A 288,358-nucleotide genomic window follows, 5' to 3' on the forward strand; every position below is an offset into this window, starting at 1 on the left:
CCAAATGATTTTTATTAAGAACAAAGAGAGACGATTAAAAATCGGTATTCCAAATGATAAAATCTATGGACTGCAGTTTATATCTTCATCAGTATAGTCATTTTGAGCAGGTATAATGCTTTCCATCTCGACCATTGTTTATTGTGTTAGCATTAAAATACAATCGAATCAGCAGCGAGCAACCACATGCAGCTGAAGCTCAGTGAAGTTCAAAGTGTGAGAAAAATGATAAACAGGAAGTGAAGCTTTATGGGAGAATTTTCATTCAGTGCAATGCAGTATTTGAGACATCTTACAATATATCAGATTTTTTTTTTTTCATTTGAAATATCATTTAGAATCGACCTCATGCACACTATTTGACACTGCCTATAACTAGTTCCATGCAGTCGTAATAGACTATAAAACGTGGACATAGTCTCACTTATTGGATTCAGAAGCGATGCTATGAAGCCCATAGGAGAGAGACACATTAAAAATGCTGTCTGAAGCTACATTTACATCAATCTAGAAACAAGGCAAAGATGTGGAGACCTTAAGCCTCTGAGCAAACAGCTGAATGTGCCCGAATCAGTCAGCTCAGTCACCGCCCCAGTTATGCAAACTTATAAATAACTATTAACCTTGTTATAATCAAAACAGATAAGTTTAAAAAAAAAGAACTAAAATTTGACGTAATAAAGAAATTAGCTTTGCTCTAAACATGTTTATTTCTGCAGTAAATATCTGCTGTTTAATATGATGTGTTATATTAATTCATACATTTAGACACGAATAGTACAACCTTTTTTCACCTGCATTTTCTGACATTTTTGAGACCAGAAAGTCACTGCTTGGTTTTAAAATCATTTTTAAGTCCTGTTTGAACAGCTCAAACCCACTGACCAGCAGCGTCCTCTACATGACGTTAGAGTAAGACATCTGGAAGAACACTTCCTTTCACAGTCCACACAGATGACAGAGGACAGAGTTATCTTTCACTGTGTTGGGAAACATTTCATACCAACCACAGAGAAGACACAGAGAGAGTGAAGACCGACAGAAGCAGATCTTCAACCAGGCATGAGGGCGGAACAAAAGGACCCTGCGCCAGGCCAACCTGATAGTGCGCTGGTTTGAGTAGACGGGCAGATAAGACAAAGCTGTGTTGAGAGGAAAAGAAAGCAATCTGTGGCGCACATCTGGGGGGCCACACTGGAGCCCAGGTGATATCATAAGGCAGGTTAAGGATCCGTGCATCCCCTGCAGAGGCCCATGCAGATACACCTGAGATACTTGGAGGTCTGGAGATTACGTAAGTGGGAAGTTATGGTCTCCCTGCACTGGCGACAGGGGCACAAAGGCACAACGAGGGCAGATCTGATGGGCGGGAGGATTAGAGGCTAGATCTGAAAGGCGCCAGGCCAGTATCAGCAGCAAGACTCCTGCTAGTCTCTGCACACATGCACATGCAAAAACACATGGAACACAGGGAATCAACAATGCCCCGGCTCACAATCGTACTCATGTAGGAGTGAGCATTGTTTTTTAACGCGACTGATATGCTGAATAGCGTCACACGGGCACATTTAGAGACAAGAACAGGGGAGAAGTGGAAGAAAACTGGAGGAAATCTTTTGTTCTGAGGCTCTGGCTAACTTGGGTTTGGGCCTTCAGCTCTAAAGTATAAACAGCAACTCAATGGATGGGGCCAGTGATGGGAAACCAGTGTGGTGAGTTGGGAGAAGGGTGGGTGGGGGGGTGTCTGAGGCAAAACGATGCCAGACAGGGCTGAGGTTTTGTCTGTGGGAACGTCTTAAAATCAGAGTGATAGAGTTACACAGGCTGCCCGAGGTTTTCAAACAAAGACACACAACAAAATGACCACAAGGCAAAAACTATTCCTTGTTGCTCAGTTACACGGATGCTGAAGCTGACTGTATGTTTTAGGGAATGTGTGCAACCGGTGAACACGATGACCTGAGAGGAGGAGCGACGAGTAATGCACTCACAAATTTCAAGAGAATTCACTCCGTATCTGGTCATTCACACCTGACAGTGGGAGACCATCCCCGGTGGATGAAGCAGTCCATGGTCATGCATTGACCGGAATAAATATCGGGAATAAAATCGCCCCCCGCCCTCCAGTCGATTGCCATGAATTCTCTCAATTATATCCTGCTGCATTCTCACATCAGCTCATCCAGCTGACAGGAAAACTCCAGATAAAGTCTGAGGGAGAAATGTAGCTGTTTGAGGTCATACATGCAACGTATCCTGAAACGTTCTCTGCAGATTTGTGCATGTGTGAACCAGGCACAGACACAAGGCTTTGGTTACTGCAAGGACGGAGCTTGAACAGACAATGGCAGCAGTAATGACGTCACTTACTCGTCAGATCTCTTCCGAGTTGTCGCACGTCTCTGTTGAGGTCATCAAACTTGACCTGTGCTGCCAAGAAGACATCTTGAGGTTCAGGAAGTGGGAACGTGCTGTTGTCCGTGCCGGCGTTCTGGAGGAGTACGGTCATAACAGAGAAAACAAACGACATTGTTTCATCAGGGAACTGACACTTAGTGTTAATAATGCAGCACTGCAAACATCCAGGTTACACAAAGAGTCTCTTAAACAGAAGGTGAGTTACTACAGGACAGGTATAAAAACATGATCGAGAAGGTTTGACTTGTTCAAAACCTTAAATATAATAATCATCTTTTCTAATCCCTTTAAGTGAGTGAACTTAAAAAAAAAAAAAAAAGGCCCAGCATTATTTTAAATTCGCAGTCTTTGGTTAGAAGAGCACTGTTTTCCTCCACAGATAAAACAAATATCAGCTGTGTTCTTAAACTAAGAATGAATGAGTATAAATGGATCAGCTTCACAGTGTGTGTCTTATTACCTTGTCCACATTGTGTAGGTAGTACGACACCACATAATCCACCAGGCTGATCCGATTATCCTGAAAGAAAATAAAAAAGCAACATAAATAAAAACCTCCAGTGTGAAGAACACTGTCTCATCCGCCCATTAATAATATGCACTATTCTTGTTGTTCTTTTTGTTTTTACACACATTTGTATTGTTCTTCAAACAAGGTTTGTACAGTGTCACACGAATGGCAGTGTCTTACAATGGTTACATTTCCTAATAGACCAGATGTGTACACTGTTACATCAATGATGACATTTAGTTTCAATAGTACAATATGTACTATGTACTACTATTCTTTAATGTCAGTGTGCAGCATGTAAACATGATCGCTCAGAAAGATCTCAAGTGTTCGATGTGGTTTTGGAGCTTTTGGCCTGTCAGGTTACAAAAACCCCCCCTATGTTTTTAGGTAACCTGTAATCAACATGCTCCTGATTTAAAGAAGTACGTGTGCAACAATTCACAGAGCACTTGCTCAGTATTTCTGCAGAATGTTCTTAATGAGGCGAACGCGGTTAAATCTAAGATTATAAAAAAAAAAAAAAACAGATGTGTTCCTTCTTCAGTTTATTGCAACATAAAAAAAACCTGCTGGATCATAAAAGTAGTTTAATATGCAAAGTTGGAACTTCTGATTTTATCTACAAACAAATACAGCAGGTCAGCCATCCACACCATGCATCAATGGAGAGGTGAATAGCTCTGATTTGTACGATCTTATGACCTGCATTTTTATTCCATCCATAATGAAACTATAAATCAGTTGTGCAGAGTGAGAGAATAATTAAATGGTCGGGATACAGTGGCCCTGTTCCAACAGTTATCACAGCCTCACCCTGCTCTTCACATCCTTCAGTTTAGGAAGAATCTCCAAACCGAAGCCGTCGGCTTGACCTCGGACTCTGCTGCCTCCGTTCATGTGGTTCCCGAAAGCGAGCACCAGTCCCACCACTTCCCTCACGCTGTCACTCTCCAGCAGCGCCTGAAAGCATCAAAACACACACACACACACACACACACACACACACACGATTAAATACATTTAAAGGTTAGGTACCAACAAGTGACACCTCAGATTGATGTTATTACGCATATACATGTCACATGTATTTTCTCAGGTGAAACCACTGTTAATGTTTTGCATCTGATTGTATATTTTCTAGGTCTGACACGCCTGACTACATTCAACCCTATTTTATTAACACGCATGGATGTTTTCCCACCTGACAGACGGAGGAGAGGGTGTTGAGCTTTCGCTGAATGGACGCGATCCCGTCGATGAAGGCCGACTGGAAGATGATGCAGTGCGCTCTGCCTGCAAAGTCTGGGATCTGAGACAGCTCGTATAGGAACCTGAAGTAATAAACACACCAAAAGTCAAAGGACAAACTGTGATAACGATGTAAACTCCTGAACAGTTTGAATGCCTCGTGCTTGAAGTTTACACGTAAACACCCAGAAAATAAGAAATACACTGCAAAGTGAGATACTAACTGTTCAGGTTTGTCCAGCAGTTTAACTTCCTCCTCCTCTGACGTCTCGTAATGTTTCTGGATTCTCTCCAGCTCCTCAGGCTGCGCTCTCTGACACCATGACAATTGAACAGACACAAAGAGTTTATAGGAAGTGGTAATGCACATGTATGTGATAATTACTGCAGTTCACTGTGATGAAATGCTCACATTTTCATACAGTGCTTCAATCGTCTCCAAGTCCACCACAGAGGGATCCACAGTCAGTACGGCTACAGAAGAAAAGCAGAAATGAACAGATTAACATCGTACATATGAGAGGTCTGCAACCCGACCTGAACCAAGCGGAACCGAAGGCCCGACTTCAGACTCGGGCCGGGCTGCCTGCTCTAAAGTTTATGCTCCTTGCTGACACACCTCCCTCACCTTTTTTTTACGTGAACATTGTGAAAGGGTTTATTTCCTGGTCAGTGACGACACGCTCCATTACTCACCTTGTTGTATATCTTTCATCTCCAGGTGGAGGCTCGAGATGAGGATGCCCACAGTCTGAGAGCGCTTCCCGTCCAGCAGCTTAATGATCTGAGACACACACAAGCACACAAACGCACATTCAAACATGGTTACCATGACCACCTACTCACTAAAAAGCCATTAATGACTCATCATTACAGTGTGATGGACAGTCACTGAAGCATTTGGTATTCTGATATCTGTAAGCCCTGAACGTTTTTTTGTGTGTCTTTTTCTAAATTGTCTTCTTTATTTACCTTCTCACTATCTTGTCTGTTTCTGTATATCTGGTTCCCCCTTTAGCTTTAGCATGCGTTAGCATGGCGAGAAGCTATTCTAGGTTTTATGAAGTGTATTTTTTTTATTGCCTTTCATAAACTTACCGCATCAGTGTAAAAGCTTCAAGGACTTACAGGTGAAGAAATGTGACCAATCAGAATGTAAAGATTTGAGTGAAAAATGGTTGCACAGACAAAAAGACTTGAGATTAAAAAACGTCTGCTTTAAAGAGAGTAAAGTAATACAACCTATGACTTGAGTGTTTGTACTTATAATTTGTTGCCAATCTGAATTGTTTTGCTTTTGGAGAAGTTTTAAAATGATCTGGCACACGTCAACATAAGAGCATCTACCCCCCTCTAGTGGACAATCAAAGCATTGCAATAACGTGAAAAAGCTGCTGTGCATATTTCATGAAGTCTGATCTTTGCTTGTTACCTTCCTGGCTTTAGCTTTCTTCTCATACGCGTCAGCCAGCGGCTTCCTCTTGGGCTGTGTGGTGGCTTTGGCAAAGAGATCCTCAAACTCCCTCGAACTGACTATATTTGGTTCCTCTAGAACGTTCCACAGCGTGTTGTTACTGCAGGGGAAAGAAACATTCATCAGGTTGAAAATGAACCAATCGGAGGGCTGGATTCAGGATGGACTTTCAGCAGGTCAAAGAAAACATCATGGTGATGTTGATGCATTCGTTAATTTAATTATTTTCATTCCCCCAGTGGTTATCTTAGAGTTTGAACCAGGATGACGTTGAGCTCATCGATGTTTACTGTAAAGAGTCAGAACAAAAGGGAGCCTGAGTATCGATAGCAACACGTGGATGTGTGAATATATATATATATTTTTTAATCAATTTTATGTTGTTGGTGTATTGAACTAGAAACTTTTTTCGTTGTGTAAGATTTGGTCCAAGGGCTTCTGTTCTGAAATCTTAAATCTAGCTACAAATTGGATTGATTTCTCGTCTTATGTTTGAGTCTGCGGCTTTGCACCAAAAAACATTTGATATCTGCCTTTACATTTTTCAACATCTTTTTTCGTGTTTTATGAAAGTAGTCGATAAAAGGTTTCCTTCTTGATTAAAACATTAATATTCCCTCTCAGAGAGCAGAGCGTGATTGTTTTTCTAATTGTAAGTCTGTCATAAACATCTACCATCTTTGATACATTGACACAGTTCTCAGGGGATTATTCACTCACTTCAAGGCTGCTTTGAAGGCAGACTAAAAGTTCAGTTTAGTTTTGATCCTCTTCCATGTTTAGATCTAACAAATAGTCGAGTTTATCTGTGAACATACTTGCTGTCCTGGATCTGGATTCTGGTCCAGTAAAGAGGCCTCATTGGTCGCGAGGGCTCCACTGCTGGTTTCCTGGGAGGTTTATCGACGGTGATACCTCCACCCAGAGGAGGAGGAGGAGCTAAGCCTGGTGTGGAAAGAAATAGTGGCGGTGGTGGTGGAGGAGGAGGAGGACCATTTGACGGTTGCATGTGGTTTGAAGACAATGATGAAGGAGGAGGAGGAGGAGGAGGAGGGGGAGGAGGAGGAGGGGGAGGTTGAGTTATCTGAGGAGGTGCAGGAGGCTGATCTGATGGAGTTGGCAGAGCTCCCGGAGAAGAAGGTAAAAGAGGAAGAGGAAGGTTCGGGGATGAGGAGGAAGACAAATGTTCCTCCTTCTGCCCAGCCAGGTTAAGACTGATAGAAGCCAGGTCCAGCTTTTTGGGGGTCACCCTGGGCTGCTGGGGGCTCGAGCAGACTCTTCCTGTTCCCTCTCCATCCTCAGGAGTCTTCACAAACGTCTCTCTGTCCGTCTGGATGCACACTGTGCGAAATGACTTGTGTAGAAAATCGTCTCCTGTCGATACGGCGACATCTTTGAGTTCCCCTCGAGAGCGCGTCCCGACCTCAGAGAGTTCAACCTGCAGCTTGGACAGACTGAGCTCCAGAGAGGCCACGTTCTTCTTGTTTTCCTCCTTCAGTCTGGAAAGTTCCTGACCAAAGTCCTCCTGAAAATAATGTTGCAGTGACAGTTAACAGGATTTTTTTTACCTCTTAAAACCACAAACCTGTCTTCAGTTTTTTCATTTTTTTAAAGGTTTTTATAATAAATTTTACAAATAAAACTACTACTACTAAATAACCACTACATAAATAAAATATGTGATGTGATACTTCCCTTCTGTAGTTAGTATTATTTTTTTTAACAATTAGCAATTGTCACAGAGATTAAAATTGATCAAAAATAATCATGATGAAAAATGTTTAAATAGTAACCTTGCCTGTAGCTGAATAAAAAAAAGTTTGCATGTTGATTTTTACTACTAAACACGGACTTAACTTCATCTACATTAAATCTGTGTGTTTTATTTTCTTCTAAAATTCTTCTGGGGAAAATTAACAATTTCAATTGTTTTCCTACATTAATAAAGTATTTCAAGTTTCTTCACAGATGTTTTAAACTCTTTTGTGAAATATTGGACAAGAAAAAAAACTACCACTCTTTTATCTGCAGGGATATGAAGCTACTGCTACTAGCCAGTTAGCTTAGCATTAAGAGATGTCATGTAGAAACAAGTAGAGACGACAAGCCTTGGCTCACTGATTTAAAACAAGCTTTATGTTATTTAAGCCCTAATATAAAAATCCAGAAGACTATTATTTGTTCAGTGGACTTTCCCCCTGTTTTTAGTCTTAATGCTATGCTAAGCTAAGCTAGATATTTAAAGCCTACAACTTCATTTTCTTTATGGCATCCTCCCTCTCTGCATGCTCTCATATATTTAGTCTTAAGTATGTTTTTTTTTGGCAGCACACCACGGTTTCCTCCTCACTGACCTGCAGCTTCTCCAGCTCCTCTTTGCATTCTCTCTTCAGTTGCAGGAGCGCAGCCTGGTGCTCTGAGAGGAAACACAGAAGAAGAAAGATTAGAAATAAATACATTCACAACTAAATGTGTGTTATTTCAGGTACTCATCATTACAGCTGAAGCTGCAAGAAAATGCCTCATTTGTACTAGTCAACAGTACTGAAAAACAATTCAACTTTCCACCAGCAGGGGGCAGCAGAGCCTCACAGCTATCCTCAGGTCCACTGCTCACTGGCAACATGGACCATCTATCTGAGACAACATTTATCTTCTAAGCAATGAAGACACATATTCATGGTAAGTTAGTCTCATGATTGTGTTTACAGAAGGTGTTTTCTCGAGATGATGGGTGTGAACACAAGGATCACAGTTTTACAATATTTCTGCTCGGATGACTTCTTCATCCTTAAACATGTACTGTGGGTTATTTACTCAAATGAGTTGTCTTCGAGGTGAAGCGCTATAAATGATGTTGGGCGTTGTCGTCTACTAGCTGTAGCACCATGTTTGTGTTTGAGTTAGATATTCAGACAAACCTTTTGAAGCATTCACTGAGCCTTGTTGTAAAAGCAAAAAGTACTAATAAGTCGTAATTAATGTAGAATTATTTGTGATACTATAAATGGGTTTTCTTTCTTTCTTCAGATTAGTTTTTGCAGAGCAGAATGACCTTATGTTTAATCATTTCTCTGTGTGTTATAAAAATAGATATCTAAGAAGTCTACAACATGTATTCATATTGATGCAAAATTTACTTTACACATTTTAAAAATATGCTCTGACTTGTCAAGTTTAAAGGTCACATTTTATATTCACACTTCACCATGTTTTTCTTAAACTCACATGTCTCTAGTCTGTCAACAAACCCCCCAGTTATGAGAAGAGTCCGTTCTCCCCGTCTTTCCACGCTTTACTTTTCAGAAGATTTGTGCTCACACAGGCTGTTTGGAGATTTTCCCTTTCTGACATCACAAAGGGCAGTAACTCCTCTTTACATGATTCTGGTGTTTAATGCGACGTGGTCACTTTATGAGAGTCACCAAGTGGACTTAATAATACCTGAAATGATTTTGACATAGTCGTAAAAAAAGTCTTATTTATTTTAACAGTCTGCGACACATGATAGTCCTGTGTGCAGACGCTCACACACACAGCCTGTGGACACACACACACAGACTGTGGACACACACACACAGCCTGTGGACACACACACACAGCCTGTGGACACACACACACAGACTGTGGACATTCACACACAGGGTGGAGTTGTGTTTATTGTGGCAGTAGAGCTTGATATAACATCCACCTCATGATGTCCCAGAGCAAACACTGTAATTACCTCTAAAGTAGCATCTGTCACGATTCTTCCAGCAAAGATTAAACATACTTTAAGTTTTAAATTAAAAAGAAAATCAGCATAGATCGTCTCTGTATTGTTTGTTTTGCATTGATCAAATGTTTTTTTTTTGTTTTTTTTTTGCAGGAGTAGTTATTGTTTTGAATATTTTCAACATAAGGGATTTGCAAAAAATAAATTATTATTTTGGATTATTTTAAGCATATCACAGAGAAGTCTGTTGTCAAGCAAATGCCGCAAGAACATTTGTGAATCTTCGTAGTGAAGACACAGATATAGTAACATGTTGTATTATATGTGTAAAGTACCTGCTTCTGTATACTTCAGCCCAACTTTTTCCTCTTTCAGTGGCGGCCAGACGGCGTGCAGACGACCAGGAGTTCGTTCTTCGCCCTCTCCTGGGGTGGATGCCTCAGACTAGAAGAAAAAAAAAGTTTGAGAACAGATTAATAACAGAATCAAAAGAAGAGCTAATACATCTAAACATCCAGGTTACTTTTCAAACAATGTCTCCTCTTGACGATACAAAAATAACACGTGACCCTTCATCCGTACTTTGCAATCAGGTGAGTCTTTCTTCTCCGGCGTCTTAATGGAGGCTCTTTCAAAGAGCGCTTTCAACACGTCCCTGTCCGCTTTTATCCTCTTCCGTATCGTTTCCAGGTCGGCCTTATCTGCCGGGTCCTTCTTCAGAGGCTTTGGCGTGAAGAAGGCTTTGAAGGCGTCAAACGCTGCCTCTGCACTGGACACAGTTGGAGGTTTTGAGGACTCAAGTGTAAGCTCTCCATCCTCCTCTGTTTCCAGCTTCTTCGTCTCACTCTCCTGACTCTCTTCCCTCTTCTCTCCCGTGTCTTCCTCGTGTCCTCCTTCCTCTGTGTCCGCGTTCTCCTCCTTCTCATCGGCTCGTTTCTCCCGGCTCAGGAACTGGGAGATCTGATCCAGGAAGCTCCCATTAACTTTAGCTTCCCATTCGTTCTTCTCCCCGAAGATCTCCCTCCTCGCTCCTTCAGAGGAACGTTTGATCTGGGCCACGGTGTTGTTCGCAGGCCCGACTACCCCCTTCTTCAGGACCCTCAGGCCGCTGAAGAGGGCGGGCAGCTGGATCTGCTTATCGCTATGAGAGCCTGGAGAGAAAGTAGCCCTGGTTATTGTGGATCCAGGTGGAGGATTTTTGGCTACTGGTGGAGATATTTTAACGACATTTAGGGAAGCTTGTTTTGGGATGGAAGCATGGTTGGGTTGAGCAGAGAAGTCTGGGAAGTAATCTCTTTTCTCTTCTTCTTCTTCTTCCTCGTCTTCTCTTTCCTCGCCTGCCACTTTGTGTTCTCCTTCTCTTTCTTCCCCTTTTACTGCTTCTTTGTCTTCCTCGTCGTGTATTCCCTCTTCTTCGATATCCTCCTGAGCACCGGCCCTCTCCTCGTCAGCCTGACTTTTAAAGAATGACGTTTGCTCCAGAGTTGTTGTTTCTTCTGTTTTCACCTGTTCCTCAGCTGCGCCCCCATTCGATGAACTTTTCCTGAACTCCTCGTGACTTCGAACATTCTGGTTATCTTTTCTTTCTTTCTGTTTGTCGTCTTTGGTAACATCCCGGCTGACACTAAGCCGTGCAGCACAATCATAATCTGTATTCGTGTCGCCTTCTGAAATGAGTTGACATTTTGGTTTCGAAGATTCGTTCAAGGCACTTTCATCAAGTGATAATTGATGAGCTACATTACTGCAGCTGTTGGCTTTGTCACAACATTTATCTGGCATCTTTCTCTGCTCTTGATCTGTTGCAAAGAACTGCTTCTTTTTATTTGTGTCCATGCTTTTCAGATTGAAATGATTCCTTTCCTCCTCGGTCATGTCTAACCCATTTTCTGCTTCTCTCCCGGTTACAGATCTGCTGTTTATCGTCTGTCTCTCTCGGGGCAATATAACATATGAAAGGTTTTCCCCGCTGTTCTCAAGCACATCTTCAAGACTCCTGTCCTCATTTTTCCTTTGGTAAAAGATCAGCTCAGGGTCTCCTTTCACAAAGTCTTCATTTTCCTCTTCTGTTAAGGCCCTGAAAAATTTCAGGATGGCTTGTTGGTCCTCCATTATTCTGGAAGCGAAGTCGCACGGGACGGAAAAGTGGCCACGTTTTCCCAGGAAAGGAGGGAGCACGCACTTGAATTTGTTTTCAACAGAGCGGATTTAATTTGCACTGCTTGTACCTGATACTGAAGTCCAACATTTTATCATTCTTCGTCTAAAATACAGCGTTTCAGAAGACGTAGAAATGTTCTGGCATGCAAATATGTGAAAGTAGTTAACAGTTAAGGTAAATAAAGTAACTCCAGAGAGTCCAACCTTTAACCGCTCCAGTTTTTTGAAAAGAAAATGTTTTGTCCTTCCGCTGCTGCTACAGCTCCTTCGTGCCTAAAGGGAGAACATAATTTCCAAACCCTCAAACAGGCAGCAGAAGTTAGTCACTCTGAGTGACCAATAACAGCAGAGAAATCCTCAGAGTAATGGAAAAGTGAGCGTTTCCCAGCTCCCGGCTTCATGACTCAGCTCCACCGCCGTTTAAAGTCACATCCAAGTCAGAGCTTTCCCTCCTCAGCTTTTTCCTCCTCTCCCCTGCAGCTCTCCTTTACTCTCTGCAGGAGTTTACAGAAGCCTGCTGCAGATTGTCACAGAGTAATTGGGAGCAGATGGCGTCCTCAGCCTCCGATCCTGACAACACCCTGACAGATCTGCGAGCCATACGGCGAGGGAAAGCCATCTGCGGCAGACCGAGGGACACCACACCCAGAGGCGGAGGAGGGTAAACAGGGCTGCCAGGGATCACTGCTTAATGTTTGGCTTGTAAAAGCACAGTGACTGGGAGGTCTCTCTGCTCAGCTGCAGGTGCAGAGCGACGCAAGGCTAATCTGAGAGTCTCAGAGAGTTCAAGACTCTGTTGGTTAATCAGCTCCCTTTAAATCTGACATTTACTGAGAACACAAACAGAAAGTTCACTTGATAATAATAAGTTAAAAATGATGTTCACATGTATGTGTCATAGAAGTTATTTCAATGGTTGATATTTAATGTTTCCATAGATTTAAGAAATTTTAACAATCTTTGTGTATTAAACTTGGCTTGCTTTGAATTTTTTTTTTTTTTAAATAAAGTCATAAAAAAGCCCCCAAAAATGATCCTTTAAAAAAAGAGAAAGTAATAAAAAAGTATGAATATCATTAGCATTATAAAAAGTAGTCGCAACATATCGAAATCATTAAACTTATAATACTTTAGAAATAAACGTAACACACAAATGATATAATAAAACATGTTAAATATTGTTCAAGAACCGTTAAAATGAACAATGTTGACATTTGATGATGTATAAAACAGAAACAAATTAATACCACATCTATTTAAATGTAATTGAGTAAAGCCAACATTTAAGATAGACCAAGTGAAATCCTGTCAGAGTACAGAGGGGGCTGTGGGTGTCGTGGTTTGTGTTTTCTCATTAAGTCACACATTTCAAGCTGCATGAGGTGGAAGATTTATTTTCCCCTGAACTCATTCAAAATTAAAAACTCGTATTGATACTCCAAACGTGTGAGTGTTATTATCTCTTCTCAGCTTCCACCTTTGTTTACTTTTGTGTGTCACGATCACATTAAGCAGACGGAGAGCGACACATCCCATTTTGACAACACTCTTACATTTTGCTTCCTCACCTGTTCTCAGAGTATGTACGCTGCTGTCGTGCCAAAGCTAGCTGCACTTAATCTTATGGTTCCTAATACAGAGCTTTTACATTCCTGTGGGGGGAGATACTGGGACCTTTATGTGAGCCGTGTTTATGTAATGACTGAGAATGAATATAATCCTGTGAAATAGCATTAAAATCAGAGCGAGCACACAACTATCCAGAAGAAAAACACAAGACTGTGTCCAGCACAACAACAGCACCGACACAGTGAGAGCGTCATGTACAGTATGCAGAAGATCAACATACGTGCAACAACATGCACATCCTTCCCTCACAACAGGGAAAAGTTATAAATGGTCGAGTTGTTTCTACTCGTTTGTTTTCTGTGTATTTTAAAATGTGTGTGTGTGTGTGTGTGTGTGTGTGTGTGTTTTTGAGTTTGTGCGTTGAGTGCATCCTCCCAGCTTGTTCGTCTTCACCTGCACTGCTGCTGATGAAGCATGATAGGCGTGCAGCTGCAGTAAACAATCAACCAATCAAAAGAGGGCACCTGTCGACATGCAACCAAAAAGCTTGGTCGACTAGCAGCCATGCTATGTTTATGTGTAACAATAATCACTATTATTGACTGTAATTCTACCAACAACAAAAAACTCCCTTAAAGGTGAACTAGATCATATGTCAGGAATCTAGTTAAACACAGAGAGAAAAATGTGCAGCTTAACAGCTTAAATAACATTTAAAAACTGTTTCATGTTAATACTGATACAATGCACCTACATTCAATCCCTCTTATGTAACCACAAAGAACGTTTTGTCTCACACATACATGAGATCACCTTGTTGAACCTGCATCAGCATCAGTTAAGATGCAGCTTTACTCAAAGACATTAATAACATGGAAGGTTGTGGATGGTTGAATGTTGATCCCGGCACTGTTCAAACACACAACAACAACAACAACAACAACAACAACAACAACAACACTTCCTTTATCACAAGAGGAAAAATAATATGTGGGTGTCTGAATTAAACGTAATATGTGAACGTGAATAACTATGGAAGCCTAAAATGGACAAACAACCACACATTGTATTTACTCCATTTACACGCTAGGCATTCTGAAAAATGACATTTTGTCAAATTGTTGATCTCTTTAAATCATTTGTGTATGTTGTGTGTTATGTATGTATGTATGTATGTTGTTGCCATCTTGTTTTTGTTTTCTTTAATCAACCAAGAGAAATAGAGAGAGTGAGAGAGAGAGGGAGAGAGAGTTAGCGAGAGAGAGAGAGAGAGAGAGAGTGAGCGAGAGAGAGAGAGAGAGTGAGAGAGAGGTGTTGGACCTGGACAGTGTCAGGGTCAGAATTCAGATAATTAATATGTAACTATTAAAAGTTACTCACAAAAAATGTTTAAAAGAGATCTAGGTCTAATGTGGAGCTACTTTATCCACTGACTGCTAACCTCAAGATAATTTAAGAAGTGGTCGTCTGACATCTGGTTACTTCAAACCCCCAAGTTTCAGATTTCAGATGGACCTAAAATCATTTAAAATACCTTTATTTACACATTGAGTAACCAGAGAGGTTGTGCAAGCTCCACAGGTTTGGGGTTTGTAATGTGCACATTTTAAAACACAGTGGGAGCTAATTTCAGCTCTTCTGTCCTGACTCGGACTGAAATCTGCAGACTTTTAGGTCATGGTGATAAATATTTTAAAAACACAGTCTAGACAGTGTGAAAGGGAGAGGCGTCCACGCCAGATCTGTTCAGCTACTCACCCTAAACTCCACCGGCAAAGGTGTAGATGTCGGCGTATCAATGATGTCATCTTCGGGGGGAGTGATGCGCAGGAAGTCAACATGTTTGGGTCTGGAGGGATCGAAGAGGGAGCTGTAGCTGGAGAGAGACTCCTCGACCTCCTGCTGCCAGAGCTCCTCCTGCCTCTGCAGAGCCTCCTCTGACATCAGGAAAGACAATTATCACCTTTAGAAACTTTGACTACTTTTGTTCCTGAGACAGATCCCAATAAATCACTCAGAATCGGATATTTGATGTCGAAATATGCAGAAGTTTTCTGTAAACTGTGTCAAATGTTTAAAAGGAACATTTTCAGTACAAGCTGTAAAAATCGATAAAACACTAAAATGATATACTGCATGAACACTAAAACAGCACAGTGATTTAGCATCCTACGTTACAGCTAAAGCCCTGCAGTAAATCCTGTGTGTTATGCGTTGGTGTCACCATGAGGACGTATGACTGAACTTCAGCTGAAATCATAAGCAAGCAAACTTTTCATTTATTTGCATTAAAAAAACAACAACATAGATATTCTACTTTTCCACCGGGGGGAACCAAAATAAAACACTGAAATAAGTCACTCTGGAAGGGCTTAAGTTAGAGGTAACCACTAGTGAAAAAAGGGCTGCCCATGTGGTACAGCAGGGGCATTTAGATGAAAATAATACATTATAATTAGATGTGTTCAAAGGCAGCTTGACCTTAAAGCAAGAGTTGTTTTTTGTACTTCTTGGTGATCCAGTTTGTTTTTTTTCACTTGCTTTTTGGCACAGAGGAAGGTAGTTTTCAGCCAGTCTATATCATTTCAGATAAGAGAGCTGAGAAAGCCAGCTGTGTAACTTTGGGAGGACGCATAACTTTCCTCAAAGGCAGATTATGGAAATGTGTTATCTGTCCTCGATTTAACCACATTGAGTCGAGCAATAGATTTAGAGAGTAACCCTTGGAAGGCTTTGAGGGTGTTTCCTGCTCCCACTCTAATCATCCTCTGAAGATGTGTTGTGTTCACACAGCTCAGAGAATTAATCCTATTTGGGACAGAGAGATGTCTCGTTGCATGGCCCGGTCCAGCTTTCAATTCCTGTAAAGGGATGAAGAATAATTTGACTCTGCACTGATCTCACTGAAGGCTGATTGGAGCAATCCTTTGTCTTGATACATGTAACACACTTTGCTTTTGATTTAACATACTGTATGCACATGAGCTTTGTTTGCTGTTAATTGAAACTGTGCAATCTTTATGTTCCTGATTTTTGTCCCTCACCGCTGATATCCTTCTCATACTGCTGCTGCCTCACTTTGATGTTCATCTCTGTGGATAAATGTTTCTGCTAAATGAATTGTAGGTTTACTGTATATGGAAACTCTGGCCGTCTCAGGTCAGTGCCAATCCAGCACTTGGAGGGTATCAACATCAGGTGCTCCATATTACTTTACGCCCAAGAGAATACACACACACACACACACACACAGACCAGCAAGGGGTCATTATTAACAGACTACCACACATCCGTTCAGGTCGTCTACAGCAGTTGTGATGAGAGAGAAACAGTTTGTGTGGCGGTGTGTGTTTGTGTGGGTTCGTGTGTGTGTGTGTGTGTGTGTGTGTGCGTGGGTGGGTGTGTTTGAGAGAGACTGAAGCAGTGGATGAGAGCAGACACCAGCAGGAAGAGTTCAGAGCAGTAAAATCAAAGCGTCTTAATCAATGTGTAAATCTGACAGTCAGGACTCAGCATGAATCATCTTTAAAGCCGCCTCTTTCTCTTCTGTTCTCATCTCCGACCAAATGATGAAAGTCCATGCAAGCAGATTCACCTTGAACGTAGCAGGAACTCTGTAGAAGGAATTTTTTCTAGAGGAACATGATAAATATATATATATTTGCATTAAATGAAATTTCATTTTGGAAATTTCATTATGCTTTTTCTCTTCTGAGTTTTCTTTTGCATGCAAAAAACCAGATTATTGGGCATCAGTCGACTTCATTGGCAGAACAGGATTTGCATATACAGAAGCTAAAGTCATCAGGAATCACTTTAATGAGATTGGTCCACAGTCGGACAACAAATGTAAATAAGACAGAAAATGAAAAGTGTTTGTTTCACATCTGAGAAAACAAACCCAGAAACCTTTCAAGAAATTGGGAAACCCTCCGATCCCAAGACAACAGGAAACTAACAATCAAAAGCTGTAAGGGAGTAACACGATGTATTATTACCTGAAGAGAGTAGATCAGGACTGGCCTCCGTCTCTCGTGTCATTCCGCATGTTTCAGTCTCATTCTGTTCCCACATTGTGTTTTTCTTCTGATCATTTTCAGAGCATGTGGTGGCTCTTGTGCCATCTATAGACGCCCAAGAAAATAAACCATCATCACCCGAGCTTGTCCATTCTCTGGGATACCCAGAAAGCCGGAGAGAGGGTTGCCTGGATGTGAACACAGGCGACAGGATGGGGGACAGGCCTTCAAAACTGCTGGAGGCTCTCGGAGAAACATCCAGGACTGGGGATGGACACTGAAAGGTTTCTCCCCCTGCTGAAAAAGAGGGCCATGCAGAGTTATCCTGCAAGGTAGAAGTGAAACGGGGAGATTGTGCCGGTATATTTATCGGCCCTCTAGTTGAACGTGCAAGGTCTGGCTTTTGAAAAGTCTTCTTGGGATCTACTTCCGCTCCCTCCATCTTCAGGGCTTCTCGCAAACTCTGGCTAAGAGCTTCGCCCAATGTTTGGAGCTCCTCGATCATCAGAGGCTTGTCTACATTGCACTCTTTGTTCTGTTTTTCCTGCTGGGAATCAAACTCAGCCCAGCGACTGTTTCGCTCTTCACCCACACATCCACCTGAGACGCCGCCGCCGTCCTTGAGCCAGTCTGAATGTGTGTGACTCACTCGGCGTATGATCCCCTCCACCTCCTGGATCTTGCCCATCACTCTTTGTGCCGCAGCCTCCTTCTCCATCTCATTCGACCGCCATAGAGACGACTTCTCCCCTACATAATGTCCATGATTTTTCATACACTTGCATCCATCTTCCTGGTTCATCTGGATGTCCTGAGAACGTCTGGTGTTATCTTCTGTCTTCCTCGTCAACTCTTGACTAGTAGGGGAGATATAAGTGGAGTACACATCGTTGTCATACTCGGAGAGTTCTGTATCCGAGTCGGGGGACACACATCTTTCCTTCTCTGACACGTCATCTCTTGGAGAATAAATACCCTTCTTCTTGAAAGATGTATTGAGGTATGTCGAAGGTTGCTTGGCTCTCCAAGTAGCTCTCCCCTCCTCTGGGCTGTGATTCTTCTCCTCGGACACTGAAACTCTTTCAGTTTCCATAACTCTCTTTCTTCTGGGAGCAGGAGAGTCAAAGATTGCTCCGTTTTCCTCCAAATCCCACTCCGTGAAAGTAGAAGACATTAATTGAAGCGTCGTCAGATTCCTGGCCTGCAAAAGACCCTGAGGAGTATTGGGTGCCGTCTTTAGGTTTTGCTGAAAGGTGTTGTTGTAATCGTGATCCTCCAATCTTTTTCTTCTCTTCAGAGGGATCTGCATTCTCGGGGAATTCATTAGCAAATCTCGACTTTGCGCATTTAAAATGTTCGCCTTCATCTTGGTGCCCTGCTGGTTTCCCATCATGAACTCCTGGCACTCCAAACCCAACAATACCAATTCAGTCAGCAAGTGAGTCTCAGAAGAGTCTTCAAGCGCTTTGAGGGTTTCCTTAAAGTCTGCCTGGCTGAACTTGTCTGCATGATCATGCTTCGGGGTTTCAGCTGGACCCTCCTCATGAGAGGGGAATCGTTGTTGGTGCTTCAGAGGGGCTTCAAAGGGAGGAGTCGGGCCCCTGCAGTCAGAGAGGGATGGACTTACGCAGCTTCTCTCGCTGATCGGGATGTAGAGGCGCACGTTATCGTGAATGCTCTCCATGCTGTTATTTTAGACGCAGAGATAAAGCAGGAGATTATTCCATTATGTGAGTTACTTCACTTTCTCCACTCGAGTCCCGCTACAGGAAGAATAAAAAAAAGTTAATGTCACACATGCTTTGAATGCATTCAAGTGAGTTTACTCTTCTGTACATAGTTTAAGAGAACTTTTACTTCTTATCATATACATAAAACCAGACAAACTAGAAAACCATGCGTAATTGAATGTAATTAATGAATTATTTTTTCTAAACACAAAGGTATAAATTTAAAGCGGGTTGCTTGTCGGTAAGTCACTAAACAGGCATTTTATCACCATGCCAACTGTTTAGAGCATTGTTGAACATAAATATCAATTGATTTAGCCTCTCCTCTGATGGTATTTAGTTAAAGTTTAAAGTCTTGTCTGATATTTAACTAAATCACTTTCGGATGTGGGCTGACGGTTGGTCAAAATAAGCGTTTTTAAATGTATCAGTGTTGGTTTTTGCAGTACTGATGTGAAGGGAAATTTAAAGACCAAATAATTCACCCAGCAGAAAAAAAACTGTATAATAAACATTGATAAGAAATACTCTAAAGCTGCAGCCCAAACCAGTAATAAGGGACCTTAAGAAAGCAGAACAAATATTAGAATTGCATTAACTATATTATGACCCAACATAAAAATATTTTTCTGTTCAGTACCACTTTGTTAAATTACTTCTTTATGTCATTATTTATGTCAACAATGCTGAATACATTAAAACGGGTAATATTTTGACCTTTGACATGCTATGTAACAGGTAAAGAAGTCTGTTCACAATGCTAATTTGTTTTAGAAAAAAAGTCTCACTGTTCAGTGACAAGTTTGTTTACTCACTCAAATATGTGGCATCTCTCCATAAGGCAGCAGGTCATCTTCACACTCTGCTCAGAGCGACATTCATGTGACAGAAGAAAAGATCCCGCCTGCTGCAGTGAGTGAAACGTTCCCATCCAATCAGCGCTGTCCGTGAGAATTAGACTTATTCTCATTGGCTCGTCAGATCATCATTAAGGCGCACGTGAACCACCAGACGGTGTTTGTTCAGGGGGATTTGACTTTGACAATAATCCTATTGACATCAATTTAAAACTCAATGAACATAAATGAGAATAAGTTTAACCATTAGTTGTTGTTTTTTGACACGTCATTGTGAATCACAGTCCTCTTTTATTTTTGCTTGGCTCTAAAAGTGGAAGTCATCGCTGTCACCTTTATCTTTATATTAAATTAAGAAACGTTTCTCAATTATATGTAAAGGTCACCAATTAAAATATCAAGCACATTTTACTCTTGAATAAAAGTATTAGTAATACACTTTTATAATATCTCCTCCCTACTTTAAAGAACTGTATGCTCTTATTGTCATAGTTTAGCTAATTGATCACTAGCCATGCAGCATTTGCATGTTGTTGATGGAGTGATGCTTAAAAAAAGACTAAAGTATGCTGTAGAATAGTGTTATCCATTGAATATCACATCTATCATCTTTTTCTGTGAAAGCTGTAAAATTAGCTGTAAAATGACAGTGTTAAGAGTAATCAGCCTAGTAACACTGACCGGAAACATGTAAGTCACATCTGCCCTCCTGCCCTCCTTTATCCATGGTGTCTATGTAGGTCAGCTGTGCACCATGCTGGCCTGTGCTCTGGTGACTGCATGCACTTTGCTAATCTGACCTTCTCACCAGCTGTCTTTGATGGATTACACAAGTTTAAAGGAAAACGAACAGCTGCTAATGTCACTGAAACGTAAACAGTGGCTTATTTACAAAGTGTGCAGAGGAAGGACATGAATGAACTATACATTGGATTCTTTAAAAAAGAAAAAAAGCTCTCAGCACTATGTGGTCCCATGTAATTACACAGCATTTGAGAAGGTACAATACACCATGATTTAAAAGGTATAGTATTTATGCAATGGAATGACTGAAACTTTTTGAAACCTCATTACAATAAATCACAGAGAGTTCACATAAAAAGCAGCCTAAAAATATTGAAGGCTACTTATTGTCATTACGGACCAGAAAAGGAACTTAGTTTATAAAGATGCATGTGAATGTTAAAATGCTGGAATATTAATTATTATTTTTGTAATTAAAGGAAACAGGTTGGGGAAAATAATCTTAACTATAGTAGCTCGGCTAAGGCTTGGATTCTGTCTGGCCTTTATGCAGTCACTTGTGGTTCATAGGTCTGGTTGGTTTGAAAATGCAAATTGCACATTTCTGTGGATATTTATTTAAATAATAAAACACATAAGAAAATGCAACTTCTGTTTTATCTAAATCTGGAAAGCAATTTAGTTGCCTTGTAATTTAGGTATATGTTGCACAATTTCACTAGCTGTTCACCTGATGACCACTAGATGTCAGTAAGGTCTTTGATTGAAACTTAACCTGAAGCTGTTCTTGTGTTCCCTGTGAGACCATATGAAGTGTACATACAGATACAAGAGCATTTTTATAAAGCTTTTTTTGAGCAAGAAATATGATATTAACATTAACCTTTTTATAAATTATTTATGTCAATATTTGAAGTCACACATTTCATCTATTTGTTTCCGTTTCTGCAATGCACGTTACTTATTTTACATATATTTTAAGTGCGAGTAAAAAGGATATGTTTATTGCCTTTATAACAACCCGAAGGTGTGAGGTTTCAGATTTTGAACAGAAACTCATAGTGACCTACAAGAAATTGAAATATACCTAACATGATTTATAAACTCTGAATCAGGTCGAAAAAAAAAAAATCAGTTCGGGGGGAATTAGGGGAGACGTCCCTTTTCAGATCTATGTTAATGACTGAGCCATTGGTAGCTCTTGTTACAAATTCTGAACACCATTCTTATTTGCATTCCTGATTTATCATCTGACAAGGGCAACAACAGTAAGATAGTTGGCAAACTTTGTCCCAGAGGTTTAAACAACAGCACATGATCGTGAGAAAAAAAAGCATGACCATCTCTAAACTTTCTCTAACAGGAAAACGAAAAGCAAATGTGAAAGTTAGGGTGTGCATTATTACAGATAGATAAGTGCTCCCCTGTAACAAGAGGTCAAAATGCCTCAGCAACACTTTTAGCATGAAGATCAACGTTATAACATTTAACAGACCCAATGAAGTTGCTCTAGTAAAGTCAATGAAGTTGGTTTTCAGACTATGTTGCCCAAGCACTTTTTAAACTCTACCTGCACCTCGGTGAAGTTATGCCAGAAAGCTATTCTCTGGTTCTTAACAAGCCAGGTTTATCACTAGAAGCTACAAAAACATGTTCTTGCATAAGTGTCTGTCCAATTTGTGGAATTGTAAAACGAGCTTTAACACACTTGAAAGTTGGAGTTGTCTGATTCTGTGAAGGAAATTCACATCTGTCTGCAGACTTCTAGTCAAACTGTGAAGGTTGAAAAATGCATGCATGCCTCAGTTGGCCATTCACAAGTTTAAATTCTGCTCGTTTTATGGCATTCACGTCGACACCTTTATATGGAGCTCACAATACGTTATTAGTAGACAAGAAAACGTTAAAGCTGCAGACTCAACCAATTCAAAGTATCTGAGCTCGATCGTGAGCATCATCATCATCATCATCATCATTATCACCTGGGACTGGTCCTCTGACGCCCCGGCTCCGCACTGCTGCTGGAGGCGACGGGAGGGGAGGGGGAGGACGAGGAGGAGGAGTGGGAAGGAAGGGTGCATGAGGGGGGTAGGTAGGTGGGAGAAGAGAGGAGAGGGAGAGAGGAGGGGGGGGGGGCTCGGCCGGGCTGCCCTATATGGCTGTGGATGAGCTCTATGCTAATATCGGCTTGAGAAGCACAGCATCGCGTTTCTGCCGGCAGTCAGTGGTGGCTTCCAGAGTCTGAGTAGGCTCCTTCACAGCCATGGCTGAGGGCGGAGAAGGGGAAGATGAGATCCAGTTCTTGAGAACTGTAAGTAAAGAAAAATTCATCGTTGCTGGCTTCAGTTTCCCGTCGCCAATTAACGCTTTCAGAGACGGGATACGACGCGTCAATTAGCGATCCAAGTTGGATCATTGTGCAAGTTTTGCGTGGGAGAAACGAGTTATTTTTGGTTTTGCTTGTTGTGCATGATTTTCTTGTGTGAAGTTGCCGCAGGTTGCACGGCGCACCTGTCGACAGGACTCTTGATGTGGGGAATCTCAATGAGACTCCAGTCTGCTGGTGCAAGGGCAAACAAAATAATGCCTCCAACACACGCTTCCCTTTTCATAACACATGCCCCCTTTTTCATTTTCCATCCTTCATCGCTTTCCGATCTGTTTTCACGGAAACGCCTTGTGCAAAAAAATGTTCCCACGCCTCTTTTAAATAATAAAGCATTGCCACGTTTGGACTTTTTCCTCGGTGGCACCTCTCTCCTCCTTGGGGAAAGGAGTTTCAATAAGTTGTGCTCCCACGCCAGCCAACCCTCTGCGATGACTATTTTAGTGGTTTGACGCAGATTGCTGTCTGTGGTTGTGCACAGCAGTTATGCTTGTAATTGATATGACAGCTTGTATGTTGGTGTGGTGGATATATCTCGACCGCGCACGTATTCTTCTCTCCTCGTCAAGCTTTGTGACCCAGACCTGTTACAAGGGGGTCAAGGGGGCAACAAGAGCCTGTTGTGACACCAGCAATGTGCTCAGAAAGAATGTCTGTCTGATTGAAAGCCATCTTATCATGGACAGGCGACAGAGTGGTCTGAGAGGTCAAATATACAACATCTTTATCTTTTATTCCAATTTAACTACTACAATTCAAAGTTTACAGCAAAGAAAGATTCTGCAAACCATATTGCCGTTTATGTTTTACTTTTAATTCATGATTAGGTTTCCATTTGGGTTGGTTCCAAAATGTAATCCTTTGTATTGGAACTTGGTTTAGGTGTGTTTATCCAACACAGTTAACATCAGCATCTGCCCAATAGTGTACATGTTAAAAGGATCATACCATGATAAAGTCAGAAATTTGTGAACAGATTATCTTTTAATTTTTATTTTCTATAGGAACGACGCATGTTTTAATGCGTGTGTGTTTATAGATATTCAAATAAACTCAAATAGGCTATTGGGGAAATCAATGGCTGCCTGCACAATGCTGAGCATAGTGCAACACAAATACATAATACCAGCTTAATGAAGTTCCCAGGTTGCTTACAGGGAGGAGCAGCAGAGACCAAGATATCCCAACTTTAGTTCAACCACACCCCTAAAACCTTGATCCTACATTTCCCATGATGCAACTTGATAGCCTCTTCCAGTATACCATCTTTCACAGGGACTTTACACAGCTCGTTATGTTTGTAAACAAATTGAATCTGAAGTGGAGATAACTCTGATGGCATCATCAGGGTTGTTTGCTTGGACTTTGAAAACTCCTAAATCTGGGTAGAATAATACACCAATGTTTTCACAGGCTTCAGGTTAAACTACTTCAAAAGTGTCCGCAGCATGGAGCTGAGACTTGCAAACATGTCGGTATGATTCTTGAGTCTAACGTTTAGTTACATGTTTTTGGTTTGAGTTGCCATTTATTTCCATTTAGATAAAATGTCTTTAACAGTCATGGGCTCTCTTATGGTTTTGAGACGTTGATATACACCACATTGTTAATCTATATGTAATCCCCTGAAAGCTTGGCTGGTTGTTAGTGGCATGCCAGGACCCTGTACTTAACAGCTCCTACTATTTGTGATGCCAGTGATATGCTGACCCATGCCTCTCAAATTCTACTGTCACAATGGCATCCTGGTTATTTGATGACAACAGCGATTTGAGAGGGGGGCTTCCCCTGAGGTTCACCAAGCCCTGTTATCAAACCTCTGTGGTGAGTGAAACATGCTCAACAGAAGCCCTAAAAATAAAAGCGCTAATTGAAAAACACTTCATTACCATCTGTTGAACATTATGGTATAAGCCTATATGTCAGGTGTGCCTTTGATGGATGGGGATGTCGTTAATTTAATCAACAACTGCATTTGTGGCTTTGTCTCCAAAGGTAAATATTTACAGACTACAAAATGTAGAATTTTAATGTTATAATGGATGCTCTAATTTTAAAATGAGAGGTACTGTACATAAAAGTATGAAATATTTGAAGTATAGAGGATCCTGTCATTGGATGCTTCTGTCAGGTGGTGACAGAGGTCCAGACATTGTGATTCAATTTCAGCCTAGAGACAGTCTCACCTTGCTGTTGATGTGTAATGTTGGGAAAGCTGGCAGCGATGATGATGGCAATAATAAGTAACCAAGAAGAGGATAGTGTTATAGCTCTACTGCATATTAAATACACACATCTATTCTGTAACTTTATAGATCTTCATTGTATTCCATTTGTCCTGAGAGCGTAGATGTAAAAGGTTTAATCTTCAAAATTACACCAGATAACAAAAAACATTATATGGTGACATTAGTGACTTCAGGGGAATTTCTTAAGAAACGAGCTGTAGAAGCGAAACATAGTGGACATCTCTTGAAATTGGATCCCATCAACTTTATCTTAGGTTTAGCTTTGATATCTGTAAAATGACAAGTGCTTGCAAGTGAAACAAAAAAATCCACTCTCAGCCTGTCATCTCACACTTACTTCTTGCTTCCTATTTTTTTTGCAAGCTAGTCCGGCTGCAAACCAAGCTAAAGGAAGTTTCTCTTTCTCTTCATTCGAATGATTAAAAATAGATACATAGAAATAGCAATGAATAAACAAATGGGAAAAAAACAACAACAGTAATATCTATAAAATAAAAAATGTCTATATATTACACATTAGACTCGTTTGAAAAGAGATAGGAAAAATCCTGGGCTCGTGAAATCCTTCACCATTAAGTAATGGGAAATCGAATTAACTGTACTAAAAGGACGAAAATACTCCAATCCAGCTACAGGTCTTTGACAGAAGTCATTTATCACTAACCACCAGCTACATTTGAAGACTCAAAAGTTAGTCTTTATTCTAAGGGGTTCAGTTGTCAGACAATAGATGACGTTCTGAAATTATGGCTCAGCAGGCATTTTATGCATGCTAGGTTTGTAAAGCCCCAAACCTCAAAGAGAAATGTCGTAAGCGAGGCTACCCCAACACAGAAACCAAGCTAACTAGAGATCAAAGCTATATCTATATAACTTTTTCTAACGTTTATTTATCTCCATAAATCATCATGTTTTTGTATTTTGGATGTCAGGTGGTTGCTACAACATTTGAGATTCACGGTTAAGCTAATGTTAGCTTGCTTGTAAGTTTGCTCGCTACATTTAAGAAACTGTTCCACTTTCAGACACCGCTATAGTTTGTCTCTACGTGTTACAGATACAGAAGGATCCAATGTGTCTTAAAATGCTCTGAATTTTTTTTGTTAATATCTCCGTCAAACTTCCATGAGTGGAAGTTTGACGCTCTAAAAAACTAAGTGGACATTCACAAAGAACCAGCTAGGGTTTTTTTTTTTAAATATTTATTTAGAAAAGTTTGATATTAAAATATTTAAAGCTGACAAAAAATATATGCACAATTTAAACATAGTTCTGAAGGTGAGATACAGGTAAACAAGGTTTGCAGTGCACCAGTCACTTGCTCCTCAGGGCTTATTTGGAGTTTATGTTGTTCTGGATCCCTTCTGCATACCATGGAGTCGACTCTGGGGGTTTAAATTTAGCCTTTTTAAAGATGATGCTTCCACAGCACATACAGCTTTGCTCCCATGGCACTAAACCACACCCGGACCAGAGCTCGAGTCAAGGCAGAACTAAACCAGTAACACTTTAACACCATTTTTATAGGGATAAAGTCGCATTTAGAAACCAAACGCTTGATACCGCTTATTAGTTTACAGCATTAAGTAAAGCTTAATATATCAGCTTAATGGACAGTGTCACTTAGCTTTGAAAGTAGCACAGTGAGAGTTCACCTCCATATTTGATTATTGTTAACTAACAAGGTACAAGACTCGGACGATTTGGAGCATGCTGTGCAAGGACTTATCTGAATATTTATTTCAGATGATTGTTTTTTAAATTCATGTTGGCTGAACGATGTCTCTAAGGTTTTACTACTTGCAGATTAACAGATAGCGTCATTGCTAATCACATTCATTGTGTCTAGTAATTCATTAATAGACATAGATGGCAATAAATGACTGCTGTCATATGTTGGAGGTTATTGAACTGTGGTTGTTTGTTGTTGAATGACTGAAAACTATCGTTGAAATGTTTTATTTTTTAAATCTTAAATTTGACTGGAGGAATTCAGATATGAATTTGTGTTGTGATAAAGGTTGTGCTAATGAAAGGACTGGTTAGGTGTCTCTGATTTTCATTGGTTGAAGAGTTGTCGAGGTCTGAGAGAAAGTGGAGTCAGGTGTCAGAGAAAATGAAGAGGGGAGTCAGACAGACAGAAAGCGTTGCACAGATTTACAGATATTTAAAAAAAGGTGTCATTTAAATGTCTTTGAGATAGTATTTTCTCTGAAATGACAAATCTTCATTGTGATCAATCCTGTCTCCTATGAATTATGATAATATTATGCAACAAGCAAGCAACACCGTCTCCTGCCAATTAAAGGGATGAGTGAACAGTGCTTTGTTTTTCCTGAACTTTGTCATTTGACTTCCCACAAGATGCTATTACAGGAAAAATAATTATGGAAATTCTCAACACTTTTTGTTATATCACACATTTCTTCTTCTGCAGATTGTATTATCAGAAATGAATTATTTTCAATGTTGACTTTTTAGGTTAAAATGTGACCTTAAAAAACAGCTCCTGACAAGACAAGCTAAAGGTGTTTTCAGCATTGTATTTCACCAAAAACATAAAAACAAATAGATTTAAATAATTTATCTGAGGGGAGGATGCTTCTGGAAGTTTTGAGAATAAACGTGTGTGAGGCTTCTTCTGATTGGCAATGATTCAGTGCGGATACTTTGCCAAATTTACATGCACAAAACTCTTTAAACTGTGAGGACTAAGGAGCCCATTGACATATTATTTATTGTAAAAATGAATCTGTATCAACCCAGAGTTGATGAGTCATTATTCCAGTGAAATATGCAGCATTCACTATATTGCACAAGTTGATGCCTAAGCTTGCCTGCTTTACAAGTGAACTGGGGAAGGTAAAGATAGAGAGAGGCAGAGATGTCCTGCGGCCTCTGATGAACCTCACTGACTGATTTTAAATTGAACAGGAAGGATTTCCTCTGTATCGATCGTGCAGGCAGTGATGGCAAAGCATCCGTGCATTCTTTGGCAGCCCTCTCCAATCATCAGCGCTGAAGGACAGCGTGCCTGCTGCCATCCTCCGTCATCTTCACAGCCATGATTTAAAGGTGGCAGGACCTTACGTCACAAGTCCTCCCTCTAGCTTTCAATTCTTAGATGAGATGTTAGGGGTTGTGACTGGGGTGTCCTTGTTTAGTTAAACAATGTAGTTATCTATCACTCAAGCTGACATGTCAGACATTATTTGAGTAAATATTTCATGTGGGATGAGATCTTGCATTTTGATGTCAGTAGGAATAAGTTTAAGACCTTTTGAGTAAATAAAGAATTGATGTTGATGACATTGTAAATGGCAAGGTTAGCAAATGTGTTTATTAAAGCTGAGATATTAATAAATCTCCTTTTACTCGGTGTTATAGAAGTTTGTCTAACCTTTGTCTTTAACCTTGAACTGGTGTTGTAAAGCCAATAAAACACCCATTAATGATTACATTGGAGAGGAGGCTTTTTGTAGTTTTAGCTTTCGGGGTGGGGTGGGGGGGGACTCTGGTTGAAAGAAGCGGACATCCTGCAGTTCTTTTAGTGTCCACTTGAGGCTGACTGCAGAAGCAAAGGAAGTCATATTGAAAAAGCCTGTTTTTACAGCACAAACTTAGATGTTTACAGCCTCATTCGGAAACAAAATTGGTCTGATTAGCTCACGTCTCTATTATCACATACTGTTTTTTTATAACTCACCTTGTTTGGATTTTATAAAGGATAAGCATTATTCACAACAAAGCCAATAGCTGACTTGGTTTAGATGCTGCCGGGGTTTAAATGTTTTTTTAGGAGGTTTAACACCTGCCTCATCTCCAGCTAGCTAGCTAGCTAGCTTGAGACAGTATTTCCATTATGGCGACCACCATTCCTTCCAGAGCCCCCTGCAGTAACAGAGGGGGGACTTCATTCAGGCTGTGTCCATTTATATTTACAGTCTATGGTGGCTACTATCAAAGAATACAAAATAATCCAAGTAAGTTTTTAGTTTCAGCAGGAATAACTGTAAAGTACGTTGCCTGTGGTTGTCCATGGAGAGTTAACAGTAGACACCCACAAGCAGCATTTTCAGCAGAGCAATTGAACTCTCATTCTAAATAATTACCTTCATTAATCAACTGAGGGCTGGAAAAGGTGCAGACAGGGAGCCTCTTGCTGTTGTGAACGCCCCTTGGGTCAGACCGTTCACCTTCATCAAATCAAACATGGTTCACCTCTCGTGTTTTTTCTCAGACCTGTTACCATTTTTAGTTATGTTATGTGTATCATGGGATCACACAATAACACATTTTATGGCTAAGTTTGAACAGTCAGGGCTTTTTATAGAGACACATTTGTTGTGTATTACATTTTTATTTTAAATATAAACATTGCACAACAAAAACAAGGACATTTGTGTTTGGCCATTTCTTTATTTTAATGAGGCTTCTTGGCAATAAGCCTTATACCACTGGAAAGCCGGTTTATTAAGAATATGAATTTGTTGGACAAGCAGCAGAGCTGAGTATGTGGGTTGTACCCATGAAAAACTTGCAATGTAGATATTTGTTTACAGTGGGAGGGGCTAAATGGGAATATTATTGTGTCATGTCCAATGATAATAATATATCAATCAAAGTTTAAGAACATTCAGAATGAACATCTGATGGTAGCTGGCAATTGGGTTGTTTGTCTTTGTAAATATGTTGAATCCAATCCCACAGGTTTCTGATGAAAAAGGATTACTTCACAAACTGACGTTTTTACCCGTTAGCTCTGTTTTTGGTCGACAACAACTCTTGTGGAAAATATCTGGCTTGTTACCTTACTCTGATTAATCCCTTTGTTGTTTGTTTTTTAATGGGAATATCAAATTTATACCTGATTAAAGATTGGAGCCACGACTTTTCAGGGGCTTTAAATTTTCTTTGAATGAAAGCTCCATTACAGCAAAACCTCGCTGTTTAATCCTCAGGAGCTTTGCTAGGTGCTAGCTATTAGGAAAGGATCAAACAATCAATCACCTCCAAACCATTTTATTAACGATCACTGCCAAGAAATAATCCATAGTTTGAATAACTGGAACCATTTAACTTAGTTTCTGACAGCTATGAATAAAATGTTTAAGAAAAGGAAAAAAGTGATGTTTGTTGTCTTTTTGCAAATGTTTCACTCATCTTTAGTTTTTCAGTCAGCCCACCAAAGAAACACTCCTTTACTTTGTTCATCCATGCATTGCAGCTGCAGTCTAGAGATGACATCTTGTAGCTTGATGGATCTGAACACATTTTACAGTCCTTGTGGGGAGGGAGGTTTACCTTGTCACACGCTACTGACGTATTGCAAAAACACTTTAATGCTCATTGGATTTATCTCATGTCTCGTCCTTTATTGACCAGCTGCGATTCAGTCTGTCTAAGGAAAGAAAATGTGAGATCTATTCTGAAGAAAAATGCTTGCCTTGTCACTCTGCCATCTTCAAAGCTTTTGAGGCATTAGAGTTAAAATGCTCCAACGTCTGCTTAAGATTTGACCCACGCAGAACAGACAGGGTGCAGGGGGAAACGAAAGTCGGCCCGGGTCAGGAGCTGGGATTTTGTGTAAATGCTGCTTAAGTTTGCTTCAGGTGCATGTCTACGCTTTACCTGATCTTTCCACTTTTTTCCTGTCTGTTCACCTCACAGACCCACCCACCCACAAACACACCCACACACACACACACACACACAACCACTCATCTGTGTCCGCTCCGTCTCATCGGACAGGATGATGGACTTTAGAGAGGCTCCAGCTTCGTCCCTGACCGGAGGCTTCTCTTTTTTTCGGTCCTTCTGCTGAGGTGGATGTGTCAGCCTTGCACACATGGGTGCCTCGACTATTTTAAGCTCTTCAAAGCAATATGCATACAAACTAAGCCAAGAAAATCCAATTTGTTACAGGAACACAATATAAATCTTAGAGTCTGTGATCCATGGCAGTCTACTGTAGGATAAAAACTTGCTTGACTGTGGAATTTTATTTCATTTTTTAAAACTTAGCCATTAGATGTGAATTGCATTATTCATTTTTGACTCAGACTAAACACCTTCTGCTGGCCTATATGTCTTCACATTGTGTGGCACTGATAGCATGAATGTTAAATGAATCTTAAAGCACCAGTGAGGAGCTTTTAATTATCTAAAACAAATTGAATTGAATACTGATGCTTCATACAAATGCAATCTGGACCATCAAGAATAGGGTTTAATATTTTTATATTGCCTGAAAACAGTGTATACAGGCGTCAAAGAAAGCTTAATCATTTTATATCAGAAAGTCTGATACATGTACAGCAAAAGTCAGAAAAGAGATAACTGGCACCACTTTGCCCACAGGGGGCGCCAAAATAGATACAAACTGAAAGTACCTCATAGGAGCTTTAAATGACAAATCTCTGTAACCCTTATTAACTGAAGAGTTAGAGTTTGTAGCATTGTTTGTTCAGCTTGTAAACACAATATTGAAAATGGGCCGCGTCTCCTGGGCTTATGCAGCTACAGTGCAAGCTGCCGTGTGCTAGCTCAAGCTAAGTACTGGCGTGTGGTGCCTGCCCATCAAACAGAAAACTGGCCAACTCTGCGTTCCCATTACTTTTGCGTAAGTATATATTTTATTTTTTAGGAGACGCTACTGACTGTTTTTAAGTTTCAGATAAAGTGAGACATTTAATGCCCATTTTAAGTAAAGATAACTGTCTACCTTTGTGATTTGTTTTTTAAATCAAGGCAGTCATGGATGAAAACATTGCAAAAGACAAAAGTATTATATTGCTTTGAAGATGAAAAAGAAAATGGCAGTGATAATTAGTTTCAAAGTAAGGCTAAAATAATATTTTGAGATAGGTAAGTGTGAGTTTATTCATTTACTGACCCTGTAGTTCAAACATTGATCCAATCACTAGGAAGTCTCACCTTGAACAGGCAAACAAAACGAAGCAATAAGCACATTTATCATGACCAGAATGACAGTAGCTGTCTAAAACAGTTAGATAAAAAACTCTTAAAATGTAACTGGATTGACTAATTTATGGCTGTATCCATCTCTGCTCAGGCTGATGCATCCTCCAGTCTCTCTATGACTGTTCCTTAATGTCTCAAATCCATAACATTATCTGCCCCTTACCTGTGTTTTGACAAATTGTATGAAAATAATACTAAATTTGGATTCTACTCGGATTAGTTCTGAATCCTGACATTTGCTGAGTCAGCACCCTGCGGCATACAGTGAAGCTTTCTTTTGTTTGTGTCTCTGCTCTGTATAGAGACACAGAATTGAACCTCATTCATTTGGATCAGCACTGACTGTAAGCTGTCTGGCTTTTGAGTGAAATGACTTGAAACACTGGCAGAGTGGGTCTGCTACTTCTGTCTAATCCTTGATTTGTAGCCCATTTACGGTCATTGGAGCGTTGTGACTCTTTTGTAGAAGTTTAAAGTTTGAAGGGAACAGATTAACTGTAATCCCTTGTTCTGTCTGAATAAACTCGCTCCTTTATTCCTCCAAAGACGACATGAATGAGTCCAATTTAATGTCTGATTTCCAGTGATTTACCAGTGTTTATTTGTGAAGTTATTGTAATAGTACAGTTAACATTTCTGCATGAAGATCATTTATTCTCAAATCCAATGGATTAAAGTGGTGCGAAATTCCTGGCTTTTTCTCTCTTCCCCAGCTAATCTCATCCTGTGTGGGTTATTTTGAATTTCAATGTTGAGTTTTATTCCACTACTCTACATATTAATGGTCTTTCCTGTCCTCTTCCCCCTGAAACATGGAATAAACGTTTTGAAGATTGCAAGAACATTGACACCATGTCCAATGTAAGGAGAACTATATTAAATGTTCAAGTCAACCGATTTGGACGCTTTGCAGGTCGTTCACGAAGAAGTCACACATTGTAATCTAAACATTTATGTATTAACACCTATATTTACATATTATGCATTTTTTTTGCCAAGCCTCTGTAGGCTTGGGACTGGATTATGGTTTCAGTAGTGTTTGTAGCTTTGTGTTGTATCATTCACTAGCATTGGCTGTACACGGGGAAACAGTCTGTGTGGAGAGTAAAATAGGCTGATTGTAATCTCATAATGTGATCCCATGGGACCCATAATAACAACCCGCTCCGAGATGTCCTTTTTCAATTCTGACTCCATTTTCACCTCTCAAGTTTCTTGGCGGACTGTTATCAAAGGCAACGCTCTGAAATGGAAATGCTGCAAGTTTCCCTTTTACTCCCAGAGGCAAGTTTCAGCTTCAGACAGTAACCCATAGGTGCAGAGATGGGTGTACATGGGCATAGTTTTCCATTTTCAAGATGGTGTGATATTTCTGTGACAGTTACGTAGTAAAAAGAGGCAGGTAGGTCTGCTGAGGGAGCACATCCAAGCCAGCCTTTGTATCTAAACACTTTGGGTAACTCATAGTCACTGAACATGTGTTCTCGATGAAACGAAAAGGGATTTTTACTAACTCTAATGTAAATTCATACCTGGGATATTAGATGCTCCAAGCAACAGCTGTTACCTACTTAGTTTGTGGTGATATTTTAGGGCGATGATGAATTGGCGATACAACACAGGACTGTCACACAGGAGACAAAAAGTTTGATTCTATGAAACCAAAGGTCAACATGTAGTAGTTATTTTAACCCACCCCATGATGTTTCCCTTTCCTGAACCATGTACTGCTTGAATTTAGCCAGAGAGGCAGCTACAGTACGATGTTGTGTTGAAGTGTTTGAAGTGAAGAACGTTGACTATGACTCTGAATATTGTCTGGGCTTTTAGGTGGCTGGAAAGTTAAAATCAAACATAGAACTTTCTCCCACGAGATCTTGGATTGTCCTCTCTTGTGGCGAGGTTAAATACTTTGACCAAATTTAACTTATTAACTCCTGAACCTAACTGGGTGGTTTGGTTGCTATGGTTTTTAATGGTACGGTGGCACATGTGGTTAAAAGTACAAAATGGCTGTACTTGTTCTGAGCACCAAACGTCTTGCTATTGGCTTTTTAAATCACCTGAAAAACTGCATTAACATTCATGCAGACTGCCCTGAAGGCCGTCAACAGGTCATGTTGATGGCCTTTTTTGCACTGAGTCCATGTTTATGAATGCTGATTATACATTTGTCATTTGATAGCTATTTAACAAACAGTTGAGGGACTGGTTGAAGTGTGAGGTCTGTGTCGATGCTGTTTGTGTTTGAGGTAAATGTAGCTGCAGGTGCTGCAGGTGCAACCAGTGTAGCTGACAGGATCGACTAATTTTACTTTACAGCTTAAATGTCAAATAGCTGAAAATCCAATTCCTATCCAAGTTCACTTCTCTTTTTCTCTCTCTCTGATTCTTGTTTACATTGGTGTCTATTTTTGCTTCAAGTTCTGTTTTTATCTGTCACTGCACTTTATCAGGTCCTCTGCTGCTTTTGATCATTTTTCCAACTGTCACAGTCTCTCCCATTATACGGATGGACAAGGTTTTTAGATATTTATCACCAAGTTAGAACCTTGTGAGTTATAACTTAATTGTTAAAAGTCAGGTTGGCATAATCTGTGCTAGCAGATCCCCCCCAAAAAAGGAAAGTTAATTTCACTTGTTGGACACATGCTTCATAAAGATATTCTGTATACAGCAGTTGAAAACAACATTGTTTACCCATTTTAAGAAATGAAGACTACACAAAGGAGTGTTGGGCTTAACAGAACATATATCCCCAAGTCTATACCTTCCAGTCATAGACAGACAGAACTGCCCAACATATCCAAACAGTACTTTGTATTGGTGACAGCTGGTCCTCAGATTAATGAAAAGTTATAAAATGGATGGAACTCATGTTGGAAATAATATCATATAAACAAATGTTAGCTAGAGTCAGTGATGACGGGAACTTTAAGAGGTCATGGTCCCATTTTGAGGCTCATAGCCTTGTTCGAACACAACTAGAATATATATTAATATTAAATATATGATAGGCCTTTGGTCATTTTTGAATAAATAAAAAAACGTAATGTAAAAGAAACTAATGTTTAAATCTGAACTTCAGCTCTATCTGACATATCAGGTTGTAGTTCTCACACATCTACCCTGCGTCTACTTTGCTCTCCATGTTGTTAGCTAAGCTTCACTAAAACACGTAGCTCAGCCTGTACTTAGCACCCACTGTGACATTTATGAGAAACACGACGCTTGAGCAGCGGCCTCCACACTGAGACAGTGTGAACAAGGAGACAAAAACGTGCCGGAACGTCCTTTATTCTCTTCACTTTTTTGACCCGTCTGAGTTTTTTCCTTCCTCAAGTCTTCCTGTTGAGCTCCACTGAGCATGTGCAAAGCATGCATGTCAAAATAGCAGCGCTGAGGGATTGAGCAGATTCACCTTTTCTCAAGTTCACATTGGTGGCAGCGCTGGGTGACTTGTGGGAGTTTATTTGGCACGCCGGGGCATCTGTAGTTCTCGGGTTTCGGTTGGTGGATGCATTGGGCCGCGCGCACTCGCACACGCGCACAAAAAAACACACCTGTCGCTGTCTGTTAAGGCGCACATAAGCTGGCTGCTTGGTGAACGAATGAAAGCAAGTGAAGAGTGGGGAAATGTGGAGGGCGTGTTGAAGCACAGAGACACATCCAGCAGCGCCAGAAGCGTGTCAAACGAGAGTGACAAACGTCTCTCTTTTGTTTTCTATATCCGTGACTTGTCGGACCTGCAGGATCCGGAGGGATCTCAAGGGGTGGTATGGACGAGTGGGGTCAGTTTGGGAGATGGTAGGGTCAAGTTCCCGCTCTACACTTGGAAGCTGGGTGAAACAGCCACCTAACCCCGCGCCTGCCTCCTCCCGCTGCAGGCTGGGGCCCTATACATAGTACTGATGCTGCTCTTTAGCTGTCTAGCAGATGGTCACACTGCTGCTGCGAGGATCACTTTGCCTCAGATTCACCAGATTCTCTGGCTGAGGATCAAGTCAGAGGAGCAGAGAGAGACATACAGTGTCTCAACAAAGCTTCCTAGTTTGGGGATTAGTTGCTTCTTCATTGCTTTTTGGATCTTTTATTAGAAAATGCTCAATCGGTATCCATTTTTTAAATTTTTTTATATCAAACCGTCCCATGAATGTAGTGTTTCATGGGTTTGTATTTTATGTAGAACAATTTTGGCAGTATCCTCCCTCTCCCTGCTCTTCCTCCCATTGCTTCACACTACTCAGATGACTGGATGGCATCCAGTCGACGTAGTTTTGATCCCAGAGCAACTCAGACTACTTCTGGTTCTGAAACTCACAATCAAAGCGAGTTAAAAAAAAAACTAAAAAAACATTTTCTTTTGTTCCTCAGAAGCCTTTGAGATGGGCTGTTCAGCATGCATGAATATTTATCAGTGCCATCCTTTACTGTAGTGAGTTTTTTTTTTTAGTTGGGCCTAATTTCTGTTTTGCAGGATATTCCTCACAGATAAATGAAAGACCCCTGGGGACAAATAAAGTTTTTTGAATTGAATTGAAGACTACATGAAATTGGTCACATTTATAGAACAATTCGCACTAAAAATAGCAGTTACATAAGCCTTAAAAAAAACCATGCATACTGCATGTACGCATGAAGGTTTAGTATTCCAGTGATAGTGCCAGACCCTGCTAGTTTATATGGCCACCAGAATCCCAAACAGCTGAAAAGAAAGAGCTGTATTTACTCGATTTTAAAGAGGTGACAAGTCTTCGGTCATCCTGTGGTCATATTGAGTTCCCCCCCTATCTGTAGCCCGAAACAACAAGCTGTTTTTCTTCCATCACACAACTACCACTGAAGCTGCAGTGGAGTTTCAGACCCAGCACTAATGTTTTCTCCTATCAGTAATCACCTCCCTCAAGCCTGAAGTCGGCCCATTGGGTATTTACGTCGCTGTTAGTGCAGAGTGCTGTGACAGCGTTGTCCCCTCGTTCACTTCACTGTGACATTTAACTCTAATGTATTATACATTAAGAAGCGTCTGATCGATTTTTATTACCCTGAAACACAAACTACCACAAGAATGTCTTTAATAAGGCCGTTCGTAAATGCCGGAGACTTGACTTCTTGTTTTTGGATCTGCTTTAATTAGCTTCAGTTCTAATGACTTTAGCTGCTGCATGAATAAAGTGAGCTATAACGTATAATGTTCCACTCCTTTAAATATAAAGCATTAAACAACGCTGCTTCGTCCCAGCATTCAACTTGTAACTTTGAGTGTAAGATTTCACAAAGAATAAATGCACATGAAGCGTATCATTGTGAGGTGAGAAGACAGTCAGGTTGTTACCTTCTATGATTCTTAACACATCCTTCATATTTACTTTACCAGTAGGCAGGGAAGACAGAGACAATGATTTGTGGTTTGATGCCAATGTATATTTGAAAACCTAACAAATGTGAAACCAAGTAGATTGACCCTCGGGCTCAGAGGGAGAGTCTGAACTTTTTTTTCGGAGTCTGAAGAAGCATAAAAATCTGTCCTCATTATCAGAAGATGCTTCCAGAGAACCTGTTTTTATGTCCATCTGTCCAGCTGTGACAGAAGACCGTGATGTTAATAATGCAGCTTAAAAAAAAAAAATCGAAAAGATTTTCAAAGATTTTACTTTCAGTTATTTTTTCTCACACAAGAGTCTGATCACACAGGGGGGGGGGGGTTAACTTTGCCTTCACGTTGAATTTTGCAGTTTAGGGTCCAGGTTGCCATTTGGATGAAACTGTGTCAGGGTCTGTTATCTCGCCTCTCGAGTCTGTGGGTGCTGTGCAGCCTGGGTCTAAATCTATTGAATTAATGCTGCTGTGAAGGAGGTGGGAGCCAGAACCATGGCAACCATCAGCTCAGATTAGTGTGGGACGTGAGCTGGCACGAGGCATGAACACACTCATACTCACACGCATACACATGCAGTGCACAAATAAATCAATATTTGTATTTGTGTGTTGCCAACTAGAGCGCGGCCCTCTCGACCCTGACAGATACAGATGTTCATTTATTGGTTGCACTGATTGAATCGTGGTTTTCCCTCTCTCCCACAGAGATACCAACGTGTGTGTAACAGGTTTCAACTTGATATTACTCAAAGCTGCTTTTCTTATGCTAATATTGATTCATATAGTTTGTTGCTTTCTTTTCTAAAGTAGAAATTGTTGATTGTTAAACTTGTCTATTTCTGTGTGTTTTCATTCATTTAATGTCGATAAAAAAATCTGTCTTGCTCTGTAACTTATTTTGCTTCAACATAACATTGGGTCCATATCAGGGTTTTTACATCACCAGAATTTTAAACTTTGATAAGATATAAATCACAGGATTTCATAATCATATATTTGATAAGATAGATACATTTGAAAAGAAATATATATGAAAAGTATAAATCACACAATATTGATGGTATTGATAAACATCGTTTTTTAATACCACAGAAATAGTAATAAAAATCGGTGACACCCATTATTAGGTCATTTCCGACACATGTTATGGTAAAGTATTTGAAATAAAAATATTTTTTTTTGGTTTCCTATTTAAAAAAAAAAAGAAGGTCTCCATGATTGATGTCAGCGTATCTCGTCTGGTGGCCAATCATGAAGCGATATTGAACAAGACATTAAACCAGACATCATTGTTAAAACTCTCGCTGTCATTCTATTTCCAAGTGAGTTGGGCGGAAGTGGCAACAAAACGGAGCCAAAAAAAAAGATTTTTTTTTTTTCCTTCTTGTCCGGTCCCGCTTATTCTGGATCACTGTCAAACATTTATTGGTGTTAATGCTCCCCTCTCTTCTGGCAGGATGACGAGGTGGTGCTCCAGTGTGTGGCCACCATCCAGAAGGAACATCACAAGTTTTGCTTGGCTGCTGAGGGACTCGGCAACCGTCTCTGTTACCTGGAATCCACATCTGAAGCGAAGGTAAGGGTTGCCCACAGCTGTGCTTGAATTCAATGTTTTTAAGGTAGCTGTATTATGTGAAAAAAAAGTCTTGGCAGGTTGAGAAATTGGTGGGCAGCTGTGAGGTTTTAAAAGTATATTATTAATGCTAGGGAAGTATTTCACACACCTGTGAAAGGATCGTCTCTGACCTGTAGATTTCAAAAATAAAAAGATACATGGTCAGAGGGGTGTCGGCTCCATTTCATCCAGTCATCAGATTGATTAAAGCCAAGTGTTGAACAGCTGATTCCTTTTATGTTTAAATGACAATTTAAAACATTTATCACTTTTTCTCTTAATTTATTGCTCAAGATTTCACCCACTTTTCTCAACTTTATATAGGATGTAAATGTATTTATTTAGTAATTCTTCAGTTGTTTAGATAACAGTTCTCGCAACTATTTGAACCTTTAATCCTCACTTTTAAGGCTCGCATAAGTTTTGACTTGTCAACTTCAGGTGCCAAATTTAACCACGTATCTTTTTGTCATTTAAATTTCGCTAATGTTAAAAAAATATTTTTTACTGCTGGCTGTAGGTACAGTAATGATAGATAAGGACATAATCATTAGATATTACTCAAATGTAATTAACCGAGTGCAGCTTCATCAACATTTTGAAATTAGCCCAGATTTGAAGATATATTATCTTTAAATAATTTGATCATTGAGCAATGTTATTGGGGCTATGAAAAAAAAACAGATTCATAAAATAAGGTTGCATCCAGAAAATGCTGCAGCCCCCTTTTGTTCCTTGGCACTCCCTCTGCCTGATAAAGTGCAAATCAAATGGACACGTCAGATATCCTTCACTGAAGCCCATCTGTATCGCCTCTTTTTCACTTAATGAGATGAGCTTTCCCGTCAAATAACGGCGATGGATTAGATTCTGCCCGGACCCCTTGGTGCACAACTACTTTCATAAAAACAATCTCAAAATGGCTTGCTTGAGGGCATGCAGGAAAAATTCCACAGCTGCAGTGCTCCAGGTTCAGCTGTGGCGCTCGCACGATTGGACAGAGTCCCAACAAACAAAACTGACAGTGCTCATGGTGCCAGTTATGGATCACAAACTTGTTCCTGCACGGCTGCATCCCATTGGGTGGGGAGGGAGCCCTGGCAGGCTAACATGTTTGTGTGTTGAAAATGTTTTTTTTTAAGCACATGATGTTGTTAGAGGAGGGAAGTTTGTCATGGTGATGATGTTTGAAAATGGTGTTTCTTGCCCGTGTTGTTGTAGCAACACAACGGAGCTGTCAGCGCTTTGTTACGCAGCTCATTCCTCTTCTTTTTGACGAGATGCACGAGTCTGCTTTGGTGCTGAAATGAGGCAGATCGTGTTTCCTCCGAAGGATATGCTGTGCGCTAAAACAAACACAGATGTTGTATGATGTGTGGATCGTGAGTCACAACATTTTTCTCAAACATTTCAATCTGGAGATCCAGTTCGTTATCAGTCAGTCATGCTGATGTCTGGGATAATAAGGGCCTGTACATCTGTCATCGCCCATGACTGGAATTAAGAATGCTTCTCACTTGCCCCTATTGTTGCTGTAGGTCATAAAAGTTGTCCCCTCTGCACCCATCTGTCCCTCGGTGGTGTTCGTCTATTTTTTAGAAAATGCTCTGTAGGTCTTGATTTTGGTTCTTTTGAAAGAAATGTTAAATAATCCTGTTCTGGCGTTAGCAGCAGCTCTACACCTGAAAGTCGTTCTCTTAAAGAGACGAGTCAGAGAAGTTTTTCTCTCCGCCATTTTTGTTGACAAAATCCCCAACATGCCTGCCCCTTCTTGATTTTAATTGGCCAGCGAGGGAAGAGTGACTTTGACGAGCACAGCGGTCTTCCATGGATTCATTGAATTCAAGAGTGACATTTATGAGCACAGTGAGGCCGAGGTTTTATCTTATAAAAAAACAACCCAGCGTTAGTGGACACAGACCCGTAGGCTCATATTACAAATGATGTTGTGTTCTTTTTGGGTATCAAACCTCAAACATTATGATCCAGCTTTAAATACTCTCCTATGATGCCAGGTTGTGATGTATTTATGAGCTGTGCACATCAAATAAAGACAGTTTTTAAATGGACCAATGAGCAGTAAGACTTTAAACACAATTTAAGGTTGTGAGGATTTACTAGCTGGTGCAAGATTTGAAGCCGCCTGTGACAAACACCTCTCTCCTGGTGACAAAGCTTCGAGCCATCTTTGGTGTGAAGATGCAGTGAAGTGTCAAGGGTGACGTTGGTGGCGGTATGTGTGTGTGTGTGTGTCTCTCTGTGTGTGTGTGTGTGTGTGTGTGTGTGTGTGTGTGGGGCGGGGGGTCTGTCATCTGCTGGCTGATCTCAGGTGCTGACACCTCATCTCTCTAACGAAGCCCGGCTCACTGCTGCTAGAGAGAAGAAAGGCCAAAGGGAAACAAGAACTTTCTAAGACCAATTAAAAGGCGGTGTTATGACGTTGCTTTAAATAGAACGATGGTGAGCATGCTCATCAATATTTCGTGTGGTTTTCAATCCCATAAAAAGAGCAACTCTTCCCCACCTTTCCCAGACAGTGTCGAACTGGGAGACATTCCCATCATGGATGAATACACCGTTGGTTCACCGAGGAGGACGTCGAGGGTGGTTCATGTTTTTAACCTTTATTTAGGCAGGTCAGAGATCTCTCTTATAATATGACATGGACAAAAATAGCAGCAACATCATTTTAACGAACAGTAAATTTAAGATACGAGCCGAAGCACGAGCACACAGAAAGCCTGAACTCAAGAGCTAAAAATCATCATCAATAATAATAGCTTGGATTTCTACAGCGCCTTTCAAGAAACCCAAGGACCGTTGACAGGAGTGGAAAAGGGGGGCAGACAACATGAGAGACATGAAACACCAACAAAGAAAAGAAAACAACACAACACAAACAAATGATGGAAAAAGTTTTTTTCAACAAATTCTAAAATGTTCAGCGACTGAAGATGTGACTAAAGCGTCCTTAAAGTTAAAAGGAAGGAAAGAAGGTAGTACCTTATTTTGACAGTTCACTTTAGAGTATAAACCACAATGGCGAGTAAGGAAACCAGTTTGACTTTCAAAGACATTCATGTATCATAAACAAGGACGAGTAAACTCCACTTTTCTCACCTACAGAAATATTCAACACCACCAGACTTCTTTAAAAATGCAACACAGTTTAGTCTCATTTCAGCTGACATCCATTCTGTGAGGGAACAAGAGAAAAGTGATGGGATTATAAACAGTAGCCGACCTTGAGACAGTGGAATAAATCATTTGATTTCCCTTGAATGTCTGTGTGTGATGTAATCCTCTCGATTGTAAAATAGTCTTGTTTGATCTATTGAAGGCTCATTTGCTCATTTCCGCAGTTTGTGCTTCTGTATTGAAGAAGCTCCCACAGAGTGTGGAACAAATCTAAATCTAAAAGGTCAGAGAGACAGTCTTTTTTTTTTTTTTTTAATGTCCAGACAAAGACAAATGTTCTGTGTGTTTGCCTCATCCTGGAGGAAGTATGTTAATGGAAAAATCGGTTGTGAATAATTCATTGGCAGTGTAAAGTCTGGAGCCGGCTGAGATACTGCAGAAGGTCGTTTGAGTCGTTGAACGTGGAGCTCTCACCCCCCCCCCCCCCCCCGTCCATCTCAAACTGACCCTTTTTGAAACGTGAGACGTACGTCAAAGTGTTTCATACGTTTCAATACTCAATATTGAGTTTTAAAACAATGAATTCTGTGAGAGCACCAGAAAGAAGCGCAGCCTTAAAGAAGCTTCATGTGTGAGGTCATGAAGCCAGAGGAAGAAAGCAATGTCTAAATTGCGTTTAAAAATTGGCAACATTAAATATTCATAGACTTTAGACGGTGTGGAGGACCTTGCCAGTCATTATCGGGAATTAAAAACAAGAAATGACCAAATATTTTTTGTCTGGGACTTGTGTTTTTCTTGCTGTGGCGTTGTTCGATTTTTATTAATTTCAAATTCTGATAACTTGAAAACTCTAAATGAGTTGAGTTCAATTCTGGCTGTGAATGAATGCTGTGGATGTTTTTTTCTGCTCACATCGTTCGTTGCACTGCAGAGGAGCGTCCACACACACACACACACACACACACACACACACACACACACACACACACACACACGCACACACTCCGGTGCATGTTTGTGTTGAGTTACAGAGCAGCTTCTTCCTCATTATCACCCAGCAGCTCTCCTCTCTGTTCACTGTTCTCACTGCTCTGCAGGGATCGAGGGTCAGACGGTGGAGTGTCGGTGCCCCCGACACATTAAACTATTCCTCCTCAGTGTTGGTGCACAGATAGACTACAGAACAGGTTTTTTTGTGGAGCTGGTGATTAGGACAAAAAAAGAAGAGATAATCAGTAAATATGTGTAAAAAATAAAGTTTTGCTGTGGTTCAGAAGGTGTGGTCGTTAATGGGCCATGGCTAATTAGTTTGTTTACATGTTGTTGTTGTTGTTGTCAGCAGTGTAATGTTAATCAACACTGCCATCTAGCACTTCATTCTGTCAAGTCATTTTTCATCATTTGACAAGCAGATGTCGAAGTAACAAAGCGGCCCCAGGTCTGCCTTCAAACTCACTGATACTAATCTCACGTGAAGCTGTCCGCTTCAGCTTTTTGAAACTTCAGATGTTACCTTTTTTTTTTTTTACATCCCAGTTTCATACATAAAATCTCCGTGAACGGTCCCACATCAGTGAATTATTTATCATCATCAGTTGATTCTGAATGATAGAGAGTTTACAGACAAACGTGGACACGTTACCAGTTTTTCAAGCTCGTTATAACCAGATGAACGACCCTGTGAGTAAAATAAGGCCTATCCTAACTAATTATCGGTCAGTGCCTGGGCAGGCTGCACACCTTTTGACAGACCCTGTTCAGAATCCCCCAGCCACTCGTTAGCAACACACCGGGATGGGAGGGAAGTTGCAAAGTGTCGGAATTATTTATGAGCCCCATTCCTCACTGAGCTGTTTAATCATTTCTGTGGCTCTCTTGTCTCAGACCGGCAATTAATTTGGTAACCATTACCACCGCTGAAATATGTCGTTTAAAAAGAGGGAGGAGATCAAATGTTAATGCAGGCTTTCTCAACGTTGGGGTTCCGACCCCACGTGAGGCAGCGTGGAAATTAAAACGGAAATATGCATTTATCGATCAATAAAGAATATATGTTGTATATTGAACACAGGCTACTGGATGCCAGCCAAGACCAACAAAGGAACCAGCATAGTTTCTGTCTGTCCATCGTGCAGAAATATCATCGGAGATTTTTGTTCCTCTGTCCACAATCATAGACATTAAAAAGCCTACATGTTGCAACACAGTTGAAAAACTATTACACAATGTGAAATAAATACATTTTAAGCAAAAAGCTGTGTTTTGGATGTCGGGGTGTCACCAGAGTTTTTTTTGGGTTAGGAGCCAAAAAAGGTTGGGAACCACAAATGAATAAATTTATTTGATGAAGATTGCATATTCAATTAAAAAGGTAGTTATTCCAGTGTTTTTAAAGCTCCTGTTTTCCAGTGCAAGGCTATGTTGTCACAGTCTGAGCACTGCCCCTGTTAACTTTTACAATGTCAAGATGTACCTTTATAAATGTTGATACAAACGATAAACTATTCTAAATCTCCTTAGCTATGACCTTAGAAGTCTGTTCAAGAACTTTATCACGTTAAGTCAAGTTTTGGTTTTACTGCCTCTGAGTTCTGTCGATGATAAATGGTAAATGCAGAGGAAAAAAAAAACGAGTCGATGACATTCACAGAGAATAAACTCTATGAAGATTGTTATTTTTACCCGTGCAGGAGAGGAGCCCCATTTTGCTCAGTACACCTTTGTCATTTCCTTTTACACTGATGTTTCTTTCCCTTTTGTCTGTCATCCTCCTCTCCCCCACTTTCTCTCTCTCTCTCTCTCTCTCTCTCTCTCTCTCTTCCTTCTTACTCATTTGTTTTTCTTCTTATTCCCCCCCTGCAGCATGTTCCTCCAGACCTGTGTATTTGTAGCTTCGTGTTGGAGCAGTCCCTGTCAGTGCGGGCCCTGCAGGAGATGTTGGCTAACACTGGGCAGAACAGCGAAGGGGTGAGTACCTGCCTCCACCCAGCCTCCCTGTTTTTCCACTGCTCTCTGTGTCTCACACTCAAACACAAAGTCGTACACACCATCACCTGCCTACAAGTCACACAGATGTCTCATACTGTTATTGCAGAATGACTTTGTGTGTAATCTGGTGTAAGAGAATGACGTTCTTCACAACTTTCATCCAATTTACATCATATAACAAAAGGGACATTTATTGTGTTCACTTTTTAGAAACAACATTTGCTGCCAAAGCGGTCACAGTAAACTCAAATGCACTGAAATTGCTTTGTTGTCCTGCTGGATGTACTACATCTTTGCTCAGAGTTCAATTTATGTCCACAGATAGATAGATAGATAGATAGATAGATAGATAGATAGAGTGTTTAACTGTGACTCTTGCCTTTGTTTGTATTGACAAGAGAAAATTGTTTGTTATGCTCGGGTGCCACTAAAGAAAAGTGTATTTTGCCTCATTCACACAAAACAGGTTTGCACTTTATTTAAAGATTGTTTGTTATGCCTTTATAGTAGAGAGACAGGACAGTGGATCGAGTCAGAAATCAGGAACATAGAGAGCAGGGAAGGATCCACAGGTTGGATTCGGGTCGCTAACCACTACGCCACTAAAGCTCCAACTATTTCTACATGAAATGCAAAAAACCCCCAGATTATTGGTTAAACCATATCCATAACATTTGGAGTAAAAAGAAAATACTGTGAGCTACTTCAACACTTGGAGCTGCGAAATGAATTCTAAATTGAAAGTGTCTTGTTTCATTTGCTTTAACATGATCCTGTTTTGCACAAAGAGATTTGAAGTCTCTGGTAATGAAAGGCCGATGAGGTTCAAGGAAAGGAGGAAAAGAATCTGTGAGGGCTCTGCTGCATCCACAGCCTCCTCTGTCCTCAACTCTACGCCCTCTTGATTTAATGTACGGTAAACTGTGACTGCCCCCTTCCTCCGCGCTCCCTGCTCGAGCCCACTCGGCATGTTTATTAGAGCAGGTAAGTAATCTTTGATGGGGCAGAGACTCCGGAGCATCGGGAATGTCATCGGCAGAAATCAAGCACTCCGGTGGGCTACGTGTGGACTGTGAGCGTCTGTCAGGCACTGACATTCATGCGCGCTGCGGCCCTCTAACAGAATCATTTCATGTGTCATTGAATTTCATCAACCAGCACTTCGAGATCCAGAGGAGGGAGGTCGGAAGATGGTTTTGTTCGAGGCCTATTATGAAAACGATTTTGTGAAAAAACGAGAAAACATTGCTTGAATTCTTATAAATAAATATGGACAGACAAATTACGACATACGAGACATTGCTTTTTAACGTATTTTTTCCTCACTGTTTCTGACAGATACACATGGTCTATGTTGATTGTGATAGCATTTCTCAATTGGTGGGTTCATGCATTTGACCTGTTTTTGGCAAATACTCTGAAAAGGCCACTGGTATCAAGAAACAGAGATGACAAAGCTATGGTAGCATGAGTCCTTGTGCAGTACAGCTGCTGCAGTGAGAGAGAAGCCCAAGCATCACAGAGCTCTAGCACAGGTGCTAATTGCTATATGAACCAAGTCAAAAGAAAAAAATTATTACAAAAAAAGAAAAAATATATATATATATTCATTAAATGGCTTTGTGTCCATTCAATTCATAGCTGGAATGCCCAGCGTTGGAAAAACAAATGCTGTCACTTTGTGCTTGTGAGTTTCCGTTAACTGACAAATCAGCACATTTTTGACAGCATTTGAGCTTTTCAACCTGCACATGACGTTAGAGGGAAAATGTATTCTATTTTTAAATATGGTTCATGCAACATAGTCACCAAACTGTGTATCGTTGAACTGGAGGTCTCTGGCCGCAGCTGTACTTTCATGCACAACATAGCCCTCTGGCACAGATGGTTCTTTAAAAGGGTCTTATTTTGTAAACCGCTTGGGTCGGGTGAATCAGGCCTGCATTGTTATTAGCCTGGGTAGCAGATTTGTTTAGTGCTCAACAGCAAAACATTGTTGGCTGGCCTTGTTTGGCCAGAGAACATGATGTTGGCTTGAATACAAACTCTCTGCTAGATGAGCTAATAAATCACCCTTCTCTGTCTTTCTCACTGTAATTGGCCCATTTCTCTCTATTGTTGCCTCTCAGATTTGTGTAATCGTCTACCACACACCCTAATAACACATTCTTTTTTATTTGTATTTGTGTGTTACTAGAGTGCTGACCATGACAAATGGGTAGGTCCATCAGTTTGATGATCCATCATTTTGTTAGTGTGCATGACAAACATACTCACAGCCAAACGAAAAAGGTTGAACTTTACGCACTTTCACTTGGATTAGAGCCCATTTCTTGATTGCCATAAAAGCTGCATTTATGGCTTGTACAGCATTTAGTTTAAAAGTACATGACAGGCACTCTGCTAATTGTAATACGTTTCTATTTTTTCCCCCTCACCACATATTGTGCAGATGACTATTCAAAACTGCATTGGCGACTCACTCTGCATGGTGAATGAAGCGTCCAACTCTTGTGCCCTTAGTCGCTCTGCGGACGAATCAGCTACCTCCTCACACGCTTCTCTGAACTTTAAGTCATGGCAATCTTGAAATAGGCACGAATCAGTGCTTTCTCCTTGTGCACATGTGTCTGTGCCTGAGCCTCTTTAGACAAATTCATGTGCAAAGAGAAAGCACTTGCAGGTGACAGTGTCTGCTTCTTATCTGCTTAACCTTATCCTGTGCTTTTAGTTTGATAAGCTGTAAAATGTTCATTAATTATTGCTTCCCCATAGTAATCTTAGTTATACCTGATCAACTGAATATAAATTAAAGGATCAAAAACCACATGTTGGCACAAACCGTGATTTGTTGGATGGGTGTGCTGCTCTGTTTTCTCTCGGTTTGGTCTCTAACATTGATTCATTTTAAGGTTACTGACACGAGGAAATGTCCTGAAATCTGTTTTGATTTCAGATTTTTCATGTGCATTTCTTTTTAAAGGAATGCTGTGATGTACCAGAAACAACACTTGATTCAAACGTTGTACATCGTCTACCTGTTTTGGTTTGAGAATAAAACAGCCTGATGAATTGTTTGACTTTTTTTAATCACTGCATACGGACAGTGGTGAAAGAAATGTAGGGCATAGATAGCACAATCTCTGCCTTGTCAGATCAGATGGTACTTAGAAAATGAGTTTGGCAGGACTCCCTCTGTCACAGCCTTGAAAAATGGATTAGCATGCAGTTTCCCTTGCTCAGACCCTTTCATATGAGATTATTAATATGAGGTAGGCATTAAGGTAAATTACTGAGTCATGGTTTGATGTAATGGCTCCTTGATGGTTCAGCAAAGAAAAAACAGACGTTTCATTCATTTAAGTAGTTTGTATTTTACCCGGACTCCTTTTCAAGTCATCGATTTCACGGATGAAGAATAAGCACTGGACAAATGATCAAGAAAAAGTGCAAAGTGTTTGCTGCGTTTTAATTCTGTTAGTGGAAAGCTTTTCATTATAGGCACATAAACAACAAGACACCATGGCATCACTTAAGGCATTAAATGTAGGCCTATTTCATGTCTTACTGATATCCTTACTTGTATTAATTCACTACTCATAGTTGTTCTCATCTTTTGGGAGCTTATATATTTAAAAGCCTGTCCTGTGACGCGTTCAGTTTAAGAGGTTGGCATGACAACTGTAGTGACACAACCATAGAAAACAAGTAATAGTAATGTTAGCTAAATTACCAAAGCGCAACTGTAATCAGGCGTCCATGACAGAAACACAAAGTTAAACTATGTAAGAGCTGATAAAAAAGACATATTATTAATATGTCGCAGCTTACCTTATGGCCAAGGTGTTGGTACACAGGACTGCTCAGTGCTGCCATGTTTGGCTGGATGCTAACGAGCATTGCTAATGTGCGTAGTAAAGAAATATCATTTCGATGTGAGTTCACTTTTATGTACATTTTGGAGATGTTGGTTAAACTAAACTTGTTAATCATGTTTGTAGTTTTTTAGATAGATGAAGCTGAATTGTTCAATATTATTTTACTCAAATGCTTTTGGCTTCACTTAGTGGCGTACATCTAACACAAAGTTAGATTGTGTTGCACCTATTTTTAGTTAAGTTAGGTGAAGCTCACTTGTAACTGTAGGTTTGGTCTAGTAACCATTGACTTCTAAATAATTATTGGGTTTTGTTGGTCTTTTGGTTGTATTGTTTACTCAACATCAGCCTGCCATAAGTGCTTCACTTAAAAATGTGCATTCTTGTGATCTGATTAAATTAACTTACCTTTGCTATTATACTGGTCAGAACAGTTTTTGCTGAAGTTTGGTAAGGATCACTATCTGACATATGATTTTGATATTTCGGTCCCTGTGATTCAAGATATAAAGCTGTTAGCAAATTAAACCTTGTGTAAAGTCGCAGTATTTAATAGAGGACACCTTATAAACACATACATAAAACCAGATCCCCCTATAAACTTCTCCGTCTGTTTCCAGTATGAATGCACCCTCTGTAGTGAGCTGTTTCGGATACAGCACTTACAACGGGAGGGGCAACACACCAAAGGTCAGAAGTCCTGGCATTGATGTGTCAGCACGATGGCAGGCCTGAAATACAGACTGACTCTCTCTCTCTCTGTACCCCCTCCCTCACTCCCAGCTGTTGTTGGATACTCTTCCCATTTTTCTTTTGATCATTCCTTTTTGGTCTCGCCTGTACAAACCCTCAGGGAGAGAATTGGTTGCCAAGAGGGAATTAGCTCTCGGTTACATTCGAGGCTTGGGAGTTCCCTCTAGGTCGGATTTAAATGTGACCCTGCGAGCAAACACACAAATTAACGCTGACAACCGGGTGAGAAAGAGGATAGCCTTCATGTATTGCTTATTGGATAAACACTGCTGTGTGCCTTATGCTGGTTAGCACAGTCCCAGACATGGGCTTGGTCCCAGCTGTTTCTATCCGGAGGTTAAATTCTCCATTGTGTCTAAACACAGTCAAGACAGCTACACCCGAACATCTAAATAAACCATACGGCTAATTGAGTTTGGTTATAGTCCTTTGAAGATAAAAGTAGAGCTTGGACTAATTTTGACTTCAATTTTAACAATCAATCCAATGATTGTTTTGTCACACTTAATATTTGTAAAAGTGAAGGGATTCCTTTTATAGCCGTATCTCTGATTCCAAACACGCTTATCGGATTGAAATTATTTAAACCTATTTAAACTTGCTACTACAGGGATGGGTTTGATGCTTATGGCTCCTTCTCTTTTTTCCTTCTGCTGCTAGAGGTTGATTAAAAGGGTAAGTGGATTTTTTTCTCCACCTCAGTGGTGAAGAAGGAACAACATCTTTCAGTTTTTTTGTGTTTTTGTTTTTTTGCTCTGCTGTTTTTCTCACATTTCCTCGTTTTGTTTCAGTGTGTCACATCTATTCTTGTTTTGTCACAAGAACGGGAAAGATGTTAAATGAACGTTGGAGCGTGTTGCAATGTTTGTGTTTGTTTTTGTGTGTACCTTTTGCGCGCCTACCTTCCACCGTCTCCGTGTGTTTCCTGCTTGCTCTTGAAACGGATGTCGAAAGTTGAAGAGACTTTGTTTCTTCGGTCCCGTACAGTTAACTCGTGCTGACAAATGCAGAGGAAACTCTTGACTAACCGTGTCACAAAAATAAAGATTACTAACTTATCCAACAGTAGATTTCCCACCTGTCAGCGTCCACAGGTCAAGGATTATTATTTGCAGATTCAATAATAACTTGTTGTCTTTGTGTTTCCTTTAAGGCGGGCCAGGGGGGTGGACACCGGACCCTGCTCTATGGTCATGCCATCCTCCTTCGCCACTCCTTCAGTGGGATGGTAAATATCAACAGTGCATTTTCATGATTGTCCAGTAAAGTAGTGCTTTGTGGCAAATGCTGTAAAGGAATGTGCACATACTGAATGTGCTACTATACTTTGAAACTCATGGCTTGTATTTGAGAATAACTCGTAAAAAGCTGCAGAAAAATGTGCTCATTTGTACATTTTAATTAAAACTACAAGATCTTTAATATCTGCACTACCCGACCAATACCTAGAAAAGATACTCACGCTCGTCTGGATGCGTTTCATCTCCTTCTTTTTACGCTGACACAAACTCTTTTCCACCCCGTCAGTTCCTGACCTGTTTGAAGACATCAAGGTCTCTTTCAGACAAGCTGTCATTTGATGTCGGACTACAAGAAGATTCAATAGGTACGGTGAGACCAACAGGCACTTTACAGGGTTCACTCGGGTTTTAACAGCTTTTTATTGAATTCCTCCTGAGTAGCAGTTTCAACCTTGACATGGAATCAATAACCTAAAGAGAACGACTACGTTCTATACGACACAAGACATTTGAAGTACTGTAAGCCACAAAGCTTTGACTGCTCCTTCAGACGATGGCTGCTATGAGCGTTCTGATACTGGGATCAAAATGTTTGTGTTTGTGTGGAATAGGAGAGTCCTGCTGGTGGACCATCCACCCTGCGTCCAAGCAGAGATCTGAAGGAGAGAAAGTCCGCATCGGAGACGACCTGATCCTTGTCAGTGTGTCAACAGAGAGATACTTGGTAGGTCGAGACTCAACGAACGATCATTTCAAGCTGACCTGTCACTGAGGATGACAACCACTAAACATGAAGGGAATAGAAATGGTCTCTGATAGTTTCATTTTTAGAGCTACATGTTCATTTTTTAGCAAACATTGATTCTTTATTTTTGATGGAAATGTTTCCTTCAAGCCAGCTGAATAAAACTTTACTCAGACTCCATGTAGCAGGCGTGATTATGCAGGTCATTGAGGTCAACAAACAAACTATGAGGAAAACTAGTGACCAGAATCAGAATCAGCTATATTGGCCAGGTATGTTTAACACACAAGGAACCGTGTTGATCAATATTTAAAATGTCCAAAAATCAAAAACAGACATACATGCTATGTGACATCTATAGCTTGTTTTTTTTAATCGTTAATGACTTCAGATGATAGGACATAATTGACAATTGAAATGTGAACCGAGTCTGTTCTCACGAAATCAGCAGCCTCCACTGAGTGTCTCATCTCTAGATAAGAGGTTTTTCTCTCATGAATATTTACTACTGTTCAGACAGTCTGGATGTGTCGGATACAGTCTCTAGTTACTGATGCACACTGTGCCGTCTCATATTTTCCGCCTTTCTGGTTTGCTGGTTTGATCTCTCTTGATTCCGATTTTCTCTGCTGTTGTTTGAGGGCTGTGTTGTTTCTCTGCCAAATGTTTTTTCATGTCCGAATACAGGTGTCTGTCCCTTAAAGTTGCGAGAGTTGCGAGGCAGACGATGCATCACAGTTTGGAGATTATGCGCCTCACATAGCTAGAATTCACCGTCTGTCGCTCTGCAAAGTTTCCTCGCCGCCATGCTGCTCTGATACCTGCCTCACTGCGGCACTCTTCAGAGTGACAAGGCAATTCAAGGGGTACACCTTCAAAACGTTTCAGCGCTATCTGTAATAGAAATCTGATTACTTGTAAAGCCCTCATGTGCAGTTACTTTTCAAAAATACATTTTTTTTGGTCTCTTTGATGAGCTCAGACTTAATGCCGTCTCCCTTATGCAGAGCGTTACACCCGACCTCAATTAACTTAGCAGGTAAAAAGAGAGAGCAGAGGGAGATTTGGAGAGGGAGATTGAGAGGAAGTGGCAGAGAGAGAAATGGAAAGGAGCAGGGACAGCGACGTGCGACGCATGGGAGAGCGAGCAGCGCTGGCTGTTCGCGGCCCTCCAGGGAGGGAAATGTGCAATTAGGGCAGAATTGGCAAGAATCCAGCCTTTGGTCTCCTCTGATGGGAGATCTTCACCTGATTCGGCCCTGACGGAAACTCACCTTTTTGAAGAACAGGGCACATAAGAAATTCCGGCAAAAGCAATCATTGCTCCATCACTTTGAACAGTCATAAATATCGTGACTCAGGCTTTTTAGGATGTATGCAGCTGTTGCTCTGGGACCAGTCGGGATGAAATACGTCAGCTGTTTCCCTTTTCTCTGTGTCTTGTGTTCAATCCGAGGCCCTCAATTATCTAGAAAGAGTGAGAGCTATATACAGCTAGGCAAATAAAAACATAAATATTTCTGATCCACTGTAGTCTAACTCTAATCTACGCCCTCAATCAATGCAAATCAAGTGTTGGACAGAAAAAAAGAAAAGCCATAATGTGCATAATATGAAACGCTAATCAATACGTGTGGGACAGAGTTTATAGATGTATTACAATGATCAAATGGCAGGTGCCAACAATCAACATTTTAATTCAGTTTTTAATGAGATTATACTCACTGTGTCACTGAAAGAGAGAGAGGAAGACAGCAGGAAAATCGAAGTTGAAAAAGTGGAACATAGTGACTCTGACACTGAAGTACATGTGAATATAAACGACAGTTAAATACAGATTTTTTGAGTTTTTTTTTGTGCCTTTATTAGAGAGACAGGAGCGTGGATAGAATTGGGAATTGGGAGAGTGGGGAATGACACGTCCCGAGGCCACCCGCGGCGAGGGCTCCAGCCTCATGGGGCGCGCGTGCTCCCCACTCGACCACGGGCGCCTCCACTTCACCCCACTCACATCTCGCCAGGATAAAGCTCAGGGATACCATCATCCGGTTTTGCAGGACTGTGTTTGGACTTGAAGGAATGTTTGTAGAGTATTATCTGGACACTGCTGCATTAAGAGACAGTGATGCAGCACTGCTGTGTTTTAACACTGTTTGGCAGCTCAAGAGGAGACACGAAATGTTGTTTCATCTCTTTTCGACCCCAGCACTGGGACATCTCCTTCCTCTGTGCGGTAGAGCTGAATCTTACCCTTTGTTTCTCTGTCGAGTCTGTTTGATTTGTTCTTGAACCTTCTTCTCTCTTGCAGCACCTCTCTAACGCCAATGGCAACATCCAGGTGGATGCCTCCTTCATGCAGACCCTCTGGAACATCCAGCCCACCTGCTCTGCAGGAAACATGGCTGTAGGCAAGTTCACAGCCCCTCGTACACAATTACAGCTTCTATCCACTGTTTTTTTTAAAGAAAGTTAACACAGTGTTTGCAAAGATTACAACCAAGTGTTTTTGATCGTGTACGGCATTCAAACTTGTGATGTTCCATGTCAACCTGTCGCTCCATGGTGGACATCTAATTGTGAAGTTTTGACAGATGTTGTTTTCTCCTCTCAGGGTTTTTGATTGGTGGACACGTGATGCGTCTTTGTCATGGTCACGATGAGAGCTTGACCATCCCAGGAGCAGACAAGAGTGAGAAGGAGCAGAGGTTGGTTGCATAGTAACTCAACTAAAGTTATCATTTGAAAGATTGGAAATCAGGAATTGAGAAAAAATTGTTTTGAGGACAGAAAATAAAAAAAGCTTCCTCAGCTCTTGAAACAGTTTTGACTTTTTGTCACAGTTTTTGTTTGCCGGCAGAATGAGACTCGCGGGTCGTGTAAATCACTACGAAAAAAAAGTTCCATTAGTACCGAACTTAATGAAAGTAAAACACTCTCCGCTTTTTACAGGGCTACTCGGTCTTTGTTTTTTTTGCCTTCCACTTGGGTTTTGTGTTAGTAAGAATCGCTTTGACTTGTTTTTCATCAATCAGTTTTCGATGTTTAATTATTTTCTTCCTGGCTTAGTTTTCTTTCAGAATAATTATCACAAAGAGCAGATTGTCTTTGCATCAGAATAAAAATATGATTTTTTTTGTCTTCTAATCACGGATCATAATTGAATGGGTAATGAAAGTAAATCGCTTCAGCTCCACAGATTAATATAGCGCTTTAGCTGTGGTAGAACATATTCTGTTATTTAATCCTCACTGCGACTGTGAAGCCTCTGAAATAATACAACTCGTCTATTTTTGTTTCTTTGTGCTCTCAGAATAGTCAACTATGAGGCGGGTAAGGGAGCATCAAGGGCTCGCTCACTTTGGAGACTGGAGCCTCTCAGGATCAGGTGAGATCACACACACACACACACTCACACACACACACACACACACACACACACACACACACACACACACACACACATATACAAAGACAGACGCACATGCTAGTGTAAATGAAAGAAGGGTCTGCTTTATCAAAGACATACAGGAAGTAGCTCCTCTTCATAAATCAAGCTGCTGCCTGATTTCCAAAAATCACAGTTTCTGTCTTGTAGGTTATTTCTAAACCTCTCCTCCCTTTACTGAAAACAGTCATGACCAGTCAGTTGAAGAGAATCTGTCACAGGGTATGCTTTAGTTTCCCATCCCTTTTCGATATACTTCTCTCTCTCTGTCTATCCCCCCCCCCCTCCTCTTCTGCTCTCTTCGTCTCTTTAACTGGCCACCCACGCAATTCCCCTCCAGTCACATCGTCTGCCAGTTCTCACTGGGACCGCCTGTCACAGTCTGTACGCTGTGAAACCATGCAGGTGGCTCGATTAATGCACATGTTCTCGCTCCAGGCTCAGGGAGGAATTTTAAACGGGGTTTTCCCACGCTGCATCGGCCTTATGGAGAAAGCAAAGCGCCTCTGACAGCGACAAAGTTTCACTTTGTCTGAGTCTCGGCTTTATTCCATTTACAGACTGGTTTCACTAACATTTCAACATGTTGTCCAGGGTGAGCTCCCCTTTAAAGAGAGGAAGGCGGCGTAACAGTTAAATGTATATTATTGGCATCTCTTGAATTTAGAAAAATCCGCTTTCAACAGTTTAGGTGGTCGTTTGAAATGGAATTGCTTGTGAGTCTTGACTTTGTATGTTTCACATTTTTACAGATGTGACAGCGACACTTGAGACTTTTATTTTCAACTTTTATTTCAAGCATCTGAAGGAATTTGACTTCGTTCAAAGCCAAAAAAAAAAAAAAAACCTATTTAACTTTCAGGGTATTTTCCATGTGTGACCTTTATAGTAACAGTAGACTAAGACCTCCGAGGTTTCCTTAAGTGGCCACCTCAAACGTTGAAAAAGAAAGCCTATGACTTCCTTCAAGTTTTATGTCACAGTTCCCATTTTATTAAGGCTGTCACTTATTAAACGTTAGCATAGCTCAGCTCTTTGTCTGTTTCCAAGCCTGCCATCGTCTCTTCACTAACCTATTGGGTGATGTCTCTGAGACTAGATTCCTGGTATGAGCAGTAATCTGTGGTGAGGAACACAGGAAATCCAGTGTCGTTCACAAACGTTTTGACAGCAGTCCTCTTTGTGTAGCTGGAGCGGGAGCCACATCCGCTGGGGTCAGGCCTTCCGTCTACGCCACCTCGCCACCGGCAATTACCTGGCCCTGACTGAAGACCTGGGACTGGTCCTCCAGGACCGGAAGAAGTCTGACACTACAGCCACTGCCTTCTGCTTCAGACCCTCAAAGGTTAGCACTCACTATCCTATTCCACTACAAGCTCTTCCTGTGTGTGCCCCTTGAGCAAGGCACTTGCAGTTGTCTCCAGGCAGCCCGAGTTGTTGATGTAACTACATTTCCAAGGCAGCGTTCCCCATTAAAAAGGTCTCGAAATGTTTCTCCCCGACTACTTCATCAGTCAGGCGCCAGAGACGGCTCTGTAAGCTCGTAATGAGCTCGTGACTCGCCACAATGAACCGACCTTTTCCCAGCTGCTGAGTCGACGACTTTGAGAATGCACATGAACATTCGTGCATTCTCGTTGCACAGGAGTAATCGCCATTTGCTGGGATGAAACTATTTTCATTAAAGAAGTCTGTGATGCATTGAGGGGATTTTCAAGATGTTTTTTTTTTTGTTTTCTTTTGACTGTTGTTTATTTATTTACCGCAATTATTCCACTGTTGGCGGCCCAGACTCTGTTTTTTTGAACTCTTTCTCTCTATCCGTCTGTTCATTTGTTCTAATAGGTTGTACTCCAAAAATAGTCTCACTCCCTAAAAATAACCTCCAGAAACAAGCACGTGGCTCGTCTAAAGCTCAGACTGAAAACAGGTCTTTTTGTGAGGCTGTTTGTGAAGCCCAGAGAGGGTTTTTCTTTCAGTAAAGACAGTTTAGACACCGAAGTTGAGACGGGATTTTCTTTATTTTCTTTAAAATGCCGTCACACTTTTGCAACTTTAAACCATAAACTTGTTAAACGCTAAATAAGGCAAATGTTATTTTTTTAAATGATTAAATTCTATGCACAAATCTACTTTTAATGTTGAAGAAGAGACAACAGGAGTGCTTCTGATATCCCTCAAACCACCGGCGCCCATGGAAGGAAAACTTAAGACTAAAAAAACAGGAACACATATTACAGGTCCAGGTACTGAGGATTGTTAGACAACCATCAGAGACCTTTTTATTTAACTTACTTTATATTTTAACTGCATATTGTCTATTTATACGCAATTACTTCTTTTTTGTAAATTTGGTTATAGTATTTTGTAAATTACATATATATGTATTTGTAAATGTATATTTTTGACATGGCATCTGCAGGATTGTGTTGAACTTGTACAATGACAATAACGATATCTTATCTTATTCATTGGGCTAGAGACATAAAAACACACCGATGCTCATCGGCTTGCACCTTCTTCATGGTGCCATTACTCCTTCAAATATTCTTTGTCAAGTTTTGAGTTTAACCTGGAGGTGTCCTGTTTAAACATTGGAAACATCCCAGCTCATTCCCTGTTTGTTGTGTGAGGAATCGTGCATTATTATCTTGAAACTGCTTCAGTGACATAAATATCACAGTGCCATGAGTCACCTTCACTGAGTCCCATTATGTCCCCGTGGATTTCCTTTTTATCTAACTGCTACCTGATGAAATCCTCTCGGGTGCTGCAATTTTTTTTCCAAACTGTCCCACTCCCGACATCACAGTATAATTGCCATCTGTAATCACAATTCCTGCAGCAGCTTCAGGCATTCGGGGATTACTGAGGAGTCATGGTTCTTTTGAAAATCAAATATAGAAAGAAACTCTCTTATTTTATGTATATTACTTAATCTCTTCTTCCTCTGCCAATCGTACGCCTCCCAGTACTGGTCGGGTCCTGAAGCGAAAAGGTCACTGCTCTGCCGTGTTGGACATTGGATTTAATATGTTCCCCACTTCTCTCTGTCGCCTGCAATCGTCTGCCTCGCTCCATCTCTGCTGAGCCAGACATGAAGCAGAGCTAATGAGGCCAGCAGCCATGAATGAACTCTCCTCAACCCGCCTCTCTGATTACGTCTGATCCCAACACATTGTTGTTCTTAATGTCTCTGTGGCTCCGTCTCGTGTTTTAGTTGGTTGTTGTTGTTCTTTCCCATGATGTGGCTCTCGCTGTCAACACAACAGGAAAAGGGAGACTTGGGCCCAAAGAGGGACATCGACGGCATGGGAGTCCCGGAGATCAAGTACGGAGACTCGGTCTGCTTCGTCATGCATGTAGCGACAGGACTGTGGCTGTCCTACATGTCGCCTGACGCCAAATCATCCCGCCTGGGGCCCCTGAAGAGAAGGGTAAGCTGGATAAAAACTGTTCTGCCACAGATTTACAGTTCAGACTGAATGACTTCAGAGGTCACATCACAATACATTATTTCAAAACGTATTCAATTTACTGTATTCAAATATCCTCATGTACCTAAAAAAGACTTCACATTCATCCAAAGCAGTGCTATTTTACTCTGACGGTATCAGATGTATGTAAGCAAGTCGATAAAGTAGGTGTGTAGTGACCTTTAGAGGAAGTTTCTTTTCTTCTGAACAATCCCATTTAAGTTTTTCTAAACCTTTTATTTTTGCTTAGATGTCTTGTTGTGGTGTTTTCTAAGTTTCCAGCTCACCTTTTAGTCCCCATCGCTCTGATGTTGAACTGCAAGCCGAATAGGCACACCGGTCACGCAGAGTGAATCACGCAGTGTGCGGCGAGCGCGGCGAGTTCCGCGTGCTGCACGTAAACGATCCTCCCTGAAGCTTCTTCAGAAGTGGAGTCAGAGCGGCGGACTCTCTGTCTCCATGTGTCCGATGAGACACACACACACACACATGTTGTGGTCATACGGCGGCCGTTGTCAACTGACTGTTGTCATGGAGACAGGACGGAGCGAACACTACACTGCGCCTTCGCCACCGTTACATTCACAAAGCTGACATCTGTCTACCTATGTGTTTATGATCCTGCACGCCTGTCATGGCTCGTCCCCATCACCTCGAAGTCTATGTTCGGAATCGCATACCACACCTAATCACGCCAGTTGGTCCCGCTGAACGGTCGTCTAAACACTTCCCCCTCACCCTGGAGCATATTTATTTTCCTTTTCTATTTAAAATCATTGTCTGACCCGGATACTCGCGGCGCAAACCCCTCTCCCCTGACACCCACCCGCTCTGCAGACGTGATGTAGTGTCCCGTTCAGATGTGATAATGGGGCCACTGCGGATGGTGACAGTTAGTTTTGGGTGAGACATGGGGGATTAAGGCGGCACATGAACACTGCTCATCGCTGGGCCCTTCTCCAGGGACATCAAACGCCACCTTGTGCCGGCGCCAGGCAGACCCCGCAGCTCTGGCGAGGTGCCAGTGCACCTGATATGTTAGAGGCGATGGTTAGTATACACTTGGACCCACCACCCCTTCCTGCCTCGATGCTGTTTGATTACAGTGAGTCGGGTTTCGCTGAGCTGTAGTGGTGTAAACCTACTCTCATTACACCTCGGAACGTTTCATTCTAAAAGCTCCTGGATAAATAGCTGCTGGAGTATCTGTTTTATCTCTACTTCAAAAAAAAACACCATTGAGGGGGCCGCCAGTGGCCTAGTGGTTAGTTCTCATGCAGCATGTACGGAGGATGTTGTCCAAGGTTTGAATCGGCTCCTTTCCTGAATGTCATTCCCCTCTCTCTCTCTCTCTCTCTCTCTCTCTCTCTCTCTCTCTCTCTCTCTCTCTCTCTCTCTCTCTCTCTCTTTCTGTCTCTCTTTCTGTCTCTCTCTTTCTCTCTCTCTCTCTCTCTTTTTTTCTCTCTCTCTCTCTTGTATAAACAACAATACTTGAATACAAGTTGCGAATCTTCAGCCATTTTCTAAATTTGGATTGGACAAAAGAAGGCGCTCCCTGATGCATTCTTGTTGCAGTGCCTTTGTTGCCTTTGGTCCTAAAGGAATCAGGAAGTGTCCATTCATGTGTGTGTGTGTGTGTGTGTGTGTGTGTGTGTGTTCTGGTCTAGGCCTGCCTGCATTCTGAGGGCCACATGGACGACGGCCTTATCCTGCAGCGCTGTCAGCATGAAGAGTCTCGGGCTGCTCGCATCATCCGCAACACCACCTTACTCTTCACCAACTTCATCAAGTAACTGCTTCGAACCGCTTCTATCCTTCAACACGAAACAAACTCCCACCAACATGTCGATTCTCATTTGGTCTGTTTGAGATGCCAAAGCTCGATTCATCCTTTTTGTCTCGTGCCTGCAGGACTTTGGACAGCATTGTGGACGGTGTGTCCATGGAGGTGGCCGGTTATGTTGAAGAGGTGCTGCAGACGCTGAACGACCTGATCGAGTACTTCAAACAGCCCGATTCAGAGCTGGAGCACGAGGAGAAGCAAGTTCTTCTGCGTTCACTCATCAAACGTCAAGACCTCTTCAAAGAGGAGGTGAGAGATGTCATATTTTGGACTCCACTTCTCAATGAGACTTCTTCTTAGCTGTTACGCTGGTTTATGATCAGTCTGCAGGACACTTTGTCGTGCCCTGGAGATGAAGCCATGAAAGTGTTTATAGTAGTACACACAGCACAGCAGAACAAGGACAGGGACACTTTCCCAGGAGAAAAGTAAAAAACAGTTTTTTTCCACAGACACCAGGATGAGATTAATCAGAAGTTTCTATGACTTGTAAATGCAAAGCTACAGGAGAGTGTCACAGTCAAGACAATATAATAATGTACTTTAACATCTTCAAATGTTTGTTTCCTATAGACTTCATGCACAACTATATTCCTTGTCTTATAAGCAGGGTAGGTCATTTCCTCCAGATACACTTTTTAAGATTGTTGTTGAAATTGTCTTTAGGTCCTGACAGTAATTAATAACTCACGTGCTCTGAAAAAAGAACAAAAACAAATCCGTCATCTGTAGCACTTTGTAAACGCGTAAAAACTTCGACCAATGTCGGCACTGTTTACACTTTTTTTATAAACCAATCAAACCTCTCTACCCCATGCATGCACAAGCCCACACTCAAGGCATGAGCTGAAATCCGCTTCTGGTGAGGGGCGTGGCTTTTGAGTGAGCACAGAGGGGAGGGAGATGATGCTGCTTTCCAAATCATGCTAGTTTTCAAAAATGACCAACCCTGCCTCTCATCAACAATGATCTGGTTTTTTTTGTGTCATTTAACAACCAAAAGTATTCTCAAGAAGACTTCACATCCTGCCACTATCAGTACGTGCATTCTGTTCAGAGGGGGGGGGGGGGGGGGGGGGGGGGGTGAATCACGAATAACTCCTGACCTTCTTTTCAGGGCATGCTGACCCTCCTGTCCAAATGCATTGACCGGATGAACGTGTACGACAGCGCTGCTCACTTTGGAGAGATGGCAGGGGAGGAGGCCGGCGCAGCGTGGAAGGACATTCTTAACCTCCTCTATGAACTCCTGGGTAAGTGTGGCTGAGTGATTTATCATATGAAACATCCACGTCTTCAGTCAGCGCTGTCAGCTGTCGACCCCGAGTCCACATGCAGTATTAATCCCACCCAGAGTGTCTTTGCAGAATCCTCGCCCTCTCCTTTAAACTGCACACTTTATTCTCACCTGCTTCCCTCTCCTTCTGCCGTCCTTCCTCCTCCATAAACACCCTCCTCCCTGCTCTTGTTTTTCCTCAATGCCACATCTGGGGTTCACAGCTGGCGATGGCCTTTACATGACATTTATTTGTAATGATTTGTGACAAGGGAGTTGAGGGAGAAGCTAAGCGTGTACTCTTCTTCCACAATCTGCCCTGTCTTCCGTTTAGGACACATCCTTCTCTGAGAGCAGTGTGGGCTCATTACGAAGCATTGAGCTGCATATTTGAAAAGATGACGGCGTCATTAACAAAATGCCAGCCGCCACAGGTGTTGGCAATATCCTCGTTCTCTCGGGGGCCGGTACTGAGTCATGAAATGCTCAAGTTATGACCCTGAGAAGTTTTATTTTTGCCCAACTTTTTTTTTTTGTCTTGGGTTAGTTTGTTCTGCTGTCATCAGAGCTTTAGCATCAACAGCTAGCCCTCGGCTCACCTTGACTGCCCTCATATTCATCATAACCTCCCCAGCGTGTACTCCCACGGTGAGCACAGACGCTCCCAAACACACTCAGCGCAGTGCACGCCAGCCTCACCCACACAGGGGTCACCCCCAAGAATGCGAAGGCAGGTTTTGCATGATGAAATGTGCAGCAGTTTGTTTTGACCTCCTGGCCTGTCGAAAACAAGTCTGTCCGTTTATTTGAGGGGATTAAACCGAGTCATTAGAATTTAAATCTCCAGGTGGACAACTGACCTTCATGTTTTTTTGTTTTTTGTTTTTTTTAAATAGTCTTTTATTTATCAGTCATCCCTTGAGATCAAGACGCCTTTTACTAAAGAGACATGTGTCCTTCACAACTGCCAAAACAGCAAAACAGAACAACACACTGACATTAAACAGATGTCATTCAAACAATTTTTTTTTTTATTAATTATATAATTCAGCTTTCAACTCTTCTGGCTGGATGGCAGCTTTTAGTTTGTTCCATTTAAAAGGTGCAGAGGAACAAAATCTTTGTCTACATGAGGGATGTGGAGGGGCAGCAGGGAATTGGGTTGGTAACCAGCGTATCGATCATCAGATCGACACGCTGGTTCAGATCAACCTACACTGAAGAGGTGCCAGGGCACTTACTGCTGAGGTGCCTTTGAGGAAGGAACAGAACCGGCAACCGCTCTGGTGCGCTCCCATGTGTAGCAGCCCCACTCTGACATCTCTCCACTAACACATGTCCACACATCCTGTTTGTGCGTGTGATCGGGCCTATGAGAGAGAAGCACAAGGAAAATTGAAAGTTTTAATGTTTTAGTTTTTTTGTTTCGTGGACATTCCCCTTTTACAATAAAAGGAGCAGCGCTAGCCTTAGCAGCTAATTTCCAGCTATAGTCCCCGGCCTGTTGTAAGTCAGCAACCTTAAATGCATAATTAAAAAAATAAAATACAATAAATTCCATTACATTTGTAATAACAGAAGGCCAAGGCAGAAGGAAGAGAGGCGTGCAGACATATAACATGCAGCACAACTGGAGGCAGCACAGTTCGAACAAAGCTATCAAAACCGTGCATGCAACAAAGACAGCTCAGGGCGAGGCATGGGAACAGTCACAGAGGCCACATTTAAAGCACATACAAGGCAGAACATGGAGGCAGGATATCTCAGGTTGAGTAGCTGATGAGCGGTGTACTGTAGATAATGGATTATCAGTAAGGACATGTGAAGAAGTGTGCAGCTACAGCAGTAAATATTTACACCTTTTTGATTGAGCTGTTAAAAAGATCAATGACGACGATGAGATTAGTCATTATGATGCTGTTCACGGGCAGACGTGTAGTGTGACTGCTTATCAACTGATTGAAGAGAAGGGATGATTTTTTTTTTTTTTTACTTTTGCTCAAGAACAATATTCAAGTTTGATTCAAGTTTTTAAAAAAGTTGACTTTTGAGGGTCTTATGAGGACATTGACATCAAATTCCTCCCCTGTGTTGAATTATTAAAAAAATAAAATAAAAAAAAAGTCTCCTCACTGACAACAAAGAAACAGAAAAGGCTCTTCAGATGCAGGAGGAAAAAAAAAACGATGTGAAAAATATGACCCAAAAAGCAGGATTTGCTCAGAGAAGCACAGATATCCTTTTGACAGAGCAGAGGAAGGATCCCGGTTTTACACTTAACACTATTCACTATGTCACTCCTTTATCAAAAGTTACCTGTCATATTATTTAAAGCTCCTTTGTTTCCATTGAAGGAAAAGCTTGTTTCATTCTGTTTGATTTATAAAATCGTAAATGCCAATGTGATCGTTTTTTGAAGTCTGTGTAGCCTCAGGTTCCTCCTCCTCACTCTCCCACTTTTAATTTCATGTTCCCGATCCGTGCGTTCACTCTGAGCGATAGCTTTCCGGAAAACTGAGAAAGAAACGATTAGAAGAGATTAGACACCCATCAGTATTCCGTTGGCACAAAGCGCCGTTAAATTGTTTCACGGGTGTTATCAGTCCAGTGTCCCTGAATCCTAATGGTGAAAAATGAGACCGTAAAGTAATAAGAGGACTTTTTAATGTCACCATGGTGACGGAGAGGAGCCGCATGGGAACACACCTCCAGTTTTTAGAGAGCTGAGAGCACCTGCGTTCACAGTGGCTTGAGAATTGTTCTCATGTGTTTTCTATGACAAAGACTTCCTCATTAAAGGTCGACAGTGTTGGTTTCACAGATTTCATGAATTTGAATATAGTTTATTATTATGGATTTTTTTTTTTAATCAAAGGTCACATGGTCTGCAACAGCTGCTCTTCAAAAAGTCTTTGTATACCTCTAACCTCATTCTTCGTGTCATTTACTTGAACTGTTTGAAAACTCTGTCCTACGTGCAGCTGCGCTGATTCGTGGAAACAGAAACAACTGCACCCAGTTTTCCCGCAACTTGGACTGGTTGGTCAGCAAACTGGAGAGAATGGAGTCTTCATCAGGTATTAAATGAAAGCCATTTTCCAATTCCTCCTCCTGTGGTTAGATTTGTTCCGTTATGACAAATGTTTTGTCTGTCCTTTTTAAGGGATCCTGGAAGTCCTCCACTGTATCTTGGTCGAGAGTCCTGAGGCGCTGAACATCATTCAGCGAGGTCACATTAAATCCATCATCTCTCTGCTCTACAAACACGGACGTAACCACAAGGTGGGATTCAAAGTCGAGTTGGAGCTGACGGTTGTTGTTTTTCTGTTTTCGTTCAGGATGATGTGCTCAACAAAACGTTTCCAGATTCATACGTGGTCCCAAACATTTGTCCACACTGATGTCATTTATACTTATCGACAAGAATAAAAATGACAACATTGTCTTCCTGATATGTTTGGGGGAAAATATCTTCATCAAAGCGCAGCAATGATTGAAGATCAGTATCTTTGAGAGTGTAATTCAGGTTTTTTGTTATTCTCTCCTGGGTTCATACATTGCAGTCAACCATTGTCTTTGTCCTAGCTTGCTTGAGCATGTGAAGACATTCCAGTATTGTGTTTTACACGCAGCGTTGAAATGCCAAACTCTCTCGATATTTACGCCGTTAATTGTACCCGGTATGAAAGGGCATCCTCGTAAACAACAGCTGTTGATGGCGAGTGGCAGGTGGGAGTCGAGGGCCTTGTTGACCGCAGGGCCTTTTTTATGAAGTGTGCACATACTTGGAGCGCTGCAGCCTGCAGAGAATCTGACTGAATAACTGATCATGGACTGAAAAAAAACAAGCTGTAGAGTTTCCTCTTCGGGTGTTGGAACGAATGTTATTGTCACATATGAGCTACACATTCATCAACACATTATCAATTTCGAGTTTTCTACGTGTGTCCCCTTTGTTTTAGATTCTGGATGTCCTGTGTTCCCTCTGTGTTTGTAATGGGGTGGCAGTGAGAGCCAATCAGAATCTGATCTGTGACAACCTGCTCCCCAAGAGAGACCTGCTGCTTCAGACTCGATTAGTCAATGATGTGCAGAGGTAAATGATGCTTTTGTTCTTTCAATATAAGGAGGTTTGAATATTTATTTTGCCTTTTTAAAGTAGATATTCATATCTCATATTTTCAGGTTATTTTCTAGGGATAGGAGTGTGGATTCCTGGTGTCATCTTTTTCCTCTCTTTTCACCTTTAGCATACGGCCTAACATCTTCCTGGGTGTGGCTGAAGGTTCGGCTCAGTATAAGAAGTGGTATTTTGAGCTCGTGATCGACCAGGTGGACCACTTTGTGACCGGGGAGCCCACTCACCTGAGGGTGGGCTGGGCCAACACTAAAGGCTACGCTCCGTACCCCGGAGGAGGAGAGGGATGGGGTGGAAACGGGGCGGGAGACGACCTGTACTCTTACAGCTTTGATGGACTTCATCTCTGGTCAGGTATGTTTTTTTCTTGACATGACGCTCCTGTTTGACCAGAACTGTTGCTGCTTGTTTTGTCCAGGAAAGAGATTCTTAATCTCAATTTTTTTTCTTCCTGATTAAATAAACAACATGAGGGTGTTTGTGAAGCCATGCATCTCACAAATCAAGGTGTGAGTGGGTCCAACTGGTTTCCACGTGCTTCTATTGAGCCTATTTTGTCACATTTAGTGAATCCTAATATTGCTGATGATTTTCATCAAAGTCATTCTGAGTCAGATCAGATGTGTAAAGTCTTTCTGAAGCAGCCTGTGGAGAATGTGTTGTTAATAATGCAGGAGCCTGCTGTCCATTGTCCAGGATGCTCGTTTTACTTCCCACAGAGTGAAGGACAAAGTCACACTGGCAGTGATATTACATCACCGTGATAACACCATCTTAAACCTCTCCTAAAGACTTTGATCAAGTGTAACCCTGTGCAAAGCCGGAAGCCTAAAAACCTGCTGATTGCAGACATGTAGGAAGTTCTCTTTCTGCATCAAAGGAAATAACTCGTTAGCTCGGTGCTGAAGGGCTTTATGTCCTTTCAATGCCCCCTCTTCCCTTCTCTCGCCTTTACAGCGTAACATAAATTTCACCTCTCGTTCCTTCCAATACCCAACACCTCCCCTAATCCATTTTATGTCTCCCGCTTTTTTAAGCTCTCATCACCCATCTCTCCCCTTGTCCTCGTCCCTCATCATCCTGCCCTACATTCACGATGACTTTGCAGTCCTAACCGCCATCCATCCTCGCTCTCTGTCTCTCACCCTGTGTTGTCTAGGCCGAATCCCAAGGGCCGTGGCCTCCATTAACCAGCACCTGCTGAACTCGGACGATGTGGTCAGCTGCTGTCTGGATTTGGGCGCTCCCAGCATGTCCTTCAGGATCAACGGGCAACCTGTCCAGGGCATGTTCGAGGACTTCAACACCGAGGGCTTCTTCTTCCCCGTCGTCAGCTTCTCTGCAGGCGTCAAGTAAGGCTCTGCGTTAAAGCTCAGGGAATGAGATACGGAGTCATTACCAAAAAAGGGGGCTAGTTTTTCTCATTCGTTTGGCGTGTTTTTTGTACTTCAGATTCGATTACTGCTCCCATCCTATGGCTGCTTTTTTATAAAAAAAACAATGATGGCATTTAAGAAGAAAGTGGTAGCTGGAAATACTTTTGGTCAGAGTAAAAGAAAAAATTTCTTTGCAAAGTCAAAGATATCTTTTGTTAGAGTTCACAATCGTTTTGCCTTGCCTCTACTTTCTGCTGCAGCCCTCATATGAGGTGCAGTCAGGTGTGCAGTCTTTTTGGCAATTCAGCGGAAAAACTGCATCTTTCAAAATTCATTGAAGAAGTATTAAAAAAAAAAAAAACTCTTGAAAAAAAAAACAAAAGCCCTGGTGAATTTAAGAGTCCGATTCTTATTACATAACGTCACGCAGAGTTATGTAACGTCTCATCTCAGGGCTCGTTTCCTGCTGGGTGGACGTCATGGCGATTTCAAGTTCCTGCCTCCCGCTGGTTACTCCCCGTGCTACGAGGCGCTGTTACCCAAAGAGAAGATGCAGGTGGAGCCTGTGAAGGAGTACAAGAGGGACCACGAGGGGGTCCGGGACCTGCTGGGTACCACTCAGTTCCTCTCTCAGGCCTCCTTCATCCCCACTCCAGTGGACACCAGCCAGGTAAGGACGGTGCAGACGTGTTAGTACACAACACTGTAAACATGTTCTTCACACATTACATTAACGCTCACTGGACTTTCATTTATTTTGTTCATGCTCCCTTTGTACATTTTATGTTTTTTATTATTCTTAATACCTGACTTTTTTTTTAACCTTTTATTCTATATTGGTAATTGATTCTCATATTTTATTGTATTTAAGTACTTTCACACCAATAGACCGAGACACATTCCTCCAATGTAAATGTGCTTGGCAATTAAAAAAAGATTCTGATTCTGATGTAGACAACGGTAGAGCAGAATGTGCTGCACACCTCATATTATGTGAAGGACCTATAGCACAAAATAACACCAACACATTCATTAAATGGAATCATATTTATACATGTCACCCCCCCCCCCCCCCACCCCCATCCCTGCGTCCACCCGCTGAACAAAAGCTGCATTCTCCTCTCATTCTTTGTTCTGTTCATTATTTCATGACTTTAGTTTGTTTTGTTTTGTGTTTTCATGTTTAATAAGTTTGTTCAACTCCTGCTGGATTGCCTCCTTCAACACTGTTTCTTTGTGTTTAGTTCTTGGTTGTCAAGCACAGTATTGATTTCATATTTTTCCATTTTAAGAAACAGAAAAAATAAATACAAATATTGCACTCAGCCTGAGTCTGCATCCTGAGTTAAAATTCGATTATGCTTTCCAAGGTTTTAGATGGATCAATACATGACATTTAAACCCACTACAGCCAACATTGCTGTATTTTTACAAAGTAGCGTTATTTTTCTTTTTAGTTTTAGAGACTTTTGGGAAATAAAGGAAAAAGTAAAGTTTTTGAATCCTCCAGGATTTTACAAGAGTCGTTCTATTTAAAAGTGATTCACTTTGTGTTCCCCACTTCCTGCCTCGCTGAAATAATGTGAAAGTTTCTGCAATCTCCAAGAATCTTACAAAACGCAGAGTCAGGAGAAGAAAAGGAAAACCGTTTTCATTTTCTCTTCCTTTGGCGTCTTTTTTTTTTTTTTCATCATCTCACTGTACCATCTGCTCCCTGCTCTCCCTACAGATTGTTCTTCCCCCTCACCTGGACAACGTCCGGGACAAGCTGGCAGAAAACATCCACGAACTGTGGGGGATGAACAAGATCGAGCTGGGCTGGACCTACGGCAAGGTAGAGCTGCTTCCCATCTTTGTAGTCAACACACACACAACATAAAAACATGTGTGGAGGTGTTTGGACACACACAGACGTCAACTCAGGCCGTCCATGTTGATGGCACACTAACTCTAGAGTTAGCAGGTTAGCTTTTAATTCCGTTAGCTCTCCTGGCTACAGGGTTCAATGACGCTTTGTGTCAGAGGGAGTTTTTAATCTTTGACTGATGAAGAGTAAACAACGATGAATATTTAGAATTCAAAGCAAAGAGTCTGTTTGAATACTGATTCAGGGCGAGGAAGAATACAAACATCAGACAGGCGGCCGCATTAATCTTTGTTATGATATTTACAGAGACCATCAGACAACACGGGCCGAGAGAAAAAGTTCCTGTTAGAAGACAGAAACCTCGAGCAGAACCAGACCCGTGTTGAGCAGAGAATTCATTTAGACGAGGCTTTCGTCCAAAGCAACTTACGCCGGAGAGCCATGTGCTGCCAATGTGTAGAGCTTGTAAAGCAGGAGAAAGGTCGATTCAGACAGAGAGATGGATAGAGACAAACCAACAAGTAGAGCAACAACAAGAACAACACTGAATACAGAACTATCAATGCCAATCACAATGGTAACAGGGACAGCAGCAGTTTCAGTTTGATCAAAGATATCCACTTCCAGTCATTGTTTCCTTCCACAGAGGTAGACGTCTTCCTGCCATAGGAGATACCGTTCAGCACAGATTAGAAGGTTATAGCACGAGATGCTCAGAAACATGCTCCCATAACAAAAGGAATGACTCCAATTAACTTTTCGAAAAGTACGTCTTAGCAAGTTCTTCCATTCGAGTTCACGGAAAATAAATTTGTTTTTCAGTCCGATGCCCAGTTCACCTTCATAACATCTCCACAGTTTATCTCCGGTTCTCCTCCATCGCTTCCCTGTCAATCACTCTCCCCGTTCACAGCCCAGACGTCTGTTCAGAAGTCCGATCACACACTCGGTCGTGCTTATCACAGAAAAAACGCTCCCCGCTGAAACCTCGGCGCACAGACACCGTTTAAAGGACTTAATGAGTGTCGCAACTTCCAGGAGTATGCCGTCTCGATTCATTATGAGCAGGATAAAGCTCCACTCAGGGGGGAGTCACCCAGATCATACAGCTTATTAAAGACAACATCTATGTGCAAACAGCTGCTTGCTGTTGGATTTTGCTGTCGCAAGCCTTAAAGAGCTCAAAGTGACATCGACAGAAGCCTCTCAGATCTTTGGCAGGCGGGATGATAATTAAGTTGGAAAGACTTTGCTGCTTATCAGAGTGTCTGGCCTTTTAATGTGCAGGTGTACCTCGTTTTTTTTATGTAACCTGCGTAAACGTTAATGATCAGACAACGTGTCGTTCAAAGTCTGAAGGCGGCACTCAGCTGCCGACTCTTTGGCAGATATCTGAGCCTCTCCTCTGAGCTGAGTCTGCTTCATTAAAAACTCAACACCTGAGGCTTGAATTATTCCATGTGGAAAACAACAAAAAAAAAAAATGCGTCAGTCAACATCTCCTGCAGATTTGATTTGGCTGCAGTCCAGTTTTGATGACTGTTTGAAAGCAGAGCCCTGTTTGCACAATCAGGGATCGACGGGCTCATACCCAAAAGAAACAAAGAGAACGTGACGCCAGTTTGTTGTTGTTGTTGTTGTTGTTGTTGTTGTGGCGTGTAATGTGTGATGGAAGGCACCCTTTCTCCTCAGGTTCGTGACGACAACAAGAGGCAGCACCCGTGCCTCGTGGATTTCGCCAAGCTGCCTGAAACGGAAAGGAATTACAACCTGCAGATGTCGAGTGAAACACTGAAGTAAGGCCGGGACAGTTAGCTAAATAATCCAATTACTTATTCATGGAACTGCTGAATGCTGTGCAGGAGCAGCTCACAGCTCTGATTAAAGAACTGCTTGTAATGACTCCAATCTCCTGAGTGAATTACAGTATGGATTTTTAAGAAATCCTGGATCCAAAGCTTGTTTGGGCCAAATACTGAGTCATCTCCCCATCAAAATATTGAGCCTGGCGCAATAGTTGAAGCTCAATAACTTCTCTGTATACACATGGTCGTATCCTGCTGTTGTGTACCAGATAGCAGATTTATCATTGTGTGCAGAGCTGGGCTTAAACCACAGCAGCCTCTTATCAAGTTGTGCTGCTATGAGCTTAAACAGTATTCATTTGAAAACAGTCACAGTGCCTCAGTATTGATTTTGATGTTTTCCTGTTAGTAAACTTCTCTCTGATCCTCAGGACTCTGCTGGCTCTTGGATGTCATGTCGCTCAGGTCAACGTTCACGCCGAGGACGATCTGAAGAAAATCAAACTTCCCAAAGAGTCAGTATGATCTTTAGATTTTCTCATCAAGCAGACACAAACGCTGTAGGTGTAATGCTATGAGATGATACATTAGGTCATTAAATCAATCAGTAGATCACATGTAAAATCTGGATTGATTCTGAAGGGAAACAGATGAAGTAAGCCACACTTAGATTTATGAACGGTGATGTGTTTATTGTTGCTGAAGGTTTGAGACGCTTTATGTTTTTATTGATTACATTCATAAATAGGATCCTTTGAAAACCTTGCTGCCATGTGATTAATCCAATAAAGCCTTTTTAAACCTAACTTGTTACAGACTGTCTAAAAAACAGAGAATTGAAAAGTCCAGGTACTTTGATTTTCCTGTTGTGGCTTTCACCAATAGAAACACACTGATTTACACCATCTGTTGTTGTTGTTGTTTTTTTGTTCAAACTGAAAAGTCTCAGGGTTGTACATTTGTTCTGCAGCGAGTGATGGAAAAAAGAGACGTGTTATGATGTTTTTGTTTTTTCATTAGGGTCATAACGTTCATACAAGGCTTTATTTGTCTTGTGTACATTTCCTCTGCAGCTACATGATGTCTAACAGTTATAAGCCTGCGCCACTGGACCTCTCTGAAGTGAAGCTGAACGCTGGTCAGGAGGTTCTGGTTGATAAACTGGCCGAGAACGCACACAACGTGTGGGCCAAAGACAGAATCAAACAAGGATGGACCTATGGCATCCAGCAGGTATCAACCATCAGTCTCTCCATTCATAAACACACCACTGTAATGGCATCTTTATTATAAACATTTACTGTACATTGCATATATATTTGGATATTTCGTCACTTTTCATGTCTTTGTCAGGATTTGAAGAGCAGACGTAATCCCCGCCTGGTGCCGTATGCTTTACTGGACGAGCGCACTAAGAAGTCAAACAGAGACAGTTTGAGAGAGGCCATCAGGACTGTGGTTGGATATGGATATGACATTGACCCTCCAGACCAGGAGGGTGAGAACAAGCTGCTGACACGAAGGGCTCCTTCTTCGATTTGTTTTTGCGAAGTTTAAAATGTAAAGGCCAGTTAATGAAGCCTCCAAACATTTATTTAACAAGTTTAAAAAGAAGTTATCATTACCTGCAAAGAAAACCAGTCGACATTTAGGAAGTTGTGATTTGAAGAACTGGCTAAAAATCCTACTTCATGTGTAACTCAAGCACTAAAACTCTGACCGCAGACAGCCACTAATGCTATTTTTCATGCACTTTCCTCACCGCCAGCCGCCCATACGTTTGACGATCAGAGCATCGAGACCACCCGCCTCTTCCGTGTGGAGCAGACGTACGCAGTGAAGACAGGAAAGTGGTACTTTGAGTTTGAGGCTCTGACAGGAGGTGACATGAGGGTGGGCTGGGCCAGGCCAGGCTGCAGGCCCGATGTGGAGCTGGGAGGAGACGACCAGGCCTTCGTGTTCGATGGATACTTGGTAAAGGAGTTCTCTTACTTCATATTTGCTGCCTTCCTTTAGCAGCAGCCATATTTTTTCATTCCACACTACAGCTGTACAAAGATTAGGGGATTTAAAAGACACAATTATATTTTAATTTGGTGATCAAAAACATCGGAGAATGAACAAAATGAGTCTTCTTATTGAACAGAACATTTGAGATATTAACATGAATTGGTTTTAGACTATTTTATACAGCTTTTTGATCCCTCTGTTGTCACAGTTTAATCCATGCAAAAACGTTGAACGTTTCCTTCTTTTTAAGGGTCGGCGTATGCACGCAGGAAGCCGCTACTTTGGACACCCTTGGAAATTGGGCGACGTGGTCGGCTGCATGATCAACATGGAGGATAAATCCATGATTTTCACTCTGAACGGAGAGCTCCTGATCACCAGCAAGGGCTCTGAGCTTTGCTTTGCTGACTTTGAGACAGAGGATGGTGAGCGCTCGACTGCATACTGGAGCAAACTTTCTAATTGAATTCTTCTTTCTTTTTTTTTCATTAATTTATTCTGAGTGTGTGTTTTCACTGCAAAGAATCTCCAGAGGTATGACTGGGTTTGTTTAACAGTTCGCATGAGGGAACAGAAAAGAGTGCTGAATGCTAACAATGTTGCATTTTAATGATGCCCTTTGTGGCAGTGGCCCATTTCTCTTTAAATGAAGCGTCCTTCACAACATGATGGAGAGAGAGTCAGGGGAATAAAGTTAAATGGATGAAATTAATTGTTTCACTGTGCTATGGATTCTGCTGTGTAGAGTGTTTACAATCTAATATGTCGATTTTATGTAGAAATATCAAACACCTATGTTGTATGTCAGATCACATTATTAGTGGTTGGCATGAAAAGCACCTGGAACAGTTTTACAACTGCTCTCGAGGAAGGAACCTTTCACTTAACACCAAGGGATGACATGACTTGATGAAAAGATCAATATTTACTCAAGTTAAACCCGCCTAACCTTCCTTTCAGGATTCATCCCCGTGTGCAGTCTGGGCATGTCTCAGATCGGACGCATGAACTTGGGCAAGGACGCCAGCAGCTTTAAGTACTACACCATGTGTGGCCTCCAGGAAGGCTTTGAGCCCTTTGCTGTCAACATGAACCGAGAGATCACCATGTGGTTCAGCAAGCGCCTTCCCACTTTCGTCATTGTACCTCAAGATCACATGCATATCGAGGTGAAGAAGCTTTTCTACTGTAATAACTGTGTCTCATACCGCTAACTTCTTTTTTTGAGTGTTAGGCGCATGTGGGAGCAGGGTTTCTAAATTACTTTTGTTTGCCTTTTAAATGACAAATGTGACTTATGAAATGGGAAACACGCAACCTTTATTGGCTGTGTCTTACATCTTTTAGGATTAAAGCTCCTGTAAGAACTTTTGGTTTTGTTGATTTCGGCGCCCCCTGTGGACAAAGTGATACCTCATTTCTTTCATTTCAGTCCTGTACATAGTGTGGTAGTGTTTACTGCAGGAAAACCTCATCCTGCCATAGTATCACTCATGGTGAGTCTTTGCTTTGAAACATGTAAACAGAGACTGTTTCTGTTAAAGTCCTTTTTTGAAACTTCCAACTGGGCAGCTATGTCAGGATTTAAAACATCTTATTTTGTAGGTATTATTGAGGAGAGGCAACATTTTGGTTTTCAGTCTGCTTAGCAAGAACTTGAGATGAGATAAAATATGTATTTCCCCATCAGAAAGTCATCCAGAGGAAGCACATCTCTGAGGGACGAGGAATAATTAAAGCTCCTTATGGGCAGTTTTTCCACTGCTTACCAAACTGACTGAAATTCGCTCTGAGTCCTGATTTTGACTTAGAAACTGAACACAAGCAGCTGTGATAACACTGGTAAGGTCTTGGTATTCGTTTGTAATGCCTGACAGTAAACACTGTTGCAGGGTAGGTGTCGAACAAAGGGAATTAAAGCACGTGCCGAAAACAGCCTCTGTTTATGTTTACACAGTAAAAATTCAAAGAGTGGTAGGTTTGACTTAAAGCAAGACAGTAGGAGAATATTTTAACAGTGCTAAACTCAAGACAATTTCAAAGTTCCTCACAGGAGCTTTAACAATCTGAATACAAGAAGATAATAATTCAAACGTATGTCAAGCTGAAGGACTGACGACACTCTTTCAAATCTTGATTGCTACCCTGCTTCGATCTTAAACTAATGATGGGTCAGTTTCTAGCTTGCTCTATGTGTACAAAAATAGCTCTTAGAGACGGAGCTGCTGGGGTTGATAGACACAATAATGCTGAAAATTGATTTTCCTCATTTGTATTTTGATCCCCTCATCTTACCCTGTCAGGTTACGAGGATCGACGGCACGGTGGACAGCCCTCCCTGCCTCAAGGTCACACACAAGACGTTTGGCACACAGAACAGCAACAACGACATGGTGTACTGTCGCCTGAGCATGCCCGTGGAGTTCTACTCTGCAGACAAGTTACTGGACGAATCCATGAAACTGAGGTCAGACATGAAACAACCAACCACCTTTTTTTTTTATCCCATACATCAACATAGTCGTCACCAAATTCCCTTCTTTGGCATTCAAATATTGATGATATTGATAAACATTAAAAAGTACACTGTTTTATGAAGACTGTGTACAGTAAATTCATAAAAAAAAATTTAAAAAAAGTCCAGAAGTGAGTATTATCCATCTTTGAAACGTTTTATTTTTTTATCAATGCACAGAAAATGACCAGAGTTGATGTCAGAACAAAAACAGCTTGCTAACATTATAGTCTCCAGGGCGCTGCTTAGCCTGGTGGTTATGACATGTGCCCAACGTACGAAGCTGGTAGGCCTCATCGCAGCGGCTGTGGGTTCAAATCTGACCTTCACTTCACTTTTTATTTTTTTTATTTGATAGTCTTGAGAAAAATAAACCAAAAAGAAAAACCAAAAACCAGCTCCCAACAAAATATTTTGTGAGCCGTGACCTTTGCCTGATCTCGGCCTGGCATGAAAACATTCTTTTTTTCTTTGCGGCTCTTTTAACCTTCAGCGTGTTTTTGTCTCTGCAGCCATCCTCCGAAAGAAGACGGAAGTGTTGACTATGGAAGCATCACAACTGTAACTCGACCTTTCATATTCACATCGTAGATGACCGCTCTCTCTGTTCACAAACAATGACCTTTTTCTGTATTTCTCTTCTTGGCAGTACTACCACTCAGTGAGAGTGTTTGCTGGACAGGACCCCGCGTCAGTGTGGGTGGGTTGGGTCACACCCGACTATCATTATCACAGCAAGAACTTCGGCCTCAGCAAGACGAGAACCGTCACCGTCACCCTGGGAGACGAGAGGGGCCGTGTCCATGAGAGGTAAAAATCCCCGCAGTTTCACCATCTGGAGTTTACAGAATATCCAAAAGCAAAGAGAGGTGTTACAGATGTAAACTAGCTCTGAGCTAACTCTGGTGCAATACATCAAATGGCAACATTTATGTTTAATATTGTACATGGTCCCTTTACAAATAAAGTTAAAGTTCAGACAGTGAGCAGTCGATATATGGGATATGTGACATGACCGCTAAGCTGTATAGCCCCCCTTGTTCGGTTCTTTTGATGATATTCTGAAGTTGTATTAGCAGTTCTGCCACATAACTGCATTTAAGGAAGACAAACTAAGGTTCATGGCCAAAATGAACTTCTGTTTGCTTTGAGATGCAATGAGAGAGGAGTCTGTTGATGACTACATGGCCACCTCTGATTTACACATGGTGTAGCTGGTGGCTTTTGGAGATCATGACCCTGAAAAGTCCTGTTTTGAAAAAAAAAGTTTGATGACTTCACAGTAAAGTTTTTCCATCGTTTTGACCTCCTCTTTAAGAGACATTATGTCAGTGTTTTCTTGCAGTTCTGACATTTTCCACTTCTTCTTTGAGAAAAAGGTCACACTGTAAGTCTGACACGGAGTGGTCAAAAAAGAACAAAATATTCTGCACCAGCCCCGATTTGTCGCTCTGCTTTATATTCTCACTGAGTCATGCACACAAAGCTCATTTTATGCTCTGTTTCCTACAGTGTCCAGAGGAGTAACTGCTACATGGTGTGTGGAGCAGACGCCATCGGCCCGTCTTCTTCGAGCCGCTCCAACTCTGACCTTGAGATCGGCTGCCTGATCGACCTGGCCACTGGGCTCGTATCGTTCACCGCCAATGGCAAGGAGCTGCCTTCAACCTATCAGGTAAAAAAAAAAAAAAAAGCCGTAGAACAGTAGTCGGGCTAACGCACAAGGACAGGTTTGTTTTGCAAACTTCAGCATTTGGATGTCATTATTGCCTTCTCACGCAGTTAACATTTTCTTTACAAATCCACTGAAAAGTTGTTGAAAGTTTAGTCACTGCTTCTCCAAACTGAGCCCCATAACTATTACATTCAGAGACTGAAAACTTTTGAGTGTTTATGCTGTAAATAAATCTTTGTGATGAAAGCATTCAGACATATTAGTGTTGCTGGCGGGCATTCAAGAACATCTTCTATCTGATTTACCCATCAAGGTAATGCAAACACATTTTTCTCTGCAGTAAATAAGACCTGCACAAATGCACTGAGGAAATTATGCAGCTGCATTCTTGTCTGTTTTCAAAACCAGAGCCTTTACAAAGACAGACATCTGCTCTGTCCCGACTCGCTGAGCCCAGGCTTTAAACGCTTCATATTAAATACCTGACTAGAAATCCAAACGACGCCTTGAGAAGCTTTCATTATTTCAGTCACGTTCTTTACTTAACGCCTCTCATTGTCTCCTGTGTTATCTCTATTTGTCCAACCCTTGGTTAAGCCAGGAGTTGGCCTGTTTAAGAGCAAGACTTCAGAAAGATTCAAGAGGTTTTTAACCTGCTGGGCTCTACAGCTACTGTTGTTTTTCCCCTCTTTTTCTTTTGTTTTTTTCCCTCTCCGATGGTTTTCATCAGCACACCGACTGACCGACGCTCCTTGAACTCAGATAAAAAACCACCAGCTCTTTCACGGCCTTCGAAGCTAAAAGACTCTGACATTTGTTGAATTTGCTGCTCGGACAGAGACGAGAGGAGCAACAATAGAACGACCTTAAGTTTCATAGATTTTAGTAAAAAGTACTTTTTTTCCAGTTTGGTACACTTTTTAAAGCCTATAGTTGAACTCAATGATGACAGTGCTTGTTTGACTTTCAGGTGGAGCCAAATACCAAGCTGTTCCCTGCCGTGTTCGTCCGCCCCACCAGTGCAAACCTCTTCCAGTTTGAACTAGTCAAGATCAAGGTTTGTCCCTTTTCTTATCCAACATCACTACATGCTTTCAGAAGATGATAATGTTTGTAATGGTGGACGTTTGTATGACCAGAACAAAAAGAACCTTTTGAACCATTATATTCCTGCTTGTAACTAAAAACAACCCGGTGATTTATAACACTTGCTTTGTTTCTTTTCTCCAACTATAAAATGTTTTTGCTGTCATGTCGTATAATTCTCTGTACAACCTTCAGGTAGCAGAGGTAGGAATTAAATCATGAATACATGTTTTTATACTACCGGGCCTTTAGTTACCTCTAACATACAGTTTTTTCTTCATGTTGAATACCTCTGTTTACATCATGTTCTTATAAAACAGAATTGAATCAAAAAAACAGTTCTGCTGAATTGGAACCATTTTATCTGAGCGTAGCTGATGGCGAACTCACCGCTTCAAAGTGGTGTAAAAGTTTGACCATTACACTCAGGCCTTAATCCAAGTCGGGTTTTCTGGAACAACGTCACCATCGAACAAGGAGCGTGGAGAGTTAAAGGCCCGAAGAGGTCCAAACACAACTGTTCATACATGTGTACAGTACATTTCTGCACATCAACCACAAGATTATTTTCCCTCTTACTTTCCTACTCTTTTTCTACCAGGATGCAATGCCGCTCTCCTCTGCCATATTCAAGAGCGAGCACAGGAACCCGGTGCCGCAGTGCCCTCCTCGACTGGACGTGCAGACCATCGTGGCCGTGCTGTGGAGCCGGATGCCAAACACCTTCCTCACCGTGGAGACGGCTCGGGTCAGCGAGAGACACGGCTGGGTGGTCCAGTGTCTGGAGCCGCTGCAGATAATGGCTGTCCACATACCTGAGGAGAACAGGTGTGAGCAGTGTGAATATATCTACCTGCAGTGAAGCGCTCAGTCAGTAGAAGAGTCTCGACGGCTTCTCTCTTCTCTTTAAAGGTGCCTGGACATCCTGGAGTTATCGGAGCATGAAGACCTGAGAAAGTTCCACTACCACACCCTGAAGCTGTACTGTGCCCTCTGTGCGCTCGGAAACACCCGCGTGGCTCACGCCCTCTGCAGCCACATGGACCAATCACAGCTGCTCTACACTATCGACAACCAGTACCTCTCTGGGATGCTGAGAGAGGGCTTCTACAATGTCCTCATCAGGTTCGGTAGATGCAGCTGGTTTGAATAGAACACAATCAAATCAGGTATCGATTGAAACAGATTGTTCTGGATTAAATGATTTTTTTTTTTTTCCATCAGTTTGAGAAATTAGCTCTCAATTGAATCGACTTAAAGCTTCTATCAGGAGTTTTAAACAGACTGAAAAAAAATGTGTGCGTCTCGAAAAAGCAAAAGAGAGCACAGAGAGTTCAACAAAGTCATTATCTCCGTACGGTCATCACAGACGGAGTTATTAAATCTCTCTTTGGCACTTTGACGCCGTGTAAGGTGTGACAAAGAAAAATGCGGTTAAAAGTTTGGAGGTTGTTAACGTCCATGTTGGCGGGGAAGAGAGAATGTTCGCTCGGCCTCTCGGTGGCTCGTCACGTAGTTGCTGACTCATTCTTATTGATCATCAACACTGTCATCCTCCTCAGATATATTATGGTAATTTTACTCTGCTGGGCTCAATAAATCTCACCACTTGCAGATTTAGACCATTTAAGGAACGTTCCATTGAAACCGAGATGACCGAACTCAAAGTTTAATGGCAAATGCCTCCAGATGTATGTGAGGATTTTACTGATTCCTCTTTCTATCATCAGCATTCATCTTGAGACGGCGAAGGAGGCCCGTCTAATGATGAACAACGAGTTCATCATCCCCGTGACGGACGAGACTCGCTCCATCAAGCTTTTCCCAGACGAGTCCAAGCGCCACTCGCTCCCCGGCGTGGGCCTCAGCCCCTCCCTCACACCTCGGGTCAACTTCTCCCCCGTCGGCATCATCAGCACGAAGCGCCAACAGTTCCTCTACAGTCCGCAGATCCCGCTGGGCACCCTGAAGGAGAAAGCCATCAGCATGCTCACCGAGGCCGTGCAGGGCGGAGGCATCCACATCCGGGACCCCGTGGGCGGGAGCGTGGAGTACCAGTTTGTTCCCATCCTGAAGCTGATCGGAACGCTTTTAACCATGGGAGTCCTCACCAGCGAGGAGGTGAGACTCATCCTCCTCCTGATCGACCCCAACGTGTTCGGAGAGGCAAAGGAGGGCGAGGAGGGCAAAGGGGACGAGGCAGCAGGAGAGAAAGAGGAGGTGAGCAAGAACGAGGAGAAGGCCGTGGAGGCGGGAGAGGAGGAGACGAAGGAGGGAAAACAGCCAGTGAAAGGTCTTCTGGAGAAGTCGCTGCCCGAGTCCGTCAAACATCAGGTAATAAAAACACAACGTTAAAGCCTGGTAACTTCAGATACCTCATTAATTTATATGCCAACGTTTCAATTTCATTTACATTTGAGCCATCGTATTTACCTTCCCTCAGATTTGGTACATTTACTCCTCATTTATCAGCATGAGTGCAAAGGAAGGCAGCTGCTGAATACTAATGCTCTTATCTCATATCAGCCACAGGAGATTAATCTACGTTAGGATGTTCAGCCATTTGATGTAGAAAAATTAACCAAAGATAAAAAAAAAAACAGAGAAACGTCTCTGCTGTCTTAATGCCGTCTAATTAGTTTCTGTTTTTCCCAGATGTGTGAGCTGCTGCACTACTTCTGCGACTGCGAGCTGAAGCATCGCATCGAGGCCATCGTCTCCTTCTCCGACAGCTTCGTGTCCAAGCTGCAGTTCAACCAGAGGTTCCGCTACAACGAGCTAATGCTGGCGTTCAACATGTCCGCCGCCGTCACCGCCAAGAAGACTAAAGAGTTTCGCTCCCCGCCACATGAGCAGGTAAAAAACCCCCCCAAAAAAACGGCTGCCGACCCAAAGACAGCACAGCGGTAAACTGTTTACATCCTGTTTGAAAGGTGTTGGAGGTGTTAAATGGGAACAAAAACTCAAGAAGGAGCCTCGGGTTGAAACAAAAAAATGAATGACCTTGACTGGAACAGAGGCACAGACTGGAGCGCGGGGTTTTTTGTTGTTCTCGAAGGAGCTTTTAGTTTCTTTTTTATTCCTCAAATTGATTTCAGCTGCTCTGCTCAAAGGGAATCTTGAGCAGCCATGTGTTAGACTGAGGACTGTGCACTCAAACAGCTGACATTTAAGAGTAGAACATGTTGAGCACTCCCAAAGGGGGGATTTGTGCTATAGTGTGTTAAACTTTAAATTTATAGTATAGTATAGACAGTCCATTTAAGTGTAATTTCCACTTGAAATCATCCAAGGTTGAGTAGAAGTTGTTAATCAACTAAAGCTCCAAACTTGTCCGATTTTACAAACAAGTCCACGTGAGAGCAGGGTGTGGATGCTCCTTTAAAATACAGGATGAGACAGGATGTAGATGAACTGCAGTCTGTGCCATCTGAAGCTGTCAGACTGAAATACCTCCGTGTGGGTTTAATCAGTCTCACAGCAGATGTTGAAGCAATTGCGCTTTTTTTACTTTTCAGAGTTCACACTCGAGTTTCGCTGTGCCAGGCCGTCAGGGCAACGGTCACTCCGAGGGCAGACTGGCCCTGATTGTTTATCTGGGTCAACATCCGTTTTTTTTCTTTTCTAACAGCTGCTATTGTAAGGCGACGTTACTTAACATGTGGTGAGCTTCACTTTTGGCACAAATAAACAAATGGCAGTTTCAGCCACGCCCGAGTCTGAGATCGAGACTCTACGAAGAACATAAACGGGCAGAACACGACCAGCACAAACATCATCTCGTCGCAGATCATCATTAACATCACATTTAAATGTTCTCTATAAACCGAAAACCTCAACCAAGTGGCGCCAGTGGCCTAGTGATTGGTTCACACAGCCCATGTACAGAGGCGACAGTCCTCGATTTGTGGTTCCTTTGCTGTATGCCAGTCCCCACACGCTCTGATGTCTGACTCTATTACAATCCTATCCCTCTGTACCTTTAAATTCTTGTAATATTTTTCCTTAAATTAATTGTATTTGAATTATTTTATAATCATATAGATTATATTATTTATAAAAAACATATTTTATGTTTTAACAGTGTCTGTGATTTTTAAAATTCTTTTCTTTCCTCTGTCATGATGCTTTTTGACGTCTTGTGAAAAGCACTTTGAATTGAAACGTGCTCTATCATAAACTTGCCTAATCAAGGCAAAAAAAAAAGAAAACAGCATGCAAGAGCTGACTATCCTCTCTTGATACAAAAACTACTTGATTGAGAAGCTGAAAATACCGATAAGCTGATTGGTTACAGGATTAAGATGCGATGCAAGTTTTGGACATACTTCTATCAAATCATACGTTATTGTCTACTCTACTCAGGAATGGCGTGAACATAAAGAACGTATTCTTCTACTACTAGTTGGAAAAACTGTTTTTAAATTCCTCTGTTCTGCTGTTTTGAAAATAACAAGAAGCGTCCATAGAAGCCGCTGAGATATTTTGTTTAAACCGTGTGATCTGGCTGCTTTGTGACTCAGTGTTTTTTTTTTGTTTTTTTTTCAGCTCAGTGTGTAATAACTTCGTCAGCTCACTGAAGAGCCGGGGGCTCAGGTCCTAATGAGTAGTCCTCTTTTTAACATCTGCTTCGCTCTCAGGGTGTTTCAAAGCCAGAGAGACATGAAACATTGTTGTGCCCGATAGCCACGCAGACCTGCTCGTCTCTTTTCTGTTTGTCTTCAGATCAGTCGCTTTCATACGGCAGCGCTTCAGAGAGTGAGGTGGAAGTTTAGATCTGCAAGACTGCGAAGCTTCCTCTTTCCTGAGGGTTTTAATTACTCCTCGTCCTGAGCTGCAAAACCTCGCAGATAAGCACAGCGCACACTCTCGTCCCTGAAAAAGAAGTGGTGTGGTGGTCAGCAGCAGGTGCTGGCTGCAGGCGACACTCTCCGAGATGTCTGTGTGTCACTTCCATGGTTTATTAAAACGCCCTGCCTGAAATAGACTGAACAGAATGGCCTAAACCGGACTCTGCATATTCTCAGCCTAAGGAAGCATCTCTTTTTATATTTAGCTTTTTTTACAGTTAGCGTGCGACAAAAAGCAAACACAGCAGATTTGTATCTATTGAGAATAATTCATCTCCGTTACGTGATCAAGAATTACTGAAAACGCTTAAATAATCTATTTTCCGAAAAATGTTGTGAATCTATCACACAGATTCTATAAGAAAGCCCATTTAGACTCACTGCAGGAGGCTACATGAGTGTTTTCTGCTCTTGAGTGTGACTCAGAATAACAATGGTGCTGTCCTCCTGTGTGCCTCTCTTTTATTCATCCCTGTCACGCTTGTGTGCTTCTTCTTCTTCTTTTTTTTTTGTTGCTTATTTCTGCCTCCCTCCTTTCCTCCCTCCTGCTCCGTGACAACACATTTTTGTATTCCCTTCCCCACTCCACTGCTTCTCTAACCTTTCTTGTACGTCTGTTCATTGCAGATCAACATCCTGTTGAATTTCAGCGCCGGGGAGGACTGCCCCTGTCCAGAAGAGATCCAGGAAGAGCTCAACGCCTTCCATGAGGAGCTGCGACTTCACTGTGGTAAAGTCCAGACGCTCACTCAGGTTTCTTAAATACAGGTTCTGACACGCTGAATATGAAGGTAGCAAATCTCAACTACATCTGTATTTGTAAGTAGTGGAGTGAAGACCACCTTAAAAAAATGACTGAAGTCAAACTCCCTCTGGGTTTGTTGTTTTTTGCTCTTAAAGACAGGGTAGGTCATTTTCGAAAACTAGCATGATTTTGAAAGTAGCATTCCCTTCGTGCTCCTTCTTCTTCGTACCCCTCCCTTCTGTGCTCCCTCAAAAGCCACGCCCCTCACTTACATGCACGAGCGCCATTGGTCCAGAAGCGGATTTACCTTATCTGCTACCAGAAATAATAAAATGCCAACTCACCGTGGTAATAACTTACTGTAGTCTTGGAACCCGCGAACCTCCATCGAGATGAATCGTACCAAAGTAGTCTCTTCTAACATAGAGGAAGTACAGTACCACAAACTTGGTCCTCACAAGTAAATGTCTTCCATTGCAGGAATACCTATTGAGGAAGAAGAGGCGGAGCAGGACACTTCCATAAAAGGCCGTCTCCTTGCCTTACTCTACAAGATCAAAGGTCCACCTCAGAAGACAGAGGAGGAGCCTGAAGAGCAGAAACAGGCTGCTCCCAGTAAGTACCTCCAAACCACAAACAGGAAACAGTCTCACAACAAGAGATGTAGAGATCGATGACCCTCGACATATCAAGTCCTCAAGGAAGAAATTTGGCTGCTCCCTCCATCTGTGGCTGCTTATCTCAAACTATTCATCCCATTAACTTAACTAAGCCTACTGATGTGAGTGTTCAGCTCATAATTGTAATCACTATATCAGGGCCGGCAGTAGCTCAGTCTGTAGCTCAACCTGGGTTGGGAACCGGAGGGTCACCGGTTCAAGTCTCGAAAATTAGCCTGGTAGCCTGAGAGGTACCAGTCCACTTCCTGAGCACTGCTGATATGCTCTTGAGCAAGGCCCCGGACCCAAAAATTGCTCTAGAGGGCACCCTGAGACCTCTCAATTAATGCAGATCCTGTTTGTGCATGAGTGTGTATTTCAGCCTCCGTGTGTGCTTAAGTCCATTAAACACAGTGTGAACCAAATTTCCCCTTGAGAGATGAGATGAGATTCAACTTTATTGTCATTACACATATACAAGTATAGTGCAACGAAATGAGGTTTGGCATCTCACCAGAAGTGCAAATAAGCAGAAAGTGCAAGAGTTCGTGCTAAATATGTACAGTGATTATAACATTTACAGATGTGGTTAAAGAAAAGTGAATTATTAGGTATATATGGCTGGATGGATTATTGGGATGCTATAAATATAAATAAATGCTATAAATATAAGTGTATACAGAGGATTAAATATACAGGTTAAGGTGCAGAGAAAATGAATATACTAGTGTACAGATAATATACAGAATATGTACATATTATACAGATCAATAACTTACAGTGGTGATATGGACATACTATAATACAATAATGTGTGTGTGACCAGGAGTGGTGGGGGGATGAAGGGGGGGGGGGGGGGTCAGGAGGGGGCGGAGTTTGAGAGAGAGACAGAGTTCAGAGTTCGGGGGGTAGAGTTCAGTAGGGAGACAACTCTGGGGAAAAAGCTGTTCCTCAGTCTGCTGGTTCTGGTCCGGAGGCTTCTGAAGCGCCTACCGGAGGGCAGGAGGGTAAACAGTCTGTGGGCAGGGTGGGAGGAGTCTTTAAGGATGCCGTGAGCTCGCCGCAGACAGCGTTTCCTCTGGACATCCTCAATGGCAGGAAGTGGACACCTTGCTGGATCAATGAAGTATAAATTATAAATTATCATAAGTTCTTTCAAATAAAAGTGCACCATAAAACAACAGAACAACAACGAAAAATGAAACAAAGTAAAGCATAACAATGATGAGGATAAACAAAGTTTAAACAAATAAAACAAAATAAAAATATGTCAAGCAGTCCAGGTGGTGGCGAACACAAAACTCAAAAGTCATATTCAACACAATTTATTTAAACTCTCATCAGCTGGTGTTTCAGGAAGACTTTAAAGGAGTGGAGCTAACTTTGACTGTTTACTTTGGACTTAAGACTACATTAACACACGACTTTAATATTCTTGTATGTGGATCCCTTTCATAACTGTTTGACACGTAAAGGTTTGTTAGAAACAGCAGGCAGCCATGACACACTCTGAACTCTTCTATCTTCCTTTGATTTGTTCGGACCACATTTGTTATTCACATTAGTGTTAACGCCCCCTGAAATAAGTCCAGATTTATCCTGTATAAGTGATACAGAACATAAGCATCTTCTCAGTTGGTCCGACATGTTCTTTGCTTCACTTGGGCTCAGTGGTTTTAATATTCATTACTGCTGCCCTTCATCTGAAAGCTCGGCCATGTTCTGTTGAAATAACATAAGCCTAATGGACAGCCATTACTTTAAATTTTAATGAACAAGTCCAGCCTCCCACACCGAGCATACATTATTAAGAAGCGTAAAGGTGATGGTGTGATTGAAGATGACTCTTATGTTTCAATTGGCCCTTTTAGGTTTATTGTAAACGACAGCATCTGAATCAGAAACCTTTCAAGCTAACGCTAAACACCAATATGAGATAGAAGAATAAAAAAAAAAAGTCTTATTTTGGAATGAGCTGAAATATTATGATCAGTTGATTGATGGCATACCATGGTATTCATGATGCAGCACAGAGGTGGACCTTCAGCATATTTATTTTCATATATATATATTTTTGTAAACTTTGCATCCTAATAAGTATAAACAGACTTGTGTAGTGATGAACAGAGTTGATTGTTGCAAAGAGTAATTCCATTTCACTATGCTTGACTCTTAAATATACTCATATAAAATATATATATATATATACAATGTTTGTGTCTGTGCTTCCTTCATTCATTCTTTGGAGAAAAATACCCTGTTAGGCTTGTCTTATCTACGACGTGCACAAAGGAGTGTAAGCTAGGAAGCTTTCCAGCACGGGACACTTGTTGTTAACCTGACTTACTTTTGCAGAGGCCGGTAAAATGAGCATACAGAGACATTAAGAGTTACTGACTGGAGCCACAGTCTGCTGTGTTTTACACCTACACAGCTCTAATGAGTTTCAGTGTGTAAACAAAGGCCGCAGAAGGATGTTTAATGATGCTGCTTAACTGCTCTCACTGTTCTTTGTAAAGCTTCCCATCTCAGTGTTTTTAAGTTATAACTAGCATAGCTGTTCATGTGGTAATAAGGGACGTTTTTCTGAATAATGTTTTAAATCAAATGGAAATATGAAAGGGATCTCTTGTACTTGAGAATCTAAAGAGGATGATCTGAAATAGCAGCTTCCTTTACAGAGCTTTGTAGAAAGTATTTCACTTCACTTATTTGGTTCACTCTCACTGCTCTCCACAGGCAGATTTATTATTTTTTTTTGCCATATAAAAGGTCTGAATTCCCGGTGTACTCCACCTCCTCTGCACCAAATAAAAGACTGGTACCATGAGTGACTAGCTGTAGAACATAATAGAACATTGTGTAACTAAAGAGCCAGACTTTTCCCTCATCGTTTTGAACGGCCCTGAAACAGATATCAAAGACTGAATATGACACATGTACATTCACGAGGTGGACACTCTGCTAATGATAACATCTGTAACAGCTGGATGGGTAAACAGGCATCAAGTTGCCTTTTTAAGATTGCCCTGAAGAAGTACAAAATCTCAGTTATTCCACATTTATTAGTACTTATGTGTTGTCACTAATGGACACGGGATACGCTTCAGGTCCAGGTTACTTTATTTGAACCTGTAGGAAGATTCATTTAGCAGCTATCGAATGACAGATTTGAAATACTCAACTCTGTTTCTCCAGCCAACCTGAAGGAGCTGATCTCCCAGACCATCACCAGCTGGGCGCAGGAGTCCCACATCCAGGACCCCGAGCTGGTCCGAGTGATGTTCAGCCTGCTCAGGAGGCAGTACGATGGTATCGGGGAGCTGCTCCGGGCCATGAAGAAATCCTACACCATCAGTGCCGCTTCTGTGCAGGACGCCATCAACCTGCTGGTGTCTCTGGGTCAGATCAGGTCTCTGCTGTCAGTCCGCATGGGGAAAGAGGAGGAGAAACTTATGATTGATGGACTAGGGTAAGAAAAGAAGAAAAAAGATCACTGTCATTTTTAGACGAGGCAAGTTTGATTTAAACCATATTCCAATGGCTCTCTTTCGTTTTAAGTGACATCATGAACAACAAGGTTTTCTACCAACATCCCAACCTGATGAGAGTTCTGGGCATGCATGAGACCGTCATGGAGGTCATGGTGAACGTGCTGGGAGGAGACAAATCTCAGGTAGGAATGTCACTGCACTTGTTGAGAGTCTAAAACAAGCCAGGACTTTCTGTATTAGCTGTTGTAAGTATGCTCAAGTGCTCATATTCAGATTTGACCAACAAGTTTATTCTGGAGCTTTTGACATCAGCGGACATAAAACTAACATTAGTTCATTAATCGCTTGATCCCAAGTGATTACTTGTTTCAGTTTATTAGTCTCGTCTGTGACTTCACCAAAGTCTTTCTGAATTGACCTTTTTACAACAACTGTATTGTATCTCCAGTAGCTCTATGGAAAAGCCTTTTCTATGAACAGGTTCCTGTTTTGTTTGTGTCTCGTACGAGAACACATAATCACTTCCTGCCAATAGTTCCAAACGATTCCATTGATCCACAGATGGAAACAATTCATAAAGAAAAGCAGCAGTGTCTTGGACTATTAATCCACCACCTCACAAGCTTGAGAAAAAACAGTGACATACAATAAATCACTGAGGAGTAAAATTATCAGGCTCAAAGTCATTTGTCACTTTTGAACACTCTTTTAGTCAAACTTGGATATTCTTGATCATTCTTTAGAGGTGATGGAAAATGTTTCATTGACTATTTGATTGAATAGCTTGATCAGAGACTCCCTCTTCTATAATAATATATAATAAACTTTATTGCAGACACAGGTCCATATCAAACACATACATAATAAATAATATGATTTATAGCTTGTTTACTGATCTCAGGAAACACAAATGTAACTCTCAGTAAGTGGAGTAAGCCAAGATCAACAAGCTATAGCACCGAGAAACCACAAGGGTAATTAAGAGGGCGTTGGAGGGTATTAAAGGGGTCAGGGGAAGGCCTTTCCAGCGTCTCCTTTTTGGGCATTGCGTTCAGTAGCTGGACGCAATGGCTGTGATTTAATGTCACGGCCGGTGCCAAGCACGTCTGAACCTCAGACAGAAAGAGACATCCAGGCCTTCACATCTGACTCCTGCAGTCAGATCACGCCTTCTCACAGATAAATTCCAGACCAGATTACTGCCATTTGATATGAGCACTTCACTCACTGTGGCCATATAAAGCGGCATCAGCACCGCTTGTAAACTTTTATCAGCTTTGCAATATTGACTCTCTGCTTATCACGGTGCTGACGATGCATCGTTTCAAAACATGGTTTAGTTGGGTTAAGGAGTTGCATGCTTTATATATCTTTATGCATATTGTTTGGTATTTGTATGCTCATATCTCGTTACACTTATATCTTATATCTTTAGGCTTATATTCTCTGTTTTCTCTGTGAACATTTCAAAAGACCTATATTACAAGTTAAAGGCACACCTAGACTTCAATTATCTAAATACTACCTTGCAAATCCTGAGACTCAAAAACCTGGAGATGAAAGCCTCATTTATTATTATTTACAGGTTTACTGCTCTGGATTAAAACTTTGTATTTTTATGAATATGAAAATGCAGCCAGGCAAGTAGACCGTTAGCTTAATTTAGCATAAAAATTCAAATGGCAAATACACAATTGGCCAGAACTAACTAAAAAAACAGTCCATAAAAAACATTACAAATTATTTGATCGAACAGAAGAAAATGCTAGCTAAACTGTTTTCAGTCTATTTCCATAGATAAATATAAAATATCAGATATATTATAATTTAATATGTTGTTGTATTATAATATTATATAGGGAAACTGAAAACTTAATTAAATGTAATAATACAAAAGCAGACTTGTGTTTATAGTTTTTAACCAGTGTTAGCTGTTAGCTATGTCAGTGACTATACCACAAGTCCACTTACCCATTCATACGCTATGGTGTCTGAGATTGCAGTGACAATCACAGTAGCTAGCTCTCATTCATTCGGGCAATGCGGGGTTAAGTGTCTTGTAAAGGGACACACGACATGTTTCTGAACAAGCTGGTCTCGAACTTACAACCTTGTGGTTTTGAGTCGAGAACGCAACCCATTCAGCATGTGGGAAATTCACGCATGGGTATTGACCGAGACCGGAGAGAGAAAAGACGTCTCGCGCATGGAAGATTGTAATGTGCATGTGTTAAAAGTAAACGGTTGAGAAGGAGATTGAAAACTTTATATATTAACTTTTATCAGATGTCAACATTGTCGACAAGATACAAATGCTTTAATGGTCTTGGCGATTCAATCAAATATTTATGTATGGAAGTACTGTAAAAAAGCTAGAACAATGACAGTAAAAATGGCGCTGACTCATCACAACTCATAGAAAACACGTAGTTAGCTTGTTACTATGTAACAAGCTAACTACGTGACGCTAAATCGGCGTCATACAAGAAAGATGTGCATAGTTGTAACTGTTTTTGCTTTCTAACCTTTCGACGTGTCAACTACCATGAATTTAAATTTAATCAACAGGGAAATACATTGCTGTAACAGTAACATATCTTATGACCCCCCCTCTGGTAGCAAAACTACTGAGTGATTGATTTATTGCTAAGTCACAAGATGAAATTGTCTTCAGTCGTACATCTTTTTCTCCAAGTGAAAGCATTTGACATTTTTCAAAAGTGACCATTAGGGGTCATTGGTGTGACGATGAGTGAGACATTTATGTTGTTCATGTTTGCAGAGTGTAATTTCCTGCAGGTTATATGAGGGTTTTTCTCCCACACCTCCTGCGTGGGTAAAACCCCCCCAAAAAACTTCACTCTTCGATTTATACTCAAGTCTGAACCCAGACTAGACGTTAAAAAATGAGGATGACACAGACGTAAAAGCATTAGAGCTTGAAGGTGAAATGATTCTCCAGTTGTTGTGCGTGAACAGATAATAAATATTGTTTATTGAGTACACTTGAGGCTTTTATCAGAGCCAAACTAATAACACTCTGCAGCCTCCCAGACATATCAGAACAGATTAAAATCCCGCCTAAACTCCAGCAACTTCTTCTCACAGAAAATGCTGGATTCTATCTTCAAAACGGTTTTCTTGTCAATCATTACGATTTAAAGGCAACGCATGCACTTATTAAAAAAAAGTTTCAGATTTGCATTAAAGCCTGAGGGTTTTTAGACGCCCCAAACTTTCCTACTTTCTGTGACAGAATGCGAGAATCAAGTGTAAAGTTGGGAGAAGAAATTCTTATTGACAACGACGGCCTGGTAAAAGACCAAAGCCTTTATACTTGTGTTTTTAATTTGGTCCACAGGAGATCGCCTTCCCCAAGATGGTGGCCAGCTGCTGTCGTTTCTTGTGCTACTTCTGTCGTATCAGCCGTCAGAACCAGAAAGCCATGTTTGACCATCTGAGCTACCTGCTGGAGAACAGCAGCGTCGGGCTGGGTAAGTCCTGGAAGACTCCTGTTATTTAGCGACAGTTTCCTCCCTGCAGTGTGAACTTGAACAGTTGATTTGAATCCTATAAAAGAAGGGCAAGCAGAGGGTATCTGAAAACGAAAATACAGGATGAGATAGTTAATGAAAGTCAGAGGATTCAGTGGCAGAGGAAACTACTCAGAGAATTCCTTGACATTTTGAATTCCTCAAGTGTTTACCACACACAGGGAAGTAGAAAAGTACTCCCTTTGTGTCTCCAGAAAGGATGCAAAATGCTGAGTGAAATCAATAGGTGCCACACTGTGGGAGAGTTTTCCTGCAAACTGAAGTGAGACACAAACATATCGCCTACATAATGTCGGGGTATCAGTTTGAGAGGGGAAAGGGGCGGAAAAGGAAAGAAGAGGGAGGCGGAGAAATGAGTGACGAGGGTTATTTATGCATGCAGGACAGGACTGATGAGTCACCGAGCTCGGGCTGCTGCTGCTGTAAACTAAAACAGCATCTGTGGAAGTGGAGCAAAGATGAATGCAAACATGTTACAGCTTACATAAAGCATTTGATACCGGCTTTGTCTTCAATCATGTTAATGCCTTATATTCAGTTATGTTTATTTATTTTCAGGGCTTAATTGTACCAAATATTAACTTTATCTGCAAATATTGAATATACACACAGCAGAATATTTTAATAAATGTATTTGTATAGCTGTAGTTCATAGTAAACGTTACCTTGAGACGGAGAGGCAGAGCTCTGAATTCAATTATTCTCCTGTTATTATCCTGTGAAATCATTAATGATTAACTTTAAAAATCAGTTTCACCCTCTTTTGAATGAGAGCGCTCGTAATTTATGGAGGGGTACTTCTCTTAGTGAAGTGATTTAATAAAGAGAAAATTCTCTGCATTTGCAAGTGTTGGAGAATATTTTAGTTGGAGAATAATTCTTTTTTTCTTTGCATTTCATAATAGTCTGACAATTTTTTCATACATTAGAAAATTAGCCTTTGGTTAAAGGTCAAACACAACCTGCAACTCCAGGAGAGATAATATTATAGCAGCATTTGTATATAGACTGCCGCCTGTTGTTCACAAAAGTAAAGTTTGTGTGTCTGTTTTCGTGTGTGTGTGTGTGTAGCCTCTGAAGCTATGCGAGGCTCGACTCCACTAGATGTTGCAGCATCCTCAGTGATGGACAACAATGGTCTGGCTCTGGCCCTGGAGGAGCCTGATCTGGAGAAGGTTTGTCAAAGCAAAAAAAAAAAAAAGGAAAAAAAAGGATGCAGTTCTGCCGTTCAGTGTCGTAAATGATGAGTCAAATTACAAGAGTTTGCTTGATGAGAGAACCAGATGTTTTGTCATCTGAGTACATTTAGTTTTCTAATATGAAGCAGATTAAAAAAATACGTTTTGTAAATTTGTGAATAAATTAGAGACACATTTTAGGTGCAAAAATTGTTGTTCTGTTTAAATGTGATAGCACCGGACATGTGGAGGTGATTACTGTTTCTCTCAATGATAGTCAAAAAGACAATATTTTGATTCCCCATAATCAAATTTCTTTGTGTGTGTAGGTGGTGACATACCTGGCGGGCTGTGGGCTTCAGAGCTGTGCCATGCTGGTTGCTAAGGGTTACCCTGACCTCGGCTGGAACCCCATAGAAGGAGAGCGCTACCTGTCCTTCCTGCGGTTTGTTGTCTTCTGTAACGGTACGCCGACCATTACCACTCTCGCATGGAGATGATGTGGCTTACGTTCCCTTTAAAGCCTGTGCACGTTTTGTTCACTGTGCAGGTTCATGTTCTGAACATGTTTAACCAACAACAAGTGGCTGTAAGATGAAGCAACGTGGAGACAATAAAATAATGAAAATAAATCAGTTTGTGAACAAAAAATATTAACAGGTGTTCACTTTGGGTGATTAACTTCTTATGCTAAGCTACGCTAAGCCTGTCGGTCCTATTGTTCAAGTGTGAAAACCTGTCAGTTCATTTTTCATTTCCACAGTGTGCAGACCAAAAGGCCTCAAGGTTCAGTCTGAGAGCAGCTTCTTCATGTCTTATCTTTCCTGTGTGTGTGTGTGTGTGTGTGTGTGTGTGTGTGTGTGTGTGTGTGTGTGTGTGTGTGTGTGTGTGTGTGTGTGTGTGTGTGTGTGTGTGTGTGTGTGTGTGTGCCTTATGTTTGCAGGGCATGTTGAATGATGATTTTTCTGACACAACTCTTGAAGTTCTAGACAAATAAAAAAGGCCTGTCAAAAAATGTCAATGGGCATGTTTCTATGAAGTAAGGGATTTGCTTCTTCGCCCCATCAAGGTTTATTCTGATCACCTATAATAACTGTCTAAAGCTCCAGACTGGTTCAAGTGTTAGTCAGCCTCACTCGGATCAAAAATAAAGCAAACCTTAAGACGCTTATAAACACAACATATTCCCTGTCTTTCTAGCTGACTCTGACCTTTCCCTGTGTTTGTCTTCAAGGTGAGAGTGTGGAAGAAAATGCCAACGTGGTGGTGAAGCTGCTGATCCGACGTCCCGAGTGTTTCGGCCCCGCCCTGAGAGGAGAGGGGGGTCAGGGTCTGCTGGCTGCCATGAAGGAGGCTATTAAAATCTCTGATGATCCTGCTTTGGACCTGCCCCAGACCCCCGCTGTCGTCAACACTGGGTATAATCCCAAACTATTTTTCTAACATAGCTTACCGTGAGTCAGGACGGAAAACTTTTTTTAATCAGCGTTTGGATCGTCAGCCTTTAAAAACTCACTGAGTGACTCGAAATCAGTCACTGTTGATGGAGCCTCCTATTCTCTGCGTCTCTGTGGTGAATTGAGACATTTAATTAGATCCTCCAGCGTGGTTCTAAGCTCTGTTAAACCACCATTACTCCAAGTTAATTCAACTCTTAATGGCGTTATATCAGTGTGAATTTGATTTATTGGTCTCTCATTTATTCATGACTTGGAAGAAATCCAAGAAACTGGCGGAAGGAAAAAGTGTTTTATTACTCGTAGTTTGAACGTAAAGTTAAATCCTCTAAATGAATTGCTTGACTAGAACTTCTAGCCAAATATTTCACTTTTTATTAAATGACTGTGTCATCGCTTCTTGGAGCGTGTCAGAAAAGATGAAGGTGCCGTTACAAAGTCCTATTAAAGACCACAAACTGAACGCTTCAGATGGTCGAATGTATCTCGTCGTTCAGATGTGGCTCGTGTCACATGTTATGTTGCATAGTTCTTCGTGGGTTTGAATCCAATCCTTTTTGCTGCATGTCTTTAGAGAGACCAAACCTTTCTCTAAAGCTGTCCCATCGAATAAAGATCAAAGGCAAAGACAAGTTTTTATGATACAGTACACGGTTGTAGAAGCTGTTTAAATACACACTGCTCGGCACAGGGAGAGTTTTTGACGCCAGGCACAGAAGTTGTTCACGTTTGTTTTTGTCCTGGATAACTGGAGATATTTGAGGTTTAAAAGAAAAGACTTGAGCAGCCTTGATGATGATCAAAGCTCTCGGCTCTTTGTAGAATGTGTTGCTGCTGATTTATTCTCATCAGTATGCGTCACACCGGCTGCATTTTAATTGAGGAGGTTATTATGGCATGAAGTGAGGAGGGCGATTGGAAGGCAGGTCAAAATCAAAATATATAAACTCAGCGGTCTGTGAGGATAATCATGCACGTGTTTGTGTATGCCGAAACCTTCTCATAAATACAGGAGTCACAACTTTGTCCTCCTCTTCAGAGAATGTAGTTCATGTTTTCTTTTCGTCTTTCTCAGAGAGTCTCGGAGCGACACAAACATCCGTCATCACCCAGACAGTCCTGGTTGTGTGTTTGTTTGTTTCAGGTCCAGTGAGGAAGAAGGAGAAGTCATTCACATGGGCAACGCCATCATGTCCTTCTACTCGGCTCTTATTGACCTGCTGGGACGCTGCGCTCCAGAGATGCATGTGAGGCTCTCCACCAACACCTTAGCTGTGGAAATACCATCAAATCCACTGTACAAGACAAACTTTTAAATCAAATCCACTGTATGAGACGAACTTTTAGATCAAATCCACTGTATGAGACGAACTTTTAGATCAAATCCACTGTATGAGACGAACTTTTAGATCAAATCCACTGTATGAGACGAACTTTTAGATCAAATCCACTGTATGAGACGAACTTTTAAATCAAATCCACTGTATGAGACGAACTTTTAAATCAAATCCACTGTATGAGACGAACTTTTAATACCCATTTTTTCATGTCTTGGACACAGCCAACGTCTTATAAACCTGTATTAGAAACTGACACATGTGCCTTCATTACCGCAGGTGCAAAAGCCACCATCAATGCTCGTGACCTGAAGTGATTAATAAACCCATTCATTGTGTATTGAAAGCTGAGTGTACAGCATGTTGTGCTGGGAGCGACTCGGACCAGTCTGTGTGACCTTTTCACCTCTTTTTTTTTTTTTTTCCTCACAAGGTCGTAATCGTGCGTTTACAGAAAACAGGGGTTTCTTGTTCCGTAAATAAACATAAATAATAAATAAGGATCCTGTTTGTACACGTGTACTGTATATCTCAGCCTGTGTGTGTCGCATGATTTCAGTAAATCCTCTTCAACAACAGACTTCATGGCAAACTCAATCAAAAGGTGATTCAAGTGTTCCCTGTTTGGATGTCTTCCAGCTTATCAATGCAGGTAAAGGCGAGGCTCTGCGTATCAGAGCCATCCTGCGCTCCCTGGTTCCAACGACTGACCTGGTGGGAATCATCAGCATTCCTCTCAAAATGCCCGTGATTAATAAAGGTAAGTTTGTGACTGCTGCTTTTTTCAGGCTACATTCACGCAGGTTGTAAAAGCACGAGAAATGACAGAAAAACAGGAAGTGAAGTGTACTGCGTAGTTTACGGATGGTCTGTTGCGCACAGTGAGTCGAAGAGTCACATCAAAAAGACTCCGATCATTTCAGATCTTTGTGGTTTGACATTCACTTCTGTCTCCCTGCTGGAGGTTCGTCAGCTCAAGTGTCATACTTCTCTCTGTGTTGTGTTTTTGCCCTTCTGCTGTTTTGAACACCTTTGAAGTTGTACTTTAGCGACTCATTTTTTAAACCTTAAATGTTCTAATGACAGCTCAGTCTTAACCATTTTAATCTTTACATGACTGCTCACAAGTTACATTTTCTTGCCTGTGTTTTAAGGTTGAACTTGGGCTGCTCATCGTTTCTCTTTTCCCTCCATTTTTCTGGATTCTGCATGTCTCTGCTTTGAATTGTTTAGTTTCTTCCCGTTTCAAAACTTTACTGAATGTTTCATTCACCTCTGCACTACATTAATAGCACATCACCCCCCCCCCCCCCATCCCCTTCAATGTGTTTAACCTTCAGATGGGACGGTGACAGAGCCAGACATGTCGGCCTCTTTCTGTCCGGACCACAAGGCCCCCATGGTGCTCTTCCTGGACCGAGTCTACGGCATCGAGGACCAGAGCTTCCTGCTCCAGATGTTGGAGGTCGGCTTCCTGCCTGACCTGCGAGCCTCTGCGTCTCTGGACACGGTGAGAGAGGGCAAAACCCAAATAACTTTCATCACATATCCAGAGAAAAAGAATTCACCTTCAGGCGCTTCGTTTCCACACGCGAGCTCCAAACGTTGAAGTCTGCATGTCCTGAATCAACACTTTTCGCTTAAATACAATCACATGTTTGTTTTTTTAAACTGTCAGTGAACTCAGTCAAAGTACATTTGGATTTGCAGATTGCTCATTAGAAAATCTCAGCAAACATCGGCACTGATGCTCAGGACTAAAACAATCCGAGCAGTCTGGTCATAACGCCCTCTGAGTTTGCGGAAACGTTATTGTGATGGTTGGCAAAGTCATTGAGTGAGAATCATTAAACATCTGCTTCTCCTCATCAGGCTGAGCAGTTTGTTCAGCGTTCAAATGATCTTTTCATTTTGTCTTTCACTGCATTAAAATGCAGTTTTTAACTGTCTTCCCCGTTTATAAACAATCGTGTTCAAATTCAGGCCGCGGCATAATTTCTAATTGTGTCTTAGTTCTTCGTCATGATGCTAACACATAATGGAGGTAACCTCTAAGCAGCTAGCAGCAGTAGTTTTATGATTGCTGTCTGTTTATCTGAAGGAGGGATGTATGTATGGTAACAAAATAAAATCACCTGTGTGCTTAGATAGAAGAAGCTAAGTTAGGGTCTAAGCATGTCTGCAGCCTGTCACCCTGCAGCTGTGTCATTGGTCGAAGGTCATTAATGAATGTGGCCTAAATGATCAGCAGTCTAAGGTGGTGTGACGCCTGTCTCTCATCGACATACTGCACATGTGAGTGAATGGAAGAGGATGCTTTGGTGCCTGGACTTTAAAAAATACACACATACTGTATATTTAGGGATATGGTCTGTTTTCTTGTTATCGTTGTGCTCGGTTGCTGCTTTTAGTTAAAGAAGTGAATAAACCCATCAGACAGACTCACAGCATATCACAGTGACATTTATGCAACACAAATAGTATATATCTGTACATATATATCTGATATCTGACGTCTTAGGTACCCGTATTTTGAGGCTTGTTATGCCTTTACAGTATTTCGGTCAGATTCAAACCCAGGCCGCCTGCTTGTGAGGACTGCAGCCTCAGTACATGGGCCAGGCACTAACCACTGGGTGACTGGCGCCCCACTCTGGTTTTTTTTTTAACCATTAGAAGCATTAAAGAATTATTTTTCTTTTGAGTGGGAAGTGTTTCACTGACTTCTGTAACGGAGCACACGGGCTGGTTGTGTTCATTCTACATCTTTAAGTCGCCCTGGTGTGTGTCACATTGTTTTCCAACTACTGCTTCATTTACAACCACAGCCTTGCCACCCGTTAGCTAGAAACAGTCACTTACATATCAGAGCTGAAGAAACATTTTGAAGCCAGTGCCCTTTTCAAACCTGGCTGAATTATTAAAACAATTCCCAGCTGTGACTTCAGATTTTCTTCCGCTCCACCTTTCTTTGCCTGGAGCCTTTTTTTTTTTCACTCCGACTTTCTCTGAATATGGACTTGTGTGTGTTGTTTTCTCTCCCTCAGGAGGTGTTGAGCACCACTGAGACGGCGCTGGCCATGAACAGGTACATCGGCTCAGCCCTGCTGCCTCTGCTGACCCGCTGTGCGGCTCTGTTTGCTGGTACTGAGCACTACGCACAGCTGATTGACTCCACGCTGCAGACCATCTACCGGCTGTCCAAAGGCCGCTCGCTCACAAAAGCCCAAAGGGACTCCATCGAGGAGTGTCTGCTGGCCATCTGCAAGTACGTTCTGCAACACGTTAGCTCTTTAAATGATGCTGCTGTCAAACAGCTCGTCTAAGTCAAAGTGCAGTACGTAATATACCGCCCTAATTTCACTTTAGTACTTTCACCAAAAAACACAATCTGCAGGATTCAAAGACACTGGAGGAGGGGAACGTTGGTTCTCTGAACTCTAATAATCTGATAGGTGCAGAGCCCCTTAAGTCGAGTAAGGGGATTAGCTTGTTGAACAAGTTCTTATCTTCTGAACACAAGATGATTATCTTGTAGGGATACGATATGAAAAAGGGCATCATGGGACTCTGAGTGCTCTGTAGATCGTCATCTCTTTGCATTTACACACTGAAAGCAGGGACACGTTGTAAAGGAGTTCATACTCACTACTTCCACTGTAATGTGTATTTATTTTGTCTTTTAAAATACGCTGACACTTTAGTTTAGTATGGAATGTAAATGAGTGTGAGGATGGTAAACAGTAACACTGCCTGTCGAACTGTTTGAACTTTGGACACATCGTCAGCCAAATCGAACTTCATCAGCGGCCAACTTCTTAATCATCATTATTTTAAACGTCTCTGATAAGAGTTTGAGCTCGATCGATTACTGGATGTAATGCAGCACGGTGCATGCATTATGTGTTCACTACATGCATACGATCGAACCTTACAGAGCAGCTTCTTTCACACAAAGCAGCGTGTCACCTCCGTTTGATAAGAAGATCTGTCATCTTCATGGACTCAGGAGATTTAATAAAAAAAGAGCATGATATCAGATGATGTTAGATGTGTGAAAGATGAGGTAGATGATCATGTGACAAGGGGAAATACATAAAAAATAAGCAAGTCAGTCTCTAATCAAAGAAAGTCAGATGTAAATTCTCTCTGTCGTTCACAGGCACCTGCGTCCCTCCATGATGCAGCAGCTGCTCAGACGGCTGGTGTTCGACGTTCCCATGCTCACTGAATACTGCAAGATACCTATCCGGGTGAGTTGTGCAGGATGATGTCATCACGGTTTTCACTGTGTTTTAATGAAAACAAGCACAAAGAGGCAGGCTTTGATTAACAATCCATTCATCCCTGCTGTGAGGTGTCCTTCAGTATTATGGAGTGGAATAGATGAAGACAGGTTCTTTTTTTTTCTTTTTTTTGAAAGATATATAATTATAGATATGATCTATTTAGACAAGTTTAAAGTCTGAAGCATGGCGCTTCACCATGTATTTTTTTTTTGGGGGGGGGTGAATTGATTCTTTGAATGTTATGGTGTGAAATGGACCTGGGTAAACATGCAAAATGTCTTTTTTGTAAAAAAATATTCGTATTTCAAAATGAGTCTTTAGGGTTTTTTTCTTCCTTTTTTTAAAGATTTTTTTTTTTTGGTGGGGGGGGGCTTTTTTAAGCCTTTTTATGCCTTTTTTTAATTTATTTTCTTTAGACAGGATAGTGGCTAGAGTCAGAAATCAGGGGAAGAGAGTGAGTGGTGAATGACATGAAAGGTGCCACAGGTCAGACTCGGGCCGCCCACCCGACAACATACAAGCGTGTGACATCGATCTTGTCCTACATTTATAATAAATACAATGTTGTCATGTTGTCTTGTTTCTTGGTTGTCTAGCTGCTGACCAACCACTATGAGCAGAACTGGAAGTACTACTGCCTCCCCTCTGGGATGGGCAGCTTTGGCATCGCGTCTGAAGAGGAGCTCCTCCTCACCAAGAAACTCTTCTGGGGAATCTTTGACTCCCTTTCTCATAAGGTAAAAGCACAACCTGTGTTTCAGAGAATATTAGGTGAGACGAGCAGATGAAAATACATCTTTGGTTTTTTGTTTTTTAATCTATTTTTCTTCTTTTTTTTTATCTGGGATTAAATCAGAATTCTCAAAAGGCAAAGCAATATTTTTTTTTAATTCTTTTGGCATTGTTAGCTTCTATCTGTTATTTTTCAGAAAATATGGAGTTTCCAACACCTGCATGCTGTCCTCATGAGAGAGACGTTCTTAGCAGTCAGAGGTAGTGAAGTGAAAGCTCAATGAAGTACTTTTGAGCAGGGCAGCTGAGGCGAAGCCGAAACAGATGAATCATTTATCAGCCTGTGACAGGCCATCGCTCGGTGCAGACTTCCCCAGCTCTCTGTCTTTCATGTTTCCTCTTCTCTTGTTCTTACTCTGACTCTGTTCGCCTCTGTCTGTCCGTCTAACATCCGAACAGAGATGTGTTTATGGCTGAAAAACACGGGGAGAGACACCGTTTGTCACATGTCCCTTCTGCTGTGTCTTGTCTCTTCGGTAGAAGTATGACGCTGAACTTTTCAAAATGGCCATGTCATGTCTGTGTGCCATCGCCGGAGCTCTGCCTCCTGACTTTGTGGATGCCAGTCTTGGAGCGACACTGGAGAAACAGGCCTCAGTGGACGCACAGGGCAACTTTGATCCCAAACCCATCAACACTGCCAAGTGAGTGGTCTGAAAATACACTTACTAGCCCGGTTGTTGTCAGGGAAATAAAAACCCCACAATGTTGAATCAGATCTAAATCCTCAATCTGATCTACAATCAGATCCATAAAGCCAGAAATCAAATGTGTGTGAGTTCCTCGTGTGTTTGTCTACAAATCAAAACAACTAGAGCAGGGGTCTAAAACATTTCTTCACCTGAGGGCTTGAACAAATGAAAGTAGCTAAGAGCTAATCACACAGCACACATCAGCTGACTTAAGCTTCTGTTTGTACGAGTGTGAAACTGCAATAAGCCAATGCTCATCAATAATCTTAACTTCACATCAAAGTCCAAGAAACAAAAGACATTTTACACTTCTTATTGTGCCACATAGTCAGCTGTGTTTCTGACAATTCACATCAACGAAGAAAACATTACTACTTCACACTTGTTTTAATGGGCCAAATAAATGAATAGTGGGAAGAGGTGCATTTACTGTCGTCAGATTTGTATATTTATTTTTTACACAACCTTCAGGCGAGCTACTAAAAACCTGCCCGCTCCTGAGCGACCTGTTGGAGACTTCCTGAAACTAAAGCACAAGTGTTTGTGAGATGTCTTTTGAAATGACGAATGTTTAAAAAGAAAATCTCTCCACTTTCTAGCATCTCCCTTCCTGAAAAACTTGAGTACATTGCCAACAAATATGCAGAGCATTCCCATGACAAGTGGTCCTCAGAGAAGGTCAGTCCGTGTCCTTGGTCGTATCAGTGTTCCTCCTGTTTTCTTCTCACATTGAATCTACGAAATTTTTACCATTGATAGTTGACTAATCATCATTCCTATTTTAATTCCATACATTTTTTTTTATGAATAGCATGTTACAGTAGATAACTGTTTTGTACTGCTGGGCTCTCAACCATAGATCTGTCGTATATGAAAGCTTTACACTGAACGGTTATTGCAGGTGTCAGCAGGATGGAAACATGGAGACAGTATGGATGACCAGGCCAAATCTCATCCTCTGCTGAAGCCTTATAAATCTCTGAGCGAGAAGGTACACAAACACGCTTACACACACAAAGTGCAAGTCTTGGCCTGAGATCTTTTGAGATTTATTTGTTAACAGGATGCGCTGTGAAGACAGAAAGAATGCTGATGGCATTAAAGGCCAAAGCAAGAGTTCCACGAAAACCATAAATCAATGTGTGCAAACTTTAAAACATGACTTCAGAGGAAGAAATGGTATGAAATGTGTTTATGTTTGCCTTGTCAAAGTGTGTTTAAAGAAATTTAAATGTAACAACCCCATTAAATTAAAGCGTTAAAAGTCCATTCATACAGTCAGAGTTAATCTGTGAAAGTTAGACTTTGAACCTTTTTTGAGAACCAGAGCTTGACGGGGGAGACTGCCTGTCCCACGTCCGACTGACAGCACTCCTCCTGGGGCTTCTTTCTCACATTTTCCCCCTCTTCATTCCTGGATGAGTACATTTTCAGAACCAGAGCTTGGAACCTCAAACCTTCCAAATATTAAAGCTCCATGATTTCTTCATTCCTATTATTCAATTAGTAATAAAACAACATTTCAACCTTATCCTAGGAATAACCATCCTTTAGTAAATTAAACAAGTAGGATATCTGTCTGCCTGGTGTAACATTTTAATCTGCTGGGGAGCTGTGTAGGAACTTTTGAGCATATAGTGACTGTTCACTGTCACGTGTGTTTGGTGTGTAGGAGAGAGAAACGTACCGCTGGCCAGTGAAGGAGTCGTTGAAGAGTATGCTGGCGATGGGCTGGAACATTGAGAGGACCAAGGAGGGCGAAGCCATGTTCCAACAACGAGAGAGTGAAAAGCAAAGAAAAGTATCGGATTCTCAGGTAAAAGCCCCACGTCTCCCTCTCTTGTTGTATATCACAGGACTTTGAATCACAATTTCTTCAACAGTGACAGTGAAGTATCTTACTGCGGGCCATCATTCCCCAAATCCTCCCTGTTCTGCCCTCTGTGTTAACTATCCTCAGGTCTGTGTTTAGCAGATAATTTATTATGAGCCCACATTAAACCATGAGACAGGAGCAGCACTCCTTTGACCTGCAGTGATCGTAAATACAAAGCTAATGGCTTCTATCATTAATATGTTGACGTTCATCTATCACAGAGATGCATTTTAATTTGTACATGTTATTCCAGTTAATGGACGACAATAAATCTTGACAACATTAAATGCTGACGCTGCATTTTAACAATGAAGGAGAAAGGAAATATTGTGGAATAACTGTGCTGTGTTCATCTCTATAATATTTATATTGAAGGTGTTGAATATGCTCTTTCTGACTTTGTAGGTCAATGGATTCAGTCCTGCTCCGATGGACTTGCATAATGTAACTTTGTCTCGAGAGTTACAGGTTGGTTTTTATTGGACTCTCATTATTTATAAGCTGGTTTTTACTTTACTAGCACCTGCTTGATAAGATGTGCGTCTGTGCAGGGCATGGTGGAGGTGGTTGCAGAAAATTACCACAACATCTGGGCCAAGAAGAAGAAAACTGAACTTGTTAGCAAAGGTATGTAAAGTGAAAAAAAACAAACAAACACTTTGTCTTATTCTTGGAGGAACAGACAGTCGAGCTTCTGCCCTCTGAATGATTTACCAGGAGGAGGGAGCCACCCGCTGCTGGTACCCTATGACACCCTGACAGCTAAAGAGAAGTACAGAGACCGAGAGAAGGCCCAGGAGCTCTTCAAGTTTCTGCAGATCAGTGGCTACGTCATCACAAGGTAAACCCTCTCTACTGCGAAGTGAAAGTGAGCATTTTAGCCCCTTCTGCAGTGTCGGGCGAAATCGCGTCTCCACAGACGGAATTGCAACAAATTTTTCATTAAAAAAAAAAAACATGAATACAGCACTTTATTGTTCAACAGAGACAAGATAAGAGACATGATAAAGGGAGCAGTTTTTAAGAAGAAGAATAAAGGCTGACCGTACATGTGCAGGTCATTAGGCTTTGCAGATTGTTGTAGTCCATCGATGATGAGAGAAGAGCTGTGAGCGTGTATTCAGACACGTTGGCATCAAATCTACCAAATCCTCTCTCTTTGGATCTTCACTATGATGCACCGCACAATAAAACACTCATTTTAACCACAACTTTTTAAAACATTTTGTTGATTATTTTCTTCTTATGAGTTTTTTTTGTCTTCACATGTTTGAAATAAAACAATAAATAAAAAATAACTTCGAAGAGAATAGACTTGACAATTGTTCATGTGTCAGATGTTGTCAGAGATGTTGTTCAGCTAGACGTTTAATCAATCAACATCCTGAAATAGTGGTAACTTCAAAGTGAAATCGGCTTGTCTCTCTGGAGAAATCAGTTTGTTTCGGATCCTTTCCTTTGACAGAGGTCTGAAGGACATCGAGCAGGAATCATCGTCCATGGAGAAGCGTTTTTCCTACAAGTTCCTCAAGAGGCTGCTGAAGTACGTCGACTCTGCTCAGGAGTTCATCGCTCATCTTGGTGAGTTTGCACTTTTGAGCACTCAACACTTCAACACTTATTCAAATCGCTTCCTTTGTGAGGAATTGCTTTTCTGTTGTTAATCCAGAGGCCATGGCCACCAGCGGGAAGACAGACAAATCCCCTCATGACCAGGAAATCAAGTTCTTCGCCAAGGTTGAGAAGTCCTCTAACTCCTCCTGAAACACTGATGGCTTTTAAACTGCTCAGTATGGTTTTGCTTTAACGGCGTAATTTCTTCTCCCCAGGTGCTGCTTCCTCTGGTCGATCAAACCTTTAAGAACCACTGTCTCTACTTCCTTTCTACGCCCAGCAGGAACCTAAGCATCTGTGGCTGTGCGTCCAGCAAAGAGAAGGAGATGGTCACCAGGTAATGAGGGGAAGCAAGTTCAGAATGTGGAGGTTTTTTTTTCTTACATGTGAAATCCTTTTGAAACCCTGCTTTTTTCCTCTTATTTCTTTGCTTACTTTTTCTTCCCAGTTCAGCCTTGTTCTCTGTAAAGCTTTTTTCTCCACTTCTCGTCTTACCCTCTTTGTTTTCCAGCCTGTTCTGTAAGCTGGCAGCTCTTGTCAGACACAGGATTTCTCTCTTTGGTAAGGCGGGCATTGCCTCTGTCTGTCGGTTTGTAGCTGTAACTCTCTTTCCACTTCTACAGTATTGATTCCTTTCTTACAGGTAGTGATTCTGCCATCATGGTGAGCTGTCTGCACGTCCTCACAAACACTCTGGACACCAGGTAAGCACAAAGTGCGGTCGGTAAATGCACCAGTTAATTTGACGATCCCGTCCCGTTCGTGCACGTCAGCGGCTGCGCTCTCTCGACTCTCTCTCAGGACCGTGATGAAGTCGGGCTCGGAGCTGGTCAAAGCCGGAGTTCGGACCTTCTTTGAGAACGCTGCGGAGGACCTGGAGAAGCTGCTGGAGATGCTGAAACTGGGGAAGTTCATGCAGTCGCGCGCTCAGATGAAGAGCGTCAGCCAGAGCATCAACTATGTGACTGTGGCTCTGGTACCCATCCTCACCGCCCTGTTTGAGCACATCAGGAACAATGATTTCGGAGTCGACCTACTGTGTAAGTTTAAGTTTACGTACCAACTCTTTTCTGCATTTCTCTCTTTATTTGTAGAACTTTTATGGTGGTATGCTCCCTGATACCTCAGTTCAAACATATTTGGGTCTGCAGTGATTTGAGCACATATTCTTAACTTTGACAAGCCAAATAGATATTCATGGATAATATGAGACCTCAGCCTTCTTGTGCAAATATGATCTCTAAAGCTGGAGCTGAGGCGGGTTTTAATTATGTCAGCCACACGCCTAACTATGGATAACACATGAGCCATTTTAAAATAAAAATACCTGTACCGTGTGTGTGTGACAATAACTGATCAGACCTGTTTGGTTTTTTTGTACCAGGCTGTAAATATGTTAATTTATATTGTGAAAATAACTTTTTTTGCTTGGTTCTGTGTGACTGAGCCAGACTCATACGGACACTGCAGAGTTTTTCACTTCTGCATTTGGTTTAATTTTTGCAAGACCAGAGGTTGCTGCTTGGTCACCACCTTTGTTAAGAAGAGACTAATGGTCTGCTATAATTAGAGTTATACAAGTCTTTAGAGTTCCATAATGCATATAAACCCTACATTTGACAGCAGAAATGCTTTCTTTAAATAATTAAAACTCAGTTATCGTTATCAAAGATATGTGTCTGATGGATCCATGTTTTTCTTTGTCTCAGTGAATGATGTGCAGCTCTCCTGCTATCGAATCCTCACCTGTTTCTACTCTCTGGGGACAGGGAAGAACGTCTTTGTGGAGAGGTGAGAGGTCAAACTTTGTTTGACTGAAGGCAGCTTGAGCAGCTCTGTTTACGTGAACGTTGAACATGAAAGCGTCTCATCACGTTTATTATTAACGTCCTTCAGTCAGAAGGAAGTGTAAGAAAGCCTTCTATGAACTACACTGTGCAGTCAGTGTTAATGAAGACTGCTGTCACGTTCATGACAGACGGTTTGGACTCAGGACCAGCAGGAGGAGTCACACGCCGTCCTGCTGTGCCCTTACTAAAACTATTTCAAGGTTCAAGGTTCAAGGTTCAAGGTTTACTTTATTGTCAATTCCAAAATATGTCAGACATAAGTGAAATTGAAATTACGTTTCCCCCTCCCCAATGCAATGTAGATAAAATAAAGTACGGTAAAATATGAAATGAAATGAGGAAAAAAAGATAAATAATATTTACACTAATAAAATCTAAATGTGCAATCAGAACAAAGTTAAATAAAATAGAATCTAAGACATATACTATGATAGGTTTGTCACAGTTTATGTGACGCACTCTTTGTTACAAATTTCACATCTGAGTTTTGGAGTGAAGCCAGACGAGATAAAAGTCAGATTTTATGATTTAAAAAAAAAAAAGGATCACAGTAAAATGACTTCCTGGTCCCCGGGAGAGGACGTAACAGAAACAGGTTGTGCTGTGAAATGTCTTTCATTAAAAGCACAATTCTGCTGCTGCCTTGTTCCCTGGTGGGCTGTTAAATGACCAGAGAAACAGACAGGTTATTTTACAGCTTGAGTTGGACCAAGCTGTTGAAAAAGTTTGACTTGAAGGTTGAACTGAGAGTCGGATTACGTGTCAAAAGATAACTTTTCATATTTCAGTAACGCTGACATGTTTGGAGAGACTCATTGAAGGCTTTCCCTCATGTCGCATGCTTTATGCTGATGAGCACCTTTTCTGTCCTTGCTGATCTGCAGACACCTTCCTGCACTGGGGGAGTGCCTGGCCACGCTGGTGGCAGCCATGCCTGTGGCCTTCCTGGAGCCACAGTATAACGCCTACAACCCGCTGTCTGTCTTCAACACCAAGACTCCCCGAGAAAGAGCCAGTGAGTGTCCAGCTGAATCCTGTCTCTGTTATGTTCCTGTGGGCGGACGTTGCTTGCGTGCACACTTCTGACGGGAACATAACGGGGCTGCTGCAGCAGCAGCATCATCAGGTCTAATTCATGAAGCGTAAAGTGCTGAGGATACTCGAGCAAACGAAACAGCCATCACGTTTTGCAGCGTTGTGCAGTTGGCTGAACGTGGAGAGGAGCTGTCAGTAATCCTCTCTCCAGGCTGCGCTCTCTCCTGTGAGAGTTCAAACGTATGCATATATCATGGGAATTGATGGTGAGCGGGCAGAGGAGGGGTCAGCTTATTTTACAGCTTATTATGTCTCACAGACAGCAGTGCGATTAGTTTCACAGTATATAAATCATTTTCTCCCTGCAGGGAGGGGAGCGAGAGCAACTCGTCCATAGAATGACTCTCTTAACCTGTCCTCCATAACCACTCCTGATGGACTGTGTGAAACTTCTGTCTGTAGCTACAGCCCATCACTGTGGCCCTGGATATGATACAGATACATTTGTCTTAACATTCTGTTACATAAAGGAGGTATTGTTGGTCTGATAGATAGATAGATAGATAGATAGATAGATAGATAGATAGATAGATAGATAGATAGATGGATAGATGGATAGATGGATAGATACTTTATTGATCCTGAGGGAAATTCAAGGCATGTCAACGCTTATGAACTCTGATCAGCAGTTCACATCATCTTTCTTCAGGAGATGATAATTCCGCTCTGACTGCACCTTGTTGTTGTGAGTTGGACGATTGTTTTGCTCATTTGCATTGAGAGGGGCCAATGTTGCATAAAGCCTGATTAGAATATATGCAAAAAAAAAGTACCAGAGCACCGAGACGCTGTCTGAGGAGAGCGTCACATCCTGTCATCTGAACTGGACCCGTTCCTGTTTGACCTCTTCAGCGGCTCCAAACACAACACAACCTCTCCGCCGTTCCTTCAGAGCAGTTTGGTTTTAAACTGCTGTCTTTGTGTCTTCTCTCTCTCTCTAGTTCTCAGCATGCCCGACACAGTGGAGGAGATGTGTCCCGAGTTGCCGGAAATTCAAAAACTGCTCAAAGATGTCAACGACGTCTCAGAGTCCGGCGCCCGTTACAGCGACATGCCGCAGGTCTGAGGGGCTCAGGGGACATTTAAACACAGCCGCATTTAATGGTGTGCTATCGAACGGCTTTATGGGCAGCTGAGACTTGAAATGCCTTCACCTATGTGTAGAAAAAAAAAATTATTTTTCTCATGATACGTCTCAATGGAGGTCCCTTTACTTTTTAAAGTAACGCTTCAAATTTAAGAAGGAATTTATTTCACATTGCCTCAAGTGCTCAATACTGTTTTTAAAATCTGATCATGGCCTTCATTTCAACAAGATATATTTTACGTAATGATAGGAATACAAAACACCATCATCATGCATTAATCTGTTAGTAATAAGTAAAAATCAAAGTGTGTGTGTGTGTGTGTGTGTGTGTGTGTGTCCTGCAGGTCATTGAGGTGGTCCTTCCCATGCTGTGTAACTATCTGTCCTACTGGTGGGAGAAAGGCCCGGAGAACTCGCCTCCAGATGCCGACTGCTGCACCATGGTGACCTCTGAACACCTCAGCATCATCCTCGGGAACATCCTCAAGATCCTCAACAACAACCTGGGCATCGACGACGCCCCCTGGATGAAGAGGATCGCAGGTAACGCCATTCCCCAAAAAAAAGAAACACACAACATAACAATGTAGATGAAACACGATCACTAAGAGCTGAAATGCAAAACAAAAAATCCCCCCCCAGTGTCATTATGTCTCATCATTCTAGGACTCAATGGCTGAATCGGCTTTAAACTTTTTTAAAGTTCTTCATAGAGTTCGACAGATGTCTCATTTGTCACCAGAGCCAGTACTCTTCAGGGGAAAGCGTCTTTGTTCTCCAAATCCTGTGGCCTGCGTCCAGAATTCATCTTCCATTGTCTCTGTCTCTAGTCTACTCTCAGCCAATCATCTGCAAAGCTGGAGCGGATCTGCTGAGGACCCACTTCCTCCCCACGCTGGACAAACTGAGGAAGAAGACAGTGAAGGTGAGAGCTTCAGATGTACTGAGCACAAGACTTCATCTTCGGTCATTAAAGTGTCTCTACAGAGCTGTCAGTGATCATCAGAGTTAACTCTGGAACATGATGCTCCTTCGTATCACCTACTGACTGTGAACATATCTGTTCCTGTCTGAGGGAGGATTACAGTGAGGGAGTAATGAACAGTAAATAGGTACTGCATGGTACTGTAACAGCTCCTTCAGTGACAGGCTCCGCCCCCCCGCCGTGTCTGAAGGAGAGATACCGCATCTCCTTTCTTCCTGCTGCAGTCAGACTGTTTAACCAAGCCTGCTCCCTGAAGATCACGAAACACACCCACAAACCGGACCATTCACTCCGACCTCTTGTGCAATAATAATGTTATAAGACGTCATCGCCATCTGATCTCATTTAATTTTTCAATGCAGTAATAATTTATGGGACCACTTGTGCATTAGCATGCATGATAGTTTTCATACTACAAGCACTGTAACAAATGTTTTTTTGTTTTTTTTTAAAACTATTTTTGATGCATATTTTTTTTACATTTTTGATCTAATTTATTTTTGCACTGTGTGATTTTTCGGTCGCGATCCTGCTCGGCCGCTGTAACACTGAATATCTCCGTTTGTGAGAAGAATAAAGGAGATTGTCTTCTCTTGGATCCACTCTTGATTTGATGTTGATGTGCTGCGATCGCAGGTCGTGTCTGAAGAAGAGCTGCTGAAGGCAGACAGTAAAGGGGACAACCAGGAGGCCGAGCTGCTCATCTTGGACGAGTTTGCGGTGCTCTGCAGAGACCTCTACGCCTTCTACCCCATGCTCATCCGCTATGTGGACAACAACAGGTACAGTTAAAGGACAGAGGGATTTTTGGACCATTGTTAAAACTGAAGGAAGTTTTTTTTAATCCTTTGAGCTACATTCAAATACCGTCATGTCCTATTCACTCAGGGGTTTGATTTGGCATTAATTAGCCGGTGGGTTCTGAGGTTGGCACAGATGTAACACAACTTAGTTTGGCGAGTAAACGTTGTGCTCCTCCAGGTCCAGGTGGCTGAAGGAGCCGGACGCTGACTCCACCGAGCTCTTCAGGATGGTGGCTGAGATCTTCATCCTCTGGTGCAAGTCCCACGTACGTCTCAGCTTTCAGTCTCACTCTCATATCACCAGATGAGGATTTTATGACACGGCTGTGGTTGTGAGGATGTTTTTTTTGTTGTTGTTGTTTATTTTCTCAATGAACCTTCTCTCCTTTGTCGTCCGAATCCAGAACTTTAAGCGAGAGGAGCAAAACTTTGTGGTTCAGAATGAGATCAACAATTTGGGCTTCCTGACTGGAGAGAGCCAGACGAAGATGTCCAAGGTAAAGAACACGGCGAAAACAAATACCAAACATGAGTACACAGTTGGAGAACAATTGTAGATTCTACTGAAGACATGGTAAGACGTGTCGTTAAAGCAAACATTGACTGTGTGTGCTTCAGTTCTCTCTGGACTTACATCTCGCTCCACCCTGCTTTTCCTTTTCCCTTTGTCTGCACTTTGGAAAAACACAGCCTGAACGTTTTCCTCCTGCTGCTCACATTCTTTCTGCTGTCTTTCATGACCTCTACTGTTGAAAGAAAAAGTCTTCCTGAGCACTTTTCTTGTGTTTTGAATCCCCTGCCATGTGCTGAAGAGTATTTAGACAAATGCAAATCAAGTGCATCGGTTCAGTCCTCCTAAATTCGGCTCTACACTGAAGACAGTGAAGACGGGTCATATATCTGCATGTTTACCGTGTGTTTCATCATCAGCTGCACCTCCAGCCGTCACTGAGACACTCTGTTGTTTATTTATTTTGGTAAAGTCTCATAGGTAATGAATGTTCAAGCACTTTGCCTCCCTCTGTCGTTTCTTTCTTCAATGCTTAAAAACGTAGAAACACTCGAAATGTAGTTCCAGATTTGGTTGTTGTCAATTATGAGGGCCTTACTTTAAAGATTTTGTAAAATGTAAAACAAATGTAAAATGTACTTTACAACAGCCCTTTACAACACTCCTTTCCGCTAACCAAAGTGCTTTACAACAAAGTAAAATAAGATAAAAGTGTCACCATGCTACTGGGTGTTAAAAGTCATACGGAATAAATAGGTTCTCAGCCTGGATTTAAAAAGGCTTCGTTCAGAAATGAGGCACATTTCAGCTGGAAGCCGATTCCAGAGCCTGGGAGCAGCAACAGACAAAGCTTGGTCACCTCAGTGCTTATATTTTAGAATATAAAAATGAGTAGAGTAGGTAAACCCTGACTGGTTATAGACTGAGCATGTGTCCTCTCTCTCTCTCTCTCTCTCTCTGCAGTCAGGAGGGGACCAGGAGAGGAAACACAAGCGTCGTCGAGGCGAGTATTACTCCATCCAGACCTCTCTGATCGTCGCTGCCTTGAAGAAGATGCTGCCCATCGGCCTCAACATGTGCACCCCAGGGGACCAGGAGCTCATCTCCCTCGCCAAGATACGCTACAGTCTGGTAGGTTTACTGAACAGGACCTCGTACAAAGACTTTTTAAGACTGTTTAACTCACTGAGTATTTACAATTTCTCGTCACTTTTACTGTTCGTGGCCTCTCAAAGAGCAACTTTCTCTTGAATTAAAAAATGTAGAAAAGACTTTTCCTCAAAGCTTCAGGAAGTGTGACGCTTCTAAACTTTTATCTCGGGATCAGTGCTGACATCATTCTCTTATCTCCAGAAAACAAGCTGCGTTATCTCAAAAAGATAATCAACCTGTTATCATTAGAACAGATAGAGGTGTTTCCTCGTTTTGCTTGTGATGGTTATCAGAGATCAGACGTTGAAGGAGCAGCCCTTATTGATGAGACCATGTGGCAGGAGTTTGATTAAAGTTAAAGATAGAAAACACATGCAGAGGTGTTCTTCTTATTGACAGAGAAGATTTAAGATTACTCCCTCGAGTTGTTGCTGAATGTGATGCCATCTGATAACAGGGCGCTCGTTTTAGAATATGTTAAAAAGTACATTTAATCTTAAAGAAGACAATAGTTTATTTATTAGAAATGACCTCGTTTTTTTTAAGAAAACTAGAATTAGAACGAAACATAGAATAATAATGAATTTGTGTGCCAGTCTAAATTGGTCTGAAAATGAATTTAGAAACTTCAAACTCCGTCTTTGATGACGTTTACATGAGCTGTTTATATAGTTATATGTCAAACTTGTTTTATGTATGTAGACCATTGTGCTTTTAACCTGCATGTTTCATTAAGAAGTCAAACTCATATCGTCTTTACGCCGCTCTTCAAGATGTCTGTTCTACTTTTCATAGAAAGACACAGACGATGAGGTGAAGGACCACCTGCGACAGAACCTGCACCTGCAGGACAAGGTAACACTGAGTTCTGTGCAGGGATCATTCCAGCTACAGTTTTAGTAGAAGTCATGCTTTAATGCTGCTGTTGCATGTCTGTTTGTTTGTTTGTTTGTTTGTTTTGATGACTGTGCTGTAGTCTGAAGACCCAGCGGTCCAGTGGCAGCTCAATCTCTACAAGGACGTGGTGGTGAAGAGCGAGGAACCAGCCGACTCGGAGCACACGGTGGAGCGAGTGCAGAGCATCTCTGCTGCAGTCTTCCACCTGGAGCAGGTAAAGTCACTGTTTCACTCTCATGCACAATCCATCCAGAACACGAAGGTCCTCCAACCACATGCTCCTGGAAGTGCCCCAAACTAGGATTAACACTAGGGGTGATCTGTTAATATAAGATCATAAGACCCATTCATTTGACTTGGCTTTTACCTCCAGTTGAGTCTTTTATGCCCAAAGCAGCGTCCACTAGAACTTTTACTGTTGTTTGGTGTTTTTAACTTACTTTGAAATTAGCTTTTAGGATGTTTTGGATGAAATGTATTTTAGCTATTTGGCTGTTATAAATGTGCTCTGTAAATAAAGTTGACTTGAACATGAGCAAATGTGTTACCGCCGATCAGACTTGAAAGTAAATCACAGACATGTCCATCTAGAGGATTATCACAAGTGAAATGAATTAATGAGCTGCTCTTCAGTCATGTACACAGACATTTAAATCAGACAGGAGATCAGGAAAAAAAAAAAATTAAATTAAATTAAATGGTATAGATAATACTTCTCACAGCATTAAATGACACAACACGCAGAACTCTGTCTTTAACTCCAGTGCTGCACATGCTAAGCTCCATTTGTTCTCCAACAGGTGGAGCAGCCTCTGAGAAATAAGAAGTGTGTTTGGCACAAGCTGCTGTCCAAACAGCGTAAGCGTGCTGTGGTGGCTTGTTTCCGCATGGCCCCGCTCTACAATCTCCCCAGGTGAGGCTGCTCACCACCTGTGTGGGAACGATGTCAAGGAGGAAACATTGACATGAAGTATTTAAAAAAAAAGTTGTGTCTCAATCTAACCATACGTAACAAGTCACCAAATTTCCATGGGGAGAAGGGGGGCATTTTTTTTCTTCTTGTTGTGTGGCCATGTGAACCCCTCTTCACCTCCCTAATGACATTCTCTCCTCTGTGTCGTTTTCTTGCATAACACAACCTCATCCTCCCTCAGATACAAAAATAATAATTACTTCCTGAATGGCTATCGGGAGGTTTGGCTGGAAAGGGCGTTCAAAGCCTCCAGCTTTGACCGCCTCTTCTCCCTGCTGACGGTAAAGTGAAACTACGGGGCGAATGCTTCCATCTTTCCAAACCCCTCCCTCCCTTCATCCACCAGGCTGTGGACTGATCTCTGTCGAGCAACCAATTGTTTCTGCACTGTTGATTCTGATTGGTCAGCTAGACAATGAGGCCAAGAATTGACTGAAAAAAAACAAAAAAAAAACAACCCAACTTAACTTTGGGAAGTGAGAACACAATGCGAGCTGCAGGCCTGCAGGTCTTATTTCAGGTGAAGCCTGAAGGAAAGAATGAAGAAAGCAAAGAAGAAAAACCAAAGAACGAGATACGTCAGATAACTGTTTTGTTTTTATTAGAAAGCTACCTAGTTTACGAAAGTGTCATTTGTTACAATATTAAAGAATTTGTTTGTAAAGTTGTTTTTTTTGTTAATTTGCTCTTATAACCATTTTGATAGATTTGATTTTCATCAGACATTTTGCAACAGATTTTGTGCAGATTTACAACCGATCCATGCAGCTGTCGTCACATATTCACCGACGTGTTGGAGGTCTGCACATCTTCTGTAATGTGCATGCTCCTCTAATGACTTTTTCCACCCATTGGATGTAGCAGCAGTTATATTGTAGATCAAACATGACCAGTCAGAAGAGCCAGTGGGTCCCACATTGACCAATCACCGCCCTGCCTGAAATGCACTTCCTGTAACCCCCTCCTCCTTACATCTCTCCTTCCTGTCTCCTCCAAACACTCACCAGAACCCACCCTAATGCCACTCTACCTCCCTCCCCACTCCCCTCCATTCCTCCCCACCTCCCCCCTTCCCCAGGCATCGCGCTATCAACTTCTTCATCCCGGCCTATCAGAGACTTTGGATAGAGGCAGAGGAGTACTCCTTTGAGGAGAAGCTAGTTCAGGATCTGGCAGTAAGTACTGGGCTCGCCTTGCCCTTGCCCCATGTGCCCTGCGTTGGCACCACTCTGCCAGTCCTGTCTGCCGAATGCTTCTTTAGCTCGCTGCCCGTCGAGCCTTGGGAGCGCGCCTGGGTGGGGACCTCGCCCAAAGCACCCAGGGGCCAGCGCTCTAGGCGTTCGAAACCCTTCAAACAGAGATCCGTCAGGGGTCAGAGGCTGCATGACCAACTCAGGAGACACAGGGTCAGCTCCGGCGCTCACAGCTCTAGAAAAGCAGGCTTTGCCTTTCTGACCGCAGCGGTAAGGAGGGCCTCTCACTAGGAGTCACTAGCTGTTTGGCTGTCAGATCTGGATCCAACCCATCAGTTGTCTTTTCGCTGTACTCTGTAAGTCTGTAGTGTGAGTGTGAAGGTGGCGTTACGATACGTTCTGTGGCCGTGATGTCAGTGGCATGCTCGCGTAGTCGTGACGATCACATTTCATATTCGATCTTTGTACGCAGATGTGCAGCAAATTCACCAGTACGCTCAAACTGTGCTGTTATTAGGATGTATTAGAGTCCAGCCTGAGATACTAAACGCTCAGATGATTCGCAGTGTGTGTGTTTTGGACTTTTTTTTTTTTGTTTCATGACAGGTTTTATTTGACAGAGTAGTTGTGTTGTTGTGATAGACAGGCTCGTCCGTCTACTGCTCGGATCATTCTTCATCTTCAGAGTCATCTCACCACATCGCGTACTGCTTGCATCTGTTTGCTGTAACATGCACGTTTATGAACAATCTGATTCCAGCATTGTCCATCGTTCCACTCTTATCTCCCTCTCTTTCCCCCACGGATCGCCCCGGGCATGACACCAACTCATCTGCATGCACGTGCTAGTTGAATGTTATCTGCTCACTTCAGTGTTTATCGACCAGTGTGTGAAGGTGCACAATTAAATAAAGAAGAAATGATTGTGATAATTAAAAGTCGGGGATATCAAGGGATCAGATGAGACTTGTGCAGAGCTAACTGTTCACCCCTGTGGACTCCTGCAGAAAACACCCATGAAAATAGTGGAGGAGGAGGAAGAGGAGGTGGCTGAGATGAAGCCAGATCCTCTCCACCAGCTTATTCTCCACTTCAGCCACAACGCTCTGACAGAGAGAAGGTGAGCCATGTGGGACATGTCCTGCTTTGTCGTGTTGATCTAATATTATTCAATCAGGTGTCTCAATGTTGATATAGATTAAAACAACGTTTAGCCTATTCAGGGAGGAGGCCATTTTTAGATATGGTTTTCACAAAAAGACTGACATTTGCTTGTGTTACAAGGTTTTAATTCACAGATACTGTGTCAATAATTGAAACTTGAATTCATTGCTTTTCAGTTACTTGGAAGAAGATCCTTTATATATTGCGTATGCAGACATGATGGCAAAGGTAGTGACCCACAACAACTCTAAGAATATGAACATATGCTCAGCTCGTAAGACCTTTAACAGCACGAACGATGAGCTCTGAGTCGTGTCCTTTGTGTCCTCAGAGCTGTGCAGAGGATGAGGAGGAAGAGGAAGAAGGGAAAGAAAAGACGTTTGAGGTACGCTCTCTGTAACGCAGATGTCTCTGTACGGGCTTGAATCACTTTATTGTCGCGACTGATGATGTTGTTTTTTTGTTACTCTGAAGATTTAGGGGCTGCCACAGTGATCGCTGTGGTTGTAACGTGCGCTCTGTGTTTGGTTTTGTGCGTCGCTCTCAGGAAAAAGAGATGGAAAAGCAGAAGATCCTGTATCAGCAGGCGAGGCTGCACGCGCGTGGGGCCGCTGAGATGGTGCTGCAGATGATCAGTGCCAGTAAAGGTATTGTTTTTGTTTATTCCGAACATGTAACATAATAAAAAAAGTGGGGGGAAAAAAACAAAACAGAAAATAAATAATTACAAACAAAAACAATAGTATAATTCTGAAGAAAAAATAAATAGCATAAAAAAAAGACAATTGGATAATGAGCTATTTTAAGTGACATGTCTGAAAGGGAGTGGGAAGAAGTAAAACTTATTTAATCCCACCCCCTCTCCATCTATTCAGCTGTCATGTAATTATGTTTATTATATTATGTTTATTTGTAAAGTTATAAATAAATGACTTTACTTCTTCTCTCGTCATTTTCTGAACAGTTTGAAATCAAAGATTCTTTCACCTCGCTGCTGTTTTGTTTCTCAGGAAATGTGAAGACATGATGTGTCTGCTTCGGCTACAGCTTCATGAATATAGACCTTTTACTACTTCATCTATTATAAAAAAAAATGTATGCTACTATATATTTATAATGCCATCCTACTAATACATGCGGTGGATCATCCTGTTACATTTGTGAGTTGAATTCAGTGGTTTAGCTCCATTCGAGCTTCAGATTATCATCGATGAAAAGACGTTCTAGGAGATAAGGAGAGAGGAGCAACATATTTATCTCAAGATATTCTTTGCACAGACATACTTCATCTTTTGATGACGACTGTAGCCGTGAATGTAAACCTCATTTTACACAACCCTCTAATATGGCACAGAGATTTAACCCTTTGCTTCTTCTTCCGTCCTTCTCCTATCTTTTTTTTTTTTTTCTCATCAGGTCGTCTCGGACCCATGGTGACCTGCACCCTCAAACTGGGTATCTCCATTCTAAATGGAGGCAATGTGCAAGTTCAGCAGGTTAGATTGTACAACTCCAATATGACATTTATCTCTTTGTATTGTTCACTCATTCATTTACATACACACAGTTTGTCTGCACAGCATGTTTAGCAACACTGCATTAGTATTTCTGTTTAAAGATGTTTCAATGCCTTCTTATTGTTCTCCTTCCTAGAAAATGCTTGATTACCTGAAAGAGAAAAAGGATGCAGGCTTTTTCAAGAGTCTCTCAGGGCTGATGCAGTCATGCAGGTAATGTCATATCATCTTTCTAGTGAGTCTTGAGCACAGGTCAGGAGGACCTGTACTAATGAGAAACACAGAGATCATCATTTGAAGAACACTGAATCCATTTCTTAAGGATGTTTATACCTTTTAACATCATCGTACAAGCTAGCTCATAACTATGTAACTGTGTAACACTGAGAAAGACCAAGTCTTCAGAGCAGAAGCTGCTCAGATTAATATTTGCTTTGGATGTGGCTCAGTGGGTAGAGTTGTTGTCTCTGTAACCGGAAGGTTGAGGGTTTGATCCCCAGTTTCTGCGAGCAGCATGTCCGACGTGTCTTTGGGCAAGACACTTAACCCCGAATCTCTCCCCAGGTCGTTGCTCCTTTGGTCAACCGCTTCCCCCCCATGGGGATAAATAGAGTTTAAAAAAAAAAAACCTACATTTATCCAAATAAAATAGTGAACTAACACTAAGAGAGAAATGTTAGAAGCTAAAAGTAAGTAAATAATCTTTAAACGATTAAAAGTCAACCTAGCTTACGTGTGTGTGTGTGTGTGTGTGTGTGTGTGTGTGTGTGGGGGGGGGGGGGGGGGGGGGGGGGGGTGTCGATCTGAGAGCGCTTGGAGAGGATTTCAGGGAACCAGTGATGTGTAATCAGTTCCTGAAAAGTGAACTGATGTGCAGATGAAAAGGCCTCGTGTTTGACTCGTTTCTCTCCCCAGTGTCCTGGACTTGAATGCATTTGAGAGGCAGAACAAAGCAGAAGGACTTGGCATGGTGACAGAGGAAGGTTCAAGTAAGTCACGAGCCGTCCTTTTGGCTGAACTTCTTCTTTTTTTTTTTTTTTGCTCTTCTTCCTGGATTTCCTTCTGTAAATGATCAAGCACCAAACATTCAACGTTTTCAAAGTTCACTCTACCCCAGCTGTCGCGCCACCTCTTCTTACTCTTGATTATAAAAAGACCCTCCACATCACTGAACTAATGCTGAACCATGACTGAAGTACGACCTCAAGTGTCCACACAGCTCTCAATAGATGCTAGTTCCTAATTATTAGCTTCTGTATGGCTCGTGTAGAAGAAATAATCAAAATTGCATTGATCTCAATGGTCATTTTGATTATGACAGAGTGTTTGCTGCCTGCGCTACAGTCTTGAATTCACTGAAGTTGTCAGTGTGGTGTCTTTAATGTCTTCTCTTTGAGAACATGAAGCAGGTGTGAGTTGTAGATTTCTTCATCGTATCAGACATCTTCAGACTGTTTCATTTGTACCACGAGGTTAAACGTAGTGTGTCTTTTTTTTAAAGTCTATTTTGGGGGTTCATATTTACCTCGTCATCGTCTCTTAACCAGAAGGTGGAGGGTTCGATCCCCAGCTCCTGCAGCAACATGACACTTACTGTTATTAATGTGTATGAATGGGATCAGTTACTCCTTAAGTGTGTGTATGAATGGGATCAGTTACTCCTGATGTGTGAATGTGCTGAAACACACTTTGAGGATTCCTAAGACTAGGAAAGCGCTTTTAAGGCTCAAGTCCTTTTATCAGAGCAGGTGTCTGTGAGTGTCTATTAATGATAGAAAACTCGTCTTAGAGGACATGGTCCAGCATTAAAACCCCTGTTCTCTCTCTCTCTCATTAACTTTTAACTCAAACACCCCTCACTCGATGCTTCTCATATCAAACTATGTCTGTCTTTTCATCATTCAGTCCTCTGCTAAACATTTCCACTGAGTTCTGTGTTTAACAATTCACTGTTCCTACTCGTGTCTCCGTTACTGTTGTAAATGATTCACTTATGACTGAATTCTGATTTCAAACTCATTGTGTGAGATGCGACTCAGGCCTATGATTTCCTCCCGTCTGAATCTATTCTTTTTAACTGCATGACTTTGTTTTTTTCACTCGTAGTCGATATATTCATATCTCTTGGTATTGTAACTCTATGTCCTCTCTTTTTGCTTATGTCTTCGTGTATTTTTTGTCTCCCTCCTGTCATTTAAAAAAAACCATCGATGGCAGTCCACACAAAGCGGGGTAAATAGCTAATTTAGATAATACTGATATGGCTATGCTTCCACCATGAATGTGTCCTCCATTTATGTGGTCCATACTCCCGGCTTTATTTGTTGCCCAGCCTCTTCCTCCTCCAACATGTCTGTAGGGACACGCTGCATGCCGAATGTGTGAGTGTACACAGATAGTGGACTATTAGATTCCATTGCCTGTATGTTGGTGTGACATTTGTTCCCATCCCTTCACGTCTACATTTACTAATGCAAATCCTATTACTGATGCTCCAATCTGCCGTTGTAAGGCTCCTCCACCTCTCGAGGGGTTTGACTCAAAGGTTTGTGGACTCTTCCGCAGCCTAAGCAAAGCTTTGTCTTGCTTTGGTCTTGGGGTCTGTTTCACAAAGCTGGTTTCCATACAGATGTTTAACTTTCACATGGTTTTGTCTGCGCAAAGAAAATGTTTATTTTTTTGTTTTTTTGTTTTTTTGCCCTGTTGACTGGATAATTCATGGACTGTATAAAGAATGGACAGTGCAACACCTTACCTTAAGTGAAGCCAAAAGATGTAGAGCTCCCCCTACTGACTGGATGCATTATAATTCATAAACTGCATGTCCTCTATGCTGACAGATGGGACAGGGTTCGGACTATAAAATCAAAGTATACTATTAATCATTAACATCTCTTAGTGTCAAACCTGGTTTTGATAGGATAAGAAGTCATTAGTCATTTTTTCAGATCATATTTTTACTGAGAAATGTCTTTTTCAATTAGATATTTGATTCTTTAAAGAAGGTATTGAATGCAGGGCGCTCGCTCTTTGTACAGAGGCTGGCGTCCTCAGAGCAGAGCGTCCTCAGAGCAGACGTCTCGGGTTCAAATCAGACCTGAGGCTCCTTTACGGTATTTCATTCGTGTCATTGCCCACTCTCTTTCTCCTCCATTTCCACCTCTGCATCCAGTGACCGTTATCACTATCAAGGCACAACTAGCCCAAAAATACATGAAAAAAAAAAAAAGATATAAAATGCCTTGATTGACAGCTCTGTGGACGATTGCTGCTCCTCTGGCACTGTGTCGCTTACAGCAGTCATTCAATACCATAACCTTCAGGGTCTGCTTCAAAATCTGTTCCCCTGTGGACTTTACCGCCTCGTGTTCTTATCTCTTTTAGTTACACGGTACTTTTGCTGCTCTGCCAGCTGATCCACAAGCTGTAAATGTGCAATATGTCAGGGGGTTATTCTGGCTTCATCTTTGTGCAACGAGAGTTGGTTTTCGGTGTGTTGTCCATCTTATTATACAGTCTAGAGGATAAACTGGTTGATTTAAAAATGAATTATGACCCACATTTGTCCACTGCTTTTTTTTTTCTGGAAATGCATCCTCTGTCAGGCCCAATGGTGGCCTGCATGTGAAAGTTGTCAGGCTTCTCTCAGCTTATGGAAATGTCCTAGTGTTTCACTGGGGAGCTACTGTCAGAGCATTTCTTATAAAAGACACTTTGGATTCAGTCTTCAACCTGCAATCTAAAGGCACTGGACTTGTTCTTGAAATGAAACTTGTCCTGCTTGCCTCATATTAATTGCTTTCGGGGGGAGTTTCACATATTATTAAACCTCCTCATTTTGAGTCATAAATACTTCCTTTGCTTGTGTTACATCGTCTTCACCAAGATGCCTTCTGTTCTAAGGTTCCAAGGTGCTACAAAATGATGAGTTTACTAAAGATCTATTCCGGTTTTTGCAACTTCTGTGTGAGGGGCATAATGGAGGTGAGGTCCTGCATGTCTTTATGTTTAGATGTCATGCCATTTAATTGAACATATTTACTGAATCGGTGAAGGGAGGAACAAACATGGCTGGTAAAGATTAAAATACATTTGTTCCCTAGATTTCCAGAACTTCCTGAGAACTCAAACTGGAAACACAACCACAGTGAACATCATTATCAGCACTGTGGACTATCTGCTCCGTCTTCAGGTGTGTAAAACACTTAATAGAAAGCCACAAGATGTACACAGCACTATTACATCTGCCACCATCTGCACTTTCCGCTAATGCTGATCCTGATCTATAGGAATCTATCAGTGACTTCTACTGGTACTACTCTGGCAAAGACGTCATCGATGAGACTGGAAAAGTCAACTTCTCCAAAGCTCTAGATGTTGCAAAGCAGATCTTCAACTCGCTGACTGAGTACATTCAGGTGAGAAGGCGACGCCTCAGTCATCACAGTTACGTTTTCAATGTCGGGATAAATCACGATGCGTTTCTTCCCCTCCTCCCCTCAGGGCCCGTGTATTGGAAACCAGCAGAGTTTGGCTCACAGCAGACTGTGGGATGCAGTCGTTGGATTCTTGCATGTGTTCGCAAACATGCAAATGAAACTTTCACAGGTGAAGTTGTCTCTGCTGCTCTCCATACAGCCAGAAGGAAATGAATAACCTACAGAGGACAGTGTTAAAGAAAAGAACATTTCACACATTGATGTTTTAAGAGTTAACATAGTTTAAACATCAGTGTTCATTTTTGTGTCGTTTATCAATCTAGAATCTGTGGCACATGTTTCGTAGTATTTGCTGTGATGTCACAGATGGCAACCAATGCATAAACCCCTTTTTGTAAGGCTCTGAAGGTTGAGGTTTTTTTTTTTTTTTTTGTAAATGTATTTAATTTTCAATTTTAAGAGACAACAGACAGTAGTACTGTAAGACTGGTCAGTGTTATAAAAGTGATAGTGAGATTAAAAATTTGGAGTCTTGAATCTTATTCATGTATCGGTTGAATATGTAAAATAGCTAATCCTAAAATGACCTTACTAAATCATCAGACATTAAGAAGACACTTTGTTTTTGTTTTGAACAGAGAAGGTAGCCAGCAGGTGTTGCAGTAATGTAAGCGGGAAAGTGAACTGGTTCAGATTTAACTGATTCTACTGATTTCTAATAAGCTCCAGGAGCAGAAACGTGGTAAGAGAAGTTAGTGCGCAGGAAACTTTCAGGACCGATGCAGAGGTGGCTAAACACTGAAGCTACGGTGTCTGCGGCATGCACGTTGACTCTAGGAAGGGGGGACGGGGTTACATTTGGACTACAGTACCAATCAATTACATAATGCTCCTTAAACAATCTGTGAACAACCCTAACCTGCAATAAAACACAACTTTGAAGAATACAAGTCAAACTATAGAAGGCTGGTTATTTGGCACTTTTTTTTAGCTTTATTTAGGCAGGACACGTTTATTTATATTGCACATTTATAGATGAGAAAAAAGAGAAAAGAAACATTAAAATACAACATTTAAATCCATTAAAATTATTCAAACCTAAAATATGTTTAAGTAAAAATAAATCAAATAAAATACATTTAAGGAAAAATATAAAAAGAATTAAAAGTTTCAGTGCAGAGTGAAAGATTATAATCTTTATTAAAATGGTTTAGTTAAAGGCAGCTGTGAACAGGTGTCTCCTCAGCAGACCTTTAATGGCCATGTTGGTGTTATGACACATTTACAGTCACAACTTTGTAGTTTTATTCTTTGAGGAAAATGAGTCTGAACAAAGTTTTGACGACAGCTTTCTTTCCTCTCAGGATGCGAGTCAGATTGAGCTGCTGAAGGAGTTGATGGATTTACAGAAAGACATGATTGTCATGTTGCTGTCTCTGCTGGAGGGTAAGAGCCTGACGGGAAGATGTGAACAAAGTTGATACATAACATCTGTCATGGCTGACTCAAGTTCTGGTACAACTCTGTATTGTTTTCACATTGTTCTGTGTTTAATCATTCACATGCACGCGCTCCTTCCCTAGGTAATGTGGTGCATGGGATGATTGGAAAGCAGATGGTTGACACCCTGGTGGAGTCGTCCAGCAACGTGGAGATGATCCTGAAGTTCTTCGACATGTTCCTCAAACTGAAAGACATGACGACCTCCGACAATTTCAAAGAGTACGACCCCGAGTTTAAAGGCATCATCTCCAAAAAGGACTTCCAGAAGTCGATGGAGAATCAGAAGCAGTACAACCAGTCTGAGATCGAGTTCCTGCTGTCGTGTGCAGAGGCCGATGAGAACGACATGTTTAATTACAAAGAGTTTGTGGAGCGATTCCACGAGCCGGCCAAAGACATTGGCTTCAATGTAGCGGTGCTGTTGACCAACCTGTCTGAACACATGCCGCACGACTCCAGGCTGGCCACCTTCTTAGACCTGGCAGAGAGTATGCTCAGCTACTTCGAGCCTTACCTGGGTCGTATTGAAATCATGGGCAGCGCAAAGCGCATCGAGAGGGTGTACTTTGAGATCAGCGAATCGAGCCGCGAGCAGTGGGAGAAGCCGCAGGTCAAGGAGTCCAAGCGGCAGTTCATCTTCGACGTCGTCAACGAGGGCACGGAGAGCGAGAAGATGGAGATGTTCGTGAATTTCTGCGAGGACACCATTTTTGAAATGCAGCTGGCCTCGCAGATCTCCGAGCCCGACGAGGTCGAACAACCCGAGGAGGAGGAGGAGGAGGAGGGCGGGCACAGCATCCTCGATGAGCTGGGCGGCGACGAAGAGGGCGCCATGGAGTCTGCCTCGGCGTTCACCGCCGCCTGCCGCTCCGTTAAGAAGAAGGTCAACAACGTCTGCGAAATGTTCTCTGTTAAGAACATGCGCAAGCAGTTCAAGAAAATCAAGAAGCTGAGCATCCGGGAGATCATTACAGGCTTCTTCTCCTTCTTCTGGATGCTCTTTACCGGCTTTTTCAAGGGAATCTACGGCCTCGTCTTCGGGTTCTTCCATGTCATCTGGTCCTCTATGTTTGGCGGCGGCCTTGTCGAGGGAGCCAAGAACATCAAGGTAACAGACATCCTGGGACACATGCCCGAACCTACTCAGTTTGGTATCCACGGTGACGCAATGGAAGGAGAGAAAATGGAAGCCATCGAGTCATCAGGAAGCTCAGATTCAGCCATGGCCCCGTCGGGAGACGTAGCAGAGGTGGACATGTTGGACATGCTGACGGCACCCAAGAGGGAAGGAGGGAAACATGTGGAGCCTGGCCTGGGTGATGTCTCTGAGCTGAGTGCTGAGACTTCCTCTGCTGACACCAAGAAGGTTTGAATTCAGACTTCCAGAAGTTCACTTTTGGTGAATTTCATAAATGCCGCATTTTTGAAATCACTCTTGTGTCTTATAGAAAGCTGCCACCAAACCCGTTGAGACCCCGGAGAGCGAGAAAGAGAAAGCAGAGTGAGTAAAACGAAGTGAGTGAAAAAAAAGAAACATCATCACACAAAGTGTAATAAACTTTTTTTTTCTTGATACAGCACAGAGAAAAAGGAAAAGGAGGATAAGCCGAAGGAGGAGAAGGAGGAGGCGGCGAAGGAGCCGGTGGCAGAGGAGAAGCCCAAGCCGAAATCCAGTCAGCCCAAAGAGGAAGCTACCTCCATCATGTCCAGCATCTTTGCCCTGCTGGACATCTTTTTGAACAAGATGCTGGTGAGCTGTGATACTTGGGTGATCATGCCCCCAATATGTTTGTCCTGTAAAGAAATAACAGAACAAAGTCAAACCCACACGAGCCGAATGTCACACAGTCACTTTTATTAACAGCCAAATGCACAATGTCAAAGAAACTACCCGTTTGTGAAATCTACAATAACTAGTAAATATAAACAATAACTAGTAAATAGAAACATTAACTAGTAAATAGAAACATTAACTAGTAAATAGAAATACTCAGAGAGGGAGAGAAGCAGAGCAGGATGAAGAGGGGCAGAGAGTGAGAGGAGGAGAAGGTCAGCGAGCTGCTTTACCAAAGAGACGAATAACGGTGAGTTTGAACAACATACATTTTATCGATATGAGGAATATTTTCTTACCCTGTATCTTCTTTTTTTAAAGATTTATGTCGGGCTTATTTTGCCTTAATTGTAGAGACAGAAACCAGGAGACAGAGAGACAGAGAGAGAGTAGAGAATGACAGGCAGTAAAGAAGCCAAACGTCGGATTCAAGAAATCGTATATCTCTTTGGATACGTCTTATATGAAATGTATTGAACAGTCCTGCTTCATAAAGCCTCTTCAGATTAGTCTAATAGTCTTGTTTTCTTCTTTATCAGACACTTTGTTGTTAATCACGCTTTCTCTTGCAGAACTCCTTGACCCGTAACTTCTACAACCTTCGTTTCCTGGCTCTGTTTGTGTGCTTCGCCATCAACTTCATTCTTCTCTTCTACAAGGTAAGACGGGTCGCCAATCTGTTCATCATCGCCTGAAAGTGGGAGGAGCGAAGCCGTCCTCTTCTTGGCTTCAAATAATATCAAACAATGTCAAAAAAAAAAAAAAAAAAAGTCTTTGGAATATGTTTTGGATCTGTTCTCTTCATGTTGACTTGGAAGAGTAACAGTCATTTGTTCACACGTCTTGTGTTTTCAATTGTATCTGCATAAAATCAAAAGCTTCATATTTCCATCGCTGTGAAATTTAAAATTTGGTTTTAAATTACACACCGACGTTCCCCCCCTTTTAAGTATGTCTACACTCTCTGGTGTTTCACCTCAAGTGAAAGACGCTGGTGGACAGTCGAAACGAAGGCCAAAGAAACAAAACAAAAGAAACCTAACTTCATAAATGTCAACGATAGATGTATGACATCAGTTTTTCTCTTTCCAACCAGAAGAAGAATCCCTGCAGGACTTAAGATTGAACCAATGAGACGCTTTATCACTTTGATTCACCTTTTTAAACTGATATTTACACGTAGTTTGTGGAACAGGGCATTATGGGTAAAAACAGCTGCATATTGTATTAATTAATTGTATTTTTGGTTTCGTTGTCACTCTTTAGGTCACTGGTGAGAGTGAGGAAGAAAGTGATGTTGACAACACCTGGGGGAGTGACGAGGAGGAGGAGGATGATGAGAACACACTCTTCGACATGGATGAGTTTGTGTTGCAGGAGAGCTCCGGCTACATGTTACCCACTCTGCGCTTCCTGGCTGTGTTCCACACGGTCATATCTCTGCTCTGCTGGGTCGGCTACTACTATCTGAAGGTAGGACTCTTCACCATTCAGTGAAAACACTTTCAAAGACTGAGCGCGCGGACATGAGAATGAGTTCTTCACAGGCGACGTCACCGTGCGAGTGAACGTTCCCGGTCACCTGTGCGAATGTTTTCCCCTTCAGGTTCCTTTGGTGGTGTTCAAGAGAGAGAAGGAGATCGCCAGGAAACTGGAATTCGACGGTCTCTACATCACTGAGCAGCCTTCAGATGAGGACATCAAGGGCCAGTGGGATCGACTCGTCATCAACACGCTGTGAGTCACCGTCCGGGGAATAACTCAAAATGTGATTCATCCTAATAAAGATCACAAACCTGTTCATTTTCTTTACCACCAACAAAATACGACTTAATTTATCCTCGCTGACGCACGGCACTTTTGAGCTGATGATAAACACCTCACTGTGTGTTCTAGTCTGACGTGAAATAAACCTATGTTTGTCTGACTGCAATCAGGAAGTACACAGAAGGAGAACATGTGAATAATAAGATAAATACTCATCAAGTTCATTGCATAGAATAAGAAAATGATTTGATCATTGATAATACAGTGATTGGGCAAATGAGGCTACCTGTCCTGCAAAAATGTTTCGTTTGATTTGTTTATTCCGAACACGTAACATAAGACAAAGGTCGACATAAAAAAAAACTGATTACAAACAGTGGAAAGTGTAATTCAGAAAAAAATTAAAAAATAATGAAATAAATGTGGACAATAAGATATTTGAAGTTAAATGTCTGCACATGTCTTACATGTCCATCTAGTTCTCAAATGTTTTCTTTGTTTGATTTTGCTTTGATGAGGACTGAAACAAATACTGTGGATCAAATGTTTGGAGGCATTAAATATCCTTCAGTGTTTGCACAAAAGGAGCGTGTGCGCTGGGCGTTAAGACTTTTGACATTATGTTGAATTAGAAGAGAAACACATTGAAAAACCATCATGACATGAAACACAGTGCATTAGAAATGTGATGTTGATGAGTTCAACAGGAATCTTAAAGCGGGCCAGCTGACACATCACAGAACAGCAGAATCCATTAAGAGCTTTTTAATATGTTTTAATATATCAAACTGTTTGTATCTCAGCTCCTTTTTTTTCTGTTTCAGGTCTTTCCCCAGCAACTACTGGGACAAGTTTATCAAGCGCAAGGTGAGTGTGGAAGAAGACGTGGCGGCATACCCGACGTGTTTCTCCCAGTCTGAAATGAAGTGACCACACTGACCTCTGCTGTCCTCTCTGCGCGTGTGCGTGTAGGTGATCAACAAATACGGCGACATGTACGGAGCTGAACGCATCGCTGAGCTCTTAGGGCTGGATAAGAGCGCTCTGGACTTTGACCCGACAGTGGAGACTGTAGAGAAGGAAGCGTCTCTGCTCTCCTGGTGAGGACCTGCTGTTTACTTTTCATCTTGTATGCTTATTGAAGCCTGTCGGTATAAACCCCAAACACACATACAACATCCTGCTGATCATTAGCAGAAACAAAAGGAATCAAGAGATTAAACACGACAACATATCCGTTTATTAAAAAATGTGTTTTTAATCGGCATGGCATGAAAAGAATGATTTGAAAACACAATCTCTGATCCGTTGATCTCTGACATCCAGTGTGTGTGTTGATCTTGTTCAGTGTTTGTGTGTCAGCTCATGTGACTCATCCTGCTGCTCTCTCTCTTTAACAGGCTGAGCTCCATTGACACAAAGTACCACATCTGGAAGCTGGGAGTGGTTCTGACTGACAATGTAAGCCTGACCTATGAGCACTTAGTTTTCACACAGCTGTGAGGGAAGTAAAGCCCGACCAATGAACTGACTCGCTGATAATATCAGCCAATGGTAGCTTATCCAGTGACTATGGGTATCAGAGAATTTGATCTCTGATATTTGTTGATATTACTCGATGTATTCACCAGTAAAGTAGCATTTTATTTGCATCCCTTTATATCACACTAGCAGTTGTCTTTCACCAGTAGAGGGCGCTCTATGGATTACAACACGCACCACTGTCCACAGTGTAAAGTGTTGATGTGCTGACATGTTACTTTCCCTTTGAGTGACCATCTTGTCTTCACTATAAATCTTGTGTTTGATAACTGCAGAATAAATGTATAGATATATATATATCTACAGATCAGACATAGATCAAAGAGAGATATCAGAGCTGATATATTGTATCTGATTGGTTGTTTAGACTCTTATCAGTCGGGCACAGAAGGAAGTAATGTTCGAGGCTGTAGAAATCTTTAAAATGTCACGCATCTTTGGTTTCAGGGTTTGTTTATGATCTCAATATAATAGGAGATTTTTTAAGACGTATAGATATATATTCAAACAAGCTATAGGGTAAGACAATGTGTTAATATCAATATAGTTTATGTTGAATTAAAATAACATAATACACGTCTTTCTCTCTCTCTGTTTATTTTCTGATGCAGAAAATTATTTAATTTCACAAACAGGTCGTTTATTTTCATGTACATGCTGAACTTGTCGATATATCAAGTATCACCATTCAGCGAAAAAAAATCTCAAGATATGAGTTTTGGTCATGTCGGCCAGCCCTAGTACAAACTATAAACAATATTTAGAAGTTGAGGCGGGGTGGGTCACTTGTTATCGGCAGATAATATTGAAGTAAGATTTAAGAAAAGGAAAAGAAGATGGAGGAAGAACATGAAGGTAAAACTTATTGAAGAATTTAAACAGTTTGCATATTGGCACAATATAAAGTTGAACTGGGCTGTTTTTCAGTAAACACAACATGTAAATCTGCTTTTTACAGAACAGTCGAGAGATATATGTACTTATTTATTTGGAAACCTAAATCCTTCCTTTGTCTGCAGTACTTCCTGTATCTGATCTGGTACACCACCATGTCCGTGTGCGGACACTTCAACAACTTCTTCTTCGCCGCCCATCTGCTGGACATCGCCATGGGCTTCAAGACTCTTCGTACCATCCTGTCTTCTGTCACTCACAACGGCAAGCAGGTGAGCGGTTGAGCCAGCAGAGGGACTCAGAGGACAGCTTAAAGACACCAGAGCAGCTTGTTTGTCCTCCCCGCAGACTTCACTCAAGCTGAACTGTAGAGACGTTAAACTAAAGCTAATGACGTTATACTGAGGCACATGCCAACAGCATGGTGTCTCATTTCAAGGAAAAAGTCAGAAGAAGTCTGTGTGTCTGTCAGCTTAATGTTTATTTGAGTCTCTTCTCACACATGATCCTGTCACAAATGGTGGGAAGAAAACAACATAACAGTGATTGATAGTGAACAGCAACATAATCAAATCAAGACATTTCCTACTGGAACAAAGATGGTGCTTTGAAAAGAGATGCAGAGTTATGAAGACGCCCTGTCCTTCAGGTCACATGACAAATAAATGATTAGAGCAACAGAAGGATGTTTTGCCACTTCATCAACAAACGTTTTTTATTCTACTGGATGACAACAAATATTAAAAGTAAGATTTAATACTACTTGGGCTGTCAAATGATGAAAATGTAAATCACAGTTTTAATGGCATCTTTGAAATGAAATTATTTCTCATTAAACATTGAAGATAATTAGAATCAGAATATGTTTTTTATTGCCAACCACATTTACATATAAGAGGAATTTGAATTGGTGCAAAAATAATTAACTTGTGAAATAAGTAACAAATAAGTACTTAAATAAAATTAAGTATAAGAACCAACAGTCCAAATACAAATATTCGATCTCATGACGTTACATATTTCTCTTAAATAGGACTTTTGAGTCGTTGACTCGGCTGTTTAGGATTTTTGAAGTGAAGTGAGACATTCGATGGCACAGCAGTGTCGTTCTTTTCCTTCACTGTGACTACAGGGAAACACTGCAGAGACTTATCTACGGTGCGCCGAAAAGGACAAAACAGCTTCAAAATGAATCAACTGTTTAAAGTGATTGTTTCAGTTTCACATCTTAATCACAGCTTCATAACTTTGGTAGTTTTGGACACATTTTGAGTTTGGGACTGTGATTATTCTCCTCACTGATGCTGCTGGGAGTCGTCCTGAAGATTGTGAAGTCCTGAAAGTTCCAATAAACATTCGCTTTGACCAATAATTTAGAAAAGGGGCTACTTTTTTCTTCTGCAGCTTCCAGGTCGAACTTTGACAGATTGAAGAATATTTCAGTGAGCAAAGCAGGAAAATCTGAGGAGCTGAGAGAAAGTGTCTCCAAAAGCAAAATATGTCCAGCACAAATAACAGTGTCAACTGTGATGGATAAAAAAATTGACTATCTAGCATAAATTAACAGATGAATTATAATATTTAGTTAGATTATAAACTAGTGTTTGAAACAAGGGCTACTTGAATCCGTCTGAGTGGACTGTAGAGGCTCTGTGGACAAGAGAGGTTGGGAAGCGTTGTTTTTTTTTCTCCTCCTGTGAGTAAATTCAAAATGCAGAATAAAAAAGCTTTAATAGTGAAGTTCTCTAATCCTTGATTTTTCTGTGTTGCTGACGGTCCTCGAAGTCTTTGAATAGCCTGTTGGAACTTCAAGTCCTGTCGCTTCTTTTGTTCTCCACTTTACCTGTAAAAACTCGACACTGACATTGACATCTCCATTCACTTGTTGGGTAACAGAACAAAAAAACACGTTCACTCCTGATTAGTGAAAGAAAGAGGGAAGCTGAAGGCACTTTAAGTGTTTTGTTTTTTTTAAAGTTCCCTCTCTCGTTCCAGCTCGTGCTGACTGTGGGTCTGCTGGCCGTCGTCGTCTATCTCTACACTGTGGTGGCCTTCAACTTCTTCAGGAAGTTCTACAACAAGAGCGAGGATGAAGATGAGCCCGACATGAAGTGTGACGACATGATGACGGTATGTAGAAAAAAGGCCTTCTGTACCCAGATCAACACCAGTATCCATACCTGGACACGCCCTCTACCTGAGCACCTGCTCAGTCATGGCTCGGCCCTCGGTTTGAGAACCATCGAGGAACGCTAACAATCGAGGGTTATTAAAAAACAAAAACACATCTGGCGCAGAACTGAAGTTATTGCGGAGAATGTGAGGAGCAGTGAACGAACAACTGAACATTTTGCAGACTTTTGGGAACAAAAAGCACCTTTGTGTTTTTTTTCTCCGGAAATGTTTTCCTTTGTTTTAGGTTTAAAAAAAAAAGCACCTTTGAAATGAAGCCGTGAGAAGTGAAGTCCTGCCGGGCTTTGTGCTGCGACAGAAGGCTGCAGTCAGCTGCTGAAGTCCCTGAGCTAAGATGGCAGATACCCCCCCCCATCAGTGACTGTTTATCAAACCCAGACGACTCAGATATGACTAAAAAGGTTCATTAGGCCTGCTGATGATGATTTTATAATACGGTTTGTCTCTAAAGGCCAAACGTTTTTTGTGTACCTGACAAGTTTCAGCTACTTTGCTTCTGCAGCAGTCAGGTGGGATGGCAAAAACCTACATAAATCATCACAGACGAGGTCACAACATCTCGTGACACCTCTGATGAAGGCTGCAGAAGCAAAGTAGCCGAAAGTTGTCAGATAAACAAAAAAAACGTTTGGCCTTTAGAGACAAACTTTATTATAAAAAAAAAAAAAAGATTCAGATATTTCCCCCTGAGCTGCAGCAAATATCCACAGTATGCTTCCTCAGCTTCTCCAGATCACATCAACGTCTTCACTCCTGATGAGCTAAAAAAAAAGTGTCTGACTTCAAACTAAATATGTTGCAGACGAGATGAAACTTCATGTTCCTTTAGAAAAACTTTATTGATGAATTAATTTCTCCCAGTATTCAGGCTCGTTGTGCTTAATGTGAATCTCAGGGTTGTATTGGTCGTGTTTCTCTCTCACTGTGACACTGTGACACTGTGTCACAGGTTGTCTCCGACATGGACTGGAATGGTTCCAGTAGCGTACGGTGAAGCTGAACCCAGTGAGCGGCGTGTGAAAGTCTTTGTGCTTGAACGTTGATTCCACAGCAGCGTAACGTTGGCTGTCCCAGCATTCAAAGCCTCTGAACACCCACACGGATGCGTTAGTGACTCAAAGCTCTCCTCAGAAAGATGTGGGTGTGGCCAAGCGTGTTTGACTGACAGCTCCACTGACCTGTTCATTTGGAGGAAACCTTTAGTGAAGGAGGACTTTGGTGACCTTTGGTCGTGCTCAGACTTTATTACCTGATAAGTTCTCACCACAGCTTCACCTTTTTACAACCCTCTCCTGCTCCAATCAGCCAGAGTCATTAAAAACACCTGAGTGGGTGTTCAGAGGTTTTCATTTTAAAGTGTGTTACAGCACACACACACACACACACACACACACACACACACCCCAGGCTCCACTTTCAGACTGCCTGTTAAAGGCACCATATTCACCGCCCTGTGACGTCTCAGCATCCCTCTGAACGTCACAGAGACGTAGTGGTTGAGAGGAAGTGACACCACGTCTGAGCTGCCATTGGAGGTATGACATGAGGCGTGACGGGAATGGATGGAGAACAGAGCTGTGTGTGGGAGGAGCTCCAGCTGTTTCAGACCGGGACAGCAGTATGAAGCCTTCGCAGCCGATCAGTGTGAATGTACAGAGACATCGTAATTTCCCCTCTGGAATGAGCGTAACATCGCGCCTGTCTAACCCCCGTTAGTGTTTGTTCTAGAAGGTCTTGAGCTGGACTCAAGATCCCCCCCCCCCTTCCTGAGGCGAGTCATGGCTGCACGTCTGGGCCTCATCCTTTACAGGACCTTGTTGTTCTTCATCATACTGATCTCCAACATCTCGGTTGCGCTGCACCTCAACAAACCTGATGTTTGTTTTTTTTGTTTTGTTTTTTTTTTAATTTCAACTTGAACGCCTGAAATTGGAAAATGCCTTCCTTTAATAGAGGCAGAAGAAGCGGGCAGCTTTGTCAAGGACGCGTAGGAGTTGAAAAAGATTCCTCAGGCTTTGACTGTGAATGCTTTTTGGCGACTGGCCTTCATCAGAGTGTTTTATAAGCTGTAGCTGCTGCACACAGCAGAACATATTTTAATTAATTCAATTTGTGAGGGTTTTGCATTTAAAAAAAAAAAAAAAAAAGTTTTAAAAATTAATTATTTTTGAATAATGTGTTACATAATTCTGTTTTCAAAGTAAGGAAGTACACTTTTCTTGGAGGACTTGTTTTTCTCTCGGCAGGCTTCAGAGTCAGAATTTCTCGACGTATTCCATTTTTTTTTCTAGTTTGTTAATTAAACTCAGATTGAACAGGACACGTCTGGATTTAATAACCTGCTCATTCTTTTCACCTTTAATGTGAACTGACCGGAGTGACTTCTCTCCCTCTGCAGTGCTACCTGTTCCACATGTACGTGGGCGTGAGAGCTGGAGGAGGTATTGGAGACGAGTTGGAGGACCCAGCAGGAGACCCGTACGAGCTCTACCGCATCCTGTTCGACATCACCTTCTTCTTCTTCGTCATCGTCATCCTGCTGGCCATCATTCAGGGTACTCAGCCCTTTAATGTCCTTCATCTTTTGGGGATCACACATGTGCGCCCCCGCAGCCTGAAGCATACATGAGACTATAAATGAGATCCAGTGGTTTTTCCATGTACTGAAGCGTGGTCACGTGTTCATGTGAACTTGATAAACGCGTTGTAAGAAAAGTCATGATCAGCTCTTTGACTCCTTCAGGTTTGATCATCGATGCCTTCGGGGAGCTGAGAGACCAACAGGAGCAGGTGAAAGAGGACATGGAGGTGAGAAATGCTTACTGTGTCCATTTGAAAGGGACCGAAAATCAAACCTTGTGTTCCTGCGTGCAGTCTTGTGAAATCAAAGGAAATGGATAGATGAGTGTTTAAGTGAAAAAAAACATCCTGTTGTTGTTTCTCTCAGACCAAATGCTTCATCTGCGGCATCGGGAACGACTACTTTGACCGAACGCCTCATGGGTTTGAAACCCACACCTTACAAGAGCACAACCTCGCAAACTACCTGTGAGTGCAGCCGAACCTCCGACCACGTCTACGGGTGACACGGCCTCATTTCATTTCTCGTTGTCCTCCCTCCTGCAGGTTCTTCCTCATGTACCTGATTAACAAGGACGAGACCGAGCACACGGGTCAGGTATGTGCAAACAGTCAACTTCTCTGCAGCATTTTCTCCAGAAGCTGCATCTTTTATTGATCTCCAGAAAATGCAAAAAGAAAAAAAGAAAAGACGCTGAGAGAAACTTCCGTAGGATTTAACTTGTGCAACATTTCAACCCACTTGTTGTGTTGCGTAAGTCGAGCCAAGCAGGAGGAAGAAGCAATGCGTGGGCTGACTTTGACTTTTTGGATATTAACTTGTTATTGTCCTGCACCTGAGATGCAAGTTATATTTTGTGTTTGATGTACATGTTTGTTATTGTTCTTATGTCACTCGTTTTAACTTTGCTGCACACTTACTTCCAGTTGGTGAAACTCGGCTGAATGTAGAGAGGGAACACGGTGTGTGCAGGAAATGAAGCCGTGCTCCAAAGTTTTATCATACTTAAAATATGAAATCAAAAAGAGTCAGGCACATCCTTCAGCGGGAGCTGGTGTCAAAAACACAAGGAGGAAAAGAAAACACCAAGAAGCTCCCGTTTGAGGGTTTATTGACAAGACGTGTGGAGCCGACGTGCTCTTCATCTGACGCTCGAACACGTCCTATATTAACTCAATGAAGCACTTTTAATGACATTATATATATAGATATATATATATACATATATCCCTCCACTCACTTGACCAGTTTGCTTCAGTTTGTTGCACGAGACAAATCACTGTAGCATCCTTTTCTGAAACAAAGACAGAATCTGCTCGGAGCGAGTTTGAACGTGTCTCGTACATTTTCAGCTTGTTGCCGTTATAAAACATGACGACACAGCAGGACTCTGTTTGTCAAACACGTCACATCACAATGTATTGTGGTTGTGTTTGTTCACGTGTCTTTTTTTTGGGGTGTTAGATTAGAGATAAAGAAGCTCCATACACCTGAATGCATAAAAATAAAAAAAAATTAGCAGTATTGAAATTGCATTGTGGGTAATGTAGGCACCAGGACATCACGTTGGACTGATTTTTAAACGGTGCGTCTTAAATGTTACAGGAGTTTAATGCTCAGTGTGTTTGCATCAATAAAGAATATGGGCTCTACTGTACTTTTATATTTATCTGCTGCTGGAGGCTTTGTTTATTGTAACTCATCCATTATGACCTTTTCATGACAGCCTCTCCATCTGAGTAATGCCTGATTCATTCTTACTTAAAAGTCTCCAGAGTGGCGTACAGTCAGCGAGCAGCTGGTTCACACACCCTGACTGTCCACAGGGAGATGTTTCATGTTGTGTGCTTAGTGCTACTCTTTACTACTAATCCGTTTTTTGAATCTTCATCTGGTGTCCTTGTTTTTTTCCCCCCGTCCTTCGTGCAGGAGTCGTACGTGTGGAAGATGTACCAGGAGAGATGCTGGGACTTCTTCCCCACTGGAGACTGCTTCCGTAAGCAATACGAGGACCAGTTGGGTTAAAGAGGTCGGCCTCGCTCCAGTGCTCCTCTCTCACCTTTCCTTCTATCTGAAAGAGAGACACTGAACTGGACTCCACCCTGTTAACACAACCTGAACACTAGCTGGACTTTCTCTGCTGCCATGGTGTTAAAAAAAAAAAAAGAAAACGAAAAAAAAAAAGAAAGAGAAAATAAAGTCATTCATTTTGAATTGCAAAAAAACATTCTGAAGACGAACGAGTGACGATCGGACGCTTTGGGTTTGTGCTCACACACCACGACGCCTCCTTTTATGCAAACTCTTCTTTTGATTCTGATTCACATTGCCTTCTCACTTGCTTAACCCCAACCTGATGCACAATCTGCTGTGTGTAGACACTTGATACATGTGAAGGGTTACAGCGAGACGACTGAATGTCTGAATATGCACAATTTCTGGACTGAACACCGAGACGATAGTGTCACTTCTTACCAAACCGACCGAATGGATGCGTGTGCTGCTGGTTTGGATCGCCATCGATCCAGCGAACATGAAAAAAAAACAAACAAAAAAAACGACACGCGTGAGACCTGACCTGCCTTTCAAACCCGTCTAATGAAATGAAAGTTGGTTCTTTCAGGACCACACATGACCCACCTAAGGTGTTGAAAAGTGCCGACGTGCCTTATGAGAAACTATGCAAAAAAAAAAAAAAAAAACCCTAATCATTTTTGTTCCTCCTGACACAAGCAGTGCTCTAGTTCTGGATTAGTTATAAGCAGATTTAGCTCGAGCTAGTTTTGTGGCTTTTAAATAAGTTTAAAAAAAAAAAAGGAAAGAGAGAGAGAAAACATTTGTTGTATAAAATCTAGATGATCTTTGTGTAAATGTTGCTTAGTTTGGTTTTGTTCCTGAGCTGTGGTGTCCTGCCTGCCTGCACTTCTCGTCACAGAAGAAGAAGAAGAAGAGCCCCGCGACTGAGGAAGACGAAGAGAACAAGAAGTCGGTTCAAAGATTTATTGGCGACAAAATGGTTAACTGCTATTGTATGGCCATTTGTATGTATGTAGTAGCTTTTGGTAAAAACCTGCATTTCTTTTGATTAGGGGGGGAGGAAGTGAATAAAGGAATTGACGCAATAAACCCGACGTGTCGTCCGTCCCTTCGCTGTCTGACATCTCTGATGGCGACACTCCTGCGGCGTGATACTTTCACAACCTCACAGGGAACATAATCCTCTGCAGCATGAAGAGGGAACATGATGACACATCCTCGCGAACGTTCGGGACGTACTGTCCCATCTCTAACACCCAAAAACCACACAAACATCGCCTGACCACAACTGACCAAAAAAAGAAAGAAACCCATTTAAGTCCTTCATGTAGGTCCGTGCAGCTTGTAAACTTTAAACTTTCAGTCTGACAGATCATGTAGAACTGTTTGAATTCAAATGCAGAGTCCAGTTCGCTTCTGTGGATGGTGGTCAGGAGATCATACTGTCGAGCCAGTCCTCCAGGTCCTCCTCCGTCACCTCCTGCCTGCTAGAAACAGACTTTGAAGGTGTGACATCTTTGGTTTTCACCTCCTCCACCTTCTCTTCCGTCACCTCCGGCACCACCTCGTTCGCGTCGTCGCACGCTACAGGTACAAAACAACAGGAAATGAGAAAAGTATTAACGTGGAGCGTCTTTCCGCGAGCACATGAAACAACGTCACGCTGTGAACCTGCTCGATATCAACCGATTCAAATGTTTCAGGCGTCAACACTGACGACACCTTTCTCTGTACAGTTAATACTCCACTCCTGTTCAGCTAGCAGAGTGTTAGCTTAGCTTAGCACACTGGAAGTTTGTTTTTGGTTTTGAAAAAGGTAGCCTCGCTACAGCCAACCTTTAGCAGCTCTCAATCTCACTAACAAGTGAATATCTTTTTTACTGAACAAAAACGGTTCACTTGACTCCTTTAAAAATGTCAATTCACCATTTTAACGGACTTTAGGTGCCAGACTTTGTTTTGGCGAGGACATGAAATGAAACTGAAATGTTTTCTAGCTTCAAAAGCAGAAAGTCTTCAGTTTATGTTTATTAAAAATGTAAAGATCCATGTTTCAGTGTTTCCAAGTTCAAGATGCTTTCTTGTCATGGATGGTAACAAACGATGCGTCACCATTCATGCCAATAAAGCATCCTAAACTTTGTTCGTGACAGTGAAGGAAGTGTATCTCACAAAATGTCAAATTATTCAAACCAGTAATGGAGGCTCGAATAAATCCTGCTGAGCATCCACCTTTCTCTGGAGCCGCTCTCTCCTCGTCCTCCGCTCTGATGGTCTGCTTTTCTGAAATGATCTCGACCGGTTTCTGTAAGCTGAGCAGCTGGTCCAGCTCTTCATCAGCGTCGTCCTCCTGCACAGGCTCTGCAGCATTAGAGGACAGCGTGCAGCCTGAAGCCGACGCTGGGATTGTAGCTGCAGCCACTTTCTGGTTGGTTCTGAGGACTTTCAAAGCTGCAGATGGAGGAGAGATTATGGCCTCTTGTTTCTGTGCCATGGTCACAGTGGGAAGTTCTACTGGTGTCGAAACCTGGAGTGAGGATTGGTGGAAAAATTACTGCAAGGTGGCGTGATAGCAAAGATGCAGTTATAACACTTCTTATTTTCAAACGGGCTACCAAGAGCAGCTCGGCCTCCAGGTTGAGTCTCTGATGGAGAGGCAGCTGCTGGAGACTGAGAGCGAGCGCTGGGAGGTCCACAAACACTCCAGACATCTGAAAAGAAAACAAAGAGGAAGACATCAAGCTGGACGTCTCCGATTTATAAAAAGGTAACGCTCCATGTTTAGAAGAAAAAGACCTCGGGATGTGGACTCAAAGCTCAAAGTGCGAGAACCAGGAGATCCGATCTATCCTCTCATTGCTACATCTTAAAATAAGTTGTAATCAATAGAAGAGGCCTGCCGCAGAGGGTCAGTCCTCTTTTGTACTTGCACGTAAGAACAACAAAACAATTTATCTGAAGAAGCAGAGAGTTCAGGCAGAGTTACGCAACCTTCCTGTGTTTGTGTTTCTGCAGACAGATGAAGGATGGTGGAGTCGGTTAGAAGAATCTTTATTAAATACTTACACAGACATGTTTCACTTTGCTTTTTGTATTCAGCTAAAGGTTCTTTGACACATCTAACGTGCAAGACTTTATTTTTTAGAGATGCAACAAGTTACTATCAGCGGATATATTTATCACAAAACTGTTTTTGTGGTGGATTAAACGGTTTGAATGTTTACACAGGGATAAACACTGAAGCTTCAGTGTTTGCCAGCACTGAAACACTGAAGCTTCAGTGTTTGCCAGCACTGAAACACTGAAGCTTCAGTGTTTAGCCAGCTCCGCGTCGGTCTAGCAGCCTTTCTGCGCTCTAACCTCTCTCCGATTTTCTGAAGACTCTCCAATATTGATCCTGATAATAAGCATGTTTCTTCTCATGGAGATTGTTGGAAACATTCAGAGGTGTTTTAGGTCGGGTAGAATCCGTTCTATCTGAACCTGTTTGCCTGGAAATCAAGGGGCCTAAAGAGCAGCTGTATGGGGGAGTCTGCACTCTGACAGGCCTGTTTCCTTCTGCCTTCCCTTCTCCACTGACCCTTCACACACCCTGCACCCTCACTACACTCTGCTGCCTTCAGGCTGCTCCCACTGAGGACAAAGAGGGCCAGCTCCAGCTTCCTCCCCACCTCCATCCGCCTGTTAAATGGCTGACTGTGACTGTGATCACTTTTTGACCTATTTGTTCTTCATCTACCATCGCTTTTAATCTATTATTGTTTTTAAGCTATTTATTAGGGACTTCATGACCATCAGAATTTGAATGGTGTCTGATGTGTCTTATGTTTCTGTACTGGCGCTTTCCCTGCAATGAAGTTCCTAACGGATAAATAAAGTTTATTTGATTAAATCATTTAAGAACAGGTGAAGGTGAGGATCATTGACCGTCACCTTTAGAACCCGATTGGGTTGAAAAGTTGGAGGAACTTTTCTGTGCCATATATTAAGTGTGCAGGCTTCTCTTCCTTTTATCAAAGAATGAAAATCTTCCAACTTTCCAGCTTCTTATATGTGAACACTTCCAGTTTGTTTAGTCCTCTATCAAATATCTTTGGCCTCTTGGACTCTTTAAAGAAGTGAACAAGTCATCTCGAGCTTTTGGAAACACTTTTTTTTATAAACCCTTTTCTGATATAATTAATAATTAAAAAAAAGAGAGAATTGGAGAATTGGTTTGTAAATGTAATTCATGCTTTAGCCCCTTTGACCTTTGAGAACACGGATGTAATAATTGTTCATTTAGGGCCAAATTGTGAAACAACAGACGGGAGTTCTTTCTCCTTTTTCACCTTGACGTCGAGTCTCATGGAGGGACGATCTACAGACTCCGTCCATAAAGACAGAAAAAAATAAACTAGATGGAGGGCTGCTGATTGGGTACCGTATAGATTTACCTTGTTGGCTGTAAATGAGTCCATCTCCCAGTCCTTTTCCTCAGAAAAGCGGAATTGAGTGAATGAGTCCCCTGAGAAAGAAGCAGAAACAGTCTGACATCAAGCCACAGGACGGCTAACAGCTACCAGCTGTCTGTTTAAGTTCAGATCAAAACAACATTCATTTATCCTTTCCAACACAAAGACCTAAGCATGTCTGCAAAGCAGCTTGTGTCTTTGTGTAAACTGTTGATGAGTACGAGAGCTAAAGCAGGGCGAGCGTGTCACGCCACTTTTCCTCCACCGACTCAACAGCAGCAGAGCCACACATCCGGGTTGTGACTCCATTAGGTTTGTTTTGAGATTTTAAAGGGGAAAAAAAGGGATTAAGGTGAGCAAACAAAAAAATCATTCAAGGCCAATCTTTGAGTTGCATAAGTGAAGTCAAAGCGTGTATGATGACTGCGGAGTGAAACAGGACGTGACGGCTCAGTGACCATCAACGGGCTCAGGAGTGAAGTACAGCGACTGCTCAGTCAATATTACAGAAGAACAGGTAAAAGGTGCTTTTAGGGGTGAGAGCTCAAGGTGCGACTTCCCCCGTAGTCTTCTCCTAAAGCAGCATAACTAGGAGCTGTAAGCTTCATCAAAAAGGAAGGTTTGAAGTCTTCTTTTAAAGGAGCACTCTGACTGGGAGATGATTCCAGAGAGGGCCTGATGACTGAAGGCTCTACCTTTACCTCTGCCTGAAGGGTAACAGAGGACTGAACGAGTCCCCATGACTGGAGGTTACACACAACCTGAAGTGAACCACCTCCACCAGTCACCAGCAGACAAGGTCCGAATTATAATAACAGAAAAAAAAGTGTGTTTTTACGAGCTGAAACATCCAATCATTGTGAGACATTTTCCCTGAAATATTCAAACACAGAATCAAAGAATCGCCTGAAACTCAAGCGTGACTCTTTCTCGTGTTCTCATTTAAACCCAGAGCAACTTTAACTCAAATACGTCCAGCGTTTGCTCCCTCAGGAAAGGGGAGAATACTTTAAATAAATCCTAAAAAAGATATCAAACTGACTCAACACAAACCACAGCAGCCTCAGTCAGTGTGTCACACACATATGTTTGGTCAGTGGGAGTCCAGACAGAGGAGCTGCAGTCAGTCACGCTCGCTCGCTCTCTCTCTCTCTTTACCATACAGACAGGCAGGACGCTCCGGTGCACCATCTGCAGTTGTCCTTGATTGCTTGGCTGTACGGGAAGTGAAGGAGGTCAAGAAGGAGAGGCTGCAGGAGGGCTTTTTGTCTGGAGGTCGATTGCCTGCTGTCGACAGGCAGAGCAGAGAAGGTTTATGAATAGGAGCGTTATCTGGGTAACAATGAGAAGGGAAATAGGCATGTCAGCTTTATGTGACGGCTGGGGGGGGGGGGCTTTATGTTGAGTATCAGATCAGTAAGATCGACTGATTTCTAGAGGCTTAGAAACCTGGATTCTGTAGACGTGAAATCGAAACTTTCAAGGCTGTTGCTGATAAAACACGGCTGGCTACTGATTGTCTGAGCGCCTGAGCTTCGAATCAGAAACTGAAGAATGGTTACTCAGCGACCGAGTCGGGAAAGATCAGATGAGACAAACGGAATCGATGGAGGATCGACAAACGATGCAGAGACCGCAACTCCAATGACACTGAAACAACCTCACTTCTTGGTGAAGCCGCGTTATCGTCAGACTCTTATTCCAGCACCAGCCGACAATAAAAGACGGCTCTTTCAGTGTCTCACATGAAAACCACATTTTTTCCTCCTTTCTCGTTTGAAGTCATCATTTATGATTCATCATGAAGTGCAGGGAGAACTGTACAATCATGTTGTTCCACTGTTATCATTTCCACTCCAGTGTTAATGGAACAGCACCAGGCATCAGTGTGAGACCTCCCCAGGGAACACTTTGCCTCATGTTGTTGTTGTTGTTTTTCCGGGATCCAAAATTGAACGAGGCCGTATTAAAAGTTGAAATTGGGAGATCTGCATTCTGCTGAGATTGCTCTTCAACCGTCTGAAGCCTCTCACTCTCACGTCGTCCTTCCTCTGGATCCTGCTCTTTGCTGACGCAAGTGAACTGCCTCCGTCCCTCCCACCCGTCAGAGCCCAGTGCCATCCTGATCTGTGTCCATAGAAATACCAGAGCAGGTAGTTCAGAGGCGCTGACACATCCATGGCAACAGCTGCCAGCGAGGATGAGAGAAACTTCTGTCAAACCTCAAGAAGAGAGAGAGACAGAGAGAGAGAGACAGAGAGAGAGAGACAGAGAGAGAGAGAGAGAGAGAGAGAGAGAGAGAGAGAGAGAGAGAGAGAGAGAGAGAGAGAGAGAGAGACAGAGAGAGAGAGAGAGAGAGAGACAGAGAGAGAGGGGGGGGGGGGTTGTAGAAAGAGAAAGAGAAGTGAGCAAGTGTGAAGGAATGAATAGAATGAAAAATGACAGCGAGCGAAGAAGCTGCTCATCCAAACAGACTGAAATCCTCGATGTGCCGCTCACTGACTCCGTCTGCAGAGTCTAAAGTTAAACCTGCTGCTTCAGAGGTCTTTTTTTTTTTTATAAAGAATATAAAGAAGTCACACCATGCATTTTATCTAACGGTTGAAAATAATGGACGTAGCCACTGTGACTGTGTCCACAGAGGCGTCCGTTGGTTTGAAATGAAGGCAGAATAAGTGACAGGCGCTGGTGTCTTGCACAGTTGAGAATCGCTGATGAATGGATCCATAAGTGGGACGTACACGCTGCATGTCGTTTCATCTAGTCCTGTGGTGTCCAAACTTTTTTTCTTGCGGGCCAAAATTGTCACGTTAGAATCGCTCACGGGCCACAGGGTTTTTTTGTTTGTTTTTTTTTTTTAAATATTGAAAGGAACTTTTTGTATTTTGACCTCTTCAAAAAATAATGTAAATACACAATAACTAATTGCAGTGGGAAACTGTTGTGTTCTAATTTTTTGGAAAGAATAGTCAGGCTTTTATAGGTCTCCCTCGCTAACATGAAAAAGAAAAAAAAAAAAAGAACGAAATATGCCATCTGATGAGGCCTGGGGCCAAAATCTTCTGATTCTTTGATTTGAAGTCAAGGGCCACAAAAAATCCACTCAAGGGCCACAAATGGCCCCCGGGCCGCACTTTGGACACCCCTGATCTAGTGGGAGGCCGTTCCTTCCCGGTGTGAGGAAGACGTTAAATGTGACTCTGATAACGTCTTCGTCCCGACAGTGAAGCTCCCGACCTCAACAGCAAACGACTGACAGCAGATCACTTCGACGCTCAGATGTGAGCTGCAGCTTGGTGTGGAACGTCGGCCAGTTATTCCACAGTGAATAAACAGTGCATTAGTCACGCAGCGTGCCGAGCGGCTCAGCTGGCATTGTGTAACTGCTGTGTAATGTGGCTTCCTGTCTCTTGACATCTTGCAGGTTGAAGCCCATATTAACAAAACAGGACTTTATTTGCTGGTAACCTCGGCTTCGCTGAGCTATCTATGGAGTGCTAACGCTGAGTCCCGCTCTCAGCTTTTATGCTCCGCTCTGCTTTTTCCTGCTCCACTCGACTCCACTGTTCACATGGAAGCGGCTCATCTTCACCCGTCTCCGCCCTCGCCGGGGTTTGTTGAGACTGTCGCGTTCTCGCAGTGAGTCAGGATGAAGATCTGTGTGACTCCGCTTATTGAAGGACTGAAGAAATACCATGAAGACCCGTCCTTATGGAGACATGCTCTGATTATTAATGGTATGAATCATAAAGGGTCTTTGTACCTGTAACGTTTAGACCATCAGTACGAAAACACTCTCTGAAACTAGGACGATAAACAACGCTTTTGGTGATTTTGAAAAAGAAATCAAAGCTGTGGTGTGTTTCAGCGTGTTCACAGCTTTTCTGCCTTTTTCAATTGAACGTCCTTGAAAATTGGACTGTTGCTTAGAAACATTTCATCAGCTTTACATAAATAGTGCCTGAGGAGTTGGCTCTATTTTTCCTTGTTGTGGAGTGAATTTATCAGATATTAATAAAATTGAAGAATTAAATTGTCACAACTTTCAGCGTAAATCTGCGGACCCAGCCGCACTCACCTTTGGCTCTGATGTAACCAGCCACAGTTCCACACTATTTAAATATGGATTTCACTGAAACTGCGGCATATGGGAGCTGACGTTTGAACTTTTAATGTACAAACAAATACAATGGTGCAGTGTCTGGTGCTGTGTGTCCCTGCAGAAACTTCTTCTCTCATGCTGCTGTCGCCCTGTGGGTGGCAGTGCAGACAGAGTCCCACAGATATTACAAACATCACAGATGCACACCCATGTTGACCGGGCCTCACCTTAGGCATACACCTGACACACAAGTCAGCAGCCTACTGTTAAGCTGATGTTTTAGGGCGAGTACTTCAGAAACAGGAAGGGCATTTGAAAACTTCTGCATCAGTCTCTGCAAACAGAGGCAATGAAATGTTGATTATGTGATTTTCTTAAAGGGGACATATTATGTAATATCCACTGTTACTGTATTTTTTAACATATATGTGGGTAACCTAAGTGTCTACTGGCCCAAACAATATTAAATAAACCAGTCCTTTGTTTGTGGTCTGCATAAGTCTTAGAGAAAAATGCTCCGTTTCAAATTTGCTCTCCTTGTGATGTCACAGTGGGAGTCTGCTAAAAAAAATTAAAATAAATAAAAATAACCCTCCCTTGGTGTCTCCACCCATGGACTCCAGCCTACAGCAGAACTTTTGCACATGTTTGGCGTTTTTATTCTCGCTGTAAAGGAGTGATGACTCCGGGGAAAACTCAGGGGGAGTCATTTAAAGAGACACACACACCAAAACAGAGCGTTCAGAAAGAGCTGGTTTCTACAGGGTCACAAACCTCTTCTGGAGCTTGATTCATGTTATATTTAGAACAAAAGCACAGCACTGATGTTTCATTTAGACCACAGGGGGGACTGTTTGACAAGGTGGAAAAGGGGGATAATATGTCCCCTTTAAAGTCCAAGACCAATATTGCTGATGCTCGAAAAATGAGATTGTGATTTATTGTGCAGCCACCATCGAGAGGTTTTATTCTGTGAAACATTCCAGCTGAGTGTGTTGGTTGGCAGTAAGAAGAAGGTAAAGATAATGCCAAAGGAAAGACCTGAGAAAAAAAGAAACACTATCATGTACACAGCAGGAAAGGCTACTCAGGAAGCTTTGTCGCTGCGCTCTCAGGAGTCGATCCTCTTCTCGAGAGCTACAGTACCACCAGCGTGCTCTCTGTCACGCCTTTTTAGCCAAACCAATTAGCCGAACACGGTGCGGAGCTGAAACCCACCACGAGTCGATAAATCACTGTCTGCTCTAATTGCAATTAAAATCCTGAGCAAACCAGGCGAGACAATAAAAGAGTGCTGAAGCTATTTACTCTTAACTTTTAATGGTGACTGAACGCGGCTGTGTTTATGTCAAAGTCATATCAGGAGCGCTCCAAACCACCCGAGGCCTCGCACTCATTAGGCGTGTGTGTTTATTCGGCGAGCAGCTTGTTTGGAGGTAAGAGGCTGCAGCTCGAGTCACAAACCAGCTAATCTAATCAATCATTTCTACACATGCAATACAGATATCCAGTGTTGCCCATTAAGGTGTTTTTTTTATTTCATTATTTTTTACAAATGTTTGATATAAATTTAAGGGGGAGAGATCAATAGTGTCAAAATGAAATATGTATTGTACATAATGATGATACTGCTGTTGGAGCACACACAGAAAGGGTCTTCCTTATTTATAGTCTAATCAATAACACACCCATACATTCACATTTCTACATGGTGGCTAAGTAGCATAAGAGTAACATTAAAGGCTCAAATATTTGGACTGACTTTGATCAAATTGAAACTCTAATACAGTGATAGTAGAATCACACTAAATCATATTTTGAGTTTTCTCATGCATGTCGGCAGTTTCCTGAAAGGCTCTGTGAAGTCCAGTGGTTGAAATGTTGTATGTTCATCAGCTTTTAAAAAAAAAAATTAAAAAAAAAAAGTCTTTTTCCAGAGCTGAGGTTTGATTCTGGCTTCATCACTGTGATAGGACAGATCTGATCAGATATCAGCATGGGGTCGGACTAATGTACGATCAAGCAAACACTCTCGACACGCACAGTCTCGCTCAGAAGACATTCAGACTGATCCACATAAATCTTCATCACAATCTTTAGACGAGGATGGAACCGCTCCGTCTTTATGGAAAATCGTGCACTTCAGTTTAAAACATTTCATTTGACAACCTTACAGCTGTTGCTGCTTCCTGTTGCTGGGTTTACTAAAGCCACATCATACAAAAACAACAATAACACCAGTAAATATTATGGATTTATGATCAGAATGAATTGTGCATCTGTACTCTTCTGTAACTAAATCTCATGTTTGTTCCAGTGAAATTGTTTAAACTTTAAGACAGGAAGGAACTCTATTAATGTAATCCCAAAGGAAGGTGGAAGGTGTTTGTGATGATGTAAAAAAAGAGGCGATGAATACATTGGGAACTAAATGAGTTGCAGTCAGACGTCCGATGTTTGCATTCATCTTATTGAGCAGCAAAAACCCAACAGAGAGCGCGGCTGATGACTTCCTGTCGATGTGCTCTAAATGTCAAAGGGAGGCGATGCTTGAGCAACCAATCACATTGACTTTTCACGTGTGTGCAGAGGTTTGTTTCTGCTCTTTTTATATGTGAAACTGTTTTGAAACAGGTGGACGAGTTAACATTCAGCATGCTAACATGCAGACAGTCACCAAGGCGATGCTGCACTGCTGATTCCAAGCAGGCGTCTTGTAAACCACGTTTCAAATCAAACCGTCAGCCGGAGTGATTGGCGGCAGCTCAGCCGAGGCTGATGGGAACGTCTTGAGCTTTTCTATTTTTCTAACCTCAAACAATCAACACAGACGTCAGCTGAAGAGCTTCAGAGTTTTTCTTCAATCTTCTTTGTGAAAATAAAAACGTTTTGTCCAATAGCTGTCCATTTCCTGACAATGGAAGAGACGAGTTGTGGAGCTGAGGAGAGTCCTATTGGTTAAGGCCCAACAACTCATAAAAAGGAATCTATAGGACCTTGGTTAAGCGTTTACTCCTTCATCATGCAACAACATACTCTCCTTTAGTTGAGCTAAATGCTAACACATGCCCCCTGGTGACAAATAAAATTGTTTTAATTGAATTGAATAAACATGATTTAGTACGCTCAGGGACAGTGCTAGAAAACTTAAAAAACTTTAAATGCTTAGGTTAACCTTTTTCACTTTTGTGTGTGTGCGCGCATGTGTGTGTGTGTGTGTGGGGAGCAACTTTTGCTTCATTCCTCAGAACAGTGACAAGAGCCAGTAAAGATTAGGAGACGACAGAAGAGAGTCAAAGTAAAACCTTGGACGGCTGCGAGGACTCGTATACACAAGCAGTGTTTGCTCTCACCGCTAGGCTAAACTGGCGCGCCCCCCCATTTTAACCACCTTGTATAATGATAACAGGATTTTAAAAAAAAAGGGTGAGATTTATGGGATTGTCCTTATTTCTTAGTACATTTTTGAAAACTGTGACAGGTAATTAAAAAATTAAAAATTAAAAAAAGTCAAAACTTACTGACCACGGGACGTGTTACATGATGGCTAAGCATGATTGGCTGAATGGATTGACCAAAGACTCCCCTGTGTGTGTCTGACATTGCACTGAATTTGTCTAAATCTGGTCACAGCTCGTTAGCTTATTACCACGCTTTTACACAGTAGCTGAGCTTAGTCAGTAGTAGCTTTTCTAACACCACGCTGAGGGCAAACCAGGTGAGAATAAGTGAGCGCTTTGTCCCTCTGCATGCTGGTCCCTGCGGCTGGAAAAAAACCCCACTTAGTAGCGAGAGCGCTGGGACATGTGGGTCCTTCATTATAAAGAAACAAGGAGCCTCCGCTGTCAGGTTAGCGGAGTAGACGAGTAAACAGCTTATAGTGATCGAGGCGGCACCAAAAGGGATCAATAGTGTGAAAAAAAGGGAGGCTTAAGTGAATGATGTAGAGCCATCAGGGCTTATTGTGAACATGTTTGTTGTTATTCACCTCGCATTGTCTGAATGTAAACTGGGTGAGTCTGTGTTTTCCATACAACTTGTTATACGATAGGACATCAGTGTGGGATTGTCTAACATTCAGACCCTTATTAACACTGTTTCACTCTCTCTCTCAAAAAGAATCCAAAGTGGACAGCAAGATAAGAACAACGCACCCACTTGCAGCTAAATAAAGACCCGCAGATCGCCTTAAATGAGCACCAAACTCCCAGAAAGCCGAGTCCATCCTTTGAAGACTGGAGAGGATGAAATACGAGAGGAGCAACAGCGCTGAACATCAACATAAGAAGAAAAAGACGAGCTGCTCCTCGGCCCTGATTGATTGAGTCCAGAGATCCAGAGTTCCTCTTTTCTCGCCGTTTATTCATCCGCGGACGCTCGTAACTGTCTCGAGTGTGACTGATTGATGACGCTCGACACCCAAAAACAAACACCACGAGCTGCACTCTGTCAAGACGCGCTTTGTACAAGACAAATAAAGTTAGGAGCATCATTCATTTTGAGCTCCTCGTACTGCGTGCGAGTGAGAGGTCTGTCCTCCAGCATTTTTTTTTTTAATTTTTTTTTTAAAAATGGAGAATGAACCAAATGTTGGTTCAAAGCGTTTGGTCTTTAAAGGACTCTGTGATGAAGAAGACCTGGAGCCTTGACTGCAGCTGCAACCTGCTTCACAATCATCAATTTCTATTTCTAACCCGAAATACAACGAGGGCTAAAGATGCATATTTAAAGTAAATCCTCCTCCTTTCTTTCTATTGAAACAGTGAATTATAAGTCATTTGGTAAATAAAACCCTAACCCTAACCCAGACCAAAAAAATTGAAAACAAAAGATCAATATATTTAAGTAGCCACTGCTGTCCATTGCAGGGTCTCTGTCCTCGAGTCCGTCTCAGCCACATGCAGCCAGGCACAGACGGCCCACAGTCCGCCCTGCTTCTGTTTCATTCAGAAGCCTCTTATGACGCTCATTCGTCTTGAGTTTTTTTAATTTCAAACTGGGGTCAAATTAAAGGTCCAGTAAAGGTAAGTTATGTACATTAATCACATGGCTGTGATGACAGCTGACTCTGATTGGTCAATTAGGACACTTTAACCACTCCTATGGTGAAGAGCTCCTTCCTACTCTGAGGGACCAACTGTGCTTCTATCCAACCGTAAAAACATGTCTGATCATTCTTGACCTGGGCAAAGAAGTTAAGGACGATGAAGAGCAGAGAAATTAGCGAGAATGTTTATGACGCAGAAAACTATTAGCGATGAAAGGTGTGTGTGTGTGTGTGTATATATATACACACACACACATACATAGGTAATCTGTCAAACTACAGCAGAAATTCCTTCGTCTCTGCACTCGGGCTGTCCGGCTCTGCTCTCGTGCCGAGCACTGAGCATGATGCATCGAAGGGTAAATGTTAACAGACAGAAAAATGTTGGAAACCTCACTTCGCCCGCTCACTGCACAACGTCCCCGAGTGAAAGAAACACAGCAGCATTCTCGACTCTCGAGGAGACACATTCAGAGCATGTTAAAGAAATCGCTCTCCTGGTTTGCTAAACGCTCGCACACTCTGTTCCCTGACTGACTGATCCCTGGTGTTTCATGTGGTCAGTCACAGCTAATGAGCAGCCTGACTTCATATTACACACAGAGCTGTTCAGGCAGCAGGAAGATGACAACCAGAGGCTTTGTGAAACCATGCATGCGGCGCAAAGCTTCATGTGCCATTATTACCATCCGCGCTTTTGTTATTTACTGAAAGACCGGCAACACAGTGTGGGAGGCGTGAAGCACACAAAGCAATTACCTTTAATTGAGGCAGAGAATCACAGCATTAAAATGACTAATTTCATTTGTCTTTCTAAGCCACACTCTTTAAATAATTGGCTCAGCTTGTGTGAAATAAAGGTTATTTGACATTGTCGCTTCGCTGAAACATATGATCGGTTCAGAAAAAAAAAAAAAAAAAAGAGCGCGAGGGTCACACTGAGAAGGTTTTAAAATGAGAAAACAGTTTGAAAGCATGTTTGGTCCTGCAGGAGAGAAACTTATTCTCCTCTCTAATCTCAAACAATGGAACAGAAATAGTGTGACAGGAGAGTCACTCACTGGCTGGTGTGTTTTAAACGTCATCCTCTTCCGCTCATCTGTGGTGAATGGGATCTTCTGCATTCACATGTATCAGATCAGCCTCGACTTCTTCTTGAAATTTCACACTGGCGGCTTACACTAAAAATAAAACCTCAGGAGTGAAAAGGAAGAGAGAAAGGCACAACTGATTGGCAAGTACGCTGCCACTTCCAAGTTGTGTACGGATCCAAACATTTGGAAGTCTTGCAGTAATAGAGGGTTTTATCAAGGTGTGTTAAATGTCCAATCTGTACACCCTTTACTTCACTAGATGCTCCAAACATCAGTACTGATGACGGTCCCTGAACACTTCTCCTCCCATTGGTGGGACGACTACTTTGGGGAAGAATTGGTCCAAAACTCCTTTATTCTGACTCTTCTTTTTAAATGTCATCAATTCGGTAGGTCACAGCGTTTTAGAGAAATGTTCACAGCTCTTATAATTTCTACCACAGTCACCATCCTCAGCTTACCTTGAGAGGTTCATGGACAATCAAATGTGGCAGCCTTAGTCCAAGCAAAGCATAAAAGCATGACTTTTTAAAAGTGAAATCCATCAAGTCTTGTAAGGAACAGAGTGTTTCCTAAATAAGTAATTGATGGTCACAGTGTTGTTCCATTATGGTCTATTGTCTACTGTAGTTTCCATTCACAATAATAGTGATGGTTAACAGCACTATGACACAGTGCTGGTGTCACTGGGGTCAACTGTGTAGGTGGATGTGTCCAATCTATGAAAATGGAGCAATCAGCGGCATCTGTGTGCCTCATTACATTAACTCCCCGAGGGACGCATTAGACATGTCTCATATCCTTTCTATTACATTCTGCTGATAATCAATAGCAGTCTGCGGGAACATGCTTGATATATTCGCATGGAAGAGAAAAAAAAAAAAAAAAAAACTGTTTCAAAGAAAATGTACCAAGCCCGGTCTACTCTCCGTTCTCACTCTGTACCATTTCAATGGCACAGAGTGAGGATGAAACAGCTGTGGTCCTTTTCAGACGAGCTGTGATTTCTGAAGGAGCCAGAAAAAATAAAAATAAATAAATGAAAAAGGTGGTGCTTGAATGGAAGCTTCTGTCGCCAAACGCTCCATTAGCATAACTGATAATGCGCCGCGGTTCTCGGAGCTAATACCGCTGTTGAGGTGAAAGACTTTATGCATGCGCAGCCTTTCACAACGCACTCAATTCTACCATTAAAGGAGTGAAAACATGATCATTCAAGGGGCTTGAGGATGTGAAAGTATTGTTTGTTGTGTTAATGTTTTAATCAGTATAATGAATACAGAGGATGATGAAACAATCACAAATCAGCACATTTTCCCTTCGGAGCCTCTGGATTTGAAGTGGCACATCGCACAGCTCGTCGTGTATTAAGATCAGTGGTACAAAGCCAATAGCGTCTTTGCTTTGATTAAAGGAAAAAATGTGCCAAGTTGGAGGGTGTGGCTTATTTAAAAGATCACCAGAAACATTGGGGGAAATGATGGTTTTGGTCGCAGTTATGCTTTAAAGATTTCCATATTTAAAGCTCCTCCCAGCAAACACTTTGATGAATGGAACTGTTCATTATTAAAGAGACCAATCAAAACAATGCAGAACATTTTTTTGACACTTTACAAAAGGAAACGGTCAAGACGTTATATAATAAAGAGAAAAACAAACATGAATCCACCATGAGCACCAGTGGTAAAGAAGAACTTCCTTCAAAAAGGCAGAACTAGAAGCATCTGTAAACAGACGGGTCAAGAAAAAGAGACGGACAACGAGAGCTACTGTAAATAAGTAATGTAGGTTTATAATATAAAATGTGGATATATAACTGAAGTTTGGTGATTTAGGGGACATGGAGGGCTGGTAAATGACGGGAACGTTTGAATTACTGTGCTACATAATGCTCAGAAAACTACGTGTGTCCAAGAAGGCTCCATAAATCTCTTTGACACCCTCCTTCGTCACCGCTCACCTGTGCGAGGCTTCACGTCCTTCATGTTCCGACAACACGTGACGTTGTGTTAGTCTCATTACGTCCACAGCAGACACAGAGCTGTCCTCTCCTGGAATTAACACTGATGGCTGATATGAACAGCTGCTCATGAAGCCAGCCACAAGCGGCACACAGACGAGCTTTTAAAAAGGGTCAAATACTGAATGAATGTTTGCTTCATCGATGAGAGGCTAAAAAGGTGCTTTTAAAAGCAGCAACGCTTTTGGTTCAATGTATGTTGAGATTTTTCGGGGGAAGTTAAAGTGCTATCATCCTTCACAGGACTTTAGTCGATAATAGATCAATCGCTTGTTATTGATTTGTCGGGGTGTTTCTACTCCTCCAATAATGACAAACTAGAAAGCAATTTCTGCTGCTGCATGGTTTTAGGGAGATCAGAGTCTCACATGCAGTCCGTAGTTTGAGGTAATTTATTTCAAATCTTTCATATGAAAATATAAAATGATCTCATAAACAGATTTCTAGTCAAACAAAACAACATGGCTGCCATTTATATCCTCGAATAATATTTTCGGACTTCTGCCTTTGAATGAGCCGGCATTGTAAAGCCTGTGGAGTCATCGGGACTTTACTTTCATCGTGAAAACCAATAACACAATCTTAAGGCGCCGTCACACTACGCCGAGGTGTCCAATACCGCGATGAAGCACGAACGCCCTTAATGCCTTCAAGTTAGTGACAGAGCAGCGCGTGTTCATAAACCGTAGACGGTATATTAAACTGGACAGAGCTACGAACACCTGGGAGTAAAGCCATGCTTGTTTTTCCAATATCACACCATTCTGTGTTCAAGTCATCTTTTTATGCGTTATTTAATGCTATGAAACGGGACACAATGCTAGGTGTTCACCAGAGTACAGCAGAAGCGACGAGAGAAAACGAGGTGAACACCAACATAAGAGTCCTTGAGTTTCTGTCACTGAAAGTGTCTGCTTCAAACTGGATCGTGAGCTTTTCATGCACACCGTTAATTAAATCTACCACGGATGACCACCAGTGGGATTCAAAATTGTATCACGGTGGATTGAGTTCCACTCCTACTCTCCAAAGTGTTTTCCCTCGTGTGGCTGAAGCTCACCTGAAACGCAGGTGGACAATGAAGGAGAATACATCAGTGGGCTTGATTTATCGGCTGATAAAAAGGGTACGTGTGTATACATACGTATAACAGTATTGATGTGAATATATCTGCTGATAAGTGACAACAAATTACAACACAGACCCTTCTAATTAAATTGAAAGTAAATTAGTAACAGTGATAGAAACGTTTTTTTCCAAATGACAACATGTCAGTCTCCTATTGGTGCGATTCTTTCTATTCTTGGTCCAGTCTTTATTTGTAAGAGCACTTAAACGGATCATTAAAAAAACACTAAATACAATGCCCTAATTACGCCGGTGATACTCAGCTTTATATCTTATTCTGTCCTGATGGAAACACTGATTAACTACGTCAATGACATTGACCCGAGTAACTCAAAATGTCGATGCAACTTCACAGCAACAATCCGAATGGGGAGGGTCAAAAGCAAAAGGACGACAAACCACGGACAACCTCCTTTGATTTTCCATCGACCCCAAAGAACATGCCAGAAACCTTGGTGTTTATCGTAAGTGCCAAACTTTATCAATGACGTAACCAAACCGTCGTTCTTAAACCTCAACCGTCTGAAAAATCACGGCCATTCTTATACAGTCCGGTGCAGATAAAGCAGTTCATGCTTTTTGTGACAAGCAGATCGGTCTATCGCGATCACCTCTTCTCTGGACTCCCCCAAAAATCCACTAAACTACTACAGCTTATACAGAAACATCTTTTTAACCAAGCAGACACATCACCTCTGTTCTCTAATCTCTGCACTGGCATGCAGCCCACACCAAAAATGATTAGAGGATAAAAATCCTTTTCACCGTTTATAAAGCACTTCATGGACCTGCCGCCAATTATTCGAAAGAACTGTTTAAACCACAAGAAGCTTTAGATCTTCAGGTGGTTGTCTCCTTGTTGTCTTAAAAGCTTTATTTTCACTACAGTATTTTAACTAGCTTCATCTAATTGTGGTTTTAATAATCTCTATTTGGGCGAATTCCCTTCCAGTAGCACCACAGTGCACTTTAATCAATGTTTCTGCTCGTCTTTATGTTTCTATTTGATGTTTTTTATACAAGTGTTTTCTCCTGTGAAGCAAACGGTGTTGCTATCTGTATGAAAGGTGCTCTATAAATACATCTTCTGCTCCGTCTGTTATGGTTACGTACGTGGAGGTCAAGTGAGGGTTTGGCATTCTTCTGCAGCTTTGGAGTCATTGCTCCAGGAAACTGTCTGACAAACAGACCTCGACTTAACACCGTCTTTGTAACAGTCCAAACGGCAAAGATAACACACTGGGACATATTCATTTGGAGTTGTGCCTTACCTCGTTCATGATATCAGATCTCTCTGATTATATCTCAATAATACCTGATAGTTTCTGGCTTCCTCTTAAATTCACTACCGTCATAAATACATGCTGGACACACAGCCAGCCCTGCACTTCATAATCCCCGTTCCTGATAATGCGTTATCAGGAACAAAAATCCATCATCAGAAAGGAACATTTGATTCTTTTCTTTTCAAATTATTTTACATTTCAACAACTCAGAGTTACCTCACATCACCCACTGAGGAAAAGAAATGCTCTTCTGTTTACTCGCTCTTCGGCAACAAGCTTATCTGAAAAGGGAAGGTCAAACAAGAGCCATACAATAGAGGAGTCTGAGTTTGCTTTGCACAACTGAAAGCAGTTTTTAAAAAACTCGGCCAATTATTTCTGGCTGCTTCCACAGTCCCTCACACTTCTTTTAAAGAGGGCACGGTCAAACGCACCAGGGATGAGCAAGGCCGCCGTGGAGTGGGACGTTCGGAGGAAGCGGTTGTGTTAATGCGTTTCCCCTCCCTGATGAAGACTTGCAGCTCGAAGCACTGCCGATACAAAGGCAAACAATCGTCCCTCTTTGGACTGCTGACACCCACATCGACTCCTCCTCCTCCTCCCTCGGCTCCTCCTCCCCCCCTCTCTCCCTCTCTGCTTCATCCTACTCCTCCACCTCCTCACCTCTTCCTCTCTTCCTCTTACATGTTGCTCAGTGCAGAGCTCGGATGCAGGATGAGGCTTCCGGCCATGTGGGAATTTCTCTTCGCGGTGGCTCGTGGTTGAATCGGCGTGTCGGTGAGGAACGTTCTTCCAAGAAGCAGCGATCAGAAGCACGGTAGGAGGACGAAAGGTCAGTCGAGCTGTGCAGCCTTAAGGGACCCCAGAAAGGTTCACTCCGCTTTACTTACCAGTGGAGTCGCTCTAACTCTGCAGAAAGAGTAAAACTGCAACTTGTTGCTGCTGGTGAAGATCTTCAGAAAAAAAAAAAGAAGAAGAAGCTTTGATGAGATTTTTTTTTGCCGATTTTAGTCGCTGAAGACCAGGAGCCATTTCCAGTAATTCACCCTTCTCTGAAAAAGGTCTGATGAGGACCAACGAGGCACCTTAGCGGCTGTCACATGGACACTGAACAGCTGTTGCATTCCCCATCTCAGTAAAGAGCGAGTTCAGGAGCTATACAGTGCAACACGATGCCGAAAACGGGTGTTTGCATCCCCTCGTACTTAGCAACTGGTGAGGATGAGAGACGCTGTGATGACCTACCTGTATTTGACAAGAGTGTTTTTCACCTCGTTGGAGAGAGGAGCGCCGGGCGATAAGGAGCAGGGGGAGAGTGTGAAGCAGTGAGAGGTGAAACAGAGAGGAGAAAGTGACAGAACTGTGCCAGGCTGAAGACGGAGTAAAGGAAAATCAGCGTGTCGGAGGAGCTGGACGCACGCCCGTGTGCCGCAGCAGCAGCAGCAGGATTGTGTTTTTTTGTACGAGCCCGTGCACGGTGAGTATGTATTCTGTTTGATGTGGCTGTTATGGCAGGAAATTAAACAGCTCGCAGGAGCAGCTGTCAACTCACCCGAGTGACTGTTCAGTTAAATCACATCATGAAGTCCAAAACACTTTGAATTTTTTTATTACTGGAGTAGTTATAAAGCCTGAGTTAACATACTAATGAATCGTGGAACAAGTGCTGGGGTTCATCAGCTGTCAGGAGAGCTTTTATAACTCGCTCTCGCAGCTCGAGTGGTGCGACGTAAAATTTAAAAGAGTCACTTCTCTCACACACACATGAGATTCATTTGAGCTTGAATCTTTAATTTACTTCAATGAGGCTGCGCGTGTGTGTGTGCGTGTGTTGCTGTGCGTGTTTGTGTGGATTTTAATGAAGGACAAAGTGGGAGGTATACATAGTGAAATGATTTGATTTAAGGTATCATTAGAAACCATGGGGACGGCCCGCCGTGTGACTCTTTGTACCACTGTGATCTTTGTACGTGAGCAGACGGAAAGTGAAGTTAAAGAACAGAATATTGAGTCAGTCTTCTTGGATGAATCAACCAGTGTTTAACACACTTAAAGAGTCTCTATCTGAAACTGCACTGACACTATCTGATGTAGTTTGTACATCAGTCTGACCCACAGTAACGTAGAAACGTATCATGTTTGTATATAAGGGTTGTTAGAATACCAGAATATTTTACTTTGAAGTTTTAACTCAGCTTCCAGAACAAATCAGATTTTACTGATTCGCAACAACAACAAAAAAGTCCGAGGCACCAAATACGGTGTTGTTAGCTGTTTTTAATAACCAAAGAAGTGCAGGTGAACTCCTGTACACCGTCGACATTGTGTGTCCACATTTCAGTACAAAATACAGTTCTGTTATGACTGAAGTTTTTTTTTTTTTTAGTTTGATCCTGTGATCATGTCATCATCAGAGATGGAAGCCTTTTAAAACATATGACATCCAAAAGAATATGTTGAGAACCTTCACATGTGAGTCTGTGCAGTGAAGCCTCATCGTGTTTCAGAGGCTGTTTGCGTTAGAGCCAATGCTCGCTCGGCGTCTCTGCAGAATATCTGCTTGACTTATTAATCGATTATCAATGGTCGCAGATTAATTTTCATTTGATTGAACGAGCAAATGAAGTGAACAATTATACCCGCTCTGTAATCAACTGCATATAATTGGATTTGGACGATAACTTGGACGCAATTAGAAGATCTCAGCGTCAGCTCTCGGAGACAATGAGGGGCATCCTCCACTCTTTTTCTAAAATGACAAAGACCAAACAGATTCCATCGTCGCTGCACAATTTGTGGCTCTTTGTGTGGCTGTTTGAAGTCTTCCACTTTAAAGATGATGTTCAACATTTACAGATTTGAATAACGTGGAAGGATCTGATGGGTTTTTCTACATGACTGCAAGTTACATTTTTGAGGTTTCTGAGATATGATCAGCTAAAACATTTCATTTGCTCTGAATGTGTTTAAATATCTGACGAAATGAATAATTGACAAGTGAATCTGAATCTGAGTACCTGTCTTGTGTTAAAGGGGAACATATTATGAAAAATCTATATTATTATAAAATCACTTCTGGAGTGTTTTTCAACATATATGTAGGTAGCATGAGTGTCTATCAACCTACACAATTTGAAATAAATCCATCCAGTCCTTTGTTTGTGCTCTGCTCAAGTCGACCACACAGAGAAAAATGCTCCGTTTCAAATGTTCTCAGTTTGTGACATCACAAGTTGGATTCTGTTTAGAAAATCCCCTCCCCTCGTTTCTCCACCCATGGACTCCACCTCCAGCCTCGAGTAAAACTTTTCTGTAGGTCCGCCATTTTTATTTTCTCTACAGAGGAGTGATGTCTACGGGGAAAACTCAGGGGGGGTCTCATTACATTTAAAGAGACACACACACCAAAACAGAGCATTTAAAGAGAGCTGGTTTCTACAGGGTCACAAACCTCCTCTGCTGCTTGATTTATGTTTGTTTTATGTTTCATTTACAGCACAGGGGGACTGATTGAAAAGGTGAAAAAGGGAGATAATATGTCCTCTTTAAATGAAGAGACACTCAAACTATGGCAAAGTGGGTACAGACTGCTCCGTGGGATGATCTAGGTGACAAGAGTCTGATCCACCTGTGACTGGTTTTAGCGTCACACTATCCTCCTCCTACCTCTTTATCATAATCAACAAATAGGCAAACAAACTGATCACCTGTAATTCTTTGTTTCCTATTTCTGCCATCCGGACATCTTAGGACGGACTTCATTCCTCTGCTTTGACGCCACTGTCCTCCAGTCCACGCGGCTAATCAAGTATCCATAACGACACCGGAACATAGAAATGAATGGCGTGATTGGGACTATTCATCTCGGTTAGGAGAACGTCCTTGTGTTTGTCAATCTCGTTAGCAGGATCAGCGAGGCTCTAATGCAATTTCCTTTTGTCTCATTATGATTGAGGCTTGATGGGTGCCCATTAACGACCCGGCTAAACTGCGGCTGCGGGGGCCAAAGATTGATCTCTGCGTTAATGTGTACAGATAGATGACCGCGGTAGGATGTAAATAACTGTCCAGAAATTCCCCCAAGTCATACAGACACATGGACAGACACACACACACACACACACACAAAGTGAAAGAGACGTGTGCGCAGCATTACCCATGGCAACAGCACAATCAACCCCCAACAATGCAACACTGACAAAATAAAATCACCTCCAGGTCACAAAAGAGACGGCAGCGATTCCTTCCTCGAGGCTTCACGGCAACTTGTGTTTCTATTCAATCAATACTGACGCTATTCAGCTCCGATCCTCTCCGCTTCATGAATTCTGATATTCTCAAGGGGATAAAAACCTTAACGCACAAAAGCATTTTTTTTTTTTTTTTTAAAGCATCGGTCATGGAATAGTTGGACTTTTCTAAAAGGTTTCGTCCTTGAAAAAGCCACCTGAGTCATGAAAGTGTTTCGCAGCGTCCTCGCCTCCCGACACGCTGACGTCTTATCACACAAAAAAAAAGAAGAAAGAAAGAAAAAGTTTAATCACAGACATTCAAACACCTGAATGCTAAAAACACCTGGGATGTTTGGACGAGTGGTACACAACATTCATCCAGGAGACCACGAATCAAGAGAAATGTAAATGGCCTTGACGTCAAATCAAAAAGCCCCTTTTATATAACGAGGCTCAATGTTCAAATCAGAGCGAGCACGGTGGAGCTTTAAACGGAGCTTTGGTGAAGGAGAGTCCACCACCGTATCTCCAAAAACTACTTCATTAGATATGAGAATAGATTTGCAGGCATTTCTACTTCAGAGGACAAGTGGTGCAGTTATTCTCCAGTTGAGTCACCATCTCGTCTTCCTTATACATCTTACCCAGTGTTCGATAACTGCAGTAAAGAGATCAACCAATAAATGGGTTTATCTATATTATCTATTTCTACAGCCGAAAGATCTGTATCAGATGTTTTACACTCCCCAATATCGACATCAGTATCAGCCTGAAGAGCCTCTATCAGTCACGTGTTAACTACAATATCAAAACCCAACAAGCAGGCCTGAAACACATGAGAAATATATGCAATAATTAGTGTTTAATACTGTGATAACAATGTGTTTATATAAGTTATAATTCACGCCTATTTTCACATAGACAATACAACTAGAATTTTGGGATGTATTGTAAATGCTCAAATCACGATGATGATGATAATGATGACATCGTCATTGAAGTCAAACTCTCTGGATGGATGGATATTAAACTAATAAAAACAGACATAAAAAGAAGTCCTAGGAGCCTGATACTGGGGTTATTGTGCTTTCTCTCTGTTGCCAATGGCAGCGTTTGGTTACAAATCACACAATATCTGGAGTTACTTTTGGACTGATCATGAAAACGACACTGATCGTATCGTTTTCAAACTCGAGTTATCCTTAAGTATTGATATTCGTGAGAACAAATGACTCTCATAATTAAACTGGGCCTTTCCCTAATTTCTTACGATATTAACAGTCCTATTAAAATAAATACCAAACACATTTCCATCATGTATTGACATAACTTTGATTAAAGCTGATTAACAGATTTCATCCAATTTCACTTCAGTTACAGATTTGGGATCATGTTGTTAATGCTGACAATAAAATCTCACTTCAAACTTCAATAAGTAATTATTTGAAGGCTTTCAACCATAAAACATGATCTTTATCAGCGAAATTAAGTCTGTAAAAGCTACACTAACAACTTCTCAGAGTTTCCAACTCTTCCATTTGATATGGTCAGAAATTAAAATGTTTCAATTATGAACTACTGCCTCAAACTCCTTTAATTCTGATTATATTACAGTCTCATTTTGTTAGTAATTTATTTAACAAACATTTGCGTTTGAACATGAAATCGTGCTTTCAGATGAATAACAGCTTTGCTTAAAGTTATTCCTGTCCGTCTGTTGAGCCAGAAAATCTCGGCCTCTCTCTCCATCTGTTCCTGCTGGCACTGACGCTGTGAAGCAACAGTCCATCTTGCCAGTCAAAAGGAACTTAGAGGTTATCATCAGACTGAATTATCATTTTATTTTCCACTAAATACCACATTTTTGTAGCTGAAAAAGAAAAAGAAAAATCATGTGTGATGTTTGTTCAGAGCTCTTCATCAACCGCGGTGCTGACAGGTGTGTTTGGACTCTCATCAGCAGGAAGACTCATGATCACATTTTTCGGAGAGTTGCGTTCGTTACAGACGGATCCCTCCACTTCAAAGGTTGTTTTACGCCTTTTCTTTTTTTCTTTTTCTTTTTGCTTATCTGAATCGAGTGGTCTTTGGATAAAGTATGTCGAGGATATTTCAGATTTTTGTATATGAGCACAGAGGTTTCTCTACCAGGACAACAAAAGTTTAAGTGTTTAAAAGTGTGGACGTTCCTATAGCGACCAATTATCTTTATAAGAAAGTTATATGAAAATCTAGATTCAACTCGCCGTACTTGTCTACAGGTGAAAAAATACTCAAACAATCAAGCCCAGTTTGTCTAAAAATGGTCAACAGATAAAACGATATAATTTGTTTTGCTAGGTGTGGCTAACGTTAGCAACATTAGCATTACCAGACATGGCTTCTCCTTGAGGGTTAATATAGTTTAACCTGGCACAGCCTACATACAGTTGAACCTTTCTGTTCTAAAACCTGCTGCATGCACAGCGTCTGTGAGCTGTTGGTCTCTGAGCTTGTCTACATCCAGGCAGCAGGACGAGGAGCGCTGGAGCTACAGCCAGTCTAGGGCTACAGCGCCATCTAGTGATGCCGTGTTTTACCAACAACAACAACAACAACAACAATTTGGGGGGGGGGGGGGAGTTAGTGGAAGTAAGGGACAGAGAGTGGGGTATGGTGTGCAGGAAATTAGCTACAGGTCAGATTTGAACCCAGGCCGCCCACTTGGCAGGACTTACAGCCTCCATACATTGGCCGCGCGCACACACACACACACACACACACACACACACACACACACACACACACACACACACACACACACACACACACACACACACACACACACACACACACACACACACACACACACACACACACACACACACACACACACACACACACACACACACACACTCATAATGATTAAAGATTTGCTTCATAGGTTCGTGTATTAGAACTGTTGTTTGAGCTTTGAATGATTTCTTCAGATTGGTGCTTTCTATTTATGTAATTATAAGTCAATGACAAGAAGCTAACAGCCAAATATTCTGACAGTAATCGAATCATTTTTCAAAGGGAAAGAAGTCGATCATTTTCTAATGATCTTAAATAGAAAGTATTCCTTCTTGTTCGGGTGTTTTAAACTGTTAGGAGGACGAAGAAACGGCTCTGGGATTTTGTGATCGGCGTCTTTTACAACGTCTGACATCGAACCGTTGATCAGTTAATAGTGAGATACACAGGGGGAGCTGATGGATCACTAAGAGAATCAAAAAGTTCCAGAGCTTTAGAAGTTACCTTGTTTGACTTTAACACAACTTTTATTCTTTGTGCCCTTTACTGTCAGAAACAAAACCATCCCCGCCCACTCAGGTATATATTTATACTGTTTGGTTTTAGGTTGTTCATATGGGCTCAGCTCTAATCACAGGGCTCCTGATACGTCGTCATTCTACGGGAGCCTTTCATCATAAAAAACACTGTTGTTGTCACTTACATACTGCTTCAATGCACTGTAGCAAAATGATTACTTACTTATACTTATTTGATTCAAATGTTGTGAAATCAGCTCTTAATCTCTCTCTCATGTCTAACGCCTCCAACACCGGGGCAGGTAAAGCTCTGCTTTGGACCTCTCTGCTCAGGGAGTTTGAGTCTCGTAAGACTCGCTGCTTCAGGCCATTTTATCCAAAAATACACAACAGCTGACCTGTACATCCTGTCCGACGCTGCCAACAAAACACACAGATTAATCCAGCACTTCTACACCTTGGATACACAAAGCGACGGTGATATAATAAGTATTCTACAAAAACTCGAACCATGAGTAGAAGGGAGGTTTCCGTAATGAATTCCTGATTTCATGGCTACCTTAATTGGACCAGAAAAACGACTCTGGAAAGCTTTGCCTCCCACGTACAATTAAGTATCCTCTGGAGAGCGGCTGCCTCTCGCTGCACGGCATGACTAATCTGACAATGTGGGCAAAACACAGAGAGAGTCAAACAACTCACAGGAGAGAACCTCTGGCATTTACACTACAAGAGGAGGGGAGAGAGACCCGTCGCTGCAGCACTCTTGATCCCTTAAACAGTGCGAGAGAGAGAAGAAAAAATAAACAACAATGCTTTTTAGACAGTTCGCTGGTTAAAAACCCATATGAAGGTAAATATGGCCCCAAAGCTTCAAATCCACGTGAGTCAAAGTCCTGCGCCCATCAAGTGTCAACTCCTGGATGTCAGCAGAAAAGATGCGTTTTGAGTGGCATTTTATTTATAACTTTATTGACGTAAATTGAAAATGGACAGTTTTCATTAAAGACTGATCATAAAACAAGCACCATAATCAAAACTTCAAACTTCACACCTCAGTTGCTGTAGTCATTTTAAAATAAAAATAAGGACCGTCCCATTTCTTCCACTCAAACACCAAGCCTAAAACAGACCAGTGAGTAATATGTAGTGAGGTCTATTAGTGTAATGTAATAATTATGTAACAGGTATCTTTAGGTTTGTGTATTACCTCACAATAGGAAGTCTATTGTGCTGTTAAAGATTGGCTCTAGTCGTTGAAACGATGACAATGCAGAAGGGCAAAAAACTGCTGTTCCTTAAACGTCCACTTGAGGCTCGCTCCAAAAACCAATCAATCCCACTTAGAGCCCAAATTAATATGCAGGTTGTAGAGCTGACGTAAACATGTTTACAGCCTGGTACTACAAGCAGACAGGTCTGGACTCTACAGCTCATTACTGGACTGGTATAACTGGAAATACTGAAAACAAAACAATTGGCGTGATAGGCAAGCGGCCATGCTGCCATTACCCACAACTTATTTCTTTTTTTGTTTTGTGCTTTTGAAACTCTGGTGATACAAAACAAATAAGACCTCAAGAAAACAACAGGACACGACTGAGTGAATAAAATGTATCAACGTATGTCTGCTCAGGGCTCCCGTAGTTATCGAACTCATTGGTGATTACATCAAAAGTCCATTATGTTCACCAGATGGTCTCTAACTTTGGCTCTAACTTGGTATTGGACACGTACCGCACAGTGGGTTGGTTGTTGGAGTTTTTCTTCTGCTTCCTGTTGCAGCTGAAAATAAAACTGATTGGAGCGGTGAGCTGAGCCAAGACGGCGAAGGTGTCGGTTATATTAATTATTAATATGTCGGTCTTCAATGCCTGTCAAATGTTCACAGCCAGTGGGTCGGGCTCTGGAGCTGCACACTGACTGTCGCTCTGACTAATGGGCCTGCTCTTATGGCTCTACTACCTGGATGTAGACAAGCACAGGTAATAGATAGCGTCTTGTAGGAGCAGCGCAGGTTGATCGTATTTGTCCAAAAAACCCAAGTTAAAGATGTATGAAGTCTACGCAGGTTCAAATGGCAGCCTGACCGTAGTTTAGATTAACTACATTCAGAACAGGTAAGTAGACGCTAACCTGCACTGAGGACTGAAGCCTGGCGGCACTGCTAACGCTAGCCACATTTAGCAAACAAAATTACCTTGTTTACCTGATATAAATAATTTTCTGTCTAATTTTGACTGTTTTCTGACCTGTAGACTTTTCGGTTAATGGAATTAATACTGTTCTTTTAACCAATAATGAAAACAGTCGGCTGGAAACGTTGCTAATCACCGCTGCTTTGAATTTCTATAAACACTTACACTTTTGACTTTAACCATTGATACAACTTTGAGAGAAAACACAGACCATTAATGGATGGGGAAAAACAAAATGATCATCGAAGAAGGTAACATTGAAGTAAAATGCCTTCCAGTTCTTTAGAAGCCAAATGTTGTTCAAAAATAATAACAATCCTGTTGTTTGTCAATACGAGGTCACAATGGTTTATTCAATACTCAGACCAAACCCTGTTTGTATATAAAAGCTAAAATAACTCAACTCTTGAGGATATGAAACCAAACATTTCCACATTTTCAAACTCAACAGAGTGAAGTGCTTTCCTCTCTGCAGCAGCATGTTATGAAATCCACTCAGTCATGCCGAGGAGAGCAGAGGAGACGGGCTGAAAGGGACGACTCGGTGACTCCAGATTTTTACATCAACATGTTCAAGCATCGCTGCCATAATGACTCCAGTGAAAGAGCTGACTTGTAATATAGTTTGAAGCACATTTTACCTTTTAGGCTGTTAAAGCACGACACAACAGCACATTTCAGTCGGTTTTGTTTTTCCCCTCATTTTCATAAAAGGCAGAGGCCTTTAAAGGGCCAAAACAAATCCTTTTTTTCTGTTACAGTCAGACAAGTCATTCCTGTATTTGCTGCAACCAGAAATTGAATTGTTTTAGACTTTGAACCACACAAAAATGGACGGTCTCCCCAACACAGTGAGGGTGTGAGGGCAGTCAGTAAATCACTCACTGACTACTCGTGGCTTAAAGTAAAAACTGAGCCCAGGGTTAGCAGTGTGTACGCACAGAGATGAAACATGCAGGTGCAAGAGGACAGGATGCTATAAGGACATGTTCATAGTACCACATAGACACAAGAATGCTGCAGCTAAACTACTGAGAGGATGTGGGGTTTTTTTAAATTTCTAACAAAAAGAAAGTTCAGGAAAACTCGAGGAAATCCCGCCACGACATGTTCTAATGAAGCACTCAGTATTGATCGACTTCAGGTAGCTTCTAACACAGACCCACAGAATCATATCTTCAACTCCCCAAGCTGTAACATGCACACTGAGGGGATTATCAAACAGTGACTACATCCAGTCTAACGTTCCTTACCAGCGCTGCCAACTAGTGGTCACTACACCCTGCTGCTGTGATGCCACACGGAGCAGCTTTTGATTACAACTCAGTCCAAGCTGTGACTTCATACCCTGCTGTGAAGCATGTGATGATGTGAAAGTAGAGACACGGGCAGAAAACATCACGTCTCCCTATCTCTCCCTCATCGGCTCTTTGTCTGCATCAGGTCAGACGTTAACATTTAGTAGAGCTTCATAAAGTTAAATGGACTTAATAATGCAGATGCTCTTTCTATTTTAAGCTGCAGATTGGTATTATTAGATGAGCTGCGAACGGCGCAGCCCCGAGGGCATGACTCACTCTCTTCATGAAAGCAACAGAGGTTGGTCGATTTGCGAGGACAAAAAGGGTCTGAAGGTGTACGATGTGGCTCTTGAAAATGACGAGAAGCTCGTTTTTAGAAATGAAATGTAAAGACTCACCTGAAAGGAAAAGAACAAAAAAAAAGGAACCACACATTGAACCCACTTCACATGCTCTGTTATCCCCACACTCTGAAAATACATGGATTAAATATGTTCAACAATTTCTAGAGAGTCAACAGCTGAATAGAAAATGTATATGGGAAGCAAAAAAAAAAAAAGGAGAGATTGAAAGGACCACCAAACTTTAAATTCCCCCCCTGGGGACAAATAAAGTTTTTTTTAATTAAAACCAGGGCGGGAATTAGCATTCAAAGACGGGACGAACAACGCAGCCGTATCACAGCAGTGTCAAGAAAGAGTAATAAACGTCTTCAAAACAACAGGTATTGAGTCAGTATGACCATTAGACTCGGTGCAGCATCATACACTTCCTTTAATCCAGTTCTGCGTTAATCATTTCTGCTAAAACTGAGCCTCCACGTATAAGTAGGCAAAAAAGTTGGAGCAGCACACAGAAATGTGGGAACTGGACGCAAATTTGTCGCTACACTTTTTTCTAAGATAAATTGGCTTAATCTGTTCGTCAAGCAAATTGAGCCAAAATCCAAAAAAAAAAAATCAGACCAAAGGAGGCCAAAAATCCATCCACTGATTCATATGTCAGTTCTTACAATCAAAGCCAAAATCAGCTTGGCGCTTTCGGATTATTAAAATGTTTTTGGACGCTCCTACCCCGGATTTGTTTCTCCTGCTCATGGATGAATGTGAACTTTGGGTGTGGTCGGTGAATTCAAACTTCCCAAAGGTTTGATTGGCCAGCTCTTACCTGCTGACTCAAGCAGGACGTGGTAGTCCGTTCCCCTCTGAGTGGGCGTGTCGTCTTCAGGCTCCTGCTTCTCTGACTCAGCATATCGGTCCCAGTTTGACTCCAGTTTTCTCCTGGAGAAAACCTCCACGTTGTCTGCTTCCTCCTGAAAGTCGGCCCCCTCATCTTTATCCTGACGGAGGAAAAAAAAGGAGACGAGTTTTTACTCTCACCATCATCATCGCTAACCAACCAGGTTAAGATGAAATGTAATTCATAGAAGTATTATTAAAGAAAATGCCTGACATCCATCTGACAAGCACATCCTAACTGAGAAGGGCGGGATTTGATTTGAATGCAGAAACAGGATGGAGCTGAGACAAAGAACTAATGTTTGATCTACTGTTCAAGCACAAACGTTTAGAATGAGATTAAATCCTTCAGCTTGATTTGCTGTTTCTTCTTTGTAGTTTAAATGTACTAAGTTAATACAAAACTTTAAGACTTGGAATACATGTTTTATAGACATAACAAATAGACCATTATTCTTAACCCATTATTCTTTTATTTTTTAAAAACTTTATTAATCCCTGAGGGAAATCAACCCTCTACACTTCATTTATTCCAGACGTTATTCCACAGATAGTGTGTTACACAATGTATTCAGAGCACGTTTTGGAACATGGTCATTAACACATAGCTGTGATTCAGGATCGGTAACTAAGCCAAACACAAGAGTCAAAGTAAATGGCAAACCTCACTGTATAACCAAACTCATTAAATTTGTCTGAGTCACGGATTGTTTCTTCCTCTCTCAAATAGCTGCACAACCCCTTGGATAAAGTAGTCATGGATATGTGCATCATGAGATGTGTCATAAGGACAAAGAGTGCTTCATTAGCTCAGTTTTTATTTTTATTTTTTTTGGATCCCCTGTCAAGTTGAACACGCAAGACAATTATCGACAATCCCACGGTCGCTATGGATGCACCAAAGGAGATTTCTTTTTATATGATTGCAATCAACAAGGCCCCTGTGTGTCGACGGAGATTTGTATGATTGCAATCACGGAGCCCCTATTGTTTCCCGTCTCATTCTGTAGTTACCATGGCAGGGGCACCAAGTGACAGAACATCCCAGCAGAATGGAAGCTGAACTCTCTAATGCCATATGTACACAATGCCCTGATCAGAGCATGACAATGGTTAAGAGCTTTGGATGCATTTCAAGTGTTTGTGATGTCATTTTGTTTAATGAAAAAAACACTTCATCTATTGACAATGTTACATCCTGTCCATTATGTAAGTTTCGTATCATGGAAGTGATCATGTTTACTCCACTTCTTTAATTTACTGCAATCATAAAATGATGCTACTGATGCTGTGTTTCATGAAGCAAATTGATTGTATGGGGGGGGGGGATGAAGCAGGCAAACGTACTGATGTCATAGCACGACCTTCTGGCTAAGTTTGCATTTAGAAAGTAGAACCTAATCACAATAAACTGAAGTTCAAACTAGCCTTTAATATGTTATTTTGGTCCAAGGAGGGTGATGAATATACAAACAATGATGGCCGAGTACATTTATTTTAATCGGATGTAAAGATGAATCGTGAGGCAGTTAAAAATCGATTCCAAGGTGTCAAGGTTCGAATCGGTTCTCTAAAAAAAAATGAATGGCAGTAAATGTGGTGAAGTGTCAGCAGCTGGAGGATGGTTGTAATAAACAGGTGTTATCATGGCAGTGGAAGCATTTATACCTCCCGAGACAGAAAATGAAAGACAAAAACTGAGTGAAAGTACAAGACAGAGAACTGAACAAATAGCACAGACAACAAGACGCAGCATTTAATCAACAGCATCATGAGAAGATCCAATCACCTCCAGATTAAAATAAATCGTGAGAGAATCGTATTGTGAACTCAGTATCGTGAGTTGAGTGAATCGTTACATCCCTAATTGTGACAGTTATAAGGGCATTTTCACTGAAGAAGCAGATACAAAAATCACCACTTTTTTCAAGGGAGTTTTGTGCAGTGCAGTGCTGGGACCCCTCTCTCTCTCTCTCTCTCTCACCCGGTGATGGGGCTCCGCTGCATGGCCGCCCCCCCGGTGTCCACGGCCGCGGTAGTGGTCTCTTTTCCCGCGGCCCCGGTGGTGACCTCCTCTCCCTCTGCCTCGGTGTTCACCGCCGTGACTGTCGCTGTCGTTTCCACCCCGACCGCCTCCTCTTCTCCAGCTGCCTCCCCTGCCTCTGCTCGCTCTGTCCTCCATTGCTGTCAACTGAGGCCGGACAGTTTAGACTGTGACACCACAGAGTTTGAAATGAGTGTTACATCGAACCAAACCGATGGCAAAGCAGCGTTGGATGGTTCCGAGTTTAAATTTTCCCGAAATAATTATTGACAAACTAATCTGCAAAAGTCAAATGATGATACTTGATGATCAAATGATACTTAATTTACGCAATTTAAAACAAATATTTAATTTCTTATATTTTAATTTTTTCCTTTTTTTTTAAATTGTTCATACATTTTCTTAATGCAGTACATCTACTGTTTGTTTTGGTCGAGATCTATACATGCAGTTAAATTGAATTAGTAACTGTAATGTGAATTTGTAATGTAAAAGGGAAACGTAACACGTAAGGGTTTTCGTACAACACTTTGAACGAAAGGGTTGAAAGCTATTTCCACTTGCTCCCATAGTAGAAGTTTGTTATTTTGGGGTGTAATTACTTAAATTCGAGTATAGATTTAAGTAATTTCCCCCTTTTAAAAAATTATCAAATACATAAATCATAAAGATAATTCAAGGGATATGATTGTGTACAAACAGGTTAATCCTATCACAAAAAGCTGGTCATTGGTTGTCAGAAAGCAGCATAAAGTGCATCAAGTGATAGCGTGTTCTCGGCTCTTTAGCATTTACAGATCAACCTGTTTTATTATTGTACGATTAGAACCTGCACACTTGATGCACCTCAGCACTTTTACCCGTGTACCTTGAATTTATGTATTGTCTGTGTTGTATCATAAACCTGAACCTGCATGCATTGTATTCAACATCTCAAAATATATCTAAATGCATACTGTTGCTTAACTATTACAAAGTATTGTTGCTTGCATTGTTGTTTGACCACTTGAAACCAAGATTTTTCAGGGGTTACCTTTAATAACATATTTATTATGTTCTTCTTGTTTGTCTTTTTCGTTTTCAGCACACATCTTGATGGAGCTTCAGGCGGGCACCTTTCTCTGACCTGTCATCTGAAGAACACATAATTTAGCATCATGGATGTGGATCTTCCAAACAGCACTTTTGCCAACACAACCCATGTCCAGGCTGCTCCCCACAGCCTGTGGGAGGCTATAGCCATTGCCACAGTGTCGGCCATTGTCAGCTTGATAACCGTTGTTGGAAACGTGCTGGTGTTGCTGTCCTTCAAAGTCAACAGCCAGCTTAAGACTGTCAACAACTACTACCTGCTGAGCTTGGCTTTCGCTGACCTCATCATAGGAGTGTTGTCCATGAACCTGTACACAACATATATCCTGATGGGTTACTGGTCCTTGGGAAACATTGCATGTGACCTCTGGCTAGCGGTGGATTATGTAGCCAGCAATGCTTCTGTTATGAACCTACTGGTCATTAGCTTTGACAGGTACTTCTCCATCACAAGGCCGCTAACTTATCGAGCTAAGAGGACTCCAAAGAGAGCCGCCATCATGATCGGCCTGGCCTGGCTGGTGTCTTTCATCCTCTGGGCGCCTCCCATTCTGTGCTGGCAGTACTTTGTAGGAGAGAGGAAGGTTCCCCCTGACCAATGCCAGATCCAGTTTCTAACAGAGCCTGTGATCACATTTGGGACCGCCATCGCTGCTTTCTACATCCCTGTCTCTGTCATGACAATACTTTACTGTCGCATCTACAAGGAGACGCAGAAACGGACCAAAGATCTGGCAGAGCTGCAAGGGCTGGCGCCTGAAAATGTTCCAGAGGGGACAAAACCGCAGAAAACAATCATCCATTCATGCTTTCATTTCAACAGAGAGAGGAAGGAGCGGAGTCAGGCCTCCTGGTCCTCCTCTAATCAAAGTAACGTCACTAAAACCACGACGAGGTCAGATGAAGGCTGGGTGAAAGCAGATCAGATCACCTCCTTTAACAGCTACACCTCATCTGAAGAGGAGGAGCGGCATGTGTCCCTAGAAACTCCACAGGGATCTTTCGAAGAGCAAGCTATGGGACAGAGTAATAAGAACGGGCAGGTGGCGGATTACACGGAGGATCAGTATTTCTCCACTCCTCAAAAGAAGAACAGTAAAAAGCACATTTCTTACAAGTTCAAACCTGGCTCCAAAGGTAAAAATGGCAAACCTGTAATCGCAACTCCCTCACCCTGCCCACCTGTAGAAGAGCAGCCGCCAAAAAACACCTCCCCTGCCTCTTCCACCACCTCCAAACCCATGGACCCTGTCCTGAAGAACCAGATCACCAAGAGGAAGAGGAACGTGCTGATAAAGGAGAAGAAGGCGGCCCAGACGCTCAGCGCCATCCTCCTGGCCTTCATCCTTACGTGGACGCCGTACAACATCATGGTGCTCATCTCCACCTTCTGCACCGAGTGCATCCCCACATCCCTGTGGCACCTGGGCTACTGGCTGTGTTACGTCAACAGCACCATCAACCCAATGTGCTACGCTCTCTGCAACAAGACCTTCCAGAAGACGTTTCGCATGCTTCTGCTCTGTCAGTGGAGGAGGAGAAGGAGAGGCGAGGACAAGCTGTACTGGTGTGGACAGAACCCAAATGTCAACAACAAAATGACTTGATCTGCAAAATAAGAGCATAGGCTAATATTCCCACATTCAGATTTTCTTGATATGTATATACAGTATAATGTAAGTGAGTGTCTTCAGCATGAAGTGCTATATGTGATTTTGCTGTGTAAGTACATGCAGGTGAATATAAGCTGAGCCTAAAGCAGCACTTACTGCTGATGGGAAGGATTTGATCAGAAAATGTTCATCCTCCAGGTGGCTGCTGATTCTAGCAGCAGTTCAAGAATGGGTTCACTTCAAATGACTTCAAGTTTATCTTAAAAGGGAAAATACTTTGAACAGTTTCACCAGTCGTTTAGAGGAGATGGAGTGCTAATCTGTACTTGAAACGTGTTGAAAGAAAGCAACAACCTCTTGTATTGAAAATGAAGCCAATGCAAAAGGGTAAAAAGCTACAGTTCCTCGAGTGTCCACTAGAGGCTATCTTCAAAAAACATGGACTCCCTATTAGAGCCTATATTAAAAGACCAATTTATACAGCAGCAATTAAAATATTACAGCTTGGTGCAAAAACAAAAATGTTTTTGGACACTATATCTATTGTCTTATTAGCAAAAAAAAAGTGCAGGGGAGAATAACTGTATCCATTTTCATATAAGGCCAAGGGTTTTGCATAATTAGGCATATTTGAGGGCATGGCTGATTTGAATGAAAGGTTGGCACACTGTAGCTGTTTGTCAGGAGGCTAGGCTTCACTTCACCTGAATCTGTTACAGACCTTTAACTGACGTTTTCATTCTTTAGAATATATGCTAACAAAACGACGAACAGGACAAGCTAGATGGGTGTGTTTCTGCCACAAAGATATTTACTCAGCCCTCCTTAACTCCACCTCTATGCCCTGTATCTAAATCATGTATTAAAAAGCAAGCATTTCTTATATGGTGACTGCCATCATTGGGCTTCAGAAACCTGTAATTGACGTCACTGCAGCTACATGCATGTTTTATACAGTCTATGTTTGAAAAGCCATTTGGTGCCCTGGAAAGGGCAGAGTGAAGTCTGATAAACTGCCTCATGATATGTCACTAGAGTCAGAGGTAAAGGGCGACACGTTTAAATGTGTGAGTGTGTGTGTGTGTGTGTGTGTGTGTGTGTGTGCGTGTTGTTTGAAGTGACTAATTGAGCTTTCCAGACCACTCAAGGCCACTCCTCATCTCTGTTTGAGGCTCTTGGATGGAGGCCACATCAGCAGCTACTGGCACCAAACATCAAATCTACAACTACATCAGGCAGTGATTATGTTGCATTGTGGGTAATGTAACCTGTAGACACAGAGTTTGATATAGAAGATTAATGAATTTCATATAAAATAGGACACGTTTGTTTCTGCTGCATCAACTTTAAACTCTCCATCATGAGAAGAACGCTACGGGGGGAATTAATGGAGCAGGTTTACGCTAAAGACCTCACACAGTAAGCGCATAAAAGGGTTTCTGGTTGCTGTTATAATTTCTCTTCAACATGCTTTCGATTACAGAAGCCCTAAACAGGCGTGCATGATAAAATGTATTTATCACGAGTAACTCCTGGTTGTTTTCTTAAGTTCTTGACTTATTTATCTTGTGTAAACCAGAAATAGTTTGAAAAGCAGAAAACAAACCAAAAGGCTTAACTTACTTCGTTAGTCTTGGCCATGGCAGCATGTCATGTTGTGCTCTAGCCTATCACAGCGCTTCTTGTGTTTGTTTTCTAGATCGCCAAAAATCTATCACAGAAAATAAAACTAATAATGAGATAGATAAGCAGCTCCGGTTCTACGAGGGTGAAAAAGGTTGCATTGCACCCTCATTTAAACATTTCTGCACCCTCAACTGAATGGATGCAAAAAGTAAATAAAGTAGTCAAAGCTTTCAAAATTCACTGCAGCTGCACCCCCTTTAATATCAGATGCACCCTTAATAGTTTTCTTCTAGAACCAGGCCTGTAAATAAGTCAAGACCTCAAGAAAACAACCAGAAATGTCTCGTCATCACATGAAAACAGAATAAATAAAAAGTATGAATGCATGACTGCAAAGGGCTTCAAGAGACGATGAATTGATCTCTTCTTTGAAGTGACATGATGACTCCAATGTAAGAGATTGGGGACACAATTTAGAATTCAACCTCTGTGTAAAAGTAGTCCCACAGTCTCTTTAAAGGTTGCCAAGTTAATCAGGTTTGGATTTTACTGACATAAATAAGGATTTCATGAGGCAGTTGTTTGATTTTGTGTTCCATTCCTGTGTCCTAGTCTCGAGTAAACACTTAACTAGATAATAAGGAATCTGTTTTTAAAGCCCTTATTATAACAAGGCCTGGGTGTTTTGACCCCAGTTTGTTTTTCTTTTTTTACACAGGAGGGACACTTTAGAGAAAAAAACTTAAGGATCAATGCAGGATTGAAGAACGATTACAAACTGTATGATCAAGTGGTAAAAAAAAAAAAACTAAAAAAAAAACACCAACTCTGAACCTGTCTTTCAAGTCCATGTATTCTTCTTCATTCTATTGCTCACATGCGCTGTATATAAAGAACACATTGTAGGCATTTACATTTCAAGGTCATTTTAAAGAACTTATCTCACTGAAACTGTCGGATTTTATACAGCACAGATTGTAATTGTTTTTGTGTATTTTAGTGTGTAGTGAATGTTCTCTTTTTTGTTATCTTGGCTCTTGCAACCAAAGTGTTGATGATGTGACACTTTGATAACACTTCTGTTCATGTCATTTAACTCTAAAACAGAAAAAAAAAGAAACTTGGACTCGTGGTATTTGAAGCCACTTCTCTCTGATGATTGAGTGCTGCTGTTGTACATTTTTGCACTTTTGTGTCGACTCTTAAAATGATGTAACGTCAGATGCTATCGCTCGAAACGCTGTGCCTTCTGTTTCTGCTCGGAGGCTAAAAACGCTTTGTGAGTGAACCTGTGCTCGTTGTCTGTCTGTGTGATTCTGTGAAAGTGAGTCTGAGTGTACTGATATTAACAGTGAAATACAAACTCGAACATTTTTAACATCCTATCTGACGACTCTTCAGGGTTTGTTCCTCGAATGTTCTTATTTTGTTCAAAAATGCAGTTTATTTCCCTCCCCAGCAGTCGGTTTATTATCTTAACCTGCCATGTACAGTTTACCGAGGGCACTTTGAGGTTAAACCTTACTTCCAGGGAGGTGCAACTAAGACAGCAGGACACTAAGTAATCAAACATACAAATTCAAACACAGGCAAGGCTGATTTGGATATTTTATGAATCCACATTATATTTCCACTCAGCACCTTTGTCTCCAGATAGATTGAGATGTCTGTTTGAACATTACTTAACCCGCGACATCGATTGTGAGCGATCAAAGCCAAATACATCTTTCTAGCTTGTTTGAATGAAGGATCTTTGAAAGCCTAAGCAGCTTAAATATTTTCTTCAGAAGTCATCTTTTCTTTTAATCATCTTAAAACTACTCAGATTTATTAGAAAGCCTAGACTTCAAACCCTTGCCTTTACAGTATGCATCAAAGATGGTTCCCTGCCATGGAAGTCAAACGACACAGCCTTGATCAGCAGATGAGTTTGCTCTGTTATCATGGAGATGACTCTTGTGTGATCTCATCCAGAGTACTATCAGGACATCTAGCGTGGTTGATTTTTTTTTTTTTTTTAAAGATTTATTTCGGGGCTTTGTATGCCTTTGTTGGAGAGATTGAGGCAATCATGATCACTCCTCCTGAACAGGCATGCAGAGCAGAGCTCCCCCTGAACTTCTGAGAAAACACCCATCACGGATGAATACCTGGAGTGGAGACGGCTGGACAAACCTGGAGTGGCTATAAATGGGGAATGTTTTTTTAAAATGTCATTTATTAGTCATCATTTTCAGCATCTGAGAACATTGATAACAAACACAATATATTAAGACTTGCATATAGATTTTAGTCTGCCTTATTGAAATCTAACATCTCAGCAACCACACAGCTCGTACCTCCAACCTGCCCATGATTACCATTATAGAGTATACACACATCATGTACAGTATGCATCTCTTGACCATACAGTAACTCGTGAAATGAGAAGGCCATGTGTTCACTGTCAAACCAACAACATGATCAGAAATAAAAACAAAGTCGTTACACACCATTCCATTTATTTTTCTAGGCTTTTTAAATAAGAATTTATCAGTCTTAAAATTCAATGTATCTTTATTCACAGTCATATTACTGATATCCAAAAAAAGAACCAAGAAAATCTCTGTATATATTTTCTCTTTCAGGTTAGCAGCAGTGGAAAAATGTACACCGGAGGGTTAGAGCGGGGAAAGAATTGATGAGTAGTAGAACCGCATGATGATAAAGAGCAAATGAAGGATAACAGCGTTTGCAGGGTTTAAGAGTTTTCTATCAGTGCAGTAAGAAAAACATCGCGTCTTTTTTTCATCTTTTTTCGACAGCATATTAGAAATTAAGATGTGTTCAAAACATCCATTATTAAAGAAAACTGTACAGTCGACCCAAGGAAGGGGGGGGGGGGGTGACACTTAAAAATCTGGCTTCCATGGCGTAAGCGGAGCTTCTTGAGGCGGATCGAGGGGCGGGGGGGCGCGTACAGTACTACCTCCTCTTCACAGCCGGCCTGGTTCCCTTGCTGCTGCTGCCTGCCTTGCTGGAGCCCTTGGAGCCGGAGAAAAGCTTGGTCATGAGCTCGGAGACGTCTGGGAGCTCGGGGTTGGGGTTCAGCATGTTCATGGACTGTTCCATTTCCTGGAAGAAACAACAACAAAATAAATGGAAACAGCTGCAGAGGTGAAGAAGTGACGACTGTGGGCAGACTTGTAGAATCCTCACGGATTAAAAAATTAAACATGTTGACGTTGAACACAAGGAGAGGTCTATTAAAAGTATCTGTATCACTTTCTATTGCAAACATTACAAACATGCATTTCTTCTACCAGATTAGAAATCCCAACCTTATAAGACACTGCATGAATATGGGCAAATTTCTATCCTCTTTACCTTTCTCATTTCTGGGTCGTTGGTGTTGACAACCTTCGGCAGCAGAACGATGATGAGCAGGGGAAGAACCATCATCATGACCTGCAGGAGCAACAAAGAGAATCCATTTGAATAAAAGGAACCAAAAAGGAGTTTGCCTGCAATTTTTGGAAACCAAAAACAAGAAATGATCCAATATTGGGAGCACAGGACATCTTTCTTCGTCACCATGGCATCACTACAGGCATGGATATGGTTTGATTTTTACTAGTGTCATGTCTCCGTTTTACTTTTGGTATGGTGACAGCTCTGACTCAGAGCACTTCATTCCTTAAAGCAGCATTATCAACTCTAAGTGAGCCGAACTTTCACACACAACAGTCCAAACAAATCAATCTGTCCTGCTTTTCTCTCTTCCCTCCACGGGGTATAAAACCATTATTCAGCTCCTTCAGGGCAGCATGTTTTTTTTTTCCTGATTTACCATGGGGTTCATGAGGAAGTCTGTCCAGCCCCAGGTTTCTCTCTTCACGAAGTAGCTGTGAGGACCGCTGGCTCTGACTTGCAGAGGATACGGCTGACGTATGACTTCAGAAGTCTTGATGTAGTTCACGAGACGAGCCCTGGGAAAAGACACACGGTTACTTTAAAGGCTGATATCGCCTGAAATAAAATGCTTTTTACTGAGATGTGTGAGGGTTTTTTTTTTTTATCTCGTTACAGCAGGAGCTTACCTCATTTTGCCCTTGGATGTGATGTCAACACGTACTGCTTCAAATCTATAGTTAGGGCTGACAATTTCCACAACATAGGATCCTGAAGGTACGTCATTCACTGCAAAGCTTCCATCAGTTCTGTAACGAGAGGACAAACAAATAAATATTTTGCGTTTGTTCAGGAACATTATCAAGAAAGCGAAAACAAAAATACCAACACGTCAGCCGTATAGTCAGATGGAAACTTCTAATGAAAAATCGTCTCTTCATGAACATCTTCATAATAACATGCATTTGATTATTGTCACACAGCATGGACCTTTAATGAAACAGGACCTTAAGGATGTCAACATCGCATAGACCACATATTGACATGATCCAGTCTCTGTTGTTTTATTGATCCACAGTAACGAGACAAACAACGACTTACAGTATCCTCAGATCTTCACTCAATGCATTAACTCAAAGAGAGAGAGGTCTAAAACAAACAAATACATCACATACATGATTTTAATAAAAATACATATTAAATTCGGATGCTGTTGCTGACGATGTCTGGTGTGTGATATGTTCTTTGAATGTGCACAGAGCGACTTAATGCAACAACAATCAAATCTGTTGATGCCGGGTTTGTTTTGGAAACAGACACCAATCCGCCTAGCTGAGTTCATAATCTAATTATCAACCGACTACAGTTACGAGAAATTCACGATTAAATAGCCCTCAACTGGTCAAGCAGTTGCACCCACAAACTCACAGGTGTAAATTGATGAGGAGTCAGGTTCTGCCGGCAACAGCTGCCCGGCCATGCTAACGCTACCTAGCCTCGCTAACAGGCTACATCGCTAGCTGACAGCTAATCAATGTAGCGGCGTCTCACCTGAAAAACCCCACGTATTCTTCACCTTCCACCAGGATTCTGGCAGAGGAGACCCAGTCTTGAGTTTTAACCCCTGGAACAAATGCCCTCCCCTCGATTTTGAAGCGATCTCCGTTTAGCTGCGTGGCTACACCTGCACCAGGCCCAGTATCCATGTCGGTGAAACACGACGCCACGACGAGCACAGCCTGCACGGAGGCCCACAGCAGCGCTGCTCTGTCCCACCAACACATCTTAACTGGATATGTTCACTTAAAACAGTGCCCGACTATTATTCTCTTCGGCAAAGGTATTCAAAATGCAGTCTTGGGAAGCTGCGGAAGAGTCGGCGCATCAGCTGTCTCTGCGGAGAATGACGTCACACCGGGAAAAAAACAACTTTATTGTTCAACCGGCGTTGACACTTCCGTTGATGAGTGTAAACAATTCTTGAGCTCTCAGGGTAAAACTATTGAACTACATTACAAATTAATGTACCCATAAAAAATAAAAAAAATACCCATAGTTGCTCCAGTAACATTTTTGTTAATCTAATAAATCTGATGGATGAATGACTTTTGTGATTTATTTTTAGGTCTGCAGTATTTTAATAAAAAGTCCATATTTACAATTCCAGGAACCTCTATTCATCATTACATTTCATAGATTACACTTTTACTCTGATAAACAGATCATGTTCACACCTTTCAATACACAAAGTTAAAATCAAATAGGCAACGAATGAATGAAAAGTTTCATAACTTGTTTGGCTACTCCCGTTGTTTTCTTAATGACCAGCCAATGTTTAGAAGTGTAATGTTTACCTTCTGTAATGTGTTAATCACTTTGAAGCTGTTATTCCTCAACATGTGTCTCAGTATCTGTGTCATTAATTATTAATCATCAAAAAAAACACAATAAAAGCGTTTAAGAATGCTCACTTGATTTTCTTAAAATTTATTGAAAAGAAGATTAAAAGAATCACTTGTTTTTACACATAATACAGACAAATGTCAAATGAAGAGGCAAACTGAAAACAAGAGGGGCTCTAATAACTTAAGACTTGCAGATTCAAGTTCCTGATTCCAGGGGACCCAGGCGCAAAACACATCAAGACATCGGAGCATTCATAAGACTTACAAGTGCATTTGCATTCAATGGTAAGAGAGCGATGTAGTGACAGACAAAGAGCTTGGCACTTCATAGAGCGACGTAACACCTCGTCTCATGGAGGTCCAGTAAGTCTGCCCCCCCCCCCCACACACACTCCACTTCAATGTGAAGCAGTCATTTGCTGTGTTCATTTCTGTCTCTTCTTCTTTTTGCAGAAAGGATCTCTTAACCCCCTCCTCAAGAGTCTCGTGCTCAAATTGAGTGGGGGAGTCTGAATTGTCAAGTTCAGTCCCAGTAAGAGGTTTTAAGAGACAACCAGCCCATTTCTCTGGAACCATTATCAGCTCCAAACACAGCCATGATCCGGCAGTAGTGGTCACATCCTCGGAGTGCTTCACTGACATCTGTCAGGGGAGCTGTGAGAGATAAGCCTCGATGGCCTGCAACGTGAAGTGGAGATAACACATCAGTTGTTTTCACAGCCGGTTAAAGAGTTAAACAGTCGGCATTCATGAAAAGAAACCTTTGTCGTTTAGTTTTTTGGATTAACGGCGAAGAAAACACGTGTGAAATTAAAGCAAGGAAAATGCATCAGATAAACAATTCTCACACGTCTATGGATAATAAGCACAAACAACATCATTCATGTTCAGCTCTTTGTTCTTCCTTCCTATACTTATTAAATGCCACTTTCTAAGATGTGTTTCGACTTGCTTCATGTTTGCAGCGTCCTGCTCGGATCCTTGTTGACTTTGAAACAGGATGCGACGAAGGTAAAGGGAGCCACGATCCCAACATAAACGCTCAAGTTAGCACAAGTGTGGAGGACCTGGAGGTTTTTTTTTTATTTTTTTATTTGATTTCTTTAGAAAGGGAGTGGTTGGCTTTGTCCAGCATAAACCAACAGAGAGTGGGAACAAACAGAGGGAGCACCTGCACTTAAAAAAACCACAAAAAAAAAACTAAGCACTTCTCACTTCATGAAACCTTCAACGAGCGACCCACACAAAGATTTGACTAATCCTTATTGTGCTGTTCAGATTACTTCCATTTGTAAACTATTATCTGTAACTTTACTGGCCCTGACAAATCTTTTACATCAACAGCATCAAATCCCTGATTAATCCCTGGAATAATAATAACAGCCTTCTCACCTTTGCCAACTCGCCTGTAGATCCTGGGACCAAACATAACTGGGCTCCTTCCTTCCACAGGTCCTTTAGCCGCTGCTTCATGACTTCAATATTCCTGCAAAGACACACGGGGTGTTTACTTTTTCACAAGGCTGCGAGTGCACAGAGGAACACGCAGTTAGCGGTCATCTCAAACATTGTTTTGGAAATGGCTGCTCTTCAAGTGTGCTTGTTCGAGGAATACTGGAATAAAACATCTGAAGATGGGATATGTATCGTCGACCCACCTGTCTTCTGAACAACTGTCCTGCAGTCTTTTCTCATTCTTAGAAAGTTCTGCCCACCATTTCCTGATGACGGACTGAACCCAGTGTAAACCCACCGTTATGTGTCTGCAGGAGAAGAGGAAGGAACAGTTCTTTAGAGATAACAGGTTAATAAGTTAATAAACACCACTGTTCATTAGTTATTCATCAAACAGTCTGAAGCGTCTCAGATGAGTCGAGTCGTCTTCAACACTGACTCAGAACTTGTGACCTTCTTTGACTCGGCACAGGGAAACAGATCATTAAGCATGTTTGCAATTCCACAGTGACACTTACTCTTCGTATTTACTGGCAAGAACCACTTTCACTTGGGGCATGAGGTCGACGCAGCAACCAAGTGACAAACACGATGCTTCAGTTTGAAGGCTGATGAGAAACAAGAAAAAAAAATACAAAATGAGAGAGAGGAAGAAAAAAAGACAATGTAGAAAGACATACAGAGGACTTTTTTTTTATATATAAATGAGTTTGGGACTTTGCTCTGTATGTTGTTCCAAGCTTAGCAACTACTCGTCTTATTTCGCAGACTGCGTGGGTCGAGTGACATTCATTGAACTGCTGTCGTTTCTGTTTTAGAGGGGAAAAATACCTCAATAAATTTGGAAGATTTTGACGCTTTAGAGCCAGAACAACTAATAGTTTGGCTACGTCTGACGAATTAGAAATACCTTTGATGATTAGCTGTGAGTTTTTTTTTAGAAAAGAAAGGCGGCTGCAGCTTGTCAAAAGGAGAGAAGTTGCTTTTTACTCCGTTTTGGTTGACGCTAAAGAAATATATTTAAGTTTAAATATGAGTCAGCAACAACAGTTTCTGCTCATTTCTAACATATGACACGGAGGAAACGAACTAATGGGTTAGTAGGTAATACACATTCATAGTAAGGTCTTAATGACGCCATAAAATGCAAGTTTGCAGAATTTTTCAGTCCAGTCATAACAGACTGAAGCGTCTTTATTTTAAAGCATCAGGACTGAACTCACTTGTTTGTTAAGACAGGTAAGCAGTCAAGCAGCACCCCTGTGTCTTGAATTCTGTGGAAAAAAATCATAAATGATAAAAAAATAAATAAAGCATCTCCCTGAAATGTAGAGTAAAAATTGCAAAAAATAAAGTATGAGTTGTCAGGTTTACCTTATAAGGTAGGCCACTAACTCACTAGCGTTTCTTCGCCACAGTGTTTGGGCCACTTTTAGACGCAGATTCCTTCCGAAAAGGACGTGAGTCATAGCTTCATGGTCCTTTGTCAGCTGTACGTAAGGTATAAATGAAAGTAGATTTGCAAGTTTTACCCAAGAAAGGCACAGAAGAAAAACACAGCAGGGCAAACGTTTTTTTACTGCGACTCTGACCTCTGTGAATTCGCCGTACTTGGAGCTGGCCCCTGCCATCTTGGAGGCCTCTGCAGAGTTCACAGGGAGCCCGCAGTTGTCATTGTAGTGCATGCCCCGCACGTCTTCGGAGCACGTCAGCTCATTTTCTTTGTTGGCCATGCCGCGGTCACGGGCACAGCCTACATCGGACGTTTTGCGGCGCAGCTTCAAGCCCACCTCCACCGCTGGACAAGCCTTCCTCTTGAAAGATGACAATCGCTTCGCTTTGCCCGGGCTGTGTGATCTGTACTGGACTTGGAATCTGCAAAGGAGAAAGTTGATCAGATACAGAGCCGACTTAACTCGTAATATTAAACAACGCCAAGGACATAGACGTGGTGATAATGGGTATGGAGAGATGCCTTAAGGATCCAGTGACTGAGATGGATGATCTGTGGGACACAGACTGTGAGTGATCACAAGACTTAACCCAAATATGTGGATCAGAGACTCACCTTTCTTTATCTAATTCTTCCTTATTTACAATATCCACCTAAAACAAAAGGATAGGGGATGAGGCCACTACTACCATGTCTATGACTACAACACCACTGAACTGCACTTCACAGTCACCACACTTTAACACACGACTGCGCTGTTATTTACACAATATGCATTGGTATTTACACCTGTACCTTCTTCATGTTCTTTGCAGCAGACGGATGCAGGCAGGAGCACAGAAAGCCATTGGATTCACGCTGTTCACCCTCAGAGACTTCCCCGGGACCCTGCAGGAGGAACAATAGGAAAGTCAGTCTTAGTAAATCTTGCAGCTTCAGGAGTTCAGTGAGAGTCACTGTCACATACTATCTATTCACACACTATCTATTCACACACATCTATTCCAGCACGTCAGCCTGGATACAGTTGGTTGACTTGTTAGGTAACTTGAAGCATGTGCTCTGCATGCAGCAGTGACACACAAATAAAAAAGGACTGAAAACAAACGTGCAAATGAAATAAAAAAAAGTAGAAGAGGCGTTGGCTTTTGCTTCACCGCAGGAGCTTTAGCTGAGTTTGGAAAGGTGCATTAGAAGTCACTTAACGAGGATTAAAATTAACGTAATGTAATGTATTTCCCCATTCTTGATACAAGTGAGCTACAGTAGCTGGCATCCCTACGTCAAAATTCAGCCAATAGAAACACGAAGCAAGTGAGATAGCACAGTTAGCTTTCAGTGTTAGCTTCAACTATCAAGGATAAGTATCTGGGCCGCCAGCTAAGCTAACAGGCTAGCTAGTTAGCTCTGCAACTGTGGGACCATATGGCTCCACAAACAGAAGATAAGGCATTACTTTAATTTTTTAGTCAAACAGTTAATTGAATACCAACCGATTCATATTTGGGGAGTCTCTCCAGGTCCTCGTGGGGTGTGTAAATCCGAAACGTGAAAAAAGTGGTTAAACTCCAGCACTGCTACAAGTCTCTGTTAGCGTTTCACGGTGGAAACATTCAAATGAATACACCGCCGGTCGGTGTGTGAGGATTGTGGGAATGATTTTGGCACCGAAAAGTTGGAGATTTAGCGACGACTGGTGGACATCACGAGTTTTATGACATTTCTGGTGTGCCGTGGCGCCATCGAGTGTCGTGTAGTCTTTACTGCAGAATGCTTTACTGTGCATCTGGCTGAGACTCTAGACTCACTACAGTATCATTTCAAAATCTGTTTTCATAAATACACTTTTAAAATGATGCCTCCAAAGAGCTTCTGTATTCATAATTAAAAACAATCCGATGTTCTAAAGTTTAAAAGTCATAAACACAAAAACATACTTTATCACAATAATAACATTAATTCCTTGCAGGGGTTGACACTAAGCACTCATCTCCCTTCGTTGTTAATCAATGAAGTCATTTGCAAAGCCTGATTTGCATACATTTCCCAGAACCGACAGCCATGTACCACAGGAACCTTTTAGTTGCTTCAAGAGAAGTCCCTGAACCTTTTAGTTCTGTTCAGATGAGAAATGAAAAATGAAGGGTCAAGGTCTGTCTGAAAACCAGCCAAATTAATTAGAAAAATAAAATAGATTCTGATTCTGATAAATGAATGTAATTTACATGACAATGTTTTGTTCACTCTGGAGTCATACCTGTTGTTAAAATAATAATGAAAAAAAGGACACATTCCCCTTGTGAATGTTCAGGACTCACCAGAGAAGATGAACAAAGAAAAACAATCTTTAACAACCCAACTAAAGACTTTTGGCTCCTGATGACATGTAGGACTTTGCGGTTTGTTTGATAGAAAAATCAAACAAAATTAAATCATTAAAAGTTGGTTGAAATGTAAATGTTTTACTGTACAAATGTTTCAGGACCAGCCACCTTCTTGTCTTTGACCTTTTCTCTTAAAAGATGTTCTAGGAATAAATGGCTGCTCTTAAGGCCCTGACAACCTTGTTTTCTTATTTCATAAAAGACAGCAGGTGCACTGAACAGCAGCTTTGCCTTCATAAAAGTTTAATTTAAAATGCTTACTTGCTTGTAATCTTAACCTTCATGACTTCTTGTTGAAAAATGTTCAGACTGAACATGTGTATAAAATGAATGTAAAATAAGGCTGGACAAGAAAGAATGGGATGGAGAGTTTTGCATTAGTTTATGTAACACATGAAAGCCACCCTGCACTTCATCTCTTGGAAACTTCTGATAGCATGACAGAAAAGGACGGAGGTGAAAGGCTAAAACACTGTTCATAAAAGATCAATTGTGTGTTTTTAATGCTTGGGCTTTATCAGTAGCTTTGAAATATATAAAGAATTAGTTTCAGGTTGGCCTAAACTAACCCGTCTTTCACACTCCAGACCTGCAGTCTCGTGTTTATTGTGGAAATTTCTGATGTTTACAGTTCTGTTTCCCCACAGGGCTCATTCATATAACTGTCTTACTATTGAATGATCTGCTCCTGTGGTCATAATAAAAACACCTTAAGCAATCTTCCTCCAAACAAGGAAACAGATCTTTTGTTGTAATTTGGTTTAAAAATGTTGAAAATAAATTACATTTAAAATTCTTGTGTTTCTTGCCTCGGGTTGGGAACAGGAAAGTTGTAGGTTCAAATCCGGGTGCGGTCCATGTCGTGAAATTGGTCTGGTAGCTGGATTGGTCCCAGTTCCTGATTACTGCCAAGGTGCTCTTGAGCAATGCATCAAACGAGGATGAATGACGGCAGTTCAGAGAGCACAAATATGTTTCTAAAAGAGACATTTCCAGGCAGCATTTTGTTCTGTAAATATTTAGAAAACCTGTCAGGACATTCTTTGTTGACTTCACGTCACTCGTCCTCTCCAAATGGATTAGGAAAAGATTCTCCTCATGCACACAATGCTGAAATGTATATCCCAAACGTCAAGCATAAAGGGAACAGGTGTACACGTGAGGAGAAGGCTACTCATTCAGATACTGACAGGTGATCAATGAAAAGTTAAAAGCTGTTATTTTAGAAATTAGTCTTCTTTTCTTTTGCTGCAATAAAACAACCTGTTTCTGCCTTTTTGTGTCCCTCAGTGATGACACTGATGTTTTGCATACGCACGCTTCTTCTAAACATCTTAAATCTTAGGATGCCTTATTCCACGGAGGTTCATAACACATTTCAGGGCCTTAACTCATCATTGTACTCTGTTTGATTGTGTTGGCTGGCTTGCTTTGAGCATTCGTTGAAAAATAGTATGTTCTTCTCTGTAACCTGTATCTTCACTGTAACCCAATCAAAAACAACAGATATGTTATATGTCTCTCGTGCATCTTGAAACGGGACGAGGAGTTTCAGGAGTTCTTGGAATATTCTGCAGGATTTGTGGGTCAACAGGCAAAGCTAGCAACTGCTTTGGGCCCCAGGCCAGTAGGGGGCCCCCACGTGCTTATAGACTTAAAACTACAGCAGTGGCTCAACATGTTCAAAGTTTGCATATCATAGTATGTGACTGAATGATGCTTGTGTAGCCCTAAATATGGAGGAAAGAATCATAATATACAACATAATTGCATAACTTCTGCTATAAAAAATATTGGTATCAGATTATTTACAACATAATGAGGATGAATGCTCATTATGTTGCCTTGGGCCCAAACACAGACAACAGAATCACCAATATTTGAGGGAGTTGGTCTCTTCTTTATTGTCAAAGTAGAGTTATGCCATTGGAGCAAGATGCGTTGGTTTGTAGACGCTTTGTCTGATGAGTTTTCAGCTCTGTGACTTCAGGATGTCTAAGTTTGGTGATCTGGGTTTGTAATTGCTCTGTGTTTTATGTCTGCAACTTTGCCTGTATAGGAAACATTCCTGGCTCATTTTAGATGGAGTTAAATTCTGAGCGGAACACATAGAAGCCAAAATATACAAAGCAGCTACGAGTGATCACCTTCATCACTTCATAGTGAAGCTTTTTGAATCCTGCGTGGAAGTAGAGTCTCATTAGTTCGTCAGTGGATGGAAATGAAAACAATGATATTCACACATCGTGGCTGGAGCAGTCACCGCATCTCAACTCAGATCTGCATCCTGGTGAGAAAATGGAAACAGCGTGCTCAATAATAACAAATAAACACTGAAAATATAGATGCCCAGAAGAGTATATTAGTGTTAATGCATTTGGAAAACTTTCAGAGTTAAATACCAAGGCGCAGTGAAAGCATTCATTTTGCTCCAACACCATAATGAAAGAAGGAATGTTCCTTTATTTTGGCAGCTACCTGCAATTAATAATGTTGAAAATCATGGCTGCTTTTTTTCCCCAGACAGCCACAAAAATCAAAATGCCTGTTTTTTCTTGTCCAAAGAATATGCTGGCTGCAGCACGTACCAAATCAAACATAGCAGTTCCTTGAGAGAGAAATGAAAGTAATTGAAATTAAAACGATCCTGCTGTTGGTGTCTGAACAACCTCCAAACGAAACGTTCCAGTCAGAGGCATAATTAGATTCTGGTAAATATCTTGGTAAATTATGATGTGCAGTGGCAGTCAAAACAATTCAAATCGAACACAGGCCACCCTCAAATGTTGTGAATCATTGAAAAGTAAAACAGATTTTTACCAGCAAGTTACATAATATTCAGACAGTTTACTGAAGCTACAGAACAAAAATAAGCAGGATAGAGAGTTTACCATCATGCTCTTAATGTGAGGCAATTTTTATGCATAAAGAATTTTATTTTTTACTTAATATAGAAAAAAACATTTAAACAACCAAACTACTATTAATGCTAAGCAGCTACATTGCAGACTCTGCACACCAGTGTGTTACCATCCTAAACTGTAGGCTCAGTGACGGCACCAATGGTGACTGAAGCAGACTTTTGAATCCCATCGATGGCAGTCACCGTATCAAAAAATGCTCTCTCAAACTAGCTTTCAGTCAACCTTGTCGGCCCTACTTCCTGACAACCTGCTGAAGCATGCCAGCTTGCAGCTTTATCAGCCACGCCCTTTATTATGCATTATGCTTGTCTTAGCAAGCTGTGAGCACAAAAGGGTTTTTATTTTGCTTCACATTGTTTTGATTTTAAAGACAGGATTGTTGATTTTAGAAAACTAGCATGATTTTGAAAGTAGCATCCTATCCATATTCACCCACCCCCTCAAAAGCCACACCCCTCACTTATATGCATTAGCACTTTTGGCCAGAAGCAGATTTCAGCTCATTCCTTGAGTGTGGGCTTGTGCATGCACGGGGTAGAGAGGCTTGATTGGTTTATAAAAAAACGAACCGTCATTCGACATTGGTCAAAGTTTTTATAGGCTTACAGCTGCTACAGATGACAGACTTTCCTCGTTTCTTTTTCAGAGTGCATAGATATTGAGGACATAAAGATAATTTCAACAAAAAACTTAAAAAGTGTATCTGGAGGAAATTACATAGCCTACCTTTAATGGTGTTTTTAATCGGACCTTTTGTTAATTCTAAACACAGAGCATAGGTGTGGTTAAGGATCATGCTCATTTTTCTCCAGACTTCATGGCACGTTTACATCCTGTTAGAGATACAGCAAAGACCAATTTATGACTTTACATAATGTCATGGACTTCATCCAAGTCACAAGACAGACAGGAACGTTTTAACTGATAACATTAGAACCAGTGTTTAATAATGTGTTAATGCCTGAAATAATGTGTAATGTTTAATGTCATTCAAGGTGATGGCCTAATGTCAATGCATTTCCTTCTATCCCATTCAACATGACACCGACTCTGGAAAAATAGAGCCTATATATTGCATTAGACAAACAGGTGGTCCTGACTCGGCTCTTGTATGCTTCACAGCGTCGGTTCTGCAACATAAATCAGCAGGGCACGCTCCTCAGCACGTGTTAGTCATTACGAAGTTCATCGTTTTGCTCGGAAACAAATTAGCATACAGATGTTTTGGTTTGAAAATGAGACCGATTCAATTACTGAGTAATATAATTTCAGTTCAATCCAAAGCAAGGTAGAGAGACATGCTTTATGTGTTGAAGAGGATAACAGATGTAATCAAAGAGCAAAAGAAGATAAGATTTAGAAATAGCCAAAACCTTATGGTCCGTTTATAATGCTTGAATTCACATCATGGCTAAATGTACATCTTCACTAATAACTAACTAACTTAGAAATGTATTTAAATCTACCAGGTAAATAATGATGATCAAACCAAGCTGCATTCATTCCAATTACCTTGGCCTTGTTTTTAACTGATTTATATTTCCAAAAACACAAGTAATATATGATCCTCTAAAACTGATTTTCTCGGACAAAGGCAACCACCCACAAAGTCTGTAAGAGTGTAAGCAGATTTACATTAGTGAGGAAGGATTTATATGACAAGGTTTCCTGCAGATAAAGTGCTTGTAAGAGTCGACGGGTGTTAAAAAATTAATCTGGGACTGGAGAAAATTCCCTTTCTGTTCATGAAAGGCTAAGTCTCTCGCAGCAGGAAGTGCTTATTGCCAAGGAGCAGCATGACTTGTAATGACTGAATCCTTCTTTTTTTTTTGGTTCACTGTGAATGGAGCTGTGTTGTTCAGCCAGAAAGACATTTAAAAGCCTAATTGATGAAATTAAGACAATTTCATGGCTTAATTTCAATCCAACCTAAAAGCCAGTCTGACTCTTAAGGGCCTCTGGAGTGAAAATCAAGAGCTCTTGCCAACAACATGCCGAATAAACACACTCATTATAGACGTGGGAAAAGCTGACCTTTGATAGAATATTGATTATGAACTTGTTTGAGTGGAAATGAGCTGAGATTAAAATTGTTTATATCATTTGTGAATTATCTCTTTAAATGAAGTATATTGGAGTTTATTGACCCACATGAAGAAGGAATGACTGTCCTACTGATACCTTAAAGATTCAAAACTTGTTCCTATCTTGTATTATTGGTGTGTAACCTTACTCAGGGAAGATAGAAACAGCTAAATCTGGTGTGTAACATATCTTACTGTTTTGTATCGTAAAGAGTTGTGTCTTTAGCGTCATTTAAGATTTAGCAGCAGAATTTCATTGGATATTCCTGGTACCCAAATGATGAACCCATATTATTTTATTATCCTCTGATTTCTCGCTTGTTGTACTGAAAGTTGAAATGTATCATTGTCATTTTTAAGCAAATTGTCTTGCTATCTATTGGAGTAATTGGTATGAAATGAATCCTGAGTATTCATGTTCCCCTCAGTAAAATCTGTTATAACTCTGGCCATCTCTTTTACTGGCACTTCCCAGAGGATCTGTGTGCAGACCATGCCGCAAACTCCAGATCTGATCTTGCTTGCAGCATGCAGGTTTCATCTTCTCTTTAACATAGCCTGTTGCAAGCATGCTTTAAACTGAGTAAGGCAGAATAACCCGGACAGGAATTCAAATAAAGGAAGGCATAAAGGGTCCGATCAATTTCTAAATGAAACAGAATACACAATCGTACATCCTTTCACTTTATTGACATTTTGTCAAACAGGCACTAAATTAAAAAGCAAATAAACCTCAGAAAGGCAAAGAAACATGTTTCCCCGTTGTTCTCTTTAATCCTGCCTGATTTTGTAATTCTCCTCTGGTCTGGTGCACTCACGAGTCCAGCTGCTCATGGCTGGTCTCCACTGTGCTTTCGTTTCAGAAACAGTCCCTGTGTGGTTGGGTGCACACAGTAAGATGGAGCAAAACACTGGTGGAGACAGACAGCTGAGCTCACAGAACCTTTGGAAACCGCCTCTTAGTTAGGCAACTCTGGTTCGTCCAGTTTGTGAGTTCATAGCCTAATAGCTTTTTTTTTTTTTTGCTTAATTTTCATCTGCTGTATCTGGCCAGATCTTACAAAAGGCTCCCTGGAAAATCAAAACAAATTCAGACATTAAAACCAGGTATTCCAGTCAAACTCCCTTGCCTTATAAGTACTCAAAACTGCTATACAAACACTTGAAGACTCATTCTTTTTTGAGTATTCATCACATTAAAATGCCATTCAATTATTTAGTTCCAATTGTGTGTGCGTTTTATTAATTTATTAATGACTTCAGAAGGCCCTTCCTCTACAGCCAGATTTTATGACCCGGAGCCAAGTTCAGTGTGAAACAGTGAAAGCCAATAACAATTTGAAACACAAAGCTCCTTCCTTTGGGGCCGCCAACAAACAAGCAAACTAATCTGCGTCTTTTGTTTATCAGAGAGCGAATGGACACGGTCCTGAACTTGCTAATACAAATCAACTTTGCTCCCTAATCTGTCGTTTCCTGTCCCGAGTGCCCTCTAGTCTTCCATAAAAGCCCTCAGATAAGGTAGGGAAAAAGTCTCTGGCCTGTTGCCCTTGCATTTACTTGTAGCCACTAGAGCTTAATGTGGCTAATTGTGTTGACATTATGTAAGACTGTTTTGAGAGGTGCTTCACACACAGCGAGTCTGTTCTCCGAGACGTTCACCGTCACGATGAATGATTCTGGGTCCTCGTCCACAGACCGCAAAGCAAATAAAATCAAAGGGATGGCAGAGATCGCAGGAAGGTAGAGGTGGCGGAGATGTGAGCATTCCTGTCAAATGATTCAGGGACAGATGCCCGGGATTTCTCAAACCAAGCAAGTGTTTCAAACTCATCAGTCCTGGGGTTACGCTCCCTGGGGAAAAAGCTTTCATACCAATAAAATGGAACCTCTGTAGAAGTCTGTATTTGCATCATCCTCTACAGAACCTTTCATGTATGGTAGTTTGTACTCGGGACTTTCACATATGAACCAGCAAGAGAAAAACTAATGTGATTATAGTTCAGTAATGATGTCTAACGGGCATTAGCTGACTGTAGGAATGTTCCCATATACTTTGTTGAATAATCAGAGACTCCCGGGACTTATTCCACTGAAGTTGTTTAGACTGAGATTGTATCTTAAAGACTTCAAACAGCAGCATTACACAGTTTGGTTTCCCCATAGCTAAAGGTTGCAGGATGTGTGGGATTGAACCCCACCTTAAATATTCTGAGCGATAAGGAGGCTACTAGATAGCAAGGTGTTGTTTAGATTTCTTTTGTGGGGGGACAATGATTGGATTTGTGTTTATGGATGGGTTTTTTCTAATTGTAGAAAGTTAGTGTCTGTCGGACTGTTCTGCATTTATACTATAACTTAGTGTCTGAGCTGAAAAAAAGCTACTTCTCTTATGTTTTCTTTGGGCTGCAGAGAGGGGAATACGCTAGCTAGCAGGAGATTTAAAGTTAAATCTTCTATTTGTCTATTCTTCTTTTCATCAAAAAAGGCAAGTTCAATATTTGAGAGGTTTCCACCAACTGCATTCATTCACAGAGAAACCACATGTAGCCTATGCAATGTTTTTTTTTTTTTTTTTCAACTTCAAAACATTCGTAAACAAGGTCATAATGTAGCGGTCCCATGTTTATTTCATGCTGTATGTCTGAATTGCATTCCAGCCTCTCTGGCTCTGTTTTCTGCCAAGTTTGTTTGCAGCTTCGGGCCGAAGGGCTGATTTATTTAAGACTCTGCTCCACTGGGGAATCACTTTTCTATGAGTGGCAGATCCCTTTGATGCATTGAGTCAGGATGTACAGATCTCCATGTAGGTGGCCCTTTACAGCAAACAGATGCTGAAGGTATGAACTCTGTCAATACTTTCAAGATTTGGTTCCAACACTAGATGGCAGTGTGTGTCTGTGGCAGCTGGACATCTGGATGGGTGTCCTGACACAAGAGTTTGATGCCAGTCGGTGTGTGATCCAGCCATTGAGTCCAGCTCAGAAAGTCTCACAAAGAGTTTTACACAAGCGCAATGCTGCCAAAGACTCTATCCCTAAGAAGCCACAAGGTTTATGCAATGAAAGTCACACAGTGCAGACAGACAGAAGCAGCGCACTGCGTCACAACACATGGTAGGGAAAAGTGGTGTGGTTTACTCTCTCATGGGCCCTTGGGATTCTTTATGGGGTTCAAACATACCTTTGCCAAAGTCCAAGAACCTTGGTAGTTATAATATTGAAGGTATAGGTCAACTTACAACTACTGTCTTTGATGCCCAAATTGTAACAAGCGGGAAATGTTGTGTTGCAGATTTTCACAATTTTGAACTACAAGTGGGACAATTGTGGAAAATATTTGTTTTATGTAGCATATTATCAAAACCGTACATTACAGACAGTTTGTTTGCACTATGGGTGTGAAAACGTTCTTTAAATAATGGCATGATGAAACTTTAGTGTTTTCCTTGCCTGTCCTGTTTTCAATTTGAATTTGTTGTCCTTTAAAGTTTGAGGTATGTAAGGCCTTTAATAACCAAGCACTGTGTACTAATGAGAAGGGATTAGATCATTAAAAAGAAGGTGCAATGTGATAAAAGGTGCAACGCAAAGCAAATCCACAAAGAAATGCAAACAAGGATTCAGCAATCCATATCCCTTTTACAAAAGGTCTTAGACTATTTTGTCTTGCAATCTTACAAATAAAAGCTCAGAGCACATAGCCCTTATTAACACATGTTTAACTCTTTAAATCAATATGTCTGTTAAGAGCAGAACAATAGAGCATTGCTCATACAATAAGCATGCTATTTGTGGTGGCAACATTTTGCACTTCTCCAGATGAAAAAGAATGATTGGTCGTTTAATTGGCATGTTGGAAATGTGCTGCACATGTGGATGTCTATACCATCACTATTTACAACCTGGAGGAGGGGCAAAGGTTTCAGTAATTCATTTACACAACATCATAATCACGTCAAAGCATGACACGACTCTGCTCCAGACGAGGGATTAACTGAAGCCCAAACCTGTATCAGACCCTCACAGGTATGCTGGCTCTCTAGCTCCAGCTGTAAACCTGAATATCAGCTGCTCCCTTCACATGCTGTGTGACCTGTCATTCAAGCCTCTACTTATTTCAAAAATTCCACTACTTCTAACCCTCCAACATATCCACCTATTAATCTATGATGGCACATCTCATTTTGACCACTTGCCTGAGTGCTGCAGTGGAGTATACCGCTATGAAAGGGCTACATAAGTCACAATAACAATTTCAATTCAGGAAGTCAAACTAAGGCCTGGCCAGTAAAAATACACTGGTGTGCCTTCATGACATGTGCAAAGACCAAATGAAGATAAAGTGCTCTCACGCTGATGACTGCTAAACACATTTATTTGCACTTATGGAACATATGTCTGCACTGAGCTTCTCCTTAGATTTGTACTTTTTCAGTCCGAGATTTATAGATTGACTTTGTAGAATGTATGTCTTGGCTAGGGTTCTTCGGAAACGTTCTGCACTTTAGTCATTCAAAGCAGAAAGCATGAAATTGACAGGAAATAGGTGCATCTATGTGCTGTTCCTCTCAGGGAATGTCTGGAAAGGGCCAGTCTGTTTAGATTGTATGTTGACCCTGCACTTTGAACACTTTATTTGAACACTGCTTTAGATTGTGACTTGGCTGTGGTATGTTTAGCAGGACATATTTCCCCTTTTAAAATACAGAAATCAATAAATCTAATCTATCTATCTGGAAGAGGTTAAATAAAGAACCATAGGGTTAAGGTAATATACTCATAATGTGTGCTTTGTTGAAGTTAAAAGCAGAATTCGGTAGAATTTTTACAGTTTGGATTTGGAATTGATTTTGAAAGTTCCACGGGTTGCTGGAGTCGATCCCAGAGTCATTAGGCAAGATACAGGGTACACACTGGACTGTTTGCCAGTCAATCACAGACATATAGACAACCAGCCATACTCACATTTACACCTATGAACAATTTAGAGTCACCAATTAACCTAACAAGTGTCTTTAGACTGTGGGAGGAAGCCGGAGTCACAGCAGAGAGCAGCAAACTTCACACAGAGAGGCCCTGTGTAGCTTTTAGTCTATTGGGGATTATCTGTCCCCAACTTTGGTATGTGCCATCACTTGACAGAGTTGCATCACACCTTTAGAAGCTCTAAACCAGACTGAGACTTGACGGCTGTGACAGTCAACTGTTTAGGTAAATAAACCACTCAAGATGCAAACATTGTTTAAGTTTGAATCTGATCCGTCTTCTTACAAACACGCACGCATACGCACGCGCACATGCACACACTGAGGTGAGCTGGAAAAGTGACTTGTTTTCACCAGTAAGGGAACGAGCTGCCTTGGGCTCCAGCAATTTACAAGAAGAGTGCAATTTCCATCTTAACCCCGTCCTTCGTGGCTCCCTGTCAGCTGCCTGTCTCCGTAACCCCAGAATCCAACCAACCTGACCCCTGGCCAAAGGAGACATGCAAGAGTGGACCCATACAGGAGCTCAGTTGTCCCAGTCAGGGATGAAGTCCATATTCCATAGCTAATTATATACGGCTAACTGTATGTGCTGATGAATAAACATTTCTAGCATCCCCCAAAAGAGTGATTTGCACCACTGACAACACTAAACAGTCTTTAATTTGAAAATCAAGACAGGAAGAGGGTGTTGGCCTGTGCATTGACACTGATGGTTGTTGTTGATTTGCCAGTTAGGACTTTCCTCTTTGAATGTGGTTTTGGATGATCACTGCAGCCCGATGTAGTCACTCATGCCTGCATGTAACCAAGCATACAACACACAAACACTCCGAACTGTAAAGTAGCGACAGGATGGGAACAGTAATGTCTGTCAAATTTAATTTAAAGTACTGAGATGTAAACAAACCGTAGGTATTATCGCACACAATGTACCAAAACAGGGTACATACAGTACACATATTGACAGCCTCACGCGAGGAGGTCTTGTACATATGAGGAAAGAGCAGTAAGACTGGACTGCAGCTTTGTTTTGTGCCTTAATAGTCAGATTTTAAAAGTGTTTTGTTATAAGAAATAAAAATGCAAAGAATACAATTATTCTGGGGGTATATTAACACATTTTCAAAGGTACTTACATAGTTGGCAAAACATCCATTTGTCTGTTTTTCTTTCTTCACAGCTTTACACTTATGCTCTCAACATGTCATTCAGCTAGAGCAACACTTCATAAGCACAAGGCAAACTTAATGTTTCTTTACATTGAAATTAAATTTACAGGAAATTTTGAAAAAAGCCAAGATGAACATTTGTTTCTTTTTTCAAATAATAAAATTACAAAAATAGGTTAGTTGGTTGGTCCAAACAAATTATCTGCATTCATGTAAATAAAGAACACAATCTGCAGATAAATTGAAGAAAGCAATCGCTGTTGCAACCTAGACGCAGATTCAGTTACAGTCGCTCCATCACGACATATGCGCACAGAAATTACAAGCTCCTTATTTTATAGAAAAAAAATACAAAACAAATGTACATTTTCTGTGTATGTAAGTGTAATGAAAAACTCCACAAAAAAATGTATAAACACCATATTTTACATGTGCAGTTTGACAAAGTGTAAAACTCAGGCTCAGGTGACACCGTAAAAGTTGTTAAGAAAACATTGTGTTTGGCTGGTTCAATACTTTTCAAGCAGAGACACCGTCATAGGTCTCACCATGAAAATCTACCTCGTCTCATGACGTCTTTGTGTGAGTGTGTGTGTGTGTGTGTGTGTGTGTGTGTGTGTTTCCATTTAGCTATCTTCTGGATACCTCCATGCTAATGGTTCGTGCTTCGCCTGACAGCTTCACTGGGTCTCTGGAGGAAAAAAACATCTGCAGGTTCATGTGATAATCTCTTTGGCGGAGTTTAGTCTCAATCTGCACGGGCATTTAAAACACACTAAAGTTCACACTAAAACCAGAGAAGTCTGATTTACCGACCTGCCACTCCAAAAGGAGCCTGTCAACTCTTCAACCTGATGGAAAATCACTTCACAACATAAGAAAAACAGAAGTGTATATCATATGTTATGGTAGCATTCATTATCAGCTTACTTTATTGCTAAGGAACAAGATAGTGTTTAAGGGCCTTGGGAATATCCCAAGGATGTTTTATAACTTCAAGATGTGCGATTACAAAACTTTCTTTAGTCACGTCTTTACCTACTAGCCCGTGTATCTAAAAAGTTACAAAAAAATCTCATATCACTCAAAGATTTTACAAGATTTTAAGTGATACTCACTTAACTGGTGCAGTTCATTAGCCTACAGTATGTGTTAGCTATCTAATGAAACAGAAAGATTGCAGTACCAGTCTAATGAAAACTGCTTCCAGTGGACAAACTTTCACAAACAGCACTGTCTCTGTCATCGAGTCAGCACTGTGCAGTTCCTCTGGAAACCAAGACTTTGTGTACATTTGCATTACTGTTCTAGTCTAGTGTAATACAGTGAGATTAGGTTAGGTTAAATTAAAATAAATAATTCAATTTAACAATGCTTTAAAATAATTTTATAGGCATTAGGCCTATTGAAGCCTGCTTGTTTTGGTATTGCAATTAGCAAGTTTACTTTGCTAGCTACCTGCAGGTAATAAAATGACCCACTGACAACATTAGCAATATGATAGCAAAGAAAGTAGACAAGTCTCAGAAGATGGTAGGATACAAAACAGTCTTAGGGAAGTAGATTTTCAAGGAAGGGCTCGGATATTTAATAGGCTGCACTGTTGCGGCTGCTTAATTTCCCTTTGATAACTTGCTTGCAGCTGTTTGCTAATGCTACATCTAGTCAACGATGGTGCTAATCACAAAACACATCACTGACTGTGACCATGGTTTACCATTATTAACATCAGTCAAGTACCTAATTGAGTCAGGTAGATGGATAGAGTTACAGTTTAGTCATTACTTCTGGTAGGTTCAAATGTACTTTATAAGTAAAGATGTTTGATTTGTTTTTTTTTATCTAGCTAGCATAACTTTAGACATAACATTTTAGCTAAACCATATGTCTCTAAACTTGAGTTCTTTCCACCATCTTTCGTCTGCTTTCACTATGATGCAAATACTTTATTTAAAAAGCAGAAAAGCAGAAATCTGAGTATACTAGGAGATACTTAAGTTTTTCAGATGAAGCCTAGAACAACATTTTTGGCAACTGAGCAAAACTTGCACATCTAAAGTTTGGTCTTATTTTTCAATGCATTTTAAGATTTCAGATGCACTTAATCTAACCTCCTGCTCATTGTGAGTCTTTAAGAGCTCCATATTAGATTGATGGATGACAACCAACAAACATTCCTGCATCCTGCTTCCTCCTCCGCCACCACCTCCTCCTCCTCTCGTGCTCTCTTACCACCAAACCACCTGGACTATAACACATTTTCCACTGCTCTCTCACTCACCCTTTAATTCTCAATGAGGAGTAATTGTACACACCTGCGGAGAGCATGAATCACAGACCACTTAACCAAAAAATATTTGCCTACAAGTTGAACCAAAAAGGAAAGATAAAGAGGACAAGCAGCTGAGTGGAGATGAAAACTATTTGAGCATGCTACAACTTCCCTTGCAGAACTAAACGGCTCTTTCAATGCCACACAGACAAAGACATCAGGACCTGCAGATTTTCTTTAGTTGGATTGTGAACTGAGCAGTGATGATAGTGTTGATGAAAAATAGAAGAATTTAAACACGTGTGGGCCAGCACTTTGTCCACTCCGGTTGGTCGCCAGCACATTAAACTGGTTTTGTCTTTGAATTGCAGCAGCTACCGGTAAGAGGACAGCCAAGCCTCCTGCTGGAACCCAACACACAGCAACGTGCTGAGCAGATGTGAGAAACTCGCCCGCGGCTCTGTGTGCTGCTGGAATAACACTCTGCACATCAACACATGGCCATGTGAAGAAGGAGAATAAAAAAACACTGGCTGGTCACGTTCTCCGCAGCATGCCGAGCTTCTGTCCCAGCGTCTGGAAAGGTCAGCTGGGAGAAAGTCAGGCTGAGGTAGTGCAAGCAGTTTGCTTGTCCTTTTAAGTCAAATTTATTTAATTTAACAAGTGGAGTGCCAAGTTTCCTGTGGATATATTCCTGATCTAATGACCTTACGAGGACTCCATCTCCGTCATGTGTGCTCTATTGCCATCAAGATATTACTTTATATTGACCTTTTGAAAGTCTGTTTATTGAAGGCTACCACAGAAAACGATTGCATGCTTCCACAACATTTCATGAGTTTTAGTCCTGCAAAATCTTCCAGCATTAAAAAATGAAGGGCACAACATCTGCAGTTCCTCAAGGTTCCACTTGAGGCTGGCTCTAAAAGCCCAAAAGTCCCAAAGACACCCCATGTTAAAATGCCCTTGTTACAGCAGAAATAAGCATGTTTAAAAGTTAGGTTAGAGGCCCACATCACAAAGTTAGTTGGTTAGAAAAAAAAACCCCATTTTGGTCTGCAAAGTTCATGTTGGGTTTTCAAGGAGACTTAAGGGCAGCTTTTCTGTCTGTTATTAAGTTGACCAAAAGTTATTTCGTGACTACATTTTCAATACGTCAGTGGCCATCGTTGGGCTCCAGAATTCCCCCAAGTAACCGATGGGTGATCGAATTTGGACTATATCCATGTTTTATACAACCTTTTGTCGCTCTCCAGCTGATCCTATAGAAATCTTGCACAAGCCACTCAAAACACAAAACTGCATGTTCCTACAGCACTCATTCCTCAAACAGGCTTTGTGCAAATGTAAACAATAACAAAAGAAAACTTGAATTTGATTCAGTTTATTGTGACAGTTGACAGTTCGAAGCAGCTTATATTATCTGAGTACCCTCTTTACTATTTTATTTAAAAAATGTAGAAATTTTCAGGAGCCACTGTGAAAACGGCTGAAGAGTCATTCATGGAAAAAAAGAAATAAAATAAAAAAGTATTCATCATATCACAGCTGCACCTTATTCAATAATTATGTCTTGGAAAAAGGCTTTTCTTGGAACAGTGTGCTTTACATTGAGCTGCTATGATACGCAATGTGGAGCATTTTTCCTATGATGAGTGATAGCAGGCCTCAAATGTTAAAAGCAAACTATGGTATGTGGGAAATTCTGGTGGTTTCATGCTCGATTATCACATTCATATGTGGACACGTTTGGATGTTTTGTGCTTTGATCTCTGTCTGTTAGGAAAAATGTCAATGTCTACGTCTGTTCACAATATTTTATGTTTTTAAGCTGACAGATGCACAACAATGGAGCGAGTGATTCCAGGACAAGATAAACTTCTTCTTGATAAACTTCAATTTCACCAAACTGGAAACTCTCTCTATTGGAAACTCTGGTAGTATCACAGCACTTTTAGGTTAGAATAGTTATTATAGGTCCTTAGTTTTGTTTGCCCTGTTGTTACATAGTTCCAAAATTACCCAAAGTTTGGTTTGTGTTCACACAGGGACATTTATAAAAGCACCAAAATGTGTGATAAGCGGGAAAAATCTTTAATTAGTTTGAATTTGTTAAAAAAAATTGTCAGACAACTAACACTTGATTTTCGTTGGCTCTGTAGATCAGTGTTTCATATTAATAGCATCCCTCTAAAGCATTACCTTGTTTCTGAGGGGCTTTGGTCTTTAACACACGGTCAGCAATGATGAATAGGGCCCTTAGTGGTTGCTTCCTGCAGATGGGTCAGATTATAGTCGCTTTCTTACTCCAGATGAAACGCAACAGAGTCTGAAAAAAAGGTGGACTGAAACCCATCTTTAGAACCGGTACTGTTGTTTGTTCTGCACCAGGGTTTATTTTCATGTTGGAGAGGAACCCCTCCACACTTTCCTCCTTTCTTTTTCGCACTTCAGCTGTCCTACATTCCTGCTGGCCCTGATAAGTCACTAAGCCTTTTACTCTGTTATTATTGCAAGAGTATATCAGGTCATGAGACTTTAACACCAGCAAATTCCTGCCCTCTGGACCCCCCCTCTGTACCCCCTCGTCAGGTTGCATCCATTAATGCCGTGAATTACCGAGGTATCTCAGGCATGAGAAGAATGGGCATCCAATCGTTGGCTTGTTGAAAGGCTACAGTTGCTGCTTTGTGATTTACAGGCTGCTATTAAATCATTCATGTCATAAGTAACATTTCTGCAGGAATGCATTGTGGTACGTTTAACAAACCAGAAATTAATGAAGCCACACAATCCATATTCATGTGTACCATGATAAGTGTGTTTTTTTTAAGCTATAAACCATTTCAAGAGCTTCTTTTCTTCTATCTCTTTCATGCAATAATAATAATTAGTATGCATTAGTATGTAGTATTAGTATGATTATGCACGCTGACAGTTTCTTTTTGTTTCCTCTACCAGATACAGGAGACTTGCAAAAGCAAAGGACAGCATGCATGCAAATAAGACATCTGTTGTTCCTCTTGGATGATAAATCAGAAAAACTGCACAATAACAGAACTTCAGTTACTATGCTGCTCTAAAAACAGCATTTTTCTCCCATCAGCTCTTAGAATACAAAGTTACTGGCTCAGAAGGAGTTGGCTCTAATCAGCAGGCAGATCTCATGTCACCCTTGCCCCTGTGAGCCTTTGGGTTGAAAACACACATGACTTAATCTGTGACATTCATGGAGCCGGGGTCTCTGGAGTCCGGGGATCACATTACTCAGGTAAGGCCGACAGGAATGTGGCGTATACTGTATGTTATCAGCTCCTGACCAGGAGCCGATGAAAGGTCGACCTTTTCGATGATTAAACATGATGTAAGTGACGACAGTGACAGTCCCGTGGGCAAGTGATGCTGTAAAATGTGAAGGTGGAGGACAGATGGAGCCACCTGGCAGGTAAAGCTGTAGAACAATATGCATTCGTACCCTCCGAATGAAAAAGAAAAAAAAAAAACAATCCTGGTGCATGACCTCTAAATGACCACCAAAATCTTTATTAGTTCACCAAGTTAAATAATCAAATGAAGCTGGTCTAATACTGGCTGGGGGCTTTGTTGGGCCTTACAAGTAATGTTTGGTTTCAAATATTGGCTGGGGTTTGGGTGAGTGGGTTCAAGTTCAAGTTTATTATAAACCATTTCAACAATACACTTTGGAATTTGTCTTGATGTCTTGGTGTACTACCAAACAATGACACCAATGCACAAACACAAACAACACATAATGCACAACACACAAGGATTTAAGCTGGTTGTGTAATCAGTTCATTAAAGTGCTTGGTGCAGGAGGCACAAGCCAGTTCTTGTTGGCATGTTGTTTTATTTTACCCTGTAGCAGTTTGAGATTTGCTTACAATGTCAAACATGTTGGAAATCAATTAGTGCTGTCAGTATTAACTAGTTAATCACGATCAAATGCTATTTTATCCCTTTAGGTTCACCAAGGATTGGCCCCCCGTAGTGTCTCCCTGTATTCACAGTGATGGCTCATTTCTCTTTAAAGCATAAGGCAATAGCACCTAATGACATCCACATTTTCATTCAAAAATGTTTTTATTTAGAAGCGATTTAGAAGTGTTGTACAGCAATAAAAAAACATTACACACCAACTTTAACTAATGCATGATGTCCCTGCAGTTGAGGTATAAAAAAAAAAAAGGTATAGATCAGAGAAATACTATATTTGTGCACTAAATGCTGCTTCCCATTGACAAATAATCAAGTGTCCAATAATGAACAGGGGTGAAGACGAGACCCCATTACAAGATAAAATGATCACAATGTCACATAGACAGAATGAAGTCAAACAAAACAGAAGCTGTTGACCCTCGGGAGTTTCCCTGCAGAAAGCCAGTGCTCGCTGAAAGGCTCCTCTTAAACAAGTACAAGAACAATTCCTGTACTGAAACTCAATCCTGTGTATAAATAGAGAATCTGGATCACATCTGATAATAAGACTAACTGAAAACAAGGAGGACTTGTCATGTTCAATGTGTCACATTTACAGAACATTATATAAATCAATTCAAAGCAGAACATATCAGATTGTTCGCATTGTTTGACTTACTTTGATCAAAGGAAAATCACAAGAATTTAAACGCTTAAACTGAGGCACTTTTCTTTTTTTTTTTTACTTCAGTATCACTTTCTACAATTAAACTAACCAAGAAAACATTTGGCAAACTTTGTTTAAAAGAGGCTTGATTCCCCTTCAGTCAAACACTGACTGCTCCTCATGAGGGGCACATGAAGGAGCCTGGGCCTCTGAACAGTCCTTTCAGAAGACATCTCCTCTCATCTCTTTCTGTCTGCAGCTCTAATCTTCTCTGTCTGTGCCTCAATCAACTCAAAGCTTCGCCTTATTTTCCAGCTTTTGCTGTTTACCTTTCCATCAGAGATTCAACCTGTCTACAAATGTTGCACAACAGACTCATAAAAGAGTCAATTTAAACTCCTGGATGATCCCGGACACGATGCTTTCGAAGGCTTTTCTTGTGTAAACATTCTTGTTTAGTTTAACTCTCACAACTCTTCCCTGACTGCATCCATTCATAAAGTTAAAAAAGCATGTACTGACATCCAGTCATTTTGTTGACCAAGCTGGTTAAGGATAATGGCGAGGGACACATGAAATCAGAGTTATCTGTTGCACATTTATCTCTGTATGTTTAAAGTTCACATATTATGCTGATCCCTATTTTAAAATGCACCTATAGTGTTACATGCTGGATGCCCCGCCACGCTCCTTCAGCACCACATTTCTGCTCCATTGGACGGTACACGCCACCCATACCCACTGGATCCATTTCTGGAACGTGAGCACAGTGGAGCTCAGACATGATCAGCTGTACACACATCACAGCAGGAGTACAAGATCAAGCAAGAAGATGGACAAACGTTTGCTTCCTGAGGATAATTCTTGTTCTTTTGGTTCCTGTTTTGACTAAATGTTGATAATGAGAATAAAAATAAGATAGTGAGTCCGTTTATTACGTTTTATTTTGAAACTAACCAGACTGTGCATTTTCTTCTCTTGACTTCCTGTCTGGTCGTTATATTCTGTCCAGTTTGATGTGAGCCTGCATCGTACTCAGGAGGAAAACAGACTTGCAGCGTATTGAAAATAGAGCAGGGCATGGTGGCGCTGCAGGCACATGACTGCTGCGCTTGCTGTGGAAACACAATCATTGACTAGAGTGGCAGTAAACACTGGCGTAGTGCGCAGCGCTGATGGACTGTGGCGCGCACAAAGTTAGTGGAAATTGGGGATTAGTCTGAAAAGTAAACGGCTTGTCCTGCCGATCATGCAGTAGTTCACCGATATGTAAGCAATATTTTTGAAGGGTTAATCACAATAATGACTTTGAAAAATACCAAGTCTTGATTCAAAATCCGGAGTAAGACAAAATCACGTAAAAATGTTTTCAATTCCAAGGCGAGACCAAGACCTTCAAAAAGTCCGATGTCAATTACTGCAACTCAGCCACGACAGCCTTGGGGTTTTTTTACCATGCAGGATCCCATTCAGGAAAAAAACCTTCGAGGTACTTTATTTCATTCATTTTGGGTTAAGATAAATATGTTGTTTCATACCATTTAAAGTTGAAGCTGCGACAAAATCTACTATATTCTTTACTTCATCGCGAGTTTAGTTCCATTTTATGCTACATATCAAAAATTGCACGCCACTGCATTTGGGTCTCCTTGACCACACATTACATAACTCTTCTACTTAATTAGTTAAATTGACTTCCTAAGGCCAATTTCGGTTATGAATTATTGCCATCACAAAAGCGCCATTTAGGATTGATTAAACAAGCATCATTGGATATTTGCTGCTCAAATATTGTTTTATGCAAATGGTCGAGGCATCAGAGAGGCTGCTGGGAAGGCGTCCACATTCCTCCTCACTGAATCCCACAGCTTGTTTTAGTCCAGCAGCAATATCAAGCCCGTCATGGTCTGAGGGCACAGCGGAGAAAAATGGAAATATTGTGGAGACGCCTGAGAAACCCCATCTTCTTAAGAATTTAAAGAAGACGTTCACAGTTTGTTTTTCATGAGGAAATGTGAGCGGTGATTGTCTGGGCTGAGCTGAGTCATGGCGGTCAGACCACAGGAAACACCCCAGAGCATGAATATAGATGATTATTTCTATGTATAGACATGTTTTATTAGTTGTTACGTAAGTTTAACAAGATATCTGTATTTTATAATGAAATCTATAAAACTGAACATTTTCCCATTATCTTCGTGGGGATGTTGCAGCCTTGTTTTGTTCTCAGGTTCTTAGGGCAAGACCACTTTGTAGATCACAGATCAAGCCTGCTGAAGTTTGGGTGCCAGAATCGTTATGGTCAGTGCACAAGCCCGATATATGGAGTCCTCCAAGTGGGCGGCCCAGGTTCAAATCTGACCTGTATAGGGTACACAGGTAAAGCGCTTTGAATCTTTGAATAGGCCTCTGACTACCCAAAGTGCCTTTACACCACAGGTCACAGCTACACATTCACACACTGATGGCAGCGACTGCTAAAGGGGCCATCAGTAGTAACTAATCCCATCCAAGAACATCCAAACGCCACTGACGAAGGAGAAGGAGCAACTTGGGGTTAAGTGCCTTGCCCAATGACACATGGAAGATGTGGCTGCAGGAGCCAGGGATCGAACCCTTAAATTTCCGCTTGATAGACAACTCTACCAATTGACTCTACCAACGACTCTACCAATTGAGCCACAGCCACCCGATGAACCCTTCCCATCTTACCCCACCCCCCGCCACCCCCACCCCCTCTACCTGATGTCCAGCTCTATCCACTGCCCTACCTCAATCTCTATCAAAGTAAAGCCAAAATTAAATCTTAAATAATAATAAGAAAAAGTAAACTGAACAATCTATTTGGAGGCCTATGGTTTATCATCATTTTTAAGCTTTTTTAAATAGAAAACCTCTTTCCATTAGCTTCTTCCAGACCTTCTTTAATGAACAGCTGTGATTTGTGTGATAGAAGTGGCTGCCTTTTGGTTCCCCGAGCGTCACAATCTGAACGTCAGAATTGCCAAGCAGAGTGATGTAATCTAGTCAAGATCAGCCAGACGGTTTTGTTGCTGGCTCGTGTTTGCCATCTTGCATCATCTGGCAGAGGAGCTTGTGCGTATAAATTCTGCAGGCACGCTGTCTGTCTAAGTCCAAGTGATGTTAATGGCTCAGTAAATTCTGAATATTGAATTCCCATGGATCAAAGTTTTACCGTCTCGATGCAGTGATTGATCCCTCGCGAACAAAAAGGCAAAGTGCTCCGTTTTCTTTCACTCGCTGTCTAAACTGCTGCTCGCTTTTTCTCCACTTAGGTGTTCCAAAACAGGAAAGGAAATCTCTTCAAAAGTAATGAAAGTGATCTGTAACAGTCGGACAAACGTGTCACACAGTCAGGTCAGTGGTCAGGGGGCTGATTATTTAAACGGAGGAGAAGGGTGAGTTAAGTAATACAGACAGGCTCCCAGTGAGGTGGAGATTGTAAAGAGGGACATTAAAGACAGGATGCGGAGGTTTATTGAAGAGATGGTCGAAAATGAAGAAAGAGCGGGGAAGGAAGACAGCGAGTAAGCTTCAGACCTGGCCTCATTTCCAAGTTTATTTTATATTGAATTAATGTTATCTTGTGTAATGGAGACAGGCCAGACATTGAGGTACAGTACGAGGGGAAGCTGGTGGGTGTTGGGTGGTGTGGGTTTATGTGAGTCCTATCATACAATGCCCCTCTCTGTCTGGACCACTCAGCCAGCTATGGTCCGATACTCCCTCACAAACCCCCGTCAATGCCCCCCTTTACCACCAGATATGCTCCAGGGCTGCAGAAACAGGGGGGGGGGGGGGGGGGGGGGGGGGCTGGTCTCTGCATATTTCTTTTTTCAAGCCAGACCTGATCTCCTCAGAGAAAAAGGGCCTGTCTGGTGACCTTGTGGTCAAATCTACCTTTTCCTGCACAGCTATATCCTTCCAAGAATGAACATTATCCACCTGTGCTCGAATCACATGTAGTGCACATGCATGCTCACTTGGACACACATCAGACTGCTGAGCCTGCTGCCCATCCGTACAGAGTAACATGAAACTTCCCTTCTTCCCTTCATTTGCCACAGACTGCTGAAGTTCATTTAATCACTACTGTTACATGCAAGGAGTAGCACGGCACAAGGATCACCAATGGTTCTTCCAAGTAACAGGTTTTTCAACAGGTAATCTTACCTATTTCACATCAATTTTGTTGATTGATTTATCTTAAATCAGCTGTGCTCTGTGCTCATTATTTTCCTCCTGACCTCTGACATAGAGTAAAGGGTCTGGACTGCGATGTCTGCTTTAGTGTAGCCAATGTACACTCAAGAAATATGTACACAAGTTAAAGTTTATACAATTTCCATTTTTCAACCTCTCATCAGATGAGCTGTTCAAACACCCAATGGCTTCGACTGGCATACATTGCTGTTGGTGACCTTGCAACCAAGCATGTGGACAATCCCATTCCTGGGATTTTCAAGAAAGTGCAACATGGCCGGTCCAAATGGACGTTTTTTCTGGAACCAGCTTTAGTAGCATTTAGAGAAACTTACTAATTTGAATTGATGGTAGAATTTTTTAAATCAACCGCAGAAACTGTCTGACATTAAAAAAAGTCTTTTTGGTCTTCAATGAAAGTAGTGTCTTTAAACAAACTACAACATTTGGCCTTATACTGGATTACATCTGCAGGTGTACAAACTTAAAACCAATCGAACACCCACCATTCATCCTTACCTGCCTCCTCTCTTGCACACTTTGATGGTCTCCGCAGCTGCTTGATGTTTAAAAAGTTCCTTTCCCTAATCGTGGCAGGCAGGGATGCAGCCTCAGCTGCACAGTATCAAGTAACTTTTGACCATCTGATAATTATTCTTGGTATATACGAAAGTCATTGTAATCCCTCGGTATTCAAATGTGCAGCCTGCTCTGCACACTTTTTTGCATAACAGCAGCCGTGTAAAAAACACGAAGACCTCAGTGCGTCACCAGGTTTTAGGTGAATCCCCCACATGCACATGATCATGAGGGGGATCATGCGATCGTACCGTTCCAGGGACATCCATCAGTGTCCATTAGAGGACTGTCACAGAGAGCATCTGTTGAGCTGTTATGCAATGTTTAACGAGGCTGCGGTTTAAGAGTTTGGCTCCTGACAGAGCTATACTGTACTGTGGATGAAGGAGGAGTGCTGGGCTGTCACACCTGCCTCTGTGACTCTCTGCAGCACTCTGGGACACAAATGAGCAAAGACAAACATGCATGCTTTTCCTTATAATCGATGTCCCTCGAGGACATCGAGTCAAACCAAATGGACTGATTCTTTCCTTGAGTTCCTGTCACTGTTTTGTCTTCGACCCTCTTTCTCAGTGTTGACAGATTTCCTGTTTGGTAGTCTCACCCTGCAGCGGGGAGAGTGACTGATAACAATGCTTCTGGCAGGTCCTGGTCTCTGTTCCCTTGGGTGCAACATCAGACGGCTTTCCTCAGTCACGTGGAGGAGTCTCCCCTACCTTCAGCTCGTGGTTGTCCCTAGCCGACTTATTTCCTAGTTGGTAAAACGGAAATTTAAATTCAAATTTAAACTAAGTCTCACTCAAGAATGTTGAAATTGAGCACGATGTAATCCAAATTGTCTACAGGAAACACTACCTCATTGTGTGAAGATGCCGCAGCTCTCACTTCCATGCAAAATGTTACATACAACTGTGCATATTTAAACAGCTTTGGATCGCACTTAGCTCTGGGACGTGTGTGAAAATTATTGATGCACAATACTGTTTAAGGTCATGACAACAGACTGAGGAGACGGCCTTACACCAGGGCGCCGTAATCCTCTCAATAATGTCAACTAACAAGTACAGTAAAGTCAGCTGGTAGCCGACACACAGCTCACTTCTCTCATCTCGACTCTTCTACTTAACACGTCCAAAAAACAGACCCCTTCAGGGTGTGTTAGTGTGTATATGACGTGCACTAACCCCCCACTGCTCTGAAAACAGACTTTGGAGGAGGTCAGCTCGGAGGCCGTCAGAGAGAGAGAGAGCAGAAACAACAAATGTGACCATAAAGAATCAGTGCTGTGAGAGCTGAAGATCATTAAACGGTATTTAATGTAACTGGGCTATGTTTGAGATTCATAGATAACACGTCTTTTAATTTAGCCTATTCTGCGAGTTCTTGTTCGCGGAAAGAGAGAATGACGCCATTGGAATTTTTTTCAGGTTATATATGTTGAAGGTTCCTTTGTTGTTGTAGCTGATTCTGCCTCTCGGTGACACCAAGATCATTTTCAAGACAAACAAACGGTGTCTTTGGTATTTTAACTACGTTTATAATAAATATATATTGAGATCCGTTTTCTCCAACAATCTTGAAAGAGTGACAAAATCTATCTATCTTCCACCAATTTAAGAATATTTGGTCAGCTGATTACAACTGATTAGATTTCATAGGCTATACATTTCAATTTAAGGTAAGCAGTGTAGACTTAAAATCCATTGAAAAAAAGCAAGTCAAACTAAACTCTCCATCAGAGTGAGAGCTGAGCCTGTTATCCAACCTATCCATCCATTAGAATGCACTAAAAACAGTGACAGACTGGTTTTTTTTTTTCAAAAACACCTGTCGGAATGAAGGTAAAGGAACAATTTTTCCCATTAAATTCAGGGTCTTCTCATATGTCCTCCAGCAGCTCTCCTGTCAGGGTCCGGGTTCAGGGAACAGAAGCAGAACTTAAGGCGGCCTCACGGAGGCCTTTTGGCCAGTTGCCTCTCTCTCTCTCTGGAGGCCCCCTGGCCCACTGCTCTCCTTTCCAAACAAAGTGGGTAAAGTCAACACACTTGGAGTGAAGAGGAGGAGAGGGTGGCTTTAAGACAGGCCTGTGGTTGTGAGTGGGCAGAGGGACGTTTGCCAAACAGTTGCTGGGTGTGAGTGAGCGAATGAACGACACACTGAACGCGTCTGTGCGGAGGAGAGACCCTGCTATCATTCGCTACACTGCTGTGATAATAAGACGCACAAATATTTGCAGCTGATTTTGGCAGATAACACATTCCACTTGGTGTGAGACTGACTCAGTGGTGTTTGCGCTTTGATCCACTTTTTTTAGGCCGCTGAGCCAGAGTCACAAACTTGGTGATCTAGACTTTACCTTGACCCCAGCTGAGGATGGAGAGGGGAAGTATGGGTGGGTTTTTAGGGCTTTACTGTGTTTGTGTGCATGTGCCCTGGCACCGCACCAGCGATATGAGCCGCAGTGACTGTGCTGCGGACCCTGACTCCAAATACAGTAAGCCTCACAAGCACAGAACCTAATTCATATGCTGTTCACGCAAAGTGCAGGAAGAGGATGTGGAGGACTGGGCTCGTGGCACACCACAAGGATTTGATCGCCTGCTCTGACCTGACTCAAATCAAATGAAATTGGTCTCTTCATTATGGCAGGTACAAAATCTTATTGAATTACATTAATTACAACAAAAACAAATTCAGTTTTTTGATGGAGCATACTGGATCTGACTGATGAAGCAGTTTCCCTAAATAGTTGGGTAATTTGATTTTTATTGGCCTCTGTGTGCTCTGGCCATTCATCAGTGTGGTCCACTTGGAATATGATGATAAATCCTCATTTAACAAATCTGTGGCCCTTTTACACATTTTTGTCCAGAATTCATATTTGGACAGTGTCAACTTGCCTTAAGGAATCAATCCCAAAATGAGAGCAACAATTTATCTGACAGACAGTATTTTTGAACTTATATTGGCATGTGGTGCAGTGGTTTGCACTGTCTCGCAGCCTGGTTCGAATCTCTGTCAAAACTCTAATGATTACTTATTTTATCCCTGCAGAAGAATGTTCAGACAAATGTAAAGAAATCTGTTTTCTATTGAATTGAAAGAAGAGTACAACATTGTTAGGCACACTTTTGGTGATGCTCTTTTCCAGCATTTGCACCCATTTGTCCAATGAAGTTGTATGCATTTTTGTTTGCACATGCATTTGTCAATCCGCCCTGAAAAACCCAACGTCATGACAAGGACTCTCAAAACAGATGACAGCAAAACAGTTGGGCTGCACAAAATTTAATTAAAAAAGCTTTATTTGTCCCCGAGGGGCAATTCAAGGGCACACAGAGCAGTAAATGAACGACAGTGCAGCTATACTAAAAGTTTAACCAAGACAAAGTGTCAACAAGAATCAAGAATGCGAGTCTGAAGAAGAGCTGTCCTCGAAACGTTGCTCACGGGATGTGCTTCAAGTAAATGCACGAAAAGGGAGCAAGTGTGCGGTCTCCTTTTTTATTCTTCTGAACAAGAATCAACAAAGAATAAAGTGTCAACAAGATGTTAGTACAACGTTTAAATACAATATTACAAAGCTAGATTCAAAAGAGGTATGAGAGGACAGTGATCGGACTAAAGATGTAAACAGACATCTTTGCATATATGCAGTGGTGAACAGATGTAAACAGAACTAAAATGTCTTGTCTGGTTTCTTTCTCTGCAAATACCTCATTTTACCTCATTAGTCTCTTTAAACATTCCCCTAAATCAGGGAAAAAAACATTTGTCATGGACCAGAAAAATGGAGGGCAAGAAGTGACAAGGGATTTCAGGTAGACACTGCTCAGTTTTTAGCGGGCAAAGGCCAAAAAGGTGGAACTGGTCTGCTTGTATCAAGCATTCTTACCAGACATGGGTTTAAACGCTATATGAAGCAATATAGAAATGTAAGTCCCTTTTTATGACACATACAGTGTGTATACAGGAAGGAGTACAAACTGCAGATCCTTTCCCACATATCATTCTCCAGCCTGTCTCCTAGATTTCCTTCTCTCTGACTGTCCTGTCCAAATAGAGGTAAAGGGCCCCAAAACAAACCTAACATGAAATTTAAAAAAAAAAACATTGGATGATTGTACATTTCTGTGTTCATTTTTGCCGTAACGCAAAGAAGTCAACAGCTGACAGTGAGCCTGACATTGACCAGGCGTCACAAGTCACCAGCCCATGTGAGAATGTTGTGGCTCCTTTCAACACCTGCTCAAACTATAAATCCTGTACCCACATTTCCAACAGGCCTATGTGTTAATAGGTTAATATGGTGTGAGTTAACATCGCTACTAGTATTATTCAACACCTATTAACGTCTGTTACCACTGAGCTGATGCTTTCAGAGGGAACAGAGGCTTAACAAGGGTCAAAGTCTTTAACTGAAGGCTAATGTCTGTTGTTGGGTCATAGCAGCACTGTGGCCAGGATTGAGGCCTGCAACATGTCAAACTTGAAATTCCCCATGAAAGTCATGTTAAGTGGACTTTCACACACACACACACACACACACACACACACACACACACACACACACACACACACACAAACACACACACACACAAACACACACACACATCTGGGGACCTTCCACCCTCCTCTTCCTCCCTGAATTTTCTAACCCACTCTGAGACCTGGCCTCAGCGGATTCTGGCATGTCATGATGCAAGCAGCTGTTGCCGTTTGACAATCGCTCAGCTTGTTCATATGCACTTTGACCTTTCACAGGCAGCTCAGGCGGTCCTACAGCGTGGGCCAGTGAACTCTGGATCATTTACCTGCAACATGAAATAGGTCATATCAAGGCGGCTGGTTTTACTGTATGGCTCTTCCATAAATGTGCTGTTGATGCATGAGGGTTGGATGTCACTGTCACAGACGGATGTTTGACTGAGGGAGAATGCTGACCTCCATCCTCTCTTATGCACTGAGGATTTCTAGATTTCATGTATTAAGTGTCAGGATTCCAGATTTCAAAGTGAGTGTAAGTATTTTCATTTCTGAGTCTTCTGAGAAGACAAGACGTTTAGGTAAAAGTCATTTTTTTCTGATTCAAGGGGCTCTATGAGGGGCCGCAGTAGCTCAATCTGTAGGGACTTCGGTTGGGAACCGAGGGGTCGTCGATTCAAGTCCCGGTGCAGACCAAAATATGGAGGTTGGTCTGGGAGCTGGAGAGGTGCACCCTTCTCCAGCCCCTCTCCAGCTCCGTAGGATATTCAAGGACATTCAATAATGGAAATTCTTCAATCAAAGTATTATTTAGCAGTGCATGACTGCTTTCTAAATTCACTGCAAGGCCCTATAAAGGCATACATGGATATTAGTAATAATGATGACATAGAGGAAGTATTCTGGCAACTGTCTTTCTGTGAAAGTGGAACAGCGATCGGTCACGCTTCCTCTATGCTCTAGCTTGACTTAAGTGTGAAATAAACTGGACTGATTTTTTAATGCAGCTCCAAAAAACCACCCCAAAAAACCCATCCATCAATCATGGAGTTGTGACACTGCACTCCTCTTCTGTCAGGTAAGCTTTCATGCTGTGAAAGACGTGTGAACAAACAACTTATGTCAGTGGTAAAAGGAAATGTAGTTGAAATTGCATCAGTGAAAATTGCGAATGAGAGGGGGGGCATATAAAAAAAAAATCCATAAATGAACAATCATTCAGTTTATCATTAAAATGAAGTCCAAGACATTTCTGATCATCTGAGCAAACTTGTCCTTCTAAAACTTGAGCTTTCTATTGTTTTTTTGTTTCTGATGATGTTGAGAGAACCATCAGTGGAGACAGTTCTAATGGTCTTTTTTTGTGAAGTTGGTAAACATGACCTCACATAAAAGGGTCCAAACACACATGTTCTCACTGCTGAAATGTTGTCAGTCTCTATCCTTACTTGTGAAAAACAATGCTCCAGGTTCTTCACCAGCTCAACACATTGAAAACATTTTGGTCAGACAAAACGATGCTGCCCATCTGGGGCCTGACTCCACTTAGCGTAATTGACATTTGTTAATATTTTGTGGTAAATTTGGGTATTTAGATGCAGAACAAAATGCTGGCTGCCATGTTGAAAATCAGAGATGATGTTAATTTGCGGTGAGACACTGCCAATCTTTATTTCTATGTCTCATACCTCACAGTTTCACAAACAGAAGAGGACTGTTTCAGGTTAGAGCAGGGCTTTCTTGAAACACAACCAGCATCTGTGTTCACTCCGTCTAAACAAAGAAACAATACCATTTACTTTGAGTTAAAATAACCCCCTACTGAACAGAATTCTGCCTTTTCCAAGTACGATCATCTTCACACGCAAAGTATGAATTTATTTCTACAGGGGTTTTGGAATTACTGGAACGCAAAGAATATAAACCACCTCCAACAGGTTTTGATCCGAGTCTTATGTGTAGTATTAAAGGATTTCTACAAGCTTGGATCAAAAAAGGTTCCTGTGAAAAACACCAACAGCTAATATTTCCACCATGTCGTCTGCTGATGAACAGAATGGAGAGTTTTTCACATACTGATTTCACTTTGTCTTCACAATGTATTATTTATTATTATCTTGAAAGGATTTCAAGCAACTTTGACTGTCCTGATTTAATCGTTTCTTTTGTTTAATTTATGGCAAACATGTTCTTTTCAGATCTCATGCTGTTGATCTGCAAATATCCAATGGGGGGTTGGGGGGGAGGGGGCGCCCATCATCGACTGAGCTTGTTTCAAAAAGCCCCCAGAAACCAATACATTGTTACTGTCGGGGGTTGAACCACCAGCTTGGTATAAATAAAGCAGAACTATTTGGACATTTGTATCCTCTTGTTTTAACTGTGGCATGCGCTGGACAAAAGCAGTGAAACAGTCTCCAGCTATTTGTGGGCACACTGACATGCAGAGGACAATTTGCGGAGGAACGGTGGTGAATGTCACTGCTCTTGGTTGCACTAATATTTACATTCATCCACTCTGTTACAGTAATCAAGAGACTTTCCAGTAAATGTGATGGAGAAAAAAACACGCCAAATTACAATCCCAATATCTCTTCTTGGGATTTCAGCTGTTGAGGCAAACACCAGTGCCGTGCTTAAATACCTGTTCAGTGTTGTTACCCCCATCCAAGAGCTGAGGTTGGACAGATTTGTGGGAGAAAGAAAGAAAGAAAGAAAGAAAGAAAGAAAGAAAGAAAGAAAGAAAGAAAGAAAGAAAGAAAGAAAGAAAACGAACGAGAAGAAAAACAGGAGAATAAAATAAAACAGGGAAATAAAAAACAAAATCCATCCGATAGTGAAGGGGGGTAAACACAGATAATTAGACTAATGTTGATCCTAAATTCCTGCTTCTGACAAGAGTAGGTAAAGTCTTGATTTTTGGCAGATTCCAAAGATTATTTGGTCAGATTTCATGTAGTGTCAGGTGGGATCTTCTTATCATTTCGGTAGAATGCTTTGGCTGAACCGTTTTCTTATCATACATATATAACACCAGATATGTTACATTTTTACTATCTGGTTACCAGTTGTGTGAAGGGAACCCCAAGGGTAGCTGAGCACGAATTCTGTGGATTGTCACGTCGAACCACACAAGAGACAAATGTGAATCAAGCTAATTAAAAAAGCAAGTAAACAGTCTGGTCGGGAGAGATTATTCTAGGCTTCCTGTTCAAGGAAGATTGGGACTGTGGTTGTTCGTGAATAGAATCTGTAGGATTGTTCAATCTTTCATAGCTATTCATCATGTGTGGTCTCTCACATTTTGAACATCTGTTAAGAATTTTGAAATATTTCAGTGTGGGCCAGACTTAAGCTAGTGATACAGTAAATGGGGTCGTCAGGAGCTCCAGTAAAGCACAGTATCAGTGTGTTCCACGTGTCTGCTATCACAAAGATACTCTTGTTCACTCTGCACACTCTGGGGCTCGTGGGAGAAGGAAAGTCCAGACAGCAGACGTAGTGTGAATCTCCTGATCCAGACTGAAGAAGAACTCTGACACTGTTCAGACATTAAGCTGCATGCTGCTCGTAAATTCAACACAAAATGTGTCTCTATTATTACAAACAATTACATAAGGCGATGTGGAGCCAGCTGAACTTGAAACCTATGATAAACTGAAATAATGTCTGACATTTTCATAGAAATGTAACTCTTTATTACTCGTTACATAATAGTTATGATAACCAGCAGAGGAAATCTTTACCATTTGTTATTTTAAACTTCCACTGTCTGGTGCATACATGAGGTCTGTAACAGGAAAGTAGTGCATAAAAGATTCAAAGGAGAGATCCAGGAAATAGTTCAGGATGGAGATGGTTTATTTGTCTTATAAACTTTATTAATCCTCTCTTAATAAATGTGCTCGGCATGTTGGAGAAAGAACTCCAACGTAATGTTTCTGTTTAATGTAAAAATACAAATCACCTGTCATTCACTGCTCGACATTATTATGTGTAACAACAATCAAAGAACCCTTTTTTCAAACATCTAAAAAAAAACCTTGCCAGCTTTTGTTGATTCTTCCTGTCTGGCTTTCAACCTCTGAGTGCTGTTCTCCTCAAGGTTACTGTTTTTTTTCACTTCGCTCTTGTCAAGTGCTGGCTCATTGATTTGTGTAAAGCACTGCCTTTACTTTCTCTAGAAAACTGTAAAAATACACAAAGAACCTGCTCTACAGGTACATGCCATGACATTAATATTGAGATCATGAAGCACTATATGAATTCAAATTCAATGATAAATTGACGTTTGCAAAGCAATTTGGTGTCAGCTAAGTGCATTCAATATAACAATGTTTCCAGAAGTTAAAGAAATACTCCTCTCTAGGTCAAATGAACCAGCTCCCAACAACTTTCTATTTGAGAATCAATAGACTCTGTCTTCAGTGTGATTGTGCAGACGACACAGAACTATTAGTCTAGCAAAGTAAAGTCACTTGCTAGACTAGAATCTATATCAGCAGCTGTAGGTTCAGCATGATCCCCCAATGGATCAATCAAATCCAAGCGTTACAGAGGGAGCCCTTTCCCCAGTGCTGAGGAGGAATACCTGCTCGGCCTTGGAGGAGGGGGCCCCGCCTTTAAGGAATGTCCTGGTACATCTTATCTGATGGGCCCTGGGTCTGTAGTGCTGATGCATGGTAAACTGACCCAGGTTGGCCCTAGCCTGAGGGGCATTTTGTGAACTTTCAGGCCTCAGACAATTCAGCAACCCCGAGGCCCCCTGGTCTGAGCATCAGTCAGTTTGATAGCAATCAGAAGATCTTGACAATTATTTGAGTTCAAAAAGAGGATTTGAACCTCCAGAGGTTGCTCCCGTGTGAATGGTCTTGTTACATAACACTAGGTTTTTGTTTGTCAGAGTATCAGGGATTGGCAAAACAACTATATTCACATGTGAAGCATAGATGGATACGAACTCCAAAATATTATGAAAGATTCTAAAATCAATGTTCAGATTTCTTTTCAACTCCAGTTGTGGTAAACATCGTTAAGATCTGTGTGACTAAAAAGATACACACTGTGTCTGCTGGATTTATGAAAAAATAAAGCTATGTTAAGTATAATATTATCAATCAAGCCCCCCTGAAAGTTTTCAACGTTTTTTATACAGATATATTGGTTGCAAAATGAAACGTCTCATTTCATCTTTCCTGTTTTCCCTGCAGACTAAAAACTCCAAGCTGTCTCAAAATAAAACCCCAATAAAGCGTTTTCATGCGCTATGACCTCTGCTGGAAACCCAAAGGAAAAGGACTACACACTCTTCCCTTCAATTGTGATTACATGTTCAAAATACAAGTAAAATACTGCTAAATTTACATTGGCATTTTACATTTATAAATGCCAATCCAAAGATCTGCAGGCAGAGTTGAGAGCTGATCCAGAGTGAACCGCAGAGGCGGTGCAGCCAAAGGCTTGTGACAAAAATACTGAACGCCCTCTGGAACTGTTGTGACTCCGACTCAGTGGATATGGTGTGGAAATTATTTTGGCATTGATAAATCCTTTTTCCATTTCTGACTTTACTTTCACTCCTTCATTTGTCATTTCATTATGTAACATATATATGCCGGTCCTGTAAAAAGAAACACCCAGCTCAGCGGGTGCCAAAGCAAATGTGCACTGAGTGGCCCCGGCAAGTTAATGCACTTCCTCTTAATTGAACACATGCAAATGCATCAGGGCAAGAAAAAGGGTGGATTAGGATGATTTAAAACGTATTTTCCAAAGGTTTGGACAAATGAGTAGAAGGATGATGGTTGTCACGTGGATACTTAGAGGCCCAGGTATGAACTCTACCTCATGTGTAGGGATATGATGAAGAATTTGCTTGAAAGACTAGCCGAGGGGCGAAGAGAGTGCATAGAGTGCTGAACTCTCACTCACAAAGGCACCATTCTGCTTTCGAAAAGAGAGAAACAGAAACACCCAAGGAAAGTATGACATTGGATGTCCAGGTAAACATTTCGGCTGAATTTACAATTGCATGTCAGCTGCAGTGCGTTCCTTCTCCCCTCCCGTCTTCAGCCATAAAGCCCTAACTCTCAATCTAAATAGAGGAGATCTGAGGTGTCAGGGCGTTGGTATATGGCGGTTTATTTTCTCTCTGTGGAAAAACATTGGAGGCAACGGTGAAGGCAGATGAAAGATTGAAAATGATGGAGAATTAAAAGGATTGTATAGGGCTGTGGGGAGGCGTTGCAGACAAAAAAAGGAGCGAATGTGCAGTTAGTGGTATGTAAAAGGTGGGGAGTGCGCGGACATGGGGCAACAAGCCAGCACGGAAGACCGCAAGAGCTCCCTTCGCAAACAGACAGCTGTGTGTTCAACAGGAACTGCAGCGGGGGCCCCCCTCACTCATAAAAGCTGCTTCAGAAATTGGTAAAACTAGAAGGCAGCTCGCTTTTCCCCCCACAGCCATTTTTTTCTCATTCCGATGCCTTAATGATGAAACGGCAGAGAGCAAACATGACACACACAGACATCTCTTTATGAGGCTGATGCACACCTGCAGAGGAGATGCACTGCCCATCAGGGGGAGTAGGTGGAGGAGACAGGGGTCAACGTCCCGCCACAGTGGACTTGAAGTCCCCTCTGTGCAGGACACAGGGGAAGTTACTGTATGTTCAGGACCAGTGATGGACAACCCCCAGGTCAGTTTATAAAGTTAATTGCAGCTGGATTGAACCTCTGTTATCTTTGAATCACTATTTCGCTTTTGCTTTAGCTTTTACTTAGCCTAGCATCCCTTCCCTTCCAGAGTTACATTATTTGGTTCAAACAGCCATATCTGCAGGGATGTATAGACTAGCTTGCATGTCCGTACTCGGGCCGGCCATGCTGACCGGCATCAGACGTCTAACACATGTATTGTTGAAAATAACCTCATACAACTTCACTTCTGCACAAACCTCAAAATGTTTGGCTAACTAGCAATTGAAGGAAAGTTCCAAAGATCATGTATTTTTGTTGTTAATAAAAGTGCTTTGCAGACTGAAGGTTAGAAACGGACAAAGGAATAGCAATTTGCCTTTTCTTTCTAATTATGTCTAAGTGTCTTATATGTCACAGTAGCTAAACAACAAAATGGTAATGTTAGCATGTTATAGAAGACTAATCCTCAGAGAACTTTTTTGCCTGGAACATGCAGCTATAGCTTCTATAGTGATGTGCAATTTTTATGACTGTTGTAAGATTTTCCAGATGATAAAAAAAAAAAATCCAGTTATGCTGCTTTGCAAGAAACTGATGCAGCCAACATTGCTACAGACAGTAAATCCTGTCAGTTCCCTGGACAAAGAGCACTGGTTAAAAGTGAGATGCCTTCTTTTGGTAATTTGTCTGAAATCTCTGCTGTTTGGAATATACCAAGAATATCAACTGAATAAGAAATCTAAGGAGTCAATTTATTGTAATAATTGACTTTCCCATTTGAAGTACTGATCAAACTCAGAATGACAGAATGATCTCTCCTTGTTTTGTTTTCTGCAACTTGTCGATAACTTCTTACTGGTTGTGTTATATTAGAAGCATCACAAGTCTTGTGTTCGTGCAGGGAGGGATAAAGGGATGGGGAAATATGGAGGGATAACAGTCCACTTGCCTGGTGAAGACTCCTTCCTGTCTGCCAGAAAGTAATTTATCACTGCAGGTTCCCCGAACCATCCTCTAGAGATCAATGCATCTTCATTTGACCAGCTTTAAAACCAAGTATGAAATGATTATGATTTATTCGATCTGGCGGATGATAGCTCGTATGAAGTCATGTCTGTTGGTTGTCTCTCAGCTGTAAATCCTCTTTACTTTGTCGATCAACAGAAGTCAGAATAAAATGTCTTAAACACACATTGTGTTTTTGTTGGCTTAAACTATTCTATCATTTGCAGTGCTGGACAGTAATCAAGTTAATTCACTAAAGTACTGTTTCTGAGTAAATTTCTTCAGTATACATCTGTTCTTGCCTCGAGGATTCTTTTTGGAGAAACATATTACTTCTACTCCACTACATTTAAACAACTAATAACACAGTTTCTACACAATTACATTTCTATTAATGTTCATGCACTCGTTACTTTTGATCTGAAGTGAGCTGAGAAACTTTTCCAAAGACAATAAACTGCCTTTATGCAGTTTTACATGTGGCTTGTTTTAAGTAGTGTTGCCGTACCTGTATGATGTGTCTCTATTGGTGAAATTAAAGCAAACGCAGATTAAATGTCACTCAGATCCAACAATTCTTTTAGTGTAAATGATGGTTACAGCAGAGAGGGATGAATAGCCCATGGCCATATTTTAACTTTAACTGAAATGACACTTTCACTGAGCATCTTTCACTTGTACTGGACTAATATTTGATTCAAGCAAATAGTTTTTTTCCCACCACTGTTCAATTGTAATTGATTTAGTACATTAGTTTAATTATGTCAACCTGTATGTCATCATTTTGGATCAACATGAAGGTAAAAAAATAAAATAAAAAAATAAGGTTTCACAGCCCCATAACTTCAAATGCAGAAATGGTTATGTCTTTGATTAATGTGGTTGTTGATCAATATCATAAAAATAGATTTTACTGGCTGTGCTCTGTTGAAACCAAAAATCTCAACCATCTGGAGGTTAATGGACGTGGCAGAGAGCTCCGTCCAACAAACCTAACATCTTTCATGCTCCCCTAAAAAGATGAATTCCAGTGTAAATGGTCTGCAGAGAAATAAGAATGATAAACTCACAGCAAACATGTTGGAAATAGTGGAGGAAGTGTTAAATAGCAATCTTTCAATGTTGAGAAGCTTGCTAGTTTAAAGGATAGGTTTAGGCCTCCATTGCAGCCTAAAATCCTGAAAACCATCTATTTTGTTTGATACAACACTGTGATTCAATATTCCAGAAAAAAATGGAAATGTACTCTTTTCACCCCACTCAAAAGAGTAGCCCACATATCAACTTAAAATGGGAACATCTTTAACTGTGTCTGAAGCCCTTATTCTGGAACCCCAGAGATGGAAGTACCATTAACGCTACACTTAAACTCCAGCATTTCCAAGAAATGAGCAAGTATCTGGCGTTTTCTTTTGGCTTGAAAGACTTTAAAAATGTTTGCCTTTGCGTAAATCAAAAGCGGGAATATTACAACAAAGACCAAGTTACGGCACCGACAGATGTTTCTTGCCCTGAAATCTATTAAAGACTGATCGACTTGCCTGCTTCAGTCTTTACTTCATTGACATTTTAACTAGCACAAAATACTTCCGTCATGTCAAGCCACCATTCATTACAATTTAAACTAAATATTTCAGAACCACTTTTAAATATTTACATCTTCAATGAGGATGGGTTTGGAGCTCAGAGCCCTGGATTATATTACTAATGCTTCATGATCACCTTGTTCATCAATCAGTTAGAACAAGACACTAAAAACATAAAAGTGTTGTCCTAGATCTTTCCTCACTGTGCGTGCTTTGTTTAGACTAAAACATTTCCCAGCATGCAATGGTAAAACATTATTTCCAATAATATCTACTATTCTTAGATAGTAGCATGTCTAAATGAGTCATTTTTAACCAATGTGGTTAAATCGCTAGGGGTGCGGCTTAAACAGTAATGCCTGGTCCAAAATATGGACCATATAATATGTCAATAATTTATTAAGATGAAATAGACAATTATTTTTAGTTCTACATCCCTTCCAGTTGTTTTTATTCAATTCTTCGAATGACTGGAATGAATTGCCCATAGAGATAAAAAACACACATATTCAATAAACGTGTCTTAACACGTGACTTGTCATCTTTTATCGATTTTCCTCACTGGAAAACTACTCAACAGCTTCATGGTGCCCCCAGCTGCAAATACAGATGATGCTGTTAAGCAGTAGCCAAGAAAAAATACAGCTATCCTTGAGTGAAAGGCCTCTATGGGAGGCAGGAAATGAGGAGAAAAAGGATGAGAAATATGGCAGACAACTGGAAATAGAACTGACAGAAAAGGATCTCTGAGCCGAACAAAATGCCAGAGAGCAGATTAAATGACTGAATTTGTTGTAGATCTAGATGTAATAACCAGAAAGAAAGGGAGAGTATACAAGTCTTGTTGAATGGATCTGTTTGTGCCAGTAAACATGTTTCCCTCAACCACTCATAGAGTTCAAAAGAAATTGTGAATGAGAAAGTCTGTGAGACCACTTACAGGAAGCAGGTCACACCTCACATATCCATATGGAAGTTCAATTTGTACCTTTGTACGCCTTCCCAACACCCGGGAAGACCTCCCACATACTGCGTCACCGAGTCTACCTTTAGGGCTTCACAGAGAGGTTCTGATCCGGTTCTGGACGGGGTCTGAATTCAAAATTAGAAGGGGCTGACACAGAGGGGTTTTGAGACCCAAAGCAGGAGGTCTGGGCCTATGTACAGGTACATATCTCTGGGTGTCAAGTCCTGGCAGAATGTACAGGAACTAATGCTGGATGTGGGCACAGATTTAATGCTGTGAAGCCAAAGAAACCTGAACACCCGGGGGTTGTGTTTAGTTTGGTAAGCTGTAACAGAGGAGCTGCACACTGACTGTAACTGGAAGGGGGGAAACAGAGGGGATGTATCCGGACAAGTGTGAAAGATCCTGATTGATAAATCAGCTGTAGAGAGTCTTTGTTTCTGGCTGGGTGTCTCGGACCTCTTTCTGTCTTTATCATTTTCTTTTATTGGACCCTTTATTTCCTCTCATCTTGTCTTCCAGCTCTTCTATCCGACTCACTGTTCACTGACTATGTCTCTTTTCCTATACCCAAAGGGAGTATTGTGGTCCATGAATGAATAAAAGAGAAACCAGCTCCTGCGAGCAACATGTCCGATGTGTCCTTGGGCAAGATACTTAACGCTGAATTGCTCCCCCTGCTCTGTCAGGGTGTATGCGGGTCGCTGCTCCTGTGGTCGACTACTTGGTGCACTAATTGCCCCACGGGGATAAATAGAGTTTCAAATAAAATGAAATAAATAAAAATGTCTCATATCTAATGCAAGTCCAGGTCCTTTTTGAGCTGCCATGTGGGTTATTTTCAATTAATGTCAATTTCCCCCAAAAGGAACTTTTATGAGGGGGCAAGGGACAATTACCAGAACTCTGCATCTCCTGTCTGCTTTTCCATGTGACAAACCAGGGTTCATAACAATCTTGATTTAGTTCCTGGTGTATAGCCTGAGCTTGGTGGGTTGCACTTTCTGATAGGCTCATCTTAGTGAAAACTCACTTGGCACAACATTTTGTACACAACTTCATCTCCTGCCCCAGCTGTGGTTGCTAAAATAAATGTTATGTCTAGGGACTTATATTTGTGTTTACAAGCTTTAAAGATGAAATGATGTTGTCTGCAAGGACGGTGAGATTACAAGCCGAGACATTTGAGACAAGTTAGTATACAAGAGAATCCTAACTTATCCTGCAATATGCTTTGCTGCCGACATGTGCAACATAAATATAAAGACAGCTGTTCTTAGTGTGAACATGTTGTTCTACTCCGCCATGAAACTGACCGGTGTATTCTAGAGAAGTTCAGAAATCAAACCAAAATAAATGTTGATCTAGTTGCCGGCACATTGAGGTTCCTAAAACCAGTGTGGCCTAGACAATCTGACGTTGGCAGCATTGAAAGCTAGAATTAACATGCATTTCTTGGATTGAGTTAATGCATCCAAAACAAAACAAAACAAAAAAAAAACAATCTTACTTTTAAACCAGGTATAAATGAAGTCTAAGATTTCCTATCAGCACAGTTCTTCAAACATGTTTCAAAGGACGAACAAGAGGGGTAAATTTGAGTTTTGGCTTCATAAGTCCTTCATAGTTTTTAATGATTAGGACTATTTTTTTTAAATCAATACTAAAGTGCATGACTAACACTACCACTTAGGTCTGACCATATCAATTTCTGGTGCTAATCATTTAGTCTCCAAACCACTTGGCTCTCTCTCAGTTGTAATTGGCTTTTTAACCACATTTCTGAGATTTACCATTCAGCACCTGTATTTAAGGGAACAACAGTGAAGACTCCTTGTGTAGACACTTTGACGAAGGTCACCTGGAGTCTCCTAATCTGGAATGGGGCAAAAATCATTACTTGGTGACATAAAGCTCCCTGTACACTGGTTACATTATATGCAGATGATGACCTCCTTATACATGACCATCCATAAACCCCTTCCAGGCAGGTATTTTTAGCATTACAAAAGGTTTTCATTTCACTGAATCTAATTTTTAACTTCATTAATGCATAAAGGTATTTCTATATATGCCTCTTCATTTAATAGGATCTTAGCCCCCGAGGGAGATGTCTGTGAGATGTTTTTCAGCAGTTAGCTCCTTCACACACTGTCAAGTCTGTCCTCTGCAGGCCCAATGTCAGGCAGGTAAATCCCCTCTCAAACACTGAGTCCCACGCACAGGCTCCTCTCTTTGCAGCTCATGGAAAGTATTTTGCTAACCTTCAGCAACTGTTTTAAGTAAACATCTATTTCCAGTCAAGATTGCAAAGCAGGTTTTCACATCTCACAACGCTCGTTCTGTGCTTATCGACAGGATGCTGAACGCAAACAGTCCACATTTCAGACTTAGTACATCTCACTCAGGTGGTTTGGAGTAATTTAAGTATAAATATACAGTCTCGATTGGCACAGCCAGCTACAGATGAATGACTCAGCGAGGAAGATCCATCTAGTACTCACTGTATAGCAGCATATTTCATCCATGGCGGACTTTAGATAGAATTTTGGGACAGGAAGTAAGTCAGTTGTCATCTTCCTAGGAAGGCTTTGATTTGGACTCTTTTTTAAAGTGTCACATATTCAAGAGCTGAATAATTCATCAAGAAATTCTTTGAAATAAGTTGAATATATGAAAAGCTAACATTAGGTTAAAAGACTTGCTGTTTAGATTCACCTCACTTGATGTGCACCAGCTTAGGATACCAAACCAATGAATTGATCATTACTTGTCGTTTTTACCTCCATTTGAAGGCTTCAGACAGGGTCTACTGTGCCAACTGAACAATGTGTGGTCCATTCTCTGTTGCTCGCCAGACAAATACTTGGTACGTTGTGTCGGCTGTAAGGCACTTGTGCCAGAACCACTGCTCTTCTTGTATGTGTGCTGTTTTATTCTTTGTTTTGCCTTTATTAGATAGGACAGGTGAAGATAGACAGGAAATGTAGGGAGGAGAGAACGGGGAGGGCGACATGCAGCTAAGAGCAGAGGAGATTGGACACCCACGGGTGCTGCAACGAGGACGATAACTTTGTAAATGGGGAGCATAACATAACCACCAGTGACCCATGTGCTGTTTAATTCTTGTTATCATTTAATGCATGGTCCTTCACACATACTGTAGAGTTTGGGGCAGGCCTTACATCTGATAGCATTGACTACATCCTTTGCTGTAGGCTTAAAGTTGACTGTTAAAATGACTTTTTTCCTTTGTCACTATTACCAATCTTGTCAAGTGCTGGCTCATTGTGGATTTCCGTTAGGTATTTTTAAATTAAATTTAAAGACTGTGGACTAGACCCTCTCGTTGGTTAAGTCTCTTGATATAACATTTGCTATAAATTGGCACAACACAAAAATATGTGAAAGTAGGGCCCCTCTATGTCTGATTTATGCTCCTGATAACAACCATTTAATGTGCTGAGTAATCCAGTGATTTCATAGTTGACTATATTTTGGATATGGACAATTGGTAGTATGTGACAAGATTTTGAAAGATAAGTTAATATAGAATAATCTATAATATAGATTAATATAGAAAACAGAAACCACAGTTTCATTTAACATGGGGGGGGGGGGGGGGGTGATGACTTATAACCCTAAAGACGAGTAACTCTTGTAAAATGACGATGCAAATGTACATTTACTTCACTCATGTACTTCTTTGGGACTCTAAAGGATTATTGGAGGAACAGGTATGATCTATCAGAACTGAATTGAAAAAAGTTAAATGTCCTTTTGGTGGCTCAAAGATGGGAGAGAAAGAAACGTTTTTAATGTGTTCTTAGTCCCTGTTTTTCGCTTCCTGTCAGACAACTGATGTCACTAATTTAGACTTTGTACGAGATCCAGCTGAAAGTCTCGGTCTGTGACTGTTTGACTGATGAGACACTTAATTCAGTCAGTCTGGGACAGTCAATAAACTGTGATTGATCACTTTATATTATCAGACTGACAGCATGCTTTATTTCTCAATAACATCCTGTGAAGCTTATTTTTCAGCAGACAAAACATACAAAGACTAATTGCCACAAACAGAGAAAAACTGCAGTTAATAATCAGCTTCGAAAAAAGGGAAGAAAAAGATTGATATTTTTCTCCCCTCGTCTTCTGTGGCTGAGACTGTTAAGTCAGTAAAAGAACAGTGTGTGATTTCACAAGAGCATCAGATTGCTTTATATTTCTTACTCCATGTGTAATCCATCCAATTCATACAGGATCAACTGATCCTCTGTCGTGACTAAGCAGGAGCACTGGAATCCCTTTGGGGAGGAGATGAAGATCGGGATGACAACAAAAGGTTGCTAAACGGTGACACATGCCTGTGTATCAAGCACAAAGGCAAAGCTGGGAATGTGTAATTCAACATCTGGAGTGTATTCATCAATTTCTTATGAAGGTGATTATTGCAGTGGGAGGCGAGGTGAAGAATCTCGAGCCAGACGGAGAAAAATAAAAGTTGTTGAAACTCGCACACTAATTTTGATTTTTTTTGTGAAAAGAATTTGATTGTCTTGAGGTCTGTTGTTCTTTTGGAGAACATTTATGGCCCGTCCTTGAACGGTTCTCTCGATGGAAGATGTGTGGTCCAACAGCAGGGGAGAGCAGACTGTCTCTTATTTTGATCTCTTCTGTTCGGTCAGAGTGACACGTGAAAGTTGGAAACTTTTGTGAGTCGGTTTATGAGGGTTCAGGAAAAAAAAAAAGTAGATTGGAAATGACTCAAAAATGTGGATCGTTAGTTTGCTGGTTAAATGTCAATTGAGTCAAGAGATTTTTGATGGCAAATCACATGTTTTTAGTTGTAGGGGCAGCTGTGGCTCAGATGTAGAGGTGGTTGTCTCCAAATCAAAGGCTCAGAGGTTTAATCCCAGCTCAGGCAAGACACTGGCCCCCCAGATTGCTCCAGATTGGGAAAGTCACCAGTGTGTGGATGTGTATGGAAAAAAAACCCTAAATAATAACTGTCCATTTTTCTTTTGGGGCTACCAGTTTGTGAATATTTATCAGCCACTGAAACGTTTCTTCCTTAGAAATTGGTTGATAACAAAACGGAGCTAGAAGGAAAGTTTACTCACTGTCAACTTTAGACTCGCTGTCCTCACAAAATGTTTGCTAATACAATGTTGCAGTTTTTTTTTACTAACACTTCATGTGTCAACTTTATAAAGTGCTAATAGCTGAGTGTTTACTTGTTTGTTTGGTTGATGTCTATAGCCCACTACCCAGACTAATACACAAATATGAATAGTTTGAAAAGTTTTAGAAAGTTCACTTGTTTTTTTATTTTATTTCAAAAGGTCGTTATCGATGAGGCCAAATGTTTCTTTAAGCAGCAAATAATGAGAACAATAAAACGTGTTACATGTATACTGCTCGGCTGAGGACTTTGTTCCAACAGTCTGGTCATATGCAGTACGTTAAGTTTACCAAAATATTGTTTTGTATGAAATGATCACGTAACCAAAAGTTTGTATTTTTATAAACCTCATGGTAAAGTAAGCAGCCATGTTGGTTGTTTACAAAATACCTCAATCTCCGATGAAGCAATGTAAACACGAGTTTACTGATTTATCCAGTTGCCTGCCCCCCATTGCCCAAAAAGCCAGTCATAGATCTTTAAATGAATCCTTTGAAACCGGGTGACAGTAAAATTCCACGCAAACAACCAAATCATGACATCAAGTCTATTAGGTTATGAACAGTATAAATACCATGTAGATTCATAAAACTGAAAATCGACAGCAACAGGGTTTCTCCTACACGTTTTAAGAAAGAACCTGTATCCGACATATTATTGATGTAAAGAGGAAGAGAAGTGAAGGAACCTTGGTAAATTGGCTACTTAATCTCCATGGAGAATTGATGAAGTGTGGACTGCATGAGTTCCTCCTTAAGGGTAACCACCCCTCCGCAGAGATCCTCCCTGTACTCCTCTTTGACTAATAAATTCTTCTTGTCCTTTCTGTTTCCCCCCACATGGCAGGGTTCAAAAATCTTCAGGCTGAGGATTTCCATGCATCTGTTCTGTCTCTGAAACTCCTAAATTATACCCATTTTCATCTTAAAACAATAGGATGAGGAGAGCGCCTCATAAAGTTAAGGCCCCCCCTCCCCCCCCCCACCAAGTCTTCTTAATGCGAACCTGCTGCACGTTCAAAGACGAGGATAGAGAGCCCCGGCCGGGCAGATTCTTCAGGAAAGCCTGGACTTTACTTTCAAAAGACAGCAGCAGGGCGAGTAGGTGTCATCACCATTGTCTCATCAACCTGGGATCAGGCTTCAGCCACTGGAAAACAAGGAGGAAGAAAGGTCTCAAGCTTCTGACCAAAACATCTTCCTCTCAGGTTTATGAGGCTGAGAGAGGGAGATTGGAAGGAGGTAGGGGAGCCATGTGACCACAAACTCGCTTTGATCGGCCTCCCCGCCCTGGCTTTGAAATGTTTAACACATGGAAAACACCGTTCCTCATCAAAATAGTGTTTCTACGAGGAGAGAACACAGAGGACACTGTAGGTGAGAGGAAAAAGACTGTCAGAGAGGGGCGTGGATGAGCCAAGCACACAGGTTTGAACCACACAGTGTTCCATTAGGACCAAAAACATACATTTTAAACTATGAAAGGGATGTTCTCTGTGAGTTGCCCATAATCAGCAGTTTATAGATTACATAAAGACTAACACTGCAGCGTCAATGGTTACATATAGGGGGTCCATAAACTCCTAAAAGAGCCATGATTTCAGCTGGAACATATTCTATATCTTATGACAACAACAAAACCTCTAGAAGCACTCGTCAACTTAGCAGGACTTACATGGGATAAAACAAATATCTGAAAATTGACCCAATAAAGCACATAAAACACTGTATACTTTATTGTTACACATACTTTTAGCATACAAACATTTTAGCTTTAAATCTATTTTATTCGTTGTTGTTGTTGTTGTTGTTGTTGTTGTTGTTGTTGCTCTGTCAGTCACTTTCCTTCTTCCTGAATCTCTCTCTATCCCACTTTCCAAATGTTCAGGCCGGCACTACACACATACCGATAGATTGACTAAAACAAAGGGATTTATTAGGACCACACAAAGAACTAAATCATTAAATAAAACCAACTGAGGACTCAAGTCAACTATTGCGATGAAACAAAATCCCTATGGCATCTACACGTGCTTGAATATATCTGTTAATTTATCCATTACTTAAACCTTAAGCTACATGATAAGTTTACCACCAGTGGTTACAAGGATTGCATTATGATGGATTGCGCCTCGCCCTTTTGCCCTTCAGGCAACCGATGACAGCTTAAATCCTGGTGTACTACATTCATAGTTTTTATTTTTTTAAAAATGTAGTCCTAGTAATATCATCCATTTGTTTTCAATTTCAACTGAGCTGTTTTACCTCTCTTTTCTTTTAAATTAAATGGGATTTTTAAAATGGTTGAACTACTGCAAATGGCTCTCAAAGAAGTTTCTTTAACCTTATATAAAACTTTACGACACAATACAAAAGTAGGCAAAAACATCCAAACTGTGATCACTTTTTGAATGAAATTTGATTCAATAGGCCTATATACATTGTTGCATGGTAGTCTATGTGTGTGACACGTGCTAAAAAAACACATTGAGTGTCCTCATCGCTGCTTCACCATTTTATTTTCTTAAAATAGCTGATCCTCCATGGTTTGTCTCAATGGACTGTTAAAGGCTTTACTGCTAATAAAAACCAATGTGGAGCTCATATAGACTCCTGGTTCCTGGAATTTACATGCAGTGGATGGACCTCCAGGCAGTCAGAGACACAGCTAAGTGATAGCCACAGGGAGGCTGTAAACTCTGCACATTGAATCTACATGCACAGGAACAACCTGCAGATTCAACTATGTCAGGGCGGACGTCATGCGTACATCCTGACTATCACACCAGATGTTCACATGGTCACTCAGGTGGTGGGCGAGAAAACTTCTTGGTAATGGGTGTTACTGTTTGTATGAATCATTTGTTTGACAGACTTCCAAATAAAACTGATTCATCAGTGTCAAAGCAAATAAAAAAGTGACTTCCAGGCAGCCATCACCAGTTTAATCATTTCCAAGGAGTTAAGCTGGTTAGGCCTGTGCCTGCAGGTAGCAGTGTACAACTGCTGCTGGGAAAAACACTGCTCACGCCACGCTGTGTTTTGATGTTCTAGTATCCGTTTTTGAGTCTGAATCAGATGACAGGAATGTGAACACCCGTTGAAACACAACATGTCAGTAAAACACTGTGTGGGGTGATGTTTGCACGGATTACTGTGAAACCTGTCTGTGATAAATGTGAGAAAGGACATTGATCATCATAAAGTTCAGCTGTTTATAACTTATAACGTGTATTTCGTTTGATTCCTGCTGAATGTTTTGTGCATTATGTATGTACGTTATGTCTACTGCAATATGACAGATAAAATATATAAACGGTAAATAAGGGCGCTTGTGTTAGAGAGTGTTTTGCTTCTGATAGTTTTCCAGACACTGTCAGTACAGGAGAAAAAAGTAAAAGGGAAGTCTGGACTAAATTGTTGATAAAAATTAGGCGTATTTTTGTCATTCAAACTACTTTAAATAGGCTAGCTTGGTTAAAGTGCATACGTAGATATATTCTAGGTTGCAAATCATATTTAAAGTTTAAGACTACAGAATGCTTCTCCTGTCCCATTTGCATGTTAACATGTTTAAACACTGAGTCATAAAAAGTTTGTAGTTATTATTTCTGTGACTTAACTTAGAAATTAGTTGGCTAATTTTTGCAGCATTTGAACATTTTCCTCTAAAATCATCATCAGCTTTTTAGTCTTACAGCACAGATAGTGGGGGCGAGAGACAGTGAGACTCTTCATGTTTCTTCTGGGCAAACGCCACCTCAGCCGAGCGACCTCCATGGGTCAAGTTCTTTTTAGGGCGTCTGCTCTTATATGGACATGAAAAATTCTCTTTCAGTCAACACTACTAAAGAATGGCAACAGGGTCAGTGTCAACAAACAAACATGCAGGAAGTGCTGAGAGGAAGACGTCAGTTATGTCACATCCGGCCGACAAAAAGGCTGAACTGTGTGTTGTGAATGTGTCAGACTGATACGTGGTATCAGGCTGGTATTTTCCTTGTTATGTCATGATAAATGTCAGTCTCCCTGACCACAGGAATATAAAGTAATGGTGCTGTGTTTGTGTAGAGATAAAAACAAACCCTATGCTCGTCAAAGGTTTTCAGGCTAAAGTCTGGCTGAAAAACTTTTGAGCACACAGAGGGGGGCAATTTCTCAGATGATGGACCGGTATGCAAATCTTAGGTTTTTAGCATTATGCTAACACATACTGGAACAAACTAACAGAACGAGCGTTGCACCGCTGCAGATTTATATTACTCATACAAAAAACTCCATCCTCACTTGAACTCACAGATATATGTTTTCTAAACTCCGTAGAGACAAGCTTAATAAAGTGTTGATTCGTCATGCTGGTCTGGTCTGTTGTTGTGATGCACTAATAAACAGTAAATGCTCTGATCCAGTGACACTGCATGACTCTTTACAATATGTCTCAGTTCACTGGATGTATCCCTCTGCTGCCTACTTTCGGGTCATGGTGAATAATGTGTTTGTGGATGATTTTTTCCAGTGTCAGTAAGCTCAGTTATGTCAATGGCAGTTTACTGTTTCCTTGACCTAAACAATGCAGAACACAGATGCAATATATCAGTTGAGATGTTTCAATGAAGGTTACAGATGGGACACAAGGAAACGATTGGCCTTGGCTCAGATCTCTAGTATTAAAGAGGAGCAAATGCACAACTTTTACCATGAGTCAATGGAAGCCATACAACAGGAATATAATTATCAGCCTATATGGTACTGTGTTCATCAAAGGGGCACCCAAGAGGGCTCTGTATATGTATGTTTAATGTTATCGGGATATGACTTAATATCTCAGTCTCCTATCATGTCAACTTCAGACTAACAGAATTCCAGGAATGCCCTCAAACAGGAGCTGCAGGAGGTGACCACAGAAATACAGGGAGGCTAAAGCAGAACCACAAAGTGACTACTGTTCCCTCTGGCAGAGATCCTTGCTGCTGCCCGCCACACTCTGCATGTTGTTTTTGGAACAGACTGTCTGTATTAAGAGGCGAGAACAACAAAGAGTTGATCTCAATCACTAGTAATAATTGTCACATCTGCACCAATCACAGGCAAAGTGACCGTAGAAAATCGGAGCATCTGCATACATTATTTCTCCTCAGTACTTCTTGCAGAGCAACAACCAACACAAAAACCAAGCTTTTGACCCCGATAATTGATCACAGTTACCTCAAGATAGACTGACCAAAAATATACAAGATGTTCTTTCCAAAAGCACAAAAAGCAACAACTCAAAACATATTCACGACGTGATTTACTTGTGGCATAAAACGGACCATCAGATATATTTATGCTTTTATCATTCCTTCGCTGACAGACCACAAATTAAGTGCAAAACAAAAGCATCATTCTAACAAAAGGAGTCAACAGAATACCTCAGAAAACTCACCGAGGGGGGAATCTGCCTCTAAAACCCATGATAGAAAATAAAGGAAAAATAAAGTGTTTCCGAGAAGTGTGATCTGTAGCAGATGAAAATCGCTCACAGGCCATGAATGCAGCTTCCTCTGTGTTTGCTTGAGTTTGCCTACATTAAAGACTTTGAAAACATTTAGACGTTGCGTGGTGGAAACCTTGCTTTCCATTGTCGAGCATGTCTTTGCATCTTTAGCTGCTTTGAGATGGTTTGGCTTCTTCTAAATAGCAGCTGGCAGCAGGCACTCATACAGGTCAGCTGGCTTAAATCTGACCTTTCCTAATACCAAAGTCAGATTAGAGCTTATTTAGTTAACTTTAGCAAATTTTAAAAAGGAACAGTGAATAGGCCAATGGCTGTGCCTAAAGAAAGCCTTGTGGCTTCCTTCAGGATATCAATGGGTAGCAGTGTTTATTTGGTTTGTTATAATTGGTTTGTTGGTTGGTTGTGTTGAATCACTCAACCCATCAGCTTTGCCGATACTGAGAGTAGTGTTTGAACTTGCAAGCATGAAACACCTACAAAATACTCACACTATAAATCCGTCAAAGCTGATGATGTAACACCTGCCTTTTTTTTACAGGCAAAATGGATGCCTGGCAGGTTGCTGATGCATCATGTAGTATGTGCATGAACACAACAACTATTCAACATAATGCTGAATTGAGTAGCTCAGCCCAATAAGGCACATTTTAAAGATTTTTATTCCAGCTGTTTGCCATACAGTCAACATCAGCAACACAAGGGCTGTACATGGTAAGGTATTGAATTGTATAGTATTGTATCATAATAACACTTCCCAGCCCTAATGAGGAGAAACTTTAACCTCAGATCTGATGACTTGCAATGGTCCTTTAGACACTAACATGAAACAATTTGCATCAGTTTTTTTTGCTTTCTAAATCAGGGAGTCAAAGAAACGTCTGAATAATGAAAACATGGACCTTCAGTCTGAGATATGCATGTTGGTCTTGGAAACCCACAAACAGATGAAACAGACTGAATAACAGATTAATCAGTGACACAGCTCCGTCTGAGGTTTGAGCCTGCCACACATAACACATATCATCTGTGTTAAGAGCTAGTGTTCACATATGTGTCAGGGTCTGGACCAACAGGTGAGAGCAACCAGGTGATTTATCAAAGTGAGGAGGGACTGATCAATATTTGAGTATCAAAGGAGACAAAATTGTGGAATTAACACAATCCCTTAGCTTCTCCTCATAGCTTATTATGGGGACAGAAAAAGAGAGCAAGCAAAAGTGGAAATGATTCCCATTTAGAGAAATAAACTGACATGTATGTTTAAAGTAAAACTATGAGGAAATTATATGAGGTTTTGTATTACATCAAATGTTACAAACTTGTCTGCTCACAGCTGCTCTTGTCAGTGTGTGATAACTTTATCAATCATGTCCATGTGGGAGAAAACCAACATTTCCTGTTTATGCTGTTTTTACATTCAAATCTGCCACGAGTACATGCACACATGTCAAACTTGTAACCATGACATGATCATATAATGCTCAGATGACTTTGTTTAAAACCAACAAACGAACCAAAAAAACAAGAATAAGTAGGATGGTCTGATACAAGGGAAAGCATACCTAACTGCTGAATCATTTAATGAAAAAAGTCCCATAGTTGCGTTCGAGAGACTAGAAAGGTTATCAAAATAAAGTAAAGAATTTATTCAGAAATAATAAATCACTAACAAAAACAAACTCTTATAAATGTCCCAACTGAAAAACCAACTGAGAAAATGTCAAACGCAAGAAAACAAACAACTAAACTCTACAATAGATTAATGTTGACTCTTTTCAAAAAGGAACAGCTTTCAGTTCCCAGCCTGAAGATCCAGCAAACCAAATGAATCCTCTCCTCCTCCTGCAGCCTGATTAACACAGGTGAGTCCAATCATCCACTCATTAGGAGAGTTGGGGGAACACCAACCTGCAACAGAGAAGAAGGGGAGAGACAGCGTACCACGACCCATAACACGCCATGTTGCACAGACACTGACGTGTTTTAGTGGTCAAACATGAAAGATAATGTTAGCAGTGTGAGAGTCGAACAACGTGCAGATCAGCAACATGCAGTTTGTAAGACGTGATCCAGGGACTTTTAAAGAAGAGAAAAGACTAACAACAACTAAAATGAACCAAATCCCACAGCTGATTTGAAAAAAAAAAACAGACAGACAGACAGAAAGAACTTTGAAGAAGTCATGAGAAAAGTGTCAGAATAAGCTATCCGATAAATTATTTATAACAGAATGATTTTCACAAACTGTGGTCTTTTTGTAATACTGAAAATGCTTGGATAGTATTGTCTCCTCCTGAAAAACATATTCTGCTTCATAAATACTCCGTGTGTGGTTCAGATTCCATAGGTTGCTATAGTAACCGTGTTTACTCGGATAACGGAGTGCCCTGCACAATCTAATCGTCTCCTCAGAGAGATACAGACATCCCTCCTGCTCCCTGCGTTTACTCAGTAAGCACGAGGGATGTCTGTTCCCCTTCCTCTGTGTCTTTGATCTTATGCCTCTCTGAGTGAGGAAAACTGTTTTGGTAGTAGCAGTCAGCACGACTCCTCCATCCCTGCAAGTGAGACAACTGATGCTCCCTGAATGCATCACGTGCAGCTCGGAAACTCTCCCAGCAGTAAGTGGAGCCACGTTTTGGTCCAGAGACGTACGAACAGCGCTTGTTTCCTTTCACTTCGACAGACTCTGACACTCTCAGGAGTTTGTCCAGCGAGGACCTTTCCATCGCCTCGTCAGAGAGGGGCAGCCAAGAGCAGGGAGTGGAAATCAGACCAAACTGGAGAGTGTTAAGGGTCCTGCCAACTTCAGCAAGGGAGCCTCGACGGACGTTCGCGAAAAAGAAAGCAGACCTTGTCGTTCTCACGCAGAGGAGACAAGGCCCAGGTTCAAAGCTGGAGGAGTGTTTTGGGGAAACTAGTGGAAATCCAGAGTGTTAAACATTGAGAAAAATGTCTTGTACTGATGGAGTAGACAAACACACACTCTTACCATAAAAGCAGAAATATGACCACATACACACTTCTGGGAATTAAGAATCAAACTTGCATCCAAGAGTTCATTAATTCCGGGAAACGTTTGACACGTTACAATAATTCAATATGAGAGATGAAACAACGAGCTGTCAAACAAATTATCAGCTACTGTGCGATTATAAGCACATAAAGAAACGGACACAACATTTGCAGAATCGTTTGAATTTCAAGCACATACAGTGCTCTTCTTGACTACAAACATCGCTCATCTTTCTATGAAAACAACTGTTAGTGTGATATTTAAGGTCATCTATCAATCAATAAAGATTATCCTTATACTTATCTATCTATCCATCCATACATACATACATACATACATTAAAAAGAAAAAAAGTTAAGAGACTGTACTTTTTATTTGACTGCTGCAGCTTTTGTCAGCCTGTCTGTTTTTTTTCTTACCTGTTTTTCACTTTGGGTGAGGCTTGTCTCCCCCACACGGACATCCATCACAGAGAGACCATCTGAGACGCCAAAGTGTTAAAAAAAATGTTTAAAATGCGTCACACATAAGGCAAGGCAAGTTTATTTATATAGTGCTGTTCGGGCACAAGGGAATTCACAGTGCTTTACAGACATAAAAACAGAAACATTAAAGTAAGCTGTAAGTCAAGTTCTGGTAAAACATTGTAAACATGAAGTGTTGCATGACATGAGAGTATAGCCTCCGCTCGGGTGACAAACTAAGATTACACTGTAAAATAAAGAATTCAGAAAGATGTCAATGGAAAACACTGAAAAAAAACCCCAAACAAACCAAAAAACACATTGACATTCACGTACATGTACTGATGCAGAAATATTCCCATGAGTGCACCTTCTCCTGCCTATAGCAGACCTCTCCTCAGCACACATGCTTCAGAGCTAGCTCAGTCACTCTGTCTGCTTCACAGCGCTCTGCCAGGCCACCCACTGCACCCACAAACAGTCCAGACTCTGTCAGAGGCTGTGTTCAGCTCCATGCAGCAAACCAACATCGAATTATCACAGCGTGAGGAAATAGATGTTTTTTCCTGTTTGTTTACCTGTTGTTGTTTGTTTTTTTAAGTAAGGAAGACAGGGAAATATGTTTCGGGTAGGAAGCTAAAGGTCTGCAATTACTGATACCTGGCATGTGCACTTGTACACCAAAGCCAGTTTACAGGATCATGATGTTGATGCCATAAACTGCTTTTCAGCATCCCGCAAAATCGTAAATATGCCATCGGTTGACATTCTCACATGTGACTGTTATTGATCCATTTGATTGTTGGCTCTTGACATGCATTGTGAGTAAAATAGGATTCTGGAAAGAGAGTTGATGAGAGAGATATCTAAAGTTCACTCTGCCAAAATAAAAAGCTCAAAGACGCAGAAAAATTTCCTGAGAGGGTTAGGGCTAGGCTGATATGAATTTCACTTATACACTAAAACACAACAGCAGTCCTATTTACTTTGTAGTTGAATGGCCACATAGGAAAAACCTTAGTTAGACAAAACCTCAAAAAACTGTAACATATCTCAGGCGTAAATCTGAAAACTTTTATGCTCTCCATTCACATTTGATCTAGAGCCAGAAACATTCATTACTAGAGAGGATTCATGCTGCTCCTTCATGTTCCCTCCTCCTTTCATCCGCTCCCATCCACATCAGACGCTCAGCAGACTCTGACGCAGCAGCCGCCTGTGATCCAAGACGTCCTCGTCTAGCACAAACCATTTTTACCTGAGGCTGTTTTCAGGTCCTTCAGTCTACCAGATGGAAAGTGATGACATGACGGTTTGAATAGAGGACTCAGGCTGCAGAACACCAGGAGCACTGGCTTACATAAGTTCATAATATCCTGATGCTTCAGATATTGTTTTCATTCAGTTCTTTGTGTGCTTATAATGCATACATTTTTTTTCCCACTTTTGCATTATGTAAAAGACTTTCCACAGCAGTACATTGATGAGACATTCATCTTGCCTCTCCCTATGAAGTGTTTGTAAGCACGGATCTGCTCATCTTGTAAATCAAACATGAACCATTCTTAAAACCCATTTCTTCGTGATAAAAACACTCTGTCACACAGAGGAACAGTTTGTACAATGATGATCTCCACTGTGCTCTAAAAGTAGCATTTAGCAGACTGAAGCCGTCTTTGTCACCTAATAACTTTCTTATCTGCTTCGTGTGTTGTTTTCTCTAGTCTGCATAAATGTTTCTGTCTGTTCTAAGTCCATCAAAGTCGATGCTAAGGAGAAGCATTATTACATAATACAGTGATGACACTAACGTTGAAATAGCATGCATATAGAGCAAGCTAGCATTAAGGCATTAAACTTATTGAAATAATACGAATGGAAAAGATAAATTTGATTCAGCCCCAATCACGAGAATCTATCCAGGAATTCCTGGAAAATGAAGTTCCTTGAAGTCCCTATTTTGTATTATGATTTGAGTGAATGTTTCCATAAACATCCGTCCATTCTGACATCACTTCTGTGCTCTTCTGTTATCAGGAACTCCAATACCAACCGAAGGGAAGAAATAAGGCCACACTTTTGCTCCTTAAAATCAATTTTCCTTCCATAAATCTTCATGAGTTCTTCACAAATGACCAACCAGGGAACGACAGCCGAGCTCCTTTCATGCAGCCGTGTGTCTCTTGCTAGTTCGGATATTACTTTCCAGGTTTGGTTTCAAACTTTTATATTGGATGTTTTTTGTTTTTTCAGGCACTGATACCCTTCTGCTGATGACAAATGCAACATTTATTGTAATTATTTTTTGGATGTTTATTTTCTGAGGATGTTTTTTTGGCCCTTTGACTTTTTTTATTTCCACCTTTAAGACTAACAGCAGTCAAAATGTTATAAGGACTGGAGGTTCGCACTCGGTTGAAGACTGTTGCCTCTGTACAAGGGGAACCTGCTTTACCAACTGGGCAACATCAGCATCCTAAACTTGTTTGATTTAAAAAAAAAAAAACCTCTATCAGTTGCACATGCACATGTTGGCTTCACGCAGAAGCGGTGTGTGGTCGTTCTTTCACATGTGATCTCTTTAAAGAGATTTAATGAGATCATTGTAACATTAACTCCTCTTTCATTTTGTTCAGTCCCAGTGTATTTTACTTTATTGTCTTTAGAGTCTCTCCCTTAGGAGTCACAGTTAATACCTACAACACTTATACAACTACAACTAGGCCTACCCAAGTGTGCAGTAAACCCTAATGGAGAAATCAGCACAGAATTTATTGGCAATTAACCCCAATTTAAAAATATTTAACCCTGTTATTATCACTTTTTAACATTGTTAATGGGGGAAGTACAAACTGTGCTGGTTTGGTCATAAAAGGCGAAAGCGTCCTTCACGTGACGGTCACCCAAAGGGAGCAGAAGTGTGGCATTCACGATATCCAGATGTGCAGGCACATTGCACGGGACCTGCACAAACAACAAACACTTTGGAAAGTAATTTCTAAATAATGAATGGTATGTGAGCCTCAAAACAAAAGTTAAATTTCCCTTTTTTCTTCTGTTTATGGTACTTTTTAAAAGACCATTTGTACACGACAGCTGTGTTTTTCTTTGAGAAAATAAAAGCCTGAAAACATTTCCTGATCTTGATAATAGGTTTGAAAAACTGCTAGTGAAAAAAAAAAAAATCTTCCTCTGGGTATTTATAGGAATTGCATGGAAACAGTAAGTCTATTTTTCTTTGGCCTGATTGCGATTGACAAAATATTTTCAAATCCAGGTAAAAGTCAAACAATTTTGTTTTTACAATCCTGAGAGTCACGTGCATTTTTATTGTTTAAACAATAAGCTCACACCTTCCCAGGTTTTTCCTACGGACTCTAAGAGAAAAAGAAAAGTGGCTGTTACCAAACATCATAAACAGTGTGAACAGTGCTGAGAGTGGGAACAGGAGGTGCTAGAACGACTCAAATTAGAAACAAATGGTCCAGAACTTTAAGAAGGAAAATCACATTAAAACTGTCCAACCCGCTGGATTTCAACGCTCGAAAGCTGATGATCTGCAAATTTGCCAGAAATAAGTTTCCGTGTGGAAAAAATTATGTAACATATCCGTCTTTTTTTTCATTCTTCTGAGGGACAAAATGAAAATAAGAGGGGCCAAGGGATCCTTCAGGGGTCTGCACGACCTCTTTTCTACTGAGACACAAAATCTGAACAGACAGAAGAGATTGTCTGAACAGGTTTTGACTGAGTTTGAAAACTGAAATAGGAGTCATATGAAAGATAATTTTACATACTGTAGGTCCCGCTGCTTTCCAAGGTCTTGACCAATTGAAAATTGTACACATGCTGCCACTGAAATTTCCCTGATTTGCATGTTCACACATGCACTATAATGCAGGCTATTGTCTAATGTGTTTCCAAAAATGATCTTTAAATGGATTGTTGGATGACATTTATTACAACAATAATTATTTAGTCAGTCACAAGAAAGCAATCTTATTCAATCGCAACCCAGCTAGGGGGAATTTTGTCTTGCACCAACATCATGACAAAATAAAAGAGACAAAAGACAGCAACCATACAGGACAGCACTAAAAAAAACATTTAAATACATCACTAAAGCATCACATAATTACATGTAAGAGATGTTAAGCAGCAAGTTCAGTGAAGTGTATGTTCATTAAGATATCCTAATGGGCAGAGAAGGTAATGTGTCAAATGTTTGACAAAAAGCAGATATGCACTAGATGTCACCTTTCACCACAACTGTTGTTGGCCCCAACAACGAGGAGGTCCACCGTGGTATTCCAGGGGTGCAGGACAAAAAAAAAATCAAAGTCGAAGGACTATTAACAATCCTTTAATGAATACTTCTGACCTTGATTTGTTGAAGAGGCTTGGCTCGGCCTCAGTGGTAAGAGTTGGTTGTCTCTCAACAAGGAGGTCTGGAGTTAGACCCTAAGCTCCAAGAGCTACTTGTCCAATGTGTCCTACAGGCAAGACGCTTTACCCAAAGCTGCTGCTGCTGGCGTGTGATTGATGGTCACTTTCCATAGCACCCTCTTCCATCGGCGTGTGAATGGGAAGGTGTGAACTGCTGTGTAACAGCACTTTGACTGGTCAGAAGAACAGAAAAGAGCTATACAAGCTCAAGTCCATTCATGATTTACCTATTCGCTGACTGACGTGATGCAGGCACTACTGGTTGGATATCTGGGAAATGAGGTCCGAAACCAAACCTTTACTCACTGCAAGTTGTTAACAGTGTGGTTGAAGAGAACAAAACACTAGTATTAAAATTGCCCCTTTAAGTCATTTCTTTTTCACATCAAGTCAGGTGCACCAAACTGAAAAGTAATGATTTTGACATTTGAACTTTTCATCAAAGGACAAACCATTACGTATCAAGTAGGCTTACTATCTGGCTAAAAGCCCTGGACCAGTGCTTTACAGTTTTCACAGATGTTAAGAGTTTGCTTTCCAGGAAATAATGGAACATAAAATGATCATCATGATTCCACATTCATGGCTCACTCCTGCCTGTCTTTCGGCCTCCATGGGAGAGAAAAGCTCCTCTGCAGTGACTCTGACCTTTCAGAGTCGTGTGGATGTGCAAATAATTACTTCAATTTACTCCATTTTAATAATGACTTTCAACAAGTAGACTGGTGTGTCTTCGCCCCAGTCACCTGCTTTCAGCACTGTGTAACTTTGGCAGCAGACGTCTCTGGGGAGAAATGCTTTATGGCCTTACAGACCAGTTCATACACAAACCTTTAGCTGAAAATAAAACAGCTAGCCGTTCTCTGTACTATTTCATACAATGGATGAGGCTAAGACACAGAAGAAGACGTGATGGAGCTAAGAAGAGAAAAAAAAGAGTGACTTAGCGGGATGCCACATGATCATTTCTGCTGATATTATTAGTAACAGATTGCGATGTAATGTTGCCATCATTGATGTCACCATTATCTAAAGTGAAGCAGCAACAATTCATCTAATGTCTCAGGTCTGCATACAAATAAATAAATCCATATTATGCCCAAAAGTCTTCTCTTTCCTTGTCGATCTTCAAAGTTAGCTTTACAAGTTTGAAACCTTGAAACCTCAACTAGCATTACCCTCTCCAATGGAGACAAAGCCACTGACAATTAACATCATGGCTATAGTTGAATACACACACACACACACACACACACGCACACACACACACACACACACACACACACACACACACACACACACAATTCCACAGTTTGCAAAAAAACCCCAAGCAGTAGATGCTAACAGAGTCATATTTGTGCAAAATCTGGCAATATTACCGAGCCTTCACAGTTGACGTGGTTCTTTGGCTTCTCGCCGCCCTCTGGTTGTCGACATGCATGTCGTCAGAGGCGTAACAGCACTGTGGGTTTTTGACCAAACTATATTCCACCATGATTTGACATTGTCTGTTTTTGGTTGACCTTGTCTCAAAACTGCACACATACCAGGATAACCAATTCAAAAAGAAAAAACACAATTTGTAGTATCTTTCAGAAGGGAACATTATGTAAATGCATTTAAAACAAGTAGAATAAAACAATAAAACACAGAAATGATGGAACACAGATGTCGTGCAAAAACAACAGAAAAACATGGCTTTCTTTGTTTAGTGTGTCTATATGTCCAGCTGCAGCATCCGTGTTTAAGTAACCTTTATGTAACCAGGTACAGTCACTTTTACAAGGAACAGCAGGACAGCTGCATCAGGTTTACTTGTTCATTCCTTCAAGTTTGTGCAGTGAGAACAGTGAGTACCCCAACAGCTCGGCCAGACTGACTTTTTATCAGCCAGCACACATGTACTGTATGAACCATGAGTAAATCCACTGGTGAGGCAGAAAAGAAGGACAAGGTTGCAGCAGAGCTGGCTTTGAGCAGGTTAGATTAAGGTGGCCTCGAGGTGTCAGACGAATGTATATCCAAGAACGCTTTCAAAAAAAAAAAAAAAAACCACAAACCAAGCAATAACGCAGAGGGCAAATGTAAACTCCACAACACAAATGCAAAGAGCCGTAACATGAATGCAACAAGCAGCACAATTGTAAAAATTCTGCATGGTAAAAAGATGAACAACTTCATCTTGTGTCTATCTAATATAACTGTCCGTCAGAAACCTGTACCAACTTCTGTTGGACCGAACTTCCATTGTGGCTCTTTTGCATTTGTGTTGCATAGTTTGCATTTGTCTTCTATGTTAAGGCTGTTGTGTTTCAGCTGACCTCCCACCATACAAATAGCTCCTCTTGAATGGTTGAAAAGGGCAAGTGCAAATGTACAGTATATGTATAGAATGTTTTAAACATAGGTAATTTAATGTTCTTTACTCAGGCAAAAATGGCAACGAGAAAGTATTTTTTTTGTTTTGTATTTGTTGTGCAATGACAAATGAAATAATGAACCAATATAAATGAAGAAATAATATTATCAATAGTTCAAAATCCAGACTAATTCTCCTTTGCCATTTTCTTGTTTGATGGGATTTGGAGAACAGACCTACAGCAGTTCACCCTGCTAGGAATTATTTATGGACCATAGACTACAGAGTAAATCCTTTTGAACCAAAGTGGGCTTCTTCTGGATTAGCATTACATGGCTGGAACACTCAGCATGTTTTAATCTTATTATCCAATAAGAAGAAATCAAACATCATTTCAATTTCTTGCTTATAGAATACAGTGTTAGTCATTAAGTTAATCTGAGAAATTCACAGACAGTTATCAAACGTAAGTGGATGTCTCCGCTCAGGAAATCCAGAGTGTTTTATAACTGCGTAGATCAGTCAGAGTGCTGACTGTGCCTGGAGCCTCCATTCCTCTCAGACGCAGCCTGCCTGGATCAAAGGCATACTTGTCCAATCTGGGCAGTAATATAGTGATTTTCTCCAGCTCCTGTGATGCATTAGGCCCATTATGTAACAACACTTTAGACTGCTTAAGGGAATTTCACCCAGTTTTTCAGCCACAGCATCTTTTACTTCCCTGTGGATTGTTTTTCCCAATCTCACTTTAATCCTAATTGACAGAAGCAGGCCAAGGTAGATTGAGTACAAAGTACAAATATTACAACCATGGAAGAGATATTAAGGTGAAAGAATGAGAGTTTTAGCCCCTTACTATCAGACATTCAAATTGCACTTATACACCTTAAATATGGCGACGTATCCTTGAGAGTCTTCAATCCGAAGAAGACGAGGTCCATTTTCTGTATTGTGGTTCTGCTGTTTAACATTGTGTAACATTGTCATTGGACCTAACTGACCACATATCTGGGTTAATGCTGCTCAGCTGGCATGCCTTGAAAAGGCAGTTATCCGTCAGACACAGTAAAAACCTCAGCACAATTAGGCTGCATCTGATAGTGAGCAAGTACGTCTTATCAGTCTGTCAGTAGTCTGCACTCTGGCCATGATCGAGGAAGAGTGCTTCTTTGTCACCCAAACGCAAAACTACTGTGCTGAAGAATTTACCTGCAGTCTATGGAAATAATGCATGAAAGCCAGACCCTTCTAATGTGAACCTATGATAAGAAGCAGGACTATGTGACCCCTCTTCCTTCTGCTGACTTTTATATTTATTCGATTGAGACTATGATTCACAGGTTGTTCCTTAGTGCAGAAAAATCAGAAGAGAAAGAATACAGACTGTTCTGAAAATTGATTCTCCCCATGCACCTTGGTAGTTTGGGAAGTCGTGCCAGAAAATCCTACTCCGCTTCTTCAATTCTCTTTTTCATAGAACCAAATACCCATAACCCTCAACTTCATATTTCACCTCCTACACTGTGTTTGGACAGCTTCATCATGTCAGCGTTTATGTGGCACTGAAGCGAAAGTCTGTACCTGTTTTATCTTGTGATGCAGCAACAATGATTCATGATCTTAAGCTGATACCAAAGAATGCTATTTTCATACTTTTCATATACAAAAATAACACGCTGACGTTTGACGAGGGCCCAGAGCTACATTACATATTTTCCATAACATACAACTTAAAGGTGTAATATAGGATTTTTAAACAAAAAACGACTAAACCCATGTTATATTTTGTTGAGTACTTACATTACTTTAAATATTTTCAACATAAAAAGCAAATATGTGTGATTCCTATCCATCGTTCCAAATGATTTGATTAAACCAAACAATCCCGAGGAGCAGCTTCTACATGATTTTTGATTTTTAAGGACATTTGATTGTTTGACTAGTCTAGTTAGATGTAAACACTGCTCTTTAAAATATGAAGCTCTGCTATACTCGCTTATCAAACAGGCTTTGAACCAGAAATGATCTAATATTACAAACTTTCCAGCCTGATCCCTGACAGGCGCAGGCAAAGGACAGAATGAAAGAAAATAAAGAATGAGAAACCTAGCAGAGAATCAGCCAGAATATAAATCATTTAATTGTTAGCAGAAAGGAGATGGTCATTCTTTAACAGCATCATACTCCTTTTCCACTGCAGCTTCAGCCATTGACAGTTAGTTCCACTTCAAAACACAAAAAGCGAAATGATGAAGGAGAGTTGCGTCAAAACAAGGACAACTCATGGAAAACTTTTTAAACGTCAAGATGTCGCTTAAATTTCCATTTACTGTGACATCCCAGATTAGCCACTGTCTACACTTCATGTTTCCTCGGGATTTGTGGGTTTTCAAACTGATGTGTTAAAAGAATTAAAGAGCCAGAACTTTCTGCATCTCATTTAAGTAAAGCCTTTGAAAATGTGTGTTGAAATCGAAGAAAAAAAAAAGAAAAAAAAGCACAGCCCCCCGAAGCATTTCAAAAATTGGAGTTGTAAATATCAAGTATTTCCATGCATTACAATGAATACCATAGTTAACAGATGGCACACAGGCAACATTAACTTAGTTGTTAAAACTGTAGATGCAAAGCTAAATGATAGCTTTGAGGAGTTAGCTTTAGTGCATTGTTATTAGAGCGCTAAATAGGTAGGCTTTATTTGTCAAATATGCTCCATCTTAAATATACAGCACAGATGAAATTTCAATTTCTCAACCCACAGTGCAAACCTGCAGTGCATAAAAAAAGCACTAAAGAATAACAATAAACATGACAATTAAATAAAAAAAAATAGCAATGTGTAATATCATTATAATTCTAAACTACTCCTGTTGACGCAGTTAGCTGTATATGAATGTCTTAATGATGACGTCACCCACTGGTTTCTGAAGCAGCGTTTAAAGCCAACTGATGGTGGTCGTCATCATGGAAACGCTGTCACACACAAAGGATTTTTAGTCTCCTGACAAACAGCTACAACAAGCCTGCCTGTCAGTCGGACCGGCCATGCTCCTTATTATGAATAATTAGGTTTAAACTACCAAATACTGTAGCTGCCTTGTGATTAGTTTGCAGAATTTGTAACTCTGTGTCACTCTTTCAAAACATACCTGAATGCCCAACCTTGGATTGACAACGTTTCAGTTTTATGTTGAATTGGCTTTCTGGACGTTATTGATTTCTACTCCAAATAACATTGTTGGAAGACTTCTGTAGATTCCAGTGTGTTTTAGAGAAGAGTTTGGGCTACACCTGCAGAGGTTTGATCATGCTGTTTGTTTACTGGCTTAAGTGGTGGAAAAGCTTTGAAGACTGGAAGTCAGGGTTTGGACTCTTTAGGGAGTGCTGACAGCCCAGATGCAGTCAAACCCAAGTCAGGATTAGCTTTGTGCAGCTCCAGACAGAAGCTTGGAGCGGTGCAGCAGATCAGGAAACTCTCGATGACTGTGATGACAGTGAGTCAGCGCAACAAAGACAGAGCCAGACAGTAAGAGAGCGTTTTTCATCTGCCGGAGATCCTCCACTATTCCCATGAGTATCAGTATCTCAGCGGAAATTGAAGCACTCACAAAGACAGTAAATTACTCAAATTATTTAGAATGGTTAAAAAAGAGGTCAAAATTGCTCAAAAAAGTCCAATATTTCACTTGAATTGATGCAGAAAAAAAGTCCCAAGGTGCTCCAGATAATATGTAGGAGGTTTTCTGGACATTTGAAGAATAAAATGTCTTCTAAGGTGAACAGGTTCTCATCGGCCGTGGACTTCTTTTACTGAAAATCATAAAACAAAGCGGCATGATGTTCGCACGTGTGGTTTAAGCTTAAAACAAAAGGTGAAAGCGGGGAGGTCAAATCATGACAGCTGTGTTTCGGCTCATTTGTCGAACAGATTCGGGCTTGAGATGGAGTGTGAATTTGTATTTGAAATGTGGGAATTGAAATTTCTGTAAGGGTCAGAGAAAAACAAAAGTTATGCAATCCTATTTTCCATCTTCTGCTGGCATGCTTTCAAAGCATTTTACTCACGGACCTCCACCACGAGACGCTGGAAACATCGGAGAAATGCCAAGGACATTCTAGTGATAAAAGTGAACCAGGCTGGAACGCTCCTTTAACTTCTAAGAATCACAGTCCTGACACAGAGCCCATCAATCTTCAGATGACACGACAGTTAAACCATCAGCATGACTTTTGGGAAAACATGTCTTAGAATTTTTATCATCTGTGAAGTGAGCTATTGTAGCAAAAGACATACTGATAATTGTTTTTACAACTGCACATAACAAAAGAGTAAAGTTTTGCAGATGAAGTTGCTGCTGGTGGGTCGGAATTCCTCAGAGTTTTAGAAACATCAACAATGCGATCCTTATCCTTCAAATGAACAAATGATATTGTAAAACATTGCTTCCCTTTGTTATTCCAAACCGTGAAGCCCATTTCAATTCCAATGATTTCACTGATGTGGTTTCTATTTGACCAATTAAAAAGATACGGGGGCCTTCCCTTTCAAAGGTTGGGAAGGGAATGGATAAGTACACCTTTCCTAAGGCTATCTTTTTTTTTTTGCACACCAACCCGGATCCCAAAAGAAGGTCATCGACTAAACTTGTTGTCCTCTACATTGTGACACTTGCGTCTTTTCCACCGGAGTGAGAAGGTCGGCTGAAGCTCAATTAACCACCTTTTGAAATTAACAGTGAGATCACATACAATTCTAACTCACAGTCAGTGTTTTAAACTAACAGTAAACATGAGGTCACAAACCAAGCAAAGAAGCCGATATATATCTTAACTGTGACGATATCACTGATTCAAACGAGGAGGATTATAAAAAGCTAAGTGCTTTTGCAAAGGTGCTCCACCAAATCCTTCCATCCTGTGCTGTGATTGGCTGGTACTCGTGGCCTCACATTTTCTTTGGTGGTTTTGCTTCAAATCTTTTTCATCACACAGCCTTGCACTTTTTTGACCTGCAGAGTAGCCCACTGTTCCTGTGGGGGAAAAAAATAAAACCACCTTGATAAAAATAAAGATTTATTGATTGACCAAACAAAACATGATCTTTCCTTAAACTTACCAAGGTTTGGCAGCCTCACATTGCAGCAGAGGCTAACCAGAAAGTGATGTCACGATCTGACATTCAACTTAACAGCAAACAGTGACTGATCGGTCATATTTGCTCATTGGGAATTATAGAAATCATCTATAATCTGGGGACTTTTTTGCCTCGGATCATGTTGGCTTAACAAGCACATTGTCATCTTGTGGGAGCTGGTCAGCGTTCCTATCCAGTGAGTAACTTGAGAAGCAAGAATGGTAAAACAGAAAATTCCCAAACTTGGTATGTGACAGCAGTAATCACACACAATCCCAGGCTCAGTGAGCCTCTTGGTGCTAATTTGTGCATCATGTCAAATGACAGCTAAATCATAATTGCCCTGAGCGGTGAACAGCGTGCGAAGAGATGATGTTGGAGATTACCTCCCAGCTGTTACATCTCTTATTATCACCTTTTATCCCACAGATGCTGGGGGAGACATTAAACCTGAGAAATATGTCAAGCCCTGAGGTGCGGATTCCTTTGTAATTCCAACAAGGAACATCAAAGTGTGACAAGCTTCAGAAAAATGCCCTGAGCAATCGGATACTGGACATATGCAAAAGAGGTGCAAATAATTTTTGAGTGAAAACTATTTTAAATACACATGAGAAAGTAAAGCTGTCAGCAGACGTGACTGGACAAGCCCAACGTTCGAGGATTTGACTGACTACAGACATAAAACAGAAGCTTAACAAATGTTAATGATTTTTTTTTTTTTTGCTTCTACGTGTCAATGATTTGATGAAATGTTTTGCCCAGGGCATTAAACATAGAATAGAAAGTTTATTTCGGAAGCACATTTCAATACATTGATGATTAAAAAAAATATTGGACTACAAGAGACATACAACAAACCCAACAATCATGAATATGATACAGACTAAATACAGATCAAGTAGAACAAAACACTTCCACACAGCCACGCTTAAAAAGAGTAGATATTTGTATGCTTGAAAGACAGGTGTTAAGTTTAGCTTTAGAAGCAGAGAGAGTTGTGGTGGACCTCAGCTCAACAGGTAGGTCAGGTAGAGGGACCACAGGGACCACAGTGACTAAAGGTCCCCTCTCCAGACTTTGATTCAGTTTTGGGTATGACTAGCAAACCTTCACTTGATGACCTGAGGGCCCTGGTAGAGTTGTATTCTATGTATTATGATTTACTGACAGCCTAGATGACTGTTAGAATAGAATATTTGCATATCAACAATTTTGAGAATTAGAGCATGCAACACTTCAGTTCAGCTGATTGGATGTGCTCTGACTTTTTCAGAAACTGACAGCTTATCACACCTACTGTACGTAGCGTATAATGTTTTGTGTTGGGTTTGTTTAAGGTTGGTTAACTGTAACAATTGGTTTAAAACTGGATCAGTGTGTGACGACCCCTGACTGTGTCAGTGCTCTTTCTGCTGCTTTGTATCTCTCCTCACTCAGGTAGCCTTCAGGCAGAATTGGGTGGAGCCAATTAAGTTGATATGATGCACCTGAGCAGGCGGGGCCTGAGGATTAAAGCTGGCTCTGTCTCTCATTCGCAGGTCAACACTTCACACATTCAACATTGCAACCACCACTGATTTACTGACTGTGCATTCTTTGATATGGATGTTTACCCTCAGTGTTAAATACATATTTGAAAGATTTTTGAAAGAACTTAAAAACTGTGTGGTCTCCCATAATTTGTTGTGACCTCCTGAGCCAGGTCATGAGGTCCGGGATAATTATATATACTTATGAAAACTTAACATGAGTGTAGCTGTAGGAGACGTTAATTTATATCTTAGTGTTCTTGTCGTCAGGATGGTGCTTTCTTCCTTTTGCATATGTTTTGCTTCGAGGCTCAAAGATGTTTCATCCATTTTTTTTTTTTTCCAAGTGAATCTCTCCTCCAACCATTAGTAGGCAGAGAGATGACGGTGGTGTTTTTGAAAAGAGCATTTGTTGTGTTTCAATCTGGAAATCTGTTTTAAAAGTTGCATTGTTGCATTAAGTTTTTAATCTATGATTGGCTCAAGTATACATATGTCCAGTGACTTGATGCCGTCACAATAATATTCAAATTGACATGACAGATGTTTTTTTAAAACATGTCTAATCAGCGTCATTCATCTTTAGTATGAGATTTAAATGTTTAACCTTTTCTAGAACAGTGGAAAGATTTAGTCTTTGTCAAATCCAGCAGAGATTGAGCAATAAAAGCATATAGTAAGTACGTTTTTATTTATATAGGACGTTTAAAACAATTAGTTACAAGGTGCTGCACAAATGCAAAAAAACAGTAAAGCATACACAAAGAAAGAAAAATAAATAGATCAATAAAAACATGCGAAAAAATGTTTTTATATCACACCAGTTGATCATTTGTGTGACTATTTTAAGATTTTCTTTCTCTTCCAATCCTAAACAACATTATGGACTCATGGGATAATTTGGGGATTTTTTGAATGTAATTAAGCTCTGGATCCAAATCAGCGAGTTTATCTTTGATACCTATGACTGCTGGAATTTGCACTTGTTGCTGCATTTACACGTTTTGTTGACAGAGTTCAGGAATTTGTGATGTGAGGGTGGAGATATTTAAGCCTGTGAAAAATCCCACGTGAGCGGGATTTCCCCTTTCGTAAATTGTACTTGCATAAGATTAAATGATAAAAGCAGTTTTCTTTCTAACTTTACATTCATCCGAAAAAAAGTACCGTTATTGCTTTTACTTTTAAATTTCAATATTCAAACTAGTTCTTTACTAATGACAGGCAATACTTGGGCTTAATTACAGCTTGTACACCTGTGTTGACATCCACTCACACACAGCAATGATAAGGTGCTGGCGGCCCTTTTCTTTCAGTGCACAGTGAAAACACTGTTATGTCTGGTGTGTGTGTCTCTGGAGGGAGACAGGAATGCAGTCGGGAGCTATTTTGAGATTTTTAAAGGAGCACAGAGGTTTTGTGAGGTCTGACCCTGAAAAAGTGTGATGTAACGCTCGGTCAATATTCAGAGGCCCACTCGTCTTGTCTCAATGGCTGCGTCTGAGTCCAACTGCCCCCAAAGTGTTAGGTTTAAGGAGATCCCCTCACTCACACAAACACACTGCACACACGTGTGGAAGGCACGCAACACAGACTTTAAAAAAAAATGTTTTAAGACTGGGCTTGTGAGTCACTGGATGCTTTTAGTTCTTGATATAAACCCAAACAATAAACAATAAAAAGAAAGTTTCCTGAGAAACATTATTAGAACTTGGGGGGACGGGGGGACGGGGGGGGGGGGGGGACTGTGAAAAAAGGAGAGGCACATAGTTTCCAACATGGGAAAAAAAGGTCTTTATGAGTTGGCCGGATAGCCAAGTGGTTATGTGCCCAAATACGGAGGCTATTGTCCTCAAATCCTCGCATGTCATTCCCCACTTTCTTGTTTCGTCTTCCGACTCTATCTACTGTCATATGAATAAAGGCAAAAAATCCCCAAAAGAAAATGAAAAGAAGGTGTTTATGCGTTCACATGAGTCTGTGCATTTGCAGACTGACAGAAGTAAAAGTGTCAAACAATAACTCATTCAGACCTTTAATTACCAGCAGGAGAATATAGTTACTCCAGCCCTGTTCTTTGCTTCATGAAAACATCCATGTTCTTTATTTTATCAAATGTTTTCCAATAATCTGAGACAGTCGATAAAAAAAAAAACTATCACTAATTAGTTTCCATGGGACTGTAGGAAGGTGTGGACCACCCTGCTTTCTACGACGCTGGCACACTGCGGCCGTCATCATCCAGTCAAACACTGCGCTGTACTCATCAGTCGTAAAATATAAAGAGAGAAGGGACAACATAGCAGCCTGCTAGGACGCATGATTTAGTTTCAGCTTCTGTGGGTGCCCAGAGGAAGGCAGTTCAGCTAACAGGGAAAGCACACTTCATGAGCTGAAATTGCAAAATTTATGATAATTGGTTTTCAGTTTTCTCCCAACACATGATGAAACACTGACCAAGCTTAAGTTCAAGTTGTAAAGGGAGAATCCGAACAACCCTTTAGGGACAAAGAAAAGAGTTTTGGCTCAAAGGTTTCATCCCTGCTCGAGCATGATAAGAGTCAAGAGTTGAAGTTGTGAATATCTGAATAAAATTTCCAATGGCTTCTTCACTAATGATCAAAATGTGGCCATGATGGATTTTATTTTAAACATCCATACACCTGTTTAGTTATATACTTTCATCTATAAATCTCCTGGCCAAAATTATTCCAGCAAGGAAATTATTCCAAAATCTCAAGTTGTCATTTTTACCATTTATTGCATTTGAATGCTACTTCTTCCTTTTTCCAATTCTAAACAATCAATCAATCAATCAATCAATCAATCAATCAACCAACCAACTAGTCCGTTATTCAGTCAATCTTTAAGTGTATATGGTATAACCAATTAACAACAAACTTTTTGTTATCTTATGACACTCAATACAGTCAATACTTAATACAAATACAGAAGATAGGCTGTTCTCTTTGTTATAATATTTAGCATTATGCAACGCTAACAATAACCAGATTGAATGTGATGTCTCCAATCAAATATGAGTGGTGATGATTTTTTTATTTTATTTTATGTTGGACAAGATTACAAACACAAAGTGTATGCAATATTAATTTATCAGAACTTGCATTTTTTTCCCAGGGGACTCTCAGCTCAGTTACACTCCCCTTCAGTAGTTCTTGACATTTTTAAATTTTTCTGTTGAAATAAATACAGTGTACATACAAATAGCTAGCTCGTTAGGTGTGCCACACTTTTAAGCTGTATAGCTATCAGTGTCATTTTCCTGGCTGCACTAATTAGCTCCCTGACAGCAAACAGTCTTAATGAAGCAGTAGTAATGATTGTAAGAATGTGTAGCACCAGTTTATAGTCAATTAATTGGATTGAATTGAATATACAGTAGGACCCAGAGGATTTTGATTGGCTTAAAATATTCTCCTGATATTTTAAGCTTCGAGCCCTCAGCTTCTTGGGTCCAGATCACAAAGTCACTCACACCCTGATGCAGCCATGGAAACACAGCAAGATAAAGAAAAATAGTGCAAATATTAAATGCCTCCTTGAGTATGTCATTCTCTGCGGGACAAAAGTTATGTAACATGTTGGCTGACGATGCTGAACAAACTGTGCAGGTGAACAGCTGTGGCCTGGCCTGGCTGTGTATGAGTTCTGTCTAAATAAGCCAAGTTCACACTAAATCCCGAGCTGAAAATCTTGACCTTAAGTTGTTTGTAAATGATGTTCTGTCATTGTTTAGTTGCACCACAGAGACTTAAGTAGAGCGTAACATCCAAACTCACTGAAATATTGATGCACAAAATGTGTTTTCTCTGAATACAGCAGAGTAAAGCAGACAAGCCCTGTACGTGAGTAAGTGTTGTTTGTCTGAGGGCTATGAGGAGACGCTCTCTCTCCAACATCAGGTTGAACTGTCCCTTCAGCATCTGCTCCCCATTCCCCAGAGCCCAAAGCATGGGGCCTCTCAGTAGGAGGGAAAGTCACTTAAATGTGAGCATATCTTGGAGCAAGAAGCTTTACAGAGATATAACTTTGGAACGGACAGAAAACAAAAGAGAGGGAAGCAGATGATTTCTAACCAAAGGGAAAATACTGGAAAGCTTCTAGCTTGAACAATCCTTTTGACTGAAGAAACAGGAAGTATAGATGGCATTATTCCCCTTGCCCTTTGCATTGGTATTGCTAATAATGTTTCTGTGCTGTTCTTGGCAACAGGAGTAAAGTAAAAATAAAATCAAGAAGTTTACTTTTTGAAAATGTAGATAAAAATATGCAACATGTTGTGTAAGACATGTATAACCATTTCAGATATGTGCACAATCAAAAACTGATATAACTGATCAAAAATGAAAATGGGGAGGCCTTCTTGCATTTGGAATCAATGCTGTCACATTTCTGCAGTGGCCATGCAGCCCCGCAAAATCTGTAGTGTGCAGTACACTATAAATCAAGGTCTTATGTACAACTTTTATTTTAAAAGTGAACTGAAACTTTTTTTTTTGTTTTTTTTGTTTTACCAAATATTTTTAACCAAATGTAGCGATGGAGCAGCCGGTAGAGCAATTCTTTTGATGAAAATGTTCATTCCAGGATAATAATACCTATAATAATAACTCCCACCATTACTTACACACACACACACAGCTTTGCCTTTTAGAAGTCTGTTCCTCCATATGTTAGCCATCACCATCAGCTGACTTTACCTGCAATTAACTGTCCTCATGGGCTGCCTGCCCTGCACGTGCACCAGAGTCTGCTGGGTAACAACCCGTGAAATGGTGAAGGGATGTTACCTCCTTAAGTTACCAATACTGAAGCAACAATTTGTTCTGGAGCTGTGCACGTTTCCAAACATGCACGCACCCACATTAATCACTTTGTCTTGTTTACTTTGTTATTTAAAGGAATTCCACAATGTCTCTTTTGTCTTTATGAATCATTTAAAAACAGCCGCTAAACAGTTATTCAGAAGATATTGATTTGTTCTCACAATGACAACATTTTGTGCTGTAAATTTACCCCCCCCCCCCCCCCAAAAAAAAAAGCAAACACACAAACAAACAAAAAAACAAATGCCTATACAACTTCATCAGCAGCTACAAAACTGAATAGTATAATAATACATTAATATTAATGTGAGTGTTTGCATGGTTTTCTGCACTTGAAAGTATCATTTCGGGTGGGGGGCGAGCCAAACTGTGAACAGCACTGATACAGGAGAAGATGAGACTGAATCCAAACTAATGGTGACAAGATAATAACTGGAAGAGACGCAACAAAGTGCTCTCAGTTGGTAGATTTTAAAGATGTCTTTGATGCTCGGTGAAGTTGTTAACCACACACACACACACACACACACACACACACACAGACACACACACACACACACACACACACACACACACACACACACACAAACACACACGTAGCTGCTGTGAACACAACGAATGGAACGTCCTCGGCTCTCAATGAATCCAGTGTGTTTCTTTGACTAAACTAAATAAGGCGGCATCTGGTTAGTCTCAGAAGTGTGTCCACCACAAGCCCATTACTCATAGTATTTACACACTGTGATAGATTACATAACAATCACCACCTTACACGACATATATTTTTTCAGCTAAATAGTGTGTTCATTGTGTAAGATCATTTATGTAATTGTATGCAAACAGTAGTGTGTGGACACTGTACCATAGTTTAAACACCAGATTTACATGCTTTAAACCCTTTCAATTATTGGCAGTACAATAAGTGACATTTTCAGCATTTAATGGATGACTTGGCTACGTTCTTACACCAGCCATTGGATCATTCCTTATAGTTGCAGGACAAATAAGTTTTTCTCATGCAGTCCTTCAACTACAGGCTGGTTTACATTATAAATACTGTACATAAATTTCCTCTCCAACATCGGGATTTTAGTATGAATTCAGGATGTTAGAAGATGGCACAGCTGCCATCATGAAATCAAAACAGGCGAATAAGTTACGCAAGTTTTAGGCCTCATTTGAAGCTGCAGTCGAGGGGTAGAGATTCCTCCAGGAGGATGATATAACATGGTCCGAGTTATGCAAGTCATTCATTAGAAGTCAAATTGGTTTTTATCTATTTTCTCAATCACTGGCATGCAGAGGCTGGAGCGTAGTTATTGTTGGGTTTAGTTTCTGGCTGATATCCACGGACGAGCACGAAAATCTGAAGAGCGAACAGCAGCTTCCAACTCCAGTTATTCTGGGTTTTCCAATGAAAATACAGCTAATTAAGAAACTAACTCATGGCTGTAATACGTCTAGAAACAATGTGACTGAAAAACAAATGAGAAAGTGAACTTATAGAAAGAGGAATCTTATACCAGTTAATGAACTGGACTTTATGTAACAACATTTTCATTTATACTGAGATGCAGAAGGCCCCTGGTGATGCTCATGAAAAAAGACTAATGGATCCTCATCAGGTCATGAGTAAGGTTTAGTTTAGCTATTACAAAGTGAGAAGGCGATTTTGATGTTGACATTTTTGCAAGCTGAAAGGAAAGATGGTATGTCCAGGGTAAAATGGAAACCATTTGTGTTTAATGTCTCATAAAGTTATAAAAAAGTAAAATTCTAGATAAATCTTCAGAAGGATTTAAGGCCTGTGTCCATTAACAGTGTTTTTTTTTGCAGAGCTCACAACCACAGCACCACTCACTGGAGCTTATAGTCGTTGGGTTACCGTAGTTGACTTCCACCTCCATCTTTAAATTGCTCTGTGTTCAATATTTACCATTGTTGTTGAAAGAGTTAATATTAAGAGTACTGCCCCTTCTTGATTTTAATTGGTCGGTGAGAAAGAAGCGGCATTGAGCGTGATTCCACTTTTTCCACTGGGAGCGCTGTGAATACAGCAACAGAATCATCTGATGCTGAGGAGTTTGTGTGTGCTAAACACATTAGCTGAATTGCTGTTGTGTTAAAAATGGGCGCTGCCAGCTTTGAAAAAGGCATTTGTGGAGGCCCTTAAGTAACTTCATGCAAACAGTTTTTTTCTTTTTTTCCCAGATAGAACAGCTACAGGAAGTCAAGGTAAAACAGGGCTTGGATCATTTCACCCACAGGTTTTTAAACCTACATTTAAAGTTGATGCAGACATTTCACATGAACATCTTCATGTTCACAGGATTTAGAAGAAATAGAAGTTATGCAACTTGTCTTTCTGCTTGTACAAGACATACCTGAAACTGGAGATGGCCTCAGGGACAGCCATTTGGTTGATATATTTGAGTCAATATCTGTCATGCCGAAGTTCTCTTTTATATTCACCCTATATATGTCCGTCTAAAAATGCTAGAAAACATAAAATAAAAATGTGTCTTGACCTTGGCATGGCTGTGAAAATTCTTTTGCTACTGAGTGTAAATCCCTCAGAAGTGTGAGTGAGAACAGCTGGTATATGACAGATAGAGAAGTGAGGGCTGACAGATTTAAAGCTTAACACATTTATTCTTCTTTTAACTGCACATTTGATTAGAATAAAAATATTTCGAGCAGGTGCCAGTATTCATCCTTGCACAACTCTGATGGCTTTCATTAGGATTCTTGAAAGTCCTTTCACACTTTTTTTCCCTTTTTTCTTTTGTGAGTCCAATATGCTCTGATCTAAATTAATCATCAGATTTTTAATAGATTGACGTTTGAGGCAGAGAACAAGAGAAACCAAACAGTGCTGGGTTACGGCTCCAACACTGGTAGCTGTTTTGGTTTTGATGGGATCACACTGGGAGTGTTGAAAAGTGCACATTCCATCACATTTCCTCGTCTGAAGGCTAATCGTGGGGCTGCTGTGATTTGTTCTGTGCCTGGTGTTATTAGCTTTATCTGCATCCCGCCTGCCAGTGAAATATGCTGCTCTTCAGAGCTTCCGAGACCTCATTTGCAGATTAAATCTAGACTAACTTAACCCTGCGTTTACGGCCTGAACTTCATACCAACGACAGGGCATGTGAGGCTATGTGCTTGCAGTGAGTTGCTTGTACTTAACAACAAATAAATCAAATAAACACGAGCTGTCAAATTAAACATTTAAAAAAAATTTGAAAAATGCTCACTGAATGAAATAATGGCATAAAAACAATGAAGAACATTGTAAAAAATGTATGAAAAATAAAAATGCTAACTAATACTTCTAGCTAGCTTACAGCTTTGATACCTTTGCGGGTTCCTATTAAGAGGCTCTGCTTTCCTGTCTGATCCTAAACAATTACACCCTAAACACCAACCATAGAGGCCTTAAAAATAGAGATGTCATCAAGGACATGTTGCACAACAATCTTCCAGCAGCGCTTGAAAAACTTCAAATCTAGCTAATCTTACCAGGCTACTTTTCTGCATATTAAGTGAAACTAACAATTCTTGTCTGGTTAACAGATGCGTATTTGTGGAAAAAGTTTTAATGATCTGGTGTTTTTGTTTTTCACACTATGATGACTCATTTTTTTGTGCCGCATGCAAACCTCAAACATCAGCCTACAGTCCTTTGGGTTGGCTTTAATCACTGACTTTGATGAGCGATTGTTAAAAAAGAAGATGAAAAAGCGTGTTGGGGGGAAATAATTAAAATGCGGTGAGAAATATTTGTGTTCTGTGTTGGCGCAACCACAAGACGATAGTGGGAGGTTAAGCGCTTTCAATCACAGTGAACGTATGACAAGGCAAATAGCGTGAGTGGGAAAGCTGTGTTAGCCTTCCTTTGAAATTAGACATGTTTTTTTTTTTTCCAGGTTTTTGTCATTTGTTCATAGAAATGTTTCCCCTATTGTGCACAACACTGAAGGAGAGCTTACTAATGTTAATCCTCACAGGTGCATTATGTCACATTTACATAAATAGCGCCACATTAAAGAAGCAACGACAAGAATTTCAAACTCAATGACTTCGCTGAGCCCTTGTTTTCATGTGGTGTTTTTTATTACCTCTGCAGAGATGCTGAGTCATTATCTACCATCTATGCGAGACAGAAAATGATTTTCATGGTGGGTATTTTAGTTACAACAGAGCTGGGAAGACAAAAGAGCATTTACAAAGAAGTTGTGGGATTTATTAACTGTGGGCAATGATCGCAGAGCGGTTCGGCTCACAGGCAGCAGTGATATGATGCTGAACGACAACAAATCTACTCTAGCACAGTGATGTTACACGGAGGGTCTGTTTATCAGGTCAACATCGTGTGAACAACGTTTTTCTTCTGAAACTAACCAGACTGTAACGCACACCCAACAAGACTTAACAGAGCTTGACTTTGTATCGGTAAATGTATGCACAATTACTCGAAATAAATCTCCGTCAAACCAACATGGTGCACTCGTCTCCTCTGTGGAACAACTTATTTGAACTAAAAGAGACCCACAACTCAGATTACTCATCGAGTGATGGGCTCTTTTACCATCCATGTGTTTTGCCACGAGTGTAAAACATTGCTAAACAGCACAAAGTGTTGAAAAGAGACCGTCGCTCTTTTACTGATGCTAACGATTAGCAACATCCTTTTAGCATCTGGAAACAATGCAGGGAAAATATGAAATCCAGTTGTGTGTAAAGCCTAGAGCGACCGATGGCCTCTACTGTAGAGCAGCTATAGTTCAGCTCTTGAGAGATTTTAAAGTCGTCCAGAAAAATGTCACAGTCCTGCTGATACCCCATGTGTGGAGGCAATGGTTTTCATCGTCTCCCAATATTTCCTATGTCTCTTCAGCTGTCCTATCCAATAAAGACACAAGAGACAAATACAATATCTGGACTTTGCTTTTGTTGAACACATGTAGTTCGTATTTCGGCTTTGTAACATGCACGCCATTTTTTTGTATTGAGGCTACAACACACAAAATAATCTTTTTTTTTTGTTATCTGCCTTGAAGTTCAGTAATGCTCATTTACTCTGACAGACTAATCATAACAGAGAGACCCAAAAAACATTTTAACGATTACACTAAAAACATTTTGTGCTGTTTTGAGAAGAAGACATCCATCCGGTGTCCTGTCTGCCATAGCAAAGAAATGTAGCACTAAACTGTTTCATAGATGAAGACAAATAGCTGTTTGATTGATCATGTTTTGGCCTTTTGAAACAACGTCTTTTCTATTCCTACTGTTATCCGTCTTCATCCGAGCTGTTTCTTGTCAAAAGTTTTCCCTTCCAGTTGAGAAGGTCATGCTCTGTCTGCTGGCCGTCTGCGTGCCTCGGCCCCTTGACCTTAAACATGAACATGGTTCTTCTTCCTCCGCTCTACAGTCCTCTCACTTATTTACATAGCTGATCGGGCGACCATAACATTAACTTTGCACTTGAGCATATCTTGTTTTCTCAGAAAAACCAAAATGTATCTCACATTTTTAAAATGTTTTATTTAACCTTTATTTATCCAGGAAAAGTCCCATTGAGGTTAAAAACCATTTTTAAGGGAGTCCTGCACATTTAATAGTTTTTTAAATAAATCAATGTTAAAAACTTGATTTGTTATTTTTTGTTTGCGTAATGGGGCAGGCCAACTGAATTGGTTTCAATGTGAGTTAAAGGCAGCCACTTATAGTTGGGAATGTCATTGATTTCCTTGCCAGTGTTTTCCCGCTCTAGGTCAGATTTCTGCTCTGCGCTGAATATTTTGTCCTTCGAGATGATGGAGGGCAGTCGCTCACCACAGCGCCTCTTATTTCCCAGCTTATTTCTCCAGCAGCTGGAGGAGGATGTCAGATACTCTCACATGGCTAATAAAACAGTTGGAAAGCTCTAGATTTCCTGCTGAAGGTTTTTGTGAATGGGATCCCACTGAAGTCCAACTGTTTGGTCTGCAGTGAACTGAAGGCTGGAACAGGACCAACTGTCCATGCACAACACGTGGATGGCAGTGAGGGGTTTCTATGTGGAAAATTTGAGATTGTAGATGGTTTTTTTTGCTAATTCTCTAAAAAAGATTACATTGCTGGAGCCAGATTAACCAGAATGTTTTTGAATCAAGAAAAAAAAAGAATCATATTTGAGTTTTATTTACATATATTGATACAGAAGAAGATAAATCAGTTAACTTAGCTCTTTTTGGAGTTTGAGACTTGCTGGTATTGGTACCGGATGTCTGTGTGTCACATGTACCCTCCTCCTGCTCTGGGGTTAGTCAGTAACAGTAATCATCCACTACATTATCCAGGTTTGTCAATCCACCATCAAAATATTTGACTAACTTCTTCACATGCAAATTAAAAGTTCTGTTTTAATCAAACTACAACAATGACTCAACTTTTTCAAAGTGCATGTAAATGTTGACTGTGTTAAATACTTTTAGCTGTTGACAGCTGAAGGTTAGGGGAGGATTTACAGTCAGCAACTTACTCAATAGTGTGTGAAATCAAACATTAAATTCCTCCATATTATGCAGCAGTTTGGGTCAGATTGAGCCATGCAGTGTACATACCCAATTATCTACGGTGCGTACAGACACACGTATGTTTAGGTAGACATTTTTGGCATAACTCTGTCTCCTGTCACTACTCCCTTGGGATGGCAAACACTTCCATACAGCCATCTCTGTAACAGCTGAGCTCCTGTTCCAAACACATCCTCCATCCCGTCACAACACGCCTCCTTCAATCAGCCCTCACTTCTTCCCCTGCTCTGCTGCTCAATGAGCCTTTATGGACCATTTTCAGCACACAAAGCCCACCTTTGTTCACCACAGCTCCTCTTATGAAGGGTCAATCTACATTTTTTTTTGGCATCGAAAGTCTTTGATGTGTGGATGTTTCCACTGGAATCGCTGTCGTTTAGGGAAGGAAAAACAGCCCTGTGACGGGGGTCACAGGTCCTCTGCTGTTTTGTATATTATGTAATGCAGCCTGTCAGCTTGGGAAAATAGATGGCGGCAAAGTCTTCAAATGTAATCAATCAAACTAAAGTAAGATAACGTATGTTTTAATCCCAGCAGCCATGGTCATTGGGCTTCTGTTATGGGTTTCACAACAGCTGTTGTATTGGATTTAGAAAGCAAACAAGCTAATTATGGAGTAGCCAAACACAGCAATGGCTTTTAATCAGGAAAAATCCCAATCTGTAAATAACTGTGCTGAATAAAACAACACACAGCTTCCCTCTGCTGTGGGACCCACCACAGAGGACACGTTTATTTTAATGAGAACTTGAAAACTGAGACGCTGCAGGGCAAGACTAACTGAGGTAGCGGGGTAGATGCCCAGAGGACTCTCTCACAGATAAATGTCTTACAAAAACACTGACCTGAAAGACCTAAACCATCACTCTCTTACATTTACCATCTCCTACCTGTGCTCTGTCTTTTTATCACTTGCAGGTGAAGCATTTCTCAGTTATCACGCTCAACATAACGCAGAAGAAGAACTTCTTCCAATTGGAGAACAGAGGAAAGGAAGCAGCAGGATTAAGTTAGTTGGCAATTGTGCACTGCATGAGAAGACTACAAAACAAATTAACCTTAAAACAGACTTTATGTAACAACAGTTGCTTAAGCAAATGTATACACACTGACCAAAACCCAGCTCTTTCTACAAGTTCTACAAGTCTTACTCTCATGTCTGACCATGAAAGCAGATCAGAGTTTAACCAACTTCCTCTTCTGGATAAAACACATCTTCTCTGAGTCAGCAGTTAGATATGAACGCTGAAGCTTGCCAGCCTTAGATTGATATGACATAACAGATAGACATTGGCAACCGCCACATTATTCCAGATGTGCCGTTGTTTGTCAACAGTGCAGATTACTGGTTGTTTTTTGATGTAACACAGATGAGTACATCAATAGTTTGTAGGCTTAACTTGCAACATTACAATTATGTAAAGAGCTATTTGGGGAATATAAGGGAATACCTCAAAGGAGATAACATCATCATTTGTCTCCTTCGTCTTGAAGTCCATCATGTATAGATGACCCTTCGTGTGCCATACCGCACTGTACATGTGAGAGAGTGACAGACAGAGGGAGGCAGAAGAACTGAGATAAAGGCTGACTGTACAAGTTAATTAAAAACTCCATTCCAGGCATAATAGGGTTTGGTGAGCTTGATTTGTCAGAGGCTTGTCTTACGTAAGGCAGCACCTGGGATCCTTGAAGCATGCAAGTAATGCAGTATGTGATCAGGTGCTGTGAGGGCAGCGTTCATTCGAGCTGTTAAATAAAGTGAAGCCTGTATGACAATATAAGATGTCAAGCTGCATTGGGGTTCTTAAAACCAGCGTTGGTGATATTCATTAAATGGTCTGGACAATGTTGAGCCAGTTTTTCTTAATAATCAGGCGTGACAGTGTTCACATGGAAGCTAATCACATGCTCCATAAATCACATCGTGCCTAGACAGGTGAGGGTTTGATATGAGATCTAATTGTGGCCCCTCAGGGTTAATAAAATTGCGGTGGGTAAAAAAATATGTTTTTGAAATGTATTAAGTGTGGTTAGTGCTATAAAGGCCTTATGAAATGAATGATGGAGAGATTTTCACTTTAAATGCACTTGTTTTGAGCTTCTTCTTTAGTGATCTTTCCTTTGTTTTCGAAAGATCCCATACTCGAGAAAATGACACATTATGAATGAATCTGTTTAAATGATGGTGGGTGCCAATTTAAGATGCAGTAAAGGAATAAAAGCTAGTTAAGGTCCCTCTGTGTCCCCTAGTTAAGCTTCTGTGGCGTCTTTGTGTCTTGCAGCGATGGAAAAGTACGACACTGCTGCGCCTTTGATTGGCTCCTTTCACTTACAAAAATGGCCGAGGCCAAATTATGATGAACCTGGTGTCGAATTTAATTAAAATATCACTCAAGTACTTTGAGTCTGAGCTTCCACCTACAAGATAAGCATACAGTACAGGTGCAGCTAATCAGTGTGGCAAACTAAACGGATTAAGCTAACTGCAGTGCTTACTCAGTGGGTGAGTTTTGAAATGCAAATCAAAGGCCTGATTAAAAGTGAAATTAATCACGATTGACCAATTAAATGTAGCAATTTATCGTAATTTAAATCCCCAGTACTGCTTGAGTTATTCATCTATTTTGTGTCTAATTTCGCTGAACACCGAGATTCACTCTCCTTGTTATCCAAAGCCTCACATGATGAATGAGAGAGAAGCTGTTTCTTGTTTGTTGTGTTTGGCGTGATGACCATCTCCCCAGATTTTTTAGAAGCGATAAATAAGGGACAAAGTCTGGAATTTTAATTCTTTGTAAACATGAACATGGATCCTTTTGTTGTCAAATGTCTGCTCAGTTACATTTTTCCTTCGGTTCTGAAAAAAAACTTAATGTCCTCTCCAGTCTAAATCTGTGGAGCAGACCATGATGTCACCAAACAACAAATGTTTGTCTTCTGTCAAACTCTTCTGTAAACTATGGGGGCTTCTGTGGTTAACTAATTCCTACAACAACAAGGAAAAATATGGCAGAGCAACCACAGAAAAAATATGGACACATAAAAATCATCGCTCCATCACTCCCTGCCTCTTTGTCTCTGTTTCTCTTTCTGTCATTCATAGTAGGAATCTGGACGTCTGGTCCCGTTTCACCAGCTTCGTGATCTCAGATTACAGCTGCAGAACCACAGACTTCCAGGGAAGAAAAGTCAGAACGTGAAGCCAGAAAAGACTCGCCAGCTGCATCACGTCTCAAGAGAGCATATTTGATAGATCTAAGACAATAAATTTACAGGCCAAATAATTATGTATCCTGGGATTTTGAGCAAACAAAACTTGCTTATGATTTTATCTTGAAGCTTGCTTACAGGAGAACAATGTCCCTCTTTAGTCTCTTTAAATGGATAAAGCTGTGTTCTTTGTGTAACCCGGTGGACATCAAGCATGCAAAAGCTTCTCTCCCATAATAGCCCTGAACGACAGAGGAGACAGCAGACCTGCGCTGCTCTCGCAGGAGGAGGTGTGAAGGGACTTTGAAAGAGTGTGTGGGTGGCTGGCTATCGGTCCAGGTTTTTGTTAATTTATAACTTCACCCCCCACAAAGACTCTAATTCTTTAAACACTTACAGTTACACAACAAGGCCCCCCGCTGCCACAACAGTTTGAGACAAAGTTCACATCCCTGTCAAGGTTTCCTTTTGACCCATGCAGAGATCCCTGCTTCCTTATTGTTTTATTTTCCACCCAGTTAACACTTGTCAGTCACAAAGAGTGGTAGGGGTTGAAATCCCTGAGTAAAAAACGTCACTGCAATAATTGATATATCACAATACACTTAACATAACGATACAGCATGATGTGTGCTTAAGTGAAGAAGATACATTTCCCCTTAAAAGATAAAGTGATTAATGTATTTATGCTCTGCAATTTGGTGTCAGCTTCACCTCTTATCATGATTCTTTTAACTTCCTTTCATCACTGTTTGCTCGACTGCGAGTAGCAATGGCAGCAACAAAAATGGTGCCATTCAAAATGCTTCTGTGTGCTAAATATTGTGTAACAAAATGATGACTCCAAATGGTCCCAGCGAAAGCCTTCATAACTGTTCTATGGATTCTAATTAGAAAGTATTCATCTCTGCCCTGATGTAAAGAAACTCTGTAATGGAACCAGTCCAGCTTGCTCCTTGCATAAAGCTAAATGGGGGCAGGTGGCGGGCTTGGCTTTGCTACAACAGATTTTAGTCCATCATGTGGGTGGTCAGAGGAATTAGCAACTGCCTGGCTTGATCTCATTATGATAATATTATACTATGTTATTTCATTCTACAGTCTAAAATGAACATGCCATTGTAAGCTTTACTAATTGCAAGTTGAGCCTGCTTCTCTCTATAGTTCTGCTTTGTAGCAGCTGACAGGACTTTGTGGCCTCTTTTCAAGACTCAAAAGGTTTGAAAGGGTTGAAATAAAAAGAGGAAGTGGTCTAAATCCCCTCTTTTCCGACAGCTACTCTAGTTTTCCCTCTGCTCTGAAAAGTGATGTCGTCTCTAAGCACAACTTGTCATTGTGGTCGACATTTTCCCAAGGATTACTGTCACTGGTCGCTTCCTTTTGCCCAATCATAGCATCACTCACACTGTCCTTGATTACAGTGTCTGGCAGGTAATTGCTATTCACTTTCTAATCCCTATTCTCATGTTTGAGAGAGACAGAGGTCAGAGGATCTTCTCACCCGAAATCACTCCTCTGGCTTCTTCTCGCTTTCTTTTATTTCTGTCTGTTCTCTCTCCCAATCCGGTCGGCTGCACAACAGGTCCATTCAGCTCACTGTCCCTCGCCCGGTTAAAGGCTCGGACAGGCCATTAAGTGCTTTATCAACGCAAGGAGGCGTGAATGATTTCAAAGAGAAGCAATGTCACCTCTGAGGCTTGTGAATGTTAATCACAGATTTAAGGTATTAAAATCAGTCTGATGATAATATTTAAACTGAATCAAAGGTAAACTGTATTCTGACATCAAACTCTTGGTGGGATCAAAAGTGTGGGGTCATGGGAGTAAAAATAAATGTATCATGAAGCCTCTGATCTCATTCCAGGACTTCTGTTTCCCTGATTAAAATGAAATTTGAAAAACAAACACATCATGAAAGAATTTGTGAAGCATGCCTGGCAGAGGATGAAGACTTGTGCATGTGAACCGGAGGAGAGCCGCAATAATCTTGTGCAGATAATTTGCCTGTTTAGTAATATAACTTATGCATTCTGCACACAAAGGATAAAAATAAAATCCATCCAGAAATGTTCCTGTTTCTGCATCATACATGTTTTGATTAAATATTGATATGTTCGGTACTACAATATTTTTTTTGCCTGGCATTGCCTCTAAATACAAAGTGTTTTTTGTTTTTTTTAGTTCTTTGTATTTAGCTAATTTTAGCTTAAATAACAGTCCTTAAAGCTCCTGGAACTTTTGTTTAGTGTTGATTTTGGCGACCCCTGTGGACAGAGAGGTAAATCTAATTTGTTAGCTGAAATCTAATCCTGCGATCTTTTAATAAACTAATGTCCTACAGATTTTTCTTTTTTCCATTCTTAATGTTGACAGGTTGTTTGGCCACCTACCCTGTGTCGGTAGTTTTAAGCATTAACATTTCTGTAAAGAAATAGTCAATGTCCAACCTTGCCACTGATGGTCTATGAGCTTATAGCTCTTAAAGAATCATATTCATTTTTAATATATTCAGTTTATATATATATTCAGTTTAATGTTTTATTGCAAATTGGACCACGACTTAAATTAAGTGCTATTTTTATATGATCTGGAATGAACAATTCTCATATTCACTAAAAGCAGCTAAAAAATTAAACAACAACAAAAAAACACTTGCAGTTTGACTTTGCATGCGGCGACACAGCTTGTTTGATATCAGCTAGAAGTGCTCCAGTGTTTCCTGCTGATAGACCTCTGGGGTGAGGAGCTGCGTCGACAAGCTTCCCTGTCAGACAGAGGAAGATTCCTGTCAGCACTGACTGCTGCCTGTCTGAGTTAATATACTTAGACACATCAGTCAGAGATGTTTTAAAGCTGAACTCCAGATGGGAAGACTTGTTACAGTTTATCCATCTCGTACTTCTGACACTAGCTACACATTTTGCAGCTTTACCGATCTAAAAACATTAGTGGACTGATGCTAGGCTCAGGTAAATGTTACAGTCAAATGTTTGCACATTTCTGCCTTTTATCTGCAGATTTTAAAAAATCTAAGCAAATTAATCTCTTGGCATCCTCTGACAATATGTTTTATCGGTTGTTCATCCATCCATCCATCTTTTTAAAGAGCTCAGTTTGAACATCACAGGATAAAAAAAGGAAACAAGTAAAGACACTATACAGTAGATACTTGTGATTTAAGGTTTGCCTTAAGGACTTGAAGAAAAAGTGGTTTCTTGTTGGTCAAATACAATTAAAACAGTGGTTTGCCTCTTCTGCAGTTTTTAAAAAAAGTTGTGTAAAGGAACTATTTGTCAGGTGGAACAGGTCAGAAAAGGTCTACTAAACTTTGAGAATCTGTTCTTGTGACTGGGGTCTACCAATCTGTTCTTTTTTTCATAAGCTTTTAGCAATCGGTCTTATGATTGATCTTAACTGACATCTTATCAGATATGTCTGCTTCATGTTGTCAGGTATTAGGGATCAGCCGAGTCCCTGCTGATAAGAAAATGATTGTTGGTTCTGTCAGAACTGCAAAGAGGGAACAAGGTCAGGTCAGCTCCTGTAAGTAAAGGATGGCACGCACAACCACTACACAGCCACTACACCAACACTAGTACACAGGACTGTTTTTAGGCCTGCATTGCACCTTTACTCTGTCACAGTTGTCATTATGGAATTTTTGGATTAACCTTATCTGTACACTCTTAGTCAAAGTACAAGCATTTAAGACTCAGAAACACACACACCAGCGGAGCCTATCAGGAGGTCGGGAAGTGAAGAGGCAGTGATTGGTCTGTAAGCTCCCGCTCTCCTCATCAAGGACCGACATGTCAAGTACACCCCCAAGACAAACTCCTCACAGCCAGGAACAGAAGAAGACGGCTCTGTCTCCACACACACATACACACAAAAACACAAACTCACCCTCTCTTTCTGACACACGCGCTGTTATGTCAAGCACTCAGCCTGTAGCACCACTTAAACCTCTGGCACCTGTAAATAGCTTTATCCGGTGGCTCCTTATAAGCTTCCAACAGCTGGTAACCCACACATGCACACACAATCATACACACATACAGCACAGACACAGAAGTCCTCTCAGGCTGTTTATGCACCAGAGTCAGCTGATCAATAACTTCTCCTTTTTTTTAAATGAATTCCAATTTGGACATAAAAACATCTTTTTAACATGAAGCAATTTGGCTTAAACTAAATACCTGGTGGTCAAAGACATAGGTAAACCTTCGAGGCATATCCAAGTTAATAGTGTCCCAGATCTAATCCATATCACATATATTACTCCACTGTCTGTCTGACACTCAGAAACAGAGGCCTCACACTCTTCCAGATCCTGTTGCACTCTGGGGTTTGCCTGAAGTGAACCGTCTGCCCCGGCTCTGCATGGCAGCACAGGATGCCCGTTCAAAGACTGGTAATCAGGCTCCTAATGAGCCGCTTATCCTGCGTTATGTAATCTGCATATAAAGACTCGGATGTCAGGGAGTGGAAACAGCCATAATGGAGAGCAGACGGGGCAAAGAAACTCAAATGTCGAGCGGATGTTTGAGAGTGTTTGTTGAATCAGTGAATGTCAGACAAGCCAGAGTTGTGTTCCTCTTTCTGTTTAGGTTTTGATGAATTTGCAAGTTTGATTCTTGTAACAATTGAATTAATGCGAAAAACAACTTAAAGCCAGCACATCCTCTGTCTGTCTCCCCGATGTATTCCTTTGCTGCTCATATTCATCTGCTGATAAACTATACCTTGTTGTGTACCTTTTCACATTGTCCTGTGTCTTTTACTATAGACAACTTACTCATGTTAAAATTGTGTTTGGTTTGCACACAATGAAAGCAGAAATAAACTATAAAAGTAAACATGTTAACCACCCGGAAGAGAAAATTGGGTTTGTCTATAGCGACTTTGCTTATTCTTGACAACTGTATACAGGGATATGTTTGTATTCTCTACCTGTTTTATATTGATTAGGTTTATATACCCTCAGGCTTAAACCTCTGAGTCTAAGGAAATGGTTCTCTGCTGCAAAACAATGGCTTGCGCCCTCAGGTATCCAAAGTAAAGAGTTCAGGTGTCTTGGGATCTTGTTCACGAGTGGTTATGTCGTCGGGGCGAAGAGGGTGCTGACTTACTCTGAAGGCAAAGCTTTCAATTAACCAGTCAATCTGCATTCCAGCGCTCATCCATGGCCACAAGCTTTGGGTAGGGACTGAAAGCAAGAAGTTATGGATACAAGCAGTCAAAATTAGTTTCCTTCAAAGAGCTTCTTGGCTCAGCCTCACAGCTCGGGTAAAGAGCTCAGACGACTGGAGTGAGCCTGGAGCAGAGGCCCTTTTCCTTTGCATTGAAAGGAGCCAATTCAAATGGTCTGGGCATCTGGATGTCGTCCTTTGGAGTTTTTTTTTCAGGCACGACCAAATGAAAGAGACCCTGGGGTAGAAGCAAAGCTCCCTGAAGGGATACAAAATCCCATTTAAATCCATCTCCCTGCAGGACCAGAAATAAGTTGAGGGTCGACTGGGCTGACTTGCTTCGCCTGCTGCCACCGTGACCCAAGCCCAGATAAGCAGAAGACAATGGATGTATTGGGGATCAAATTATGCATAGTTAAGACACAGTCTCTTGAGATGACAGGCTGTTATGCTTCATCTAGACTCTTTAAAGTCCTACAATACCACAGTGCACCAACACGTTTTTGAAGTCTTGCCATGAAAATCAATGACCAATATCTGGCCACAGGTCCTTGCAGCTGTTTCCATGATGGAATTTTTGAATGCAGTCCACTATGATGTCATGTCCCCAACCACCCTCTAAAGCACAAGACAATTTTTCTTGAGATGTAAGTAGGACAGATTGACACATTTGTGTCGAATTAGTCTGGCAGCCTCTGGCTATGTCTTATCCAACTCACCATCAGACGCTGATCCCTCGGCATCACAGCTGCTTTTATTTGATTGTCAAGAACGTCAACTTTTGGCTCAGGATTCCTTTCACAGACAAGGGTTAGGGTTGTCCCCCATTGTAAAGCTGAATTCATTCCAGTACTGGTGTCTACATTCTGAGTCATGTGTATGTGTTGTCTACATTAATACATACATTAATTGGCTCGAAAAAAGACCAGGTTAGGAACTGAAATATTCTTCGCAGCTAAGATGGTTTTGTTCTCTCACAGAACCTTAGACTTCAGTCTACAACACATGCTTGTAGAGCAGTATAGTATCACATTGGCCTTGAATGGCCTCAATGGTCATTTGCTCCACTCCCCAGTCACAGCACATTTTGGTTCAGACAGTCTTGATTGACCTCAGTTTCTTTCAGGTATCTCTTCAGGTTGAGAAGTGAACTATCTCAGTGTCATCCTTTTCATTGGTGTTCATTTGTTTCAGCCAGTGTGCAAACTGTATGTATCGGGTACAAAACAATCTCAAATATAAAACAAGCGGCTGTTGTCAACAGACTGTTGTCTTTGAGACTGGAGGGACGTGCAAACGATTGCACAGCCATCGCTTTTCTGCCCTCGGTGGACATTGGGCCTTCGCCCCAAAAATTCAGCCTGTAGGTGACTCAGGTGCACCAAGAAAATTTGCCCTACAAATATGAAAAAAAAAACCCTGCAGTTTTCTTTAAATATTTTAAAAGTGGAGTTTTCAAAGAATATGCTCATAAGGATGCAGAGGAATTCTTCAGTTCTTTCGATACAAGCTTGACGTGCCTCCACTGATCAAGCATTGTGCAGTTTAACCAGGTCCTATGGTTCATAAGCAGATTCCAGCATACTTACAGAGTGGCTGACCCCATGTATGAAGTGGTATTAGGGTTTATTAAACTAGTGCTACTTTTCAGGAAGCCCCCTCTGTTACAAGATAAAGATTCACATTCCAGCCTTTGAACTCAGTGCTAGTTTACCCCAAGAATGCTCGAAGGGAAGGAAGGCAAAAACAAGCCTGAAGTAATTACAAGAGAACTCATTTCTCCTGACTACCTGTTATTCATAACATGCAGCAAACAGGCTAACAGCACGGTATCAGCGACATTAACAATGTTCCCCCTCTGACAAGGTGACTACCCTTTGATCTTCTGAGAAGAAGCCTCACACTCTAGCCATGCTGCAAGACAAAGTACTGTATATAGATAAGGCTTAGGGAGACGGATGTCGAGAGCATATTAATGGAAAGAGCAAAAAAAAATTTTGATGCAGAGGCAAAATACATATATTATTTGGGAGTTTATAAGGACAACCAATAGCTGAACTTTTTTTCTGGAAGTTATCATCATGGATTCCAAAACTTTACCAATGGTGAAAATCTACCATCAAACCTTATGTTCTTTTAATGAATGAATGTCAAGCAAGCATCATTTAGCTTCGGCTAAAGACAGCAAACAGGAAACAGTCTCACATTGTCCTTTCTTTCTGTAATAAGCAGCTTTAAGAATTTATCAAGCTCACTAACATGTTATATTTCATTATGTAGAGGAACCATCAGCAGCCTTGAGTACTCAGTGTTTTGATTTTTTGTGACATGCTGGGGGTCATAGAGTCTATATATAGGCATTACTATAAAGCAATCTCTTCGACTCATGTTCACGTAAACTACTGCTTCATGATGTGGTAATGATCTCCAAACAATCCAACCAAGAAGGGGTTTAAAATCAAACTTTTTTTGCAGCTGGTATTCTGTGGCTGCAAGTTTAAATGGAAAATGATAGTTGCCACACAGAAATTAAGTGAAAAATAAAAGGACAGGGTGTACCAAAATATTTATATTTAATCCAAAATTGATATGTTTGTGTATAACATTTCCCTAGAACTTGTGGTTTCCCGCTGCTGCCTGGAGCGAATTTGAAATGATGATCCAATGCTGTAGCGGCACGCAAGCTGAAATTTAAATGAAAACACAATTATAGAAGTGGGATTCTCCACTATCATTAGTGGTGAGTCTGAAAGACATCAACAGGCGCAGCACTGCGTGCAATTTGACATTACAGTGCAGCAGAAATTTGTAGTTGTAAAGTTTCTTAGAAGATTTGGAGACTGTGTGGTAGTAGAAACCAATCATCCCCAACGTGCTGGAAGTCAAATTCAGACTGGACAAAAACATGAGGCAAAGTTGAAATCCGAACATTTCGCCATTTAAGGCCTATGCACCAAACCAAGTTTTTGAAAACACAGCTCTGAGGCTGGGTTTCTGAGGAAGTGTACTATCTCCTGGCATTACAAAAAATGTTATCATTTTGATCTATCAACAGAAAACCTCAAACAAGACCATCAGTATTCCTGAACTCATTATGGCTGCAGGTGTAGGGCAAGTACAGACAACAATGATGGATATTTCTATGTAATAACATCACATAACTAAACGCTTAATGTTTTTGTGTCGCCAAACTATTCAAAGTGTTTGGACGTTTTGGTAAACACAAGACTCGTGCTCTGATGGCTGTAACAAGTCAGGCCTGTTGATCCAAAAGTACAAGCCACAAGGCTGGCTCTCTTTTAACCGCTCTATCACCGTGGTAACTGATTCTAAACTCACACCATCGGTACTTGGTTATATTCAGAGATATAGCTCTAAATCGGCATGAAGTGCTGTCATATTTATTATTTTTACCTGGGTATGTTCTCTGCTGGCAGTATAGACCCCCAGGTTAAGTAAGTTTTATGTTTTATGGAAATTGTAATTACAATTATTCTGCCTATGCATTCAGCCTGTCAAATGAACAATATTCATATCAACAGATCATAGTAAAAGACTGAAGAGCATTTAAGAAACTTCTCTATTTTATGTTTGGTCCAACATCCTAAAAAGTGTGTTTAACAACAAAAACAAAAGTAACAAAAGTATAATGTAATATTCAGTCTTTGGGTTTCAATCAATTAAATCAAATCAGTAAGCGCAAATCGCTAATCACAAGGAGAAGAGGTTACATTGAATGAGCTACTCTTTATTACAAGGAAATTAAGGTCAGGCTGCTGTATTGTGTGCTCATTTTGCTATTTAAAAGAAATGTTATTTTTATTGAAATGAAGATGCGAGATGGAGTGAAATTGGTTTAATGTCAAACTTAGGTGTACTGGCATTTTATATCAATAATTTTAATTATTTTGAAACACATTTAGTTCAGTTGAATTCCAAACTATTGGTTGAAAAATGTACATTGGAAATAGTGTGCTGACAATAAATGAATTAGTTATCAACGACTACATTATTGGGCTTCTTATTGGTATATTTAAGAGACGGGAAAGTGGATTGGGTTGGAAATTAGGGGAGGTGAATAGGGAATGACATATAGCAAAGGAGTCATGGGTTGGACTCAAACCCAGGCCACCCGCTTTGAGGACTACTGCCTGTGTACAAGGGGTGTGCAAAACTAACTGCAAAGCCACCGGGAAGTCGCCACAAACTTTTAAGATATTCAATCCATAGAACAATTTCAGATTCCACAGTCTTAAAAATGTATACCTGATGTAGCTTTACTGACATTAATATTAGTTTCAATGAGAGACGAAAACAAAAGGAACTGGTGAGCAACTGTTAATTGTTAAACCGAAGCCTTGATCTGTGGATTCAAGAATGCATACACACTGAAGCATTTCTAGCTACCAAGCAGGACAGTCACTCTGATCGGGTCACATCAGGACTGAAGGTTTGGTTTTAGGTTGGGTGCTCAACGTTGAGCTCTACTCACAGAGGTCACACATACCACTGAGAGGAGTCATCACCAGTGACCCTTCGTTTACTCAATGTTTTCTCCGTCTTTCCCCAAATTTCACTATTTCCATTCTTGTTTTTCTCTCTGTCCTCATCTAATTATTGGCTTGTTGTCAGCATAGCAATTTGCACAACTGTGAGGGTGAGTCCTGCTCACTTTCTCAGGGATTTATCACGATTCCAAATATATGACAAGCCTGAGAACCAACATGAGTCATTTCAATAAAGGAGGCGCAAAGCTATTTGCATTCCAACTCATGCTAAATGGACTGTATGCTTCAAAATAAGCCTCAACAAAATGCTCTGTCACAAGGCCAGCAACGTGACCGCTGTACTTGTGTGGCGAGTTGAGTGCATGGATAATGACTTTTGAAAAAAAAAGAAAAAGAAATGCAAAGGGGATCCCGCCCAATTAAAGCATATCCGAATAGAAACTGAATTTTGATTAAGCCCCTTGTCATCAGCAGGAATAGTAATGCAAAATGTTGTACTGTAAAGATAAATTCAATGTGAAATCTCTTTGTCAATCCAAGTTTATTGCACATTTTGAGCCCAGCTCATAGGAAGTGACTCAAAAACCGCTGCTCGGAATAATAAGTCCCTCTATCCCTGAAGTAAAAACAAAACCTCAGACTCGTTTATCCTCTTTCTGAAAACTTTTGGTCAGTGTGATCACTGCCAGTGACGTTTTCATTATTGGACTGTTTAGTTCATGAGGTGTGAATGTCTTTAATGTTTCTTTTTCTCAGCCACTGTGGCCATTGTTGTTTCTGTTAGTTGTAGTTCTATTTAGAAACATCTATTGCTGTTGAGCGAACATTGGCATTACTTATAAACCTATAGTCCCGGCCTTCCCAAGATGAGGGGGAGGATCCCTCATAAGGTATCAAGATCCCAGTCAGGGATGCAAGGCTTTGTCTTCCAAGGTTGTCAAAATTAGATTTGAACTCAAATCCTGCAACAAGTGTACTGGATAGTTTTTTGTTTTTTTGGAAAAAACAAGTGGGTGTAGGTCTTTTCTGTTGTACATGTTTGAAGCTTGATATGAAAAAAGAGATAATCATCCATGAAAACAATAGACGTGTTAATTTTAGACAGCAGCCATCACTGCTCAGTCATTCAAAATACAGCTCAAAATACTTTAAATTTAGCCAAATCCCATTAAAAATAGGTCTTTAATGTCCTTTGTTGTCTGTTTGGGCCTCTGAATCTTCCATGTGCCACTTTGAATGCAATCCACACAACAACCTCTTTTCCCTCATCCCAAAACTCATTCATCCCTCTGTCTTACTGTGACTGAAGTCAGGGCATCCTTTTATTCAAACCATGCATTCAAGTTGCTAAACATAGAAAAAAATGTGGATTATGCCATTTTTATTAGGGAAAGGAAGTGCTCAACGGCGAGGATCAGAGTGCACGATTATATACATTTGGGTTCATCACGTTCATCTTCATATGGGCATAACTGAAGGTCTTGGGAGACTTGTGGATCCTCGCAGACAAACGTTCAGACCAATTTGACAGGGTGGACAGCTGGAGGTACATTTTGCAGGTCTTTCCCCAACGTTTCACAGTTTTCCATATTTTCTCATCATGGGTCAAGTTGCAATTGATGCGATAATTGCTCATTTTGAGAAAAGTAAATCAAGGTATGATTTCCTCCAATGTTTGTCATTATAGAACAAAGTTTTAAAATGTTGTGGTGGCTACTTAGCACATGTGTCGGTGTACATTCAATCCTTGAAATAGAATTTTTCCAAAATCTAAGTTTCCAACACAATTTAACTTTGAGAGGCAAAACCATGTTTTGAGCATTATACTTAACATAGATTCTATAGAACATGGACGAACAGTCAATGATGTCACCCATTGGTTCATAAGGAGTTCATGAAGCCCAACAGGTAGTAACAGGTGGGGCTCAGGTGGACCTTAAGCCTCCTGACAAACAGCTACAAAGAGTCCACCTGACAAGTCAGCCATGTCGTTAGTTATGAAATAACATGACTGTCTCCAATGATTTGTAAAATCTGAACAAATGACGATTTTGGTGATACTGGGCTGCACATGTCTCTCGATTGTGAGGCTGTCAGTATGGGGCTTTTTGATTCTCATCTCATACACTCGAAAAATATTTTATTTCATTTAATCCGTAAAATAATAAAGATGGGGTTTCCCAGTATCCATCACCTTAAATCAAGATGGTTTCAAAGATTCCTTTGGAGAATTTTTTTTATGAACACCTTTCATTCTGGGACAATCTCAGACAGCAGACATTCTTTGCATTCCTGCTCCCTCCCAGTAAACACCAGTTGGGTGTTCAAAGTGGCGTTCGATTTCTGCCCTGGCTTTCTCTGACAGCATCCTCACGCATCTAATGAATCATCTGTCTGTTGTCTGTCTGGGCCTCTGAGCCTTCCATGTGCCACTTTGAATGCAATCCACACAGCAAGAGGCAGGAGCTGGACAACACATGTGAGCCACATGAATTTCAATCTTTTGCTTTCTTGCTATTTTCTGCCTGTTGTCTAACCACAGTTACGCAATTGTCTTTTTAGATAATCATTTCTTCTGCAAAGAAAAACACTTCACGTGTTTCCCAAATGTCCACTTTCACTGCATAAAAAAGACTCTCTTTGCATTGATCATTCACTTGTTACAACTAGTAAATCAAATGAAGTGTTCTTCAGAAGTGTATGCGAGTCCTTCAACATTGGCACATTCCTTAAAACTGAGTCTTTACATGCTCAGTCACTGTGACAAATACACTGCATAGCTCTGAGGCTTCTTCACCTGAGGTGTATATGGCAGGCTGGAGAGAAATAAACGTAACTGTACAGACAATACTGAGGCTGGAGGCATTGCAGTTAATCATTAGGGCTCTGTGGCTTTGCACAATTCCCAGGGGGTAGTTAATGATTTCAATGGTAATAAAGTGTCCCAGAACTTTCTGGATCTTATTTTTTTGCATTCCTCTGTATCTCGTGTCTCTTCTGTGAAAACAAAACTAATTAATTTCAATGGAAAATTCAATTTAAAGATTTTCAGAGTCATGGATTGCTATGGAAAATGATCTGTTGTTCTAGGAAGGTGTGTTGTGAGCTTTTTTATGACTTGGGATTGGGGATTTGCAGCTTATTAACATGACACAAAGCAATAGGTAGGTGGTTTAAAGTCACTCCCACACGGCCTTTTGACGCCCCCCCCCCCCAGTTTGCACAGCAGATGGCGAACCGATAGGTGTTGCAGCGATGGAAGCGGGCAACTGATTCAAATATAACTGATTCAACCCGACCTGAAATTGCCACAGCATTTTGCTAATAAGCTCCATGACCAGGAAAGTGGTAAAAAGAATCAATATTGGAGATGATTTCGAAAAAATGGAGAGAGGTTAGAACGCAGAAAGGTTTCTAGACCGATGCAGAGCTGGCTAAACACTGAAGCTTCAGTGTCCATAACGTGGCAACCTGTGTGCATATCGACTCCAGAGAGGAGACTTAATTTGGACTGCAGTACACGTTTTAAACATAAGTCAGAATAACATACTGCTCCTTTAAGGGTTTTAAACTGCTTTGGTAAAACTGCAAGATCAGGACTCCTTCGAGAATTACTAATATACCCTGGAGCGCATTCTCATTGCGATGCCAAAACTTTTCTTTTTTTTTTACTGTGTTAAGGCCTCAGCCAATTAATCTCAAATGAGTATATTACGTAATGCACTGAAATCATTGCCATGTAGGAACACATTTTAAGGTATTATACAGTAGGTGAATGCTAAGGTCAAATCTAATGAGCAAAGCAGATCAGCTGTTTGTTTCATTTTCATTACAGAGAGAAGATTTTCGATATCAGTGATGATGCTTATATTAACAGAATACACTGTGTCACAGGCCTTTTGATATCCCCAGGTGCCCTAATAAAAGTTGCACTAAATGATGAGAAAGAGCAAACTAGAGATGCCAGAGGAAAACTCCATATCACCATTAAAAACAAGCTGAACAGATGGGGCACATGTGTGATGGTTATGTAATAAGGTATCTATCAGTAAAGGCATGGTGTGTGCTCTTCAAAGCCAAAGTAGTGCAACAGGGATGCTGATTCAAGATGTAGAGCTCGGGTGGAGGACAGTCACAGCCAAAGGGGCTGTGTGGACCTTTGACTGAGGACATGACCTGGCAGTGAGGATATTAAGTTTTTTTGTTTTTTTCGATGTTCAATAAAAGACAAGAGGAGCAAAAATTCTATCCTCATCATGTTTCCTCATGGCCCAGCAAGATTTTGGAGGGTTTTTTTTAAACACAACCTCAAACCTACTACACATGTCAGTCACTGAAGGAGCACATGTATACTGAGCAAGATTAGCTTCTCAAATGCAACTAAAAACAACAAATAAAAACAACAACAAATACTTTCGTAGAGCAACGAAACAAATTATCGCAGCTCTGTTTTTGATTACACAAAAATTCCAGCTGTTGAAGTTGTAGTTGAGTTTACCTGCTAAGAATACCTTCCTCCCATGGATTAGAAAAACAAGATGATGGTGGCCATTATGCCAAACCAACAACATTTTGAACTGCACCAAACCTATCACTAAATATCAGCTATTAAAATCTCACCGAAGTGTTTGAGTATAGCTTTGATTATACCGCATGACATCATGTCAAATGCAAAGTGCAAATCAATATAGAAAGTATAAAGAGCAGGGGAAAGTAGACAACTTCCATTGGCTATCTTTTGGTCAGCCCATGTGTGCTGGACCAGGATCAAGGACTGTGCTTACTTTTGTGTTTTCTAACATGAGAAAGATCAGCTCCTGAATTTGGTGATATTTAAAGCAAGCTTGTTTTTATTTACCTGTCTGTATTTATTTATTTATTTTTTAATAAATTCCCATTATTGTTTATTTCCCTTCCGTCTGTCCCTCCAGCTATTCTTTAATTGTTGTTTCCCTCATTCATTAATAATTGGATGCTAATTTACAAAAGGTGTGCAGCACTATTATTAGTGTTTAAGTATTTCTGTTTCAATGAAACCACCAGATATATAAAATACACTGGTGTAAAACATTCTGGAAAAGGGGAAATTCAATCATCAGGTCACACTTCTATCTTCAAGGCTCAAAGATGGGAATCTAATCCTTTATCCACACCTTGTTATCAGCCAAATCCCCCAAACATGCTGGTGAAAAACAAGACACTTTAAACCATTACTTTTTCGGATATGCTTTCTTTTCCCTCAGGCCCGCTGTAACTGGATATATAACCTGGGATTGTGTTGATAATCATATCTCCACAGATTTTCCTTTCCTCACAGCCTCCAAACATTCCTCAGCTGTGACCGTGACGGATTTTCACAGATCGGGACAGCTCCCGGAGGTCGAACACTGCTCCTATACCCAAAAACACAGACGATGGTTTTCACTGATGCAAGACAGCAGATAGTTGATAAGGGTCTTATCTGAGGTATATCAAAACAGCAGAAACACCTGCAGGAGGTATGATGCTAGGATTCAAAGGGCTTCACACAGCAGGATGGGATTGGAAAGAGGCGTGTAGAGGTTAAAGTATAGACCTAAGCAGAGTGTAAGCAGAGTTCAAAATCTCTCCTGTGTATTTTTACAGGAAAAAAATCACAACTGACCAATGAAGTTAAGTGCGGCTGTAACTATGGGCCATTAAGTTGAATGTCTAAAGGTTATTACTCAAAGAGAGATGTCCAATGGGCTTTTCTTTAAATGATCCTGCATTACAGAAATGCTCACATGATAACAAAGGTCTGCCTTACAAATCTTGCAAGCCTGTTAATGAGCTGTGTGCATCAGTGTGAGTTGTAGACTGAGTGAAGAGACAGTGAGAAGGCCATAGAGCAGACCAATAAGCCTCCACTGTACTTTTTGACGACAGTCAATCTTTTCTTTGCACATTGAGGATGAAATGAGTTTAAAGTTTTACAGGACTACCAATAAGTTTTATTTTTAGTAACCTGTTGTTGTGCTGACTGCAGAGATGATAAGAATCTGATATGGCTTAGTCCTCGGCAACTGAACTCTGGAAGATGTGGTCTTTACGCACAGCATGACAAAACACGCTTGATGACGAAACCAGTGAATGAACAACAATTTAATTAGTTGGCAACTCAAAGGGTTGCAGGAGAGATTTTTCACAATAGATGAAGAAAAAATTTGGATACATGAACACGCATTGCTTTCTCACTCAGACTGTGCATGTTTACTTACTAGATGGGGATACAAGTGTAAAAGTAATGTTTTAACACCAGTTTGATGCAGTGATGCTTAAGATAGCTGATAGCTATCCTCAGGTTAATTAATACCTTTAAAGTGATTTATAAGTGAGTTATATCTCACATGCACGATTTAGTTCTTGTTCATCGGACTGCATAATGTTGTTTTGTTTGACGTTTTTTTGTTGGTACCTGCTTCAGGATGACAGCTGAAATTTAGCTGTGTTATATGTTACATGTATGACTCACACTGTTTTTAATGTGCACTGTCAGCGCCGATGGAAGTTATTTTGAACAGGGGGCGCTGTAAAAAATCTTTTGTTCTTTTTTGGACAAAAAAAACAACCTATGAGCCAATAGGACTATTTAGAATACATTTATAATATATACATTTAAATATTTTTTAAAAATATTAAAATTCACCACATCATTGTTTTATACTCTTCAGTGAACACAGCCGGGGCCACACACAGACACCATCAGTTCTCAGAGGAATATATGCACAATTACTTAAACTTCACAATAACACTTTAACATTGCAACAGGTTTGATCAGCTTGCATCAACCTGAGTCACTGAACCTACATTTATGTCACGCACGACTCTATCAGCTCCTAAATCCTTTTACGCACAGCGCAAAGAAATAATTTCAGACAATCTAGGCACATTATTGAATAGTTCTCCACATTCATTACGCAAACAAACGCACAAAATCACACTTTTTTTCTCCATCTCCAACCTTTTTACGCAAGCCACAAGGAAACAATCCAAACCATTTACACGTTATTAAACAGTTCTCCAAATCCATGACGCACAGAACTCACGATCAAAGTAACACTCTCAAGCCCCACCACCTTGCAAAAATACTATAGTGTGACATTAAACTGCATATATGAAAGTGCGCGGCGGCACCATGATCTTACTTTAAGCTGCAGACAGGGCGCCCTGGTTACAGGTGTCCAAATATCCAGGTGCGCTCTGGGGTGGAAATAAAGTCTCTAATGAGGGGACGAATGTCCAGAGAGTTCATGATGTCTGTATTGGCATACATCAATTAATGTTTTGTCAGTCTTTTCTGGGTCATCATGGTGCTGCGTACCCATGTCTTCAAAAGACGCAAGGCTGAGAAAGTGCGCTCAGATGAGGCCACAGAGATTGGCCTTACGTTGACAACATAACTTCCGTGAACTTGTGTTGATTAGGCCTAAAAATAACTATATCAAAATCAAGAAATAAATGTAGTAGCCTACGCATGTCAAAATCTTTTCCCATTCATAAACGAATGTGCAAAAATATTTTTTATTAAAAAAAAAAGAAGCTCCCCCTCGCCACTCGGGGGTGCTGCAGCACCCCCAGCACCCCCACTTCCTGCGGCCATGTGCACTGTCCTAATTCAATCAGTGTAATACATAAATAATGTTTGATATTGAACAATGTCCTAGCACATGAGCAGCAGGATCAAAGCCGGCTTAAAGTCCATGACAGAAAACTGGAGGAGCACTACACCATGACAGCAAACAAGCAAAATCTAAATTAAGACCCTATCAGCCCTCATGACATCTTGTTTTATCGCACCAAGCTGCTATGTTGGTACACTCTGAAACAATGTTATCCGAGCTACATGACAAAGATATGAGTGTGCTGTGACAGCATCGTCTTTGGAAAATCTCAGTAACTTCCTCTGAAGAAGTGAAACTATGAAAAAAAAACTCACCTTATTGGACATGAATGTGTATTTAACTCATTCAAGATAAAATAGGATGGCCTAGCGGTTGTGTTGTGCTCCCCATTTACAGAGGCTATCGCAATGGCTGTGAGTTGGAATCTGACCATTGCCCTACGCATATACCATAAAGGCTACCAAGTAAGGTACACACACACACACAGATAAACCTAGAGGACACACTGACAGTATTGGCAGCTATTACATCAGTTGGAAATCTTGATTGCTTGATAAATGATGGCATTGAATAAGTTAAAAGGCCGACATACTGGCACGTTTTATGCTGTATCTGAGACATTTCCGAAACTGATATTGGTATCAGGACAGCTGTACTTGAAATCATCTCATGAGAAACATGTTATCAACAGACTGCTGCTCTCAGAAAAGCCGACAGTCCATCAGCCACCTCTGCTTCATCTCAGTCTGCCTCTGTATCACTGAAGGTCAAGCTGTTCCAGCTCCTTTGTTTCTCTCTCTGGATGAGATAATGCTTTATTTATTTTGACATTGCCATGGAGAAAGACAAAAATGTCACAGATTAGAGGAACTCAAATAGTACTCAGGGGACAATTCAGCCTTCAGTGTTTCCAAACATGTCTATCTGATCTAATGTCAGGGACACTGGCCGTTCTCTGTGTTGCACGATTTATGAAGACCACAAACAAAGCACTGGATAGGTTTGTTTCACATGTGATTAAATTGACACTCATGTTATCCAAATAATTTTTTTAAGAGCTCTGTGAACATGGATTTTTCATGATATTTCTACTTTAACACTGAATTGGATAGGTATGGTTTGGTTTGGTCTGGTCTGGCTAATTGAGCTCTGTGGTCCCTGTAGGCAGAAAGACTGCATACATGGTTAGTTTTTGTTTTATCAGAGAGCTATAGAGGTGCTTATTTGAAGAAAGGGCCTGTTTTTTATTTAGCTAATTGTTTAGTAACCTTCGATCTATGTGGAGGTCCTCACTTTATAAGCATGGTTGAATTAAAACAGCAAGTAATCTACTTTCAGCTTAAAACCGTGTACAATTTCAAAATTAATGCCAATATTTATTTATTTTTTCAAGGGGTTTGAATCCAATCTGCAGCCCCTTTTTCAGCATGTCATTCCCTGCTCAGTCCACTGTCCTATCACGACAATAAAGACATAAAAAGCCTCAATATCAATTTTAAATAAAAAAAGTGATTTGTTGCCAATAACAATTGGAATTTTTAATTTAGTGATAGTGTCATTGTTTGAAAGCCCAATATTACCACACGTTTTAAAAGTTGTTGGTATAGATTAATATTTCATGTTGAATGTGTCGTTTATGGAGGGGTCATCTCTGCTATTTAAATTCTATTACAATGAGAGAATAAACTTCTCATAGATGTCTTCTCAGTGAGCCAGCTAAAAGAGTTACAGTGCTCAAAGTTGTGATACATTCTCTGCCTGAGATAGCTCACTCGCCCCATTATGACAAATAACAAACTCTAAATCACCTTTTTATCTGCAACACAACTAAAAATAACTTCCTGCCCTGTTAAAGAGGCTTGACAAAAACGCAACGGGGAGTCAGGCAGAAACAAATACAGCCTGCACCATGTGTCACACCCTGCCGATCAAAGAGGAAGACTGGACTGCTATTGTGCCGTAAATCCTGTTGATATCCACACAAACATGACCTTTCTGACTCCAGCAGGGATGGCCATAAACCCTCTCTGCAGACGTTTCCATTCAGGATTCTGCGGATGTTGCTGGGGCCGAGCCACAGCAGAATGAAGGGTGAATATTTCGCAGATTTTTCTCACGACAAACCAACAAGAGGAGGTGGGGTTGTTTGGACAGCAAAGAGGCTGCAGAGAATGGGCCAATGTTTTATTTTCTTAGGTTCTTAGATCACGCATTTGGATGATTATGTTTTATTCCCATCTTAATGCATAAGATAACCAATAAGAGGTGACTTTAAAAGTCTTTCAACCCGTTCTTGTCCCAAAACTGATTTTTTAAGAGAATATGCTGCCACTTATGGCAGCCTGTGTTCCTGTGTAAGTCTGAATTGGTAATTCCAACCCCCTCTGCTTTTTCATCACTGCAGTCTTAAAAAAAAACTGTGAGAATCTTTAATGCATGATTCCTGTGGGAAGAGTGAGCATGAGGAAGATTTATAAGAATTACATTTTACATTTATTCAAAAGCAGAGAATGACGGACATTTTGTTCAAGCTTCGTCCTTTAAATATCATTAGCAATCATCTCAAACCATGTCCACACCAGCAGTGATTAATGGCTCTGTGATTAGTTTTATTTGTTACAGTGAGAAACATCAAAGTGGTAGCACTCCACCCAGTCATAATGACTTTCCTCAGGAATGTTATACAGAGGAACTCAACAGAAGAAACAACACAGTCTTAGCCTTTTGCAAAGCTTAATGCAGGATTCTCTTCAGCAACACCACCACTGCAATGAAGTTGGTTGTCACATCTGTATGGTTTTATCACATTTTATTATGACATTCTGGACAAGCAGCAGTTAGTCAAGTGAAATGAAGATTAATTTGCGAAATGAAAGGAAAGGACCTATGTTTACCGAGCATTATTTCTGGGTAGAAAAGTGCTGGCTCGTATGAAGAAAAGCGCTCCATGTCCATCATCTAGCTATAACATTAGTCTACTGACAATGGCTGCTGTATGACCAACACTGCCCCGTTACTTTTACTTTTATGTTTGTTTGTTTGTTTTTTTTCATTTTAGTTTATTACCTGTTCAGACAAGGAGAGGAAAAGGACATGGGTACAAGACATGATCCCAAGGTGGCAAAACTACGGGGAATATTATACATTTGGAAAAGAGAGCAAGGTGATGCCAACAGCGCTTCTCTGAAAAGTTAAACAATTTTCAATTTGAGCTGTTGGAACAGCATTTACTCTCTTGTCTAAAAAAATAAAATAAAAACTGATAGTTGGAGTAAAGGACAGAACATCGATTAGAGTTATTGGATACCAGGTGTAACCTTGTGGTGATGGCGCATTGTTAGAATGGCTCAAGGGTCAGGTGGAGTGGCCTCTGAGCACAATGTCGCTTAAAGAGGTCAAGACTGACTCCAGGGAAAAAGAACATATCACATCAATCAGCACTAGACAGAAAAGATGACTCAGTTCTTACAAATATTTACCAAGATACCTTCTCTCTCCCCCTTCTGGTTCCCGATGTTTGGTCCTGGGCAGCTGGAGGAACAGCTCTGTTCTTGTTGTGGTGCAGCAAAGCAAGTGTCACATGAAGTATTAACCTCGGCTGGTTCTACTTGTCTGACACACTGAACTCATGACCTCGAGGAAGGTGAGACTGGACTTCAGAAATGTGGAATGGAATGAGTGCAGCGGAGACAGGTGGTGGTGTTTGTGCTTCACACGCGGGGTCAGAGAGAACAAGCAAGAACAAGATCAAACTAATAATTTAAAACTTTTATGAGATCCACAGGGTCCTAACAACCGCTATTTATAACGCTATAGTCACGTGAGCCCTCGTAAAAAGTAAGCATCGACAGAAACACACTTTGTAGTGTCACGACATGCCCTCAGGAAGGGTCCCAAGAGATAAAGAAAAGTGTAAACGTGCCGACATGTGACCCCGATATGTTCAGGTGCTTAAAACGTGGGTGACTGACTACAACATCAGAGAGCTGAAGTTCTACGATGTCACTCACGTGCTCAAGAAGAAATATTGCCATCGTAAAGGTTGTTTGATCCTGCAGAGAAATAAACGTTAGGAGCCATAAATCATTACATATTCAAAAATATCCTCATTTAAATCTTCAGTGTAAGTAATGTAATTCTCAGATTTTCAAAGTTATATTCCATGGAGGAAGGATTTTGGGGGTTTTAATTTTTGTAAAGTTTGTAACTTTTACACTGTTCATTCTGTAAATGGTTAAATGGACTTGAGCTTGTAGTTCTTTTCTTGGCTCCTGACTACTCAAAGTGTTCTTCCACCGCAGGTCAAACCTACACATTCACACACTGATGGCAGCGTTTGCTCTGTAAAGTGACCATCAGAAGCAACTAATCCCATTATTACACAGCTATATGTCGTTGCAGAGCAGTGGGAGCAATTCAGGTTTAAGTGTCTTGCCCAAGGACAAGTTTCAAAGTGGCTTAAACGATCAACATCAGCTGTGGCAGCCTTCAGTCCGCCTTGAAAGTAAATGTCCCCATGACTGTGCTGAATGGTTACAGACCGGTGCTCCTGTTGATCCATTTTATGCCACATCATTTTAACCTGACAGCCTGCATACAACATTATGTCCAAACGTCCAAAGTGCAGCGAGCAACGAGAGGCTATCCGTTAATTGTGCTTGTCTACATCTGGGTAGTTGAGCCGAGAGGGAAAGACCGTTAACTGGAGAAGGGTCGGCTGTGGATCAGTGGGTAGAGTCGTCGTCTCTCAACGGAAAGGTCCAGGGTGCGATCCCCAGCTTCTGCGAGCATGTCCGATGTGTCCTTGGGCAAGACACTTAACCCTGAATTGCTACCCCTGTTCCGTCAGGGGTGTATGAATGTGTATGCGGGTCGCTGCTCTTGTGGTTTACCACTTGGCCCTTCTCAGTGCCTTTGAATTGCACAATTTAAAAAATAAATAAAAATACATTCATTCTGTTAGCCAGGGCCTTCGACTATGACTTAGACTCTCACTAGCGGCTCATGGTTGGTTGTAAACATTATATCTGACCATTTTGAACATTTGAATTACATTTCTTGTGAGTATTTTTAGCTTGATTATAAATTATGAAACAGGTTGAATTTGAACCTGAGGTATTTTTATGATATACAAGAGCAAACAAGATCATCAATGACGAGATTTCTAATTTTATATTGTGATTTTTGATGTCTGTAAACACTGCTGCGGGGTAGGTACAAGAGGAGGCACGCTGCCTAATCTGTATTTGTTTACCTTTTTTTAAAGCAACGTTTCACAGTGTGATATCTTTTTGTTGGAACATACCCCTTAGACAATTAGGAGATAAAAGGTGTCTCTTTGTGTACAGAGGGCACCACAATAAGTACATCTCACAATGGCTTTAAAATAGCTTCAAACACTGAAACAAAGCACGCAACTAGAGCAAG

The 288,358-nt window shown here is 41.1% G+C and overlaps 6 protein-coding genes across 8 annotated transcripts in view; 2 read left to right on the forward strand and 4 right to left on the reverse strand.

The window, feature by feature from the left end:
• The window catches only part of fmn1 (formin 1), a 15,825-nt gene extending 4,337 nt beyond the window's left edge, over positions 1-11,488 (reverse strand). Inside the window, exons 1-12 of the mRNA XM_079352242.1 lie at positions 9,952-11,488; positions 9,705-9,813; positions 8,009-8,070; positions 6,473-7,179; positions 5,613-5,754; positions 4,877-4,964; positions 4,593-4,654; positions 4,405-4,493; positions 4,134-4,263; positions 3,746-3,892; positions 2,879-2,938; positions 2,371-2,491 (exon numbers count right to left, since the gene is read on the reverse strand). Coding sequence (XP_079208368.1) covers positions 2,371-2,491; positions 2,879-2,938; positions 3,746-3,892; positions 4,134-4,263; positions 4,405-4,493; positions 4,593-4,654; positions 4,877-4,964; positions 5,613-5,754; positions 6,473-7,179; positions 8,009-8,070; positions 9,705-9,813; positions 9,952-11,481 — 3,247 coding nt within the window. The 5' untranslated portion in view covers positions 11,482-11,488. The remainder of the gene's footprint in view (positions 1-2,370; positions 2,492-2,878; positions 2,939-3,745; positions 3,893-4,133; positions 4,264-4,404; positions 4,494-4,592; positions 4,655-4,876; positions 4,965-5,612; positions 5,755-6,472; positions 7,180-8,008; positions 8,071-9,704; positions 9,814-9,951) is intronic.
• Positions 11,489-22,568: 11,080 nt separating this feature from the next.
• On the forward strand, positions 22,569-138,182 carry ryr3 (ryanodine receptor 3). Of its 3 annotated transcripts, XM_079361153.1 has the most exons (107): positions 22,569-22,759; positions 38,903-39,022; positions 45,065-45,169; positions 50,482-50,496; positions 50,975-51,049; positions 51,349-51,427; positions 51,674-51,786; positions 54,116-54,215; positions 54,419-54,512; positions 55,118-55,192; positions 56,441-56,597; positions 58,525-58,689; positions 60,396-60,517; positions 60,640-60,820; positions 61,689-61,824; positions 64,829-64,924; positions 65,011-65,129; positions 65,810-65,943; positions 66,098-66,339; positions 67,145-67,337; positions 67,815-68,031; positions 69,091-69,195; positions 70,921-71,024; positions 71,465-71,548; positions 72,107-72,266; positions 72,387-72,531; positions 72,802-73,007; positions 73,294-73,468; positions 74,004-74,212; positions 75,347-75,510; positions 76,071-76,119; positions 76,208-76,368; positions 77,071-77,233; positions 78,204-78,290; positions 78,921-79,147; positions 79,232-79,444; positions 80,050-80,653; positions 80,975-81,175; positions 83,797-83,899; positions 84,395-84,529; positions 87,772-88,045; positions 88,135-88,249; positions 91,429-91,561; positions 92,693-92,796; positions 93,129-93,264; positions 94,034-94,217; positions 95,401-95,503; positions 96,233-96,353; positions 96,934-97,103; positions 98,641-98,861; positions 99,756-99,846; positions 100,479-100,619; positions 101,155-101,318; positions 101,966-102,044; positions 102,268-102,357; positions 103,039-103,182; positions 103,648-103,710; positions 103,794-103,869; positions 103,960-104,083; positions 104,708-104,823; positions 104,912-104,979; positions 105,072-105,193; positions 105,368-105,417; positions 105,500-105,560; positions 105,658-105,896; positions 106,566-106,647; positions 107,591-107,721; positions 108,743-108,861; positions 109,233-109,431; positions 109,719-109,813; positions 110,510-110,655; positions 110,855-110,942; positions 111,081-111,173; positions 112,151-112,318; positions 113,135-113,194; positions 113,316-113,450; positions 114,037-114,149; positions 115,288-115,384; positions 116,410-116,522; positions 116,743-116,794; positions 116,898-116,951; positions 117,114-117,213; positions 117,983-118,062; positions 118,220-118,296; positions 118,999-119,072; positions 120,301-120,315; positions 121,987-122,067; positions 122,187-122,275; positions 122,373-122,501; positions 122,587-122,691; positions 123,887-123,968; positions 124,106-125,391; positions 125,474-125,526; positions 125,604-125,775; positions 126,432-126,518; positions 127,126-127,332; positions 127,466-127,596; positions 128,451-128,493; positions 128,599-128,726; positions 129,027-129,087; positions 130,188-130,334; positions 132,058-132,192; positions 134,654-134,810; positions 134,999-135,063; positions 135,203-135,303; positions 135,382-135,433; positions 136,766-138,182. In XM_079361153.1, the coding sequence occupies exons 1-107, from the start codon at positions 22,712-22,714 to the stop codon at positions 136,859-136,861; spliced, it is 14,568 nt and encodes a 4,855-aa protein (XP_079217279.1). In that variant the 5' UTR covers positions 22,569-22,711; the 3' UTR covers positions 136,862-138,182. The 3 variants fall into 3 exon arrangements, with proteins under 3 accessions (XP_079217279.1, XP_079217280.1, XP_079217281.1); XM_079361154.1 differs by lacking the exon at positions 50,482-50,496; XM_079361155.1 differs by lacking the exons at positions 50,482-50,496; positions 120,301-120,315.
• aven (apoptosis, caspase activation inhibitor) lies at positions 137,823-170,554 on the reverse strand. Its single transcript, XM_079361194.1, has 6 exons — positions 170,251-170,554; positions 168,196-168,367; positions 141,310-141,380; positions 139,489-139,584; positions 139,106-139,400; positions 137,823-138,457 (listed from the first exon to the last, which is right to left on the reverse strand). The coding sequence occupies exons 1-6, from the start codon at positions 170,446-170,448 to the stop codon at positions 138,303-138,305; spliced, it is 987 nt and encodes a 328-aa protein (XP_079217320.1). The 5' UTR covers positions 170,449-170,554; the 3' UTR covers positions 137,823-138,302.
• chrm5b (cholinergic receptor, muscarinic 5b) lies at positions 156,623-173,898 on the forward strand. The gene is made up of 2 exons (XM_079361185.1): positions 156,623-157,481; positions 171,395-173,898. The coding sequence occupies exon 2, from the start codon at positions 171,468-171,470 to the stop codon at positions 173,007-173,009; it is 1,542 nt and encodes a 513-aa protein (XP_079217311.1). The 5' UTR covers positions 156,623-157,481; positions 171,395-171,467; the 3' UTR covers positions 173,010-173,898.
• A 3,227-nt stretch (positions 173,899-177,125) lies between these two features.
• On the reverse strand, positions 177,126-179,968 carry emc7b (ER membrane protein complex subunit 7b). The gene is made up of 5 exons (XM_079361225.1): positions 179,583-179,968; positions 178,721-178,840; positions 178,471-178,609; positions 178,008-178,088; positions 177,126-177,755 (listed from the first exon to the last, which is right to left on the reverse strand). Exons 1-5 carry the CDS (start codon positions 179,813-179,815, stop codon positions 177,606-177,608), a joined length of 723 nt encoding a protein of 240 aa, XP_079217351.1. The 5' UTR covers positions 179,816-179,968; the 3' UTR covers positions 177,126-177,605.
• A 534-nt stretch (positions 179,969-180,502) lies between these two features.
• Positions 180,503-185,106, reverse strand: katnbl1 (katanin p80 subunit B-like 1). Its single transcript, XM_079362617.1, has 10 exons — positions 184,838-185,106; positions 184,140-184,232; positions 183,960-183,997; positions 183,484-183,766; positions 183,266-183,381; positions 183,115-183,165; positions 182,410-182,499; positions 182,095-182,199; positions 181,829-181,922; positions 180,503-181,114 (listed from the first exon to the last, which is right to left on the reverse strand). Exons 2-10 carry the CDS (start codon positions 184,146-184,148, stop codon positions 181,082-181,084), a joined length of 819 nt encoding a protein of 272 aa, XP_079218743.1. The 5' UTR covers positions 184,149-184,232; positions 184,838-185,106; the 3' UTR covers positions 180,503-181,081.
• Between the last annotated feature and the right edge of the window lie 103,252 nt (positions 185,107-288,358).

Source organism: Symphodus melops (assembly GCF_947650265.1).
Source record: "Symphodus melops genome assembly, chromosome: 1".
NCBI lineage: Eukaryota > Metazoa > Chordata > Actinopteri > Labriformes > Labridae > Symphodus > Symphodus melops.

What these genes read in the sequence shown, in the direction of transcription:
- ryr3 (XM_079361153.1), top strand. Translation starts at nt 22,712, where the DNA reads ATGGCTGAGGGCGGAGAAGGGGAAGATGAGATCCAGTTCTTGAGAACT. An exon ending in TGAGGAAGAAGACAGTGAAG is followed by an intron (nt 109,814 to 110,509) that starts GTGAGAGCTTCA and finishes CTGCGATCGCAG; the next exon opens with GTCGTGTCTGAAGAAGAGCT. An exon ending in CCAAGATACGCTACAGTCTG is followed by an intron (nt 112,319 to 113,134) that starts GTAGGTTTACTG and finishes TACTTTTCATAG; the next exon opens with AAAGACACAGACGATGAGGT.
- aven (XM_079361194.1), bottom strand. Translation starts at nt 170,448, where the DNA reads ATGGAGGACAGAGCGAGCAGAGGCAGGGGAGGCAGCTGGAGAAGAGGA. An exon ending in CGTCCTGCTTGAGTCAGCAG is followed by an intron (nt 141,381 to 168,195) that starts GTAAGAGCTGGC and finishes CTTCTTTCTCAG; the next exon opens with GGGACTCATTCACTCAATTC. An exon ending in TGGAGGCCGAGCTGCTCTTG is followed by an intron (nt 139,401 to 139,488) that starts GTAGCCCGTTTG and finishes TCCTCACTCCAG; the next exon opens with GTTTCGACACCAGTAGAACT.
- chrm5b (XM_079361185.1), top strand. Translation starts at nt 171,468, where the DNA reads ATGGATGTGGATCTTCCAAACAGCACTTTTGCCAACACAACCCATGTC.
- emc7b (XM_079361225.1), bottom strand. Translation starts at nt 179,815, where the DNA reads ATGTGTTGGTGGGACAGAGCAGCGCTGCTGTGGGCCTCCGTGCAGGCT. An exon ending in ACTTCCTCATGAACCCCATG is followed by an intron (nt 178,089 to 178,470) that starts GTAAATCAGGAA and finishes TTGCTCCTGCAG; the next exon opens with GTCATGATGATGGTTCTTCC. An exon ending in ACGACCCAGAAATGAGAAAG is followed by an intron (nt 177,756 to 178,007) that starts GTAAAGAGGATA and finishes TGTTTCTTCCAG; the next exon opens with GAAATGGAACAGTCCATGAA.
- katnbl1 (XM_079362617.1), bottom strand. An exon ending in AGTACGGCGAATTCACAGAG is followed by an intron (nt 183,382 to 183,483) that starts GTCAGAGTCGCA and finishes CCTTACGTACAG; the next exon opens with CTGACAAAGGACCATGAAGC. An exon ending in TTACCTGTCTTAACAAACAA is followed by an intron (nt 182,500 to 183,114) that starts GTGAGTTCAGTC and finishes GTTTCTCATCAG; the next exon opens with CCTTCAAACTGAAGCATCGT.